At 46.1% G+C, this 256,859-nt stretch overlaps 2 protein-coding genes across 6 annotated transcripts; one reads left to right on the top strand and one right to left on the bottom strand.

Moving 5' to 3' along the window:
- Nucleotides 1-7,662: 7,662 nt before the first annotated feature.
- Nucleotides 7,663-51,406, bottom strand: FKBPL (FKBP prolyl isomerase like). 5 transcript variants are annotated; one of them, XR_011204717.1, is made up of 6 exons: nt 51,316-51,406; nt 50,729-50,914; nt 37,768-37,815; nt 35,478-35,594; nt 14,182-21,804; nt 7,663-8,263 (listed from the first exon to the last, which is right to left on the bottom strand). XR_011204717.1 is itself a non-coding variant. In XM_069237231.1 (5 exons), exon 5 carries the CDS (start codon nt 21,521-21,523, stop codon nt 20,636-20,638), a length of 888 nt encoding a protein of 295 aa, XP_069093332.1. In that variant the 5' UTR covers nt 21,524-21,804; nt 35,478-35,594; nt 37,768-37,815; nt 50,729-50,914; nt 51,316-51,406; the 3' UTR covers nt 9,270-20,635. The 5 variants fall into 5 exon arrangements, 2 of the variants coding, with proteins under 2 accessions (XP_069093332.1, XP_069093333.1); XR_011204718.1 differs by lacking the exon at nt 37,768-37,815; XM_069237231.1 differs by lacking the exon at nt 7,663-8,263 and having other exon boundaries at nt 9,270-21,804.
- A 256-nt stretch (nt 51,407-51,662) lies between these two features.
- On the top strand, nt 51,663-236,593 carry ATF6B (activating transcription factor 6 beta). The gene is made up of 16 exons (XM_069237233.1): nt 51,663-51,833; nt 127,117-127,193; nt 128,291-128,372; nt 145,942-146,054; nt 147,027-147,168; nt 152,480-152,671; nt 153,141-153,334; nt 154,063-154,248; nt 174,805-174,896; nt 178,704-178,853; nt 204,424-204,531; nt 206,319-206,412; nt 208,928-209,001; nt 212,244-212,355; nt 223,901-223,985; nt 232,182-236,593. The coding sequence occupies exons 1-16, from the start codon at nt 51,758-51,760 to the stop codon at nt 232,472-232,474; spliced, it is 2,070 nt and encodes a 689-aa protein (XP_069093334.1). The 5' UTR covers nt 51,663-51,757; the 3' UTR covers nt 232,475-236,593.
- The last annotated feature ends 20,266 nt before the right edge of the window (nt 236,594-256,859 follow it).

Raw genomic sequence — 256,859 nt, forward strand, 5'->3', positions numbered from 1 at the left:
TGTCTTAAGGGCTTTAGCAGTGCGACTAGATAACTCTGCTTTCCTTACTATTGCTAAAATATCTTTAAGAGCTGCATCCCCGTTGATCCACAATCTCTCTTGGATAGCAGCCAGATCACGAGTGTGCAAGACTACCTGATCACGATTAAGTTGTTCCGTTAAATGATCAAATTTACAATCTCCTGCTAGTTCTTTTTTTTTTTAACACTGCTACATACTCATCAATACTCTCTCCCATCTCTTGCTTTCTCTGGAAACATTTTAATTGACATCTTCTATACATACTATTGGAGAAAAATGATTATCAAAATCGCGTAAAGCATCTTCTAATACATTAGTATCCCCACTCCTTGTTGTCTTCGTCATCTGCTCATACACTTTTAAACCTTCTGGTCCTACCAAATGAAATCTATGGAAAATGACACTTACCCAGTGTACATCTGTTCGTGGCATGAGACGCTGCAGATTCACATACTGTGCACATCCCGCCATCTAGTGTTGGGCTCGGAGTGTTACAAGTTGTTTTTCTTCGAAGAAGTCTTTTCGAGTCACAAGATCAAGGGACTCCTCCCCTTTCGGCTCCATTGCGCATGGGCGTCGACTCCATCTTAGATTGTTTTCCCCGCAGAGGGTGAGGTAGGAGTTGTGTATTATAGTAATAGTGCCCATGCAATGGAGTAAATATGTATGTACATAGTGTGGTTTAAAGCAATATAGTTACAAATTTACAAATGTTCAAGATCAACTTCAAACGGCTACAGGCTCCTGGGGAGGCGGGGGGCGCATGTGAATCTGCAGCGTCTCATGCCACGAACAGATGTACACTGGGTAAGTGACATTTTCCGTTCGATGGCATGTGTAGCTGCAGATACACATGCTGTGCATAGACTAGTAAGCAGTTATCTCCCCAAAAGCGGTGGTTCAGCCTGTAGGAGTTGAAGTTGTTTGAAACAAAGTTCGTAGTACTGCTTGTCCTACTGTGGCTTGTTGTGCTGTTAACACATCCACGCAGTAGTGTTTGGTAAACGTATGAGGCGTAGACCATGTGGCTGCCTTGCATATTTCAGTCATTGGAATGTTTCCTAGAAAGGCCATGGTAGCACCTTTCTTTCTAGTTGAGTGTGCCTTTGGTGTTATAGGCAGTTCTCTTTTTGCTTTGAGATAACAGGTTTGAATGCATTTAACTATCCACCTGGCAATGCCTTGTTTAGATATTGGATTCCCTGTATGAGGTTTTTGGAAAGCAACGAACAATTGTTTTGTTTTTCAAATTTGTTTTGTTCTGTCAATGTAGTACATTAACGCTCTTTTGATGTCTAATGTATGTAGTGCTCTTTCAGCTACAGAATCTGGTTCTGGAAAGAACACTGGTAGTTCTACTGTTTGATTCAAGTGGAAGGGTGATATGACTTTTGGTAAGGATTTGTTTGTAAAACTACTTTATGCTTGTGTATCTGAATAAAGGGTTCTTGTATGGTAAATGCTTGAATCTCACTTACTCTTCTTAGAGATGTGATGGCAATTAGAAATGCTACTTTCCATGTTAAGTATTGTATCTCACATGAGTGCATGGGTTCAAACGGCGGACCCATGAGCCGTGTTAAGACAATGTTAAGGTTCCACGAAGGAACTGGTGGCTTCCTTGGTGGGATAATTCTTTTCAGGCCCTCCATAAAAGCCTTTATGACTGGGATCCTAAAAAGTGATGTTGAGTGCGTAATTTGCAGATAAGCTGAAATTGCGGTGAGATGTATTTTAATGGATGAAAAAGCTAGCTTTGACTTTTGTAAGTGCAGTAGGTAGCTGACGATGTCTTTAGCAGATGCATGTAAGGGTTGTATATGTTTATTATGGCAGTAATGAACAAATCTTTTCCACTTATTTGCATAGCAATGTCTTGTGGTTGGTTTCCTTGCTTGTTTTATGACCTCCATACATTCCTGTGTGAGGTCTAAATGTCCGAATTCTAAGACTTCAGGAGCCAGATTGCTAGATTCAGCGATGCTGGATTTGGGTGTCTGATCTGTTGTTTGTGTTGAGTTAACAGATCTGGCCTGTTTGGTAGTTTGACATGAGGTACTACTGATAGGTCTAGTAGTGTTGTGTACCAAGGTTGCCTTGCCCAAGTTGGTGCTATTAGTATGAGTTTGTTTTGACTCAATTTGTTTACCAGATATGGAAGGAGTGGGAGAGGGGGAAAAGCGTATGCAAATATCCCTGACCAACTCATCCATAACGCATTGCCTTGAGACTGATCCTCTGGGTATCTGGATGCGAAGTTTTGGCATTTTGCGTTTTCTTTTGTTGCAAATAAGTCTATATGTGGTGTTCCCCATTTTTGGAAGTAAGTGTTTATTATTTGGGGGTGAATCTCCTATTCGTGGATTTGTTGGTGATCCCGAGAGAGATTGTCTGCTAACTGATTCTGAATCCCTGGAATAAACTGCGCTATTAGGTGAATGTGGTTGTGAATCGCCCAATGCCATATTCTCTGTGCCAGGAGACACAACTGTGTCGAGTGTGTTCCTCCCTGTTTGTTCAGATAATACATCGTTGTCATGTTGTCTGTTTTGACAAGAATGTGTTTGTGGCTTATTATCGGTTGAAATGCTTTCAACGCTAGAGATACTGCTAGTAGTTCTAAGTGATTTATGTGAAACGGTCTCTGCTGAGTGTCCCATTGTCCTTGGATGCTGTGTTGGTTGAGGTGTGCTCCCCACCCTATCATGGAGGCATCTGTCGTTATTACGTATTGAGGCACTGGGTCTTGGAAAGGCCACCCTTGGTTTAAATTTATATTGTTCCACCATTGAAGCGAGGTGTATGTTTGGCGGTCTATCAACACTAGATCTTGAAGTTGACCCTGTGCCTGTGACCATTGTGATGCTAGGCACTGTTGTAAAGGCCGCATGTGCAATCTTGCGTTTGGGACAATGGCTATGCATGAGGACATCATGCCTAGTAGTTTCATCATTTTGGGTACATGGCCCGTATTACATTGTGAAATGCTTGTACCCTTTGTGGACTTGGAGTGGCAATCCCTTTTGTTGTGTTGATTGTCGCCCCTAAGTATTGCTGTGTTTTACACGGCTGAAGGTGTGACTTCTTGTAGTGGAGTGAGAAACCTAGTTTGTGGAGGGTTTCTATGACATACTTTGTGTGTTGTGAACACCGTTCTTGCGTGTTGGTTTTGATTAACCAATCGTCTAGGTATGGGAACACATGTATTTGCTGCCTTCTGATATGAGCAGCCACTACTGCCAGGCATTTTGTAAAAACTCTTGGCACAGTTGTTATCCCGAATGGCAACACTTTGAATTGGTAATGTACCACTTGAAATACAAACCTTAAGTACTTTCTGTGTGAAGGATGCATCGGTATATGGAAGTATGCATCCTTTAGGTCTAGTGTTGTCATGTAGTCTTGTTGTTTGAGCAATGGGATTACGTCCTGCAGTGTCACCATGTGAAAGTGATCTGATTTGATGTAGATATTTAATGTTCTGAGATCTAATATAGGTCTTAGAGTTTTGTCTTTTTTGGGTATGAGAAAGTACAGCAAGTAAACTCCTGTTCCTCTCTGATGAATAGGTACCAGTTCTATTGCATCTTTTTTTAACAATGCCTGGACCTCCAGTTATAGAAGATCCATGTGTTGTTTTGACATATTGTGTGTTTTCGGTGGGACATTTGGAGGGAATTTTAGAAATTCTATGCAATAACCATGCTGGATAATTGCTAGGACCCAAGTGTCTGTTGTTATTTCCTCCCATTGTTTGTAGAACTTGGTTAGTCTCCCCCCCACTTGTGTTATGTGTTGGGGATTTGTGACGTCGAAGTCACTGCTTGTTCTGTGGAGTTTTGGGACTTTGGAACTTCCCTCTACTTTTTGGGAACTGTCCCCCTCTATAGTGTCCCCGAAAACTTCCCCGCTGATATTGGCTCTGATAAGTGGGCCTTGTTTGTGAGGTTGTGGGTTCCGTGCTTTGTCCTCGAAACCCCCCTCAAAATTGTGATTTACGAAATGTGCCTCTGCTCTGTGGGGAGTAGAGTGCGCCCATGGCTTTGGCCGAATCTGTGTCTTTTTTGAGTTTTTCGATAGCAGTGTCCACCTCCGGCCCAAACAACTGTTGTCCGTTAAATGGCATATTCAGCACAGCTTGTTGTATTTCCGGCTTGAATCCCGATGTACGCAGCCATGCGTGTCGCCTTATGGTCACTGCTGTATTTACTGTCCTAGCAGCTGTATCCGCTGCATCCATTGCAGAGCGTATCTGATTGTTTGAGATACTCTGTCCTTCCTCCACCACTTGTTGTGCCCTTTTTTGGAACTCTTTGGGCAAGTGTTCAATGAAATGTTGCATTTCGTCCCAATGAGCCCTATCATATCTCGCCAGCAATGCCTGTGAGTTGGCAATGCGCCATTGGTTGGCCGCTTGTGCTGCCACCCTTTTCCCTGCAGCGTCGAATTTGCGACTCTCCTTGTCTGGAGGTGGTGCGTCTCCTGAGGTGTGTGAGTTCGCTCTCGCGTGCTGCCCCTACTACCACAGAGTCTGGTGTTCATTGCTGCGTGATGTATACAGGGTCTGTTGGTGGCGGCTTGTATTTCTTCTCCACCCTTGGAGTTATGGTCCTGCCCTTCACAGGCTCCTGAAACACTTGTTTGGAATGTTTTAGCATTCCAGGTAGCATAGGGAGACTCTGGTACTGGCTATGTGTGGACGATAGTGTGTTAAATAAAAAGTCATCCTTGATAGGCTCTGCATGTAGGGTGACATTATGAAACGCCGCTGCTCTTGACACCACCTGTGTGTAGGCTGTACTGTCCTCAGGTGGTGACGGTCTCGCTGGATAACAGTCTGGGCTGTTATCTGATACTGGCGCATCATACAGATCCCATGCGTCGGGATCATCCTGACTCATTCCAGTATGAGTTGGAGATTGCATCAGTGGTGGAGTGGCTACCGGTGATGGTTGTGTTGAGCGTGGTGGAGATGGTGGCGGGGTTACTTGTCTTGCCACCTTTGCCTGTGGCTGCTTGTCTTTCTCTTGGAAGGCAAGTCTTCTTTTCATCCGAATTGGGGGAAGAGTACTTATCTTCCCTGTGTCTTTTTGGATGTGGAGCCTTCTTTGAGTGTAATCTGGCTCCATTGACTCTAGTTCTTGTCCGAACCTATGTCCTTGCATTTGTGAGGACAGTCCCTGTTCCTCTATGTAGGAACTTGATTTCGGTTCCGAGGCCGGATGTTTCGGTATGGAAACTTTTTCGGCAGTCTTTTTCGGCTCCGATGACACTTTTTCAATTTTCGGAGTTCCGGTCTCTCGATGCCGACTGGCTTCGGTGCCGAGATTGCTCTGACCCGCTGTCTCGGGGTCGAGCCTGCTCTGTGCCGGTACTCGACCGGAGTCGGATGCCTTCGACACGTGTGCCCTTTTTCGGTGCCGATGGTCGGTCACCTATTTTTCGGGTTAAGCCATGGCCTGCTGGCGGTGGCGTCCCCTGGGCTTTAGTGGTCTTTCCGTGAGTTTTATGTGTCGACGTCTTACTCACGGTTTTTGGCGTCTGTTCGGGATCGACCTCGTCTGACTCCGAATCCTCGATGGAGGTTTCTTCTTCCTCCTCCAAGTGTTTTTGTCTTGTCGGTGCCAACGCCATTTGTAGTCTTCTCGCTCTTCGGTCTCTTAATGTCTTCCTCGACCGAAACGCTCAACAGGCTTCACAAGTATCTTCTTTGTGTTCTGGAGACAAACACAAGTTACAGACCAGATGCTGATCTGTACAAGGATACTTGTTGTGACATTTGGACCTGCTGGCCTTCAGAAGACTCCTCAAGACCTGGCTCTTCGACCAGTAGCACCCCCCCTCCCCAGCGCCTTGAGACCCTTGCGGGTATGTAGCGCGCTTTACAAATGCAGTGATTGATTGATTGATTGACATTTGGGGCAGAAGCGGAATGGGGTCCGTTCCATTAGCCTTGAAGATGCACGTGGTCGGGCCAACCAGGCCCCGCCGGGGGATCGAAAACCCCGAAGGGTCACCGGAGCTATTCAAAATTCGGTGTCGATCTGTTGTAACTAACCCGATACCGAACGCAAACAATACCGTCGAATTTTCCGAGATTCTAACTATCTTTCCGAACCGAAACGCAGAGCGAAAAGGAACACGTCCGAACCCGATGGCGGAAAGAAAACAATCTAAGATGGAGTCGACGCCCATGCGCAATGGAGCCGAAAGGGGAGGAGTCCCTCGATCTCGTGACTCGAAAAGACTTCTTCGAAGAAAAACAACTTGTAACACTCCGAGCCCAACACTAGATGGCGGGATGTGCACAGCATGTGTATCTGCAGCTACACATGCCATCAAACATATATATATATATATTCAGGTTTCATCTTTCCCTCCTCATCAACAGTTTCTAAAAAAAAAAAAAAAAATCAGGAAGTAGGTTTTCCATTCAACACATTTCCTGCATGGATTCCTACCAGCAGAAGCTGAAGTGCAAAACTCTGTGTAGCCACATTAAAGCACATACTTTCCCTCAACCAAACAGTCTCTAATAGAAAATAGTATACAGGAAAGGAAAAGTAGTGCAGTGTCCTTTCTTCACCCTCAAGAAAAAGGGGCTAACGGGGCGGAGCCAAGTGCAGAGGAAGATGGCGGCTCAATTCTAGAGCCGGACGGAACGGAGAGAAGGAAGGGGACTAAACATGCTTTTTCCCCGTCAAACCACATAAAAAAGCCAAAAATAGATCATCGGAACCCCACAGGAAACTACTGAAACTGGAAAATTTAAATAAGACTCGCCTTATCTTCACTTTGATCGAAGTCTGCATGCACAGCCTTTACTGCTGTGGAGTTTGACGCTCCCTTGGAAACAAAGATAAGGAAATCGGAGCACCAAGACAAAACGGTATTTGTTTCTTTGCATTCTTCAATAACAAATAATGCTTGCCATCTAGCTATCATCGGTCATGCACTCCACGCTAACCCCATAATGCACAAAATCTTAAAATGTACAGTGCACAGTATACAATAGGGGGAAATGTGGACTTGAACGACGCTCCCTTCAAATCGAAAGTCACAAAAGGAAATTCAGACATGCAGTGTAACTTTCCGAGCCATAACTTTTGGATAATGCAACCACGATGCACCAGATATCGTTAAATAATTAAGAAGCACACACTCTGAACTTGTTTATTTGTATGACAATACTACTTCACGTTTTTTTTTTTTAAAAAGGAAAGGAGAAAAAAAAAAAAAACAAGGAGATGAGGATAGAAACGAAGGAACAAGGGGAAAAGATATAATTTAAAGCTTATAAAAACGAAACGAATAACGTGGACTTATATGCCTGAGACTTTCTCACCCTGGAAGGTTACTAAAATGTTCGGACATTGAATATAAGTGCTCTTCTTAATTTCAACATCTGCAGTCGACATCTTCTTGGGTGATTGTATAAAGGATTCAGTTTTTCCCATTTTTTTTTCTTTTTTTTCCTTCATTGATCTCTTCTCCAGAGAAAAAGCGTACTAAGACTGCATTAATAATCAACAAAGTTGCTTGTTCAGTTTCTACAACTTAAACAATACTACTGTAGTGTAGTAAATCATAAAATCTACATGACGATTAAACTTTGCAAAAATAAAATCCACTCCAGACTCGTTATCAACAAATGATATATCGCTTCTTTATTCAAACGTGACACAAAGCGTTGCCCAAGCAACCTCATATTTTTTTTTTCTCTCTTCCCAGCAGTAATGCTCCGTCAAATATATGGGGCTACACATCAAAAGTACAACTCATATTGAATTTACAAACTAAATCTGGAAAAATCTTGCTCTCTTTTCTCATTGAAGACACTACACAGTGGGCTTTACCTTTTCAAGGCAACTTTGATACCAATCATAAATAAGTTTCCGGAACGTAATAGATACCATACATGTCAGATCCTAAAGTTGTGCGTCAACTATCATATAGTGCAGCCTTACAAACTGTACCAGAGATTGCAAACTCACAGCACATAATGGCTGAATCCGCTGCTGCATCTACAACGAATATGGATGCTATCCTGAAAGAACTTCTAGCCATAAGATCGTCCATTTCCTCTTTGGAACACACAGTATCCACTAACACCATGGAAGTCCAAGGACTGAGGAATGAAGTTGTAAAATTCCAGATTAATATGCAATCAACGGATGCTCGCCTCGCGGCTGTTGAAAACCTCATCGACAAGTTACCTGACAATAGTCAAGATATTGGATACCTGCAACAAAAAGTGATAGAGTTAGAAGACCGAAGCAGAAGGAATAATCTACGTATCATTGGCCTTCTGGAACAAATAGAAAAGGACAATATTTTGGACTTCTTGACCACTTTTCTTCCGACCTTAACGAAAATGACCTTTTCACAGCCACTTGATTTTCAAAGAGCCCACCGTGTACGTTCACGTGGAATCACATTATCTACAAGACCTCGACATGTTTTGGCATGCTGATTACATCATCAACAGGCTCGTCAAATCATAATGGCCGCTAAAAAACATGGTCCTTATGAATATGACTCATCCCAGATAATAATTACAGCAGATTTTTCTGCACCTACAAATTTCAAAAGGAAACAATTTCTAAATTTACGTACTAGGTTAAAGAAAAGAGAGATCAAATATGGCCTTTTGGAACCTGCCACCATGATTGTGACTTTTCAAGGGAAAACTAAAGAATATTTTGACCCTCACGATCTAGAATCCCTTTTGAATTACCTTGATGATAAAGACACTGAAATGGAACACAAATCTACCTCAAATACAGACATTATAGAACCCACACCTTCTATCTCTGCAGAGGATACAGATCAAGGTGAATGGATACCTGTGCAGCGACAGTGGACACATGGTGGTAAATTTAAGGCATGGAAAAAAAATCACCCAAGAGACAAATCCAGATCTCCCATCAAACCATGAGTAAAGTTCAGTATATTAATCCTAGAGGGGTGATTTGCTATATCTATGACGTAGGAAAATATACTCTGTGTCCTAACAATAGTGTTCCCTCTCCTTTTTTCCTCTTCTCTATCTTCCTTTCACAGCTTCCAGGCTTCTATCCCCTGATTAAAGTTCAATCACTCAGTGTACATACTGTCTTATCTATTAAGTTGGACAGTTCAGTAATAAACAACTCTTCTGATAAGTGATACTTTCCTGTTACTACATTTTCAACGAATCCATATTGGGTTAAAGATTCAAATCTCATATAATTACATAACTATAATCCTAATATTCAAATGTTTTTTTTTTTTTTTTTTCTTCTCTCTTCATATTCTTTTCTCTCAACTTTTCTACTTCTTTTATCCACTTTCATAGATTGGCACTATATATTTCTATTTTATTTATTTTTTAAATATTTTTTGATATCGCTATAATATGTCTTCTAACAAGTTAAATCCTCTGAATGTTGTATCTTTAAATGTTAACGGTTTGACGCACTTTATTAAGAGAAAAAAAATAATTAGTTACCTTGGCCAACAAAAACCAGATATTGCTTTATTACAAGAAACACACCTTACTGAATCAGAAAGTGCAGAGAGAATGGATAGGTCAAGTAATACACGCCAATATAACTCATAAAAATCCTATGGATACCGCCACACCCATCCGGAAATGTGGAGTGGCTATCCTTTTCAATAAAAACCTACCATATAAAATCTTACAAACCTGGACAGATGATGAAGGCAGATATGCATTCGTTAAAATACGTGTCAGAAACTGCCATATGATTATAGGGTCAATATATGCACCTACTGATTCCAAAACAATATTTATTAAAAAAATTACTAGATTACTTTCATCTTTTGGACCCACCAAAGTACTGATTGGTGGAGACTGGAATGTTACAATAGACCCATTTATTGACAAATCTGGTAAACCAGATACCCATCATTCCACCGACAGATATATCCTGAAAGATCTTATGGATGACTTTGCTCTACAAGAACCTTGGCGTTTACTGCATTCACATGATAGAGACTATACTTTTACATCCAGTGCACACTCCGTTCATTCTAGAATAGATTATTTTTTAACATCACCAACATTGATTCAGTCAATTTCACATGCAGGAATTACTCCTTGTAGTATATCTGATCATGATTTAATAGATCTGCACATCAATATTGGACTTACTCAATCTCCTAGAACTCATTGGAGATTTAATACTTCAATGTATAAAACACCACAAGCTAAACTAGATGTATGTCAACATGTGGATCAGTTTCTAGATGAGAACAAAGATTCGGTCATAGATGCAAGCGTATTATGGGGTGCAGGCAAGGCTGTCATTAGAGGAATGATTATGAGGGATTCTTATCTACTTAAAAAAAAATTGAACGCAGAGAGGATCTCATTGGAACAAGAAGCTCAATCGCTTACGAAAGATTATAATAAATAAGAATCACCTATCCTTCTAAAAAAATTATTATCAGTCAAGTTTCGACTTAATAATTTGTATACCTCTCAAGCTGAAAAATGCTTATTCCTAATACGACAACGTCATTATGAAAGGGGGGAGAAAGCAGGACGTCTCTTAGCCTATCAATTACGCCAACAAGAATCGTCTAGAACGATTTCTGCTATTAGGAACTCTTCAAATGACTTACTTACCCTACCTACGGATATATTAACCCAATTTCAACAATACTATGAAACACTCTATACCTCCTTGAACTGTGAAGATACATTAGTGGAAGATGAATTCTTAAAAAAATAAAAAATCCCAAGATTGTCTCAAGAACAGAAGCAAAGATTAGAAGGACATATATCAATAGAAGAGATAGCTAAAGCTATTGAATGTCTAGCTACAAATAAAGCCCCGGGAGAAGATGGCTTCCCCATAGAATTCTATAAAATCACAAAAACTCAAATTATTCAAATTCTACACTCCTTTTTTAATGAATCTCTAATCAAAGGCCACTTCCCACCTGAATTTCTAAGAGCGCGCATTACTGTACTTCTTAAACCCGATAAAGACCCTTTGGAATGCTCCAGCTATAGACCCATATCTTTAATAAATTCTGATATTAAAATCTTGGCCAAAATATTAGTGACAAGATTAAATTCAGTCATCACGTCTCTCATACATCCCTCACAAGTAGGATTTGTTCCATTGCGTTCCTCCTCTAACCATCTACGAACCATCCTGCACCTGTTATGGCAACAACGTAATAAACTAGACAAAAATATCCTTTTATCCTTAGACGCTGAAAAGGCATTTGATAGAGTAGAATGGGGATATTTATTCCGTACCATGGATAGAATGGGTATAGGTCCAGATTTTATTACGCTTGCTAAAGGAATGTATAACTCCCCTACAGCTGCGATTACTTGCAATGGCTTCACCTCCCCCTACTTTAAAATCTAACGTGGAACCCGTCAAGGATGTCCTCTCTCTCCCTTGTTATTCCTCATAGCATTAGAACCCTTAGCTATTGCAATCAGGCAAAATATCAATATACACGGTATCGCTACTTTATCCGGTGAGATAAAAACTTTTTATTATGCTGATGATATTCTACTCACATTATCCAACCCAAATACCTCAATTAACACTCTGATTGATTTATTAACTCACTTCTCGGCATTCTCTGGATATAAGATCAACTGGTCTAAATGTGAAGCTTTGCCAATGAACACCTGTACCACTTCAACAACTTCAATTGGAAATCATCTCAACTGAAATATCTTGTGATCCTTCTCAATACGGGTCTAAAAAATATTGCGATGGATAATATGAACCCCATTATAGACAAACTTAAAAGAGACTTTGTTAGATGGTCTCAACTGAATCTGTCATTATGGGGAAGAGTGCAGATTATTAAAATGAACACAATTCCGAAATTTAATTATGTTTTTAACATGCTATCACTCCCCCTTACTTCGATTTGTTTTAAGAATACAACCTCTCTAATAAGCCGTTTCATTTGGGGAGGGAAAACCCCCCGTATAAGTGGTGCGAAATTACACTCATCCTCCCTAAAAGGTGGCCTTAAGACTCCCACACCTGGAAACTTACTGGATAGCACAACAATTATCTCACTCGACCTCCATGATATCTGAGAAAGATAAGATACCTATATGGGTCAAATTGGAACAACATTTATTGAAAACTACCACTTCTCTGGCGATTTATTATACTAAAAGTCCTAAATTCTCCCCATCCTCCAATCCAATCATATATTCGTCCCAATTAGCATGGCAAAAAGCACATAAAATTATAAACTGTAATGTCCATATACATTTAAATGCTCCGTTATGGAATAACTCAGCGATTATACATAAAGGAAAAGAGCTAAATTGGTTTATCTGGAAAAAATGTAAAGTCAACAACATATCAGACTTATATAATCAAAACAATTCTTTGAAATCATTTACACAACTACAAGAAACACATCGACTCCGACCTCACAACTTCATAACTATATACTACTAACATCGATTTTAAACACTATAACATCCTTGAATTCAGACCTTTTGATTCACTCATCCATTGCACGCCATATTTATATATGGAGAAATTTTAAAGGCACGGTATCTGGCCTGTATTCTTTACTAATTGATAAATCTTTTTCAGATAATACATCTAAAGATCTACAATCTTGGTGGTCTACACGACTTAACATTACCTATACAGATAAAGATTGGGCTAAACTTTTAGAGAATTATAATAAAGGGATTCGTGATGCAAGGATGAAACTTAATTACTTCAAAATTTTACATAGATGGCATTGGTCACCTTCGAAACTCTACTCTGCTAAACTTAGTAATGATTCCAATTGCTGGAGATGTGACCAAACCAATTGTGATATCGTTCACATCCTATGGGACTGTACTGCACTCCAACCATTCTGGATACAAATATCACAATATTTAAGGAAAGTATTGCCCAATATCTCCCCACAATCACCTCACCTATTTTTACTACATGATACCCAAGGTCTAGGCACACTTTCCTCACATCTATATAGATGGCTTTCTACTGCAATTAGTGTAGCCAAAGTTAATATATTGCATTTTTGGAAATCTAATGTTTTACCATCTACTCAAATGTGGTTAAAGGATATGTTTGATATTTCCCAGTTTGAAAGAATGCTATATACATTAAACGATAACTTACAACAATTTGACCAAATATGGAATGTATTCTTGACTAGCTAATAATTTCACTTCTCTTGTGTATTTCTTTAAATGTTCAATAATTCACAAATAATATCTCATGCCATTATTATATTTTCAACATTATTGACAATTTTTTTTTCTTTCCTCTAGTTAGGTTGTAGATAAGTGTAACTTTGTAATAATATATTTTATCATTTTGACATAATATATATTTGCTTATTATTTCTCTGTTAGGAATATCAGATATAAAATAATTAACAATGTTTTATTTATGGAAAATATCTAAACATCTCACTGTACACTGGAATCTCTTTAATGTGAATCTAAGTTCTTTCTTTATCTTTTTGTACAATCTATAATTATTTGTTCACTTATAAAAGTTTAATAAAGAATTGAAAAAAGAAAAGAAAAAAAAAAAAGAAAAAGGGGCTAGTTCCCTGCTAGTTCAGATAAATCTTCGGAATTATGATAAAATGTCATGAGGAGAAAACTGGTTACTTACTATATGTTTCCGCAAAAACCCACCGGAATATATGGATTCCCCACAAAATGTAATAATAAACACACTAACCATGCAGTCAATATTAATTAAAACATAGATATGATGATTTTGCCTCTTGGTGTGCAGATCACCGTTGTTAATCAATTCTTGTTTGTAGAATGTGAATGCTGCAAAACGTGTGCGTATCATCCTTAGACAGTAAACATCAAAATGGCTGCCGGGGAGCGCACCTTCCAGAACACATTCTAGATTATTGCTGCACAAGGAGCTCCCAGAATACCCTGCCTCCCGCTTTGGACCCACCCAGGATCCTTTGCTCGTGATGTCAGGTGCTCCCAGGATACTCACATGCGTGACAAGTATAGGGTGATGCTAGGCTTGTACCCAGCCTCATGCAGGGCCCCTTGTACGCTCCGATAATTTTCAAATAAAAAATGCTTTAATTAAACTTACTGCCCCAAGGTCTCTCCATGCATAAACAGTTCCTTGAAACTGTGTAGCGCTCTTCGCTCACCTTGGTTAGGATTCCAGATGACTTGAGAAGGACGAATAGTTTCAAACACTGACATAGCAGTTACCGTTACGAAGCATACCTTGACATCCATTCGCAACGGTCAAGGTGTTTGAAGAATAAAATCCTTAACGGTAAGAAAAATATGTAAAATCTTCTGAAATAAGTATCACATCAAAGTGCTGTACCACATTCGTGCAGTCAAAATAAGTGCACAATACTGCAAATGTGACTCCCTTAAATCTCAGCTACTCCTTTAAGGTTAACCAATCCAATTTAATCCAAAACGGTGCCCCTGGTGGGTCCCTTGGTGTTTCAACCCCTCTGTCACCAAATCTGTAAAGTCGTATTCAAGTACTTTATAAACTGAAGTTTATTATATGTTGAAACACCACAGAGCAGCTGCATGTCGTCCTAGCTTGGTCCCTTCACTTCAGGCTACTCATCAATGTTCCGAAAAAGAATAAAGAGCATACAGAGAGTGTGCTGAGGAACGAAGGAATCTTACAAATGAAAAACAGTAGTACATACAACTCATACACTAGACACAATACAGGAAAATAAATACAATGAAATCTGAGCAATGAATATGCAATACAAACATAACACCTTTCATCATGGATTTGTCACTGTACGTTTTACATATTGCTGTCACTTCCTTGGAATCTGAACCCAAACGAAAAACAGATCATTTCCTCATAAATAGTTTGGATAGTTCAATGCTCTTTGCTATGGTGATGGCGGACTCCAAATTGTCCAGGGACTCCCTGGAAGTTGCCCACGCCGTACAAATCTGGGATTTTCAAGCAGACTTGTCTAATAACTCTTCAGTAACGCCTTCGCCACCTGATGGTAGTTTGACCTGTTCTACTGGCAGAATCTTTAATATTGATCTCCGTTCTGGTCCTAAATTATGAATCAGCAAGGCTTTCTTTTTCTTGGAAGTAAATGTGTCCCGATCAATGGCACCTAAGTAGGCTTCAAAAACCTCCTGCTACTGTATCCAATTTAAAGGTAGGGCACCAAGAGATGCCAACAATGGGTGTGGCGGAGACACAACTTCCATGAGTGCTTAACACAATACTAACTATGCACAGTGGACGAGTTGCTGTCAACCAATAGTCACAAAATTACTCAACTAACGACATATTAAACATAAGCTTTTTCTATTATTCTGCAGACATAACAGGAGTTTGTCCTCAACTAATTTTACTGTGAAAATGCGGTTTCCAATTTAAAATGGTATTGACACATATGAGCTAGACCTATGGCACATGTTCACCTGCTAAACTGCAGCCACTGTAGGGCTTACAATGATCCAGGTGTACCAATTTCAAGATGGTGCCTTCTCGTACACAAGCCAGCATATGATCCATGCCTTGACATCTGTTCGCAACCACTAGGAATGTGGAGCAGCTAAATGGCAAGCAGGCAGAGCACAAGGAAATTAAAGTAGCATGCGAGCCTAGTGCTATATTTCAGTCATTATTTTGCCACTGCTAGAATTATGATGAGGCTAAAAGCAGAGCAGATCCCGCTCCTGGATGTCAGACATCGAGTCTGCACAGGAAAAGCTCCAAAATTTGGAGGCAATCTACTCACACGCCACTAATCAGACAGAAACTCCACCGGAACAGGGGCTCCCAGAGGGATGGAACAGGTGGTGGTGCTTGTCGACAATATAAAGAAGACAGTAAGGTCAGAGAAGCGCACATCTGTATTAATCTATCAGCTCTCCGTCCAGGAAAGCAACTTCCATCCCTGACATCCTTGAGCACTCACAGTCCAGAATCAAGAATCATGTCATAGTACTGGAATCCCCACACTTTTCTCTCGCCCAAGAGCGGTGCCCTGTATCTCGGATATACGGTTAGGAAGCGCTGGTGATGTATACTCCAGCCTGTGATGTAAGTGTGTGTTTGCTGAGCATGCGCTGGGTTGCTGCTTCTCGCACCCATTTCCTGCTTCTCAAGTTTATTTTTGATCTGCTGCGTTCCTGTAGCACGCAGGTACTCAATGAGACCGAGAATTTTGTGCTTCAGTTTCTGGGTCAATCATTAGTTCTTTCTAAACACATTGATGGTAGTTGAATAGGGCTTAAAAATCTTTTCAAGCTACGTGAGATAACTTGCCACCCTCTGAAACCATCTGGATGTTTTTGAAAATTAGTGGCCAGTGGTCTAATTATTCTTTATCTGTAACTATCAGCATAAATACCTTTACAGTGTTTGTAGAATGGGATTTTAGAACACAAGATAGCTGACTTGCTATTGTGGACAAGCTGCCTCAGGTCCAGGTTCTCAAAAGCATTGAATGCAGAAGGAGTACACCTTGGTACTACATGGTAATCCAATGTCCCAGTTAACATCAAATAATCTTGCTTAAGCACTCCAAAAACCTTAAAAGCAGTCCCCATTTGGAAATATATTGTCTGTAAAACAACACGAAGCACAGAAACTGAACACATGTGGCAGGTGAAGTCAGATTTTTAAATAAATATTATGGAAAAATTACTTTTAGCAAATTGCCCTTTCCCTACTTGAAATGGCTGGAGGCTAATTTGCTTTTGCTCTCTAGCTTCTCCCAGACAGAAATTAGTCTTGATTAGCTGTGAAATGCCTCCCATGAGCAAACAATAGACAGACTTAATGGGCAGAAATGGCTCTCCTGAATCCACAGACTATGATGTAGGCTCCTTTTTGACACCAAAGTGTCAAATACTGCTTGAGTGTCAATGCTTGATAGGTGTTTCGAGTTCACATACGATTCTTGGAGCACCCTTGAAAGGGGTGAGAACAGAATGCTAAAGCAATTTTTGTGGATTCACTGTCTAGATGCTAAAAAACTCTCCTTTTATCCTACCAAACTTCTGTCTCTGAGTTTATTGTGGGTACAGTGGGTGCCTCAAACTGGATTTTAGTGTTAGATGTCGTAGGACACTATGGATTATCATAGTATGCCCTGCAAACGCACCTTCAGAGCCAACATTTAGTGTGGCCGATGACTTTTGCTATCTCGAAAATGCCTAAAGTGCATAGGGCTGCCCCAGGGCACTCTTATGCCATTGGTTAGGGTGTGTCATGGAATCATTCCCGACTAGCTAGTGCCAGGCATAAATATGTCATCTTCAGGCACCCCAATTCAGAACAACTGCTAGACCTCCTGTCTGTGACCTGAGAGGAGCACGAGAGGACTAGACCTGTCCTGGAACAACCCCGTGACAAGAGGCAACTAGAGCTGGACGTTGGCTATTGGCCTCTGCTGGACATCCTTGGAATCTTTAAGTTTCCTCCCCTGAGGTCTTTTGAAGTATATTCCTGTGATGGACTGGGACTTGAAAGAGTAAGTCAGAAAGTAAAATATATGACCAAGGCAAACTTTTTGATGTATCTGACCCATGCTCTTTCACAGCCAACTTCAAATTGTACCTAGTTTCGGGTCTACCGCAACCGTTGACTGATGTTATTTCTACTTAAAACTTGAAAAATTCTTGTTCTCCGGTTCCCCAAATTGGATTTTTGTCAATTTGATGGCCCTCTGTTTATTAAATTTCACTCTATTTTACTAATTCAATTTGGGATTTTTACTGTTTTGCATTATGACATTATTACTATTTTGGTACTGAATGAATACTTTACACATTGCCCTAAGGTAAGCCTCTCTGCTCTGCGTCACAGCTACCATGGAGTTAAAATCAGGTTAATCAGGTGAGTTTGTGAGTTCACCCTGACATAGGTTGTGACTGTTCCTTAAGGTGGGTAATCCCTCTATAGGATAAACACTTGTAAATTCTAGTTTTAACATATATCATCATTTTAGTTGTCAGATTTTGGGGTAAATTAAGACCTAGCATTAAACGAAGCAACAGAACTGGTTGGACATTTAGTTTATTGTTGCTTCATTTGAGGAAAAAAAGCTGTTCATTGGCACTTTTACGAAATACAGAATTGTGTAAATTCTAGCTTATAGTCTTGATTGGCTGCAAGTAAAAACACTGGTATATCTAAACAAACTCAAACACATAATATTTGCAGTGATTGACACTCCTAAGCCAGATTCAAGAGCCATAAGACCACGTTGGGTAACAAATGCATGACGGTGAATTTGTCAGGGATAACAAAGGGCCTGCGCCACCATGTAACATAAACCTCCCCTGTGAAGGGTAATGGTGGACTAGAGAACAATGGCTCAAGTGGTCAAATACAATATAAGAGTTTAGAGAATACATCTGTGGTCACTCCATGAGGGAGTCTGGAGGAAGAGTGGGTGGGGGGGGAGGACAAAGCAAACATCATTTGAGGTGGACATATGCTTTGCTTAACAGACTTTAGATATACAAAGGTTGCCTCTAAACAATGTGGTCTTCTCACCTATGACAACCAAGTGTGGAGGGCAGACTGCGCTATCTCAGACACCACACATTACTGAGTCCTTTCTGAGAGCCTGTGGTTTCTCTCTCCCAGTGACTGATGCTGGACACATATCTGGAAAAAGGGTACTCTCGGATTCTCCTGTGGCCCATCCCCCTTTTAGTGGCCCACCAGAGAATTTACCAGGGTTTAATTCCTTTGATTGGAAGTTTGAAAAAAAGTATAACTATGAATTTACATTTGTTTACTGGAAGTCAGTAAAGCAGTACCTCTGCCTCTCATTGTAGGTGGCAAATGTCTCCAATGAATGTTCCATTAGAACCGAGAACTGATTACATCACCAAAGAATCAGAGCCACAAGAGAACTGACATATAAACATGAATACAGGGAAAATAAACAGATGCTAAAAAGACACATCTTTAGCATTAACAACATTATAAACTCTAGTAACAAAGAAGACCCAGCAGTTTCTCATTTGCTTTCCTCTCAAGCCGATGTCCAGGATCCTCAGGGATATGGCCTTGGAAGCTTCAATGAGTCTCACAAACCACTCACTACTGTACCTTCGCCAACCTAGTAGACAGAAGTTTGTCACACTTTTAGCATTCTCCAACCTTTTAAGCCTATGCTCAACATTAATAACTGAAAAATTTCACAATGTTGAAACGTGACAAACAAATCCTTAAGTCTCTTAAGAATGACAGTGAAAGTCTCTAGAGCCCCCAACTTATTTTCTAGCCCACAAAACTCTTGATGCCAGTGAAATATATAAACAGTTACCTTTGGTCTCCAGATGAGTCTCTACACCAGATTGAGGCATGAGACTAAAGTAGTCAGCCATCAGACCAGGGCCCATGCCCTCTTCGTGGCTATGGTCACATCTTCTGAGGGTCAACTCTGCAATTCCCATTGAAATGCCAATCTGGAGAGAGCAGGGACCTTCTTGCTTCTAGCATAAACTTTCAGCTCTGAAAAGATACCTCTTCTCTGAGCCTTAGAGTAAAGCCATTCCCCACATGAAACTCTTGCTGCCTACTCTTTTCTGAGGTCCCTTTGAACTCTATACTATCCACCTACTTATGGAGGTTTGAGTGATGCCATCAGCACATTTCCCCAATGAAAATATATGAACAGTTACCATTAGTGATCGAATGAGCCTCTACCACAGTGAGGATTGAAACTAAAGTAGTGAGCCAAGAGACCAGGGTCCCTTCCCTCTTCTTGGTTACATCTTCTACTTTATAACTGTTTTCTTATTAGATAGACCTGAGGGAGGCTTTTTTTTCCTCCCTTCCTGCTCAGCATTTTCAAAGGAGCCAATTTATTCACACCAAGCTGCACAATTAATCCCTTTTAGCACCAACACCCAAAGTATTTAGTAGCAGGTCCTAAGCTACATATCAAAACACTTTAATAATATATTAATGGTGAGACAGAGAACACCTTCTTCCTCCTTACCCCACCATGTGTACAACCCTATCTTTTTCCACTCCCACAAAGGTATTTACAAAAGCAGACTTCATTTATTAACCAACAGAGGCACAGTGATATCCATTCACAGGCACCAAGTACTAAGCTTCAGGATTCCACTGCATGAACCAACAGGTGTACATTATTATTTTATACACAACAATATAATATTCTGTTATATTTTAGCAATCACTTACACCAGGTAGTCACGGCCATGGAAAACAAAATACTTGCACTTTTATGTAATTTTACATTAAAAAATAATGATTAGAAGACCAGTGTGGGAACACAAAGGGAGCTCAGGGGAGGTGGGACTTTACTCTACAAGGACAACCCTGCTGTCCAACACGCTGACACAGGCAAGCACCCCCAACACACACAGACTTTATGGCCTCTGCTGGAGATGTGTCAGGGCTGAAGATCAGTCCCCACACCCACGTTAATTCTGCAGAGCTGCCCTGGTGTGCAATGATGCACACAAGGGTGAATTAAAGATGCAGCTCTCCCTCAATATCATTTAGAGCCCCTAGAATAATGAAATGTTTCGGCTCTCCACACCTTGTTATTGGTCAACGAATCTAATACCCTTATGTATGCAAAAACTCCCAAACAGTTCTCAAAGAAAGAGCTTGTGCATGGCATGAGCCATCTTGTTCTCCTGCTCCCGTGCTCGGTCCGCGAGCCTTTTCAACTCCTTCTGAGCGGCGCGGTTGCCAGGCTCCAGCCGCATCACCTCTTGCAGGTCAGCCCGAGCTCGCTCGAACTCATTGAGAGACCCATAGGCAGTGCCACGGCGGTAGAGCGCCTTCACACTTGCTGGATCCTGCTCCAATGCCTTTGTACAGTTCTGGGCAGCGTTCTCGAATTGGTGCAGCCGGATCTGGCAGGCTGCCAGGTTGGTGTGCAGTGCTACCTTTGTCCGGCCATACTCCCCTGCTGTTGCCAGTGGCACCTCACAGCAGGCAATGGACAGCAGCAGTCTCAGAGCTCGGCCATAGCGCTGGGTGGCCCCAAAGAGGTTGTTGGCCTGAAAGTTGACTGTTCCCAGTCCCTTATCGTGTAAGGCCAGGGCCCATTTCTCATCAAAGTCCATCTCCCACGAGTCTCGGCCAGGACTAAAAGTCGCCAAGCGTAAGATGAAAGTAAGTTCCGGCAGGGAGCCCAAAGGGGAGCAGCATGGCGCAACTTGCACTCTGCATACTTCTCCCTCCAGCATGGTTTCGAGACACTTGTCAACCGCAGCATCCCAAGGTGTGTCCCCTTCACCTAGCACAACCTCTACCCACTCATTCAAGGGAAAGCAGAAGGGCTGTCCCACTGCTGTTTCCCCATCAGGGTCCACTTCCACCAGAAGTCGGCAATGGGAGCCCAGCCTGGGCTTGTCAACGCCTGTTCCACATTCCAAGATAGTCTTTACCAGGCTGCCATCAGGGCAGGTCCACGTGCTAGCAGCCGCACTACCCCCTTCATTGGCCAATGGAGAGTTTATACCCTTTATTTCCATTTTGGAATAGAAGTCTGTAAAACTGGAGCACAATTTATCTTCTGGGTCAAGAGCAATTCCGCACTATAACCACAATCAATGGCTTTGCTGTTGATACGGTTATCATTTATTTATTTTGATTTTATTTTTATTTTCTTGTCTGTTTCTAGGTCCATTTGTAAACCACCCTCATGTTTCAACAAGTAGAGTGTATCAACTCAAATCTATGTCACCAAGCCATTTAGGGCAGAATCGCCCCATCTGGAAACGTCTGCAAGATCCATCAGCAACACTCCCATCGCCTTTGGGAAAACAGAGAGACCCACTGTTAGTAACAATGTCTTAGTTTTAGCTTCATTTACGATTAAATGTAAGCAGTCATTGATTACGATTTTGGGACAGTGAGACAGGAAGAATTCTCAAGACAAAGGTATGCAATATGTTTCAAGTAAGACATTTTTCATAACAGCCGGAAAGGGTTAACATGCAACAATCCTACTGCACACAATATAGGCTGGTACTGCATTTCTAAAGTAAGATGCTCCCACCTTGAATAACACAATCAACATGCATAGTAAATAGAGTGAAAATTATCTCCATTATATAATGGTGTACACAGTAACCAAGAATCGGAGAAGCTCTAGATGCTAGTGAAACATGTACACTAGTGGGAATAATCACACAAGAAAGGTGTACACTGTTCCAGAGAAGAATAAATCTAAGGGAACCTTCAAGTTCAGGAGCAAGAGCCCTCACACATCCTAACGGATGTCATGCTTCATTATCGGGATGCTCCTCGTCAGACTGGCACTGCAATGTCTGACGGGCTCCCTGTTAGGGAGCTCTTTGCCAGGGATCTTTTGAAGTGTCTGCCGTGATGGAAAATATCACTGGAAATTATTACGGTCAGGCACTATTTCTGGCAGGAGAGTGAAAGGTTAAAATTGGTTCTACACCCCAAAAACCAGCACAGTTTATTGTATCTGAAAAGGGGGTTAGACCAAGGTTAAAAACACTGGGAAAGCGGACAATGAGAAATAATGCTCAACCACTTTCTCATGGTGGATGAGGCCGGGGAAATTATCACCTATCCCCTAAACACTGACCAACATGTTTCGCGTCCGACGGTCTATACAGATCCTATGACGCTTCTTCAGGACCATCATATAAACAGGACTTCTCCTGACCCATAATTAATAAAGTTGCTTATAAATTTATGTCAAATACACAGGACTAATTTATATATGTCATATATAAATCAGTCCTGTGTATTTGACATAAAATTGTTGACAGTGTTTAGGGGATAGGTGATAATTTACCCAGCCCCACCCACCATAAGAAAGCAAGAAGCTTTCCTATTGGGCAAGCTGCAGATCACCTCCTTAATTCTGTCTGTCGTTATCAGGTGTGCAGGGCAAGCAATCGATGTGTCTGCCAGATAGTCATCGGGTTATGGACCTGCCAAGAGGCAGAGATCCTCATAATATTGTAGGAACTCTTGATGATACCTTCTGTATTGTATGCAACTCCCCCCAAGTAATTTACAATCAAGGCTACGTCATTTCCTGCCCATGTCTATTTAAAATTATATCTGCTAGGGCTATCCTGGGTCACCCTACCTTTAGCGTATTGCCCTAGGTAGCTGACCTCATGATATCTCACGATGTTATACTCTGTCATTTTAGCTCTTACCATGTTGTCATTGCACGCAAGGAGGTCTAATTCCCGTCTTTTAATATATTGATCTAGGGTTGTCAGGTGCTGCCGCAGCACCCAAATGACGCGGTGCTGTTTGGCTATTCTCTGGCCTCTCCGCACCACGCTTTTCAAAGCTTGGTTGTTTCTACACAGACCTTAGCTTGATTTTGCAAACCGTATTTCAAAGTATTTCCTCTCTGAGCATTGTCCAGGAGGGTGCGTGGGGATAAACACCACAGCCTACTTCCTGTTTATGTACCTGGGAGTGGTGGTCTCATTAACACCGTGGAGTGATCCATGCCTGTGCATGCCTGGTATTCCCCATGTGAACGCCAGGTGCTCATTTCCTTAGTGGTGAGCAATAGTCCAACCTGGACCACATGTTGTAGGGTCCCGGGTAGTATGTGCCCTCCCTGAGGTCCATATACCGGGCTCTCCAGACATCTGGAAAGTTACTGTCCCCCATGACACCCTGTAACGCTCTGGCAGCCAAGGGCTATCCCCACATTTCAGGCTGCGCTCTGTCCATTTTCGCTACTAATGTCACATTATGGATGTTGGTGCTAGCTCCTGTATTTTACTGGATACCTAGCTGAAAAATAGGGCCCCACCTACACGCGGGCTGTAAATGTTAACCACAGTGGTATGGGGTTTCCTCCAGCGCTCCCTGAATAATAATGTATCAGGGGTCAGCAACTGGCCCAAGGAGCATGAACGCGATTTCATGTCTAATTAGGATAGCTACCCCTCCGGCGTATTCTGCGTAAGAGGCTGCATAGCTTTGCCCAGCCCAGCCAGTGAGGCATTTACTATCATTGTGGGGGATGCTATGCGTTCCCTGCAGGAAGAGTGTGTCAATCTGATCTCTGCCAGTATGGTGCTACTTACCTCTCCTTCCAAGAGCTATTCAGCTCACACACATTCCAGGTTGGTGCGGGGATTTCTTTACTCGTCAGGTGATGCACAGGCATGTAGATAAGCGAGTGTGTGTAATCCCTGTCTGGGCATCAGTGTTACGAGTTCAGCATTTTCACCTACAACTTTCTCTGTTGTGGAGTCTGTGCTTGTAACTCCATAACAAGCCAAAAACCGTATAACCCTCCTGCCCCTCCTCCCTTCCACACCAATCCCTTAATCCTTGCTGGTGAAAAGCTACATCCCCTCCCCATATCCCTCCCATCACTTACTAACTCATGCATCTTAATCATCAAATTTAAGATTTCATCAATTAGCTGCCCCAGAGTTTACCTTCTAGGGAGAGGCAAAACTTGTTGTGTGTCAGTTATAGTAATGGGCGTGTCCAAGATGGGATGTCAACAACATGCTTATTGCAGCCTCAAGAGAATGAATCTAGAATATGCCTGTGTCAGCTGCTGGCCAGTCACTTTGTTGCTCCTGACATTCCATATTGTTGTCTTGAGTGTTGCGACTGATCGTTGTTGGTCAGCTGCTCTCTGGCCTCATCAGAAGTCATTCGTTTTTTCCAAAAGACCATGGCCTAATGCAGGACATTGAAGATCATCTGCTTGGCACAGTGTGTAATCTGCTATCCTGAAGGGCATAGCATGGCATAGGGGAATCTTGTTGAATCAAGTTCTTGACTGTGACAAACGCCTTCCAAGCCACCTACACCACCAGGGTAAAATCTTGGTATAGTGAGATCCTGCAGTCACCGTACCACAGATCCCCCTTCTTTCTGGCAAAATGCAGCACTTGACCCCTGGTCCAGAAATTTAGGACCCGAGTTATGATGGGTCTGGGCAGACCTCCAGGAGGTGGATAGCCCAGAGTGCCCTCTCTACTATAAACTGTTTGAAGAAGCTGTCTGGCCCAAAAGGTGTTATGAGCATATTTTTAACAAATGTTTCCATTTTACCAGTGTCAGTGGGCTCAGGGATTCCCACAATGCAAATATTGTTTTGTCTTGAGCAGCCTTATAAGTCCTCATTTTTGTCCGTGATAAGGGAGAGCATTTTATCCATTCTTAGCAGAGTTACTTGGATATGTTTTGGGTGTCCTCTATTACAGAGATCCAGTGTTTTGCTTCAGCTATGCACTCGCTTACTTGTCCATTCATACCACCATATGGTCCAGATGCATGGTTACGGTGTCCATTTTCTGCTCTATGGACGCTAGGTTGTGTTTCATACTCTCAAGGTTGATTTTCATGTCCTGGTTGGAGCTCGTATCACGTGTTTGTGGATTCCTCAACTTGCTTGCTGCCGGATCCCCGACAGGCAACTTACCAGTTCTCCTGGCCTAGACTGGCAGTAGTGGGGTCTTTTGTTTTCCGCATAGGAAGGTGGGCAGCATGTAGTTGAGAAGTGCTCTGAGACTAGGTAGCGTTGGCCACCCTCCACCAGTTCCAGATTGCTCTCAAGTGCTGCTTACAAACATCAGGAGGAGAGCTCCCTTGAGGCAGTCTCGAGACCCATCCAGACCACCTGGGGGGACATGAGCAATCTTAACCCAAGAAGCACATCCCTAATGCAGAAGCACCCTTCTTCCAACAAGCACCACATCGAAGATGCCACCTCTCAGCCCAGAAAGGCCCCGTTGGCCAGCCCTAGGTTCGTGTCCAAGGGGAGGAAAGGGAGGAAAGGAAGGAAAAAATAAATAAATAAATTAAAAAAGGACCAGCCTGCATAGGGAGCCCCCTCAGCCGGGGCACCTGAGGCACTCCCAGGCTGCACTCATCAGTAGAGGAACAGCTCTGCAGGGACCGCCCGTCGCTCTCACCCTCCTCAGCAGTCGCTGTCTCCGGTCATGGAAGCTCCTCTTCAGAGCATGCTAACCACACCCTGCACTTTAGCTGGTAAAAACCATGCAGCTGCTATCCTATGTCTTGGGCCCCGGCCAGCTGTCAGGACGTCTACTGCACTCAAAGGCTCATCAGCAGTGCACTCCGCAGTCTCTCCGACTCTACACTGCTACTCCCTGTTGTATGCTTCAGTCACTGTGTTTCACTGCCCCTTGTGCAGCGCTTTTAATGCGAGTGTTTTCCTCGCAGGCTGAGGAGCTCAGCCTTTAGACAGCCATGTTGTTTGCTGGCCTGGCAACACCCCTTAAATACTGTTGCTACACAGCACAATTAGGGGAATGCAATACAAGATTAAAATCATGTTCGACTTTAGGTGTTACATCTTCTCTCCCTACCCCGGTAATGAAGTTTCAGAGCATTTGTGATCACTGGTGTCCAATCTGACAGACAGCATCGGTGAGGGGCAGGTGCAGTCACTCAATGATCCCCCGGGCATATGTGCGCGAACAGATTAGTTTGCTTTTCAGTCAGTGCGACAGAAGCATGGAAAAAAGTCTTCGACTGAGAAGCAGGTGGAAGTCTGCTGCACATACTCTTTTTTTTGCACATGCTCTAGATCTCACAGGTATATCATTTTGACAGTTGGATTCGTGTTGGCTGTGAGACAGATGTGAGCACTGTGGCTACTCTGGTGGCAACTTTGGAGCTTTCAGGGTCATTTTGTTGTTGAGAAGGTGTAGACATCAAAGGTTTTGGTGCTGAGGTTTCATTCATCAGCTGTAGCGCTGCTAGGCCAGGGCTGGTGGGGATGCGAGTTCAGCAGACGTGGCTTTGGGTCGATCTCAACTTCACCGATGGTCTTGTAAATTGTCGACCAACCAGATAGCACCACACATCAGCAGTTCAAGAGCAATAGGGCTCTGAGGGCAGCAGCAACAGCAAGTCTTTCAGCCACGGACGACTGCGGATTTCACTTAGTGATTGTTTTTTGGAAAACAAACAAAAACCCAATACTTTACAAGCTTTTACATAAGTCTGTCGATCTCGTTTTATTAATGGCTAAAAAAAAAACACGTTTGCTCAAGTCGTGAAACCCGAGACTTTTGACTTCATTTTTATCCAAAGGTGTTTCTCCTATACTGCCTTTTAATAAAAGTGTAAGAAGATAAAACATTATGCCGCACGCTGGGGAGAGATGTTAACTTCCTCATTTTAGTGCATTGCTCAAGGTGACGTGTAGGACTTTTAAATGTATGTCAGAAGTACACCAAAAAAGTGCCTTGCCATCTGTAACTTGGCCACTGGATGGCACTGTTGTTCCACTTCTGGATAGTAGCAGCTTCTACATGCAGTGTTACTGAATGCTGATTTCAATAGCGTACTAATCACCCATGTGGGCATCCTGGCGCATGAGCAGATTTGCTGGCGAGTGGTGCCCGATGGCGTTATTTGAAAAGCTAGGTCTTCAACCTCTTGCAGAACTCAAGAAGTAAGAAGGAGGCTCTGTGGTGTTGATGGAAGTTGTTCCAGGGTTTGGATGTAATAACGGAGACTGAGCAATCTCTTTCTCTGGTTTTGTGGACGCAAGCAAATGAGAACGAGGCATAGCACTGGTGCCTGGCAGGCTGGTGAAAGGGTTAGCGGCTGTGGAAGTATGCTGGTCAGTGTTGTGTACGGCATTTCATGTGTGCGTGAGGAGTCTGAATGGGGAGCCCTCGAGGTGCGGTGTGATGTGGATGCAGCATGGGAGGTCGAGTACGAGTCTTGCAGCAGAATTCTGAAAACTCTGGAGTTTGTGTAGGAGTTATTTGGATATTCCTACATAGAAAGTGTTGCCGTTGACCAGCCTGCCAGCGATGAGTGACTGTCTAAGGGTCCTTTTAGTATTCTTTAGCAACCACTTGAAGATCTTTTGTAGCATGTGTCGGATGTGGAAGCAGGCAGACTTCACTACAGGGACTGTTGTCTAGGATAATCCCCAGGTTTCTTCATGGTCAACTGATGTTTGTCCTTACTCCAAAGGCCACCAGGTAAAGTTCCGTGGAGAGGTCTTGTTTACAAAGACCATCACTTCCGTCTTGTCCGAGCTGAGCTTCACGCAGTTGGTTCACATCCAGTCTGCTACCATAGTCGTGCAGGTGGTGAAGTTGGTGCTGGTTGTCTTGTCTGTCATGGGAGTGAATGAGTTGGGTGTTGTTGGTGTAGGAGATAATGGTGATGCCTTGGGATCAGATGATGTTGGTGATCAGTGTCATGTGGACATTGGACAACATGGGGCTGAGGGATGATCCTTAGGGGACTCTGCAGGTCACGTTCTTGGTCTCTGATGTGAAGGGTAGCAGGCAGATGGGAATTTCTTAAATTTCTTCCTGAAAGAGGATTAGAAGGTTGGTGCCCTGAGCAGTCAGCTAGTTATGTTATGTTTTCATACACATATTTATTTTTAATTTAGTGGCTGCGCTGTCAGTCTCTAATTTCCAGGAGAGGTGCCACCTTAAACCAAAGAAACAGGCCATATCCATGGAAGAATACTCTTAGGTGCCAAGTGGCCCAGTGGTATTCTAGACTTCTTCAACCAGTCTAGCTTTTTCTAAACTGCCAAGTGCTTCGAAGCACTATTTATGTAATTGAAGTTGTATGTAATGTGTAGCAGGCCTAAGAAAATTAGAAGGGGCAGTATGCATTTCAAAGTGCATAGCACAGACAAATAACCATATATCAGTTTGAAGAGAAACAGATGTAAAAGAGCTTTGGCATAGCCAACAGATCTCGCCTTTGTGACCTATTGACTTTCCTAATGTTTTTTTAGCCACACTGTACAGCATCCACAATCCTCAGCAGCATGGCAAAAGTAACAAAATAAATAAATAAATAAATAATACAAAAAAAGTAATGCTTGCAAAGCAAGCAGTAGAAGCAGCAATGCCAGCCAAGTAAAGAGACTGTAATAAGGCAATACTCCATGGGAGGGGCAAACAAACAATACATTGACAACCTGGGTCACCCATAAGAAGTAGGCAAAAGAGTGACATGGAACCCAACCAATAGTAAGCAATAGGCCGGCTACAAGCCTGCCTATGTTCTTGGTAAGCTACAAAATTTCTTTCAACAGACAGCACACACGCAACCTAGTGGGCTCAACCTAAAACTGAGCAGTAACCAAACAACAAAGTCAACAACACAGATAATCAGACCTCGAAAAATCTACTCGGCCATTTGCAATAGCAAGTCATATTTTATCAGGTTAAACTATTTTTAGGACCTATTTGCCCCTTCTTCTTTTAAAGATGCCTTTAAATCTTGTTCTTAACTCATTCACTCTGTGTTCAGAGATAGGAGTCAAAAGTCAGCTTGTCTTACAATTAATTTTCCTCTTCAAGGCAGAGTATCAGGACTTTTGTCAGGTTTTTCCTAACACACATTTAAATAGCTGTCAACTATACAAATGTTTCCAAAATATATTTCAGTAGCTGTGAAAGCCCATTGTTTGTACTTCTGTGCGATGAAAAAAAGTATTTTAATAGGATGAAAACAAATTAGAACATTTTACTTGGTTATGTGCAAAGAATAAATATGTTTTCTGAAACCTGATTTTCACAGATTGTTAATACATTATATAGTTTTATCAGTAAAGCTGCAAGTTAGTGGGAATGTTTTTGAAAATTTCGATGGAAATGTTCTGCTTGTAAATAATAGTGTGCAACCATATCCTGCTTTAGTAACATATTTATTAAACGTGAGTGTTTAAACTTAATTTGAGAATTCCTGCCCTGATGGCAAAGCTATTGGTAAACTAAGAGACAAGTAATGGATCATGTGTTACCCATGTGTGGGCTAGATTCTTTTAATACATGGAGCAAACGTTTAGCATATTTAATCAAACAGACTTTTTTTGTACAGCAGAAATGCTGAGCTCATATATTTGAAGGTACACGCATATGTGACAATGAAGAAAAAGACTGTAAAATAAAATATTTGACTAGGATCACACAATTTGAGACCCATTTACGGGTCAAGTACATTACAGTTATGGTTGAGTAGATTATTCAAGTTGCTCAACCTGCAGGTCTAAGAACATTTTTATGATATTTCCAGGATTATTATTCAAACTCATTAATGCCTATTTAGGAGTTTGAAGAATACAAAATGCAGTACAAAAGTAACAGTAATTAAATCTTGTGAGATGAGCAACAAAAGAACATTTTAAATAGGCACAAAAGTAATGTGTTGTCGTGCTGATAGGACAGCAAAAAGTAAGGATCCATTATCTCTTTACTCTTGGCTTTGGATACTATAATCCACATTCCAACCCAATCCAGTAGGTACATCGAAGACTAGAAAGGAGTAGAAAAGGTACTAATGAGAGGGTGGGGTTGTATGGATTTTAAATAAATGTGTTTTGTTTTAAGGAAGAGAGACAGTTGTGCAAATATCTGGCAGAATAGTGTTCCAGATGTTGGAAGCTAATACTGAAAAGACTGATTCAAAGTATGTATTTTTATTGATAACTGGTCTTGTGGACGGGGGTGTCTGAACAGTCAAGCTGGCAAGAGACTTACAAAATAGTCAGGTTTCTTGTTAAATAATGGGAGCGATCAGAGTGTAAACACTTATGCACTAGACAACAAAATTTGTAAGTCGATCTGCTTTCAGAAGGCAGCCCGTTTACATAATGGAGTACAGGAGCCACATGATCAAAATGTCCAATCCATAGATCAGAGCATCAAACAACAATGTCCCAATGGATAACAATAGAGTTTGATAATTTATAACAACTTTATTATGGGGAAAATGAAAAAAATAACATCCTGTATCAAAAATGTTATTTATGCAAAAGGCAAAGACTATTTAGATAGCAGCATCAACATTATTTAAAGACTTATGTGCAGAGCGAACACATTGTGCTTGTGAAAGGACAATTAACAGCGCAGGTGAAACACGTGGATGGGAAGGAAGAAAGACAGTGTATGGAAATTGTTTACTAATTCTTATGCACTAATATTTTTATAGATACAATATTATTTTCACAGAATCATGTTGTAAGAGGGATGGGAGGAAATACGGCTTTGGAGCCTTGGTTGATTTCTGAATCGTACCCTTTATTTAGCTGCAACAACAAAAATATTGACATGGTTCCACTGGTAGGTTTGGTCTCCACTGGTATAAGTCTTATGTCTCTGTTCTCCTCCTTTTAAAATGGGCCCGGCGTGATGATTTCATCTCCCTTCTCTGTCTTTGCAGGATTGTCCCCCGTTTGGTGCCATTGCTAGTCCCCTCGGGAAAAGGAGCACGTCCAATGCAATAAGTAGATTGTTATTTTTTTTTACGTAGGTGGTGTCACCGTCACCAAACCACCAGTGGTTTTCCTGTGTGCGCTGGTTCCCTACTTCTGTGGGTGGTGGTAACGAGTGGAAAAATGGTGCTCGGGTCAGGGATAGGAGTATAGCATTAAGAAGGGGTGCTCCATGCACACAGTGCCATGGAGAAAGAAAATAAAAATAAACAGAGGGATACTACTACTGTGTATATTGTAGAGTGCCTGTTTAACTGAAATCCCCTTAAGTTCATGTCTCCCACTACCCTTCACATCATCCTTGTATTGCAAAACCCTCATTCAGCACCCCCCAGCTCTAGCCACAACTCCAGAGTTGTAGTGGGCTCTGGGGCTTCCTCTGGTGGCGTCCACCAGTCCTCACACCAAATTTCCATCACCTGCTCGGCTTGACTTCCTATGTCCTGGGGTAGTGCGGGCTGCTCGCCTTCTCTCCCTTCATCTCGTTGCCAGCTCTGGACTCTGCTTCCACTTGTTGCTCCCCATAGGGCTTCTTTGGGTTTCCCCAACGGCTTCTCATGCAGCGTTCCTGGGGCGGGGCCTCCTTGTCCAGCTGACCTGTTCCATCGTTTAGGCACTCAACTCTGCCTTGCTTCTCCTGAAAGCGCAAGTCCTTCATTAGTGTTGGTAACCTTACAAGGGTTTGCTTCCTGCTCTCAGATATTTTGTCCTTCGTCCCTTTCAGATGTTCCTGACCACAGGCTGTGGAGGAGAGGTGACGGGAGATCTCAGCTGGACTACCAGATAAGGAGGGATACAGGAGTAGAGGGGGTGTCTCTTCACACGTCAAATTTTAATCTGTAAATTTGCTGGTGATTGGTGTCAGTGTTTCGACCTTCGAGAATTGAGGTCATCATCACGACAATATTTACACAACGAATGATTGCTGCCTAAGAATAAAATGATAAGAAACACGAATTTGAAAACACCAGACTAAAACTGAAACATGCTGTTTTGTAGGTACCTTAGGGAATTCCAGGAGACATGTAAGGTAAGTAGAGAAAAGAACGCAAACATTAGCCAAGAGTGGAGCAACAAGCAAATGGTGCCCTTGTTTAAGAAAAATAACAATGCACTCACAGAGAGAACATGTGTCCTGGGAATGCTCAAAGGGTATTCAGGGCAGGGCAAGATAATTCCATGATGGAAAGGCATATATAGAACACTGAGTAAGCAGAACTGCTCACACATCAATTACAGGTCAGTGGTGTGCCAGTCAATCACACCATCGGATGCCAAACTTTGTTTGAGAAAGAAAGGAAAATAATAGATGCTGAACGACAAGTGTCCAGAAGATGCATATAGAAAACCATACAAAGAGGGGAAAAATGCCCTCACCAAGAGTTTGCGCCCGCCCACGGATACTGGAGAGTCAACTAGTCAATCCCAAAATTCAGATATCACAGAGGGAAACTAATTTGTCCCGACATGCTTACCATGAGGTTGAGGAGTGGATTTCAGAGGAGAGACATGGGACAAGGTTCAATACAAATGTAGAATCACTTGGAAAACAGACGCAATCATGGCATTAAAGGGAGAGCACTAACCTCTATGGCATCCATAACTTTATTACAGTGTAGAGCCGAAAAAAGCAGGTACAAGACACTGTATGGAACAACGCTGTTTGAGGCTGCGGAACATGACTAGCGTTAGATCCACTAGACCGCTACCTCGGCTTGGAAAGTGGTTCCGAAGCAATGGAGCACTCTGAGGAGGGGGGCAAAGGGGGCTAGGATGATTAAAGAAACCCGAGGGCACCATAGGAGGAAGTCTGTGCACGAGCAGGCAAGAATTCAAATGTTGAACGTTCATTACCATTAGGCATTAACATTCCTGCCCCTGTGAGTTGGAGTACAATCTAGTTGGTCATTATCAGATTTTCACCCAGAAACTCGATTATATGTCTAAATAAGAGACACAAAGCTGGATCTGCCCAGTGTAAGCTGTATATTCAACTTTTTACTTACTTGTGAAGTATGTTGTAAATTATTAAAATTCATATATACAGACAAATCTTTTCAGAGAAACAACAAACGGGAGCGCAATAGTCCTTGTTGCGCTACACTTGGCTAATGTAAGCCTTCTTTTCTCTACTTAACTTACATGTCTCCTGGAATTCTTTCAGGCACCTACAAAACAGGACACTACCTCTAACATTATGGTTCAGTTTTATTCTGGGTGTTTTTAAATGTTTGCTTCTTCTTCTTCTTTAATTCTTAGGCAGCACCCATTCTTTTGTGTAAATATTGTTCAGATGATGACCTCAATTCACAAAGCTCAAAACAACGTCAACAAACTGTGTTGCTCTGCTTTGAACTAAGAGGAAATTATGCCAACGAATGCAGCACTCAGTCTGAGTAATGAATTAATTAATGCACTTCCCAGATGTCAAATAAAAGCACCCGAATATATGAACATAAGCATTTAACTCAAATGCAGTGAAACATGTGCCTATGCCAAAATACTCACAGCAGTTAAACAATGATGGGCAAAAAAAAATGTTCAATATATCAACAGTGAATATATATATCAAGATAAATAATCAAGAATTAAAATGCATCACCATAGGGGTTAAATCCATCATCCTTGCCAGCACCAAGCAGAGAAACCCTGAATGGCTGAGGCAGGAGAATGTCCCAGAATGGGATTTTCCTGAGCAGTGCATCCACTCTCAGGCAAGCTCCTTCCTCAGTGCCAAGTTTCCCTGTTTTATATACCTTAAACTAACTCAAGAGGAAGATTCTAGTAACCTCTCCCCTTTGGTTATGCCCCAATGCACACTCCAGAGACAGAGCTGTACTTTTCCTTGATTAAAACATTCCCAGCCTGAGACACTCTTGTTATGTCAACCTTCCACATCCCCCATATTGTGTTCCGGCTTGGTGTGACCCTGTTCTGGAGAGGAAAGCACAAACACGTTCTGCGTGGAAAACAAGCTTGGTGTGGAAAACCCTGCGCTACGCTGCGACGGTACCTGAAGCGAAGCACAAAATGGAGTCAAATGGTCAAGACGGAGTCAGTGGTCAAATACACATATCATTACACAAACGCCAGCAAATTTATGAATTATTATTTGACAAGATTCTGTAAAAATAATATTGTATTTATAAAAATATTCATGCATAATATTAAGTGAACAATTTTTGGATGCTATCTTTCTTCCCTTACATCCACGTGTTTCACATGCGCCGTTCATGGTCTCTTCACAGGCACAATGTGTTAACTCTGCATATAACACAGTCTTTAAATAAGACTGATGCTGCTATCTAGTGTCTTTACCTTTAAAAATACATAGTCATAAATAAAAATTTTGATGCAGGACGTTATTTTTTCATTTCCCCCAAATAAAGTTATTATGAATTATCATTCTCTCTATTGTTACCCATTGAGACCTTGTTGTTTCATAGTATAATTTACCCAGGTCTCAACTGAGCCTATCGGGTACTCCTGTTGTTGGTAACAATCCAGAGATCAGACACACTAATGCTTGCTTAGTGGTTCTGAGTGGAGCATGGACAATTTTGGGAATGCTATGGAGCATGGCACCCACCCTCACTCAAGTCTGGAAAGCACCAATGCTTGGGTCACAATCTTGAGACCTTGTTTCAGAAGGAAAGGTTTGATCCATGGGTGAGCCTAAGATGATAGCTGGCACAGTACATCACAATATTCATGGATTCAGAGATTTAGGTCTTTCAACAATGGTTGAGTTACAGTCTAAGATGTTGGTAGAATCAGACCATTTCTGAAAGTTTAGAATGAAATTATTAGGAACCAGGTTTTATTTGGGTTGAGATTTAGGTTGCTCAAGGGTTCAATTTAAAGACTGAAGAGTGCAGAGGCAGTTTGGAGGAACTCCGGGTGGAGCAGGCGACGGGTTGGAGAAGTAATTATTCATTTTGATCATTTGTGAAATACTAGTTAAGTAGATTTCAACTAATACAAAACCTTGCCTTTAAACCCCATGAATTTTTTAAGTATGAAAGAGGATATCACAATTGACGGGTTCAAAAGCCGCTCAGTCAACTGGCAGCACTAATCTGGTGTCACCATTGTCAAGAAAACACTGGACATAAATGATTTGAAAGATGGCTGTTCCAATCCTGCACATGGCTCTGAAACCGGACTGAAAGTCGTCACTGAGATTATTACAGTTAAACTATATCAAATTGTTGTTTAATTACCTTTCCAAGACTTTAGCAAGAATCAGATCCGACACTGAACGAAAGCTGTTTAGAACATCCTGATGAGCGGACTTTATTTCTTTCTTTTCTTAAGGTGAGGCGACACTTGATCCACTTCTAAGCAGCCAGGAAACACAGAGAGAACGAGATTAACAGGTTAGACCAGTGAGCAGACAAGTTCAGTTGACAGATCGCCCAACAAGGAGGGAAGTTGTTTGGAGAGTTTCTACACATGAAAGAAGGGGAGAGTTGAGGTACGTTGGAAGAGATGCTTCAGTTGATTTGACCCTGGGTTCAAAGAAACAAGTTACACTTTTACATTTCTTTTCAGGTTGCAGTGCACTAAGGGAGGTGGTCGATTATTGTCAGATTTGGCAATGTCAATGAGATTTCCAGATCAGTTGTTAATTTGCTCTAAATTTCACAGCGCTAGACCCGTGTGGTTAACTGCAAATTTTAGTAAGTAGGTATTTGTGAGTGATGAGGCAATAATATTCATAATGTCGCTTCTGAATCTGGAAATTTCTACAGCATATGAGAATTTTTATTAAAGAATACAATGTACTAAATTAACTATGTACATTGATATATATTGTGCTATTTGTGTCAATAAACTATGCTATTAATAATAGTATTCTCCTGTGTTGCTGGTAATAATCTCCTTCTCTTGGGACTCAGTTTGGCTGAGTCCAACGATACACCCAACAAGTTCAAGATGGTCTGACATTAGACTTTGTGCTCCAGAAGCCTGCAAAAACTGGCCACAAAGATGGAAGATGTACTTCTTCCTTAATGGAAAACAACTTAGAACTGAAAAAGACCTTTTGTGAGAACAGTCTTCCTGCTCTGGATACGAAGAAAGAAATATAATAGCCCCATCAATTTAGTAATATGTGCATCATCTGTCTTTTGAGCAGGCCTGTTACGCTAGCATTGGGCAGATGCGTTGAGGGGAGAGGAACATTTGCTGATGAATACCTCTGCGGGCATTCTTTTGAAATACAGACCCATCCCAGGCCTCTTCTGTATGGCCAAAGCACTTGAAAAAGTGGTTTCCCTCCAACTTTTCACTTCACCAGGAATTAAACAACCTACTAAATGATTTCCAGTTTACCTGATCTCAACAAATAAAACAGAGACAATGCTCTTCAGTATCAGGGAAGAATTACTTATTTCTTGCAACCCATGAAAGTGTTTCGATTCTATGATGGCTCAGGCACAGTTGACAGCATTTTCCACAATACATGCCTCAGAGATTGGCAAGTATTTTGGTTGCACGCTGATAAAATGGCTCACTTTCTCTCACCTAAATCACACAAAGTCAAGCTGAGCCCATAACTAGGAACATGGCTAATATTAAGTACCCCAAGTATCAGCAAGGTTGCTTACACTTTTTAATTACTATATAGCTTCCCTTATCTGAATTATCGACGCCCATGTCATCAGTTGCAATATATAGAGCTATGACACACATATGCAGCTCAAGCTCGAAGAGGACTCTAGAGAACGTCCCAATGTAACCCATTGCCTAGCAAAGGTCCACCTCCAGATGCAAAAAAACGAACTATGTCTGAATGGGAACAAAACTGGGATCCTGTTTTATACCCCTCACCCTTCCCTGTGGCATGGCTGCAATCATTGGGCACTCCACCACCCACAGAAATAGCTGCAAATGCAGGAGTGTGGCTTGGCATTAAGCTCTCAAACCTACCTTAAATAAATGAGATGTCTTCTTCAAAGAACCCTGCATTTACTTAAAATGTGTAAGAAAATCTCACTAGTCCCCCACTGGTCATATCCTTCCTGGAATACTATACTGACATCTATACCGGACTTACCAAGAAACCTTTCTGCAAACAACAAAGAGTTCAGAACCATGATGCTGAGTTATATTGACTCGGCATGACAAGATAACAATATGTTGGAACCAAAGGCCCACTACTGGCTACCAAGAAAAAACAGAGATCTCAATTCAATCCCTTGATTCATGATGCTCTGTAAAATCGTTGACCAAAACTATCTTGCTCTGCTGTTGATTCCCCAACAACCAAAAAGAAGGATAAGGTTAACCAACTTGAACCATCTCACCATGTCCCAAACCACATGCAAGAAATTTAGTAGAAGATTTCTCCATTTTTAAAGACGTTCCATTTTAAATACTCTACTATCAAATCTAAGGCCAAATGATTTCTTCACATTCAGGGAGGCCCTGCAAAGTAATCTCTTTAACCAGCTCATAGTTATTCACTTTTTATTGCACCTATGTAATTATGTGCCGATTGGACTATACCTGATTCAGGACACTTGCTCTTCTGCCGCTTAGATGCCCAAGATCAGCCTGCAGATGACAAGGCAAGAGATTTGACATCATTCACCCATTAATCCACTTAAAAAGAAGTCTCAACCGATCTATTGACTTGTTCTTATGCAATGTTACTCTCTCTCTTATTCCTTGTATTGTTGGTCTGAGAACTCTGATCCTATCACAGATAGTATGCAGCGCTTTAGAGGAACTATAAATAACCGTACAATAAACGCTGAAGCCAACACTGGGTCTAGGAATTGGGGTAGGGTGCGAGCTGTAGCCCATCAGAGCTGGAGTTGCGCCAGGTTTTGCTAGTGTACCACTGGACCATGTGTGCAGCTTTTGCAGATGTCTGTACTGGTCACTGGAAAGACCTGGGGTTGTTGCCAAGAAAAGAAGGAAAGCAGGTGCAGACACTGACAACAGCTCCAACCCACACATCCAGCCTCAGCACAGCTCAGTGCGAGGCCTGAGGGAATACAGGCATCAAACTAGTTACTTTTGGGACAACAAGGGGTGAGGAAGGGGAGATTGGGGGAGGGGGGGTGTCAGGGGGGAGACACTGCCATGTTCCATAAGAGCAGCGACAGACATTTGTCTGATGCCTGGTGGTGTACTGGGAGAAAGACAGTCAGAATGTGCAGAGGGAAATGGGTGGCTACACAAGCAATGGGGCCGAGGACACAGTATTCCCTAGGTATGATTCCCCCTCAGCAAGTGGAACCATTACATACATAATACAGCCAGAGGGGTGACTGTATGAATTAAAAGATGGCCCCCAATATATGTGCTCATATGAAGGTCACAAACTGAAATGTGGTGAAGTCTACTCGGTGTTCAATCCTCTTGAGATGAGCAAATAGAGTACAATTAAAATCGGGTAATAGTAACACTTGTTATTGCCAGTGCTTAGAAAAGGCATAAGAGCAGTATGAAGCACTGTATTAAAAACACGAGTAATTATTATTGTAATAATGATGTTAAATGCGTTGATTGAACTGACAGTTGTCCATTTCTTAGATCGCAGTAATAAACCTGACCATTGTTTTTGCAGAACATGTGACCTCACCCGACACAATGGTATCCATTATGTCACCCTCAAAGGTGAAAGGCAGACTAAGCTCCGTGAGGATTGGACTTGGATTGATCTGCATGAAACACACTAATTCCAGTATTAGTGGTGTTACCCAATGTTAGAAATGGGGGCTTTGGTTGGCAGTCAGGTTACCCCCTGTCCAAGCAAGGACCCTCACTCTAGTCAGGGTAAGTCTCACACACACAATCCAAATTATCCTGCGTCCACCCTCTGGTATCTTGGCACTGAGCAGTCAGGCTTAACTTAGAAGGTAAAGTGTAAGATATTTGTGCAATAAATCATGCAATAACACAATGACCAAGCAAGTCAACGCCGTCTCGTCATCATGCTTCAACACTCTACGCATGCTCCGAAAAATCTTCCGATGGATCCCTGCCAAAACACGAAAGACAGTTACCCATGCCCTCGCACAAGCAGACTAGACTGTGGAAACACCCTATACGCAGGCACCACTGCAAAGCTTCAGAAACGTCTACAACGCATACACGCCTCCGCACGCCTCATCCCCGACATTCCTCGCCACAGCCACATTTCTGCCCACCTGAAACACCTCCCAGTCAACAAGAGGACCACCTTCAGGCTCCTCACCCACGCACACAAAGCACTCCACAACATGGGCCCCGAATACCTCAACAGCCGCCTCTCGTTCTACACGCCCACCCGTCAGCTCCGCTCAGCCAGCCTCGCCACCATCCCACGGATCCGCAGAACCACCGCCGGAGGAAGATCATTCACCTACCTGGCAGCCAAAGCATGGAACTCCCTCCCCGCACACCTAAGAACTACCCAGGACCATTTCGCCTTCAGGAAACTCCTCAAGACATGGCTTTTCGAGCAGCAGTAACTCCCCTCTCCCCCCCCCCCCCCCCCCAGCGCCTTGAGACCCTCTCGGGTGAGTAGCGCGCTCTATAAATGCACTGATTGATTGATTGATTGAGAACACTACAAAAAGACACCACACAGGTTTAAAAAATATCAAAAGATATTTATCTGATTAAATGCAGGCCAAAACGATCAAGATTTGATAAGTACAAGTGGAAATATCACTTTTGTATCAATAAGAAGTCTTAAGTTCTTAAAAGCAACAATTGTCTCTTGCAGCACAAAGTACCTGGTTTGCGTCAAAATTACACGCTCGAAGACCGCAGAGGAGGAGATGGGTGGAAAAAGGGCAGGTGTGCGTCGGTTCTCCGTGCGCACACAGACGATGTGTTGATTCTTTTCCAAGCGGCAAGGATTTTGCGTCGGGTTCCGGCGCACAGGATTGAACCCTCTTCGTGATGCAGGGTCTTTTGACGCCCAGGGACGATGCATGGAAAATCCTGGGCGTGCAGAACGAAGTCACAGTTGCTGCGCTGATCCAGTGGGCGATGCGGCAGAGTTCCTGACGCACGGCAGGTGCTGCGTCGATTCCTCTTGCAGGAAGTCGGGCTGCGTCGTTCTGGCTCGGCGCTGCGTCGATCCGGTGGGCTGTGCGTCGAAGTTCCGTTGCAACGCTGGCACTGTGTCGATCTCCACTCGGGGAGCCGGGCTGCGTCGTTCCGGTTCGGCGATGCAGTGATTTTCTCACCACTTGGCAGGCTGTGCGTCGATTTTCACTGCATAAGCAGTTTCTTTGCAGAGGTGAAGTATTTTTGGCCAGAGACTTCAGAAACAGGAGGCAAGCTCAATCCAAGCCCTTGGAGAGCACTTCTCAGCAGAGGCAGAGGTCAGCAAGGCAACAGCAAGGCAGCAGGACTTTACAGCAAAGCAGTCTAGGTGCGAGTCCTTTGGGCAGCCAGGCAGCTTCTCTTGGCAGGTTGTAGGATCTGGTGCACAGTGTCTGTCCCAAGAAGTGTCTGAGTTGGTGTGTTCACAGACCCCGTTTATATACCCAAAAGTGCCTTTGAAGTGGGGGAAGTCTTCAGAGAGTGGTTTTGAAGTGCACAAGGTCCCCTTTTAGTACAATCCTGTCTACCAGGGTTCCAATAATGGGTTTGGCAGTCCTTTGTGTGACGGCAGGCCACTGTCCTTTGAAATGTGTCAGGCCCTCCACCCTCCCAGCCCAGGAAGACCCATTCAGTATGTAGATGTGTGCAGGTGTTATTGAGTATCCTGTGTTTGTGGTTGTCTGGGTGAAATGCACAAGGGAGCTGTCAACCAGCCCAGCCAGATGTAGATTGGAGACAGGCTGTAAGGCACAGATGGATTTTAAGTGCTTTCTAAAAGTGGCATTTCAAGAATAGTAATATTAAATCCAACTTCACTAATAAGCAGGATTTTCCATTTCCATTCTGGCCATATTAAATATGAACTGGTTACCCCTTTCAGATCAGAATCTACCACATAAATAGTATAGGAGGGTAGCCCTAATGCTACCCTATGAAAGGGGCAGGCCTCACAGTAGTGGAGAATTTAGGAGTTTTACACTACCAGGACATATAAAACACACATGTCCTGCCTTTTACCTACATAGCACCCTGCCCTATGGGCTACCTAGGGCCTACCCTAGGAGTTACTTATATGTACTTATGGGGGGAGGGGGCGGAGTTTAAGGCTTTGCAAGTACTTTTAAATGCCAAGTCAAAGTGGCAGTGAAACTGCACACACAGGCCTTGCAATGGCAGGCCCGAGACATGGTTAAGGGGCTACTTATGTGGGTGCCACAACCAGTGCTGCAGGCCCACTGGTAGCATTTAATTTACAGGTCCTGGGCACATGTAGTGCACTTTACTAGGGACTTACAGGTAAATTAAATATGCCAATTGGGGTAGGAACCAATGTTACCATGTTAAGGGGAGAGAGCTTATGCACTTCAGCACTGGACAGCAATGGTAAAGTGTGCAGAGTCCTAAAAACAGTGTCAGAAAAACGGAGGGAGGCAGGCAAAAAGTTAGGGGATGACCAACCTAAGGCTGTCAGGTCTAACAACCACTACAGATGCCAACGAGCTACACACTATGAACGCTTCTTTACATCTCACAATGACAGTCAGACATGGGCTGAGAGCAACAGAGCTCATCCCAGCATATCTCTTTTGTCATTTATCTCCAGCCATGCCTTTTCCGGACCAAAAACTTTATTTAAACAAAATATCAGGTTGGGGAACCCAGAGCGGTTAACAGCTAAGAAGACTATGAACATAATGAATACCATATGTGGACATGTAGAGCTACTCAAGGCTCCCAGCCTACTGAAAACCATAATCTCTGAAGCATCCCTTCAAACCTATTCATCTACCACAACTGTGTGATGCAAACCATAACATAATAACCACACCTCTGTGGTTATCTTGCATGACATATAAACACTTCCCACGCTGGAGCAAAAAACAAAAGACAACACCATTTCAACCACACACCGTACACTGCGCAGCGTGTTGACCATGTAGCCAAGCTTTTCTGTGCTCCATATAGGGGAACCAAGCATTATACAAAATGCCACAATACAATGGGTCACTCATGTTTTCTATCTTAGTACATAATAAATTACAGGAGGCTACTGGGTATTTATTGACAGTTACCTGTTATCAGAGGTGTGGAATTCCTAATGCCCGATTCCCAGGACATATTGTTTGGGGTCAAGGATACCCTGCAGCACCAACTCTTTGGCTGCAAATTTACAGTACCACACTATGGCTCAGGAAAGGGCATTACCTGCAGTTAAGGTAGTATTTGTGGCCATATGTTAATGCTGTTTGAACTTGTATTTATGGTTCAATAATGCAAAGCCTTGAATATTAGGGTGAGCACTCTTTAAAAAAATGGTCTAAGCTTGGACTCAGCTACAGACAGTGGTTCCAGCACAAAATGTGTAGACACGTTTGCAGAGTTTAACAATTAGAGTCTACGCATAAATTCCCCATAATGTTATCTTGGTACATTCAAATATTTGCATAAGCTTGAAAGCAAGATTATTATTATTTGATTTCAAAATGAAATGATCATTAAAAATGCAGCTAGGAAAAAAACGTTATGCTAACCTACTGTGAAATTTTAGGTACCATTGCTTTGAAGCATCATAAAACGTGTTGATGCATGCTAGTATTTCCGAAAAATATTCTTAATGAAAAAATGAGTGTTACCAGTTTCAACAACATTATGGGAAACCTGAAAATAAGCAAGCATTGGCAAAGCCAAAAGGTCTGACATTGGTGGTCAGACTTTTGGTTTTGTCAATGTGTGTCTGATTTTGACATTGTTATACAAAAAACATCAATGTTGTGGGAGCTGCCCGGCCCACACAATCTTAAACATTGGCAGAAAACAAAATATTTTTAGGTCTCAAAAAGCACACATTGCCACAGTAGTTACTGGAACTGAATAAAATTACTTTATGTGCCAATATGCTCCTTGGAAAAAAGGAGAATGCTGTCACTCCTATGGGGGTTGGAGGTGGGGAGGAGAGAGAATTTTCTTGGATAATCAATTAGGTGCCCAACTCTTAAAGAAAATCACTAAAGTGCACCCATGGTATAGGTCTTTGCATTAATGCAGATTTACGACTTTCATGAATTCACAAGAATTTACAGATGTAGGCTATGATATCGTACTCCTAGAAAATATCTGTGAACTACATTTTATCACGAGCAAATATGCATGTGTAGGTTTGCTCATGCAAAAATCTGTTTAGCGTTTACAGGTTAACTTTCCCTCCAACCACTTTTTCCCCAACCCTGGAAGAAGTTTTACTTCTGCCCATATCAGGAGTACATTTCCAATCTTTCTCAGTATGGGAAAAGATTAGAGGAGAGCTGGTGAAAACCTCTAAAACATGCAAGTTAGTGGCCTTTGTACAAACTCAAAAAGGCATTCCAACCTGGAATTATTGCTTACCCCTATCTCCAGACCAAATACATAGATGTGCTGGAAGGTGCAAAATAAGGGAACTGCTAGTATTCAAACCCTACAATAGTATGAGACCTGGCATAATCAGAGGATTTTTTCTGAGCTGTTATATAATGAGATTGCTGCCATAATTTGTCGCCACACTACATGGCACCAATGGGACAAGTGGATTTTTTCACAGGACAAGTAGATTTATGAAGTAACCTGTCTCACAGACAAGTAGATATTTTATAAAATTCCACACTCTTGTGATGTTTGCCAGCAAAGTGTCAAGACAAGATTAGTCGCATTCTAGGAGTTGTAGTTTTGCACCTAAAGGAGGATTTATGAGCTTAAAAAACATAAAATATCATGGAATTACTTTCCGTGGGTTAAAAATATTGTCAAACTTGAAATAGAACCACTAAACTATTGTGTAACTTGACATGCAACCACTAAGCTTTTTTTAACCATTACATTACAACAGGGGTACTCAAAGTGTGACTCTCTTGACTTTTACATGCGGCCCCTGGAGTGCGGTTTACTTGACTTAGTACTGACATTCAGAAAGTTGTTAAAAGGGCCAGTATGCAAGTATTTATTTACACATTAAGCAAATGAAAAGTAAACAAGGTGTCCTGCACCACTTTACTTTAGAAACACCTTCATTTTAAAAAATGCTGTGCAACAATCATGTAAAAATATGATATTCTTTAAAATTTTAAAGAGTATAGTTCAACAACATACATACGCGTTTCACCTTAGTAAAGCACATTATATCACTGTTGTTGGAAATGGCCCTTTTTGCAGGGTTATCCCTAAACTTTTTGCCTTCTTCCTCCTATTTTTTGAGGTCTGTTTTTGCTGGTTTATTGTCTCTGCGCACTTTACCACTGCTAATCATTGCTAAAGTGCAAGTGCTCCCTATAGAAATTGGACTGTTGATTGGTTTATCCATGATTGGCATATTTGATTTACTGGTAAGTCCCTAGTAAAGTGCACTAGAGGTGCCCAGGGCCTGTAAATCAAATGCTACTAGTGGGCCTGCAGCACTGGTTGTGCCACCCACATAAGTAGCTCTGTAATCATGTCTCAGACCTGCCACTGCAGTATGTGTGTGTGCAGTGTTGACTGTAACTTCGACTTGGCAAGTGTACCCACTTGCCAGGCCTAAACCTTCCCTTTTCTTACATGTAAGGCACCCCTAACGTAGGCCCTAGGTAGCCCCAAAGGCAGGGTGCAGTGTATGGTTAAGGCAGGACATATAGTAATGTGTTTTACATGTCCTGACAGTGAAATATTGCTAAATTAGTTTTTCACTGTTGCAAGGCCTGTCCCTCTCATAGGTTAACATGGGGGCTACCTTTAAATCGGATTAAAGGGTAGATTCCCTTTGGGGGCGGATGGGCATGTGGAGTTTGGGGTCTCTGAGCTCACAAGTTAAAAATACATCTTTTAGTAAAGTTGATTTTAAGATTGTGCGTTTGAAAATGCCACTTTTAGAAAGTAGGCATTTTCTTGCCTAATCCATTGTGTGACTCTGTCTGTTTGTGGATTCCAGGCAATAGGCATTTATCCAGTTAATTTTTGTGGGAAAGATCATGGCTAGCCGCAGGATGACCGCTCAACAGGTGGTTGGTATGCTTTTTGAGTCATTGTCTGATCATGATTATAGACAGACTCTGCATCTGAGGCAGAGGAGGAAGTGAGAGATTCTGGCAGTGAAGTTTCTGTCGGAGAGGAATCTTTTGATGAGGAAGCCACACTCAGTGCAGATGAAGGGCCTGTTTTAGAGGAGGACACTGATGTGCCATTAGTGCAGCAACCTGGGGCTGAAAGGTTTCCCATTAGAAGACCTGAACTCTGGGTTGCCCCAAACATGGAGCAGCCAGAGTTGCCTGCCTTTACTGGTCTCCTGGGGTGTAGAGTCAATACAGAGAACTTTTTGCCTGTCAATTTCCTTGAGTTATTTGTGGATGATGTGTTTTTGGAAGAGATTGTTGAGCAGACTAATTTGTATGAGGGGCGGTATTTGAGGGACAACGCTGATAGACTTAGGCCACACTCTAGAGCTACCCAGGGGATTCCCACACATTTGGAGGAGATGAAAAGGTTTTGAGGTTTGACTCTTTTGGTGGGGTTGATAAGGAAGCCGTCACTGGCTTCTTATTGGTCTACTAGTCCCTTGATTGCAACAGTTATATTTCCTGCAACCATGAGTCGTAATCGGTATTTGCTTCTTCTTAGGATGCTGCATTTTATTGACAATGCCTTAGCCTTGCCACGAGATCACCCTGATTGTGACCGTCTTTTTAAGATTAGGCCTGTCCTTGATCATTTTGTATATCAGTTTTCAAAGGTCTATGTTCCAGGCAAAGAAATAGCTGTGGACGAGTTTTTGGTCCTCTTCAAGGGTCGTTTGGTTTTTAGGCAGTACATTCCTGGCAAGAGGGCACAATATGGAATTAAATTGTATATGCTGTCTGAAAGTAGTACAGGATGTGTGTATAATTTCCGTGTCTACACTGGTAGGGATTCCAGTATTGACCCCCCTGGTTGTCCTCCCACTTTTGGAGTTCCTGTGAAAATTGTGTGGGAACTTGGTAGACGACTGTTCAATAAAGGTCACCATTTGAATGTAGATAACTTCTACACTGGAGTTCAAGGAATTGTTTAGAGTAGACACTGTTGCTTGTGGCACAATTCGTTGTAGCCGGAAAGGTTATCCAAGGGAGCTTGTCTGTAAAAAAAAAAAAAAACTTGAGAGGGGACAGAGCAGTGCCTTGCGGAATGATGATCTGCTAACTTTGAAATTTTTAGACAGGAGGGATGTCTACATGCCAAGTACCATCCATGATGAGAGTACTTACCCTGTGACTGTTTGGGGCCAGGTTGCTGAAGTGCGCAAACCTCTGTGCATTTTAGATTTTAATAAGCACATGGGAGGTGTAGATAGAGTTGATCAAAGGTTGGAACCTTATACTGCTAGTCGTAAGTCTTACGTTTGGTATAAGAAGTTAGAAATTCACCTCTTCCACTTAGCAACTTTTAATGCTTTTATTGTGTTTAAGGATAGGTCTCCAGAGTCAAAGATGACATTTGTGAAATTTCAGGAGTTAATGATAGAGAGCCTTATTTTGGTGGAACAGGCCAGAGTTTCTAGAGAAGCAGTGGTGTAGGATGTGGCTAGATTGAAAGATCGCCACTTTGCTGAGCACATTCCTCCCACACCCAAAAAAGACTGCCCAGCTAAGAAATGTAGAGTGTGTTTTCGAAGAGGTATCCGGAGGGAGACTCGAATGTACTGCCCAGATTGTCCTTCAAAGCCTGGGCTGTGTGTGGGTGGTTGTTTTAAGAATTACCACACCCAGAAGAATTACTGGGAACAACCATGAGTGTAAACTGCCTGTTTTGTATTTTCATGTGTTCAGTTTCATGGTTGGCATTTCTGTCATGTACTTAGAGGTTTTGTGTTTGTAGTTTTGTAATTATTTTTAATTAGTTAGTGGTTTCTTTTTTCTAAAACAATATTTTTAAAAATGCCATTGTGTGTGGAGTGGCGCTTGGCTGACGGTGTACATATTGACTTGCTGTTGGCTACTGCAACACACTGCCAGCGAAACACCAGTCCACACACTCCCATCATCTGGTGTGATTGCTGTATCAGGCATGTGGGCGTATGTAAGTGATGGGCCCTTGAGTGGCACTGTCTGTCGATGCGAGTGTTGTAATGTGCTGGGTCCGTGGCTGGCGGCGTGAATGGTCTTGTGCATGTCATGTATGAAAGGTGTGTGAATAGACTGTAAAGCGGTTGGTGCCTTGCCGTGGCTTTACAGCTCACAAGCTGCGAGTCATTGGTTTAGTTTTTTGGCCTTTCAGTTATTATCAGTGCATTTCATTTTTGTGAAATCTCTTGTTAATAAAATTTGATCCACTGAACCATCACTCACCCTCGTGCCAAATCCAAACAGTATGTGTGGTAAAAATGACAAAACCTGCTCCGCTGTAATGCAGGCGTCGCAGCACACCTGTGATACGCTAGGTGCCTCGGGTGGGACCCCGATGATGAAGCACGCCACCAACTTAGTTGGTGAGCGAGGGGTCTTTTTAACATAACCTAAGTGCGTTTCTTTTCATAATTTTAGTGTTTGGAACATCACATTAGTATGTGGACACACCAAAATGATCTATTGCAAAACTACCTGTGTTTAGGGGGAGCACCTATGGTTTTGGTCCTGGGTGCGGCCTTCATCTAGGGAAACCTACCAAACCCAGACATGTTTTAAAAATAGACACCCCAAGGAGTCCAAGGAGGTGTGGCTTGCCTGGATCCCCCAACTATTTTCTTACCCAGACTCCTTGGCAAACCTCAAAATTTGCATTAAAAAAATCATATTTTCCTCCCTTTTCTTTGTAGGATCACCACTGTGCCACAAATTTCCTACCACCCAGAGTTCCCCTCAGCCCCCAAGTAAAATGATACCTCACTTGCATGGGTCCCCAAAGCAGAGTCAGCCTAAAAGATGTATAAAAGAAAAATATGTGCTTATCAACTTGCTGTGCTATCCCCTCAATCTCTACAAGTTTTTGGCCTTTTTCTGTTGCAGGCACCTGGCCCACCCCCACAAGTGAGGTACCATTTTTATCGGGAGACTTGGGGGAACGCTGGGTGGAAGGAAATTTGTGGCTCCTCTCAGATTCCAGAACTTTCTGTCACCGAAATGTGAGGAAAACTTGTTTTTTTAGCCACTTTTTGAGGTTTGCAAAGGATTCTGGGTAACAGAACCTGGTCCGAGCCCCGCAAGTCACCCCTCCTTGGATTCCCCTAGGTGTCTAATTTTCAAAAATGCGCTTGTTTGCTAGGTTTCCCCAGGTGCCGGCTGAGCCACCGGCCAAAATCCACAGGTAGGCAGTTTGTAAAAAACACTGTTTTCTGTGGAAAAATGTGATGTGTCCACGTTGTGTTTTGGGGCATTTCCTTTTGCGGGCGCTAGGCCTACCCACACAAGTGAGGTACCCTTTTTATCGTGAGACTTGGCGGAACGCTGGGTGGAAGGAAATTTGTGGCTCCTCTCAGATTCCAGAACTTTCTGTCACCGAAATGAGAGGAAAAAGTGTTTTTTTGGCCAAATTTTGAGGTTGGCAAAGGATTCTGGGTAACAGAACCTGGTCAGATTCCCCTAGGTGTCTAGGTTTCAAAACTGTGCAGGTTCGCTAGGTTTCCCTAGGTGCCGGCTGAGATAGAGGCCAAAATCCACAGCTAGGCACTTTGCAAAAAACAGCTCTGTTTTCTTTGTGAAAATGTGATGTGTCCACATTGTGTTTTGGGGCTTTTCCTGTCGCGGGCGCTAGGCCTACCCCCACAAGTGAGCTACCATTTTTATCAGGAGACGTGGGGGAACACAGAATAGCAAAACAAGTGTTATTGCCCCTTGTCTTTCTCTACATACATTTTGTCCTTCCAAATGTAAGACAGTGTGTAAAAAAGACATCTATTTGAGAAATGCTCTGTAATTCACATGCTAATATGGGCACCCCGAAATTCAGAGATGTGCAAATAACCACTGCTTCTCAACACCTTATCTTGTGGCCATTTTGGAAATACAAAGGTTTTCTTGATACCTATTTTTCACTTTTTATATTTCAGCAAATGAATTGCTGTATACCCGGTATAGAATAAAAACCCATTGCAAGGTGCAGCTCATTTATTGGCTCTGGGTACCTAGGGTTCTTGATGAACCTACAAGCCCTATATATCCTGCAACCAAGTGTCCAGCTAACGTAACGGTATATTGCTTTCAAAAATCTGACATCGCAGGAAAAAGTAAGAGTAAAACGTGGAGACAAATGGCTGCTTTTTTCACCACAATTTCAATATTTTGTTTTATTTCAGCTGTTATTTTCTGTAGGAAACACTTGTAGGATCTACACAAATGACTCCTTGCTGAATTCAGAATGTTGTCTACTTTTCAGAAATGTTTAGCTTTCTGGGATCCAGCATTGGTTTCTCACCCATTTTGGTCACTAACTGGAAGGAGGCTGAAAGCACAAAAAATAGTAGAAAAGGGGTATGTCCCAGTAAAATGTCAAAATTGTATTGAAAAATGGGGGTTTCTAATTCAAGTCTGCCTTTTCCTGAAAGCTGGGAAGATGGTGATCTTACCACCGTAAACCCTTTGTTGGTGCCAGTTTCAGGGACAAAACCACGAGCCGCCTTCTGCAGCCCTTTTTTCCCATTATTTTTTTTTTTAAAACAAAAATGTCACTGTATTTCGGCTAATTTCTTGGTCTCCTTCAGGGGAACCCACAAAGTCTGGGTACTTCTAGAATCCTTAGGATGTTGGAAAAAAAAGACACAAATTTGGCGTGGGTAGCTTATGTGAACAAAAAGTTATGAGGGCCTAAGCGCGAACTGCCCCAAATAGCCCAAAAAAAGGCTCGGATCAGGAGGGGAAAAGGCCTGGCAGTGAAGGGGTTAAAAGTGAAAGTCCTCAAACAGGAGCTTAGAAACATTAATGCCTTCCCTGCCCTGACAGCAATGCCATTTGTTAACCAAGAGGCAAGTCAGCAGTCATGTACATCTCCTATGTGGCCTATGTTATTATTATACCTGGAACAACATGATTGCTCATTAAATGAAACACAAGAGGTTTTGTACTTCATGTATTTCAAGGTGCTCTCATAGATGATTAACAAAAATGAGACAATGTGAAATAAAACAAGTGCCTAAGATCACACAATTCGGTCAAGTGAGGAAGCCAGGATTGATAAGATTCTTCTAGAGACTATAGGCTTAGTTTAAAGCGAAGTACTGAATGACACCCTCAAAATAGCCCCACCATGCACATGTATCGCACCCCTCCCCCGGCTACACCACAGACCTTACTATTTGGCTCTGGGAAAATATTTGCGCGTACCCATACAATTATACATTTGTTACACGTAGATCGGTCAGGGGTTAACATTTTGCTTTTCAAGAACAGCCAGGGCGTAATCGACCATTTATCTGAATAATGAACCCGACACGGGCAAGAAAACTTCTTACTTTAAACGCCATCCATTGCCACAGCCACGAGAATTGAAGACAAGCACCTCAAATCTGTCCACATCCGTCTTAATGTTACTGCAGTCTGCAGAGCTGATACATTTCGTACGAAAAATGAGACGGTGGAAAAGCGCTGCCTGGACCTCCGAACAGGGTGGGCGCCATCTTGAAATAATAACGCCTCCCCTTGAGAACACACAGGGCGATACGAATAAATAAATACTACGACAATTTAGTTGTGAATATTTAATAAAAAGGAACGTTTTCTGCAGCCGGAGAAACTTATGCTAATTTTAATAAACTAGGGGCTGTTACACTTAACTAGTCTAAGACATCGACAATGTGCTGTAAATAATTGCTATGATGATTAACAACTGAATTAAATATACTATGAAGTGGTATCTTACAAGCTCAGAAGGAGTACGGTGTGCCTCCCTTCCAAAGCAAGTATAAATTCTACGTTTTCCATTTACACGTCAGGTGGACTCACAAATAGGCGTGGCCCAGCAGGCTACGACTAAAATTATGACCAAACTCATTTGGCGACAGAACTAAGAGCTGTGCAGTCGTACACAGTAAATACCTACAACACTTTCAGTGGCCTTTTCTTCACTAACACAATCGTTGTATAAATGCTCTTCCCTAGCGAGGTAGCTGATGTTTTCGAGGCGCCGTAACCGTTTCCAAGATGGTAGGCTGTAAATTCTAAAATTATACATAAACTACTGCGAAATGGACGCCAATCAATCGCACCCTTCTAAAGATGGCCGCTTAGGCTTCAAAATCATCACCAAACAGTTCCAAAATGTCCGACCGAGTTTGTATACTGGACTCCATCTTGGAACGGGATTTGACTACCCAGTATTTCAGCATGGTCGTACATCTTGGATTGGGTTTGTGGGATTTGACGTGTTTTGTTACGTTCTGACGGGAAGCCGGAAGCTGTTGTGTGGTGCCCCCGAGCAGTCTGTCACAGGCAGTAACCGCAAAGCAGATCTGCGGCCCGGAGAGGACTAGCGAGGAGTAAGCATGGGGACCGAGCTGCTCCTCAGCGAGCTGGACAGCCGCTTCTTTGCCGATAACCTGCTGAGCAGCGAGGACTGGGGTGAGTGACCACAGAGCCGTGGGGCTGAGCGCTCCCTGTAACCATAAACCAGTGGGTGGGGGCAGACAGCCTCCGAACATCTCAGGGTGGGTCATATAGGGATAACCATCCTCTCCATCCCTCGGTAGTAGGGCCCTAGCCATGGGTGCTAAAAGAGAAAGACATTCCTGGTCACCATACAAATGAGAAAGGTCCGGAACTGACCACCAGGGCCAAAGACCTGGGTATCGGTGATCAGTTGCAGAAGGAAGGGCTGTGCCTGCGTGATCACTGAGAGGAAAAGGGTCCCTACTGCATGGGTGAACATAGAGGGAAAACAGGGGTGTCATTTTGAACGAAAAGATATGTACCACATTAATTACAGGGTGCCCCCAGATTCGTGAACACGGGGCAGGCCTAGCCTACATCATTATATGAAGCATCTGGGGTAGGGGAGGAATGCATTCTGCCGGAGGATATGTATTGGATACATGCGGATTGGGTGGCAAAACAGGCCCTTGAGTTTTTTTTTTTGTCCACCGATGTCAGTGATGTGTGTTTATGTTAGAAGATGTTCTTGCACAAACCTCTGAAAGCCCCAGCAAAAGGAATACTTTTGCGCCCCTTGGCAGTGAACATGTGCGGAACAGAACACCCTGGGCAGGGACCACTGGATTTATGCGATTCTGCTGATATTTCGCATAATTTTTATTATTGTTAGATAATCCATTATTTGCTGTATAATCTGCAGATTTTGACGAAAAATTGTTTCTCGTTCAAACAAATCAAAAGTTACTAAAAACGTTGTGACATAAGTTCATGCCTAGTGGAAGATCCTTTGCAAAGGTTAACCTGTCATCTTTCAGTTGCTTACTTGTATTTTTTGGCTGCTAAACTGCTACTGATGATGTGAAATTTTTGCCTGACGGCATCACATATATAAAAATGACAAAATAATGAAGTAATACTATCAAATAATGTACTGCAGTATGCTGCATAATTTGCCTTTTCTTGCAGCATAATTTAGAAAATCGTGCCGCATAATTTGGGGTGAGATTAGATTTTGAGTGGCAATTTGAATCCATATTTTATTTGGGCAGTTCAGAGAGGACCTCCAGTTTAACCAGAACCAGGCATTTGGCTCCAGTCTGGATCAAGCTTTCAGTGCCTCACCCACCTCCACTTAACATCTTGAATATGCATTATGTGATTCCAGCATATGTTCTGTGTTTCGGCTAATCCAATTCTAAAGATCAAAAAAAAAAAAAAAATCTACATGTCATGACATTTGTGGCTATAGATCTGTTTATATGTTTTTAAACATGTGTGGTAAAAGATTTGATACACGTTTTGTGATTGCTTTTATATAGTGCTTACTGCTCCTGAAAAGGCATTGAAGCACTTTATGCCTTGCAGCACGCTGTTCCAAAATTGAAAGTTAGTGATTATTGGTTATTCTGGAATATTGGGATTAGCACTGTTCTCGCAGGGTACCACGCATTTACTTCAGTTCTGTGTGTCAGGTTAGGTGTGTATATATACCCTGCGTCAGTTCACCGCACCTTGCTTCTAAGAAGTGTCATCCTTCACATAGAGAGGATGTGGCTTTAAGGGCCTGAGGTGCCCACTCGAGTCTCAACATCCTGTGATTCTGGTCAAATCGCTTAATCTCCCCGTGCCTACAGTTCAGCGCCTTGAGACCTCATGGGTGATTTGCCACGCTTTACAAACCCGGATTTAATTTGTTAGCCTAAGTTGGTTTATGATCAGTACTGTGGCTGTTCGACGGGCACCACCTCAAAGCTGCAACCATTTTAACCCTATGGCATCCGGATCCCCAGATCGTGCTAAATGATAAAGGCTCATTATCAGCAATGGTAACACTATGACAATATTTAACTACTTTCAGTATTTAACGCCCTAGTACTGCTCAACAGTCCAGCACTGCCATTTGACGTTTCTTTTTGAAATTCTTCTTTCTTTTGAATCATAAACATGTTTTATTAGCAACAATATAACATTTTAAAAATAAACTCTGTCTGAAAGACGGGAAGTGCCTACGGCCAGTGGTAACATACATCCAGCAAGTGCTGAATGGGGCTCGTCTACAAACCAACAGAAAGTTAATTAAAAGTCCAAGAACATTGGTATAGAAAAGTGTGTGCAGGAGGGTTTTAACGCGTGATCTCGGCACGCTGTCAGGGCCATGTGCCGAGGAAGTGTTGCAAAACCATCTTCCTCGGGGCAGGCCGGGTACCGTTTTAATCTTCTGGCCGCCGAATCTTCCAGACTGGCGAGTTATGGTTTCCGCCCTTGATGCAACAAGCCTGGGACTCTGACCTCTTTCAGTGTTTCCCTTTCGCTCTACGGCTGCCGAGCGGGGTCACCTAAGTACGGTGCAGCCTGGCTTGACAGACAGACCTGCCCAGTGTCCCTCGTTGCATTAGCCCCCGCCCCATCGTAAAACAACCTATTCCAATAGATGGGGGGGGGGAGATAAAGGCAGGTAGAATGCTAGTTGCTGTATTAAAATCGTTCTATCGCCTTGGAGTTTAGAAAATACCAATCACTAGTCGGGTTGCATGTTTTCTAATTCTACTCGTGTAGGTAAGAGATAATGTGTATATATGTTTGTATAGAACATGCCTGGGTGAGATCCCGCGATCCCTGCACCTTCTGCACGGGGTGGAGGGGAATGCTTCAGTTTGCAGTATGAGTGAGGAAAGAGGCGTGAAATGCCACGACAGTCCTAATTCACTACTTTGTGTATAGGAAGGGTACATTGGTAAGGGACGCGCTCGGAGTTAATGAATGTTAGTGTCACTGGAGCCGGGGCCTCTGTTGAATGACTGGGAGTGAGCGGGGAGCAGCGTGAAATAGGGCAAACCTGAGCTTCCAGCAACGTTTGTATGACCCCGCCCCCATTGTCATTGCCTTTAATCCACGCTGCCTTTTTAAAATGTGTTTAGCTCATTCTTATTTCTAATAAACTGTGCATTTTTTGTATTTTGCACTCTGACGGCCATCCATTGCACTGCTCGAGCTTCAGTATGGCGTACACCAGGCAGGTGACCGCCAGGCAGAAAGGTGCTTTGGGAAGCGAATGAAGCCAGTTTCCAGGTAGAGACCTGCTTTTGAAGGTCACATTTGTACCTCTTTGTTCCTGGAGATTCCGAGACACCTTCGACTTGCAGATCTGTACTTCGACCTGCAGTCCTTCCTCTTGAATTGAAAGCGCTCGGGGCGGGCGACAGTCCAGCCCTGCGAATACCAGAGAGCGTCCGTGGCGACTGTGCTAGAGTTGAGTAGCCAGGTGTTGTCTGGTAGGCGGAGGCCGAGGGATGCCACTGTAAATGACTGGGTATAAACCTCCACGTCTGTATTTTGCACACTTGCCCCTTTCCATTTTCGGATTAGGAAGGGTGGAGCCTCGATGGACTGGTTTGTGACTGTCTGGTGGCCTCCACAAAGGCAGGGCTGTGCCTCCAGCTACAGAAAGGTCGCCACCCCTTGTTTTGAGGATTACTGTGGCCAGTTGTGACGGTAAAGCGCTTGCTCCGTGGCCCACAGCAGCTTCTCAGAGCTGACCCCGCCATCATCACGGAATCGAAGACCTCTAGGGCATCTAAAAAATGCAAGGGTCTCTTTGTATATAAAGCAAACAGGTTTCATTATCCAGCTCAAGGGTACATATTTTTTCGCTTTTGAAAGGATAAAAGTCCTAGCCAGCAGTGTCCACGTTTGGACCTCTGTGGTGCACTCTGTGAGCTTGATCTTATCCAGCCTCGGTTACTCGATCGCATTGTTTTAATGAATTCTGTTTTGGAGGGATATATATGCCAGCAGGCCCGATTCAGGAAGGGGACTCGCGATTTTTAAAGCACGGATGGCTTTGTTTTGTCTCCCGCCTACAATTGCACCTGCCCCTATAGAAGTCAGTGGGGAAAATACGATCTCCCGATGTTTTTCTTCAAAACCTCCCACTTTGCTGTTCTAAAATGTTGACATGTACCGAGGGATTATCACCTGTTGGAGTTGTCTGGCGTCTAACACCGCAGTGCCGTTTCTACGCACTATAAATTGTAAGCGTTTATCCCCTAATGTAATGATACTTGATTTATCGACTCGGAATCATGAGAAGCCGATTCGTCTTTGCTGCGTTTGATGCTCATGATGTGTTAGCATCAAACACCTACTTCACTGAGCCACCCTAGAAGCTATGAAGAAGGCCTTTTTACATATTTAAAAAAAAAGTACCACCGGCGGTGTAAGTGCACGTGGCATTGTCAAGCGCTGCTTTTATTAGGCAGTTGTTTGAGGTTGAAAACTGTGTGACAGTAAAGTTCGAGAGACATCCCTCACTGCCCCCAGATTCATGTCCATGCCGAGCGTGGAGGGGTGTGGCTACGATTGGTGCAGCAGGTGCAGTGGCACAGAGGCCTATGGGGTCCATCGAATCCTTGTACTTTCTGTAGTCTATTAGCCCAACAGCAGTCATCAGGGCCATTTCCGGTGCTTGCCCCAGGGTCCACGACATCTCTCTCCACACATCTCTCCCGGTTGGCCTGGCTTAGACTAGTTGGGTGTCCATCACCCAGCACGTTCTTGGCCACCATTCTGCGGCCTGTCAGCACTTTTCGCTGCTGAGCCGGCGCCAAAGCGTGTAGGATGCCGGAGCAGGGAACCGCATCGGAAGCCTGGAGCGAGGCGACACCACAAGCAGCCTCTCCACTCGGCCACAAAAGAGCAAACAAAGCGCAGGTGCTCCTGAGACGGCGTCGAGCTCCCAGGGCTCGACAGCCCGCGGGAAGCACCTGTAAATTCACAGCCTGAGTGTAATCCCGGCATGTGCACTGGACCGCACTGTGTGATTTTGTGTAATCCCTCCAACTCGGCCCTCGGACGCAGTAGCTCTTACAGCTTTGCAAAGCAGTCAAAAGAAAACCAATGGCCTTTATTGCAAGGGTTAGCGCCTCCTGTGTGTTTTTTCCAGGAGGAGCGCTTGAACTGTTTTGCGGGTCTCTGTAGTCTAATCTTTTACTTCCCATTTTCCCTTTTGGGGGCAGTAAAAATGCGACCTCGTGGGAGTTGGGTACATGAAAACACCGGTCGTTTTCAACCTGTGGCCTTGAAATCCCAGGGCAGCAAAAGCAGGACCTCTCACTGGGTGTTAGAAATGCACACACTAACAGAAAAAGAGGCACCTCGAGGCCCCTGCCTGACCCAGGAACATGTACACTGAGAGCAAGAAACAGCCCTCTCACTGACAGCAGAAATACTTGCACTCACAGCAAGTGAGAGGCCTCTGCCTGACTGTAGAAACATGCACACTGACAGCAAGAAACGGGCCTCTCACTGACAGCATAAATATGTGGACTGACAGCTAGGGAGGCCTCTGCCTGACTTAGAAACATGCACACTGACAGCAAGAAACGGTCCTCTCACTGACTGCAGAAATAGTTGGACTGACAGCAAGGGAGGCCTCTGCCTGACCCTTGAAACATGTACACTGACAGCAAGAAATATGTCTCTCACTGACTGCAGACATATGTGCACTAATGTCTGCAAGAGAGAGGCTTCTGACTGACACAAACATGAACACTGACAGCAAGATAGATTTCTCTGACCATAGAATCAATAGGTGCCTCTGACTAACTATCTAAGCCTATATAGGGGTGGCAGGGGATGAGCCTCTCACTGACCATAGAAACGTGCACTGACAGCAAGAGGGGTACCTGTCACTAACCATAGAAACATATGACCTGGCAGTAATTGTGGTTCGTCCCACTGACCGCTGAAACCTGTGTACTGACAGCAGGAGAGGAGCCTCAGACCGACTTCAGCAATATGCTCTGACAGAAAGAGGGGGTTTCTCACTGACCATAGAAACACACACACGAACATCAAGGAAGGGCCCTCTCACAGGTCATAGAAACAAATCGACTGATGATTAGAGGGTCCGCTCACCGACCAGAGAGGCATGTATGGGGCTAGCAGGAAAGGTGTCTCTATCTAACCACTGAAACATCTTCATTAACTGCCACAAAGAGGCCTCTGACTGACAATAGAAACGTGTACTGACAGCAAGAGAAGGACTTGTCGCCTACAATAGAAAGATGCATAGAAGTAGCAGGCGAGGTGCCTGTAACTGACTATCGAAACATGTACACTGACAGCAAGAGAAGGGCCTCTGGCCGCCACAGAAATATGCTTTGAAAGAAAGGAAAGAGAGAGGGCTTCTCACTGGCTGTAGAAACACACACACTAACATCAAAAGAGGGCCCTCTCACTGACCATAGAAACGTGCGCTGACAGCGAGAAAGCCCTTCCTCTAACAACAGAAACGTGCACTGACAGCAAGAGAAGAGCCTCTCACCAATAATTGAAACATATATAGGAGTAGCAGGTGAGGTGCCTGTAACTGACCATAGAAACATGTACACTGACAGCTAGAGACGTTCCTTTCATTGACCATAGAAACGTCCATCGACTGTCATAGAGGGACCTCTCACCGATCAAAGAAACATGTGCACTGACAGCAAGAGAAGAGCCTCTCACTGACCACAGAAACCTATATACTGACAGGGAGAGAGGGTCTTTTGACTGCGCATAGAAACATATCCACTGACAGCAAGAGAGGTGCCCCTAGCCGACCTTAGAAACCTGTCGACTGATCATATTAAAGAGTAGGTTACCAGCAAGCATGCTCTGATAGCAAGAGAGGCCTCTCACTAACCATAGAAACACGCACACTGACCGCAAGAGTTGCTCCTGCACCTCCCACAGAACAATGTGAGCAAACAATCAGAGCTAGGCCTCGGACCTTTTAAAGATGTAGACTGACAGCAAGAGAACTGCCTTTAACTGATCATAAAAGCATTTATGCTTTCCCCAAGGAAAGGGCTGCTCACTTTATAAACACGTACACTCGGAGTAAGAGTGAGGCTGCCAGCCTTATCGACACGTACACTCGGAGTAATATTGAGTCTGCTGGCCTTATGAACAAGTACACTCGGAGTAATAGTGGGTCCAGTGGACTTATGTACATTTACACTCAAAGTAAGAGTGGGTCCGCTAGCCTTATGAACACGTACCCACGGAGTAAGAGAGGGTCTGCTGGTCTTATGAACATGTACACTCTGAGTAAGAGTGGGACCGCTGGACTTATAAACACGTACACTCTGCATAAGAGTGGGGCTGCTGGCCGTATGAATACGTAGACTGTGAGTAAGAATGGGTCTGCTGGTCTTATGAACACATACACTCGGAATAATAGTGGGTCCGCTGGCCTTATCAACATGTACACTTGGAGTAATAGTGGATCCGTTGGCCTTATGAACACGTACACTTGGAGTAAGAGTGGGGCTGCTGACCATATAAGCTCGTACACTGACACTAAAAGGTGAAGCCCCTGACTGACTGTATGTAAACCGCAAGAACTGGGCCTCAGACTGACCACTGACACACTGATGGCCAGCGAGGGCCCTCCCACTCACTATTGAAACATGGCCATTGGCAGCAAGCAGTGTGCCACTCATTGATCACAGAAACTTACACTTACTGCAACAGAGGCACACAACTCTTATCACATGAACAACATCAGCTTGGAGGGGCTGCTCACAAAGGTCGAACATGCACAATGTACTGTATGTAGAGGTGTTTAGTGGGTTAGAATCAGACTGTAGGAATCCATTTACGATCCTTCAAACAGCACTGCTCCCAAAACCCATTCTGATCCAGGTCTGTGATGGAAGCCACTGAAGTGCTCAGACATCCCTTTACTAACAATTGCATACCAGTGGCAGATTGTGTGCTATACAAGTGCAAGAAAACAATATCCATATGAAAAATGATCATCGGACCTGAAATTACTAATTTACTGTTAATTCCTCATTTCTAAGGGGACCCTCAGGGTCTCACTTCTAATTCCTGTTAACTCCTCCAGGCAATTATTGTTTTCTCAGTTATCATTTGCTAAAGGATGTAGTTAGGGGATTTTGTAATCAGGTCCTATGTGTTTGCATGTTTTTGATACTTATGGGCACACGTGGTTCCAGCGCATTTGGTGGACGGCTAACCATCTGGTCACAACGAAGAGGCTTTCGATAGAGAAACTTTCCACATCTGCTCAATCTTTCCTTCTATCTGTTTCCACTAACGCCTGAGGCATGTGTAGTAGATCTTTGAATAATGTATTCTGAAACCATGTCTGGTGCAAGAAGTTTCGAAGCCTGGCAAAGCAACAGTTTACCATAAGGACCCTCCTCCTTCCTTAGCAAAAAGGCAAATTTGAAGCTGTTTGTTCCTGTCTGGGTCCCTAGGACATAATGGTGTTAAAGTAGCAACTTCCTGCCTCCAATGAGGGATTGTTATTTAAACGTTATTTAATGTTTTTCATATAGCAAATGACCCACTCATAGACCTAGTATGTGTGCACTTGAGTGTGTCAGAATACATTATTTACTCACGTGTTCTCAGTTCATGGGTAGTAAGGAAATAGAGTAATGCAGTACAGCATCTTTCAGCATGTCTACATTGAGACAATGCAAAGCGTGTGGGGCACATGCAGCTACGGGGCAGATGGGAAGTCAGTGTGCGGAGTGTGGGCATTTGGGTGGCCCAGGTGAGGAACGTGAGGTACACAACAGCACTATGTGAGGAGCATGGAGTACACAAGAGAGGAATAGAAGAGAAACCTGGGGTACACATCAGTACTGTGAGGAGTGCAGAGTACACGAGAGCAATATGAGAGAAGCATATAGTATACAGGAGGACAATGTGAGGAGGATATAGCACACAGGAGGAGAATGTGAAGAGCATATAATATTCTGAGGACTATGTGGGGAGTGCAGAGTACAAAGGAGGACTGTGTGGGGAGTGCATATTACACAGAGGACTATTTAAGGAGCGCAGAGTGCACAGGCGGACCATGCGAGGAGCGCAGAGTGCACAGGCGGACCATGCGAGGAGCGCAGAGTGCACAGGCGGACCATGCGAGGAGCGCAGAGTGCACAGGCGGACCATGCGAGGAGCGCAGAGTGCACAGGCGGACCATGCGAGGAGCGCAGAGTGCACAGGCGGACCATGCGAGGAGCGCAGAGTGCACAGGCGGACCATGCGAGGAGCGCAGAGTGCACAGGCGGACCATGCGAGGAGCGCAGAGTGCACAGGCGGACCATGCGAGGAGCGCAGAGTGCACAGGCGGACCATGCGAGGAGCGCAGAGTGCACAGGCGGACCATGCGAGGAGCGCAGAGTGCACAGGCGGACCATGCGAGGAGCGCAGGGTGCACAGGCGGACTATGCGAGGAGCGTGGAGTGCACAGGCGGATTATGCGAGGAGCGCGGAGTGCACAGGCGTACGGCGCGAGGAGTGCACAGGCGTACGGCGCGAGGAGTGCACAGGCGTACGGCGCGAGGAGTGCACAGGCGTACGGCGCGAGGAGTGCACAGGCGTACGGCGCGAGGAGTGCACAGGCGTACGGCGCGAGGAGTGCACAGGCGTACGGCGCGAGGAGCGCAGAGCGCACAGGCGTACAGCACGAGGAGCGCACAGGCGTACGGCGCGAGGAGCGCAGAGCGCACAGGCGGACCATGTGAGGAGCGCAGAGACAAAGGAGTGTCTGAGGTGCACAGAGTACACAGGTCTATCTGAGGGGCGTGGTGTAAACAGGAGAGGATTTTATCATAGGAAGAACTGTGTGAGGAGTGCAACGTGCACAGGAAGACTATGTGAGGAGGGCACCAATGAGGATACAGGAGAGGTTTATGAGAAGAATTTATTATGCTTATGAGGGACTATGTGAAGAGTGTGAAGTGTACAGGACTCCCATGTGAGGAGCGCAGAGTGCACAGGAGGCAGTTATGAGAGGAGTTTGGACAACTTTGAGGAGTGTGTAGTACACGAGGATTTTGAGAGAAGTATATAGTATACAGAATTAGACTTGAATCAGGTCTGACGAGATGGTCTCACTTGGTATGTACAGAGATATTAACGTATTGGAAACAAATAGATTGTGAGGAGACTACAAAAATCTAATCGTTATGTAAAAGGGAGATACTACAAAGTGAGCTAACCTGGACACGATGAATCAGAGAAAGGGTTTATAACTGTTGCAGGAATCTAAGAATAAGAACAGAAGATGAGATTGATCGGGTGAGGATCAGTTAGGCTGAGCTCAAACCAGTTATTAGACAAGTCTCTAGAAAGGGGGCTTTAGCATACCTAGAGAATAAGAAATCTGTCTCCCATCTGATGAACTAATGGATAGGTGATGAGACTTTCCCCTATGTGGAGAAACTCCCAAATGTACAGATGCGACACAGCCTCCTAAAATTTAGATGTGGGATAAACCCACTTTTGATCTAGGAGGCACAGGGACTCTTGATAAGTGAAGATAACATTTGTAAATGTGGCCTCAATCTGAAGGGAGGGTTAATACATAACTTGGTGGAATGTCTGTGGCTTTTAGACCAGCGGAAATTGTTTTTAGAACCTGTTCTAAATAATTAAGAGATTAGAAACCGGGGGAAGGCAATTCAATTACTTGCTGGGATGAAATCCCTAGATGGCACGTGCTATGGGGTGATTTTTGTCTGTGGATACATTTTTGTGCTCAAATTGAATCTTATATTCTGTATTATGAGGAATAATCCTTTCACCTGTGTAATCACTGGATAGTAGATTTTTACAAGGATACTTTTTTAGACTCACTCTATATTTTATTATATTTTGGGAAGTAGCCTTTTATTGTATGTAGTTTTTGGAGTAATAGAACCATTTTTGGTTGGATGAATTGCGGTTTTAACTAAGTTTCACTGTGAGTGTTGATGAATTTTAGTGTTATATGTCTTATGGAGATGTGTTTTATAAATCTATGTTTGAAGACCAAGGTCTAAATACACACATATTTTGACTGACTGATATAGTTCACGGGGGGCTATGCAAGGCGCACCGGAGCACTGTGGGAAGTGTCGAGTACACAGGCGGACTATCTGAGGAGCATGGAGTACACACAATGCCTGTGTGAAGAGCATTGAGTACACAAGGGTACCTCCCTCAAAACTTTATGGCAAGAAATGGGAGAGTGTGAGGGGTATAGCTTGGTGCAGGTTGGAGTTTATGAGATCATTTCAGGACTACCTTTTTTATAGGTCATAATTTATACTAAATGTGAGGCCATGACATTTCACCTGCTTCACTAATGAGTTACTGCCTTGTGAAGCGGGTAGTCTCCTCTGCCCTTTGTTAAAAATATGGGTCCCCTTCTTGCCTCATCATGCTCTCTGCCATCTCTCTGAGCCCAGCAAAGGTGTCTCCGCTTCAATTTTAGGATGTACTGGGTCCCAAATGCAAGAAAAACAAGCATTTGCAATGCAGTGGGTCTCACGTTTGCTCGCGTTAGAGCTATTAGGATTGTAAAATCCTAACTGGACCTTTCTTGCCACACAAACTAAAAAGAAGTTTGCTCCCAGTCAAAGTTATTGACAAAAGTGCAATTATCCATGTAACAGGGTTGATGGCTAAGGTGGTAACAAAACGGCCCTAAGGAGGGACAAATGTAAAGCAGTTACCAATGAAAACAAAAGATTTTTGAAAGGCAAACCCATGAACGAGTGATGGGGTGAGGTGGGCGGGGTTAAAAGCCCCGATACATACCATCATGTTGGAAAAGCAGTGTTTGAGCGCTGCTATGCGCGACCTAAAAAAAAAAAAAAAAGGCATGCTCCACATACCTAGCCACCTTCCTCAGCCCATCTCTTGAGAAAGCTGTTTCTGTCTATTTGTAAATTAACAGACTAGCCGCCACATAGCGCCCTCTCCTCTGGGTCATCTCTGACGCTATGAATAGATCTTGCTCTTTTCCACTTTCTTCTGAGCGGTTACTCTGAGCCCCTGGGATCCAGACAGATCAGTTCTCTGTATCTGAACGCAATCCTGCCAGTCTCTTCCCTGCCACCCCCTCCTTTCACCTGAAAGGAATTCTGAACAGAGGTCCAAATGGGCAGTCTATGGGGACTGACATGCCCTAGCTTTTTTAATGTTACATAAACAGGTCCCCACTTTTTTGTTAAAGAACAACAGTCTTTGAACATTTAATGCCGACCTTGAGGTGCCTTGGGTTGAACGTGAAGTAGGGGGCGGGGGTCCTGTGGTAGGTTTTCTGTGCTGTGAAACTGAAGGAGGAGCACAGAGCTGAGGCAGAAACTGTCCTTCTTACCAAGGTCCCTGCTACCTGGAAAAAAAGTAAATGTGGACAATTGGTTAATCACCAAATGCAAAGGCTGTTTGGGAGCGGGTATAGACTTCAATGGATGGGGTCACTTGAAACTTTATAGTTACAATTACTTATTCGTTTTTGAGAGGTAAGGGTGTAATCTAGGAAAGCATACTTTTAATGGACACTTGATACTGTTTGAATTCCCCACTGCGCATCTGACTATTCAGTTCTCTGACTCTGGTCACACAGACCGACATCGACAGTGATCTTATTAACCAGTCGAGGTTTCCTAATGTAATGTACAGTGCATTTTCCACTGATTAGTTTAGTTTGCTTTTAATTTTCATTGACTGTTTGTGCAATTTTTCGTAAGAACTTAACTGAAGTGAAAAAATAATACCAGACACCAAATATTTTGTTCTTTTTCAGCTACGTCTTTGACACCACACTACCGCACCCAGGATCATAGCTCCCATACATTTTCTAAGCACTTCAAACATGATGTAAAATGGGGCAGCCTATAAACGCCCCAAATAAAGTTGCGCTTCCAGGCCATCTTCATTTACAAGTACTTATTGATGCATTTATGGCCAGTATCGCCACCAGACTTCATTCTAGCTGAACCACTGGACCCACCTCGGCTTATTCACTGACATCACCCCACCTCACCTTATCCACTGCCCGCCCACTTCAGCGTAATCAACACCCCCATCTCAGTGTATGCTACCCCCTCCCCGTTTAACCAGCAGACCTCGCCTCACCTTAACCTAGGGCACATTTGAGGATAGCCACCTACACTTGTCCTAGTGTTTAAGTTTCTTGTTTCTCACTGCACAGGTGTACCATTGAGTGCACAGTCTGTATAACACCCGAGCCCTTGCTTTTCTCTCTCTCTCTCTCTCTCTCTCTCTTCTCGTCTGAAAGAGCCCAGTCTTCTCAGATATCGAGGCCTTGTTCCGCTCTGTATATGAGGTCTGTTTCACCCCCAACCCTCTCCTCTCTGCTGAGAGCAGATCCCATTGTCCTTCCATGACCGGCTCCAGTTTCTGGAAGGGAAGACTCCTGTAAGGCTGTTCTCACTACACCTTACCCAGAGTGGGTGGGCTGTTATGCTCTGATCTGCTGCTTATTTTGAGGAGCAGTGACGAAGAAAGCGACCACCATCCTTTCTGCTGCCAGCCAGCAACGCATTTTTTCAATTAACTGGGGTGTCAGCTATTCGTTTGTGGCACCGTCACTTAGCTGGCAGCGGTTCAGCCTTCACCTGTAGAGTCTTGCATCAGGGGTGCCCTCCCTTAGCTGTGTTACATCAGCTCAAACATCACCTGCCTGGAATGGCAGCAGTGGTTCCCTCCCTTTGTAGGATTTGGCAGTAGTTATACTGCCACCTGACTGTACTGCCAGCAGTGGTGCCCTCCCTTAGTAGGATTTGGCAGTAGTTATACTGCCACCTGACTGTACTGCCAGCAGTGCTGCCCTCCCTTTGTAGGATTGTGGCAGTGGTTATACTGCCACCTGACTGTACTGCCAGCAGTGGTGCCCTCCCTCAGTAGTGGTTTTGTTTTGGCAGTGGTTCTACTTCCACTTGCCCCGACTGGCAGCAGCAGTGCCCTCCGTCTGTTGGCTTTTGGAAGATCTCCTACTGCTGCCTGACTGGGCTGGCAGCAGTCTTGTTGGGTTTTGGCAGTGGTTCTACTGCTACCTGCCACCTGTCTGGCCAGGCAACAGTGGTACCTTTCCCTGATGGATTTTGGCAGCGGTTCTGCCATCTTCTGCTTAGGCTGGCAACGCTGGTGCCCTTTCTTCTTTTGTGTTTTGACGGTGGCTCGGCTGCCACCTGTCTGGGATGGCAGCAGTACTGCCCTCCCTTAGTTGGTTTTGGCAGTAGTTGTACTGTCACTTGTCTACGTTGGCTGCAGTAGTGCCCTGACTTTGTTGTGTTTTGACAATGGTTCTTTCCCACCTGTCTCACGGTGGCAGTATCATTGCCCTCCCTTTGCTGTGTTTTAGCGGTATTCCTATTTCCTCCATTAAAGATGGTGACGGTAATACCCATGCCAACACATGTGAAATCCTCGGATGGGCACTACTAGATTGACCCCATACAAGCATATGGCAGATGGGGACCTAGGGTTTTCCATCATAGAACAGTATGTCCACGTTGCCAACTCCAATCCACCTTAGACTGGCACCATCTTCCTTACACCAAACCTTGAGTGCTTCTCAAACATGGTTGTTCCACTTCTTCTTTAAACCACATCATGTAGCTGAGACCGCTTCTTGGCCCTTTATGTACTCGTAAATGCCACAGCCGGCCTCCTGAACCACTGGGACAAAATTATCCTTCGCCACTCTCCCCTATCCATAATTTCCACCGGATATGATGGATACCCATTTGTAATACTGGAGGGGGGGTGCCCCACTATTGGGGGATTTATATCAAGATGTGCCAATGCTAGGTAGGCACCCATATAAACAACTCTCCCAGCTCTACGTGGCAGATGAGTTCCGACTCAAATCAACTCATTCACTGGGCTAATGTACACGGTAAAGGAAAAGGGTAGCAGGGCTAAGACATCTTTTGAACGACTGTTCTCACAAGGGTGCCCACAGCCACACAAACATACATACCAGTCACGATGGTAGCAGGTCCTCGGAGCAACAATAACAGACAAGGTCTGGCTGTGGATACGGGTGGTTGGGAGATCCTTCTGCTACAACACAAAGCTAACTCCTATGAAAAACTAACTAGATGGTTCTTTTCCCCACCGTGAATGCACGCTCTGACCAGTCCCCTGATGATGGACCTGTTGATTCTCTTACTAGGTGAGGAGAACTTGGTCTATCCCTGCATGACTCTCAGGGGCAGGTCACTTACCTTTTTCCTTTTAGCTTCACAACTCACGATAGTCCACACCTGGAAGAACTCGCTCCTCTCGAGACGCACGTTGTGGTGGACCAAGGTGTGGCACATCAATTCCATAGAAAAATCGACTGCATTAATTTATGATAGAATGTACAAGTTTGAAAGGATTTGGCTACTGTTTAAAACCTATGTCCGGAAAAGCGCTTAGCTGAGACACTTGTCTTCAGATAGCACATCCGACAAACTCAAATGACTGTGTTTGATAAGGTGCCTATGTCACCTATCGACTTGTTTGTTTGCGATTACGGTTCTTATCCTTGCAGATGATATTTTCAGTGTATGTCAGTAGTGCACCAACCTGACACGTTCGGAAACTGTAATTACCCTCGATACCCCCCACAAAAAAAACAAAAGAAAGTGTTTAAAAACAAAAAAGGTCACTTCGGGGAATGAAACACTGGTTGTGCCACCCTGGGTGGCCACAGGTAAAATGAGTCTCCCAGGCTGCCCTTACAGGCTGGAAGAGCATTGCCAAGGCTAGGCCTTTTCCTGCATTATGTGTAAGCAACCCCAGTGGCAGGCCTACCCTGAGGCAGTGTGCAGCATATTTTATGGGCATAACATGTATTTTACAAATCCTGATTAGTAAAAATTTGAAACTGTTGTTTTTATTATGGAAAGACTTGGTCACCCCATTGGGGAGCACTAGGTGTGACCAAAATTGATACTCCAAGGTTTCAAACAACTCGTTACATTCAGCCTGACTTAATTTTCAAGTCAAAATTAATGTAACATGTGGCAGTGTGCAGCTTTTACGAAGTTGCCACTTGGTTGGCTTTAGTGTTCTGTGCCCTTATCGGTTGCACAAGAAGCCTGTCCCCGTAACCACTTTCTGCCCTGCTGGGGAGACGTGATAACCACTCCCGGAAAAGGAGATAATAGAAGCTTGCAATGGAGATGTTACCTCCCTCCTTCAAGAAGCCACACTGATGTTGGTCCAAAAGGCGAGCTTCAGGGGAAAAGCCGTCTTTGAAGGGCAAATGGGTAACACTTGGGAGAGGGTCTGCTCCATTGACAGGGTAGACAGGCTCTCACTAGGGAAAGGGAAACCAGTTGCAAAGGTGTTTTTTTCAAGGGGTGTAGCCCACTTGGGAGCCACACTTCTGCTTTGGGCTAGGGAGCCCTGGACGCCAAGAGAGAGGGGGTTTTGCCACCCTGGAACTGGGCAGAATGGTACATCTTGGGATAGCCCAATGCCACACTTCAAACAAAGTGATCATCAGGAGAGAGAATTTTCTGGACATAAAAGCGTGCCCAAAACTCAGATCTAGACTGAACTAGAAGAAGGACTTCCCTGCCGCACCATCAAAGAGAGGCTGCACAGGAGTGAACTGCACCTGCTGTCCCTGGTGGCTAACAAAAGAGAAGTGACTGTGCCTACTGTGTCCTTGCTTGTGGTGAATTAGTTTGGAGGAGATAGATGAAGTAAATGAATCCAGGGGTATGCAAGCTGACCTCCTGTTCGCAGCAGAGGGCCACAACAGCTGAAGAAACCTGCTGTGACAAGTTGCTAGCCCAGAATCTTAACACCTCCACCAACCACCGGCTTACAGCACCATAGAGCAGGAACAACATTCGAAGTTGCACCCAAATCCGCTGGACCTGGGAAAGTCATTGGAGTGCAGCTTTGTCTTCCACAAGACAAGTTATCACCCAGCAAGGATTTGGCTGTGACTGTGATACCAGGCAACTGGTAGCCCAGTGGTGACTGGACTTCTGCTAGGACCGAGAGGACTTCAAGAGACATAGACCCCAATGGCCAGGATTTCCTCACCACCTCCGTGGAGCGAGGAGTAGCCGCAGCAAACCCACGTTGACTGCATTGCATTCACAGCATCCCTGACCACCTTCAGCATCCTGTATTCCTTGCATCAGGATCACTTCCATATGAACCTACAGCAAAGGATTAAAATGTCTGGAACTGGCTGAAGGCTGCTTTCCCAATGGAGATAACTGTCTCCGAGGACCATGCTGGTCCCCCTGACTAGCTCCCTTTCGGAGTTTGGTGCCCAATGCAACTCTAACTGACCACAATAAAAGTAGCCAAAGTTTTTGCTAAAAAGGTTTTGGTGTCAAATGTGTTGAATTTGCCAGTGCTTGTTTGTGTTGGAGTAAGCAGTGCATTTTTACTGTACTTAGTAAAATCTATATCTCCAGAACCCTCCATTGAATCTTTTTCGTTGTGGTGTCTAAAAGTACATCAAAATACTGTAAAAATTGATGTCAAATTTCTTGAGTGTCATAGTTACTTCTTCAGTTGTTTTGATGCTGTTGTGTAAGTCTTGCTGCTCAGAGACACATACCCAGGGTTAAGCTAGAAATCTACTGGCCCTAATGGGGTTGGTAAGTGTATTACACGGTGAGGACTCGCAACCATACAAAAAACACACACACACACACCTTTCTCTGCCATACATGCAGAAAACGCAGGGCACACTGCACTCACACACTCCTCATTTATACACTTTCTCTGATGCTCAAGTGTCCTATCCCTCACCCCTTTCGTTCAAGCTTCGTGCTTTTTCTCAATGAAAACAGATACTGCCAGCACAGCTCTGGGTCTCATGCATAGCATTATATGGGCCACAAATCTCTGCTCTTTCGTCCATAGCGCTCCCACAGGCTAATGTGCTACTTTGCACTTTGGCATCTCGTCAGGGACGTGGAGCACCTGTATAAATGCAATAACAGTACAATACTTATTGTCTCTTTGTCCTCATCCTCACTTATGCAGTATGTGCACTCACCTGTCTTCATTGTTTGTGCTTCAGCAACACCACAGGCTGCAGGGGCTTTTGCTCAGGTGGAGATCGGACCCTATAAGAGCTGTAACTGGGGTGGGGGTAAAGTCTCCTGGCCATGCCAGCCTCGCTACATTTGGCTTCAGGTTTACGTTTTTCAGTTTAAAATCATGATTTAATAGCTCACGCTTTTATAGAACCCAGTACTTCTGTCCAGGGCAGAAAACTAGTTTTTTTTTAATACATTAAAAAATGCTACAGTGTTTCGCTTTCTACCTCCGATGCATGTTATTGGGGACATTAAATCCCTCCCAATTTTTTTTCTCCATATCTTCCTCTCAGTGGTTCAAAGTTTTCTTGCATGCACTGATCCTGCCCCATTGAAGAACCCCTATGCAGACCTCTTCATATCTGGAGCTCCTGCACTAAGGGGGCTAAAGGAATACATTTCTGGTTCTCTGGACCCTTTCTATGCAATGTAACATGTGCACACTACCTAAAGCACGAACCAGAGGAACTGTTAGAGTAAGGTCACCTGGACAGCTAATCAGGAGACAGAGGCCCCTATTGTCTATCGATTACGTATGGCGTGGACATTCTTGTGGCTACTACACCTTGATCCGTGAGAGGGGCTTGGAGGTTGAGGGTACCTTTTATTCTGGAAAGCCTTCTTTAAAATGTATGCATGGGCATCTCGCCCATCGCGCATCCAAAGCCTGTAGTTGAGGGGCATCCTTGCAATCAGGAGACTGTGGTGTGGAGAGGGGGATGCATGGCTGGGTCTACCCTCTACTCTCACATACCATGTGAGGGACACTGAATGGAACATTGACCTGCTGTCAGTAAATGTGACCAGAATCCAGGACTACGTCTTCCAGGAGTCCTCAGAAACTGGGGGGGAAGGGCTTATCAACCACCCAGTGTCGTCTGGACAAGGGATACACTGTGGATTAAACTAAGCAATGGCCACGTCTTCGGTCTCTTTTCTTTTGGGGATATCAAAGACGTCCCAACATAATACAGTTAGTCCACTCCAGTTTTTTTTGTATTAGTTGAGCAAGGAAGTAAGATCATGTTTTGGTGATCCACCTCTGTGGCGTCTTGAAATGGACCTGGAATATGACTCGCTGTTTCCTTGTACCCAAGATCACTTGCTGCTTGTGTGTAGTGAGACTTGGCATTGCACACGTGCTCTGTGTGTCGTGCCATCTGAAGATGTACATTGTGTGCTGCTGCTCCACCAAGGCCCCTCCCTCGCCTCCCTTGTGCCAGCCTCCGTGGATTAAATGCTTTGGCACCTGTCTGCCTATTGCTGACATCCCTTCAGCATGATGATGATGCCTGGGGCAGCAGCTGGCACTCCAGAGTTCCCTGTAATTATCCAAGGGTGCAGCTAGCGCCTCTTCTGTTTTCTATGAGGGGAGGGATGCCCTGAGGGATGACTCTTTGTCCAACCTGCAAACGGGAAAGGTTTGCATTGGTGGCTCTGAATTGTCTGTTTCTTCATGCTCATCTGAAGAGAAACATGGAAACCAAGGGTGATCCAATGCACAGTTAGCAGGGCCGGGCTTGCAATTTCCAATTCCCTCCTCATCTCGTCTGCTGCATGGACAGTCCCCCCCCCCACCCTCTGCATTTCCTCTTCCCTGTCGTATTTCCTTCAGTTCTCTTATTTTCACCCTCTTATCCTTTACTGCCACCTTACCCTCTTTCTCCTGCATGCCTCTCTCCTCCCACAATTGTTCTGCTTCCCCCTTATTGCTTCCGTCTGCCCCTCTCTCTGTCAACCAGTACCACTCTCCCTTCTTTCTCCTCCCCTCCCTCCACTTAGCAGTAGTATCACTCCTCTCTCCCTCAGCGGTTCCATCCCTCCCTTTTCTCTTCTCGCTAAGCTATATTAATTCTCCCTTCTTTCTCATGTCTTCTCCTTTATCCTAATCAGTGCCATCTGCCCCTTCTTTCTCTTCTGCTCTCCACTCAGCAGTAGGATTTTTGCCAGCTCCTCTCCCCTCTCAGCAGCTCAGCTCCAGTCCCCGCTCAGCAGCTCAGCTCCCCCTTATGTCTGCTCCTCTTTCTTTCTCCCGTCAGTGCCATTAGCTCCTCCTTACTCCTCCCTAATGATTAACAGAGGCTGCCCATGATGGGGGCATTAAGGACCAGCGCATTAATAGCCGCCTCAGACCAGAAAAAACATTTTTTGGTGTTGCAGCGTACCAAGCAAAAGGGAGGCCCTCCCAGTGTCGTAGCTGGTAGCTATAGGTTTACTGCTTGCAAGACGTCGGCTATGTGATGAACTTGCAGCCCACTGCCAACCCTTAAGGATTGGCATACAGACATGGTATACTGTAACACACAAACTGATACTCATAGTGAATTGCTTCCACCCCAGAGCCTCCCCAGGAACCACTGGGGTCTTTATCAGACCTACCTACTTGGCAAGGAGACAGAGGAGGCAGAAGGAGGGGATGTTCCTGATGTGGGAAATGAGTGATGTCGGCTCTGCGAAGCACTCTTGGGAGGTCATGTAATGCTAGTACCCAGTAATATAAGTAAATGTGATTGTAACAAGTCGTTCATTGCCATGCCTGATCAAACTGTGGGTTTTTTAATTTTTATTTCAATAAATAGAATAAAATTAAATGAAAAAAAAAAAATCAGTTGCACCGTTATTGTTCTATGGTTCATGTGCAGCGCAGAGGCAGAACAACTTAGGGTGACCAGACAGCTAATTCGGGCACACTTAGCTGATCACGCTAGTGCCAGAAGGGAGTGTCCGGTCTCCCTTGGCATTTAATGGAGCTGAGGCACCTCTTCTAGGGGCCAACAAATGGGACACAAGAACTCCCCTTAGGGAGGGACACTAGTTTAAGGTCTTCTGGCAGGGAGAAAATGGGGGGCAAGAGATGAGCATCCCGGATCTGGCACCTGACAATGGCAGGGGGCTCCTGTCAATCAATCAATCAGTTAAGTTGTAAAACGCGCTACATACCCGTGAGGGTTTCAAGGCGCTGGGAGGGGGAGGGGAAGCTGCTACTGCTCGAAGGGCCAAGTCTTGAGTAGTTTTCTGAAGGAAAGAAGGTCCTTGGTCTGTCGTAGATCCGGTGGGAGGGTGTTTCAGGTCTTGGCGGCGAGGTACTAGATTGATCTGCCACCGGAAGATTTGCGTCTGATGCGGGGGACGGAGGCAAGGGCGAGGTTAGCGGAGATGCCGGGTGGGGGTGTAGAAGCTGAGTCTGTTGTTCAGGTATGATGGTCCGGTGTTGTGGAGTGCTGTGTGCGTGGGTGAGAAGCTTGAAGGTGATCCTCTTGTTGACGGTGAGCCAGTGAAGGTCTCTTAGGTGGGGGGTGATGTGGCAGTGGCGATGGATGTTGAGGAGGAGTCAGGCGGAGGCGTTTTGGATGCGTTGGAGGAGTTTGGATGAGATACCGGTGTAGAGGGCGTTGCCGTAGTCGAGTCTGTTACTGACGAGGGCCTGGGTTACTGTTTTTTCTTGTTTCTGTTGGGATCCATTTGTAAATTCTGCGAAGCATGCAGAGGATGTTGTAGCAGGAGGAGGAGATGGCGCTGACCTGCTTTGACATGGAGAGTGAGGAGTCGAGGGTGAAGCCGAGGTTTTGTGCGCTGTCGGTGGGGGACCCAGCGTGGACGGCCACCATGAGTTGTCCCAGGCGGAGGGGGTGCGCCCAAGGATGAGGACCTCTGTTTTGTCTGAGTTCAGTTTTAGCCGGCTGTCTCTCATCCAGTCGGCGATGGCTTTTAGTCCCTTGTGGAGGTTAGTTTTGGCGGTGTGCGGGTCCTTGGTGAGGGAGAGGATGAGTTGGGTGTTGTCGGCATAGGAGATGATGTTGAGGTTGTGCTGACGGGCCACTTGTGCGATAGGGGCCATGTAGATGTTGAACAGCGTCGGGCTGAAGGATGAGCCCTGGCGTACGCCGCAGATGATGTTGAAGGCTTTAGAATGGTATAGGGGTGGCGGGCTCCTTGGGTTCTGCCGGTAAGGAAGGATGCGGTCCATTTGAGGGCCTGGTCCTGGATTCCTGCTGCGTGGAGGCGGGATTTTAGGGTGTGGTGACATACGGTGTCAAAGGCGGCTGATAGGTCTAGGAGGATGAGGGCTTTCTCCATTGTCGAGGTGGCTTCCGATGACATCTGTGGCGGCAAGGAGGGCGGTTTCGGTACTGTGGTTGCGTCTGAAGCCGGACCGGGAGTGGTCGAGGATGTTGTTGTCTTCGAGGTACCGAGTGAGCTGAGTGTTGACGATTTTCTCGATGACCTTCGCCGGGAACGGGAGCAGAGAGATGGGCCGGTAGTTTTTCAGGTCCTTGGGGTCCGCCTTTGGCTTCTTGAGAAGGGCGTTGATTTCGGCGTGTTTCCAGCTGTCCGGGAATCTTGCAGTTTCGAAGGAGATGTCGAAATGGCAGCACAGGGTAACACAGTGGTGAACAGCACACAAAGTGCAAGGAACCCAGCATTGATTGGTATGCACCAGATCCTTATGCGAGTCTCATCTCACTAGCTGTAAAAGAGGACCTGGCGAAAGAAATTTATAGATATCTTTACTCGATTAGAGATCCAGCTAGAGGGTTTAGATTTGACTGTCTGTGATAAGAAAGCGGAAGATAGGAGGGAGAGAGAGATAGTAAGGAAGAAAGAAACTTGGATAATTGAATTGATGCATTTAGTATTATGGCACACATCACTGTAGAATAAATCCTGCACTGAGTGCAAGTTCTATGGCTATGTGAGGCAAAGATATGAGGCACATAGACAATTCCAGTTGAGGCATGGCTGGAGTATGGGAAAGGCTTTAGATTAAAGATGCAAACTGTTGTGTTTTAGTTCTTAGTACCATTCTAAAGAATGTATGAGTCTGGGCATTCTGGAGACAGCAGTTACCGGCTCCTCTCCAGTGTGGCTGTATGCTAGGTCGCATTGTCAAATAATCTTATACTTGGACTCTATTGTGTGAAGAATATCGATTCCGTACTCACTACAATTTTGGCGACGAGGGTGGGATTACAGCATTCGTCACTCCAGAAGGCACCTTCCAATTTACGCACATGCCTTTTGGTCTGGCATTTGCTGCGAGTGTGTTTCAGCGTATGATGGCTAAGATTTTTGGTGATGTTAAAGATGTATTATTCTTTCAGGATGACATACTTGTTATGGGTGAAACGGTTGATGAGCATAATCTCACACTCAGAAAGGTTCTTAAGATCATTGGTGAAGCAGGGTTGAGTTTCAGTCGGGAGAAATGCACTTTTCTGGTGGAGGAAATTGACTACTTAGGGTACTCTATTTCTAAGGGGAGTATTAAACCAAAAAAAAAGTCTATTGGAGGCCATTAGGTTGGCACCGGCACCAGCTGATAAAGATCAATTAAGGTATTTTCTGGGACTTGTGGAATACTACTCCAAATTTGCAAGCAAGACCGAAGATTTACAGAAATTGTTGAGGAAGGGAAGTAAATTTTGTTGGAACAGTGAGCAAACAAGTTGCTTTGACAAAATCAAAAATGAAATTTGTGACGCGGGTATCCTATCTGCTTTTGACATTGATCTGCGTTCTATTTTGACCGTGGATGCCAGTGGTACTGGTTTACGGGCTCTGTTATCGCAAATGCATGGGAGTCAGGAACTTTTACTCCGATGGAACGCAATTATTCAGTAATAGAACGTGAGGCCTTAGCTGCTGTTTGGGGTACAGAATATTTCAGAACGTATTTGTGGGGATTGGAGTTAACATTGAGGAGTGATCACAAGCCTTTGATAAAGATATTGTCTGCTGGAGGTGCGGGTAAAGGGTCAGCAAGGTTGGCCAGACTTTCTGCGAGGTTATATGTATCGCGTTGAGTATGTCCAAGGTTGGAAAAATGTCCAGGCTGATTGCCTGTCAAGATTGTCTCTTGACTGGGAGAGAGTTGATGCCCAATAGGTAAAGAGTAGTGATACTGATGATGCTGTGGCCTCCATTTGTGATGTGGTTGAGTGGGGCTTAGGTACGTTTACACAGGAAGAATGGAAGAGTGAGATGGCTGCGGATGATTGTCTTAAGCATGTTTTCAAATTAGTATCTCAGGGGGCTAGAAGAGAGAGTTCTCTTCCATTGTCAGTAAGACTGTTCCTTGGTGTGTTGGACGAATTGTCATGTTGTGGAGACAGTGTATTGATGCGAGGGGAACGTTTTGTTCCACCCGTTGGGTTAAGATTTAAATTGTTTTTGTTGGCACATGAGGGCCATTTGGGTCAAGGGATGATGAGCAGGAGATTGAAAGAGTTTTTTTGGTGGCCTGGTTTAGATGGTCCACTTAAAAGTTGGGTGAACAGTGTAGTCTGTGTAAGGAGAGTGAGAAGAGGCTGAAAGTTGGAGTAGGCAAGGTTGAAGGACACATTGAAGATCCTGGGAAGCCCTGGCATACCATGTTTTTGGATTTTATTGGTCCTTTGTGAGAACTTCCGCTTCAGATGCGTTTTGTGATAGTTGTAGTGGATGTGCATTCAAGATGGTTGGTGGTTAGATTTGTGTGTGATGCAACCACAAACACGACCATAAAGGTTTTGGAGGAAATGTTTCTAGAGGAAGGTATTCCTATGGCTCTGAATACTGACAATGGTACTCAATTAACTTCAAATGAGATTTCATGTTCATTTTTAAAGAATTGTGGGGTGAGACATTCAAGAACATCCCTGTATTGTCCTCAAGGTAATGGAAATGTAGAGGGAATCAACAGACTAATCAAAGGGACAGTACAGTTAGCTCTAGCCAATCATTGTTGTGTGAAGAAAATGATGGTTGATGTGGTGCGAGCCTATCGTTCCACAATTCACAGTGTTACAGGGCAGTCTCCTTTTAAAATGATGAGGGGACGATAAATAGGTTTGAAGTTGATTTCCTCGTGGCTTCAAGAGTGGGTCATTTCAGGTGGTGACAAGGTTGTGATCCCGCAGCATACTCATAAATTGAATGTGGGAGATTGGGCCAAGGTTAAGTCGGGTAGAGTCAAGTGGGGGTGTTTCGAGATTTAGAGGACCCTTTTGTGTGAAGAAAGTGGGAAAGTTTCAAATTGAGATAGAAGGAGGGGAGAAGTGGAATGTGAGAAATGTGGCTTCAGATAGGAGTTCCATGTTCAGTAGATATATTTGGACGTTAGTGGCCACCATCTTGGATTGGGACCAGTTCTGTACCTAACTGTTGTAGTCCATTTTGAAAAGGGTGTAAATTTAACACCAATAGATGTTGCTTCTGAAGAGATGGTAACCTGCGCACACAGCCAACTCTGTGGCCTCTACCATGCATCTTTCAAGATGCTGCCAAGAGTGGCCAGAACACATCGGAATGAAACGCCCTCATACGGGAAGGGCAGACACCCGAATGAAACTGCGGCTCAGTGCTCGCATGCAGCAAATTGTGGGCAAGAATACTAGCAACAGCAGATGAACGGGCACGAGCAGTGGGCAGGCAAGGTCATGTGTGAATCAGTCACATAGTCTTATCTTTTATGAAAAACCATTTTGTAAGCTTTTATGCTACTACCCAAAATGGTAAACGATAAACCTCGGGTTCTGTTAGCTAAAAAGGCGTAACGGAAGTGTCACACAGGATATGGCCTCTTGCCAGCTGTGCCTATGCACACATCTACACACTGACATTTGTTTTAGGTTTGTGATGTCGACAGTTTCACTTATTTTATTATAGCTGCTTATCACATTAAGTGTTTTGCAGCAATTTAGTTGAAAAACCACGCCTGCTACTTTTTTCCCATTCGTTCACTGTGCAGAGCTATCAAAACGGTTTAATGAGTGTTTACATTTGTCAACGGGCAGTGTGTCCCAGGCAGTACATCTTGGTAATGGAACATAGAAATGTGACATTAAGTGCGACGGTGTTAAACTATACACGTGCTGGTCTGCCTCAAAAACTGTATTTCTAAAAGAACTACCTGTAAAACCAACTGGTGGGCATCTTGCAGCAACTTCTCATGGGGGGAGGGGGAGCTGGGCATGTTACGGGGGAGGGGAAGAGAAGCTTGTGGGGGTGGTGCCAGTGCGTCTCCCAGAGGTGGGTCTGTGGAGCCCTTCTGCAGATCACTGTAGGAAAGTACCATCTTGCCTGGCATGTTACCCCCATTTTTCACTGTATATATGTTGTTTTAGTTGTATGTGTCACTGGGACCCTGGTAACCCAGGGCCCCAGTGCTCATAAGTGTGCCTGTATGTGTTACCTGTGTAGTGACTAACTGTCTCACTGAGGCTCTGCTAATCAGAACCTCAGTGGTTATGCTCTCTCATTTCTTTCCAAATTGTCACTGACAGGCTAGTGACCATTTTTACCAATTTACATTGGCTTACTGGAACACCCTTATAATCCCCTAGTATATGGTACTGAGGTACCCAGGGTATTGGGGTTCCAGGAGATCCCTATGGGCTGCAGCATTTCTTTTGCCACCCATAGGGAGCTCTAACAATTATTACACAGGCCTGCCACTGCAGCCTGAGTGAAATAACGTCCACGTTATTTCACAGCCATTTTACACTGCACTTAAGTAACTTATAAGTCACCTATATGTCTAACCTTTACCTGGTAAAGGTTAGGTGCAAAGTTACTTAGTGTGAGGGCACCCTGGCACTAGCCAAGGTGCCCCCACATTGTTCAGAGCCAATTCACTGAACTTTGTGAGTGCGGGGACACCATTACACGCGTGCACTACATATAGGTCACTACCTATATGTAGCTTCACCATGGTAACTCCGAATATGGCCATGTAACATGTCTATGATCATGGAATTGCCCCCTCTATGCCATCCTGGCATTGTTGGTACAATTCCATGATCCCAGTGGTCTGTAGCACAGACCCTGGTACTGCCAAACTGCCCTTCCTGGGGTTTCTCTGCAGCTGCTGCTGCTGCCAACCCCTCAGACAGGCATCTGCCCTCCTGGGGTCCAGCCAGGCCTGGCCCAGGATGGCAGAACAAAGAACTTCCTCTGAGAGAGGGTGTAACACCCTCTCCCTTTGGAAAATGGTGTGAAGGCAGGGGAGGAGTAGCCTCCCCCAGCCTCTGGAAATGCTTTGTTGGGCACAGAGGTGCCCAATTCTGCATAAGCCAGTCTACACCGGTTCAGGGACCCCTTAGCCCCTGCTCTGGCGCGAAACTGGACAAAGGAAAGGGGAGTGACCACTCCCCTGACCTGCACCTCCCCTGGGAGGTGTCCAGAGCTCCTCCAGTGTGCTCCAGACCTCTGCCATCTTGGAAACAGAGGTGCTGCTGGCACACTGGACTGCTCTGAGTGGCCAGTGCCACCAGGTGACGTCAGAGACTCCTGCTGATAGGCTCCTTCAGGTGTTAGTAGCCTTTCCTCTCTCCTAGGTAGCCAAACCCTCTTTTCTGGCTATTTAGGGTCTCTGTCTCTGGGGAAACTTTAGATAACGAATGCATGAGCTCAGCCGAGTTCCTCTGCATCTCCCTCTTCACCTTCTGATAAGGAATCGACCGCTGACCGCGCTGGAAGCCTGCAAACCTGCAACATAGTAGCAAAGACGACTACTGCAACTCTGTAACGCTGATCCTGCCGCCTTCTCGACTGTTTTCCTGCTTGTGCATGCTGTGGGGGTAGTCTGCCTCCTCTCTGCACCAGAAGCTCCGAAGAAATCTCCCGTGGGTCGACGGAATCTTCCCCCTGCAACCGCAGGCACCAAAAAGCTGCATCTCCGGTCCCTTGGGTCTCCTCTCAGCACGACGAGCGAGGTCCCTCGAATCCAGCGACACCGTCCAAGTGACCCCCACAGTCCAGTGACTCTTCAGCCCAAGTTTGGTGGAGGTAAGTCCTTGCCTCACCTCGCTGGGCTGCATTGCTGGGAACCGCGACTTTGCAAGCTTCTCCGGCCCCTGTGCACTTCCGGCGGAAATCCTTCGTGCACAGCCAAGCCTGGGTCCACGGCACTCTAACCTGCATTGCACGACTTTCTAAGTTGGTCTCCGGCGACGTGGGACTCCTTTGTGCAACTTCGGCGAGCACCGTTTCACGCATCCTCGTAGTGCCTGTTTCTGGCACTTCTCCGGGTGCTACCTGCTTCAGTGAGGGCTCTTTGTCTTGCTCGACGTCCCCTCTCTCTGCAGGTCCAATTTGCGACCTTCTGGTCCCTCCTGGGCCCCAGCAGCGTCCAAAAACGCCAAACGCACGATTTGCGTGTAGCAAGGCTTGTTGGCGTCCATCCGGCGGGAAAACACTTCTGCACGACTCTCCAAGGCGTGGGGGATCCATCCTCCAAAGGGGAAGTCTCTAGCCCTTGTCGTTCCTGCAGTATCCACAGTTCTTCAGCCTAGTAAGAGCTTCTTTGCACCAACCGCTGGCATTTCTTGGGCATCTGCCCATCTCCGAGCTGCTTGTAACTTTTGGACTTGGTCCCCTTGTTCCACAGGTACCCTCAGTCAGGAATCCATCGTTGTTGCATTGCTGATTTGTGTTTTCCTTGCATTTTCCCTCTAACACGACTATTTTGTCCTTAGGGGAACTTTGGTGCACTTTGCACTCACTTTTCAGGGTCTTGGGGAGGGTTATTTTTCTAACTCTCACTATTTTCTGGTAGTCCCAGCGACCCTCTACAAGGTCACATAGGTTTGGGGTCCATTCGTGGTTCACATTCCACTTTTGGAGTATATGGTTTGTGTTGCCCCTATCCCTATGTTTCCCCATTGCATCCTATTGTAACTATACATTGTTTGCACTGTTTTCTAAGACTATACTGCATATTTTTGCTATTGTGTATATATATCTTGTGTATATTTCCTATCCTCTCACTGAGGGTACACTCTAAGATACTTTGGCATATTGTCATAAAAATAAAGTACCTTTATTTTTAGTATAACTGTGTATTGTGTTTTCTTATGATATTGTGCATATGACAGTAAGTGGTACTGTAGTAGCTTCACACGTCTCCTAGTTCAGCCTGAGCTGCTTTGCTAAGCTACCATTATCTATCAGCCTAAGCTGCTAGACACCCTATACACTAATAAGGGATAACTGGGCCTGGTGCAAGGTGCAAGTACCCCTTGGTACTCACTACAAGCCAGTCCAGCCTCCTACATTGGTTGTGCAGTGGTGGGATAAGTGCTTGAGACTACTTACCACTCTTGTCATTGTACTTTTCATAAGAGAAAAATATACAAAACAAGGTCAGTGTATATACACATAGCCAAAAAGTTTTTGCATTTCCTCTTTTCACTCTTTTCTAAGTGCTGAAAAGTACTTCTAAACTTTCAAAAAGTTCTTAAAAGTTTAAAAAGTTTTTTTTCTGTCTTTCCAAAAAGTTCTGAAAACTTTTTTCTCTTTGTCTATCACTTTAACTCTCTCTAAAAAATGTCTGGCACAGGCCAAAAAGTTGAACTGTCCAAACTTGCATATGATCACCTTAGCTGGAAAGGAGCAAGGAGTCTCTGCATAGAGAGAGGTTTGAGTGTAGGGAAGAATCCTTCTTTAGAACTGTTAATTAATATGCTTAGAGTACAAGATAAGGCCATAAGTGCCCAATCTGTAGAAAAAGTAGCTAATGGTTCTCAATCTGATCCAGGGACTCCCCCAGGAAAAGGTTCAGGAAAGAAACTTCTCAGCCTGCCCATTACTAGACAGTCTAGCATAGTTGGTACAGAGGTTGAATCACATCATACTGATGATGTGCTCTCACATTATACTGGTAGCCAAGCTGTTAGGGTGCCCTCTGTAAGGGACAGGTCTCCTTCTGTTCATTCCCATCATACCTCTGTATCTAGAAATGTCCCTCCCACCCACCCTGATGACAGATTGTTAGAAAGGGAGCTCAATAGATTGAGAGTGGAGCAAACCAGACTGAAGCTCAAGAAGCAACAGCTGGATTTGGATAGACAGTCTTTAGAAATAGAGAGGGAAAGACAGAAAATGGGTTTAGATACCCATGGTGGCAGCAGCAGTATTCCCCATAGTCATCCTGCAAAAGAGCATGATTCCAGGAATCTGCATAAGATAGTTCCCCCTTACAAGGAGGGGGATGACATTAACAAGTGGTTTGCTGCACTTGAGAGGGCCTGTGCTGTACAGGATGTCCCTCAAAGGCAGTGGGCTGCTATCCTATGGCTATCATTTACTGGAAAAGGTAGGGATAGGCTCCTTACTGTAAAAGAAAATGATGCTAACAATTTCCAAGTTCTTAAGAATGCACTCCTGGATGGTTATGGCTTAACCACTGAACAGTACAGGATAAAGTTCAGAGAGACCAAAAAGGAGTCTTCACAAGACTGGGTTGATTTCATTGACCATTCAGTGAAGGCCTTGGAGGGGTGGTTACATGGCAGTAAAGTTACTGATTATGAAAGCCTGTATAACTTAATCCTGAGAGAGCATATTCTTAATAATTGTGTGTCTGATTTGTTACACCAGTACTTGGTGGACTCTGATCTGACCTCTCCCCAAGAATTGGGAAAGAAGGCAGACAAATGGGTCAGAACAAGAGTGAACAGAAAAGTTCATACAGGGGGTGACAAAGATGGCAACAAAAAGAAGGATGGTAAGTCTTCTGACAAGGGTGGGGACAAATCTAAAAATGAGTCTTCATCAGGCCCACAAAAACACTCTGGTGGGGGTGGTGGGCCCAAACCTTCCTCTAATCAGAACAAGGAAAGGAAACCATGGTGCTATTTATGTAAGATAAAAGGCCATTGGACAACAGATCCCAGTTGTCCAAAGAAAGGCACCACAGCTCCTACCACTACAACCCCTACTGCTACACCTAGTGTCCCTACTAATAGCAGTGGTGGTGGGAGCAAACCTACTAATAGCCAATCCAAGGGAGTAGCTGGGCTCACTTTTGGTAATTTAGTTGGGGTTGGTCTGATTAGGGAGACCACAGAGGCTACTTTAGTCTCTGAAGGGGCTATTGACTTAGCCACTTTGGTTGCTTGCCCCCATAACTTGGAGAAGTACAAGCAACTAACCCTAATAAATGGTGTTGAGGTCCAGGCCTACAGGGACACAGGTGCCAGTGTCACAATGGTGATTGAGAAACTGGTGCACCCTGAACAACACATACTTGGACACCAGTACCAAGTAACCGATGCTCACAACATAACACAAAGCCACCCCATGGCTGTTGTAAATCTCAACTGGGGGGGGGTATCTGGTCCAAAGAAAGTTGTGGTAGCTTCAGATTTACCTGTAGACTGTCTATTAGGGAACGATTTGGAGACATCAGCTTGGTCAGATGTGGAGTTGGAGGCCCATGCAGCAATGCTGGGCATCCCAGGGCATATTTTTGCTTTGACAAGGGCTCAGGCCAAAAAGCAAAAAGGACAGGGAAGCTTGGATCCTGGAACAATGGACCAAGTGCTCCCTAAAGCTAGGGCTAGTAGAAGCAAACCACTTCCTACTATCCCTCCCTCTACAGTGGATTCTACTTCTGAGGAAGAAGAATTCCCTCCCTGTGCAGAACCTACACCAGAGGAGCTGGAAGCAGACACTGCTGAGCTTTTGGGTGAAGGGGGGCCTGCCAGAGAGGAGCTGAGTGTGGCACAGCAAACCTGTCCCACATTAGAGGGTCTCAGACAGCAAGCTGTCAAACAGGCTAATGGGGATGTCAGTGACTCACACAGAGTTTACTGGGAGGACAACCTCTTGTACACTGAGCAAAGGGATCCTAAACCTGGAGCTGCCAGGAGATTAGTGATTCCTCAGGAGTACAGAAAGTTCCTCCTAACACTGGCACATGACATTCCCTTAGCTGGGCACCTGGGTCAAATGAAAACTTGGGACAGATTGGTACCACTGTTTCATTGGCCTAGGATGTCTGAGGACACAAAAGAATTTTGTAAGTCCTGTGAAACCTGTCAAGCCAGTGGCAAGACAGGTGGCACTCCAAAGGCACCCCTTATCCCACTGCCTGTGGTTGGGGTTCCCTTTGAAAGGGTAGGGGTTGACATAGTTGGCCCCCTTGACCCTCCTACTGCTTCAGGCAATAGGTTTATCTTAGTGGTAGTGGACCATGCCACAAGGTATCCTGAAGCAATTCCTTTAAGGACCACTACAGCTCCTGCAGTGGCAAAGGCCCTCCTGGGAATATTTTCCAGGGTGGGCTTCCCAAAGGAAGTAGTATCAGACAGAGGAAGCAATTTCATGTCTGCATACTTAAAGGCCATGTGGAAGGAGTGTGGTGTAACTTACAAGTTCACAACACCCTATCATCCACAAACAAATGGACTGGTGGAGAGATTTAATAAAACTCTCAAAGGCATGATTATGGGACTCCCTGAAAAACTCCGCAGGAGATGGGATATCCTTCTACCATGCCTCCTTTTTGCCTACAGGGAGGTACCCCAGAAAGGAGTGGGCTTCAGCCCCTTTGAACTTCTTTTTGGACACCCTGTTAGGGGTCCACTCACACTTGTAAAGGAGGGTTGGGAACAACCTGTAAAAGCTCCTAAGCAGGATATTGTGGATTATGTACTTGGCCTCAGATCAAGGATGGCTGAGTACATGAAAAAGGCCAGTAAAAACCTTCAGGCCAGCCAAGAGCTCCAGAAGCAATGGCATGATCAGAAGGCTGTTTTGGTTCAGTACCAACCAGGGCAGAAAGTGTGGGTCTTGGAGCCTGTGGCCCCAAGAGCACTCCAAGATAAATGGAGTGGTCCACACACAATTGTTGAAAAGAAGGGTGAAGTCACCTACTTGGTTGACTTAGGCACTGCCAGGAGTCCCCTTAGGGTGCTCCATGTCAACCGCCTGAAACCCTACTATGACAGGGCTGATCTCACCCTGCTCATGGCAACAGATGAGGGACAGGAAGAAGACAGTGATCCTCTACCTGATCTCTTCTCTTCCACAGAACAAGATGCTCTTGTGGAAGGGGTAGTTTTGGCTGATTGTCTTACTGCTGAGCAGAAAGATAATTGCATAAATCTCCTAGGACAATTTTCAGAACTCTTCTCCATTGTGCCAGGCACCACTTCTTGGTGTGAGCACACTATAGATACTGGAGACAGTTTACCTGTCAAAAGTAAGATCTATAGGCAGCCTGACCATGTCAGGGACTGCATAAAGCAAGAAGTTCAGAAGATGTTGGAACTAGGAGTGGTTGAGCACTCTGACAGTCCATGGGCTTCCCCTGTGGTACTGGTACCAAAACCAAATTCTAAAGATGGAAAGAAGGAAATGAGGTTTTGTGTAGACTATAGAGGTCTCAACTTGGTAACCAAAACAGATGCTCACCCTATACCCAGGGCAGATGAGCTAATAGATACACTGGCATCTGCCAAGTATCTAAGCACTTTTGATTTGACTGCAGGGTATTGGCAGATCAAAATGTCAGAAGATGCTAAACCTAAGACTGCATTTTCTACCATTGGAGGACATTACCAGTTTACTGTAATGCCTTTTGGTTTGAAAAATGCACCTGCCACTTTTCAGAGGTTGGTGAACACAGTCCTGCAAGGGCTGGAAGCTTTCAGTGCAGCATATTTGGATGATATAGCTGTCTTTAGCTCCAGCTGGGATGATCACCTGGTCCACCTTTGGAAAGTTTTGGAGGCCCTGCAAAAGGCAGGCCTCACTATCAAGGCTTCAAAGTGCCAGATAGGGCAGGGTAAGGTGGTTTATCTGGGACACCTTGTTGGTGGGGAACAGATTGCACCACTTCAGGGGAAAATCCAAACTATTATTGATTGGATTCCCCCTACCACTCAGACTCAGGTGAGAGCCTTCCTAGGCCTCACTGGGTATTACAGGAGGTTCATTAAGAACTATGGCTCCATTGCAGCCCCTCTTAATGACCTCACATCCAAGAAAATGCCTAAAAAGGTATTATGGACAGCAAACTGTCAGAAAGCTTTTGAGGAGCTGAAGCAGGCCATGTGCTCTGCACCTGTCCTGAAAAGCCCTTGTTACTCTAAAAAATTCTATGTCCAGACTGATGCATCTGAATTAGGAGTAGGGGCAGTCCTATCACAACTTAATTCTGAGGGCCAGGATCAACCTGTTGCTTTTATTAGTAGAAGGTTGACCCCTAGAGAAAAGCGTTGGTCTGCCATTGAGAGGGAGGCCTTTGCTGTGGTCTGGGCTCTGAAGAAGTTGAGGCCATACCTGTTTGGCACTCACTTCATTGTTCAGACAGACCACAAACCTCTACTTTGGCTAAAACAAATGAAAGGTGAAAATCCTAAATTGTTGAGGTGGTCCATATCCCTACAGGGAATGGACTATACAGTGGAACATAGACCTGGGAGTAGCCACTCCAATGCAGATGGACTCTCCAGATATTTCCACTTAGACAATGAAGACTCATCAGGTAATGGCTAGTCTTATTGTCCTTCGTTTGGGGGGGGGTTGTGTAGGAAAGTACCATCTTGCCTGGCATGTTACCCCCATTTTTCACTGTATATATGTTGTTTTAGTTGTATGTGTCACTGGGACCCTGGTAACCCAGGGCCCCAGTGCTCATAAGTGTGCCTGTATGTGTTACCTGTGTAGTGACTAACTGTCTCACTGAGGCTCTGCTAATCAGAACCTCAGTGGTTATGCTCTCTCATTTCTTTCCAAATTGTCACTGACAGGCTAGTGACCATTTTTACCAATTTACATTGGCTTACTGGAACACCCTTATAATCCCCTAGTATATGGTACTGAGGTACCCAGGGTATTGGGGTTCCAGGAGATCCCTATGGGCTGCAGCATTTCTTTTGCCACCCATAGGGAGCTCTAACAATTATTACACAGGCCTGCCACTGCAGCCTGAGTGAAATAACGTCCACGTTATTTCACAGCCATTTTACACTGCACTTAAGTAACTTATAAGTCACCTATATGTCTAACCTTTACCTGGTAAAGGTTAGGTGCAAAGTTACTTAGTGTGAGGGCACCCTGGCACTAGCCAAGGTGCCCCCACATTGTTCAGAGCCAATTCACTGAACTTTGTGAGTGCGGGGACACCATTACACGCGTGCACTACATATAGGTCACTACCTATATGTAGCTTCACCATGGTAACTCCGAATATGGCCATGTAACATGTCTATGATCATGGAATTGCCCCCTCTATGCCATCCTGGCATTGTTGGTACAATTCCATGATCCCAGTGGTCTGTAGCACAGACCCTGGTACTGCCAAACTGCCCTTCCTGGGGTTTCTCTGCAGCTGCTGCTGCTGCCAACCCCTCAGACAGGCATCTGCCCTCCTGGGGTCCAGCCAGGCCTGGCCCAGGATGGCAGAACAAAGAACTTCCTCTGAGAGAGGGTGTAACACCCTCTCCCTTTGGAAAATGGTGTGAAGGCAGGGGAGGAGTAGCCTCCCCCAGCCTCTGGAAATGCTTTGTTGGGCACAGAGGTGCCCAATTCTGCATAAGCCAGTCTACACCGGTTCAGGGACCCCTTAGCCCCTGCTCTGGCGCGAAACTGGACAAAGGAAAGGGGAGTGACCACTCCCCTGACCTGCACCTCCCCTGGGAGGTGTCCAGAGCTCCTCCAGTGTGCTCCAGACCTCTGCCATCTTGGAAACAGAGGTGCTGCTGGCACACTGGACTGCTCTGAGTGGCCAGTGCCACCAGGTGACGTCAGAGACTCCTGCTGATAGGCTCCTTCAGGTGTTAGTAGCCTTTCCTCTCTCCTAGGTAGCCAAACCCTCTTTTCTGGCTATTTAGGGTCTCTGTCTCTGGGGAAACTTTAGATAACGAATGCATGAGCTCAGCCGAGTTCCTCTGCATCTCCCTCTTCACCTTCTGATAAGGAATCGACCGCTGACCGCGCTGGAAGCCTGCAAACCTGCAACATAGTAGCAAAGACGACTACTGCAACTCTGTAACGCTGATCCTGCCGCCTTCTCGACTGTTTTCCTGCTTGTGCATGCTGTGGGGGTAGTCTGCCTCCTCTCTGCACCAGAAGCTCCGAAGAAATCTCCCGTGGGTCGACGGAATCTTCCCCCTGCAACCGCAGGCACCAAAAAGCTGCATCTCCGGTCCCTTGGGTCTCCTCTCAGCACGACGAGCGAGGTCCCTCGAATCCAGCGACACCGTCCAAGTGACCCCCACAGTCCAGTGACTCTTCAGCCCAAGTTTGGTGGAGGTAAGTCCTTGCCTCACCTCGCTGGGCTGCATTGCTGGGAACCGCGACTTTGCAAGCTTCTCCGGCCCCTGTGCACTTCCGGCGGAAATCCTTCGTGCACAGCCAAGCCTGGGTCCACGGCACTCTAACCTGCATTGCACGACTTTCTAAGTTGGTCTCCGGCGACGTGGGACTCCTTTGTGCAACTTCGGCGAGCACCGTTTCACGCATCCTCGTAGTGCCTGTTTCTGGCACTTCTCCGGGTGCTACCTGCTTCAGTGAGGGCTCTTTGTCTTGCTCGACGTCCCCTCTCTCTGCAGGTCCAATTTGCGACCTTCTGGTCCCTCCTGGGCCCCAGCAGCGTCCAAAAACGCCAAACGCACGATTTGCGTGTAGCAAGGCTTGTTGGCGTCCATCCGGCGGGAAAACACTTCTGCACGACTCTCCAAGGCGTGGGGGATCCATCCTCCAAAGGGGAAGTCTCTAGCCCTTGTCGTTCCTGCAGTATCCACAGTTCTTCAGCCTAGTAAGAGCTTCTTTGCACCAACCGCTGGCATTTCTTGGGCATCTGCCCATCTCCGAGCTGCTTGTAACTTTTGGACTTGGTCCCCTTGTTCCACAGGTACCCTCAGTCAGGAATCCATCGTTGTTGCATTGCTGATTTGTGTTTTCCTTGCATTTTCCCTCTAACACGACTATTTTGTCCTTAGGGGAACTTTGGTGCACTTTGCACTCACTTTTCAGGGTCTTGGGGAGGGTTATTTTTCTAACTCTCACTATTTTCTGGTAGTCCCAGCGACCCTCTACAAGGTCACATAGGTTTGGGGTCCATTCGTGGTTCACATTCCACTTTTGGAGTATATGGTTTGTGTTGCCCCTATCCCTATGTTTCCCCATTGCATCCTATTGTAACTATACATTGTTTGCACTGTTTTCTAAGACTATACTGCATATTTTTGCTATTGTGTATATATATCTTGTGTATATTTCCTATCCTCTCACTGAGGGTACACTCTAAGATACTTTGGCATATTGTCATAAAAATAAAGTACCTTTATTTTTAGTATAACTGTGTATTGTGTTTTCTTATGATATTGTGCATATGACAGTAAGTGGTACTGTAGTAGCTTCACACGTCTCCTAGTTCAGCCTGAGCTGCTTTGCTAAGCTACCATTATCTATCAGCCTAAGCTGCTAGACACCCTATACACTAATAAGGGATAACTGGGCCTGGTGCAAGGTGCAAGTACCCCTTGGTACTCACTACAAGCCAGTCCAGCCTCCTACAATCACTTCTCTGGTATCTGGCATCAGAGGGTGCACTAGGTAAGCACCTGCTATCTTAACAATAATGATTGGCAAACATATGTTATCCTTTAGCGCTCAGCCTGCCCTCAGCAAGGCCTCTCGGCGCTGTGTAAGTGCCGCCCACACAGTTCAGAGGGTTCCCCGGTAGATCAGAGTCCGAGCCGGCCTGTGGTACGTTTCATTCGTCTGATGTTAGTGTCCGGGGCAGTGTCCCCGGGGCGGGGTGTTCCTATTCTGTACACATTTCGTAGATCTGTAAGTCATTAAAGTGTGCAGTGAAAGCTTTCCGCGTGCTTCTGTAGTACACACACAACAGTTGCATCACAGGCTTCAGCAGTGCAAGATTCCCGCAAACACAGCACAAGTCTTTCCTTCCCCCATACCGACGGGGGGCTATTGACTGTCGGTGTTTGTGCAGGAAGTACCGCTCTGATCTCCGGATGCCTCATCCTGCCCCCTCCCTGTGGGTACACAGCCTGCCTGCCTCTGCCTCCCCTCCGCAGGACCACAGCAACCTTACAGAAACACCTCCCAGCCGCGCTTCCACCTGCAGTGTGCGCCCAGATCAACCACTCTCGCTTTCCCCGTATTTCATCAGAAGTTAACTTACTGCTTTAAGTGTTAACTAGCTGCCAGAATCTTTTGAGGCAAGCGGGGGGATCTGACGCAGACCACTGCTTTAATTGGCAGACATTGTCCTTTACTGAACACCTGCACCCCCACACTTCAGTACATTTAATAGGAGAGTAAACTCGCATCTCAGGCGCGAGCAGGTACTCTGACCAGTGAGTACCTGCGCTTCCATGGCGTAGTTTAAAGCACTGATGCGGGTTGACATTTCTGTAGGGAATATTTATATATTGTAGAGGCTTGGTAGCCTGTCTTCAGACTGTATTTTTGGGAGCTGTTTATTCACGTACTCCTGTTGCCTCCACCTCTTCAGGCTCGGCGGCATCGGCCCCAGGATGCACCTCGTCACATCCGTTTCCTCGCTCGATCCTTCGTGACCCGCTCGCGCTGAGGTGGGCGCTCTGCTCGCCTGCGGATGTCGCTGGTTCTTGTACCGCTTCCGGGGCACCTCATCCTGTCGTCACCAGTTCAGCTGCTCATCCCTCTGCGTGGGTCTCTCCTCCCGGCCGTCACTCATTCTCCGGCCTCCCTCTGCTGGCATTCCTGGCACCTCTAAAACGTTGGCCCTTTTCACCGCCTCTGCTCTGTCTCTCAGATATTCCCTCTTGCTTTGAGGTACTTGATAAGCCTTATCGCGCTGCCCCCTCCTTTCCACCTGTCATTAATCCACGCCCTGGGCTTCGTATTTACCAGATCATAGTTTACCAGTGTGTAAGTCCAATTGGTTTATTTACTCCTCTGTTTTCTTTATGGTGCTGTGATTGCCGTCAGGGTGGCAGAGCGCTTTACAGATCAGAAAAATCCGTTTATGACCCATTGATGAGACAAGCCCCCGTTCACCCTGTGTTGTCCATGTGCTTCCCTATTCTCTCCCACCCACCCTCCGTTGTCCATGTGCTTCCCTTTCACCTTCCACCTGTCCTCTGCGTGCTTCCCATCCGTCCATCCTCCGTTGTCTGTGTGCTTCCCAATACATACTCACTATCTGTTGTGCGTGTCCTTCCCTATTCTTTCCAGCCCACCCTCAATTGTCCGGGTGCTTCCTTATTCCCTCCCGCTACCGTCTGTTTTCCGTGTGCTTCCCTATTTCCCCCCTCCCCCACCATGTGCTTCCTTATTTCCTTCAGCCCACCCTCCTTTGTCCATGTTCTTCCTTATTCCCTCCTGCCCACTTTCCATTGTCCTTGTGCTTCCCTTTCCTTCCTACCCTCCGATGTTCATGCGCTTCCCTTTACTCTCCCGCCCACCCTCGTTTGTCCATGTGCTCCCCTAATCTCTCCTGCCCACCCTCTGTCCGTGTGCTCCCCTAATCTCTCCTGCCCACCCTCTGTCCGTGTGCTTCCCTATTCTCTCCCGCCCACCATCCAGTGTCCGTGTGCTTCCCTATTCCTTCCCACCCACCCTTCGTTGTCAGTGTGCTTCTCTATTCCTTCTCACCCACCCTCTGTTGTCCGTGTGCTTCTCTATTTCTTCCCGCCCACCCTCCCTTGTCTGTGTGCTACCCTATTCTCTCCCGTCCACCCCTGTGTTCCATGTGCTTCCCTCTTCTCTCCCGCCCACGCTCCATTGTCCACCCTCCGTTGTCCATCTCCTTCCCGTCCACCCTCTGGTGTATGTGTGCTTCTCTATTCCTTCCCGCGCATCCTCCGTTCTCCGTGTGCTTCCCTATTCCTTCCCACCCACCCTCCATTGTCTGTGTGTTTACCAATTCCTTCCCGCCCATCCTCTGTTGTCCGTGTGCTTCCCTATTCTTTGCCCACCACCATTTTCCATGTGCTTCCCTATCCTCTCCCACCTGCCACTGTTTTCCATGTGCCTCCCTATTCCTTCCGGCCACCCTCAGTTGTCCGTGTGCTTCCCTATTCCTTCCTGCTCATCCTCCGTTCGCTTCCCTATTCCTTCCTGCTCATCCTCCGTTCGCTTCCCTATTCCTTCCTGCTCATCCTCCGTTCGCTTCCCTATTCCTTCCTGTCCACCCTCGGTTGTCCGTGTGCTTCCCTATTCCTTCCCGCCCTACCTCTGTTTTCCGTGTGCTTCCCTGTTTTATCCTGCTCACCCTCAGTTGTCCGTGTGCTTCCCTATTCCTTCCCGCCCTCAGTTGTCCGTGTGCTTCCCTATTCTCTCCCGCCCACCACCGTTTTCCATGTCCTTCCCTATTCTCTCCTGCCCACCCTCCATTGTCCACCCTCCGTTGTCCATGTACTTCCCTATTCCTTCCCGCCCGCCCTCCGTTGTTTGTGTGCTTCCCTATTTCTTCCCGCCCTCAGTTGTCCGTGTGCTTCCCTATTCTCTCCCGCCCACCACCGTTTTCCATGTCCTTCCCTATTCTCTCCTGCCCACCCTCCATTGTCCACCCTCCGTCCACCCTCCGTTGTTTGTGTGCTTCCCTATTTCTTCCCGCCCTCAGTTGTCCGTGTGCTTCCCTATTCTCTCCCGCCCACCACCGTTTTCCATGTCCTTCCCTATTCTCTCCTGCCCACCCTCCATTGTCCACCCTCCGTTGTCCATGTACTTCCCTATTCCTTCCCGCCCACCCTCTGTTGTCTGTGTGCTTCTCTATTTCTTTCCGCCTACTTTCATTGTCTGTGTGCGTCCCTATTCCTTCCGGCCCACCCTCAGTTGTCCTGCTTCCCTATTCCTTCCGGCTCACCCTCCCTTGTCCTGCTTCCCTATTCCTTCCGGCCCACCCTCAGTTGTCCGTGTACTTTCCTATTCCTTCTTGTCCACCCTCAGTTGTCCGTGTACTTCCCTATTCCTTCTAGTCCACCCTCAGTTGTCCGTGTACTTCCCTATTCCTTCCGGCCCACCCTCCGTTGTCCGTGTACTTCCCTGTTCCTTCCGGCCCCCACCCTCCCTTGTCCTGCTTCCCTATTCCTTCCGGCCCACCCTCAGTTGTCCGTGTACTTCCCTATTCCTTCTTGTCCACCCTCCGTTGTCCGTGTACTTCCCTATTCCTTCTAGTCCACCCTCAGTTGTCCGTGTACTTCCCTATTCCTTCCGGCCCACCCTCAGTTGTCCGTGTACTTCCCTATTCCTTCTTGTCCACCCTCAGTTGTCCGTGTACTTCCCTATTCCTTCTAGTCCACCCTCAGTTGTCCGTGTACTTCCCTATTCCTTCTAGTCCACCCTCAGTTGTCCGTGTACTTCCCTATTCCTTCTAGTCCACCCTCAGTTGTCCGTGTACTTCCCTATTCCTTCCGGCCCACCCTCAGTTGTCCGTGTACTTCCCTATTCCTTCTTGTCCACCCTCAGTTGTCCGTGTACTTCCCTATTCCTTCTAGTCCACCCTCAGTTGTCCGTGTACTTCCCTATTCCTTCTAGTCCACCCTCAGTTGTCCGTGTACTTCCCTATTCCTTCCGGCCCACCCTCCGTTGTCCGTGTACTTCCCTATTCCTTCTTGTCCACCCTCAGTTGTCTGTGTGCTTCCCTGTTCCTTCTTGTCCACCCTCCGTTGTCTGTGTGTTTCCCTATTCTCTCCCGCCCACCCTCTGTTGTCTGTGCTTCCGTCTTCCCCTCTCACTTCCCTTTGTCTGTGTGCTTCCGTGTCCCATTCCGTCCGCCCTCTATCCCCAACTTGCCACTCCAGCCCATTCCGACCACACTTTTGGCAGCTTGCTCCCCAAGCTTCTCCCCCGGCCCTCCATTGTCCGTGTGTTTTCCCAATCCCATCCCCCCCATCTGCTTGCTCCACTAGCCACCTCTTCCCTCCGGCCCTCCATGCTTTTCCCAATGCCCTCCCACCCACTCTTCTCTGTGTACTGCACAGTCCTTGTGTATGACCCTAGATTTGCTCAATACTTGGCGTCTACACAATTGGTATAGATTTCGCATTCTGTTCATTGCCGCACCACCCAGAGATTGATTTCCTGGGGATCAGTGAGATGACGGTGCAGCCCCAAGTAACTTTGTTAAAGAACTGATTCGTGTTCCTAGCGGTGCACGTGTCCGCATCGCAGCTGAGATGGAATCCATCACATATGTGGTCTCAGCGAGTTCCTGGATTCGGTCGCGTGTGCTGTAGCCATCCAGAAGGACAAAACTATATTTTAAAAATTTAAAATCCTCACCAGAGGTGCTATGAACGTGACTCCAGAGTAAAGGCATCAGCAAACTCGTCACCTGAGCAGCAAAGAAAAAGTCCGAAAACAAGCAGGAGTGACCCTTTCAGGGACGAAGACCTCAAATCCTATCTGCTTCGCATATCACAGCCCTAACTAAAACATTCTGACACGTGAATTAGAAAAGGACACATCCCTTGCTGAACTGCACAACGCTAATGTATTGGGGCCTAAAAATAATATTACGGGTCAACAAATGTTCATGACACAATCTCAGTATTGGGTCCTAAATTATTACAAATCTTAAGGGAATCCCAAAAAAGGTTTAAGTGATTGCATCCGAGCTTATACGTCAGACAAAAGTGTCTTTTGAAAGGTAGACTTTTAGGCGGTAACACCAGGCTACTTTGCTCCATTATTGAACAAGTAAATGGAGTTTGCTTCTTCTGCTGCGAAAACCTTAGCTGCAGAGAAGGTCTTGGGTAGTGTTTCCAGTGCTTAATTTGAGCCTCCGTTTGTCTGTGCTTGGCAAAGGTGCTTAATTCTCAACAGCACTTCTGACAGTCCACCACATGTATAAATAGGGGAGCACAACACCAGAGTGTTTAATACATTCCAAATATTTTTTTAAAATAACAACACAGAATATTTTAAAAATGAGTAATACCCATCTCCCAGGCCATTCTTACAGCTTTTGGTGGCCTGGAATAGTCCGAATTATGATGATTAGTAGTTGTGATCTACTGATATCGGCAGTGCTGGCAAAAGAGTGGAGCAAGCCGCACTGACCTCTTGAGAAGGGCCCTGGCACTTACATTTCTACAGATTAAGCACTAAGCGTTTTTCTAGATGTTCCTTCGGAAAATCTTATCAAAATATAAATGTTTCATTCACTATGGCTTAATATCATAGACCTAAAACTGCAGTCAGTTAATGGGGGTTACCACTGACTGCTTCGTCAATTATTGGTGCATGGCTCGGGAGTGCACACTGCCTCTGCTTCTTTTCATTCTTTCTCTACAAACTTTTAGTAAATGGAGTAAATAAAATATGCAATAGGTCCTTTAAACCTGTGGCAAACTCCACAAAAACTTCGTTTTTATCTTTGAACATACGTCAGTCATTCCCACCCCCACCCTACTGACTAAAATGCCTGAGTTTACAATTCACTAACGATCTAGAAAACATGAGTTGTATAAAGGTAAAACATAGTAATTCAGACAATTCAAGATGGGAACACACAATGGTGCCCAGAATACCTTTCCTTGTGTGATGGTGGTGAGATTGAAGCCATTGAGTTTAGACTGAACTACCTCCTCCAAATGCTTCCCTTAAGAGGAGTTCTTCCCCAATTTGACTAAACTCATCCCGACTTCATTTGGAATTAGAATCACTATGCAGTAATAATTACAAATTAAGAATGTGGAAGGTGCAATCCTTCTTGCCTTTAATAAATATCAAACAACGTTTCTAGGCCAACATTCAACACAATTCAAGCTATCTAGAAAATTGAAGCAAGACTTAAAAATAAAATCTCGAAATCGTTTTACATCTGGATAAATAAGTCCCGAATTGATGGAAAATAAGCATTTTAGCCCATCTTGGAGGTATTAGAGTTATCCAGATTTTATAAACATGGCTACCCGAAGTCTTTTGCAGAACCCCAGCATAAATTGAGTATTCAGAACAAAGAATTTTACATTTTTTGAGGTCAAGAGATGATATTGGCCCATTATGTATTGGCACTGCAGGATGTTATGGCTCCAGACCAATTCCATACTGTATTGTGGCTTCAGTGAATTATAAATCTCCTTAAGTCTTGGTCTAGCCAATCTATGGGACCACCCAGTGACGACCCTCTTCCCACCCAAGAATGTTTTAAGGACTCTTTTTTTTTTTTTTTTTTTTTTGGGACAGTGTGGATGCAGATATTTTTAGGAAGCTTGTTTCATCTAGACTAGTTGAGGAATTCTACTCCTTTAAGCCTTCATCTGCCTTTGAATCCTTCTGGGGTTTGATCACGGTACCCCTGGACTGGAAGCTATATTTTCAGTTCAGAGTGGGTACACTGCCCCTGAATACATTTACCGTCGGTTGGCATGCTGGGGCAATGGACATGTGTGCGGCGTGCGCCTCATCAAAGGAAAGAGTTGCTCAGTTTTCTGTGCTTGCCTGTATTACGCCGGTCCTCGCGCCACTGGATTGGCTCCGATTTGTGGAAGACTGGGTGCGCGTGGTCACCTTGTGGCCTTGCACATTTTAAGGTCTGATTCCAATTCCTTGTTTGTTGCTTCTTTGGCTAAATTCTTGGGTATTATGTGGAATCTTCGCAAAAGGGTTTGTTGATTTTCCCAAAGTACGCTATCGGCAATTTTCCCTTTTTTATTGTTATATTTTGAATGTACGTATCTATATCATCATTGTTCCAAGGATTTTATTTTTGTTGTGATGTTTTAAACTTTTATATTTATTCGTTGTGTTTTGTGTATATCTTATGTACTTTTATGGCTTAGGCTGAAATAAAGCTTGTTAATTGATTGATTTTATTAAAGCTATAGGTTAGAATTAGAATAAGTAAAGAAACTTCGGAAATTATTTAAAGGTTCCTCACAAATACATTTTGAAAAAACTAAATTCAGTCCAATAAAATATATCCACTGGTAAGTGGAATCAAGATGCCATCCAGTCCCACTCTTCATTCCAACAACAGGCCTAGCTCTTTTAAACTCACTCCATCCAAAAAGTGTGTTAGAAAAAGCTGCTAACATTCAGTTAAGCTGCCCTAAACTCAGCGGGGCAAAGACTGAGATCTTACTTTTAGGTAGACAAGTCCTTGTATGGTCTTCACCGTGATGACGAGAAATCTCGGGCACTCCTTCTGCTCCAGCAAATTTGGTCCGGAAACTTGGTATCATGTTTGATAACAATTTACCATTCGCTACTCACTTTAACTGGGCAGCAGCCTTGCCTTTCCTCATTCTTCGGATGCTATGCAAGATATTTCCTTTGATTCTGATTAAGCTGCGCAAAGCGTTTATCCAGACCCCCATTGCATCCAGATTGGACTACTGCTCCCCTCTTTATCTGGGCGCCCAGCATTACATTCTGCAGTACCCCCCTAGTAGTGCAAAATGTGGCAACCTGCCTGACTCTTAGAATACTCAAAACCTCTCGGTACCTAAAAGAAGGATGCATAGCGTGTATACTGGTTGACATAATGGAGTTTGTATGGGATTGTTCCACTGTACACACTCATTAAATGTAATGTCTCATTTACAGAGTAATGAAAGCAGATTTATTTTATATATATATATATATATATATATATATATATATATATATATATATATATATATATATAATATCTTAGGACTGAATACAACAAAGAGGATCGATATAGGCAAAAGATAACTGGAAAAAAAACAATTGTCCTCGATAAAAACAATTTTCCACATCATTACGTAGTGAAAATTTACGCAATAATTATGATAAGCCTAAAGTAAACGTTGTAACTAGAAACCGGTTTATAAACTGTCCAAACCCTGCCTGGGCCAGTATCACCGGTATAACTAACGCCCTGCCCTGGTCTGCGCCGCAGCGCCCCCTTTAACTGGGTGCGCAGGCGCAGACGGGGGCAGTGGATCCTGTTGCAGTGAATGTGACGCCTTCAGCCTTGCTGGGGACATTGCACCAGTGAAAGGCAGATCAGCTGCTGGCCCCCCTTTCAGGTGCCCCTCGACATGCATTTCAAAGGGGGAAGCGAGACCCCCTTACACTCACAGGCTGGTGCGGTGAGTGACTGCACATGCCTGCAGGTGAATATTTAAGAGTCCATAGGGCTCTCTCTCTGTGCCTTTCAAGTGTACTGACTGTGCAATGCCTGTTTGTCAGTGCACCTCTTGACCACTCCTTGCCTCTGCACCTGTGACTGTAATATGCAGGAGACTCAGAGGCAGTGTTAACACATTTCTAGTGCACCACAGCCCCATGCAGATGAGGGAAGGCTCCCCTGAGATCACAGCAGTGCTCTATCTGCTCTAGCGAGATTGTTTTATAGAGCAGGCTGCACAATTGTGTGCTGCCCCTTCTGAAATACCAAAGGGCCCCCGGGGTGCAGAAGTCAGGCACACACGTCCTGATAGGCGAACGCGACTCAAGTTCACATGTAACAGCATCATAGTGGCCAAACCAGGCCTCCTCCCCAGTCACAGACCTCACAGACTTACAAACTAGTCAGCAGCCTGAGTTATGGGACGGATCCAGCACACTTGTTGCTCCAGATTAACAATACACCAACATTTCCACACATCGCCTTTCTCCTTCCTCTTCGGTTGCTGTTGCTCACACAAGCAAGACGTTATTCGTGCCGCGGTGGAACCAGTCTGACCGCTTCTCTCGGCTCTAATTACAAGGCCCTGACCACATTGCAGGCCTTAGTCCGTCTCTTCTAATCTTCTCAACTCTTATCTCTGGCCGCCTGAGGCTTTTAACAAGAACAATCGCCTATTTTAGTCTCCAAATGTCCATATGAATCGGAATATGCGCTAGAGCTAACAGTGACGACACCTTACATTATACAGTGGCCCTTTTGCAGTACTGGTAGCCCACATGTTTGAGTTCTGCTTGTGACTTTCAGTCACATCCCATAGAGTCTGTACTTCCCCTGGTTGCCTATCTATAACGTTTTGTATTGTTTTATTTCTGTTGTATTATGCATAAAACCAATAAAAGTTTTGAAAAAAAAAAAAAAGGCCTAACAGTAGGTCCCATAACGCAATGTGGCGGATGGTGCCACACCTGACATGTTGCCCTTTGGCAGGTATGTTACCACATGCCTCATTGGTTGAGCATCCCATGTGTAGGGTCTGCTGCACATGGGAGTGTGGCGGAAGATGTACCACTTCCCTTCCACTCACATGTGACCATGTGCAAAGTGAGCTGGCAGGGCCACCTTCCTTACACCAGTGGGTACAGCCCACCCCTATGCAGGGTGTGCTGACAGGGGCACCATCCCCACTCCATGCAAACCTGTTGGCAGAATCTACCCTTTTGCTGGGTGGTCTGGCACAACTACCACCTCCCCTCCACACGCACACACCTGTTGACAGAGCCTCCCTTCCACGCCCCCACCCCCAGCAGTCGCAATGTGTGCTGGCAGGGCTTCCACCTCCCCTCCACATGCACACACATTTTGGTAGAGCCCCCAAGGTGCAATGTATGCATGCAGAGCTGCCACTTCTCCTCCACAAGCACACACCAGTAGGTAACTTGGGAACCTAGCCTGCTACTTGCCTGTGGCCTCCAGTTCCTGCCTGCGGCCTCCAGTTCCTGCCTGCTCCAGCCTGTTCTGGTTGCTGCCCTTTGACCAAGTGACACCCCAGCTGCCTGGGATTTTGTGCTCACCGTTCTTCCCGCCAATAGAAGTCCCGCCAACCCCACGACCTACTTAATGCAGGCTGCAGCATGTCTGCGCAGCAAGTGTGCTGCTGGTATGCCAAAGGCACGTCCATTTCCGCCCTTCCGTGCCTGTACTGCGCCCAGTGCCACAACTCCTGGCCCTCCTGCCCCCTGCAAATGCACCATTTGCTGAGGTCTGCACCCTCGACCCTGGACACCACAACAGACACTGCCACCACGCTGACCCACACTCCACAGTAGGACCTTTCACCTGCGCCCACTGCCATTTCACCAGCCACAGCACACACACCACATCACCGACCAGCTCCACCCCGAACACACCCTAAACACCACCTGAACAAAACCACCAACTTGTGTGTGCCCTTCTCAACACAAGCACACTATGCAAACCCACCACCAAGATTTGAGTCCTCACACCTGATGTCCTCTTCCTCACTGAGAGATGGCATAACACCACTTCCTCGCCCGACATCACCACTCCAGTACTCGAAAGATACAAGATCATCGCCTCCCTCGCCATAGACACCAACAACTAAATTTTCCTCGGTGACCTCAATTTCCATCTCGATGACCACAATGACATCAACACTACCAACCTCCTCAATAGCGTGAACACCGGAGTCACCCAACTCATCCGCGCTACCACTGCCATAGCAGTGGGTCGTCATGGAGGACTTAAGGTGCATTGGCAGAGCCGAGTCTGAGTTGCTGTAGAGGAGAGCGGTGTGTTGGGGTCCGCCCTGACATAGCAAGTAGTGTTGTAGGCTAGGGAGGGCCTGTCTGTGAGTGTGAATATTTATCAGCAGATGGGACTGCAGATCACAATAGAGGTGCATTGACCGTCCTGGATAGCTGGTGCTGCTGTAAGGTGGGATTGAGATGCATCAGTGGAGCAACTTGTTGGTTTTGTTAGTCAGCCTGAGTGTTGTTCTTGGTTCTTGACCTGTAGTGGCAGGCTTTTTTTCAGCTGTGGCTCCGTCTGTGAGCTTGACATCTCATCTGATGAAAAATTGGCCATGGGGCAGTTTAGAGCAGCTCTATGGAGAGGTGTATTTAGTGCCTCCCTAGGGTGCCATCACTCTGAGCATGGTCTGAACTTCATTAAAACAACTGTAGACAGCAATCGTATTTCATTACCGAAAAAGGCCATGAGAGAGTGCCAGGTGGCAACCAGTGCCTCGGGGGAATGTTCAGTCAACAAAATGTCATTTTGCCAGGGGCTCCCTGAATCCTTGCACTGTGGTGGGTTGAGAGTGAGTGAGGAAACCTTGTCTTGCAATCCTGAAGTGCCCATAGGCAGCCGGAGTCCAGGAAGGGGAGACTCGCTCGTTTCTGATAGTTAGATATGAACTTGTCGCTATCGGTGTCGGGCTCTGTGGCTCTGCACGCACAGCCAGGAAACGGTCTGCCACCGCCAGCAGGGGTAAAAATAACACAACGATGCAAGCATGGTAGGCACTGTATCAACACCAAGCATCCACAGGCCTCGAGTATCCCGATTCCATGCATGAGTAGGTCGTCCTTGAACTCTTGGCCACCTAAGAGTGCTCCTTCGTGTGGTCTTGGGGGGCTTCCATTCGAAAGCTCCGAATTCCGCCGTTTCTTTGTGGGGATTTCGTTTTTTCTACAATTCTGATTCCTGTAGCCCCACATTGATGATGGAGGGAATGTAAAAAGGCATTTATGGTGCCGTTAGTCTAAACGTGACTCCGAGTACCAGAATGCCAAGCAACAAAACCCTGGATTTCATGTTTGGAATCGGAGAACCACGAGAACATTTGGAATGCCACATCTGACGAACGCTCATAGTGGGCACGGTTTGTGCGTGACATCTCAACATATGCAGCGTTCCAGTGTGCGGAATTTTCACGCGCCACTGACACTTTATCACAAGCATTTTAACGAGAAACCAGCGGAAATATTTAGACCTGTGTTTTTTTTGTATTTGGGCACCATGGCCATGATCATGGTAAAAACAACTGTAGCCCCAAGATGGAATGTACAAAAAATACTGGATAAACTACTCCGAAGTATTTTGGAAAAGTGAATATAGATTTATGTCGAGAAAATAGACATCCTCACATTTTGTACAACAGAAGAGTACTCAATATCACGTGCGAGTAGCTGAAATAATCCACTTTTTTTTTTTTTACATGGCATCATCTGTTGTGCCAGCCTTCCCCATCATAAATGGGAAACTACAAAAAACTGAATGCAGAGTAAAAATGTAAAAAAATAGGCATTGGCAAAGCCAACAGGTTTGACGCTTGCATTAAAGCACAGACAGAAGTGATTAAAAATGATTGTTGCTGTTCAAAATAAATAAAAAGATTTCTTTATGTAGACAATACCTGGATGTCTGTGATGGTAGTGTGATCTTTTCTGCTGATAAATAGCCTCTCGTGCATTCCAGTTGAGGCAGAAGGGTATATGTAAACATCCAGGAGAAACTGGGCTGATCCAAGACGTGATTGACAATGTTTTAAGCCAACAGCTGAAAGTTTTGGACCAGGAGGAGCCAATGACTGACAGAGAACGAACCAAGGCCTATTAAAGAGTGTGTAAAATGCAGCATGTTTCCCAGCCTGATATTTTCCAAACTATCAAAACTTCAAAATCTGCTTATGGCCAACATGGGATCACTCAAGATCTCTGTTTACATACTGGCCAGTTCCGGCATATGGTTGTGAACCCTGTCAGTACAGCATGTTATTTAAGGAATAGTCCTCTTGTCATAATATTTTACATTGACGTATTCCAATTTTCGTTAACTCTTTGAGCTCTTTTTATTACACTTTGTTCTTATTTTAAAGATATTTTTAGTCCACTATTTCACATTTTCATAGCCACGGTTTTTAAACACAACTGAAATGCACCGCAGTCCTTGCTGGAAAATAGACAGCCGTATAGCTTTATGTAGGTTTTCCAAAAACGAACAGAGGCGCATATCTTTACAAAGCAGCAGCTGTAACACTTTTCCTCAAGGCAGCTGTAAACTTTCAGGGACCGGTTTACAACGTGTACCTTTATTTTTTTAGCCTATAAAAAACTTAAGCTGTTTCACAGACCTCATGGGATTAAAAAAATGAAAATATATAATGTGTATGTATGTTGGCGGGGTTTTCAGTCTACCCTCTACTTCCATTGGGTCAGTTCAGATGTCATTCACGTTTTTCTCCCACCCACAGTGGCACAGGGCAATGCGACAGTGAGCGATGGCATTTTGCATGATAACATGTGCACATCCCCCATACAGACCAGGCTAGTGGGACAAAACGTTGCCATGTTTTCTTTTCTTTTCTTTCCATTCTTTATTCTTTTTAGGTCTGGATTTTAACAGCTTTTAGGTCTGAATTTTAACAGCTAGCAACTGCCAACAATATAAATAGAGTGGTCATATAGCTTTGACATAGATCAAAATGATAGTGCGCTGACATTTCAAAGTGCGTACAAGTATATTTACACAATGAAACAACATTTGGATGAAATATAAGCTAAGATGTCACACGCATACACCACATAGCTTGCATATAAAACAAGCCTTTGCAAATGCAATACTCATGGTCCTACCAACCCTCTCGCACCAAAACTCTGGTATTAGCCAATACGTCTCTATCCTAGGTTGTGGGTGACTAAGCATGTACACTAGCTTACACGTTACATAAGTTCACTTGTGCCACAGTGAACACTCAGACTGTTGGCACCATCCTAACATTCATGCCAGCAGTGTGCGGGAGCCAGTATTCAAGCAGATCTGGGTGCCAGGGTTTCCCACAATATATAAATCATGATCTCCATTGTGCAGTGGGTGCCCATGGTATATCAAGAATTATCTTCCTGATGGCAGAACCATCATTATGCCTTGGGTACTCACCACTGCATACTGTTTCAGGAATGACCCTCATTGTATGAGGATAAGTAGTATCCTAGAGCTAGGCGCCACACACCAAGGATGTTCAAAGTATGCCAGGTATTACCACCATTATTCCCTTGCCAGCATTTTACCAGAGGTGATTATCTTGCCATATATGCCCACGAGTTGCCAAGAGATACCTCTATTACGCAGTGGCTAGCATTGTACCCAGGAGGGCAGTGGAGAAATAGGGAGTGCCTTAGGGGAATTGGAGCAAGCAGGTATGCCTGTAATGAGGTAGGCATAGTTTGTGCTTCCGGCAGCCAGGGGATGTCGGGAAGGTGGGGGGGGGGCATGCAGGATCAGTTGCTAGCAATGCTTTATGTCCCAGGTTAGCAGACCTAACCCCCACCTTTTAATCAGAACATTTACTGAACCTTTAACTGTCATGGTAACACAGACCTGGCTGAAATGTTGCGTCTTTGGGCCCATACCAACCACAAAAATTCATATTTTGTTGCTTTTGGTTAATTATAGAAAGATTCGATTTGTCACTAAACAGTCACATAGGATACTTTCTCTCCATGTGGCCTTCAGTTTCCAGGCAGCCAGACCATGCCTGGATCTTACGCGCCAACTGCCGGACAGCCAGGTAGTGCCTGGATCTTAAGATCCACCAGGCAGATGGCCAGACAATGCCTGGATCTTAAGATCCACCAGCTCATCTTTTGTGGGGGAGGGGTTTGTGTCTCTGTTGTTTTATGGTCCCTGGTCTGCAACCTTTACCAAGGGTTTCATTGCTAGCCGCAACCCCTGGGCCCGTCGACTCTGGTTTGCCCCTGTGGTTTCTCCAGCTGTCATCTGTGCACGAGTCCTCTGCCTTGCTATGCTCCCCATCTCTGCACTCCCCCAACTCTTGGTTGTCCGAGTGCTTCATGCAGATCAGGGTTCACCTGAAACTAGTTGGTGCACCCATTCGAGGTGCCTCTTTTATTCTTTGCGGGTGCACCTGTTGGTTGCTGGTTGGCTTCCTGAAATTCGTGTTGCTGATTTCTAATCTTGTCCATGATTTGCGCCATACTGGTGGTAGAGGCATGCATGAAGTCAGTACCAACTGTCCTCAGTCATGCCCACAGTGAGGCTGCTCGACAACCTTTTTGCATCAGTGACCGCCTCGCTCTGGATAGGCTGCTAGAAAGAGCCTCAGACCTTGCCCTTTTTAGGACTGCCTACTGTTTTCATATAACTAGAGCACCATTCAGTATAAATGTGTTGTATTGATCCGGGGAGTCATAACCGGCTCACTAGCTGATGCCAAGAGAACAGTAGCATGTTTTTTTAATTTAATTTCCGCTCCCCAGTGCTGCCCATCCTCACTCCCTTCTCCTTTGGACAGAATGTGTGAAGGCTGCAGATCCGGGTGTTGCCATGAAGAGAAGAGCTTTCACCTGCAGGCCTGGGCACAATCCTCTGAATTACCAGACAGAAAAAATCTCGGACCTTCCCCAACCAATCAAATTTCAGGTTCAGAATTGAATTTTAGTCCCCAAGCTGGTTTATGAAGTGAACCACCACGATATCAGTAGATTTAGATGTTTTATCAAAAACAACTAAATTGAATTATACAAAGTAAACTATTTTAAGTTGGACCAAGTACTACCTACTGGTCCAAGTCATGTAAATCCCTACAGTGGTTTTTGCTGTAGAGGCGAATATCCGCTCCCGTGGCAGTTTGGGAAATGCAGCTCTTGGGAATTGTCACACCTTCCCTTCTTAGGCTAATCTCCACAAAACTTACCTGGATCAAATGTGCGTGCACGTACATACGCATCTATAGTTTTTGATTGGAAAGTTATGCGCGTTTTGTCAAACCTGGCCAAGGTTATTACCGATTTAAAAAGGCTTTCCCTTTAGACTGTGCATCCCAACTATATTTATAACATTACAGACTCTATTATATAATTACCCAGTTGCAGATATTCCATTGAGAATATGTTACTCAGATGCAGTCATGGGGTCTAAATATAGCAAGTGTGTTTAGGTGCCCCTACAGAGACTGTTTTTCTGTTACTGCTTCCTGTCAGTCATTCGGATTGCATTATTCAAGTAGTATAGGGCATGTGAAGGTGAGTGTCTATGCGGTGTTTGTGTAAACTGAACATCTTCCATCATCTAGTAACTGGTATATTTTAGCAGCTTTTCCTGAAAGTCATCCTTCTGTTTGGAGACGCTCTGGCCCCTGCGGTTGCCTTCCCATGTCTGACATCCCCATGCTCAAGGCACTTTGAGGGCTATGCTTTTGTGGCCACACACCTCGGTTATTGGGCTTATGAGACACAGCCACTCATGTGCCTGGCCTTTGTTATGTGCGGTTATATTCGAGGGTAAGAATCCCAGCTCCTCTTCTGCAAAGATGCAGAATTTAGTGCTGTAAAAACCTTTCCATTGCAATGATTGCGGTCCAGAGTGGCCCCACCTTGTCAAAGACCCGGGGTCATTTTAATGCTGCTTTAGCAGAACACCCTGCAGAGACCCCTTCATTGCAGTAGGAGCTGCTGAAACATGAGGTTATGTACACATGTGGGGTCCAGTCGGAGTACAGAAGCCTTCTGGTGATGAGGGGGGGGGTGAAGGAATATGTCACTGTTTACATATTCACTTGGTATAGAACTCTACGCAGACTTGAAGTGATTTGTTCAAGTGCTGAAGCTGAGGTTATAACCCTGGTAGTACTCTGGCATTAAGGAGCGAAATTAAACTGCTATGCTAATCCACAAAACCAATCTCCCAATTTTCTAGGGTTTCTCGTTGGCTTGAGACAATTGGAAGAAATGTATAACATTGTAATGCTTTCTTCATTGCTGTGCAGCAGGCTAATAGCTCTTAATGAGACCGAAAGGAGAAATAATTTCTCAGAATAACCATTTGCATTTTGTTCTATGAATAGGGTATCTGCAGCTGTGCGTATGCAGCTGTGGGGACCAGCAGCGACTCATGAGTGAGCCATGATCCACCTCCCCTTCATCAGCCATGGTGATCGCATCTGCAGGAAATCTACCTTTTCTGCGTGGCCACTCAGATTATTTGCCTTTTGCTGAACCCTACGTTTTTGCCTGTTCTAAATCTCTGTGCACTTTACCTCTGCCAACTAGTAAAGTGTCTGTGCTTACCCTTTAAACTTGGTCAAATTGGCATACTACTAATTGGTATATTTTACTTGCCTGCTAATCCCAACTATATGGTAAAAGTGTACTCAAGGGTCTGGAATGTAAATGCCACTAGCAGACTGCAGCACCTATTGAGCCATCTACTAGAGTGGGAACTAGAGTTCAAAGGGGCTTCAGGCCTACCACTATCGCCTGACTGTAATAGTGCCAAACACTCAGTGCAGCCTGTCAAAACAAGCCCTTTTTGACAGGTAAACCCGCACCCCTCTTAAATATTAATACGTCTCCTTTACATAAGCCTTGTAGCCCACAAGGCAGAGTATGGTATTTAAATTAGGACATGTTGAAATGTAATGGTAACATGTCCTTACAGTGACTAGCACCTAACAGGTAGTTTCACAGTAACAGGTATAGTTTTCCTATGGAATATACTAACGCTGCATATCCGGAATAGGACTATCTAGAAAAATAATTATACAACTATTTTTTATTAGTTATTTAAAAGCCAATTCACCTTAGGCACCTAAGGATGAGGAATGGCCCTACATGAAGAGGTGGTCGAAGGCCTTTGGTAACACTATCCCTAGAGCTGCATGTGATAAATTATGGTCCAGTATACCCTCATTATATGAGCGTGCAAAATAGAGAAAGAATGTATAAGATCATGACGATGTGGTACATTATGCCTTAAGCTTCACCAGATGTATGGTTCAACTGAGGCGCAATGCGGGAGGGTGAGTAGGATGGAGGGTGATTATCTGCATATATGGTGGTCCTGCTCCAAACTGTTGTTACTGGAGAGAGGTTCTTAGCCACTTCAGGAGTGTGATTGGATGCCCTCTGAAATCTGAACCCCTTATTGTCAAACTGGGCCCCCGGCCAGTGGAAATGACTAGCTTGCCCTAAGCAGTCTGGAGAATTATGTTCAATATGCTACTGGTGGTGAAACAACAACTTGCTCTGTGCTGGCGGACCAGGGCAGTCCCCTCCATACAGGAGTGGTCTGGCTGTCTGTAGGCACTCATTGCCATGGAAAGGTGACATGGAGCCTTGCCGACATGGACTATAGTTTTGATGCGTGCTGGTGGCCTACCTTTCGGGCAACGGTCTGGTGAATGACAGCCCCAGATCCTTGTGGCCGATGCACTTGGTGGCATCTCCCCTTGTGATGTTATATCCTACCTGGCATGTTATGACTTAATATGCCCCTGCCATACCATCCTTTCCATATGGCACAGCCAACTCCTGTCCGTTACTGTAACGGAACCCATCAACACACTTACAGAACCCGAGTTTCGAGATATTTTCGTTTTAAACTCTTAAATTCGCATACAACATTAAGTAAGAGTGTTAATTTGACACATTATCTTCAGCTGTATGCGGTTAAAGGATGCAACATTTGGCTGTTTGTTCTACTGTAGTCTCCTTAGAATCTGAAATATGAAGAATTATTTACTCTATTAACAAAGTGAGAAGCTAATTAATTTGGGTAAGACTGAATTAACCTCGATTTGGTTCAATTATTTTATTGTTAAATGTGCTACGTTATTTTTTTTTTTTAACCAAATATATTTTAAACTTCATATTCATACGCAAGATGGATCAACCAGCTTTGGGTCTATCATGAAGCAGTGCTGGTTCTAATACATATCATTTGTTTATTTTTTGTACTTGTATAGTGCTTTATGAAAAAGTATATATTGAAGTTAAAATCCAGTGGAAGCTTTTACTTATATTTAGCCGTCATTTCCGAATTATCTTTAGCCACAATGCCTATCAAACTAAGATCACTAGAGAGGGTGCATTTGCTCCTTTGTTGCTGCAAATGAACCAATATCTCAGAAGAGGCATGAGCATTGGGCCTCGATCCTCTGCAGTGATCTTTACCTCGCGGTTTTTGGATCCTGCTAAGTCTACCCTGTTTTGAAGCTGATCCGGTATGACCTGATGCCGACCTCAGGAATCCATTGTTCATGTTAAGCATGTGGCATACAAATCTCTTCCTGATTGTACGTTGGTTAAATGCTATCGCTCTGTACCTTCAGAATCAAATGAAAAAAAAAAAAAGAGAGGCTGACAAATATTTCATTGTTTCCTGATGAAGTTTAACGGTTTGGTTGTCCAACCCCCAGGTGTGACACTGTGGATCCTCAGTCACTTCACAACTTTCCACGTTACTGCGTATTGACCACACTAAAACGAAATCGAGTTTATTCAAAAAATGTTTTGCAGCTTCCTCAAGCTTTTGCCCGGACTCAATATTTTTTTACATTTTTAATCTTCAGACAGGTTGGTCACTAGGTCTTCTTTGAGTTATGAGGTTTGAAGGTATTTGCAAGTTTTTTAAAGGTACAGGTGCCTGAGCACTCTACAAAGCCTGGGTGGAACTGTGTTTGTTACTGAAATCGAAATCTCATCTCCTCACTCTACAGTCTATTCCATGTTGATCTGGTCAGGAAGTTTAGGAACAGTTGGTTGGAATAGTTTCTAAACCTGACAATGTCTGGGTACTTGGAGTGTAAATAACTAATCCTTTCAGAGACAGGGAGCTGGATGGGGAAGATTCCGGGTCCTTATTGGTTCCAGCTCATTGGGGAGGGATTTCAGTGAAATTCATCATTTGAGATCTGGCAGTGTATCTTGAGAAGAGTGCTTCTCTTTGCTTTGTTCTTAAGAACTGTTGCAAGCCATTTACACCGGGTGCTGGTTTCCAGTGGGAGCCAGAGAAGGGTACCCAAAACTTAGGAAACATCAGATGTCACTGATGGGTTTAGCAGCATTGTTCACTACTAGTAAGAGGGTGGTAATGTGTGATCTTGTACAAGCCAATCGTAATGCCCGTATGTGCTCTAGGTGAGTGGGAGAAACTCACGCTCACAGCCATCATGGGCCGGTGTCCCATGAAGTGTAAATTCTTGTCCGTTCCTTTCAGAGCAAACTTCAAAATGGGGGATATAATCTGATGTTTCAGTTGTAGCATTGAACATGGACTAGTAGTTGCTCTTTCCACATGTCAGAAACACAGTTGAAGGGGGCTCATGTAGTCATCACTACATCACTTGTTTGCAGTGATTGTTTTTACAGTGGTCTAATCAAAAGGTAACTCCATATAAACCTTAATGGTTATATTTCTTCTAGAAGCAGTGATGGTGAGAAGAATTCTCTTGTGTTCCACTCTCACATCCTCTTTATGCAAAGTTGTTCATTTCTCACTTGTCATTAGATTATATCAGATATCCGTTCATTTGTGTGAAATATTACTGTCGTAACTGAAGATGCAAGGCTCAGCAGCTAGTGGAAGATTTCATCTCCTTGGCTGCAGACCGCGATAGGATAAAAAGCGCCAATTTTCATTTTTTTCAAAGGTGGGGGGAGGGGCAGGGGGGATCTAGCCTGATCAGCCAGGCTGGGAGGGGTGGGGATCAGTTTTGCTTATTTTGTATAAAATGTTTTTCATGGGAGCCTGCTGATGGTTGCTGGTGGGTCGAGTACCAAGGCTGCCTAATCTTGATTCCACCTTTTTCCTCTTCCAACTCCCCTACAATTCCTGCCCTTGATCTCATACATTCAGAGGTTGCCTCTTCTTTGTCCCATCTTTTGTTTCATTCTTCCCCCACTCTCTCCACCTCTTGCTCTTTATCTAAAAAAAAACATAGTTGTGTAGACCTCATGCCTCTTTCTTCCACCATTCTACAGTTCCTATTTTGCTGGTTCTTTTGTCATCCCTGGTTCGCTCCCTTGTGCGCTGTTTTCCTATCTTTCTCTTTCTTCTCCTGTCTCCCTTTTTCGCCTTTCTCTCTCTTGCTCTGGATCAAAGACTGATGATGAAAAATAAGGCTGGGTCCTCAGAAATAAGTGCTAGTGTCCACGTTTGTGTATTCCATCAGTCCAAAAAGTCTGCCCCAGTGATCAGTTCTCCAGGGAGACTAGTGTTTTTTTTGTCCGTAGGGATGAGCCCAGGACAGCTCCCTACTTCCAGCACCGGTGGTGGCCGTGAAACTAACACAGGTACTCAGAAGAGATTGGAGCAAGTGTAGTGCAGCTGGTGATGTGGAAGAAGTACAGACGCACCAGTGTTTGACTGGGTGTGCTTAGGTTGTGGAAGTACACCAAGTCCAGCACGCAAGTGCTTGTTGATTTTACCAGTACATGATGCTTTGCCTTCCTGGCCTGGTGGAAAGGTACAAGCATCTAGAGTGATCTTTCCGTGGACAGGTTCCACCAGCATGAGCTAAGAGACCGGGTTGCTCGTTGTCTAGAAAACTGAGTTCACTGACTCCCCACACTCACCAGTTACCTGGAGAGCAGCAGTGCTCTGCTTGGGCCAGTATGGGAAGTGGTTGAGTATAGTTGTTGAAGGAGCAGAAGACGTGGCTCTTACATTGGGGACTAAGTGGCTTTGTGGTAGTGTAACGAAGGTGCGTTGCTGCTGCCTGTGAAGATACTGTGTATATGCATAGCTCTGTAATGCGAGGTGGCTGACTTGCCTGGTACTCTTCCCAACACACCAGAGCCATTAGTGGTCATTTGGTTTCTGCTACATTTTACTCCCAGTTTCATATCAGTGAAGCATCACTTTCACAGCATTACTGCTTCCGACTTATTGTGAGTTCTTTTAGCCACCTGGACAACTTACACATTTAAAGCCTTGCCTGCACTCTGACAGTACATTTTTTGGTGGATTCGGTAAGAGTGGAAGGGTTCTTAGCGTGTTATGCAAAGCAACCCAGACACTGTGTACCAAAGCGGTTGCCAGCCAGTTATTATGAAGGACTCTGAACTATGGTTAGTAGGTTCAATGGGGAGCAGTGCTTGGGGAACAAGTCCTCTTCCAACATATTTCAGAATATCAGAGCATCTCTGAGCAAAACACCCATCATAAAGCCAAAAGAAGTGAGTTTACTCCAGAGAGTACCTCCGATGGTGTTTAAGTTCCATTTACTGAATTACAAATCTGGAATTAGCTGAAGTCGGCTTAATTTAGCCACACCACATCGTTGAAGGTAGGTTCATGGTGGTGGGCACCTAACAAGAAATGTGCTTAAAGAGAGGAGGTGCATTCTCACCAGTGCTGTTCATCCTCATTTTCATGAAGCCAGGAAGTGGGAAGGGCCCCTGCCCTATCTCAGGTAGCTCTACCATGAATAGGAGCTTTGTAGAGATGCCAATAGTATCAAGGTGTGTAAGGAGAAGTCATGACAGGGCGCACTCAGTGGGCATGGAGGGCCTTCTTTGGTGGTCTGTGAAGACTTATTTTAGTAGTGCCAGATCCCTTGTGCTGTACATGGGCTTGGTGTTGTCTTGGGCGAGCTGGTGGACCCAGCTGATGGGGAACCCTAGCATCGCAGAGGAGCCATCATGTGGTTTTTAGCTGCTGGCAAACCTTCTCCTTGGACAGTTACCTTATGCAAGAATGGTGTCTATACCATGTTTGTATGTTGTTCCTTTAAATCTGTAAAGCCGACTGTTTAATTTATATGAAACTGTTTATTGGTACGTCGCTCAGTACTTTTATAGCTTTGCTAATTTGTGATGGGGACTTTTCTAGTTCCAGCACCTAAAGAGTTAACAGCTCACTGCCTCTCCATGAGGGCACTTGTTATGAGATTGGTTCATGTCCCGATGACTGCCAGACCAAAATCAAGGTTGGGTTCATTGGAGACCCGCAACCTGGACTTTTTCGTTGTCCTTGTTTCTGAGAAATGGTGCTTGGAGGTAGCTCAGATTGTGTATCCATTGCCCCTTGTAATACCGGGTGTGTGCCTACACTGCCAAGTTCCTGTTTTACTAGCAGAAGGTAGGTAGGCTTGCGGGCTGTATTTTCCTGATTAGTCCAGGTAGGATCCTCCAGCCATTTTTCTGCTGAGCTGGTAGAACAAAGTTGTTCACAGGTCGAAGTGAAAAGTAATGTGATCTGTTTTGCCGGCTTGTGACAGCTAGAATGTTTTTGAGGCGAGAAATGGTTTCCAGACAGCTCCACCACCACACCGTACTGTGCTGCATGTTCAAGTTTTTACATTCTTATTTCTGTCTACTGTATAGCATACGAAGCTTTGGACTTAAGCATCATTCAACACTTCTTGGCGGGGGCCTCTCCACAACTGAATGTCATTTCTGATCGGTCATGACAAAGTTGATGTTGTTTTCACTTATCTAGGGATCTGATTGGTTCATTTGTACGCCAGCGATCCTCCACTGGAACCGAAAATAACCAGCTCTGCCTCAGAGGTCACTTCAATTCCAACAGGGATGCCCGGTAAAATCTGGAGAGTGGAGTAGTACGAAGACTTCACTGATCATATTTAGGCCTTGAAAATCAGGTCCTGTTTTTTCAGTGTTTGAAGAACATCTTTTAGCACATCAGAACTTCTATCACTGGCTACACAGGCCAAGGTGTATTCTACCCTTGCTTGCCTCGGCCACCGAGTAGCAGGTTGATACATCTCTCATGAGGTTGAGTTAGTACATTTCCATTTCTTGATATTTCCTGGTATGCTTATTGGGCAGATAAGCAGATCATTAGCTTGAGGCGAATTATAGATAGTCTTGGAATAAAGTCGTCAATGGCACTTCAATACCTCCCCGGCCAGGGCATGGGCACAGGCATTTACTTAAAAACAATATCTAATTCAGGGTATAGAATACTCGATTCATAAAACAGGTTGGTAAAGTCAAATAGTCAGAAAACAGTTTGCGGTTCATACCCTAATGTCCATTTACAAGCAAGGCAGTCCGAGCTTCTCCCCTCTGCAGGCAGAATGCTGGAATGAGATTCCTCTCTGCCTCATTCTATATCTAGGCGATGATTGAAGCCTTTTTAACCTGAAGCCTACCAGACAGCACAGCTGTCTGGGTGCAAAGACATATCAGTGCCATTCCAAAGCTTTCCTAGGAATGTATTCCACCCTTTGCTTAGCATTGTCTTTTTGTGTAGTCGCTCACGATTGCTTGTCTTCTATTCCCTATTTACTTGTTTTCGCTTGTCCAGCATGTGTTTGTATCACTCTCGTAGCATAGACTGGTACTAATTGACCCCCTTCTGTGCTTTCACAAATGTCTGCTTTCTGAGAGCTATTTTTTAATTTTTTGTCAAGCGCTCCATGAGTTTCCAGCTGTCTTTCTTGTGTGCTATCCTGAGCACCGCAAGTCATTTTATCTCCTCTCTCCCACGCTCCACGTTGTTGTCTCTCACATTAATGCTTCTCCTTCGTGTTGCTTCGTCCTCTGCCCGCTCCCCACTCTTGTCCATCCCTTGCTCTGTGTTCATCATTGTCCCACCCTCTCCGCCAAGCTTCTAAGTGCCCCCGTCTCCATTTCCATTGTTGCTTTTCCCCTCGCACACCCTCTCTTCGTTGTCGCTATTGCTTCCATTGCATCTTTTTCCCAACCCACCCTCCCTCTGGTACCTTTTCTCTACCCACCTTTTCTCTTCTGCCACAGTTGCTTAATGTTCGCCCACCATTCCTGCATTGCGGTTGTTACAATGGTGATACCTATTGGCTTTGCCAGTGCATGTTTCTGATTTACTCTACTTTGCTATGCTGTAAGGTTTCTGGTCTATTAATGATGAATAATCAATGCACGAGGGGCAATACACTAAACGTTTGCATTTACACAGTCTGAAACATCCATACTGCAGTATTGTAGGGGGTGGCGTTGTAATTGGCTGATACCCATTCTAAAGTGAGATTATGGTATGAATATATGTTTGCAGGATTTGCAGTGGTGTTAGGAATCAATGCTAAATCATTCAAGTGATGTAGGGCTTTTGTTCATGTGATGCCGCATTAATGAAGAACTTTGGATGTATCTGTGTTGATTTAAGGAAAACTGTGTGTACCCTCTAGCAAAGTGCCGTTTTCACCATTAGTTGAGTGATTTCGGATGTTATTTTCACTGTTAACATAAAATGAAAATAAATAGGCAATAACATTTTTTAAGGATATTCCAAGTCACCTGCAAACTAGACCGAAGACCGAGTTCCTTTATAAGGTCATGGACTTCCAAGGTAATATGAAATATTCTCCCAATGTGCGGCAAGGAGTACTTTATTCCTTTATAGTAGATGGTCACTCCCTCAGCTTCCCCACAAACCACTTAAATCCTTGGTGTGGTGCTCATTCATACGAAAGGTAGTATGTTTGTAAACATGAAGAATAAAATTAGAATCTCTAGTGAAAAATTAAACAACCCAAAAAAGCAGATTGTTGCAAAAAGATATATTAGGATTAGTTTAATAAAGGTCAAATTAAAAAAAATGCCGTAGCTTAGATTGTGTAGAAACATGTAAAGGGATTCAATTTTTCCTATAATTACTAACAGTGTAGACACATAAACATGCTGCCATAAATATCATATTTATGCTTATTACTACTCATTTAAAAAAGCAGATTAGAAGGTGAAAAGGTCAGGCTTTGCTTATATTTTTCAGAGTGCAACTTTAATGAAGTCACAAGTTGCCTATAACAAGGACGTTAGAAGGGGCTTTTATGCAGGGATCGCAGACTCCCGTGTATTGTAAGGCGATTACAGCCTACGACATATAAGGTACCAAGGTGAACATTTTTATAGGACTTCAGGATTCCAAGCATTATCAGCTACGTATTTTCTTTCCTTGGTGCTTAATAGGTTAAGAGTCTTGTTCATTTTATATTCCCATAAAGGAGAGTCTTACTCTCATTTTATGATGTGTCACAGTTGAGTCTTGCACCCGCTTTACAATATGTTAGAGGAAGATCTTGCACTCACTTTACAATACCCTGTTGGAGAGTTTTATACTCCTTTAACAATGCTCTGTAGGAGAGTGTTCCACTCATTTTACAGTACTTTACAGGACAGCCTTACATTCATTTTACAGTACTCCATAGAAAGGTGTTAAGCTAATTTTACAATAAAATGAAGTCTTATGCTAATTTTACAATATTCTATAGGAGAGTTTTCTACTCATTTTACAGTACTCTGTTGGCGAGTCTTGTGCTCATTTTACTATAAGATACAAGAGTCTTGCACTCATTATACAATACTTTCTAAGAGATTCTTACACTTATTTACTATAAGATCCAAGGTTCTTGCTCTCATTTTACCATAGTCTGTAGGCGAGTCTTGCACTCATTTTACAGGTGTCTTTGCTCTCATTTTACAAGACTCTTAAAAAGAGAATCTTACTCCTGTTTGACTATACTTCACAGGTGAATCTTACACTCATTTTACAATACGATAGAGGAGATACTTGCACTCATTTTGCAATACTTTATTGAAGAGTTTTACCCTCATTTTACACTGTTCTACAGAAGTATTTCACACATTTTACAATACATTACAGGTATGTCTTATACTAATTTTACAGTACATTACAGGACCGTCCTACACTCATTTTACCACACTTCATAGCAGAGTTGTGCACTCATTTTACAGTAGGATTCAATATTCTTTAATTTATTTTTAGAAGATATTATAGTCTTACACTTACTTTTCTGTGCTACATTAGGCAGTCTTGCAGTCCTTTTCATTCCCCTTCTTTTCAGCCTTCCATGGACCTTTGCTTGTGCTCTAAAAAACCTAGCTAGGATACAGTCTGTAAGCAATTTCAGAATGGTAAATAAAAAAATGTTTGCAAAGCCAATAGGTCTCACCTGTGCAGAGCTATTGGCATAGCCCATGTTCTTTAGCCAAGTTGTAAACCAGTATGGCTGCTGTTCAGCATTGCTAAAATTTAGTGGTGTAAAGGAGAGTCGAATGGAATGGCGTGGAGTAGAGTGTTGTAGAGTTAATGGCAGAGAGCATTGTGTATTGGAATCGCATAGTGTGGAGTCGTGTAGAGTGGCATACACTGAAGTGGCAGAGTAGAGTGTATTGGTGTAGAGTGTATTGGCATAGGGTGTTGCAGAATATAGTGGTGTAGAGTGAAGCGCCATTGAATACAGCGGCATACAATGAATCGTAGTGGTGTGGAGAGACCTAGAGTGGAGAGACCTAGAGTGGAGAGATACAGGGTAGAGTAACATAGAGTGGTGCAGAGTAGTGTCAGACTGCAGTGGCATAAGAGTGGAGTGGTGCTGGGTAGAGTGGAGTTGGTAGAGTGGCATACAGTAGATTGGTGTAGAGTAAAGTGATACAGAGCAGATTAAAGTGGTGTGCAGTGGATTGGTGTAGAGTGCAGTGTTTCAGAATGGCATAGAGTACAGTGAAGTAGAACGGAGTTGTGCAGGGTAGATTGGTGTGGCCTAGACTGGAGTAGTGTAGAGTGCAGTGGTATAGAGTAGCAAAGAGTGCATTGGCATAGAGTAGAGTGGTACAGGGTAGAGAGTCCTAGCATGAAGTGACATAGAGGGTGCAGTGTGCAGTGAAGTGGAGTGGTAGAAAGTGGAGTAGTGCAGATTAGAATGCAGTGGTGTGGAGTGGTGCAGATTAGAGTGGCGTGGCATAGAATGCATGGTATGGTAGCGCACTGACATTACAAACAACACATTTTCAGTTGAAATTACCAGTACCTTTGCACAGACATACAGTTTTACTAATAAAACTATACAGTGCACAAACGAAAATATGTGGAAATTACATCACCTAGTGTAATGATTTGTTTTGATCATATTAATGTATTTGTTTCCAAGAAACTTCAGAAATAACAAAAAATGTGCTTCATTTATGTTCCTAATTCTGATATAGTCTGAAATACTTACACAGTTAATTTACATTTTGTCATGTGCTAGGAAAAAAAAACCTCTTTCCTACCCCCAGTGTCCAGCAAGATTGTCATATAAATACTGTCAGTTTGATGTCAGAAAAAGGAAAGTAAACAAGCACCCTCAGAAGACTAGGCCTCACATTTGACCTTGGTTTTTGAATGCACAGCGGCTGTGACAAAATAAGAACACAATTTAAATGCCTGTGTACAGAAAGGGAGTTTGTCGAAGAATACAGTAAGCATGGTTTAGGCAATGAGAGGGGTGAACTGAGCCTGTATTGCCTGAAGCAAGTAAAGGCAGAAAATAGAAAGCCAGAAATGCAAGTTACAAAACACAAACCAATGGTAATCAACGGGCGAAATCCATTCCTAGGTCAACTTTTTTAAAGTTCCCAAGATGTCTTTAGCTGCGCTGTCTGGTAGGCTGCGACCTAAAAAGCATGCTCTCAGTAGAATTTTTTTTTATTATAAAATACTGTGAAGCTCTAACTATACAATTACATTTCGCTCAAAGTATTTAATAAGTAGTAAACAGAGTTTTCTTAGTAGTAATCACACCAGGGGCCTATCTGAGATGGTGCCCCCCCGCCAGTTTATTGCCATACCGCACATCTGGGTGATTCGTACATAGCTGGTAACAGGGAGATTCCAGAGTATGGTTTTAAGTATAGTTTCAGTACCTTTCTTTAACAAGTGTTCTTCATCACTAAGAACCGCTAGGTTTTATCGTCCCTGTTACGTGAATGTAGCTGCATTATCGAAAAAATACCCTGACCAATGTCCTTTCTAAGCATGAAGCAGTGGAGGAGCCCACAACAGTCATTGGCTAAAGTCAGTGCGAGTGACAGCATTCTCCCCTATCACAAGGCGCACACTGGCATACAAATTTCTTTCAGCGCCATGAACTAATGAGGTAATGCATGTTTTTTAAAACTATTGTTTGCTTTTAGTTGCTGTTTTAGGTTTTTATAACGGCGAGGGCCCAGCATCTCCCTAGCCCCAACAATAAAGTTAAAAAATAAAATAAAAAAAACAACCATTGACAAAACACAAAGACAGCCAACACCAGGTCTGGTGGCTTTGCCAGTGCTTGTTGAGGATGTAGCTCACTGGGGTGCCAGCCCAAGTTAGGCAGGCAGGCGGGGCCGGGGGGCAGAGAAAAGGGGAGTGAATTAAAAACAGTATGGTCATATAGGAGATGTGTTAATCATTAGCTCCTCGCTGATGACTTGTCATTGAAAAAAGATGGCGTGGGCTTGCCTCTTGCATGGTAAGTATTGCATGTATGTGCCGGCACTCACGGTCGTTTTTGCTTAAAGGAGTAAAGGATGTTTTTTTTAGCTTTATCCTAAGTCCCACCGGTTCATTGGAGAAATTAAAGCCGTCCCCTGGGTGGTTTCTTCTCTCGCAGTCTCCCCATTAGATGTACCTGAATAAAAGCAGGTGTTTTTATGACACGAAATACCCGGACCTTACGATTAACCATGCCACGGGGACTGTGCAGTAGCAAGCCACAGGGTCACGTTGAAAAACTTCCCTATTTACATTGTTTTTGCGCTCATTGTGTCTGATTTATACAGTGAAAAGAGCATTATTCGATAGTTAAAAAAATAAATAAAAAATACATCGGCTAATGTGCGCATGCGTGCTGTCCACCAACCTCCCACAGGTGAAACTTATTCCTAGTATGCAGAGGTAGATAGATCACAGGTGCGCACACGCATTCACTCGGAGTTTACACCCGACTCTGGCACAGTGGCCTCCCCTGGGGGTGCTGATGACATGGAGTGCAAATGTGAAGCGCCTTTCTTGCTCCCCAGACTTATCTTCCTATGTATTCCGTGCAGTATGTATATCCAGGGCTACAAAAACAGCGCAAACTACGTATACACTGGAGTATCATGTAGATACGTGCAAGCTTTATGACATGATAACTTAACACTTGAGTCACGAGGTAATGTGCGTAAATGTCCAGATGGTAGTGAACTACACTGTGGTAAACTACATTGTAGCGAAACGCAACTGCATGTAGAGGTCTAATGATATGTCCCCACAGTGCTCGAGGTTCTAGAACAGTTTCTTTTATAATAATACTACTTTTGTTAATTTAATTCGGACAGCCTGAGGAGGCCAATCTGTACCTGTGATAAGTGTAGAGCTGCACAGAGTCCAATCTGAAACCACAATCAATCAATCAGGAATTTGTAAAGCGCACTACTCATCCGTGAGGGTCTCAAGGCGCTGGGGGGAATCCAAGATAAATCCTAGGTTGTGTGCGTGGTCTGTGGGAGTCGGAGCGACTCTGAGAGTGGCAGGCCACCAGGAGTCCTCCCATGCGGAGGTAGTGGAGCCGAAGATAAGGACTTCTGTCTTGTTGGAATTGAGTTTGAGGCAGCTGTTCTTCATCCATTTGGCGATGGCCTTCATTCCTTCGTGGAGGTTGGTCTTGGTGGAGTCCTTGGTGAAGGAGAGGATCAGCTGGGTGTCGTCGGCGTATGACATGATTTTGAGGTTGTGGGATCGGGCGGTGTTAGCGAACGGGCCATGTAGACGTTGAAGAGGGTCGGGCTGAGGGACGAATCCTGGGATACGCCGCAGATGATTTTGGTGGCCTCTGAGCGGAATGGGGGAGGGGGACTCTCTGTGCTCTGCCGGTGAGAAAGGAGGTGGCCCAGTCCAGGGCTCTGACACGGATTCCTGCATTGCTGAGGCGTGAGCGTAGGGTGTGGTGGCAGATGGTGTCGAACGCGGCCGAGCAGTCCAGGAGGATGAGGGCCGCGGTTTCGCCATTGTCCAGTATGGTTCTGATGTCTTCGGTGGTGGCGATGAGGGCAGTTTTGGTACTGTGGTTGCTGCGGAATCTGGATTGGGAAGGGTCCAGGGTGCAGTTCTCCTCGAGGAAGCGGGTTAGTTGTCTGTTGACACCCTTCTCGATGACTTTTGCCGGGAAGGGGAGCAGGGAGATAGGCTGGAAGTTCTTGAGGTCCTTTGGGTCCGCCTTGGGCTTTTTGAGGAGGGCGTTGGATCTCAGCGTGTTTCCAGCTCTCCGGGAAGGTGGCCGATTCGAAGGAGCTGTTGATGATCTTCTGTAGTTGGAGTGCGATGACGGAGCTTGCTTTGTTGAGAATGTGGTGAGGGCAGGGGTCAGATGGAGAGCTTGATCAGATGGTGTTCATGATTTTGATGGTGTCGTCGTTGACAGGGGGTCCAGGAGAGCAGGAGGTTGGTCGGCTGTGAATCTGTGGTATTGGTGGTTTCCGGGGGAGTTTGGGTGCTGAAGCTGTCGTGGATGTCTGCAATCTTGCTGTGGAGGTAGGAGGCTAGGGAGTCGCAGATGCACATATGTGGAGCCTGCAGTGTTTCACATCTGACTTGCTCGAGCGTATAAGATTTTATTTGAAATATCTGGACGGTTAATTTAAAAAACATCCGATATGTTGGGACCCCAGACTGATGAGCTGAAGTGGATTCGGAAATATTCAGACTTACTGTGCCCATTCTTGTCTTCATTTAATCAGCCTTCGTCTCCAACTGAGTCGTCCTAGAATTAGTCTGTAATGTATTCAGTCTGCTATTGTGTGTCCCTCCTGAGTTTCAAAGGTGGTCTTCTCAAACCCATATTCCTTTTACACAATTTTGTCTGCTTCTTCCTTTGATGATGATTGCCAAAATGTTCTAAATATGGCTGAATTATTTGTTTTTAAGCAACTGTTTTTGGGGAGTTACCGACAGGGTGTGTGTGTTGGGGGGGAGGGACATGGGGAAAGAAAATTTCGCCTGCCTATCATTGTTGTAATTCAACAGAGACATTGCCTTATTTGTTTTCTTACATCGATATGGCTGTTCAACAGCTAAGTCATACACAATTGTAGTTAAGTTTACATAGAAAAAAACAATGTAGTAATTAGCCATCCTCGTTCTTTTGGTTGTCATTGTCCAAAAGAGGTATTTCACGAAACCCCCCACCCACTACCGGCAACACACCACCCCCTACCGAATGTGGGACAAGATCCCCATAGAACACCTGAACGCCAAGCTTACACAAAACCTACCCTCTTCACAAACGACCCCAACATCGCTGTTCACAACCTCGCGCACTGGCTAACATCCTGCGCAGACTCGCTCGCCCCACTGAAAAGTAACAACAACACCCGCAACATCAAGACCGCCCCCAGGTTCACCACTGAACTCCAAGCATCCAAGCGTGAATGCCGCAAAACTGAGAGAGCATGGCGCCAAGAGCCCTCCACGAACAACTTCTCCACCCTCAAAACTGCCATACGCAAACACCACCAACTCATCCAGACCACCAAAAGGGCATACTACAAAGAACGCATAGATAGTAACTCGCATAACAGCAAGAAACTCTTTACCATCATCAAAGAGCTCACCAAACCCAAATCCTGCACCATCGACACCACCCCCCCCCACACACACACACACACACACAAAACCTCTGCAACTCCCTCTCCAACTACTTCCACCACAAAATCTTAGACATGCACAACAGTTTCACACCGTCCACTCCTACCATCACCACCACAGACATGACCGACAACACAACACTCCTCACCTGGACCCCTACCAACGACGGAGAAACCGAAAAAACCATGAACTCCATCCACTCAGGCTCCCCCACAGACCTCTGCCCCCACCACATCTTCATCAAGGCCAGCCCAATCATCGCTCCCCAGCTCCGCTCCGTAATCAACAGCTCCTTCGACGCCGCAACCTTACCACACACCAGGAAGCACGCCAAAGTCACCGCACTCCTCAAAAAATCCAAAGCAGACCCGGAAGACCTCACCAACTACTGCCCCATCTCTCTTCTCCCCTTCCCCGCCAAGGTCGCTGTGAAGATAGTGAATGCCCAACTGTCTCACTTTCTAGAGGAAAACAATGCACTCAACGCCTCCCAGTCTGGATTTCGCAAGAACCATAGCACTGAGACCGCCCTCATCGCCTACACCGACGACATCAGAACCAGAGCCGAGAAAGGCGAGACCGTCGCTCTCATCCTCCTGGACCTCTCAGCAGCCTTCATCACGGTTTGCTACCAAATCCTCCGTGCACGCCTTTCCGACGCAGGAATCCGGCACAAGGCCCTAGACTGGCTCACCTCCTTCCTCGCCGATAGAACCCAGAAAGTCCACCTCCCACCCTTCCAGTCCCCAGCAACCAAGATCATCTGCGGGGTCCCCCAAGGGTCCTCCCTCAGCCCTACCCTGTTCAACATCTACATGGCCCGCTCGCCAACATCCTCCGCCCCCACGGAATCACCATCATCTCGTACGCAGACACCCAGCTCGTCATCTCCCTCACCAGGGACCCTTCCACCGCCAAGACAAACCTCCACGCCGGACTCCTCGACACCGCCAAATGGATGACAGCAAGCCACCTCAAACTCAACTCCAACAAAACAGAGATCATCATCTTCGGCCCCAACAAGATGGTATGGGACGACTTCTGGTGGCCCACCGCCCTCTGATCACCCCCAACACCCTCCACCCACGCACGCAACCTCAACACCATCCTAGACTCATCTCTTTCCATGGCCCAGCAAATCAGTACCATATCATCTGCCTATTTCAACACCCTTTCCATGCTACGGAAGACCTTCAAATGGATTCCCATAGAAACCAGAAAAACCGTCACCCAGGCACTCATCAGCAGCAGATTAGACTACGGAAATGCCCTTTACGCTGATACCACAGCCAAGCTTCAGCAGAAACTCCAGCGTATCCTGAACGCAGCCACACGTCTCATCCTCACCCTCCCATGCCACGAACACATCTCCGTTCACCTCCGATCCCTTCACTGGCTGCCCATCAGAAAAAGGATAGTCTTCAAAGTCCTCATCCACGCTCACAAATCCCTCCACAACACTGGACCAGCCTACCTCAACAAACGAGTGAACTTCCACACACCCACTCGTCTCCTCTGCTCTGCTGACCTCGCCCTTGCCACAGTCCCACACATCCAAAGTACCACCTCCTTCTCCTACCTCGCCTTCAAGACCTGGAACTCCCTCCCCACCAACCTACACAAGACCCAGGACCTCCTGACTTTCAGAAAGCTCATAAAAACATGGCATTTTGAACAGTAATACGGTAACCCCCCCCAGCGCCTTGAGACCCTTCCGGGTGAGTAGCGCGCTTAATAATTTTTGATTTGATTTCCCAGAAGCCTGAGCTGCGGATGGTTTCGGACATCAACATGGCGGTGCCCTCGCTCTGTTTTCCCTTTTAACATAAGTGATGAACAGGGGCCCGAATCATAGCCGCAAGTTTCTCCATCCCATATATAGACCAGACCTTCCCTCACCACATAATAAGCATGGGGGAGGCTCGCGATTTACACATGTGGGTTATGCTTAGGTGAGCGGCGAACAGGAGGTGGGTAGTTTGTTTTTTCAAGGGGGTGGTCGTAAGCTAGGAGCTCTGGTCGCCAGGATATCCCAGTAGCAGCACTAGTGGCTCTTTTGCAAGATGGTTTCACATGATTTCAGGGATGTCAGTCTCTAGATCTCTTTCTCATTTGGTTGTATAAGCATGCGGCTTGCGGGGGTAGAGTTCCAGCATATATCTATAGAGCCATGAGATGCCCTTGTACCTCACAATGTTGCTAAAAATGGATTCTATGTGGGTCTCCTCCCTACACAACATATTTCGAAGGTGCCTCCCTCACACTCCGTGAAGAGCTTGTGTCAGCCTAAACTGATCTTTCCGCCCAACCCAAACTTTTGGACCATAACATTCTATGGTTGTGAGTCCTAATCATCAATAAATTCTTTTAAGAGTGGGAAATACCCTTGATTCCGGGAACAAACTCCTGCATCTGACCTTCCGGGGTAGGGGTGGGGGTTTGAGTCAGGGTTGTTGAGCAGTGGTATAACGGGGAACGGGCAGGTAGGTAAGGATTTTCTGCTGAGTATCTGTTTCCATTGATACAATAGATTCTTTGTCGTGGGGAGAAAGGTTTGGGATCCTATTCAGGTGGAGGATGGGCGAGAATATTTGTTCTACCTGTATCCAGAGTTTATGGGCTGGGTTGTAATTCCAGTTTAGGACTGGGTATATCTGTGCTGCACTAATATAAGTGATAACATCGGGGAAACCAAGACCTCCCTCTGTCTTGGGTTATGAAAGAGTCTTGAGTGCAACTCTGGGGGATTTGCCATGCCATATGAAATCTAGCATCTTTTGCCTAGTTTGTTCCTGTGTTGATCTGGATATTCGGAGGGGAATTGTTTGTAGACAAGGCGTAAAATTTATTTTCAGGCCAATTAGCCTGCCTAACCATGAGCTCTCAAGTTTGCCCCATCAGTGAAGGCCATTGCTGTTGTATAGTGACTGCGCAGTTCGGCAATATGATTCCCAAGTACTTTACATATGTACGGGCCCATGTGAAGCCGCCTTGTTTGAGTGGTGCTCCTATTGATTCCAGTGGGTCCACCACCCCCATGCCCTGTGATTTGGAATAATTTATTTTAAACCTGTGCAAAGCACTCCAGTGCTGGCATAATTGCTTGGTCAGGCTCGGTCCTAAAGCAGAGGATATCATCCTCAAATAGGGCCGTTTTATATTCCTTATCACCACTCTCAGGCCATGGATATTGGGATTGCCGGTAATGTTAACCACTAGGAGTTCCATTGTTAGTGCAGATATCAGTGGGGCGAGAGGGCATCCCTGTCTCGTTCCTCTAGATAAGGGAAACACTGCTGAGTTTGGCGCACAGTAGTTGGTGGTTTGCAAGGATAAATGCTTTCATTTTTGGCTTATGTGGCTCCTGTCAAGTAGCTTGGTTAGGTATGACCAGTCTACTCTATCAAAAGCTTTTTCCGCGTCGATAGAGGGGAGAGCCATTAGCTGGTTTCATCTCTTAGCTGGTTTCAATAAGATGATTGCAAGCCAGGTATTATCATTGGCCTGGGGTTTTTTAATAAAGCCTGATTGGTAGGGGCAAATGAGGCAGGACCATAGATGATAGAGGAGCTGGACCAGTATGGACGAAAATATTTTTATGTTACAATTAAGAAGGCCTATTGGCCTGTAAGATGTGCCCTCTAAGAGATCCTTTGCCTGGTTTGAGAAGGTGAAGAAGGTGGAGTTCTTCTATTGTATTTGTCACCTCCCCTGTCATCAGAAAGTGGTTGAACACTTTTGCCAGGGGTGTGACCAATAGACTGCATATGCTTTGTAGAAAGTGGCCGTGAATCCATCAGGCCCTATGGATTTCTTTGAGGGCAAGTGTTTTATTGCCTCGTATACCTTATCTGTGAAAGTATCATCTTCTAAGGAGCGGAAATTGTTTTCCAAGTCTGGGGGGAAGAGGGGGAGCAGGGGAGGGTGGGGCGATATCATTTCAAAGATACTTGTCTTGGGACAATGTGTTAAGATCCTGGCACTAGAATAGGGCAGAATAGTAGCTATAAAAACATGCTAGATCTTTGCTGTCTCCTGGACTAAACAACCATCTTCAGATTTTAGAGATTTGACATGATTTCTTGTGGCAGTCTGGCAGAATTTTTAGGCTAATAGCCCGGGCTTTGTTGCCCTATTCATAATAGGTTTGGTTAATATGAGTTTCTTTGCTGCATCCTTTATTTGTAAGTGTTCCAATTCGCCACTGATTCAAAGCAGTTCCTTCTTGGTTCTGGGGGAACTCACTCAGCCTGAGAGAGACGCTGTTCCAGGTCAGCGCTTGATTATTTGGCCAGGCATTCAAATGTGGCCATATGGGAGATTAGGTCTCCTCTGAGCATCGTTTTATCCACAGCTCACAAAAGAGATGGGCTGACCTCGCCTGAGTCCTTCTCCACGAAACCGTGTTCTGTCTTGTCTTTATTGTGGTCTCTGAGGGTGGGTTTTTGCAAGGCCACATTAATTATCATGCAAGACATTAAAAATAGTTACATTGGGGTTGTAGGGTTTATGCAGAACCATATGGATCATGGACCATGACAGAATTATTAACAAAGTGAGTTGTTTCAGGATGCTGATAGCTGCTATTATCACTAGTGGAAAAGTGATGCTAAAATAATTCAATTTTTTTGTGCGCTTTGACATTAAACATCACTACGTTTACATGCAGGGATATTTTTGAAGTGGATAAAAAAACGTTTCAGTTGTAAGTTTTGACAGTAGATTTACTATAGTGCTCCTTTGCATTTTGGGATGAATAAATTCTGGATTAGCATGAACATTTGTCTGTTCTACAAAGCCTGTATTATTCCAGCATTAATCTGAACTTTTGCCACAGACCGTCCAGATCCCTGTATTGGTAAACCCTCTTCTTGCGTATTACTCCAGTACCAATTCTGACCCATGATGTATCAGTAAAGCCCCTTCACTGAAATTATCAGCCTCCTGTGTACGCCCCAAGATGCAATTTCAGGTACAATTTATAGTTATCAGAATAAGACTGAAGAGTCACTGTACAAGACAAATTAAGAGGTCATGTCCACCTTTCTTGACTCTTTCTCATGTGATGTTGGGATTCGCCAATTATCTGACCACAATTCAAGTGGAGTCGATCTTGGTTTTCCAAATTATGTGGTGTAAATGGCAGCAGAGGATATAGGCTTGATCATTCCTGGGGTTGGAGACCAGTGCTCGTAGACCAGATATTTCCTAGGTTTGGAGAGTAGTGTTGTGTAAGTTGTATTGGTCTTGAAAGCAGAGGATTCCCTCTGGTAGACCAGATCTTTCCTAGGTTTGAAGAACGGTGCTGTGTAAGTGGCATAGGTCATGAAAGTAAAGGTCTCCCACCGGGAGGGTAGCAGGTATAGTTCCAGAAGGCAGCCAGTGAGAAGGGAGGCCAGTTAACTGGTTGTGCACTTTGTTCCGCATTTAACCTATCTGGTCAGGCTCTAGGGTGGGGTAGTCCTACCAGGTGACATAGGTCAGTCACATTCCTCCTACACGTGGAGTCTCCAGACTGCGTGAGGATACTCGGGAAGGTGACTCACCTCCAGCACATTGTGAGTTCCTAGGTTTGGAGAGTGATGCTGTGTAAGTGACATTGGTCTTGAAGCAGAGGATTCCCTCTGGTAGAGCAGATCTTTTCTAGGTTTGGAGAGTGGCTCTGATTTTGAAAGAAGATTCCTCCTGGTAGAGTTTGCTCCTATGGCCTGCAAAGTATATCTCAATTTGTTGTTGACCTGAAGTGTTGTACTCTTGTCACCCACCCTACTCTCCGAGGCCTGCACTTTCTAACCACACTACTTTTTTCTACCTTTTGCAGATGCCAGCATGTACAACTATATGGAGACTGGCGAGGAACATGGGGATCTCTTTCGATGCTTTGATGTGGACCCTCTGGTGAGAATTCCTAGTACATGCACCATCTCCCTATCCCTTGCACACCCTGTCTCCATTAAAATATGCACTTTACACGGCACGGCACAGACATCTTTTGTAAGGGAACATTGATCTGCAGAGGGTGCACACTCATCTGACAGTGGGACTACGTCCATTCTAAAAGTGGACCAGTGGTGGTGTAGAGGGGGGAATAGCTATTTCCTAAAGGGAGTAGAGGAGAGAAGGGCACAGTCATCAATGTAGGAGGGTGAGCAGCAGGGACATTGTCATAAGCCATCTGTTTACAGTGCAGCAATCCTTGCTTGTCTGTGACGGTGTTGTGCTTTAGAGTAGAACGGATTAATTGAATGATCTAGGGCACCTTGGCAGATTTCTGACTCCATGGGAGTTGGGTTTGCGGCCTGGATTTGTAGTCAAGCTGAATGTGTAGAGGGGATCAGTGTGCATTTTGGTGTCTCTTAAAGATGGGGCATGGAGGAGAGGTGGAGGCAGACGCCAGCCTCATTTGGGTGAGGAAGGGAACCCCATTCCTGTTTAACCATTTCCAGGGCTTTTTCTGTACCTTGGGCATTCCTCCAATTGTCTTTAGCCTCCCCTCTCCTCTTCTTCTTTAGTTGTGTCCCTCCTCTTTTTCTTTCCCTTCTCTCCCTTCCATCTCAATCCCCTTTCTTCCTAACCTGTTTTTCTTCACTCTAGTTTCCTTCCCTATATCCATATGTCTATCTCCCTCCTTCCATACCTCTTTCCTTCTTGCCTCCCTTTTTCCATTTCTTTGTTACCTCCTTCCTTCCTTCCGAGGTAAAGTTTATATCCTCATATATTTTCTTATGGCCTTCAGGCTCATCTTTTGAATTGTCCTATACAGTATAGGGCTCCCGTTAAAGCCCAGCCACTTCTCATACTGTTGGACTCTTCCTGATCGCTTTGTCGCCTACTTTGCCCATCTATTGTCTCTCTTTTGCCTCTCTTGTCCGTATCTTGTACCTGTTGTATCCATAGGCCTCATGCCTTCCTCACCTGTCTGGCATGATGTGTTCTGTTGTTTGATTTCATATATTGCCCTCTTTCTCCCTTTAATGTATTCTCTTTTCCCACAGTTCGACAGCAGCATGGAGCTTGGGCTGGACTCTGGCTCCCACAGTTATTCCTGGAACCAGCTCGGTGCAGATGACTTTTCAGGTGAGCTAGTCCTGGAACCACCTTGGTGGGGGTGTGCAGCGCCTGCATTGTGGAGCAGTCTGTATGATCACACTTGGCGCTTGTCGAAGGCAACAGTCAATCTTTCATCTCATTACAAATAGAACCTCCGTTTTATCCCACGGCTTCCTACTGTTGAACAAAGCCGTAAATACAAACATGGTTTCATTCCAATAAGGACACAACTATTTTCATTGAAGTGGAAAAGCATGTGCCTAGTCCAGCTGGTGCAGCCAACCAAGCTGTGAGACCAGTTCTCTCCAAAAACCTACAAGCAAGGCTTGGGCTTGTGCTGGGCCTTCTCTTGACATTTTCTGATACATTATTTTCTGTATTGCATTTCCTTCCTTTACTGCCAATGCTCAGGGCTGCGTCTTCTCCAGTAAGTTTATTTCAGCGCAAAACTGGCTGACCAGAGGGATTAGACTCTGATCCACAGACACACCTGGAGACTAGTGGAGCCCTGCACAGTTTAACAACATAAGACATTTTATTTCCCACTGAACATTAAGACAAAATTACAAAGACACCCAGGCTAGCCAGTTACACCCTGCTAGGGTGCAAGTGGTCAAGGGAGAAACATCTCTAAGTTCTTGAAGGTGGCTGTGAGAATCTGGATCCGTTTAAGTCTTAGCAGCTTACTTTTCTGTGTGTGGATGCTTGTCGCGGTATTATTGTACTCTTTCTTTCCCTCACACCATATCCTTATTATATGGCCCTCACAACGAGGGACCTTTTATATTTGCTTGTTGCCTGTGACCTGCAGCCTTGGTCATTTTTAAAGAGCAGTCTTTTTTTTTTATTTTTTATTTTTAGCTTGAGCCAAAAGTACTTGGTGGTTTCTACGTAAGACAAGTCATTCTACTCCCGTTTAGTTGTTGATACCTCTCAGGGATGATTCCCTTCAAACAGCTGATTACGGTGTTCTGTGGTCACTCGTCTGTCCCGCTTAATTCTATATGGGAGGCAGGGCCGGCTTTAGGACTGGTGGCGCCCTGTGCGACAGTTTATTGTGGAGCCCCCATCCAATGACCTCCTCCTCGGTTTCACTCACTACAACCCGGCAAATGTGCCCCTCATCTCATCGCTCCCTTTTCACATATATTCATGTGTTTTTAAAGCACTTGTAAAGGCTGGCTTTACTAATCCACTCAGCTAGCCACATAAAATATAGGGGCATATTTAAGAGCCCCTAGAACCATTCTAATGCCACATTAGCGTCATTTTTTTTTATACTAATGTGGCGTTAGAGGACCAAAAACGCTGCACCCTATTTACAAAGTGCCGCAATGCATGCATTGCGCCACTTTGTATCCCTTTGCGCTACATTATGCCTGCACCAGGCATAATGTATGCAAAGGTGGCATTCCCCCGTTAGGGGGTGGGGGCACAAAAAAAACTTGCAAGAAATCTGACAGATTTCTTTGCATCATTTTTTTCCGGCACTTTTAACTCCTGCTCAGAGCAGGCATTAAAAGCAGGCTTCTGTTGGTTACAATGGGCCTCTGGGTGCTTTGCAGGATTAGCATCAACATTTTTCATGCTAATCCTGCAAAGCCCTGGACTAGCGTAAAACATTCTGACACTAGTCCCCTAACTACCGCCTTTTGCGCCGTATTTTAAATACAGCGCACACATGGTGGCGTTAGAGGAGCACTAAGGGGTGCAAGAAAAGTGGTGCAGCACTGTGTACAGCGCCACTTTTTTCAAATATGCCCCTAAGGGAGTGCTTAATTTGTAAATAAAAAGGTGCCAGTGCCCAAAGCCCTCCTCTTAAACATGCTGCAATTAAATGTGTGAACACAGAATATAGAGGCAGCGTAATCCTTAAGCCATCTCGGGCCTCTTCAATCTATTTACAGCTACTCCCTGACCCTTCAGCTCACTCTTGCGGATTTCTGCTTTTTCATTTTTCTCTTCCTCCGTCTTTCCCATATGTGTCTTTTTCTCACAGTAAATGATTGAGGCAGAAAAATAAGCGCCCGCCGTAAAAAATAAGTGCTGGTGCTCCGCACTGGAAACAACAAGCACAAATTAAGCACTGCCATAGGGGCATATTTAAGAGCCCCTAGTGCCATTCTAACGCCGCATTAGTGTCATTTTTTTACACTAATGTGGCGTTAGATGGCCAAAAACGCTGCGACATATTTGCAAAGAGGTGCAATGCATGCATTGTGCCACTTTGTAACCCTTTGCGCAACATTATGCCTGCGCCAGGCATAATGTATGCAAAGGGGGCATACCCCCGTTAGGGGAGGGCTAAAAAATGACGCAAAGAAATCTGTCAGATTTATTTGCTTCATTTTTTTCTGGCACTTTTAACGCCTGCTCAGAGCAGGCATTAAAAGGAGGCTTCCATTGGTTACAATGGGCCTCTGAGTGCTTTGCAAGATTAGCGTCATAATCCTGCAAAGCGCCGGACTAGCATAACAAATTCTGACGCTAGTCCCCTAACTACCACCAGGGTGCGCTGTATTTTAAATATGACGCACACATGGTGGCGTTGGGGGGGTGCTAAGGGGTGCAAGAAAAGTGGCACAGCACTGTGTGCAGCCCCACTTTTCTTAAATATGCCCCATAGTTCTATTTTTTGCAGCAGGCATATTAACCTTCTATGCTACTTTATGTTGAGAGAAAACTCTGATCTCCCTCTTTAGCAGGAACATTAACACAAGAGGCATCTTGACATTTTAGTTGTTTCTTGAAGGCTAAACGCACAAGGAACTTTTCAGCAGGTGCTTTTACATCGCAAGTTTCGGAAGTTATTGCTAAACACAGCGCCCCCCTGAGGTCAGACCCTGGTGCAGTATCACCGCCCAAAAGCCGGCCCTGATGGGAGGGATGCTGTGCACTGTCCTGCCAGCAGTGGGCTCTGATAGTAGTCACTTGGCAAGACGGAGACACCATTGAAAATGAAACACGAGAGCTGTGAGGCGAGAACAGTGTTTCAAAGAAGCACTTTCCGTGAAGCCTTCATGGCCTGGTCATTCTGATCCAGAGAATCTGCGTTTGAACTATTACTGGCAGACAATGTGAAAGACAAGTTCTGTATAAGGACGTTTATTAATCTTCTATAAACATTAAACAGCTCCGCCCGTGTATGATTTAATAGAAAAAAAGTTATTTCAAATACAAATCACTTTCTTAAAATGTGAATTGAGGCCTCCTTTGTAAAGGCAACATTTTTTGTCTTTTCTGTAAAACTGGAATTAAAATGAAGTTTAAGCCATTATCTGGGTTGGAAGAATCATTCAACTCTCATACTTTTTGGTTGAAAATATTTACGTGTTCCTTCGATGAAACAGTTTTGAATGAGGATATTTGAGACTGTGCTAGATATTGGCACTGTACGTTGTTGGCTCTTTTCAAAAACTTCTCAGCGGTTTGCATAGTTTTGCATTTGTTTGTGTACACTTGCTCTGTCAGGCACTGTTGCCAGGGAAAGACCAACATTTTTAATTGCACTTCACGGATGTTTAAAATGACCTGACCTGAATCTTATTACCGCTGTTATCAGTCAGTGCAGAGTGGCACCTGTATGTTCTACATTGTTGTAGCACAGCTCTTCCTCTTTTTCATCTCAAGACAAGTTGAGTTGGAAGACTCGGATTCTTTTTTGGGTAACTCATAACCATCTCTCAATAAGCATGGACTTGAAGCAAGCGCACCCAGGTGCGCCACAGTCACCCCAAAGTCAAGGCTTGGAGGCAGGGCCCTGTTACACCGCTAGCAATCTTTCCTCCATTTTGTTTCTAGATAAAATTCCACCTCCATGGTCTCGCCTCTCAAGTGCTAACTTAAATAAAAGCTTTAAATACAATGTACACTCAAAAGCTTGCAAAGATAGATTGGTGCTCGCATCCAGGAATTATATATTACTACTTTTAGAAAGTAAATGACCACAAAAACAACAGCTTAAGAGCAAAACAGATAATCCATAAAAATAGGTAACAAAAAATCTCTTAAGCACTGAAAGATGAGTTGCTGACTTGCTGATGACGAAATCCTGGATCACTAAAGCCTTTTCCTTAAAATAACGGCTTAGGAGTGAAATGCACCACAAGTTTAGAGGGTGTAGATTTATTTTGGGTGACCTTAAACGTGATAAAATTTGTTTGTCTTTTTTATGGAATCTGTCCATTAACCATACAGTACATTTTCTAGTAGATGGAAAAAGTCCAGGGCACTGAATGACTTTAGCTACTGCAGGCATAGCTAGGACTGCTCGAGATGGAGTTGGGATTGTGTAGGGACAAAACCACACATGGTGCAGTTGAAAGCATTAGGGAAAGCTTTGGGCATAGATGCTTCCCTGACCCAGCAGCAACTTCCAGTCTCCAGGGCCATTAGCCTTCTCCCCTATTGTTTAATTCTACTTTCCAAGTCCGAACTATGTTAGTATCACAACAACACATCCCCCTTTTTGCCCCCAGCACATGTAAACACCACACAATCTGAAAGTAAACTTACAACAACCCTAATTAAAATACAATGCTGAAATACCACCATGGTATTTTTGTTGCATACAAATTCGGATACCTGGGAAAATCTTATACTAGCCTCCCCTGTTTTCTTGCTATTTACTCATCACAATACCTAGGAAAGTCATGTATATGCACAGGTTGTTGAGACCACCGTGTCAACCAGTTAAATTCTGCCAAAGTTTCAGTATCACAGCCCAAACATTCACACACATCATCAACAACCATCCCTGGCAAGACAAACACTTAGCTTTTGCTCCAAACCTTTCCATCAGCCAACTAAACTACATGATCCTTCACTTTAATCACTCTTCTAGGAGCACTCAACGTTCTGCCACACTTACGCACCAACTCTCACTTCTAGACTAATGACTTTAAATGGAACACCACAATTCTTGTTGTGCACACTGCATCTCGTATCACACACTCACCCCAATATCACTTTATCTTCACTTTCACGCTTTTTCCATTCAATATTAAATTTTGTTCCAACATCTCTACCCCCGTAACTACACAAAAGGTGAAAAACTAATACTCACATGTGGCGTATCGCAAATTGCCCACAACATTTCTGTTATGGCTTCAATCTATCTTTTTCCATCAACTAATTCCAGTTGCATTTGGTCTTTTATAGCCTGATTAAACCTCACAACCACACTATTGCTTTTGGTATGGTAAAGTGAAGTTCTCATGTGCGTAATATCGGACTAATCAAGAAATGCGTCTTTCTCTTGAGAAACTAACACACTCCCATTGTCTGTTAGCAGCTCAGCAGGGATGCCCTTACTAACAAAAATAACCTATACATACATATATATGTTCTCAAGCATGGTGGTATTGCGTTCCTACGTAAATCTGACTTAAGTATTGCATTGACCATGTACACCATAAGTGTGACAAGGATACTGTAATGCAATAATACAACTAGGCCTTAGTTATGTTTTGGGCCATGGTGTCTCGTGATAACTTTGCACTATACCATGGTACATGGCTGTGACAAGCCGGTATATAATTGGCTGATGGCTGTTTTTTGAAAATTGAAAGGCAGCCATATTTCTTAACTACACTTTGGCTGTGTTCAGTGTTATGGCCTTAGATATAAGAAAGTAGTAGGTCTCTACCTACTACCACTTTAATAAAGTGGTAATAGGGACATTTATATTTTTTATATATTTTTATATAAAAGTACAGCCATGTACCACGTTAGTTTCTCAAAATTGACCTAGTTGCCCGCACTGGGTGAGAAATAAAACCCAGTGCTGCTGTGAACAAGACGACCTGAAGAAATCTTGAAGCGCCTGCCATAAGAGGTTAAATCGTTCTGCCCAGAGGTCTTCTTTAGGAATTTTGTACCATGTGGGGTGCCCAGATGATTTTGCGCCTTTTCTTATACACCTCACTCACCTCTTATGCAGTAAGTGGCAAGTACCACGCACCAGGGGCCCAGAAGTACCAGAGCTGTGATGTGTTGAGAGAACTAAATGAGGGTAACTGAGATCATCACGCACTGCATGGCTTTGGGCTCATCTGCAGAACATCTGGACCCTGGGGGGGGGGGCAAGTGAATAGCACCCGAGTTCACTGCTTCAGGGAGTGGCAGGTAATGGATGATTGCTTGATGTAACTCGAACGCTAAAGCCCCACCTCTCTGTTAGACTTCAAGAATAATGGAAAATGTCCTAGCTATCTTAACAGAAAGTTTCAGCTCTATTATGGACACAAAGGCAAAGATTCTGCTCATCTTTCTTGTGCTTTACCACAGCAGCCTCATATGGAGAACAACTACCTTTCCTAGAACACACAGGGAAAGCAAAACAGAATAACCAATCACATAACATAACACAACTCTATTCATGACCCCTCTTTCTTCGTGCAACAGAATCCGTTCAAGTTGACAAGCAGTCAAATCACCCAATCACTCGTGCTTGGAAGCCTCCTGTAATGTGCTCACAACTGTTAGATGTGACAGAACATGTCTGAAGTAGCAGATAGGATAAAAACAGTACAACTCGCAACAATCACTAAGCAAACAATTCGACCTCCCAGCTAAGAGAGTGAATATAAAAACATACTTCTCTCGTAGGGGATTTCCATGTATAGTCATAAGCACTGAATAGTTCTGCGCGCCTGCGGGGACCCTGGAGCACTGTTCTGTAATGTATGTAGATGTTAGCCTTTCTTGAAAAAAGGCCTCTTAAACCTCTTAAGAATATCAATGTGCAGCCTAGGTGAAAAGCTACACAGGCCAAATTGTTTATTCTTGAGGTTGGAAAGAAAGACAGCTGTAGTATAGATACACCTTTAAACACATATTTATTCTAGAAATGTAATAAAAAATATATTCTCAAACTTTATTTACACCTCCAAATGAGAATAAAACAATGCAGGGCAGTGTAGCCCATAGGCTGCCATTAAACAGGATGTAAATAGAGCTGTGCCTTTAAGAAAGGAAAGTCTTCCTGTATCCCATCATGCACAGCAAAAGGCAGTTGCCTCAGTTCTTTTTTCCGGCTCCTTCTGATAGGACCCTGAAGCATTGAGCTCTACCTTACAAAGCTTTTTTTGACAAAAATTCAATTGAAATCCTTTGGATTTCAGTTTCACTCGACGTTTTTCATCTGGAGTGAACATTTTCTAGCCTTTCCTGTCAAATTCTGACAGAAATTTAAAGTTTTTCTGTCTTTAGAATGCCTTCTCTTTTTGACAAGTGCCCTAGCTGTGGCAGGAAAAAGGCCAAAACAGACCCACACCAGGTCTGCATTATTTGCCTACCATCAAGTCACAAACCTGATGCCTGTGACATTTGCAAAACTTTCTCCAGAAGAACTCTTCGTGACCGGGAGGAAATTTGGCTTCAGGCAAGAGAGGACAGGAGAAGAAGAGGGCAATCTGCCACAGAGCGAGGAGAAGGTCAGTCTTCTACCAGGGCTCTCACTGTGTCCTCTGGAGCAGCTGCCAGACCTGCTCACAAACGCCATAGGTCTCCGACGACGTCGAGAGCATCAACGTCGAGACCGGGAACGGCGCCAACATGCTCGCCGTCGAGGACCGGCTCACCGTCGAAGAAGAGACATCGCTCGATGTCGACAGCCGCATCGCCGTCGAGACGGCGTAGACACTCGCCGTCAAGAAGGTCTTGGTCCAGGTCGCCGTCGACGCGACAGGGACGATCGACGTCGGTGGACAGTACTCGTCGTCGAAGACGTTCGCTGTCATCCCATCGACGTCGAGGGAGATCACCGTCGAGGGGCTCTCAGCGACGAGAGGAGTCAACGCCGAGAGGTACTCGTCGTCATCGTACTTCAACGTTGAGGTGTGTCGACGTCGAGGAGGCACTCAGAGGCCAAGGAGGGTTTATACCACCTCAGAATCCTCGGCTTCTCTCGTTCTTCTACCAGCTTCACCTCAGCCGTCACCCCTACCACAGACACCTCTGGCACCTACAGCTCCTCCGCCGGCTCCTCCTTCAGAGTCCGCTCCAGTGACTCCAACTGAATCCACAAGATATTCCCGACACGCTTCGAGACGCTCTTCTTCCTCTCGACACCATTGTCGACGTGAATCGGTTCAAAGATCTCCTCGTTCCCACCACAGACATTCCTCCTCATCCACAAGGGATTACTCTCCGACTCTATCTGACTCACCGTCTCCGAGAGTCTCTCCCATAGACGACGTGAACACCTTCCAAGAGGTCCTAGTTCGCGGTGCTACCAAATTAAACATCCCGCTGGCAGTACCCGCTCCAACAACCTCTGTTATTTTCGAGACATTACACCAGCGTTCACCTTCAAGACCATTACTACCGCTGGTTCCAGGGCTACTTGAATCGGCAATGGACATATTTTTAACACCGTCCACAGCCAAAACTGCTCCTTCCAAGCTTATAAAGAAATATCGTCCTCCGGAGCAGGAATCTTTATTTCTGAGGTCGGATCCGGTGCCTGACTCAGTAGTTATAGTGGCTGCTAAAAAGTTGCATTCTACATCTCCGTCTTCCTCCTCGCCACCTCCAAATCCACAGCAACACCTGTTCAGAGGCTGCATTACTTAGCTGCCATCATAGATACCAAGCAAGGAAAGGTGTTTCCTTCGGAGGAACGACGATTATCAATCCTCCAAAAGTGCCAGCAGCTCAAGAAAACACCTCAGACCACTGCAAGAACGATATCCTCTCTCCTGGGCTCGATGGCGTCTTGCATCTACCTCATTCCCAATGCTCGCCTCCATATGAGACCCTTACAGGAATGTCTGGAGGATCAATGGTGTCAACTAGTGGACGATTGGGAGAACAGTGTCCTTCTTTCTCCCCACGCCATACAATCCCTCAAGTGGTGGTGTGCGCCGAACAATCTTCTAGAGGGGATTCCATTGCAACAACAGCCGCCAACTCAAACCATTGTCACAGACGCATCGCTGCTCGGATGGGGAGCGCATATGGATCACCTTCGAGTCCAAGGCACGTGGTCACAGAGAGAGCGACTGTATCACATCAACCTTTTGGAGCTTCGCGAAGTCCATCTCCAGCTCAAGGCCTTCCTCCCATTACTGAAGACGAAAACTCTGCTTCTCCAGACGGACAACATGGCCACTATGTATTATTTAAACAAACAAGGAGGCACCAGATCCAAGACTCTGTCGACAGAGGCTCCAACAATCTGGCACGGACTTCTAGCCAGGAACCTCTCGCTAGTGGCAGCTCACCTTCCGGGCATACAGAATGTTAAAGCAGATGCCCTCAGCCGCGCAATGGACAAAAAACCACAAATGGGTTTTGCACGACGACGACGTCCGTTCCATTTTTGCCATGTGGGGTACCCCCTCTATAGACCTATTCGCAACCCCAGAAAACAAAAAAATGCCAAAACTTCACCTCCAGATACTACCATCCAGGAACGCTGGGGAATGCCCTGTGGATAAACTGGTCAGGAGCATTTCTTTATGCCTTTCCACCGCTTCCCCTGATACCGGCAGTCCTCCTGAAGCTGTCCAATGCTCACTCCAAAATGATTCTCATTGCCTCAGAATGGCCACACCATTGGTGGTTTCCAGACCTCCTTCACCGGTCACTCAAACCACACATCAGGCTGCCTTGTCACCCAGACCTTCTCATGAAGTTCCGAGGCCAGATAACTCATCCCAACCTCATCGTTGAATTTGGCAGCATGGCTCCTGAGTTAGTACAAAATGGTCACCTGAACCTACCTCAGGACTGCATGGAGATTCTAAGGGAGGCAAAGTGCCCCTCCACAAGAACAGCTTATGCCTGCAAATGGAAAAGGTTCTGCGTGTGGTGCTTGGACAATAATGTCGAACCAATATCCTGCGGAGAGGAGACTATTCTGCCATACTTATTAAGTTTGTCAAATTCTGGATTGCAATTGTCATCAATAAAAGTACACCTGGCGGCTCTAACGGCATATAGAAAGAGCCCTTCCCAATCCTCTTTCTTTAGAATTCCAATCATAAAAGACTTCCTGGAGGGTTTGAAAAAGGTCTTTCCTTCCATTAGAAGGCCATCTCCTCCATGGGAACTGAATATTGTCCTTTCGCGTCTGATGCTACATTCTTTTGAACCAATACATAAAGCATCACTCCAACATTTTACTTGGAAAACTGCTTTTCTGGTCGCAATCACATCAGCTCGTAGGGTCAGTGAGATCCAGGCCCTTTGCGCACAAGAACCTTATACGGTTTTTCATTCTTCGAAAGTAGTTATGAGGACACATCCAAAATTTTTACCTAAAGTCGTTTCAGACTTCCATGTGAACCAAACCATTTCATTACCAACTTTCTTCCAAAATCCATCTACCCCTGCCGAGAGAACCCTACATTCTCTCGCCGTAAAGAGGGTTTTAAAATTTTACTTGGACAGAACAAAATGCTTGCGCAAATCACAGCAGCTGTTTATTAACTGTGGCCCAGTTAGAACAGGTTTATCCACTTCCAAACAATCCTTATCCAGGTGGATTGTCTCATGTATCGTATTCTGTTATCAGTTAGCAAATAAATCTCTTGATGGCAGGCCAAAAGCCCATTCCACTAGAGGGAAGGCAGCGACTGCTGCCTTGATGAGAAATATTCCTTTGACAGAAATATGCAAAGCAGCTACCTGGAAATCTGTCCATACCTTTACTAAGCATTACTGCCTTGATTCAGATGCTAGGGCAGATGCGCAGGTCGGATAGGCCTCTCTCAAGAATTTATTTGCATAATTTATGGTTTTAGTATTGCTCTGTCTACTCCACCGCGGTTATGGGGATGGGCTTGCTAATCTATTCAGTGCTTATGACTATACATGGAAATCCCCTACGAGAGAAGGAATGGTTTCTTACCTGTAACTCCAGTTCTCTCGTAGGGGTATTTCCATGATAGTAATAAGCAACCCTCCCTCCTCCCCGGTGGAGTTGACATAAGAAAATTTGCAATAATGATAACGATGTTGTTAATACAAAGAATGTTCATGTTTCTTCATGTCATGTTACAAGCCTACAAAAAAGAACTGAGGCAACTGCCTTTTGCTGTGCATGATGGGATACAGGAAGACTTTCCTTTCTTAAAGGCACAGCTCTGTTTACATCCTGTATAATGACAGCCTATGGGCTACACTGCCCTGCATTGTTTTATTCTCATTTGGAGGTGTAAATAAAGTTTGAGAATATATTTTTTATTACATTTCTAGAATAAATATGTTTTTAAAGGTGTATCTATACTACAGCTGTCTTTCTTTCCAACCTCAAGAATAAACAATTTGGCCTGTGTAGCTTTTCACCTAGGCTGCACATTGATATTCTTAAGTGGTTTAACAGGCCTTTTTTCAAGAAAGGCTAACATCTACACTTAAGAATACTTTACAGAACAGTGCTCCGGGGTCCCCGCAGGTGCGCGGAACTATTCAGTGCTTATGACTATCATGGAGATACCCCTACGAGAGAACTGGAGTTACAGGTAAGAAACCATTCCTTTTAACTTAAACGAGTATTCCCCTTTCCCACATGAGATATTACTCCTGGAGAAAAGGGTGGGAATATAAACAATTTATACGGGAAGGAATAATCCTCTTCCCGTGTCCTTAATAGAATTGAAACTTTCCGTTATGATAGCTAGGATATTTTTCATTGTATGTCAAGACCGAAGGCTCGGATTATGCTTGTTCAAAGCATGTCCATTACCAGGGATGCCATGTGAACTACTGGTTAGAAATAGAATGTCTTGAATGTTGAGTCTGAAGACCAGTCAGCCGCGTTCAAGATGTCCTTTAGATGAGCACCTAACGCGAAATCCTTTGAAGCCATAGCACCGCTCGCCGAATGTGGTCCAAACATGGAAATGTCAATTCCGGCTTCTTGAAGTATACCCTTCATCCAGTGTGCAGTGGTGGGGGATGACACCGCGTTGAATGGTTTACGTAAAGCAATCAACAATTGTCGCTCCCAAGCTGGATGAAGCTTCTCCGTGGCCACTTCGTAAGCCTTGACTCATCAAACAATATATAACTTAGGCTTCTGAGAAAAAGAAGGGAGGGAAAACAATCTAGAATGACATTTTGTCCACCTAGAGACATGGAACATTACACCCTCAGGGGTGAAAACTCTCCCTGAAATATCCAGCACCCTGACATCAGACTCTCGTCTGTAGGAAACTAAACACAATAACATTGTGAACTTACCTGATAACTGTTTTCTGGTTAAATATTTATTCTGCGGCCAAAACAGAAGCAGATTAAGAACCTTAATTACAACCCATAAGGATGAATACCGGGCTCAGGAGGAACAGAAACCTGCAATCCTCTCATCAGTTTCCTCACCCAACGGGTGTTCCCCCACTTAAAGACCTTCTATGGGCAGATGGCCTGCAGAATTGGCCTACCGAAAAATGTTTACTGACCTGTATGCCATCTCCTCCAAAAGCAGGGATGACAAAAAATTAAAGACATTCAAGACATGAATGATTCCGGATTCCAAAGGATCAGTGCCCTTTTGCAAACTCCAGCCTAACCACCGGCCCCAAGCGGACTTGTCCCATCTGCCCAGGCTTTGGACAGGAGACCCTGAGCCACTTCTAAAAGTCCTCGATTCTTTGACCTACTCTGGTAATCCTCCATGCCATGAGAGTTAATTGATCCTCCAGACCCATGCAGTCAGTGATGATTCCCCTGGGGATCCTGAAGGATAGCCTGTGTCCGGGGAAGAGTGATTGGAAAACCCCAAGAAAGTTCCATCATCACTGGACACCATGCTTGAGACCTCCAAAACGGCGAGATCACCAACAGCGACTCGTTCTGTCTGCGTACCTGGGCCGCTAACCTCATCAACATTGCGAATTGAGGGAACACGTAGCCTGTCTCCGCACTTCAGTCCTTCAGGAAAGCATCTGTCTCAGCCTGTGGTTCTGGCTTCCAACCACAAAACTGACACAAGTGACAATCAAGACAAGAGGCAAACATATCCACCAAAAAGGACCCCACAGCCTCTGAATCATCACAAACACCTTTGGGTGGGGCTGCCATGCACTGAGGTCCAGAAGATGCCTTGAGTGCCAGCTCTCCACCTCGTTGGATCGCCCCAGGAGATATTCCACTGTCACAGAAATCTCCTGGTCCAGACAATACTGCCTGAATTGGTTTGCCAGTTCCACCAACAATTTAAAACAGGGCGCCCCAAGGCAGTTGATGTACTTTACCGCCAAAACGTTGCCCATCTTCAGGAGAACCAAGCAATTGACCCTGTCCTTTGTCCAATGACAGATCGCAAAACAGCCCGCCAGACGTTCCAGAGAGTTTATGTGCATAGACTGTTTATCTGAAGACCCCTTTCCTCACGTGGGCACAGCTCCTCAGCTGGCTCTCCAACCGGAGAGACTGACGTCGGACTCGCTAACCAGTTCGGAGCTGGAACCAAATATGACCTGTCAGTGCTAGGCCTCAATGTAATCTAGCCATCTTCTGAACTTCTTCTTGACCTCGTCGGGTGAGTGGAATCTGAGCGGTGTAGGATGTTCGGGAGTCAATCACAAACCTGAGGAAGGTTGTCATCTGCTCCGGACTGAGCAATAACTTCAGTTCATAGATCACGAAGCCCCATCTCTCCAGCAAATCCTCTGTCATCCGAAAATGATCCACTAGGGTTCATGGACACTGATCCGTTGGCAAAATGTCATCCAAGTAGACAATCAAGCGAATTCCCCTGGCTTGGAGGAACTCCACTGCAGTCTTGAGTATGTTGGTGAAGCACCAAGGAACGGAGGACAGACCAAACAGAAGAGTCTGAAACTTGAAGACCTTATGATTCTAAATGAACTGCAGGAAACTCGATGAGGAGGCAAGATCAGGACCATGAGATAAGTGTCCTTGAGGTCCAGATGATCTCGTTTTTACTGGAGCGTTGGTCTTTCTGGGAAGAGGTTGACAGGAATCCGTACCACACCTGGCCCCTCCAAAAATCATGGGCTTGTGCCAGACGATCTAATTTCTTTGTCAGCACTAGGTGTGCTTGGTGGAGGCATACACCGCCTCACAAAACTCCTCATCTAGAGGCATAGAAGAGGTAGTTTCCTCTTCTCACTATGTGTGCCATTTGTATCCTCCATAGCAGGAGTTAATATGGTGTTAGGGAAATCTAGTGTATTATGCTAGCCAGAGACTCAGAGGGGACCAATCACCCTAGAAATACATAGGGAAGCAGCCTGTACCGATCGCTGTGGTGTTGTGAAAGCTGACAGTAGACAGGCAGGTAGGATCTGACAGCTTAATGTAATGGACCTAAAAAGCAATCGAAGGCAGGAAAAAATGTGAGTGAGTGAATGAATGAATGAAAGAACATGTAGACCATAACTCACTGGTACACAAAGCTTCCTGCACTGACTGGGGCCCTGGGCAGGGTGGGGCTGGTGGGGGGGGGGGGGGGGGGCAGGTGGTAATTCTTGTATGGACCCGACCCCATACAGCCCCCAGGCATGTCGGTCATCACAATGTTTGTAAACACCAAAAATCACCCAGACGAGCTTAGTCGCTTAAGTAAGACTCTGGGCCATCGTTCCTGCCTGCTCAGGGCAATGAACGACCAAGGCCCTGCAACGCACGGGGACCCCGCATGTACCGGCAGACAGAGTGCTCAATGTTCGCGGACCCAGAGGGGCGCCTCGGTGGTCTGGGAAGGCCCTCTAGTGGCCGGCTGCGAGGCCCGGAATCACGAGTCCCCGAAACTAGACAACACCGCGTGAGGTGCGCAGATAGGCTAGAGGGAAAACACAGGTTAACATTCACAAAAGCAACACGTGCCAGGAGTTACCATACCCACACACACCACGCAGGCTGTAGATATCAATGATTGGAGGAAACTTCACTGTACGCTGTTGAGCAGCGATGAAAGAGGAGTCATGAACAGAGTTGTGGGACTATATTGTAGAGACTGTTTTGTGATTGGTTATTCTGTTGTTTTGCTTTCCCTGGGTGTTCTGGAAAAGGTAGTTGTTATCCAAATGAGGTTGCTATGGTAATAAAGCAAAAGAAATATGAGCATAAGCCTCCAGTCCTGACGTAGAATCCAGATGGGAGGACCCGTAAGTCAGTTAATCCACTTTGACATTGAGAAGGTCGGGGCAAGAGACTTAAAACTAGGGTGCATGCCCGAAAGATGTCTGACCAAGCAAAGCCTGTAATGAAGCCTTGAGCGAACGCACCGTGGGGCCTGTGATGTACTCTAATCCGTGTCCACAATTGCCTGTTGAGTACAGCTCTTTGAGTTTTTGGACTGAGAAAAGTGGTGTCTGAAATGTGCTGCGAAGCCTGTGAAAAATTTACTTGGACAGAAGACCAACCACTAGTGCCCGAAAGAGAGTTTAAAGAGAGTCCGAGTACAGACTCAGATTCTGGAAAAACTGGAAGACGGGTAAAATAGACCCAGGCGAAATAACATCAGGATCAAGGACATTAACACGGACCATTCTAGTGCACAACATGTTAAAGGAAAGACCTCTTTCACCAAGTTCAGAAAGTCACTCAACGGGCATTATACTGAGTAGAACACACAAAATATACTCAGTGTATCAAATCCGTCAAAAACTACCTCACAACTTGCCAACTGAAGTCAACTTTTACAAACTGAATGAGCGCATCATGGTGGCTTCTGGAAAAACCGATTCAGTCAAGTTTCAAGGCGCCTGATCTCCCTTTATCAAGATCTATCCAGTGCTACTTTGTTGAAACTCAGTGCCTTCAGTGATGTCACTGCCACCGCTGGACATTGTTGAGGCCTGGAGTTTACCACATGAACTGGATAAAGATTACACCTTTAATGCCAGAGTCCATAAACACGCTCTTCTTTCTGACTAATGGACCGGCCCGTGACACCGCGGTATCCGCAGGGATCAGGATCTATACTCTGTCAGACCATTCACCGGTGGTGCGTCCTCTGGGTCGCCCCATCCTCCTGCTGCTTGAACATGGAGTAGTATTGAGATGGCATTTAGAGACTCTCCCCTTAGAACCACAGTAGCTGACTCCATCACCTCATACTTGGGGAATGACACTGTTGAACTCCCTCTTGCCATGTTTGGTGCACCACAAAGGCATTCCTTTGAGGAGAGTCTACCTCCTATACAGTTATGTTCCAGCGATTAGCGAAAAGGAGGAAAAACGATCTCAAGTCACAGATTAGTACACTCAAACAACCCAAGATAGGTTTTCTTCCCCATACCTTCTCATCCCTATGTAAAACTTGAGATGGTTTGGAACAAGGTTTAATTAGAGAGACAGCCAAAAATATGCAATTTGCAGGAGAGAAATATTAAGAAAAGAGTGGGAAGGCTGACTGTTTATTAGCTTTTAAAAGAGACAAACCACCCCTCGAGAGGTGACCTTCGCTGTTAAGTGGATGCTCCGGAGGGCCAGGCCCTGATGCTTTTTCTATGTTGTTTTACAAAGCATTTCACACCGCCTGGACAGAATCTCCGGCTAACTTGTTTACCTACATGGGAGGGACCGAGAGGGTTACAGACACTATGGCAGAAGCAGTTACCACAGTTGTTTTAAAACCAGGGAATGACCCCTTGAACTGTAGTTCTTATCAGAAAATGGCTCTTCTCGATAACAATGTCAAAATGTTGGTTTCTAGGCTAAAGCAGGTCTGTCCGACTTTGATTTCCCCTCTACAGTCTGGATTTGTTTGTGGTCATCACCATCGACAACTATGAGACTAGTCACCACCTACACCACCCAGAGAGGAGATGGGTTTAAACTACTTCAAGCTCTCCAGTGGGTGGGAGAGAGATGGGTCCTAGGAGGCCAGAAACTAACCTAGTTTGAAAGGGGACGCTATGCACTTCACAAACGTCCCCTTTCATCGCTTCCGTTCCAGGGGAAGTTTGCCAGAAGTAGGCAAGAAAGGTGCTGGTGGAGAAGGACTTTACACAGATGTTGTCTCTTATTTTTTGCAATGGTTACTGCAGTATTTCTGAGTTTACGCAACTAACAAAGGAGCACACCAAGCCCTGCAAGGGGAAACCGGGAAAGTGCTCATGTCCCACAGTGCCCAGTAATCCCTGTATAAACTTGCAAAGCTTGGTTGGTGCTGTAACTTGCTTACATCCAGGACTGACCTATTCCACCTCCTAGAAGGTAAATGGCAACAAAACAACCATAAATATAAGGGCTATGTGATCAACCATAAAATATATGGAAAAAAGATCACACATTGGAAGGTGAGCCGCTGACATGCTAATAGTGAAACCCTAGATCTCTGATCCCACCTCCTCATTATAGCCATATGAGGGTTTCGCACCACAGGTCCACGGGTGTGGATTTTATTTTGTGTGACCATAAAAGAGATTGAATCTGTCCACGAACTTGTCATAAGTTTTCTCGCAGATGAAAAGTCCAGGCACTGTTGATAGCGTTGCTAGAATTGCCAACAATGGGACAGTACAGATGGGAGCATTAGAAGCGGGGGTTCTTATTTGTGTCACATTAGGGAATCTGGTTGATTGGGTTGTCGAGGGTGGTGGGGGTCTGTGTGTGTCTGTGCGTGTGTGACACGTTTGTGCTGCTACTAAACTGACGTCCCCTCTGTCTGCAGACATCCACGTGAAGTCCGAATCCATACAGGTCAAGTCCGAGCCTGTCTCTCCTTCCTCTTCTCAATGCTCTGATTCTTCACTCTCCTCTTCCTCCAGCGACATCCAGCAACAGGTGAGTGCCTGCCTAGGAGACCTTCAGAGGCTCATGAGACAACATCATTAAACCTAACCAAGATGTGTAACTAGAGGTGTCCCCTTCTCCCTCTGTGTCATGGAAGATAAGTCTGCTGATGTCCACCCTTCGCAGATGGCTGATGTACCTTGTTTGTTGGGGTGCCTAAAAGTTCCTGCCTTCAGAGAACTACAACAGGTCTCAAAGTACTTGATTACATTCTCCCACCAACACGTAGTCCCGACTAACTTCTCATGACTGATAGAGTAAAATTCCGTACCAGTGCTTTCACCTACAGGATAAGGCATCAACAGGGGCTGGTCCATCTGACAACCAGATTGAAAGCATATGTTTCCTGGACTAGAGCAGGTTAGAAACCCTACAATCACAAAGCAGTTTGCTCCAAGTGGTGGAATGCTCTCCTCATGGGGTTGAAAAGTTGCAAGAATAGGTTAAACACTTCTTCCAACTTTCCAACCTTGCTTGTTCCAGCACGTGGACGCATATGGCTTTTGTGTGTCTTATAAGTGACACTTAACTTGACATGTTTAGTTTAGCATGGGCCTGTTTTTTAATAAGTTGATTTTGTTTGGAAATGTATTTTTGTTAACAAAGAATTATGTGAAGGAACATCTGCAGGTGCAACAGCAGTGTGGCAGTTTCATCTAAAAAAGCTTATGGTTTCATAGCAGCTTTAGTATTTTTTTTGGTTCAATAAATAATCAAGACTCGAGTTTGCAGTTTTGCTGTTTGTTAAAACTGGATCACAAGTGCAACAAACTTATCTTTAGACTAGAGGCAGACAAAAACTAAAAGCATTTAAGAATTGAAGGTGACACTGGATGCTTAATCTGGGCATTAGTTGTCTTTAAGTCCTTTACCTCTGAAGGTTCATGTTTTATTACATCCATCAACATATAGTACTGTTTTATTCTGTGTATGCAGGAGTCATAACTGTGCTTTGCCTCCTAGCTGGTGAGTGCCGACATCACAGTGGTGAAAATCGAAAGCCCACCTACACCGCCATGCTTGTTTGGGGAGACGTCTTCACCTCATTTTGGCACTGTGCAGATAAATGTCATTCCTGCTCCAGAGGGGGTGTCCGGGACAGCAGGTATGTGAAGGTTGCAATGGTAAACTGCTCACATCAGAGAGTGGGCAAGAATAAGTTATCCCTAAGTGCTTTATCAACATGACAAGTCAAGATTGCATTGAAAATCTACAGAGTGTAAGGAACAATACAGATAGTGAGTCTAGTCATCATTTGCAAGTCAGAGACCGGACCTCAAGCAGGAGACAACTTCTTTCTCTGCTTTGCCAAGGAACCCTTGCGATTCCTCCCCCCGCACCCTGCATCCCCTTTTACTGGTGCACTTAGACACTACCACGGCATTTCGGAATTCTTGAACTGCCCAAATATTTCTCAGTATTTATTCTTTAGATATATAGATATATAGAAATATATATATATATATATGTTCGATGGCATGTGTAGCTGCAGATACACGTATTTATGTATATAAATATATGCACACAGATACATACATAAGTGGCGGTCGCCATTGGGTAGTTATAGTTAGTATTGTGTTTCCATAGGAAATTCATTTTTTGTGTTGCTAATAACTTTGGTGCCGTGGATGACTCTCCACAAAACCTTCCATAAAAGTGCTCACATTTTTTTTGCCTAGTTGCGCATGGAAAGTTTAAGGGTGGTCCGTCAAGCGAGAGCAGAGAAAAAAGGGCTTTTTCCCATTAATTTTGCCATAGGAACTTTACACATAGCTACAGCCTAAACCCTCTGAACGGATTTACACCAAATTTGGCAAAAAGCTAGATCTTGGTCCAGAAACAGTGCTCTGTATATCTAGGGACGTAGAGTCCTCATATCCCGACACATCTCAAACTGAGGTCTGATTGGCTGCCACCACCTCAACCAGGAAATGGTGACACACATCTTAGGACTTGGGAACTCTGTCCTGAGTCCTTAAAAAAAAAAAAAAAGACACAAGGGGCTCGGGAGGAATACCCAGACCCCCGAGGCCTGGTAGTGGGGCCAAAAACATTTTTCTTTTTTTAATTTTGCTGCCAATGTGTGGATGATTTGTGAATCTGCAGCAAAATTTACAAAGAAAAGCACGGATTCTTACAAATTTTAAAATAACTGCCCCGGGTGGGCCTGTGCTGGGGGGGTGGAGGGGAAAGGCAGACATTAATTTCAGGGGGAGAGGGGGCCAGTAAGTATATTGAAGGGGAGTGGGGTATCCCCCCCCCCCCAGGCCTGGGAAGGCCCTGGGGATTACATCCCCTGGTGCTGGTAAATAAATTAAAGGGGATGGGGGGCCGCGTGGCCCCTTACCCTGAGCCTTAGAATGGCCCCAGGAACCCCAGGACACCGTCTGTATCTCTGCCCGCAAGGAATGGCTTGTGGAGCAATGCCAGCTCTCTCTGCATCTGTGATGGGTAAAAGCAGGGGAGCTGGCCGGGCCGCGGGAGCCCTGGGCCTCCTCCCTGCATAACCCCCAATGATAGAGCTCAGTGGGGTGTCAGCGGTGGGCAACAGGGCACCCCAGTAAAATAAAATAAAAAAATATATTATGTTCTATACAGAAGACGCTGCAGGGGCCCTAGGAATCACCCCATGGCCCCTTCTTAAAAAAAAAAAAAACAAGAGTGGGTGTCCTGGGTGGGACACCCCCAAACATAATAAGAAAAAAAAAGTGAATAAAGAATGAGCGGCTGCAGCTGCTCATTTATTATTCATTGCTCCTTCAAGGAGCTTACCATAACTCCCAGGGAAGGCTGTTTACCTATATTTTGTTTTGTTGATGTCTCTAGAAGGGACAGGGACATCACTCATTTTTTTATGTTGCAGGACGGCTAAAGGGATTTCTGCAGCCCTCCCAGCAACACTAGGAAAAAAGAACCAAAAGTCTTCTAGGTCATTGAAAGCAGGACCCCAGGAGAACTTATGGTATTTTTAAGGGCGAGCGCAAAGCGTTCTGTCCCCTGATGTAATCTCTCTTTGGGCTTCTAAGCACGCCCATGTCACGTCAGTCCCTTACATTGGTTAGTGGGCTTGCCTTTTAAAATCCACTTGCTTTCATTTGTGAAATGCATGCATACGTCATGCCTTTTCCAGTGTTTAGCCCTCTTCAAGCGCACCGACTAACTACTGGAAACATACGAGTCTCCATGTCTTCTGTATGGTTTCTGGACTACTTTTCCTTTTTAAATAGACAGCGAGATCGTGCTAGTTTTTATTTTTTTCCATGTAATGTGGCAAGAAAAGCCCGTTTTGGAGTTAACAACCCTAATATCTCTATGTCTGCGAAATGCGAGACCCGTTGCATTGCAAAGGCTTGTTTTTTTTATAGCATTTCCCAGGCTGGAGCTTTTGTTCTACGGCTGGGATTGTAGTGCCACCTAGTGGTTGGCTGTAATTTATGTGACACAGTATATTCTGTAAAGTACAAGCCCTTTATGTGGTTGTTTTTATTTTTAATACATTTTTGGGCTATAAAAAGTTGAAAATTAAAAGAATGATTTTTTTGGGAGGGAAAAATGATGTATTTTAGAATAATATTTTCATATTTCCAGCCTAAACATAATATAAAAAAAAGTATGTATAAAGAAAGAATCATAGATGTGTAGGTTAATAAAACGGTATTAAATAGTTTTAAAGTAATCAATAATGCTAAACATTGTATTGTGTGTATTTTTTAAATATACATTGGATTAAATTCATTGCAAATTTTTGGTGAAAGATGATAGAGCTTCTTTAAATATAGGGTGTTGAGTGGGGGGGGATGGGAAGGTAGGCTGTCGCCAACCCCCTCGCTGTGTGCTTTATATACTATGTGAAAAAAAAAGTAGAAATCTACTGAAAAATCCAAAGGTTAAAGGTTTAGCATTTTCAACTCTAAAAACCACAGAAATTCACCAGTTATAGTTATCTCAAGTAACTAAAACTTGTGCTGTAAGGTGTAACTATAACTCCAGACCTCGCAATACACTAATTACCCAACATATTAGATCACGTGTGATATCTTGTATGACATCACTGATAATATCACTGCAACATTTGCTGTCAAGTTTGTTGATGAGAAAACAAACTGGCAGGGGTGCGAGTTATAGTTACCTTAAAGCGCCAGTTATAGTTACTTGAGATAACTAAAAGCCAAAGAAATTCATTATATATCAAGTTTAAAACATCACATTTTCACATAACTAATGTCACTTTAACCTTTGTTTTTTTCCAGTGGAAAAATATATATATATATGTATAGATCAGATATCATGTGCATGAAGAACTCACTCTACATGTGTCTGAACATGTGTATAGAGTTAAATAAACAGGTATTGAACTGAACCTTCCTGCATGCGAAGAGTGAATACAATGTCTTTTTTGAAACGCATTGGTTCCCCCATTTTAGGAAGTGAAAGGAAAAGCAGCCTTAAAACCTTCCAGAGGAGATTTTGTATATGCCCCTTTTTGGAAAAAAAAGAGAGCAAGTACGAGAGAGAGGAAACAGAAAAAGGATATGAGAGAGAAAGCACATGAGTGACTTAAGACAAGGACAAAAGAGGAACAAAGGGAAAAAGGGAGACAGCATTTCTGTTTAGCACAGTTTTCAGCCCCAGTAATCATTCAGTTCAAAGCTATAGGGGATTTGCAACCTGCACAACAGATAGCGAGTACGGAGGCTGTAACTATATTCTTAGTAACTCTGGGTCAAGGCTAGAGTTCTAACTCGCTTAGTATCTTCTTTAATTTCCTGTGGACTTGTTTTCATCACCTTAAGGGTTCTCTCATTCATCAGGAGCCTTCTGTACCTGGCACCACCACATATACAGTGGTCACCGAGAGGGAGACGGTGGCTCTGGATGTCCTGAGATCAGCAAGAAGAATGTCTTCCTTAAAAATGCCAAGCAAATACAAAGCCTGAGTCCGACTGAAGGGGAAGGGGTGAAGAATCAATCACATTTAGCTACGTAGGGATTGTGGAAAGATCTACTTTTGTCTTGCCAAGCGCGCATTCGGAACCAGAAGAATCAGAATATTTTGTCATGGAAGGACGATCCCTCTGTAAAGTTGGGAAGGCCTCTGTCTCAGTAAGCAGGTGCTAGGGCAGCATTGGGCAGGTGTAAAGGTGCAGTTCCCCTTCAGGTTTGGACAAATAAACAAGGACTTAGGAAAATTGAGGGGAAAAAGAGCTATCAAAATAGCCTCTTCCTTTAGAACTAGGAACTCAGCCACAAGGATGTTTTGTTAATCTTTTCCACGACTTCAGGCTTATTGTACCGCAACCAAGGCAGCATCATTGGATTGTGGAAGCTTGCACCCAGTGCAGACATTTTTTAGCTACTTGTGGTACCCCGCATGCTCTTCGGAAGCATTCTTGATAGGATACGAAACCTTTTACTAGAATCCTTGTCCAGCCTACTGTTTGCATGTCTTTCCACTCAATATTTTGAGCCTGCGCAATCAGCCTTCCAACCAGGTAGAAAGGAATCCCTTTCATGGATTCAAGGACAGTGTGTTCCAGCCAAACATGGCAGAAATGCATCACGGAACTGAGACAGGATTGGTGTTGGGGCTGGTGCATGAGAAGGAGGCGCTCATTCTGGTTTAAAGTGAGTGTATTTTTAGGTGAGCATAGCAGTGCGCAAGAGCTGCTTTTCCAACGTGTTGGTATGTATCTGGGCTCTTAAACACGCCCACCTCACTCCCATCACTATCACTCGTTCATGGGCGTGCCCTTCAAAAATCCTTTTTTTTCGTTGGTAAATGCTTTACGTTTGTCCCTCCTTGGGGCGGTTTAGGTACCGCCTTGGACATCGCCCCTGTTACATTGACAATTGCACTTTTGCCAATAAGTTTGACTCCGAGCAAACTTCTTTTTCCTTTTGTGTGCTCCTTCACGCTGATGCTGTGTGGCTTTTAATCGGCTCACTTAATGTCAAGTGTTTTACTTTTCATTTTCAATTTATGTGGCCGGAAAAGTCCGGTTAGGAGTTTACGATGCTAATAGCTCTAACTCGAGCAAATGCGAGACCCATTGCATTGCAAATGCTTGTTAGGAGTGTTCCCTGTCCTGCCTGCCGGACTTCCTAAGTGATTGTAAGGGGAGGAACCATAACTAAGAGCAACTTTACTCTTTCTCTGTTTCCCCCACATTGGTCTGCTACCTATTCCTTTCTCTCCCTTACTCTCTCCGCCTGCTCTTGCTAGCTTTTTTTCTGTGTGTTTTCCTTTCTTAACATCTACTGTTTTAGCCTCCTGTCTGTCTTGTTGCTGCTGTTCTGTTCTTTCTCTGTCGGCCCTGTCTCCATCCTGCCTTTGGTGCTGTTTGCCTACCCTTTCTCACCCACCCCGGCCTCTACTGCCCTTCCATTGCCCTCACCCTGTTTTTGCTTTCTTCCAGGTAAAACACCCACAGACCTAAAGACCTGCAGTATCTTGAGCAGGAAGCCTGCTATCCAGCCCAAACCAGTCCTAGTGACTACTGTGCCAGGCCCTCCCGCCAACATCGCCAGCACTGCCACCACTCCACCAGGCAGTACCCTACTCCTAAAGTCTGTGCCCGGCTCTCCCCCCATCCAGCCGACACTGTCAGGTAACCCTTTACTCACGTGTATGTCTGTGAATTGATTCCACCCACTAACAGCCCACTCTGCCACCTGCATGATTTTGTGAAAACCACCATCTTCACTGCTTTAAAATTCTTGGGGGTGGAAACAAGTGCACGACAAACCCATTTCAGCAGCCTACGCCCATTGTACATGTGTGACTTCATGAACAGTTGTAGATTCACATACATTGCATCAATCCACCATCTAGTGGCTGGCTCATGAAAAAAAACATTTTGCTTGAGGTGTAAACTTGCCATCAGCACCACCCATGGTAGAGTGTGCACGACTCAAGCTGACGCTGACATAAAACCTACACTGCCTTACACTAGATACCACCTTCAGGAAGTGTAACCTCCACAAAAGAGATCATGATGGAACAACATCTGTTAGCAAGTTCAGATGGAGGAAAAACGCCCGGAGGAGAATGATGACTTCTAATGTGTTCTTTTACAGCGCAGTCTGTGGTTCTATCCCAAGCCGACATGCTGCAGCTCCCGGTGCCCGGGCTACTCAAGGTGCAACAACCGGCAAAGAGGAGTGCGACCAAGACACCCGGTGTAGGCCTGACACCCACCTGCAACAAAGCTGAAGCCAAAACCATCATCCCCGCACCCAACCCCATGGGGTCTGCCCGGCCGCAGATGGATGTAAGTACAGACCTACGGAACAGAAGGGGGTTCAAGGGTGGGGCCCAGGGGACAAGAGACAGCCGAGTACTGTAGCTTTGAGCTGGAGACAACCGCCAAACTATTGAGGGGCTAGGATGAGTGCCAGTGTCACTCATTACATGAAACACATTGGGTGGTGCAACTTTAAAAAGTGGAATAGGATCGCTTTTATGTAAAATGCTGCCCAAAAAACAAGGTTAGAATGAAATACAGTACAGAGGAATTTAGCACATTCCCTTAGTTGATAGATGCAGAGATCAGTTCCATTGTAGGCGCTTCATCCATAAAGTCAGCAGTTTTGTTCCATGTCCGAGTGGTCTCATCTCCTGACAGGAAATGGGGGATCTCTCCTGATAGCAACTATTCCTGTCCTCAAAGGAAGGCTGAAGTGTAGCTGATCCAGCAGTGCCCCTAAACCCACTTGTGTTCCAACCTGAGCACAACACTGGTGAAGGCAACTTAAAGTAGCAGAGAGACGCGAGGTGTGTCTCCAGCCTCTTCTGTCCTTTTGCTGTTGATCGCTTTGTTCACATGGTTAGCACATCTAGGGCTGCTGCTGTCCTGCCAAACCTCCAGGACTGCAGGCGATGCATGAGGTGCACCAGGCGACTATAAGGAAGTGCTTTGCAGACCTTTCTGTCAGTGTGCTTTTCCAAGCATGATCCTGTGCTGTGCATGTAAGCTTAACTCCTAGACTCCTGCTGCAGGTGAAGGTCCTGAAGCGACAGCAGCGTATGATCAAGAACCGAGAGTCAGCCTGCCAGTCGCGGAAGAAGAAGAAGGAGTACATGCAGGGGCTGGAATCACGACTGCAAGAGGCGCTGTCGGAGAACGAGCAGCTGCGGCGGGAGAACGCCATGCTCAAGAAGAAACTAGAGTCTGTGCTGCTGGAGGTAAGGAAGTCTTGTTTGTCTGTATGTGCCCAGCTGCCCCTCTTTCTGACTACCTAGCAGCGCCCACTTTGGTGCCTGCTCTCTGACTGTGTCTGTCCAGGTGCTGCCCTTTTTTGTCTCTCACTGGCCTGTCTGTGCCCAGCTGTCTCCTCTTTTGTCTTTTAGCTGTCTTTAATTCTGCCCAGATGTCCCTCTTCTGTCTCCTTCTGTGTTTCAGCCTGAGGCTAGTCCATGGTGAGCACAGATCTTGACTGTTGGGACCCAGACTGTCTACCAGCTCTCGAAAGCGCCTATGTGTTTTGCGTTGTTGTGCCAGGTGTCTGTGGCTGTCCGAGTGTGGGAGGTCCTTAGACTGTATAGTCATAAGCCCCCATCTTGCTTCCACACTCCTTGGGAAAAATTCTAGCTAGCTTTTGACCTCCTCCGCCAGCCCTCACCTGGCTCTGTGACCTATCCACTCTGCGCGTCCCACAGCGCCACACTCCCCTGGAATAGCCAGCCCATGTCCAGGTCCACTGTGATGCCAAGCCTTGCATAAAGCTCTAAGCAGGTATCATCCCCTGTCAAGCACAACTGTCCCAACTCCCAGCAATCTAATGTTAAGTGTCAGTCAACACTTGGCTCACACCTTGATGCCTCAGGTAGAGGGGGGACAGGCAGTAGAAGCCAGAAGATGGATGGGAAGCTGGATACATATAATGTGTGCATCAGAGTATTCACAGCATCAGCAAAACACCTCTCTGTAATCAGAGGACCAAGGATGTAGCACAAGACAATGTTTAAAAGTGCGAAACAGTGACAAGTCTAATGTCGTCCACAAGCTTCTCTCCAATATGGTCTGAAAATTCTAGGTTGAAATATGACTCTTCAGTTATGCAGTTTCCATATTCGAGATGGTGAGAAAGATATGCACTGGGCATTTGTTGGAAATTACTTTATTCATTGCTGAGATTTGGATGAAGAATGGAGTGAGCCGCTTTCGGAGATGTTTTCCATAGTTTGACCAAGATGCTCTCCATTCTTGAAAGAGTGTTTGATTTGACCAAGTGACAGCTACTAAGAAATTATGCATTATTTGGCTTATATTTTTTTGTCTTGTTTACTTCGAACTCTGCTTTGGATTTTCAGCGGGTGAGAGTTCTGGTCCCTTTGTATTTACTATTTACAAAGGCCCTGGGTCAAATTTGAGAAACAAGGTTGCCTACCTTTTAGCAAGAAAAATGCACTAACACCTGTTGTAACACGAGGGCTAATTCTCTATGCCTTTCTTTAATAATATTGATCCAAGAAGCATTCGTGATTACTGCTAGCTTGACGATGTCCTTCAAGTAACAATTAATACGTTAAACATGACCATTACCTTGTGGGTTGTACAAAGAAGTGTTTCTGTGCTCTTTGTGATATCTTTGGAGAAACTCCTTTCAAAGGAATTCAACTCCGCTGCACATCACTATGTAACCAGTGATTCGGGTAACCCCTCTATACAGACGGGAAGCTGGATAAAAATAATGCATGCTGGATGCAATGGGATGCTAATGGGGTCTTCGATGCAAATAATATGTGAGTGCTCGTAACTCACAACATAAATATAACATCTGGGCCCATCCGTGAGTCCTAGCTTGGCTCTGGGCCCCTTTATGAGTCCTGACCTGGCTCCGCATTGCTTGGGAAGCCTCATGCTGCTTCAGTGATTCTTGGCTCGGTGCTTCTATGGAAGAACCAGTCTGTCTCTTGGCCCTGTTTGGGAGCCCTGTCTTAGCTCTGGGCCCCTTCTTTGAGCCCTGGCCTCTCTCTGGGCTCCTTTGTGAGCTTTAAAAGTGCCACACTGCGTGTAGGCTCGTTCTGCGAGTCCCTGTCCTGGTTCCCACTTCTCCAGAAGACCCTGTCTGGTCTCCTAGCTAGCCCTGGCTGGCCTGTGAGCTGTGATCTTGCTCATGGTCTCTCTCCGACCCTTTAAGCCTGGTTTTCCTCTGGGCCCCTGCACCAGTTCTAATTTTGCTCTGGGATCCTCTGCAAGCACTAATTTTGCTCTGGGATCCTCTGCGAGCACTAATCTTGCTCTAGAGCCCTCTGCTAGCCCTGATTTGGCTCTAGACCGGTCTACAATCTCTGGCCTGGTTCTGGTCCCCTGTGTGCACGTCACCTAGTTCTAGGCCTTTGTGCAACTCCTGTCCTCACTCTGGCCCCATCGTCGAGCCCTGATTTGGCTCTAGGACCCTTACTGAGCATCAGCTTGAATCTGAAGGTGCCAGTCTGACTGTAGGCTGTTTCTGCAAGTCCCTGACCTGGTTCCCTGTACTCTGCAAGACCCAGTCAGACACTCGGCAAGCCCTGGCTTTGACCTGTGAGCTGTGGTGTTGCTCGCGGACCCTAAGTGATCCTTAGCCTTACTCTGGGTCCTCTAGGAGCTCTGGTTTTCCTCTGAGCCTTCCACTATTTTTGATCTTGTCCTGTGCTTCTCTGCAAGCCCTGGTCTTGCTCTAGACCCCTCTGCAATCTCTGGTCTGGCTTATGACCCCTCTGCAAGCTCTGAGCTGGTGCTCGTGCTCCATGAGCTCCCCGCCCAGTCCTTGACCCCTGTGTGACTCCTTCCTACCTCTAATTACCTCTGTGAGGTCTGACTGGCTCTGGGCCCTTCTGTGAGCTCAAGCTTTGATATACTCTCCTCTTGAGAGTCCTGCCCTCCTTTGCAACATTGGCCCATTCTGCAACCCTAACCATGCCTCTGGTCATCTGTACACATACTCACATTTCTCTAGGCCACTTTGAGAACCTTCAGCCCTCTAGAAGCAATTACCTGGCTCTGGCCCCCGCGGGTCTTGCCGTGGTCCAGGACCCCCTGTGAGTGTTGAACAGGCAATGGGCCTCATCTGCAAGCACTGGTCATGGCTCCAGACCACTCTGCAAACTCTGGTCTGGCTCTGGACCCCCTTTGTCAACTCTGGATTGGCTCTGGGCGACTCTACAAGTCCTTATATGACACCCTTGTGAGTATTTATATGGATCTGGACCTCCTCTATGAGCCCTGTCTCTGAATCGTATATGTTCCCTGGCCTTTGTGAGGACACATTGGTGAAGTCCTGCCTCATCTGCGCCATTCTCAAAGTCCCTTTCTGCCTCTGGGCTCCCTCGGCAGCTTCTAGCCTGGCACTGACTGAAACTTGCCCTGAAAAGTCCTGTTGACTACCATTTTCTTCTCAGCCATCACGTTGCATGTATTTAGGTCTGCATATTCAATTCCCTCTTATAGGTATGATATTGCTGTAAGGGCTAGGTAGTGACAGGATTTCAGCCAATTCTTCATCTATGGCTTATCATTGATCATAAATAAGAGTTCACTTGCCCCTGTGCAAACGGCGCCCTGTGGTTTTACACAGAGACTGCCCTCGCCCTGTGGAATGCAGCCAAAGCTGTAAAAAACACATTAACACCAAGTGTGCCCTCATTCTGAGGAACAGGGCCCGAGGTGAGTTCTAAGGAGTACAGTAATACAGAGCCTGCACTCGCAGCCTTTGCTCTGAGAAGTACACTAACACTGAGCCTGCACTTGCAGCCTTTGCTCTGAGGAGTACACTAACACTGAGCCTGCACTCGCAGCCTTTGCTCTGAGGAGTACACTAACACTGAGCCTGCACTCGCAGCCCTCGCTCTGAGAAGTACACTAACACTGATCCTGCACTCGCAGCCCTCGCTCTGAGAAGTACACTAACACTGATCCTGCACTCGAAGCCCTCGCTCTGAGAAGTACACTAACACTGAGCCTGCACTCGCAGCCCTCACTCTGAGAAGTACACTAACACTGAGCCTGCACTCGCAGCCCTTGCTCTGAGAATTACACTAACACTGAGCCTGCACTCGCAGCCTTTGCTCTGAGGAGTACACTAACACTGAGCCTGCACTCGCAGCCTTTGCTCTGAGGAGTACACTAACACTGAGCCTGCACTCGCAGCCCTCGCTCTGAGAAGTAGTCACTCTGAGCCTGCACTCACTCTGAGGAGTACATTAACACTGAGCCTGAACTCTGAGCCTTCGCTCTGAGGAGTACAGTACCACCGAGCCTGAACTCTCACTCCTCGCTCTGAGGAGTACAGTAACACTGAGGCTGCACTCGCAGCCTCACTCTGAGGAGTACAGTTACTCTGAGCCTGCACTCGCTGCCCTCGCTCTTAGGAGTTCAGTTACTCTGAGCCTGCACTTGCAGTCCTCACTCTGAGGAGTACAGTAACACTGAGCCTGCACTCGCAGCCCTCACTCTGAGGCGTACAGTAACACTGAGCCTGCACTCGCAGCCCTTGCTCTGAGGAGACCAGTACACTGAGCCTGCACTTGCAGCCCTCGCTCTGAGGAGTACAGTAACACTGAGCCTGCACTCGCTCTGAGGAGTCTAGTTACTCTGAGTCTGCACTCCCAGCTCTCGCTCTGAGGAGTACTTTCACTCTCGGAGTGCATTTGCTCTGAGGAGTACAGTAACAGTGAGCCTACACTCGCTCTGAGGAGTCTAGTTACTCTGAGCCTGCACTCCCAGCTCTCGCTCTGAGGAGTACAGTAACACTGAGCCTGCACTCGCTCTGAGGAGTACAGTAACAGTGAGCCTACACTTGCTCTGAGGAGTCTAGTTACTCTGAGCCTGCACTCCCAGCTGTCGCTCTGAGGAGTACATTCACTCTCGGAGTGCATTTGCTCTGAGGAGTACGGTAACAGTGAGCCTACACTTGCTCTGAGGAGTCTAGTTACTCTGAGCCTGCACTCCCAGCTCTCGCTCTGAGGAGTACATTCACTCTCGGAGTGCATTTGCTCTGAGGAGTATAGTAACACCGAGCCTGAATTCGCACTCCTTGCTCTGTGGAGTACAGTAACACTGAGTCTGCACTCGAAGCCTTCACTCTGAGGAGTACGGTAACACTGAGCCTGAACTCGGAGCCTTCGCTCTGAGGAGTACGGTAACACTGAGCCTGAACTTGGAGCCTTCGCTCTGAGGAGTACAGTACCACTGAGCCTGAACTCGCACACCTTGCTCTGAGGAGTACAGTAACACTGAGCCTGAACTCTGAGCTTTTGCTCTGAGGAGTGCAGTAACACTGAGTCTGCACTTGGAGCCATCTCTCTGAGAAGCAAAGTAGTGTCAAACCTGCCCCTGCTGCCTCAGCTCAGAGGACTGCAGCAGCAGAAAGCCTGCCTCTGCTGTGAGGTGTACAGCAGCACAGAGCTTATACACTTGCTCCGAGGAGCACTGTAACACTGAGCCTCACCTCACAGTCCGTTCTTTAAGGATTACAGTAACCCAAGCCTGCCCTCGCCCTGAAGAACATAGCCCAAGCTGTGAGGGACACAGTCCGAGCTCTGAGGAACACAGTAACATCGAGCCTGCACTCCCAGGCAGAACTCCAAGGAATACAGTAAAGCAGAGCTTGCACTGGCATCCTGAAATCTGAGGAACAGAATACCAGAGAGCCTGCACTCGCAGCCAGAGCTCAGAGGACTACAGTACTCCTCAGAGGTCACAGTACACTAAGCCTACCACACCCTGTGGAGCACTGCTCATGCTCTAAGGTGCACAGTAACATCGAGCCTGCGCTCCCAGGCAGAACTCCAAGGAATACAGTAAAGCAGAGCTTGAACTGGCATCCTGAAGCCTGAGGAGCAGAATACCAGAGAGCCTGCCTCGCAGCCAGAGCTCAGAGGACTGCAGTAACACTAAGCCTACCCTCACCCTGTGGAGCACTGCTCAGGCTCTAAGGAGCACAGTAACTTGAGCCTGCAGTCACACCCCAAGTCCTAAGGAGCAAAGTAACAGAGACTACCCTCTCCCTGAGGAACACAACCGAAGCTCTAATGAACATAGTATCCCCAAGTCCACCCTTGCTCTGAGAAATGGGGCCTGAGGTGAGTTCTAAGGAGCACAGTAATACAGAGCCTCTCCTTGCAGCCTGAGCTCTAAGGAGTACAGTCACTCTGAGCCTGAACTCGCTCTGAGATATAAAATATCACAACCCTTGCTCTGAGGAGTACAGTAACACTGAGCCTGCACTTGCAGCCCTCGCTCTGAGGAGTAAAGTAACAAAGACCCTACCCTCGGAGCCCGTCCTCTGGGGAGAACGATAACACTGAGCCTGCACTCTCAGCCCTCGCTTTGAGAAATACAGTAACACTGAGCCTGCACTCTCAGCCCTTGCTCCGAGGAGTACAGTACCACTGAGACTGCACTTGCAGCCAGGCCTTTAAGGAAAGCCTGTCCTCCATCTGAGGAGTGCAGTAACACTAAAGCTGCACTCACAGCTAGAGCTCTGAGGAGTGTAGTAACAGCAAGCCTGTCCTCACTCAGCAGAGTGCATCAATACAATGGCAGCCTGAGCTGTGAGGAGTACAGTAACATTGAGGCTGCACTCATAGCCTGAGTTCTAAGGAGTACAGTAACATGGAAGCTGCACTCACAGCCCTCACTCTGAGGAGTACTGTAACACTGCGCCTGCACTCCCAGGCTGAGCTCCAAGGAATACAGCAAAGCAGAGCCTGCAGTCGCATCCTGAAATCTGAGGCACAGAATACCGCAGAGCCTGCACTCGCAGCCAGAAATCTGAGGCACAGAATACCGCAGAGCCTGCAGTCGCATCCTGAAATCTGAGGCACAGAATACCGCAGAGCCTGCACTCGCAGCCAGAAATCTGAGGCACATAATACCGCAGAGCCTGCACTCGCAGCCCGAGCTCAGAGGAATACAGTAACACTAATTCTACCCTTGCCCTGTGGAACACTGCCCATGCTCTAAGGAACACAGTAACATTGAGTCTGCACTTGCAGCCCAAGTCCCAAGGAGCCCAGTTACAGAGACTGCACTCGCGTCCCAAGGAGCCCAGTGACACAGAGACTGCACTCACATCCCAAGTCCCAAGGAGCCCAGTGACACAGAGACTGCACTCGCATCCCAAGTCCCAAGGAGCCCAGTGACACAGAGACTGCACTCACAGCCCAAGTCCCAAGGAGCCCAGTTACAGAGACTGCACTCGCATCCCAAGTCCCAAGGAGCCCAGTGACACAGAGACTGCACTTGCATCCCAAGTAGCCCAGTGACACAGAGACTGCACTCGCATCCCAAGTCCTAAGGAGCCCAGTGACACAGAGACTGCACTCGCATCCCAAGACCCAAGGAGCCCAGTGACACAGAGACTGCACTCGCAGCCCAAGTCCTAAGTAGCCCAGTAACACAGAGACTGCACTCGCATCCCAAGACCCAAGGAGCCAAGTGACACAGAGACTGCACTCGCAGCCCAAGTCCTAAGTAGCCCAGTGACACAGAGACTGCACTCGCAGCCCAAGTCCTAAGTAGCCCAGTGACACAGAGACTGCACTCGCAGCCCAAGTCCTAAGGAGCCCAGTGACACAGAGACTGCACTCGCAGCCCAAGTCCTAAGGAGCCCAGTGACACAGAGACTGCACTCGCATCCCAAGTCCTAAGGAGCCCAGTGACACAGAGACTGCACTCGCATCCCAAGACCCAAGGAGCCCAGTGACACAGAGACTGCACTCGCAGCCCAAGTCCTAAGTAGCCCAGTAACACAGAGACTGCACTCGCATCCCAAGACGCCCAGTGACACAGAGACTGCACTCGCAGCCCAAGTCCTAAGTAGCCCAGTAACACAGAGACTGCACTCGCATCCCAAGTCCCAAGGAGCCCAGTGACACAGAGACTGCACTCGCAGCCCAAGTCCTAAGGAGCCCAGTGACACAGAGACTGCACTCGCATCCCAAGACCCAAGGAGCCCAGTGACACAGAGACTGCACTCGCAGCCCAAGTCCTAAGTAGCCCAGTAACACAGAGACTGCACTCGCATCCCAAGACCCAAGGAGCCCAGTGACACAGAGACTGCATTCGCAGCCCAAGTCCTAAGTAGCCCAGTAACACAGAGACTGCACTCGCATCCCAAGTCCCAAGGAGCCCAGTAACACAGAGACTGCACTCACGTCCCAAGGAGCCCAATGACACAGAGACTGCACTCGCATCCCAAGTCCCAAGGAGCCCAGTGACACAGAGACTGCACTCGCATCCCAAGTCCTAAGGAGCCCAGTGACACAGAGACTGCACTCGCATCCCAAGTCCTAAGGAGCCCAGTGACACAGAGACTGCACTCGCATCCCAAGACCCAAGGAGCCCAGTGACACAGAGACTGCACTCGCATCCCAAGTCCTAAGGAGCCCAGTGACACAGAGACTGCACTCGCATCCCAAGTCCTAAGGAGCCCAGTGACACAGAGACTGCACTCGCATCCCAAGACCCAAGGAGCCCAGTGACACAGAGACTGCACTCGCAGCCCAAGTCCTAAGTAGCCCAGTAACACAGAGACTGCACTCGCATCCCAAGTCCCAAGGAGCCCAGTAACACAGAGACTGCACTCGCATCCCAAGTCCCAAGGAGCCCAATGACACAGAGACTGCACTCGCATCCCAAGTCCCAAGGAGCCCAGTGACATAGACTGCACTCACAGCCCTAGTCCCAAGGAGCCCAGTTACACAGAGACTGCACTTGCATCCCAAGTGCCAAGGAGCCCAGTAACACAGAGACTGCACTTGCATCCCAAGTGCCAAGGAGCCCAGTAACACAGAGACTGCACTTGCAGCTTAAGTCTTAAGGAGCCCAGTAGCACAGAGACTGCACTTGCAACCCACGTCCTAAGGAGCCCAGTAACACAGAGACTGCACTCGCAGCCTGAGCTTCAAGAAATACAGTGGCTCTGACCTGCTCTCTCCCTTAGATTACTGCCCAAGCTCTCAGGGACACAGTACAGCAGACCCTTCACTCACATCCTGAAATCTGAGGAGCAGAATACCACAGAGCCTGCACTCCCAGCCCTAGCTCAGGGGACTGCAGTAACGTTAAGTCTACCCTCGACCTGTGGAGCACTGCCCATGCTCTAAAGAGCCCAGTAACATTGAGTCTACAGTCACACCCCAAGTCCCAAGGAGCCCAGTTACACAGAGACTGCACTCGTAGCCCATGTCCCAAAGAGCTCAGTAACATAGAGACTGCACTTGCAGCTTAAGTCTTAAGGAGCCCAGTTACACAGAGACAGCACTCGTAGCCCATGTCCCAAAGAACTCACTAACATAGAGACTGCACTCACAGCCCAAGTCCCAAGGAGCCCAGTTACACAGAGACCGCACTCGTAGCCCATGTCCCAAAGAACTCAGTAACATAGAGACTGCACTCACAGCCCAAGTCCTAAGGACCCCAGTTACAAAGAGACTGCACTCGTAGCCCAAATCCTAAGAAGCCCAGTAACACAGAGACTGCACTCGTAGCCCAAGTCCTAAGGAGCCCAGTAACAGAGACTGCACTCGTAGCCCAAGTCCTAAGGAGCCCAGTAACAGAGACTGCACTCGTAGCCCAAGTCCCAAGGAGTCCAGTAACACAGAGACTGCACTCACAGCCCAAGTCCTAAGGAGCTCAGTAACACAGAGACTGCACCCACAGTTCATGTCCTAAGGAACCCAGTAACACAGAGACTGCACTCGCAGCCCAAGTTCCAAGGAGCCCAGCAACACAGACGGAACTCACAGTCCATGTCCTAGGGAACCCAGTAACACAGAGTTTTCACTCGTAGCCCAAGTCCTAAGGAGCCCAGTAACTGCACTAGCAGCCCAAGTCCAGAGGAGCCCAGTAACACAGAGACTGCACTCGCAGCCCAAGTCCAGAGGAGCCCAGTAACACAGAGACTGCACTCGCAGCCCAAGTCCCAAGGAGCCCAGTAACACAGAGACTGCACTCGCAGCTTAAGTCCTAGGGACCCCAGTAACTCAGAGACTACACTTGCAGCCTGATTGTAAAGAAATGGCTCCCTGTTGCAGTTACCCCCCACTTTTTGCCTGATACTGATGCTGACTTGACTGAGAAGTGTGCTGGGACCCTGCTAACCAGGCCCGAGCACCAGTGTTCTTTCACCTAAAATGTACCATTGTTTCCACAATTGGCACAACCCTGGCACCTAGGTAAGTCCCTTGTAACTGGTACCCCTGGTACCAAGGGCCCTGATGCCAGGGAAGGTCTCTAAGGGCTGCAGCATGTCTTATGCCACCCTAGGGACCCCTCACTCAGCACAGACACACTGCTTGCCAGCTTGTGTGTGCTGGTGGGGAAAAAATGACTAAGTCGACATGGCACTCCCCTCAGGGTGCCATGCCAACCTCCCACTGCCTGTGGCATAGGTAAGTCACCCCTCTAGTAGGCCTTACAGCCCTAAGGCAGGGTGCACTATACCACAGGTGAGGGCATATGTGCATGAGCACTATGCCCCTACAGTGTCTAAGCAAAACCTTGGACATTGTAAGTGCAGGGTAGCCATAAGAGTATATGGGCTGGGAGTCTGTCAAAAACGAACTCCACAGCTCCATAATGGCTACACTGAATACTGGGAAGTTTAGTATCAAACTTCTCAGAATAATAAACCCACACTGATGCCAGTGTTGGATTTATTAAAAAATGCGCACAGAGAGCATCTTAGAGATGCCCCCTGTATTTTACCCAATTGTTCAGTGTAGGCTGACTGGTTCCAGCAGCCTGCCACAACCGAGACATGTTGCTGGCCCCATGGGGAGAGTGCCTTTGTCACTCTGAGGCCAGTAACAAAGCCTGCACTGGGTGGAGATGCTAACACCTCCCCCAGGCAGGAGCTGTCACACCTGGCGGTGAGCCTCAAAGGCTCACCCCTTTGTGCCAGCACCGCAGGACACTCCAGCTAGTGGAGTTGCCCGCCCCCTCCGGCCACGGCCCCCACTTTTGGCGGCAAGGCCGGAGAAAATAATGAGAAAAACAAGGAGGAGTCACTGGCCAGTCAGGACAGCCCCTAAGGTGTCCTGAGCTGAAGTGACTCTAACTTTTAGAAATCCTCCATCTTGCAGATGGAGGATTCCCCAATAGGATTAGGGATGTGACCCCCTCCCCTTGGGAGGAGGCACAAAGAGGGTGTACCCACCCTCAGGGCTAGTAGCCATTGGCTACTAACCCCCCAGACCTAAACACGCCCTTAAATTTAGTATTTAAGGGCTCCCCTGAACCTAAGAATTTAGATTCCTGCAACTTACTGAAGAAGAAGACTGCTGAGCTGAAAACCCCTGCAGAAGAAGAAAGAAGACACCAACTGCTTTGGCCCCAGTCCTACCGGCCTGTCTCCTGCCTTCTAAAGAACCCTGCTCCAGCGACGCTTTCTCCAGGACCAGCGACCTCTGAATCCTCAGAGGACTGCCCTACTTCCAAGAGACCAAGAAACTCCCGAGGACAGCGGCACTGCTCCAAAAGAACTGCAACTTTGTTTCAAGTGGCAGATTTAAAGACCCCTGCAACTCCCCGCAAGAAGCGTGAGACTTGCAACACTGCACCCGGCGACCCCGACTCGACTGGTGGAGAACCAACACTTCAGGGAGGACCCTCCGGCGACTCCGAGTCCGTGAGTAACCAAAGTTGTCCCCCCTGAGCCCCCACAGCGACGCCTGCAGAGGGAATCCCGAGGCTCCCCCTGACCGCGACTGCCTGAACTTCCTTTCCCGACGGCTGGAAAAGACCCTGCACCCGCAGCCCCCAGCACCTAAAGAAACGGAACCCCTATGCAGGAGTGACCCCCAGGAGGCCCTCTCCCTTGCCCAGGTGGTGGCTACCCCGAGGAGCCCCCCCCCTTGCCTGCCTGCGACGCTGAAGAGATCCCTTGATCTCTCATTGATTTACATTGCAAACCCGACGCTTGTTTCTACACTGCACCCGGCCGCCCCAGTGCCGCTGAGGGTGTACTTTTTGTGTGAACTCGTGTCCCCCCCGGTGCCCTACAAAACCCCACTGGTCTGCCCTCCAAAGACGCGGGTACCTACCTGCAGGCAGACCGGAACCGGGGCACCCCCTTCTCTCCATTGCAGCCTATGCGTTTTGGGCACCTCTTTGACCTCTGCACCTGACCCGCCCTGAGCTGCTGGTGTGGTAACTTTGGGGTTGCTCCGAACCCCCAACGGTGGGCTACCTTGGACCAAAAACTGAAACCTGTAAGTGACTTACTTACCTGTGAAAACTAACAAAAACTTACCTCCCCAGGAACTGTGAAAATTGCACTAAGTGTCCACTTTTAAAACAGCTTATTGTGTTTTATGTCAAAAGTACACATGCTAATGTAATGATTCAAAGTTCCTAAAGTACTTACCTGCAATACCTTTCAAATGAGATATTACCTGTAGAATTTGAACCTGTGGTTCTTAAAATAAACTAAGAAAATATATTTTTCTATAACAAAACCTATTGGCTGGATTTGTCTCTGAGTGTGTGTTCCTCATTTATTGCCTGTGTGTATGTACAACCAATGCTTAACACTACTCCTTTGATAAGCCTACTGCTCGACCACACTACCACAAAATAGAGCATTAGTATTATCTCTTTTTGCCACTATCTTACCTCTAAGGGGAACCCTTGGACTCTGTGCATACTATTCCTTACTTTGAAATAGTGCATACAGAGCCAACTTCCTACACTGATCTTTAAGGAATACAGTAACTCTGACCTGCTCTCTCCCTTAGATTACTGCCCAAGCTCTCAGGGACACAGTAAAGCAGACCCTGCACTCACATCCTGAAATCTGAGGAGCAGAATACCACAGAGCCTGCACTCCCAGCCCTAGCTCAGGGGACTACAGTAACGTTAAGTCTACGCTCGACCTGTGGAGCACTGCCCATGCTCTAAAGAGCCCAGTAACATTGAGTCTACAGTCACACCCCAAGTCCCAAGGAGCCCAGTTACACAGAGACTGCACTCGTAGCCCATGTCCCAAAGAACTCAGTAACATAGAGACTGCACTCACAGCCCAAGTCCTAAGGACCCCAGTTACACAGAGACTGCACTCGTAGCCCAAATCCTAAGGAGCCCAGTAACACAGAGACTGCACTCGTAGCCCAAGTCCTAAGGAGCCCAGTAACACAGAGACTGCACTCGTAGCCCAAGTCCTAAGGAGCCCAGTAACACAGAGACTGCACTCGTAGCCCAAGTCCCAAGGAGCCAGTAACACAGACTGCACTCACAGCCCAAGTCCTAAGGAGCCCAGTAACACAGAGACTGCACTCGCAGCCCAAGTTCCAAGGAGCCCAGTAACACAGAGACTGCACTCGCAGCCCAAGTTCCAAGGAGCCCAGTAACACAGAGACTGCACTCGCAGCCCAAGTTCCAAGGAGCCCAGTAACACAGACGGAACTCACAGTCCATGTCCTAAGGAGCCCAGTAACACAGAGACTGCACTCGTAGCCCAAGTCCCAAGGAGCCCAGTAACACAGAGACTGCACTCGTAGCCCAAGTCCCAAGGAGCCCAGTAACACAGAGACTGCACTCGTAGCCCAAGTCCCAAGGAGCCCAGTAACACAGAGACTGCACTCGCAGCCCAAGTCCCAAGGAGCCCAGTAACACAGACGGAACTCACAGTCCATGTCCTAAGGAGCCCAGTTACACAGAGACTGCACTCGTAGCCCAAGTCCCAAGGAGCCCAGTAACACAGAGACTGCACTTGTAGCCCAACTCCCAAGGAGCCCAGTAACACAGAGACTGCACTCGCAGCCCAAGTCCCAAGGAGCCCAGTAACACAGACGGAACTCACAGTCCATGTCCCAAGGAGCCCAGTAACACAGAGACTGCACTCACAGTCCATGTCCCAAGGAGCCCTGTTACACAGAGACTGCACTCGCAGCCCAAGTCCTAAGTAGCCCAGTAACACAGAGACTGCACTCGCATCCCAAGACCCAAGGAGCCCAGTGACACAGAGACTGCACTCGCAGCCCAAGTCCCAAGGAGCCCAGTAACACAGAGACTGCACTCAAAGCCCAAGTCCCAAGGAGCCCAGTAACACAGAGACTGCACTCGCATCCCAAGTCCCAAGGAGCCCAGTAAGACAGAGACTGCACTCAAAGCCCAAGTCCTAAGGAGCCCAGTAACACAGAGACTGCACTCGCATCCCAAGTCCCAAGGAGCCCAGTAACACAGAGACTGCACTCGCATCCCAAGTCCCAAGGAGCCCGGTAACACAGAGACTGCCCTCGCCTGAGGAACACAGCCCAAGCTGTAAGGAACACTAACAGCAAGCCTGCCTCACACTAAGGAACACAGCGCAACAGTAACTCAAGTCTGTACTCGCAGCCAGAGCTCTCAGGAGCACAGTAACACCGAGCCTCACCTGGCAACCCGAGCTCTAAGGAACACATTAACAGCTAGCCTTGCTGGCTCTAAAGAACATAGCTAGAGTCCCAGAGAGCACAGAAACACCCAGCCTGCCTTTGCCCTGAGGAATGAAGCCTGACCTCTCAGGAGCACAGTTACACAGAGTTACGCTACCATCCCGAGGTTTGAGGAGCACATAGCATTGAGCTTGCACTCACTGTGAGCAACACAGCCTGAACTATAAGGAAAATAGTAACACAGAACGTGCAATAGCAGCCTAAACTGTAATGACCTCCAGCCCTCTAGAGGTAGCTGCGGATGAGCAGCCAAGGCTTATCTAGGAGACATGCAAAGCTCATGCAATCACAGCACTTACATACATGAAAGAAAACACTCAGTTGTACAAACATAAAGGTACTTTATTTTTGGAACATAATACCACAAAATACTAGAAGGGCAACCCTCCAATAGGAGTTAAGTAATACACTAAATATATACACTAGTAATCAGAAATGGGCATGGAAAAGGTTAGAAAACAGTACAAATAACAATAACCAATAGTGACCCTAGGGAGAGCCCCAACCATATACTAAAAAATGGAATGCGAACACAGGACCCCCACCTAGGTAAGTGGAGTGTGTAGAGGGCAGCTGGGGGTACTAGAAAACCACAGAGCTAAGGAACACAACACCCCCAGCGACCAGGCAAGCAGGAGTAAATCACTGGATTTTCCCCAAACCATCCAAAAGGAGGAAAATAAGAAAAAGAAGACACCCAGAGAAGACTGCAAGAAACCAGCAGTGGATTCCTGAAGAAGACCTGTGGAGCGAGGGGACCCAGTCCAAGAGTCACAGTGGAGTCCGGGAGGAGTAGGAGCTACTACCCACCCAGCTGTACTTACAGGAGTTGGTTGACGGTGATAAAGAACAGGTCAGCACTGCAGCCCTAGAGCCGGAGAAGAGTTCCTGTTGGATGCAGAAAATGTCCCACGCTGGAGTGAAGAATGCAGGCGGGTGTCAGTGCAGGAATTTCACCAACAAGCCTTGGCAAAGGCAAACTCGTGGTTAGTGGAAAAGAGGTGCTGCCAGGGACCAGCAAGGCCCAGGAGGACTCAACCCAGGAGGTGGAGTCACAGGGAACCCTCAGCGTCGCAGAGAGTCCACAGGAGCAAAGGCAGCACCCACAGGAGTCCCACAGGACGGGGACACAGGAGTCGCAGGAGGAGCCCCACGCAGCACTACAAAAGAGGATCCTATGCTGCCGAAGAACCACCAGGAGGCTGTGCTTTGTAGCAAGGAGTGCTGGGGCTTGAGCTGCACGTCACCTGAAGATCCCTTAGGTGAGATGCCTACAAGCCTTGGCAGCTGCAAAAGATGCGATGCACGGGGGTACTGTCCTGCGTGGGAAGGCAAAAGCTTACCTCCACCAAAGTTGCACAGCTGGGATAGAGGGGACCAAGATGACTACTCCAGACCACCAACCGTGATGCAGAAACCACGCAGCTCAAGACGAGGGGAGATGCACGCAGCCGGTCGTCGTTTGCTGTAGGTGCCTGCGGTTGCAGGGGAGTGACTCCTTCACTCCGAGAGATTCCTTCTTCTTCTTGTACAGGCTGAAGAGTTGCTGTCTTCTGAGGATGCACGGCCAGGGAAATGTTGCAAAGCTGACAGGAGTCGTGGAAACAAAGTTGCAGAAGAGTCTTCTTCGTTGCTTGCAACGTTGTCGGTTCCTGGAGGGTCCAGTCGCAGTTCCAGTGGCCAGAAGTCAAAGTGGCGGTTGGAGAGGAATCCTGCTGGAGGCTTTTAAGCCGAATCTGAGGATGCACCCCAGAAAGAGAGACCCTAAATAGCCCTGAAAGGGGAATTGGTCACCCAACCAGGCAAGCACCTATCAGGAGGGGGCTCTGACATTACATGCCTGGACTGGCCACTCAGATGCTCCCAGAGATCCCTGCCAACCTTGGAACCACAATGACCCTATGGAGGAGCTCTGAGCACCACCCCTGGGGTGTTGATGAACAGGGGAGTGCTCACTCCCCTTTCCATTGTCCAGTTGCGCACCAGAGCAGGGACTGGGGGTCCCTGAACTGGTGTGGACTGGTTTATGCATGGAGGGCCACCAAATGTGCCCTTCAAAGCATACCAGTGGCTTGGGGAGGCCACCCCTCCCAAGGCAATCACACCTATTTCCAAAGGGAGGGTGTTCCAGATCAAGCAGCAGGAGGGCAGAAACAAGTCTAAGGGACGGCAGCAGCTTTGGCTGCCCAGAAAACCCTGCAAGACTGGTGGTAGCAATGCTGGGGGTCCTCTACGGAGCCCCCAGAGTGCATGGAATCATACAACCAACACTTTTAACTGTATTGGGGTATGATTCCGACATGTTTGATACCAAACATGCCTAGGTTAGGAGTTACCATTATGGAGCTGGACATAGGTAGTGACCTATGTCCAGTACATGCTTAAAATGACATCCCTGCACTGACAAAGTCCAGGAAAATGGATCTGGAGTTTATGGGGCACCTCTGCTAGTGCAGGGGTGCCCTCACCCACAGGTACATGCACCCTGCCCTCTGGGCTGAGAGGGCTTACCAAAAGGGTGACTTACGGTGACTTGGTGCAGTGACCTGTAGTGAAAAAGGGTGCATGCACCAGTTTCACGCAGACTGTAATGGCAGGCCTGTAGAACCATTTGCATGGGCTCCCTATGGGTGACAGAATAACTACTGCAGCCCATAGGGATCCCCTGGAATTCCAATGCCCTGGGTACCTACGTACCATATACTAGGGACTTACATGGGGGGACCAGTATGTCAATTATGGGAAGAAAAAGGTACAGTTTACAGGAGAGAGCATAACTACTAAGACCTGGTTAGCAGGATCCCAGTAGACACAGTCAAACACACTGACAACAGGCAGAAAATGGGGGTAACCATGCCAACAAAGAGTGTACTTTCCTACACACTGCATGGGATGTAAAGTGGAAGTGTATACGCACAGCATGTCCCTTGTGAGACTGGATATGTGCAGGGTGAGAATGTGAATGCTAAGGCTGCCATTTGTGAGAATAGTTGGGGAATGGGAATCGGCAGGAATCTGTAGACCCTTTCATCTCTGAGGCTGGATTGGCTATGGACACAGTGACGCAGAGCTTGTCAACTGAGCCTAGAAAGGCTTTTGGGGAGGTACAGGTACACATGGCTGGTGTTTCTGAGACTAGGCAGTTTGTAGTGTGTCCACTGGCACACAGAGCCTGCACCTCTGAAACTAGATGGTCTGTGGGCAGAATTAGGCAGAGCCATTCATATGAAACTTGATGTACCCTTGTACGCACAAATGTACATAGAGCCTGGGTGGTTCAGAACTGGCAGAGTCACTGGCCACCTTTCTCCTCTGTACATAGTGGTATGTATTTCTAGTTCTGTTGAGTGATGTTAGCTAAGATGTTCCTTCACAAGATGTGGTTTTAGCTTATTTGAGAAGCAGGAGCGAAGGGGAGAGTTGGGTCTGTTGTGGACATTATTCATAGCGTACTGCATAGCTGAGAAGGCTCTTACTGGATTTTTTGTTTTTTTTGTTTTAATCTCTTGATTTGCAGTTTGCTGATAATTAAGGCTGATGTGTGTCTTCACCGGGAATCTTGATTTTTTTTTTTTTTGCCTATGAGATAGGATGAGACAAGAGAGGCTGTTGGGTGGATACAGAGCCTATCACCATTGAGACTGGATAGGTTGTCATGTGGGCACAAGTACACGAATCCTGCAACATCACACGTAAACAGATCCTGTCACATCCGACAACGTATCTGCTGTTGGGTGGGCACAGGCATACAGAGCCTGTCCTATCATTTCTAAGATCTAAGACCCGTTGGGCACACCCAGGGATATAAAGCTGTCAACTCTGATATTGGATGAGCTGTAGGGTAGACTTAGTTATATAAAATGGTCACATCTGAGACTGGATAGGTTGCATAGTGGGCATGGATATACAGAACTTCCATCTCTGAGACTAGATGAGCTTTCATATGGGTATGGATACACAGAGACAGGGTGGGCACAGATACAGAGCTTGTCACCTCCAAGACTGGCTGGGATGGTGGGTGGACCCATCTCCTCAGACTGTGTGAGCACAGGTCCATAGTGCATGCCACCTCTTTGATGGAACGGGATGGGTTGTAGATTGGGTATAAATACACAGATGGTGTCACGACTGGATGGTATTAGAGGATTGAAACAAGCATACAGAGCCTACATATGCAGCTCAGTGTTGGTTTTCTTAATCTTCAGTGTGGCTAGTACTCATTATCTTTATGTACTTCTCTCAGTCTCCTATTTTCTCCTGTTGCGTGTGTCCCCGACACCCTTGTTTTCCTGTCTCTTACTGTCTGCTTGTTCTGTCAGTACTCATTTCTCAGACAAATCTCTCTCTGTTTTGTTGATGCACAAGTTGCTCAATTCTTTTCTTTCTGGCCCCATTGTAAGGTTGAGTATTTTCATTGAGTGTCTTCTCCTTCAGTCTCTCACCCTCTCCATCCTGACTCCACTAACTTCTCCCCATCTCAGTGTGCCAGTTATTTGAAAACCCTGTGTCCTTTTCCTGCGCCTGTGTTAATCTTCTCTCTATATACACTCTTCATAGACTTTCCTGTTATTCACCCTCTGCACCTCCCTCTGAAGCCTTTAAACCACTCCATACTTATCCACTTGATTGTCTGTTGTCTCAAACCTATCCTGCTGTATTTACATCTAAATCATGTGTACTATTCTCTCTCTCTTCATTCTAACTCTTTGTTCAAGTACCTACCTCCGTCACATCTCTCTACTTCCTCTCCCACCCTGCAGTCTTTATTTCCAGTCTTCTGCTCCTTCTGCTCCCATTACTCTTTCCTCGCAGTGTCCACCAACATGATGTACTTGTAAGCTTCTCTCCCTCTGCCTCCTCTCCAGCCCTTAGAGCCTGATGTTATGTTTTTAGGGCACCGTTGCGATGTTTGTGTTCTTATTTCCACTGTTTAGTGAGTGTGGAATTCCATCTCCACCCAGTTGTTTCCTAGCTGCCCTGGATGACCATGCTCTGTTATGTACTTGGCAGTAAAGTTCATTTTTCACCCTAATGGATTTTGGTGTTTTTCACAACTTTTTGTGGTGACAATGATTGGATTAAGCGTGATCGCAATGCACTTTATAACCTCTCCCCCTGCCCCCAGTCCAATAAAATTGTCAAAAAAACAACAGGATCATTAAAGGCTGTATTTAAGAGGTGTTGGTGGGTGGCCAAGCTGTACGGAGTATGATCACTGGGATGGTTGGGCCTATTGTGCAAATGAGAACAGTGTGACTTACGAAGTCACAGTCTGTAGTTATGAGAGGAAGCAAGCCCAGGGCCAAAATTGTTCCTGCTTCGTTGAAGAAACTGGTGTCTGGCATGAATGTGAATTTGAAGGTCGGTGCCTAAAAGGGAGTAGGTTTGAAAGATGGCGATTTAAAGGTTGGTGATTGAAGGGGAGGTGGTTTGAAAGGCAGGTTGCTAGGGAGTGGGCTGACCAAGTTTCGAAGTCCGTTTGAAGTCAAAGTGCATGACTGATATGTTTGTTCTCATGAATGGCAAAAAGTGGAATTGCAGGAGGAGTGCTCTGCACATGAGGGTTGGAGCTTGTAAGGTCCAAGCGATGGAAGGATGCAGGGGTGTCTTGAAGATGGGTGATTATGGGTTGAGTTGGTCCCTAGTGGATGCTGAGAGGAACAACTCAAGAATGGGTCTATAAGTTGGAGGCAATTAGTTGAGAACTAATGAGTCATTGCAAGGGGTGCCCTTTAGGGCTTTGGACTATGGATCCATAGAGAACATTGGTATTCACAGGAGTAGGTCAGTTTCTAGCCAAGTATATCTTTCACCTGGGTTTGTTTTCTTACTTGTCCTTATTTCACTTCTGTTACTTGTAGCACACTGGTCCTGTGCGCTGGCTTTGTTTTCTTTGATATTTTTTTGCTTCCATTGTTCCAGGGTCTCTTGGTTTTGTTTTTATTTTTGTTCTGGGTATTAAAGGAGAGAAGATCTGTTATGTGTTCTTAGTTCTACTTTTGTTTGAGTGTGGCACTCGATATCTAGGCAATTGATTTGCAGCTAGCAATGGATGACTATGCACGGGTATCTGCTTAGCATTAAAGCTCAGTTTTCACCCGTATGCATATTGATGTTCGTCAGAACACCTGGCCCACCTCTGCACGGTTCCTCTCTAGCCTTCCCTTCTTTCTACCCTTCGACCCTCCCTTCAGTGCCTACACATTCGATAGGTCTGTATTTGTTCTCTTTCCATGCCAATTTTGGTCTGTCACCCCTTTTCCAAGAACCTATCTGAATTGTTCACCAATGCCTGCATGTTCGTCCTCTCTCTAGAACACGGAGATGAAGTTTGGGTCCGGTAACAGGAAGGTGGTGTGTGTGATGGTGCTGCTCCTCTTCATCGCCTTCAACTTTGGCCCTGTCAGGTGAGTCTTGGTGCTGGCTTCTCCTGAGAGCCAGACTCCACGCCCTCGTTGTAGACAGAAGCTTGGCACTTGAGGGTTATTTGCTTCAGCTCAGATCAGCAGTTCACTCGGTTCTATCTTTCATCCTGATCCGAGACCCCGGTCCTTCATCCTCAACCCGTTCTTCTTCCACCCACCTCTACTTGCATCCTACCCTTGTTCTTATTTCGGACCAATATCCGTTCTTACGCCCAAGACGCCTGTTCTCCTCAGGGACCTCTGTCCTTCCGTCTGACCGAGACTCTTGTAGTTTTTTTTACCCCTATCAGTCTTTCCAACCTCTGTCCTTCCTGCCTATCCTTGTCCTTCCTCCTGATCATTTCTTCCATTCATATCTCTCCCCAACTGTTTGCTCTTTCCGCCCCTGGCCTTTGTCCCTAAAATCTACATTGATCTCTGCCCCTGGCCTTCCTCTTGATCCTATTCACCTTCCTCACTCTCCCGCTTGATAACGCTGCTCGTCCCCTCTTAAGACTGTAGAACAGACCTACATTAATCTGCTGCAAATGTTTCATATCCAAGTAGGGCAATGTTAGGTTCCTAAGACACCTGGTTTATTGGTGTTTTACTTCACATGAGTGTTTGGTATTCATAATCCCATTTCTAGGATTTCATCAGACCATGTTTAACCTGGTCAGGTCAGTTTTGTCTGTTCAGGGAATGCAGTGTGTATAAGACTCGTTCATATGTTTAGGGAGCGATAATCCACTCAAACTCTGGTTGACTTCTCAGCATTCGAAGCTAACACCAAAGGGTCTATCCAGAGCCGCTTCACGGAGTAGCCGCCTTTACAGGTAGCATCTTACCCCCCACTGCCTGTCCTTTGACACCTTCTTTGTTTCCTGCAATGATACTGGTATAACTGAAACAACAAGGTGATGGATGAAATGCTTGAATTAATCTCAGCCACTTGCAAGCGCTCAGGCCGTATACCAGTCCATCATTTTTTGCTCACCATGCCACCTCAGTTTGGACCCAGCCTTATGCAGATCAGTCATGAGCTGTCCAGGCCGAACTGCCAGATTGTATCACCCAAGTTGAACCAGGCAGCATAGCCCCAAAGACTTGTGTTCCTGCCTGTGTTTGTCAAAATGGTTTCAGGAAATTCAGAGGACCCATACTAAAGATATTACAAAACACATTTATTCTTATAAAATAAATGTTTCTGAAACATTTTCGTAAAAGCTAGTGGTTTTTAGAGCGGGCAGGAGGAAAACATAACCCCATAGAGATGCTTAATGCTGGTGTCCAGCGTTTCATGGGCCTGCTGGGTACAGGCAGGTCTGTGTTGTCTCCGGCGGGGTCCTTGTATATTCCACATGTTGTCTCATGCTGCCCAGCCAAGATTTTTGTGAAATAATTTCCCTTACATAGCTCCACTTTTGCTCGAGGCTTGTTACTGACATTCAGAGGATTCATTCTGAAACCTTAGGCCATCGCCTCCAGCCTCACAGCATGTCCTGTGTAGTCTTCACTAAAATTGTGCCTGTTGTCAAGCATAGTTCCCCCTCACTTTCCTTTCACTGTGAGCAGTTTTAGACCCTTATTCATCTTTTTCCCATCTTGACAGTGCTGTAAATGTGCTGTTGCATTTGTCTTTAGCACCAGGGTGATTCATTCAGAATGTGTCCCTTGTAACACAGTATGTCACAAGATTTCCACAGATGATACTCCCAGACCTGGATAGAGAATTCCGTGTGATACCCCCTGGGCAGGTCACAGTACCCACATGATACTTCTAGAACTACACTCAGTACCCCAGTTGATACCTCCACAACTGGGCATAATACTCTGTTACTTCGAGATCCAGGCAGATTACCTGAGCTGATACATCCAGAACTGGATACATTACTCCACATAATGCTCAAAGACAAGGAAACAGTACCCAGAAGACACCCCCAGAACTAAACACAATACTCCACATAATGCTTAAAGAACAGAAAATAGTACCCAGAAAACTCTTGAGAACTAGACACAGTACTAGACACACAATACTCCACATGATGCTCCTAGAAATCTATAGTGTACCACAGATACACCCAGCCAGAATTACGAATAATTACTCATTGTGTTACATTAAGAGCTGAACACATTACTCCTGGTGATGCCTTCAGAACTGGACACCACATTGCACATGATCTCTCCAGAACTGCAGAGGATACATTCAGTAATGGACATAATATTCCAGTGTATACATCCAGGACTGGGTACAGTGCTACCTCCAGTCTTAGACTAGTAACCAGATGATAACTCCAGAACAAGTCCACAGACCATACTCTGAGAGCGGAACTCAATACCGCAGGTAATGTGTCCAAAACTTCAATTGTGCCCTCGAGCTCCACAGTGACTGTAAGAGTGACCACAGTAACTGGGCCCGAAATCCAGATGCTGTATGTGTTGATTACACAGCATTCCTTTACTGTTGATTTTACCTGTTCCTCTGCTTACAACACTCCAGCTCGGACCTTGTCCTTCTTGCATCTTACAGGCACCTCTGGGCCTTTCGATAGACCTTGGCGCACTCTAGCGAAGTTTACAGGTGTAAAGTTTATTACTGAAGACTACATTACTTTTTTATAATCATTGTCGCAGTAATCTGACAGAAGGGACACCTGGGTTGAGTTATGGCCAAGAATATTAGGCATTTTGCATTGCTCTATTTTTTTTGTATTTTTTAGTTCAGTCCTAATACTCAAGCTAAACTAAAGCAAACTCCTGAAAGAACCGTTGTTACTGAATGAGAGGTTGGTTTGTGATCATCCTCTCTGGCTAGCCTCTGTACCTTTTTTCCTCCGGGGACAAGGTTGTATAAGGATTTTCCCCAGACTTTGTGCGTAGCAGAGGGCGTCTGCTGCAATGCTGGGGCAACACAAATCATCTTGGTACAATGGCCAGCCTTCCAAGCCCCATTATCTCGAATGACAGGTAATGCAGTTACAACCAAAGTTCCAGAAGAGAAGGATGTTGGCAGTGAACTGAAGTTGGAAAAGGAACACGTAAATGGGTCAGGTTCACAGGGGGGCAGTCAGGGTTAACATGCAGAATAAAATACTCCGATTGGATCAGTGTCATTTAATCAAGCGACTTGATAGGAACAAAAATGATCAAACCAACACTCTTTGATTCCACCCGTAATGTCCTGTGAAATTATGGAATACTTTGATCTAATGGTGTTCAAATCAGACCTACAAAGCAGGTAATTGTAATTATGGTACATTAAATTGATGTGTAATTTTAGTAGCAGAAGATCCAGGAGGAGGGTTCCAAGCCATAGATCAGTTCTAATCGCAGATGATTACAAGAATTCCTGATGGACCCAAGACAGATCCCTCCATGTCTGAGCTTTAACCAGGATGCGCGCAGTAAATCAATAGTGTGCTGTATCGTGAATTGAGCGTATCCTCCCCTTATCGGTGCCATCCTAAGTCTTACGATATTGGGTCCTTCCCTTCCCCCTACTACCCACCCCTGACACCAGCACCATATTGACTGTCCCTGGGTACTGTGCTATCTATTCAGACAAAGTGTACTGAACCCTGCAGCCATAGCTGGGTCACCACAGGGAAGCCAGAGAGACAGTCCTGATACAGGGCTGCTGTGGTGAGACAGATACATTGATGCAAGGACATAAAACAGGAGGAGTTCCTTACTGATAATTAGAGTGGCTTGGAGACGTTTCCTTTGCAGTATTTCGTTGCTGATGTTTCCTTGTGGCTGGAGTTCTTGTGTTTGTCCTCTTTCTTGACTTCCTCTCTTCTTTTCTGCCAGTCTGAACGACGGGAAGTCTGAGACTCTGAGACAGGAAGTGGAGCCGCTGCACTCCTCCAGGCATCTGCTGGAGTTCCATGAGGAGGAGCTGAATGAGGAGCGCGTGGTGTACGAGAAAGCGAGTCCATCTGGCGGGAAAATCCGATTCAGGTACCAGCCAATCCCAGTCGAGATGGCGCTAAATTTCGAACTAGGCCATGCAGGAGGAATCAGAACACTGCCCATGGGCGATGTTGTCAGGGCTCTGGCTCTCTGGTTGCAGCTGTGGTGGATATCACAGGAACGGTGACTTCTTGGATGTGTGGATGTGTTTGGATTGTGGTAAAGTGTTGCCTTTGGTTTAAGAGCATTGGTTCTTGGGTTGTGCATTATATGTGAAAGAACTAGCTTTTGGCTTGAGTTATGCGAGGAAGTAAGATGTCGACTGTAGTGTAGCAGCCCTGTTTGAAAGGTCGGAAGTATGATTGTGAGCTGTAAGGGCATACTATAGAGCCTGTAGAAGATAATATATGAGCACAGACAGTGCAAGTTCATGCATGAGCCCCGACGGTCCACGCATGTGAATGAGCACTGAGTGCAAGTTTGGCACAAGTACAGTCTGACACTGCAAGTTTATGTGCTGATTGCGTGTGAGCTTTTGTGGCATCACTGACTGTAAGTACATGTAGGAGTGTGCAGGTGTGTTTAGGAGCGCTGGGTGTATGCACAAGTTTGGGTGGTGGCAATCACTGCACGTTTATGTGAGAGAGCTCACTGCAAAAGTTTAAGTGGGGCACTGATTGGTCAAGTTTATTTGGTAGCTTTGGTTGTGTGCAACTTTAGGTAGGAGCTCTGACGAAGTTTTTGTGGTATCACTGACTGCATACATTTATATGGAAAGGTTAGGTTGACTATATGTGGGTTAATGCAGAGGTGCTTACTGTGTGCATTCAGATTTATGAGTCCTGGCTTTGTGTGTGTGTGTTTTTTACAGATTTTAGAAATATATGTGCAGAGTATGTGTTTGGAACTAGGCATACTGGCTTTGTATGGGTCTGGAGGGAATTTACCCAATTCTTTTAATCCCATGGAGTTTAAAAGATATGTTGCATAACCTCTGATGTCCCTGTTGATCCTTCCCCTGAATCCTCGCTGGATCTTGACCCACCAGTGATGGACTGCCACTTTATGAGGCTACCAAGGACCTCAGCCTCTCTTACACCTGCGGCCCGGTTCCCTCCAAGAGTTGAACTTGAAGCCTGGGCACTGTCGCCGAGTGGCAGATTCATGCAGGGTGACATGATATTGTAACCGATTTATTGAGAGGGCTTCTGATTTGCTTGGGAGTGAAGGACCAGCCTGAGGCTCTTGTGTTTACTCCGTTATATGCCTCAGGGAAGTTCGCCAACCTGTTACTAATCAAAGGAAAAGGCTGGCTTGGTAAGGCTGTCTTAAAATCAAGTCATTGGAGGAATGAGTTATTTTTGATAAGGCTACATCCATGGACGCCGTTTAGGGGTCGCCAGGTGTTGTAGCTGCAACCCTTAGCTTGCTCTTTGTGACCCCTGGCTCTCCCTTTACGACCTCTTGGAGGTGGCAACAATGGTCCCAAAAGCACAGGGTCCAATTTCCCTGCTTTCTGCTCATTTTTTATTACATCAATAGAGAATAATAGTCTGTTGTTCACTATTAGTGTAGTCAAAAAATGGAACGGCAGCATCTTGATTGGGACCTTTAATGGCATCTTAGGTAAGTAAGATAAAATGCTTTTAAATGTGTGTTGTGTGCACTCATGTGGTTGAGAGACAGTATGGGTAAAGGGTGTGCATGTGTGAGCAGGTATTTTTTTATGTGAGACTGTGTGTGTGTGAAAGTGAGGGAGTTAGAAAGTATAAGTGAGTAAGAGTGAGCGCCAGAGAGTGCGAATGAATGAGTCAGTGTAAGAGTAAATGCAAGAGACTGAGCAAAAGTGAGTGAGCGAGAGCGAGAGTGAGTGTGAGTAAGTGAAAGTAAGTGAGCATGAGTGAGAATGTGATGTTATGTTCGCAAGTCTGCTGTTGGGCCTGGCATACTTCTTGGAGTGTAGAGGCACCCATGCCAAAATAATAACACTGGCATATTGGAGGTAAATCTTGGCATTTGGCACCTGTTGGATAATACTGATTCTGGCACATTGGAGGATTTTCTTGGCATATTGGAGGACAACTGTGGCCTATGTCAGGGGAGGGGACATCCATGACAAAATGCTGTCCCTGACCTACTCAATGTGACTTTTGACATGTCACCCATTGTATGTGGGAGCAGTAATCGCACAATTCTGGCACTCAACAACCGAAAGCACTGACCCCTGAGCCGGAGCAGCGTCCCTCCTGTGCACTCGCGAATACCCCCGATGAGGTTTAAACAGATAATCACTCTTTATACAAGTCATTCATGCCATGTGTACTTCATTTGTTGAATATTCTCCAATCGTTTATTGTGGTTTAATTTCTTATCACAATTACCAATTTTATGCAAGTTCAGTATCGTCATGAATTTTGATTCAACAATCAAACTGAAAAATCCCGATGCATTTTGGGCGCCTTCCCTTCTTCAGGGGAAATATCTTTCTAAGATATAAACAACAAAGATAATCAGTGGCTGTAATGGAGTCCCCAAAAAACAAATACAAATGATATGTGAACACGAGATGTCAACCAGTGGTCCCCTATAGCCAGTAGCCAGTGTCTTCATGCATAAAGTCATGCCGGTGACTAAGCTAGATGATACAGTCTTAATGCTGTAGATCAAATATGCTGGCAGGCTTATTATTATTATAAACAAAAATACCCCATGAAGCTGTGAAGAAAAGATCGTTCTGTTGGAGATCAGCATGTGTGTGGAGGAAGAGCAATCCGTCCCACATATTTAGTACTTCCAAGAGTCAAAGCATCAACATCACCGCTCACTTCCGAGTCTGCTCATAATTAGCAATAAATCTCTACATTCACCATGGGTTAGTAACTCGGCTTGAAACTCACTTCTGAGTCGGCTCCTAATTAGTGATAAATCTATGCATTCACCTTGTTAGTAAATTCAATTAAAATTCCTTCCTAATTCTTGTGCGAGTGAGCCGAAACCACCGCTCGCTTACAAGCCGATTAGTGATTAGACTGTTAAACTGATTAATGCAAGCGATCAACGTGTCAATGACTACGATGCAGCCGCCTTATAACGCGCTTACCTTTGTAAACGCTTCCTCATTGCCGCATAGTGACCTACGATGCGGCCACTTTACCATCTATGTCAGTGGTTCCCAACCTGTGGTCCGGGGACCCCTGGGGGTCCGCAAAGCCTTCTCAGGGGGTCCGCGAGAGCCTAGAAAATTTAAAAATATTAACAAATATTGACAAATTAGGTCCTCAGCTTCCAGTAATGACTCAGTGGGGGTCCCCGGATTCCAATGATGATTCAGTGGGGGTCCCTGGGTTCCATTAATGTTAAAGTGGGGGTCCACAGAAATCAAAAGGTTGGGAACCACTGATCTATGTTAAATGTGAACAAGCTTACTTCAGTATGGAGGCATAACTCATAATATCAAACTGTTAGTAACCAAGCCTGTTGCATCAAAATGCTAACTTCTAATCCAAACGTATGTCGATTACACCCTGTTGTATCTCCCCTGCGTGTGTCCCCATAGTAGCTGAACGCGGTCGCCATGTGTGTTATTTGAATACCGCACGTCCCTCTAGATAGAGAGGATGGGCTCGGTCTCCTCTATTCCAATACTTTTAGGCGCCATCTTTGAAGAGTAAATATCCTGAGCAAGCCCTGCTGAAAGCTACAAGTCACTCAAGCACGTAAAGCCAATGCGCATCATTTTAGAGACGATCAATGAAAATAAAGTATGATAACCTATATATTCACACCATAAACAGGATATAATCAGCATTAGCACAATACTGCACCAGCTTATCTTATTGGTGTGAATCAAACACTGCCCTCCCCCTAAATAGAGAAGACGGGCTCTGCCTGCTCCGTCCCGAATGTTTCAGCGCCATCTTTAAAGAGTAATTATTCTTTGCAAACAGTGCTGAAAAATGGCAGCAGGCGAAGACTGATGCTCATATTCAAAAACGCTCAATATGATTGATGTGTGGCAACGGAAGATAACATCCAAAATGCCATAATATCACAATAGCCTCTCGGAAGGAGTCTGAGAGTTCATTCTAAGAAATGACTTAGTTCAGAACGATGATTGAGTCATCTAGGGATCAAGGTATCCCTTTAATTTATCCAAAACATGTCTCTGCAGTAGATATTTTCTGTTGTCTTTTCCCTCCTTAATCATCACAGTTTCTAGCACCAGAAATCTTAATTGGCTAATGCTGTGACCAAATGCATTAAGATGTGTAGCCACTGTCGATTTTTCATTCTTCGTACAAATGTTGCTTTTGTGTTCAGTAATTCTGGTTTTAATTTTTTGTTCCGTTTTGCCCACATATACATGCCCACATGGGCATTTCAACAAATACACCACATTCTTAGTGTCGCAGGTTGCTTGGGACTTTGATTTGTGTGCCCTTTCATGGGTGTGTGATGGTTGGTCCTCTAATAATGTTATTGGAGTTCTCACAATTTAAACACAGTATCATCCCTTTCTGTGTTGTTGTAACTTAGGTGTCTTCTCGATGTAGCAACAACTCTTTCAAACTCCTTGACCTTTCAAATGCAAAAAGAGGAAGTTGACCGATTTTTTTTATTTTTTTATTTTTTATTTTTTTTAATTCCCTTCTGTTTGTAACATGGGCTAATACTTTATGGTGACTGTCTTCAAGTTTGCACTTCTGGTGGAGAACTTGGATACGTAGACCATTCTTTCAACTTCTTTGCTGATTTCTTTGGACATGAGTAAATCAGATCTGTTTTTGGTGTTCACCCGCTCAATGGCTTTAGTTAATACGTTCTTAGGATATCCATGTTGCGTGAACTTTTTCACCATTTTGTCTTGTCCTATTTCAAATTCAGTGGGGTTTGAAATGATATGTTTAATTCTGAACGGTTGAGAGTAAAGTAAATGCATCTTCATTGATCTTTGATGGAAACTGTTGTAATGCAAAGGGTTATTGCGATCTGTAGGTTTGGAGTATACATTAGTGTCCAGTTTGTTCTCTCTTAAAGTCATTTCTACACCCAGAAATGTAATTTTGTTCTCATTTATAATGTAAGTGAAACCAGTACGATCAGCAACCCGATTTAAGTCTTCCATAGCTCTGATCAAATCGGCTTTTGAACCTTTCCATAGAACAAAGATGTCATCTGTGTACCGCCAATAAGTAACCAAATGTGTCTGTCAGTTCCGGTTTGATAGAATGTGATCAAGTTCAAATTTAAACATGAACAGGTTCGCATATTGAGGGACTGCGCAATTTCCCATGGATGTTCCTGTCGGCTGTAAAAAATAATTTTTATTCCATGTGAAGTAGCTATGGTATAGAGTGAAATGTAGTAGCTCCATGAAGAAAATCTTTAAATCTTCCTTTTAGTTAGTAACCAGCAAAAAGTGTTTCACTGTTTCTAGTCCCAGGGCATGTGGAATCAATTTATACAATAACTTTACGTCAATCGTTCAAAGAAATACACACCTTTCTTCATTCAAATCAACGGCAGCCACTTAGTAAAAAATTTTAAAAAATCAGTGGTGTCTTTTAAATATGTCGTTTTACTTTGAACCAATGACTGCAAATGACGATCCAAATATTTCCTGATTGGTTCATGTATAGATCCTTTTGTTGAAACAATCAGTCTAGGGTGGGTTCTTGAGATTTTTGTGAATCTTGGGTGACATACATGTTAGGAGTTCTGGGGTAATCCTGTGTCAAGTATCTTTTGTCGTCCTCAGTGATATTCCCAGCCTCAACAGCACATTTCAAAATGGTAGATGTTTCTTGAAACTCCTTGGTGGGGTTCTCTTCCAATTTGATATAAGTTGAATTGTCATAAACATGGTCATGTACATTCTGTTCATAATAGTCGCTATCCATAAAGACTAGAGTTCCACCCTTGTCGGCCTTACTACATGTGATGTTCGGGTTGTTTGCCATTTATTTAATGGCAGCCATATCTTTTGCAGTCAAATTGGAGTGTCTAGATTTCTTGTCATAAATTTTGTTTAGTTCTTGTTTGACTATTACTTCAAAGAATCTAATACTTTATGACTGATTGGAATCAGAAAGGAACTTTTCGGTCTCAATCTGATGAGGGTGTTCTGACCTTTATTTGGAAGGTCACCAACAATATTTTTAAAGTAATGACGCAATCGTGAACTCCTCATGAACTTAGACTGACTTCCTGTTAAAAAATGTTAGGATGATAAGTGGGAACAAATAATGTCCTTTTTTTTTGTAGTATCCCCATCTGAGTCCCTGGAAGGTGGGGTTCAGAGATGTTCATAACTAAGTTATGTGCTATGTTTTTTTACTTTGGTGGAGCTTTTCAAATTGCGAGTAGAACTTGTTGTTTTTTCTTGTCTTGCTCCCCGATCTTCTGTTTTTTCGTTGGCGGCAGGGCTGATTTCTAAAAAAGTGATATTACTGGTTGTCAGACCTGATCCCTGTTGATCTCTTATGCTCTGCTATGGCAAACTCCGAAAACTGTGTCTTTCACCCTCAGATCGAGTACTGATGGAGTCAGTTTCTGAGGAAGAGGTCTCCTCCGCTGAAGATTTAGTAGATTGCGTGTTCTCTCTTTTTGTGGCATACACTTCAGCCCAATTATAAACCTCTCCCAATTTATAATCTTTTGAATTTTCGAACTTTTCTCTCATTGATTTCCACTGTATATCGATCCAATTGATTGTTTATATTTGCCAATGTTCTCTCCTAGTCTTGTTTGTCCATTTTAACAGCTATTTCACTTTTCAATTTCCTTATTTCACTGTTCAGTTCCTGTAATAACCTGGATAGCTCTCCAGTGATGGGCAGAATCAAACCCAAGGGACATTTATTAAGAATAGTTTACCACTTGTCAATACATTTTGAGTTGTTCCTACAAAGCGTGGGTTTTAATGCTATCCTCAAACCTTTAGGGTTTCTTTGCGCTTTGTAGTATTTTATTAAGGGTCTTGCGTGTAACCGTTGGTTAATCTCCCCCTTGGTGAGATAAAGCGATTGTTTGATATTGTTTTCAATAGACACTCTGCTGGTGCCTCGGTACTCCACATCTCTTATTAGTGAGCAAAATTTGTTGTGCTTCATCTGGCGCAAAAACGCAAGTTTCTGCTCTAATCAGTGATATTCGAAATTTCTTCCAACAACATGATTCCCTTGGGGTGCTGCTGACTGTGGTAGACAAAATGCACTTCAAATAAAAAAATGGACAGCGCCCTCCCTGTGGGATTTGAAGTACAACATTCTGACACTGGCATATTATATGTAATGTCTCGACAAAAGGGGCACCCGTGACAAACTCGTTTTAGCTGTGTCATGCCTCATCTTTGAGGAAAGCAAAAAAGGGATGGTGGAATGTTTGAATGATTCTTAGACACTGGTAATTGCTCGGGCCTCAGTCCATGCCCTCACTGACGCCTAACTAGACTCCTAAGGAAGAGTGGATTTATGTCTTGGCATACCTTTTGCACTTAAGAGGGGCACACTAATAAAAACAGTCATTGGCGTAGCCAGTAGGTCTCACGTTTGCGACCTTATAAGTATTAAGCTATGCAGCACATTATACCTTTATCAGAAATAAACTGTGTTTGGGTCCTTATAAGTTTTAGCCATGCAGCACTTTAATTAAACTTTTATCATAAATAAACTGTGTTTGTGCATTCCTTCATACACTTGGCATTAGACTGCAATGGTGAGAACCATCCCCTAGAGGGCACCACAATAAAAATAGCATTTGTAAGAAACTTGGTCATGTAACCATATAGTAGGCCCCTAGAGGGCATAACCGCATAAGAAGAGCGGAGAGCATTTCAGTGCAACCATATATTTAGCCCCTAGAGTGCATAGTGTATTACAAATTTTAGGCCTAGCAGACTTGCTAGAATAGATTTACAACCAAGACCCTTAGAACACAAACTACTCCCAGCTGTGTAAAAAAAAAAAAAAAAAAAAAAAAAAAAAAAAGCTCCAGCCATGACAGAGCTTAAAAAGACACTGAATGGTGGGAGAGGTTATGTTTTTGTTCCCCTTCCACCTAAACCTAGTGTGGGGACCCAGAAGATGTGCTGGGCAGAAAGAGCATGTCATGCTGAACATTTTGGTGCTGGTCCCATTGTCCTAGGGCCAACACAGGCAGCGTTATGAGCAAAAATGTGTTGTAAAAGTAATGCCCAGCAAAGCATTAGGGAACGAGTTTCCCGAGTGCAGTTAATATTGTAGTAGCAAATTTAACCGATGTTAATGTAAAGTGCTCCAATCTTCCGGTTGAGTTCACGCCACAAGCATGAAGCGGAGAGGTGAAAGAAACTAGAGGGCACCACGATAAAAATAGCATTTGGAAGAAACATGGTCATGTAGCCAAATAGCCAGTCCCTAGAGAGCATAAGCACATGGAAAAAAGAAGAGCAAAGAGCATTACTGTGTAACTATATACTCAGCCCCTAGAGAGCATAATGCATTACACATTTTCAAACCTAGCAGGCCCGCTAAAATATTATTACAAACAAGGCCATTAGAACATAAACTACCCTCAGATGTAAAGCAAAAAGCTTCAGCCATGAGAGAGGTTAAAAAGATATTGCGTGGTGGGAGAGGTTATGATTTTTGCCCCTTCCCCCTCACCTAGTGTGGGGCCCCAGAAGAAGAACTGGGCAGAAAGAGCACATTTAGCTGAACGTTTTAGAGGTGGACCCATTGTCCCAGGACCACCACAGGCCGAGTTATGGGCAAAAATGTGTTGTAAAAGGAATGCCCTTCAAAGCATTATGGGGCAAGTTTCCCAAGTGCAGTGAATATTGTAGTATCGGCTCTCCCGCTGTGCCAGGAAGAGCCAGAGAGCTGCATTGAGGGTTTCCCTTCTTTTTTTTTTCTTTTTAAAAGGCAACAGTTTGTATATTTTTTTAACTGCTAAACTTGGGAAGAATTTAGGAATGGGGTTGCAAATGTAACCGGTGCTCATAAAAAGCGCTCCAATCTCCTGTTGTGTCCGTGCTATATAAATAAAGAATCCCCCTCCAGTTTGCAGCCTTTGTCGCAAAGAACCAGCGAGAGGACAGAGGAAGAAACACCATACCGCCACAAGCGCGGAGAGGCAAAAGAAAACAAGTAGTGTGCCGATCGTGCAGTAATCCATGTAACAGGGTGAGAACACAACAGCCTGAACGTGGGACAAGCCTAAAGCATTTACCCTAACAAACCGAAGAACATTAAAGGCAGACCAAGGAATGAGTGAAAGTGATGGGCGTGGTGAAAGCCCTCAGAAGCAGATTACAGCATGTCAAGAGAGCACATGTGCGCTGCCTAGGCTCGACCTAACAAGCAAGTATAGAAAAGTAAACAGCCTTGGTTTGATGTCCTACCCCCTGTAAGTACAGACATGCAGACTCATGTATGTGCAACCTGCCTCTCTCTGTCCTCGGTTTCTGTGCCCTGTTTTGTTAGTCCCCAGACTTGCAGTACTCTGCTGCATGTTTACACAGCGAAACAACACAAATAGACTGTGCATAAGAGGCTTCTTGTCCTTGCAAACGGTAGCGCAATAAAGGCAGATATACCAGTGTTTCCAGCTCTTGTTTTCGACTGCCTTTTGTAAACACATGTAGTCTGTCTCAGCGAATAGCCAACAATCTAACTTTGTCTACAGATCCAATGGGCGGTGGCAGATGCAGTGCCCTTCGGGATTGCTCACTGCCAGGGATGTATCAGAGGGTTGGTTCCGTTCTGGGTGCCTCTCCCCAGAGCTTGGTGCTCCCATGACAGGGAGGCGGGCTCGCAGAGACTAATCTGTGTCCAGCCACTAGATGGCAGGAGTGTGCAAATTATGTGACTCCACGAACGTTGCCAACAGCATTGCTAGGAGTAGGTCGGTCTCTTTTAAAGGTGCTTGGCTATAACAGGCCTGCGAGTTAGGAGATGTGGGTCTTCGCCTCATTGAAAGAGGGGCTGCCTGTGTAGGAAGGCATTAGAAATCTGGGACTGGGGTCTACCCTGCAAGACTTGACCGAGTAGTTTCTGTTTCCCTGCGCTAGTCCCTTGTGCCCTTCCAGCCCTATGGATGACATGAGCTATAGCTCTGTGCCAGGCACTGAACTCATCCTGTCCTAGATGTATGACATGCTCCGTATGCATGTGCCAGTCCCCCGAGCCATATCCAGCCCTAGAGGTGGCATGTGGTACATCCCTGTGCGAATCCCCCAAGCCACTCCAGCCCTAGAGGTGATATGCATGTACCAATCTGTGTGCAATCAGTCGTAGAGGTGGCAGGCTCTGTACGCATGTGCCAGTCTCCTGTGTGCAGTCAGTCCCAGAAGTGGCAGCCTCTGTACAAATGTGCCAATCTCCGGTGCGCACTCAGTCCAGAGGTGGCAGGCTCCGCAACCCTGTGCGCGTCCCTTGTGCAGGTGACATGTTGAAAGTATCAGGCGCTGTTTCCCTGTGCCAAACCTCTGTGCCAAACCTCTGTGCATGGGCAGTCTAGATGTGGAAGGCACTGTACCCCTGTGCAGGCTTTGTATAGCTGCACCAATTGTCTGTACACGCGAGTGCACCAATTACCTGTACAAGTGAGAGTCCTAGCAGTCTCAGGCTCTGTATCTCTGTGCCAACCACCTGTGCATGAAAAGTCTAGACGTGTTAGGCGATGTATCCCTGTGGATGTGACAGTCTAGAAGAGCCAGGCTCTGTATCTCTGTGCCAATCCCCTGTGCACATTCTAGATGTGTCAGGCGTGGTATCCCTGTGCATGTGACAGTCTAGAAGTGTCAGGCTCTGTATCTCTGTGCCAATCCCCCCTGTGCACGAGACAGTCCAATTGTGTCAGGCGTGGTATCACTGTGTATGTGACAGTCTAGAAGTGTCCGGCTCTGTGCCAATCCCCTGTGCACAGTCTCGATGTGTCAGTGGCTCTATTGCTGTGCACAGGACAGTCTAGAAGTGTCGGGAACTATATCCCTGTGCATGGAACAGCCTAGACGTGTTGGGTGCTGTATGCCTATGCATGGGACTGCCTAGAAGTGTCAGGTGCCGTATGCCTCAGTATCTATACTGTGCCAATCCCCTGTGCACAGTCTAGATGTGTCAGGGGCTGTATCCCTGAACACGGGACAGCCTAGAAGTGTTGGGTGCTGTATGCCCAGGGATGTGGAATTGCTATCGCCCGACACATCCTGTTTGGGATCAAGGGCAACAAGTTTTTATGTTTACTTTGTCCTTGGGAAAGTAGGCACAACCCTCTGCAGCACAAACCCTTTGGCTGCCTGTTTACAGAGAGTGAAACTCTCTGCAGTTGAGGTAATGAGTTTCCAAAAGACAATGCTGTTCGAACTTGTATTTATGGTTCATTATTTGAAAGCCTTCATTATTAGGGTAAGTGCTGTAAATAAATGTTTTAAGGTCACACTTCACTACTGACGTTGGTTCCAGTACAAAAAAAAAAAACATGTATACACATTTTTGAAAAGTTTAGGCTATGAGGCTAAGTATAATGCTCCCAGAATGCTCTCTGATTAGATGCAAATGAAGTGTCATTTAGTAAAATGTGTTGATGCATGCTAGTATTTCCCAAAAATATTTCTAATGGAAAATCAGTGTAACCATTTTCAACAAAATTATGGGAAGCATGAAAATAAACAAACACTGACAAACCCAACTGATCTGACATATTTTTATAAGTCTTTTAGTTTCATCAATGCGTGTCTTATTTTGACATGGCTTTTGTAACACTTTATTGTTGTGGGAGCTACCAGGCCCTCAACATTGTAAGAAACACTGGCAAAAAAAAAAAAAAAGTTTTTGAACTCTAAAAGCACACGTTGCCACCAGTGGCATAACAAAGGCCCCGCAGCCGCCCTCCAGGGGGCCCCTTCAGCACAGCACCTGCCCTGAGTGAGTCTGGAGAGGGGGCTCCTCCATGTTCTTTGCAAAGGGGCACCCTCCAGTTTCGTTATGTCACTGATTGCCACTGTAGTTCCTGACACTGAACAAAACTACTTTGTGTGCCAATATGCTCCGTGTGGAAGAGCAGAATGCGATCACTCACAGTAAAGCCAGCCGAAAGAGAGAGAAATAGAAGTTTAATAAAAACAAAATGTCTTTGTTAACACCAGACCTAATTAGGGACCAAGACCCACCTGTAGGTAGCTTTTTGCATGTCGCAAACTGCAACTTTAGCTGTTTGCGACGTGCAAAAAGCACATTGCGATGCACAAACCCAGTTTTGCGATTCGGTAACCTGGTTACTGAATCACAAAACGGGTTTGCGACTCGCAATTAGTAAGGGGTGTTCCCTTCCTAATTGCGACTCGCAGTGCAATGTAGGATTGTTTTGTGACCGTGAACGCAAACCAATCGCAATTTGCACCCATTTCAAATGGGTGCTAACACTTTCGCAAAACCATTGTGAATGTCACTGTAAAAAAAATTTCAGCCGCCATTCGCAAGGGGGTCGCAAATTGCGACCCACCTCATGATTATTCATGAGGTGGGCATTTGCGAAGCCCTTGCGAATCACAGATGGTGTCAGGGACACCATCCTACATTCGGATTTGCGACTCGCAAATTGCGAGTCGCTCTGACTCGCAATTTGCGGGTCGCAAATCTGAACCTACCTACATGTGGCCCCAAATTCTTAAAGAAAGTCACAAAAGTGCACCCATGGTATATGTCGTACCCCTATAAAATATTTGTGAACTGTATTTTAGCATGGGTAAATACGATGTGTAGATTTGCTCATGTGAAAATCTATTGAGCATTTGCAAGTTCATTTTCCCTCCAGCCACTTTCTTCCCAACCCTGGAAGAAGTTCTAATTCTGCCATTGTCAGGAGTAAATGTCCAACCTTTCTTATTATGGGAAAATATTAGAGAGAAGCTGGTGAAAATCTTTAAAACATGCAGGTTAGTAGGTTTGCAGACTCAAAGGCATTCCAGCCCTGGAACTATTGCTTACTGCTTCCTCCAGCCCCAGTATGCAGATCTGCAGAAAGGTGGCAAAATAAGGAAATTGCTACAGTAGGGATTGAAACTGCAAGCCCTACTATGGTAGTAGCCCTGGCATAATCAGAGAGGCTATTATCAGAGCTCTTACATAATGAGATCGCTGCCATAATTTGTCGCCACACCACATGGCACCAAAGGGACAAGTAGATCTTTTTACAGGACAAGTAGATTTGAGAAGCAACCTGTCCCCTGGACAAGTAGATATTTTAATAAATTCCACACCCCTGATGCCTATGCATGGAGCAGCCTAGAAGTGTCGGGTGCTGTATGCCTATGCATAGCACAGCCTAGAAGTGTCGGTGCTGTATGCCTCTGCATGGAACAGGCTAGAAGTGTCGGGTGCTGTATGCCTCTGCATGGAACAGCCTAGAAGTGTCGGGTGCTGTATGCCTATGCATAGCACAGCCTAGAAGTGTTGGGTGCTGTATGCCTATGCATGGGACAGCATAGAAGTGTCTGGTGCCGTATGCCTGAGCACGGGACTGCCTAGAAGTGTCAGGTGCCGTATGCGTCAGTAGCTCTGTGCCAATCCCCTGTGCACAGTCTAGATGCGTCAGGGGCTCTATTGCTGTGCACAGAACAGTCTAGAAGTGTTGGGTACTGTATCCCTATGCATAGGACAGTCTAGAAGTGTCGGGAACTATGGGCCAGATGTAGCAAGCCTTTTGCGCCTTGCAAACTGCGAAAAACGCAGTTTGCGAGGTGCAAAAGGCCAAACGCAATGCACAACCGCAAATTGCGAGTCGGTACCGACTCGTAATTTGAGGCTGCGACTCGCAAATAGGAAGGGGTGTTCCCTTCCTATTTGCGACCGCATCACCATGCATAGTTGCTTTGGGACCGCGAATGCGGTCGCAAACCAACTCGCAGTTACCATCCATTTGAAGTGGATGGTAACTCATTTGCAAAAGGGAAGGGGTCCCCATGGGACCCCTTCCCCTTTGTGAATGCCACTAAAAATATTTTTTCAGAGCAGGCAGTGGTCCTATGGACCACTGCCTACTCTGAAAAAAACGAAACCAAATGGTTTCTGAATTTTTCTTTTTGCAGCCCGTTTTCCTTTAAGGAAAACGGGCTGCAAAAAGAAAAAAAAAAACTGCTTTATTCAAAAAGCAGTCACGGACATGGTGGTCTGCTGTCTCCAGCAGGCCACCATCCCCGTGAGTGCCTAGACTCGCTATGGGGTCGCAAACTGCGACCCACCTCATTAATATTCATGAGGTGGGTCTTTGCGACCCCATAGCGAGTCGCAGAAGGTGTCTGAGACACCTTTCTGCATTACATTTTGCGAGTTGCAAATTGCGAGTCGCTAGTACTCGCAATTTGCAACTCGCAAAATGTATTCCTGCTACATCTGGCCCCATATCCCTGTGCAGGGGACAGTCTAGAAGTGTCAGGCGCTGTATCCCTGCACACCGGACAGCCTAGAAGTGTCGGGTGCTGTATGCCTATGCATGGAACAGCCTAGAAGTGCCGGGTGCTGTATGCCTATGCATGGAACAGCCTAGAAGTGTCGGGTGCTGTATGCCTATGCATGGAACAGCCTAGAAGTGTCAGGTGCCGTATGCCTCAGTATCTCTGTGCCAATCCCCTGTGCACAGTCTAGATGTGTCAGGGGCTGTATCCCTGAACACGGGACAGCCTAGAAGTGTCGGGTGCTCTATGCCTATGCATGGAACAGCCTAGAAGTGTCGGGTGCTGTATGCCTATGCATGGAACAGCCTAGAAGTGTCGGGTGCTGTATGCCTATGCATGGAACAGCCTAGAAGTGTCAGGTGCCGTATGCCTCAGTATCTCTCTGCCAATCCCCTGTGCACAGTCTAGATGTGTCAGGGGCTGTATCCCTGAACACGGGACAGCCTAGAAGTGTCGGGTGCTGTATGCCTATGCATGGAACAGCCTAGAAGTGTCGGGTGCTGTATGCCTATGCATAGCACAGCCTAGAAGTGTCGGGTGCTGTATGCCTATGCATAGCACAGCCTAGAAGTGTCAGGCGCTGTATGCCTATGCATGGGACAGCCTAGACGTGTCTGGTGCTGTATGCCTATGCACGGGACTGGCTAGAAGTGTCAGGTGCTGTATGCCTCAGTATCTCTGTGCCAATCCCCTGTGCACAGTCTAGATGTGTCAGGGGCTGTATCGCTGTGCACGGGGCAGCCTAGAAGTGTCAGGGGATGTATCCCCTGTGCATGGGGCAGCCTAGAAATGTCGGGCGCTGTATCTCCGGTGCACGTGACAGTGAAGTGTCGGGATCCCTCCCCCATTCCTTCCTTGTGCCAGGCCTTTGTTGTCTGTAATGCTACCTAAAGCTGTTGTAAGATATTTAAGCCCCTCCACGCCCAGTTCATCACAGATCCACGCTGAGCCTTTCCCCACATGGCAGGTGACTCGGTACCATTGCCTCCTACCTCCCACCCCTCCACACTTCTGATGTGCCCAGGAACCATCACCGCCCTTAAGTTTCGGTCTCGGAGTGGACAAAGCTTGTTTTAAATCTTAGCCTCAAGAAGGACAGACTCAGCAGAACGTGAGACAATGAGAGCCCAGGCAACATATCTCTGTACCTTACTACCTGAGGAGTGCATGAGAGCTACCGGAAGGACGCCGATGGCCCTGAGATGTAGGTGACTGAGTCCCTCTCTCAAGACCACCCGAACATCAGATCACATGCCTCCAGCTCCGACTGCCTGCTCCGTCCTGGGACCCATGTAGGCCTTCTGCCCCTTCCCTGCTGCGTGAGCCTGGGCAGGGATCGGTGGGACCGCCCGGTTGTTGATGTCCCCTTCCTCTCCAGGGCTGGAAGGCGTCTCTTGTGTCCTGAGTGCACTGCCACCCCTTAGACCTAGCAGACACGCTGCTTCACACCGGGTACTCTGAGATGTGCCCCTCCGCCAGACACCCTGGGGTTCTTCTACCTCGATATATAGGGAGATGGATCCCCCACAGGGGGCAGGGGGTCCACAGCAGCACCAGCAGTGGAATATGCAAGGGCCTGGGTCTCATCGCGTTCACAATCCCAGCAGAAACAGCAAAATCAGCCCCAGTGAGCATTCTTCACTACTGCAGTAGTTCATTAGTGCGCCCGAGCACTGCTCGACAAGGGCACACGTTTGCCACCAGCACTTTGTCTACCGAGGTCTACTCCCCGCTTATACTGCCGCTTTATACCTGCAACTGACGCTAGTTTAAAGGCAACACATAGCATGGCCATTACTACCCTTCCGACATCCCCTCTCGCTACAAGCTTCCTCTGAACCGAAGATCAACCTAATATAACCCCTTAAGTCACTCTCCAGCCTCCCTGTCTTGGGGCTTCCACCTCGTGTGTCCACTCCCCCCAACTTCTTTCACACAGCATTCGTGCCCCCCCCCCCCCCCCCCCCGAAGAAAAAAATTGGAAACTGCATTGAAAAGTCACCTTTTGTAACATGAAGGATGTGAGTGCATTCTGCTCCATCCTGATGTAAGCAAAGTTCATGCCAGTACAACTGTTAAAGGTAATTTTCCTAAACGTGCCTGTCTTCCTCAATATCACTCGTTCGGTGGTGTAAGTTCTCCACACCTACCTGCTGCCATTTTTAGTTTATGTTCACCTAGTTAGTGTCGTGGTGATTAGTGATGGGGAGTAGCTAATGTGGTGGTGCCTAGCTGGTGTGGTGGTGATTAGAGATGGGAAGTAGATAATGATGGGGGGGTACCTAGCTGTTGTAGTGGTGATTAGTGGTGGGAAGTAGCTAATGTTGTGGTGCCTAGCTGTTGTAGTGTTGGCTAGTAATGGGTAGTAGACAATGTTGAGGTACCTAGCTGTTGTAGTGGTGACTAGTAATGGGTAGTAGACAATGTTGAGGTATCTAGCTGGTGTATTGGTAGTTAGAGATGAGCAGTAAATAATGTTAATTCTGGTGTGGTGATCAATGATGGGCAGTAGCTAATATTGAGGTCCCTACCTGTTGTAGTGGTGATTTGTGGTGGGCAGTAGATAATGTTGAGGTACCCGTCTGGTGTAATAATGGTAAGAGATGAGCAGTAGCTAATGTGGAGATATCCGGTTGGTATAGTGATCAGTGATGGGCAGTTCTGCCAGAACAGGGGTGCAGGCGCCGCCTAGTGCCTGCCCGAGGTCACCTGTGACCTCCAGGCTAGGGCTAGCGCCTGCCCGAGCAAAGGTGCGGGCGAGGACTAGCACTTGCCGGAGGCCACCTGTTGACCTCCAGGCTAGAGCTAGTGCCTGGCAGAACAGCGGTGCAGGCTTGGGCTAGCGCCTGCCCGTGGCCACCTGTGACCTCCTGACGGGTCTAGCGCCTCCCAGAGCAAAGGTGCAGGTGGGGGATTAGCGCATGCCAGAACAGCGGTGCAGGCTGGGCCTGGCGCCTGCCCGTGGCCACCTGTGACCTCTAGGCTAGGGCTAGCGCCTCCCAGAGCAGAGGTGCGGGCAGGGGCTAGTGCCTGCCAGAACAGCGGTGCTAGCTGGGCCTAGCGCCTGCCCGTGGCTACCTGTGACCTCCAGGCGGGTCTAGCGCCTGCCCGAAGCCATCGCGGGCCTGCATGCGCGGCAGTCCACGGCGGTCCTGAAAGGCCCCCTCACACTGGTGCATTCCTGTGGTGGGAGGGCGGAGCAGCGGGCACAGACAGACACATCATGGATATTTTGGGCCCTGGATCACCTGGGCGAGGCGTCTCTTCTGTTGTTTAGTCTTTCACAGCTGATGAAAGCCGCCCCGGCCGGTTCAAAGGCTCTCCGTGACACCGGGAAGAAAGAGGGGTGATGGGATGGCGCCGGAGCTGCCGCCCTCATGATCTCACTTGTCATGCTCGTAGCTGCGTGCACAGTGCCAGGCTCATGCACTCCAGTCAGTGCACTTCAGCCAGTGCTGGCTGTAGACATTTGTACCATACCCAACTCATGCACTTCAGTTAGTGCCAGACTCGTGCACTCCAGGCAGTGCCAGTCTCGTGCACTTCCATCACTGCCTTTGGGGGCTGCAGACCCTCGTACAGTGAGAGACTCGTGCACTCCAGTCATTGCCAGTGGGAACTGCAAATATGTGTACAGTGCCATACTCGTGCACTTCAGGCAGTGCCATACTCGTGCACTTTATTCAGTGCCATACTCGTGCATGTCAGTCGGTGCCAGTGGGGGCTGTGGACACATGTACAGTCCCAGGCTCGGGCACGTCAGTGGCAGCCATAGTTGGCATAGGCAGTCCTTGGTTTTCCCGGTCTTGGGGTCTACGGCGGAAGCAGCAGGAACAGGAAGTAAACTGACCCGAGGAGCCCCCTTGATTTCTCAGGTTTCCACCTCTCGGGCTTCCCCTTCCTCCCCAGCAGCAGTGGGACGGCACCGAGGAGCGTGGACGTTGGGCATCCCTTTGTCTTTGGATACATTTCGCTGCCACTGGTATTTTTGCCAAGTGACAGGTGTGTAGGTCTGTGCCTGACACTTGAGTGCAAACAAAACCCTTCGGTGTGTCAGTGAGAGAGTCTATCGGACATTGTAGAGTGCGTACAACACTGTGTGTGTGTGTGTGTGTGTGTGTGTGTGTGTGCATGTGTGCGAGAGAGAAGGTGTCTGTCAGAGACTTGTAGAGTGCATATATCACTGTGTGTGTGTGTGTGTGTGTGTCCGCGCGCGCCCGCCACAGAGGGAGTCTCTCAGAGACTTGTAGAGTGCATATATCACTGTGTGTGCGTGTGTGTGCGTGTGCGCGAGAGAGAGACTGTCAGACTTGTAAAGTGCATACAATCCAGTGTGTGTGTGTGTGTGTGTGTGTGTGTGTGTGTGTGTGTGTGTGTGTGTGTGCGCGAGCGAGAGAGAGACTGTCAGAGACTTGTAGAGTGCATACAACCCTATAGGTGTGTGCGTGTGTGTGAGTGAGGGAGTCAGTGCTAGAAACATGTAGAGTGCATACAACCCTGTGTGTGTGTGTGTGTGTGTGTGTGTGTGTGAGAGAGAGAAAGAGACTGTGCCATAGACCTGTAAAGTGCAAAAACTCCCTTGGGGGTGTGTGTGTGTGTCTGTGTGTGAGAGAGAGAGTCTGTTAGACATTCTAGAGTGCATACAACCCTTTAAGTGCGCATGTGTGTGTGTGAGAGAGAGAGGGAGGGAGGGAGGGCTGAGTCTGTACTAGAAACATGTAGATACAACCTTGTGTGTGTGAGACTGTACCAGAGACTTGTAGAATGCATACAATCCTGTATGTGTGAGAGAAACTGTGCCAGAGACCTGTACAGTACATACAGCCCTGTGTGTGTGTGTGTGTGTGTGTGTGAGAGAGAGAGTCTACAAGTGTCTGATACACCCCCCTGACTCTGTCTATGTGTCTGTGCCAGAGGCTTGTAGAGTGTATACAAGCCTGTAGGTATCTGTGCCAGAGATATTTAGAGTGCATACAACCCTGTGTGTGTGTGTGTGTGAGAGTGTATCAGACACATGTTTGTCTGTGCCAGAGACACGAGTGTGTGTGAGTGTGACTGTGCCAGACACTTGTAGAGTGCTTACAACCGTGTGTGTCTGTGCCAGAGACTTGTAGAGTGCGTACAACCCTGTGTTTGTCTGTGTCAGACTTGTACAGTGCATACAATCCTGTGTGTGTGTGTGTGTGTGTGAGAATGTCATAGACTTGTAGAGTGGATACAACCCTGTGTGTGTCTGTGCCAGACTTGTACAGTACATACAACCCTGTGTGTGTGTGTGTGTGTGTGTGTGTGTGTGTGTGTATCTGTGCCAGACACTCGTAGAGTGTATACAACCCTGTGTGTGTGTGTGTGTGTGTGTGTGTGTGTTTATGAGAGGGAGTGTATCAGACATGTGTTTGTCTGTTTCAGAGACATATAGTGTATAAATCCTGTGTGTCTGTGCCAGAGACTTGTAGAGTGCGTACAACCCTGTGTTTGTCTGTGCCAGACTTGTAGAGTGCATACAATCCTGTGTGTGTGTGTGTGTGTGTGTGTGTGTGAGACTGTCATAGACTTGTAGGTGGATACAACCCTGTGTGTGTCTGTGCCAGACTTGTACAGTACATACAACCCTGTGTGTGTGTGTGTATCTGTGCCAGACACTCGTAGAGTGTATACAACCCTGTGTGTGTGTGTGTTTATGAGAGGGAGTGTATCAGACATGTTTGTCTGTTCCAGAGACATATAGTGTATAAATCCTGTGTTTCTGTGCCAGAGACTTGTAGTGCATACAACCTTGTGTGTGTATCTGTGCAGAGATTTGTAGAGTGCATACAACCCTGTGTGTCTGTGCCAGAGACGTCCTGCAATTCTGTCTGTGTGCTTGTGTGTGTGTGTGTGTGTGTGTGTGTGTGTGTGAGTCTGTGCCAGACTTTTAGAGTGCATATAACCCAGTGCGTGTGTGTGCCAGAGACTTGAAGAGTGCATACAATCCTGTGTGAGTGAGAGTGTGTCAGAGACATGTAGAGTGCATACAACCCTGTGTGTGTGTGTGAGAGAGGGACTATCAGAAACTTGAGGAGTGCATACAACCCACTGTGTGTCTGTCAGAGACTTTAGGTGGGTGTGCATGAAAGAGTCTGTCAGACACCTGTGGACTGCAAAGAAAGCTTTGGTGTACGCCCCCCCCCCCCCCCCCCCCCCCCATTCAAATCAAATAAATGTTTATAAAGCGCAGCTGCTCACGCATACTGGTCTCAAGGTGCTGAGGGGGTTTGTCCTCTGAGCTTCAGTTAAAGAGCCAGGTTTTAAGGAGATTCCTGAACTGATGCAGCGATGATGACTGCCTGAGGTGCGGGGTGTTCCAGCTCTTTGCTGCGAGGAACGCAAAGGGTCTTCCACCAGCCGAGGTCTTCTGTATGTGGGGTATGATGGCTAGTGCTTGTTGAGCCGAGCAGAGGTCGGATGGGAGTGGGGGACAGCCCCTTAGTGTTTTCCTCAGTGCCTGGGAAATAATATCTTTTCGGTGGTCACTTGGCTGAGCAAGCTAGGCATGGCCAGCATGGATCTCAGCCCCATAACTTGTGCAGATGACATCATGCCATGCCCAGGTTGGTGGGTGTTTAGGTTGTCTTCATCTCTTGCTCTCTCTTTCCGTTGAGATCATAATGCGAAAAAGCGAGATTCATGCTCCAAAATGATGCAGATGGGGCTGCAAACTATTATCTCCTCAGGCCAAAGGGGGCTTGAGATAAATGCGACTGCACTATCCCCCCCCCCCCCCCCCCAAAGATCAGCTGGTATCCTGACAACTGGGGGGTTGGCCCTAGTTCGCTCCATGGGAGCACCTGCTCTAAATCTGTATGGGCCGCAGCCCGATGCAAAGCACCGGATTGCAGACACCGCATCACTGGATTCCCGGGGGCGCGGTATTATTTCAGGATGGGGGTCGGTGCTTAGTCTTAAACAGCTCTGAACACGCTGATCACCCATATGTTAACCCTGCCTGTGTATTGCGTAAATAAATTAGAATAAACTTCCAATTTTTTCCCAACAAATAACGCATGGCCTGTTTGGTGAGATGACAGCTGTCTGTCACCAAAACAAGAAATGCCAGGCGGCGGACTGGCTAGGGGTGGAAGCGCTAGGGCGGTGTGCATGCCCCCGCCCCCACTTCTCTTTGGTTCTGGGGTGAACTTCGCCACTGTGAGGTCTGTGCAGTTTGCGGTTCTTTAGTGGCCTCGGCTGGGCGTCAGCGGGTGGCGAGGCAAGGAGCTGGAGGGCGCGTTATCTTTCAGATTGCCGGCCAGATGTCCCGCCTCTAAACCGGTGTAGGGCGCTGTGTTCTCGTGATCTGCTATTGATTAGAAGTTCTTGGAAGGTGAGACAGGCTTGCACCTGCAGCCAGGGGGCCCTCCCATCACCGGCGTCTTGTAACTTCTGTTCTTCATGGCTTCGGTATGGATGGGATGTTTGGGATATTTTTGCTGTTTTGGGATCCCATTAACAGGAATGCTGCCACAGATTTACTGAGCCACAAGGTCAGTGATAGTCAAGGAGAGATACCTGCATTCATCTTAGACGCCCAGTGTAGCGTTAGCACGTATTTGTAGTTGGGCTGCTTGTGGGGTTCCTCCTCCCTTACATGCTTAATTGTTACCCAGGCTGCACCTCTCTGCCACATTTCCTTGTTCTCGAGAAGGCTGCAGCGGCAACTAAAACCCTCTTCTTCTGGGTGCTGCCTTCTCTAGACTCTCAGATGTTTGTGGGACCCCCACTCCCCTCGCCACTGGGACGAACTGATGGTTCTCTTGCTCTGCCACAGTCTTTCAAGGCCCTCACCTAACCCCAAGCTTCTACAGGCCTTGGAGAAGGGAAGTGTCGTGCACCCTGAGGCATAGTGTGAGCACTGCGGCTTCCACGGGCCTTGGAGAAGGGAAGTGTTGTGCACCCTGAGGCATTGTGTGAGCACTGCGGCTTCCACGGGCCTTGGAGAAGGGAAGTGTCGTGCACCCTGAGGCATAGTGTGAGCGCTGCAGCTTCCACGGGCCTTGGAGAAGGGAAGTGTCGTGCACCCTGAGACATAGTGTGAGCACTGCAGCTTCCACGGGCCTTGGAGAAGGGAAGTGTCGTGCACCCTGAGACATAGTGTGAGCACTGCAGCTTCCACGGGCCTTGGAGAAGGGAAGTGTCGTGCACCCTGAGGCATAGTGTGAGCACTGCAGCTTCCACAGGCCTTGGAGAAGGGAAGTGTCGTGCACCCTGAGGCATAGTGTGAGCACTGCGGCTTCCACTGGCCTTGGAGAAGGGAAGTGTCGTGCACCCTGAGGCATAGTGTGAGCACTGCGGCTTCCACGGGCCTAGGAGAAGGGAAGTGTCGTGCACCCTGAGGCATAGTGTGAGCACTGCGGCTTCCACGGGCCTTGGAGAAGGGAAGTGTCGTGCACCCTGAGGCATAGTGTGAGCACTGCAGCTTCCACAGGCCTTGGAGAAGGGAAGTGTCGTGCATCCTGAGGCATAGTGTGAGCACTGCAGCTTCCACTGGCCTTGGAGAAGGGAAGTGTCGTGCACCCTGAGGCATAGTGTGAGCACTGCAGTCTTCCACTGGCCTTGGAGAAGGGAAGTGTCGTGCACCCTGAGGCATAGTGTGAGCACTGCAGTCTTCCACAGGCCTTGGAGAAGGGAAGTGTCGTGCACCCTGAGGCATAGTGTGAGCACTGCGGCTTCCACAGGCCTTGGAGAAGGGAAGTGTTGTGCACCCTGAGGCATAGTGTGAGCACTGCGGCTTCCACAGGCGTTGGAGAAGGGAAGTGTCGTGCACCCTGAGGCATAGTGTGAGCACTGCGGCTTCCACTGGCCTTGGAGAAGGGAAGTGTTTTGCACCCTGAGGGATAGTGTGAGCACTGCGGCTTCCACAGGCCTTGCAGAAGCGCACCCTGAGGCATAGTGTGAGCACTGCAGCTTCCACTGGCCTTGGAGAAGTGCACCCTGAGGGATAGTGTGAGCACTGCGGCTTCCACTGGCTTTGGAGAAATGCACCCTGAGGCATAGTGTGAGCACTGCGACATCCACAGGCCTTGGAGAAGGGAAGTGTTGTGCACCCTGAGGCATAGTGTGAGCACTGCGACTTCCACAGGCCTTGGAGAAGGGAAGTGTTGTGCACCCTGAGGCATAGTGTGAGCACTGCGGCTTCCACTGGCCTTGGCGAAGTGCACCCTGAGGGATAATGTGAGCACTGCAGCTTCCACTGGCCTTGGAGAAAGCAAGTGTCGTGCACCACTGCAGAAATGCACCCTAAGGGATAGTGTGATCACTGCAGCTTCCACTGGCCTTGCTGAAGTGCACCCTGAGGCATAGTGTGAGCGCTACAGCCTCCACAGGCCTTGGAGAAGGGAAGTGGTGTGCGCCACTGCAGACGCTCACCCTGAGGCATAGTGAGCACTGCGGCCTCGACAGGCCTTGGAGAAAGGAAGTAACGTGCACCACTGCAGAAGCGCACTCTGAAGTATAGTGTGAGCATTGCAACTGCCACCGGCCTTGGAAAAAGGAAGTGTCTTGCACCACTGCAGAAGTACACCCTGAGGGATAGTGTGAGCACTGCAGCTTCCACAGGCCTTGGAGTAAGGAAGTGCTGTGCGCCACTGCAGAAGTGCACCCTGAGGCATAGTGGGAGCACTGCGGCTTTCACAAGCCTTGGAGAAGTGCACCCTGTGGCATAGTGTGAGCAGTGCAGCTTCCACAGGCCTTGGAGAAGTGCACCCTGAGGGATAGTGTGAGCACTGCAGCTTCCACTGGGCTTGGAGAAAGGAAGTGCCATGCACACCGCAGGAGTGCATCTTGAGGGATAGTGTGAGCACTGCAGCTTCTACAGGCCTTGGAGAAGGGAATTGATGAGCACCACTGCAGAAGTGCACCCTGAGGCTTAGTGTGAGCAGTGCAGCTTCCACAGGCCTTGGAGAAGTGCACCCTGAGGGATAGTGTGAGCACTGCAGCTTCCACTGGGCTTGGAGAAAGGAAGTGTTCTGCACCACTGCAGAAGTGCACCCTGAGGCATGGTGGGAGCACTGCAACTACCATAGGCCTTGGCGAAAGGAAGTAACGTGCACCACTGCAGAATCCCACCCAGACGCATAGTGTGAGCGCTGAAGCTTCCACAGGCCTTGGAAAAAATAAATACCATGCACCACCAGAGGAGTGCGCCTTAAGGTATACTGTGAGAACTGCAGCTTCCACAGGCCTTGGAAAAAAGAAGTACCATGCACCACTGCAGAAGTGCACCCTGAGGCATAGTGGGAGAACTGCGGCTTCCACAGGCCTTGGAGAAAGGAAGTGGCATGCACACCGCAGGAGTGCACCTTGAGGTATAGTGTGAGAACTGCAGCTTCCACAGGCCTTGGAGAAAGGAAGTGCCATGCACACCGCAGGAGTGCACCTTGAGGGATAGTGTGAGCACTGCAGCTTCCACAGGCCTTGGAGAAGGGAAGTGATGAGCACCACTGCAGAAGTGCACCCTGAGGCATAGTGGGAGCACTGCGGCTTCCACAGGCCTTGGAGAAAGGAAGTGCCATGCACACCGCAGGAGTGCACCTTGAGGGATAGTGTGAGTACTGCAGCTTCCACAGGCCTTGAAGAAGGGAAGTGTTGTGCACCACTGCAGAAGCGCACCCATAGGCATAAGGTGAGCACTCCAGCTTCCACAGGCCTTGGAGAAGGGAGGTGCAGTGAACCCCTGCAGAAGCGCATCCAGAGGCATAGTGTGAGTACTGCAGCTTCCACAGGCCTTGGAGAAGGGAAGTGCCGTGTGCCACTGCAGAAGCGCATCCAGAGGCATAAGGTGAGCACTCCAGCTTCCACAGGCCTTGGAGAAGGGAAGTGTTGAGCACCTTTGCAGAAGCGCACAGTAAGGGACAGTGTGTGAGCTCTGCAGCTTCAACAGAGCTCAGAGAAGGGAAGTGTGCACCACTAAAGTAGTGCACGGTAAGGCACAGTGGGCATATACCTTCATGGTGAATCGAAGTCACTTTTCACTCCTCTGAGACTGCTCACAATAGAGGGACAGTGGAAATGTTACATTGATAAACAATAATGTGGGTGTCCTGTGGTCCTCCCCTCTCATGTATACTGTCTCTCCTGGGCACAAACATGGCTAGTGTTTTCTGGAAGCTCCTGGATTCACAAAGCTGTCTTGTCTTCTCTTCTATCCAGGAACCTCAGCACAGCCATCTCTGATGTGAAGGAGATGGTCCTCCGTGACATCGACCAGCTCTTCCTGTCCTCAGACTGCCGCCAGTTCAACCGCACTGAATCTCTCCGGTGAGTACATCAAGAGGGCTACCAAGTTGGGGAAGGCCAGAGGCTGCTTACAATGTTGTCTGTGGAAAACCTTTGGCCAGATTGGGCTTTTTTTTTGTTTGGCAGATACATAATGAAGTGCCTGTTTGTCTATTTGATGGAGTTTTAAACTCCACCATTGTTCCACCTTCACTTGACATAAAGTTGAAAGCTTAGGGATGGTTTGGGATTTCCATGAACACACCACTCACTCTTTTAGATGTTCTTGTTCACTATGGTATGCTCTGGGTCTCTGATGCACTTTTACAGTGTATGTTGTTTACAGTGTATTGATTTTCAGACAGCTCAATATTTAATTATTGCATACTTGTAATAACTTGGATATATCTCATGTAGGACCAGTTTGTTCCACATTTTGAGATCACCAAATAATTTGCTGTTTTTCTGCTTGGAAATAATGACTCTTTAGATTACTTCTGCAATGTGTCTGATTTAGAATCTATTATACGAAGCAGTATTCTACAAGGTTGACTCTCTTAAATTCTGTGATTTCCAAATAGCTCCTGTGACATTGCTTCTCTGAATGCTACATTGTGTGCACTGCAACACCTTCATGTAGGTGGTAAAACAGTCCCTTTAAATTTTGCATCCTAAAGTAGTCCCTTAATTATTTATCCAACTACCCAGACACCTCGGATCTGCAGGACTTCTTCTTGCATACATCCTATGCATACACAGAACCATATTAGGAGAGAAGGCGAGCGTTCTCTTACATCGCTCCTCAAGCGAGGAAGGACCTCCCACTCCTCATCAGAACCTCCTCTGTTATTCTATTCCACAAAAAGCACCTGGTTTTTCAATTAGCCAATCAACCACAGGCAGGGCTACGTGCCAGGATACCGTCGCAGGTGTTAGTGCGCTTTACAAATACACATTACATTCCTTCACAGAATTATGTATTCTGAGATAATGGTCATTCTATTGTTCAAAAGCTTTTACAACCACTGGTGGAGTTCTACGTCTGAACCTTGTAATACCAGGATTGCTCAAAAATCATTTCTTTAGAATGTATACTTCTCTGAACTCCTGAGACCGCTCTGAATGTTGTTTTCTACTAAATCGATCTCGGAGCATGTCTCTTCTGCATTCATTAACCTCCAGAAGTTCATGCAGCTTCTTCTCTCTTAATCCTGCCATCTGCAAATAACCCTGGGCGAATCTCAACACAGAATTAAGTATTCTCAACTTTTTGTAACTGCCTTCAGCAATCTCCAGAAAGGCCATGTTGTATGAATGTAAATAAACCACTTTTCTTTCTGCATTCTGTAATCTCCAGATCAAACCGGTGATCTATTGTCTGTGAATTCTTTAGTCTCCTGATAACTCCTACAGTATCCAACCTCTGAATTTTATAATAGCCCGGTAATACCTGTGACACACCATCTTTAAATTTTCTAATCTCCAGGGATCTCCTACAGCATCCACGCTCTAAATTCTGTGATATCCTGGTGAAACCTGTGCCACACATCTTAACACTCGAATCTGCAGCTAACTCTTGCAGGATTCCTCCTCTACATCCTGTAGTTACCACCTAGCTTCTGTGCCATCTTTTCTCCAAATTCTCTACTGCCTAGATAACACCCGCTATATATTTAATTAATGCCTGCATTCTGTACGTAACTTTATTGGTAGTCATTTAGAAAGTATGTCCTGTCAGTAAATGAAATACATTACTACGAACAGTGTTTTTTTTAGATGACTTTACATTTCATTGTTTTTTTTTTCAAATGTTCTGTTTCTTGTTTCAGGCTCGCTGATGAGCTCAGTGGCTGGGTTCGGCGCCACCAGAATGGGAGAAAGACAGGGAAACCAACACAGATGAAAAAAGCTCGAGCGACCAAGGCATGGCTTTGGGAATCCACCTGTTGGGGAAGGGGAATTACTGCTTACTCCACATTCTAGCCTATTTCTACTCTTTGTTCCCCCAGTCTCTGCTCAGCAAAGATTGATGCACATTGCTAGCTTTCCTTGCATAGCATTACCTCCTTGTTCAGCATTTCTGTCTTGATGCCGCTGCTCGCCTTCCCATCCTCGATCTACCCAGTCTGCAGCATACTGGCCCCTTCTGTGTTTGTACCGGACCACCCATCAAGTATATCGACAATGCTTAAATAGTGCAGGACCGGTCATGCCAAATCCAGTCTCCCAAGTTGAAGTTGCAGCAATGTTTAGCCTGTGGCAGAGTAGACTGTGTGTTGTGCGCCTGGTGGGGCGGCAGTACCTGCCACACATCAGACTGGTAACCCCTGCTTTTGTTATGGGGCAGTCGTCATGCTGGAGAATGTGCTCAGCAGACTGAGCCATCACTTCTAGAAACCACTCACCAGCACTTTGTTACTGTGAAGCAGCTTTCATCTGTGTCTCTGGAGTGCTCCTGAGAGGTCTGAGTGACTTCATTGGATATCTGTAGCTAGAAGGAGAGGATCATGTGCCACAGGCAGAACAGTAGAGTATGTGCAGATCTCCTTCGGGTTCAGGAGATGGGCAGCTTCAGTGATCCATAAAGTTAAAGCAGAGGCGACCAGGCCTGGGGCAACTCTTCAGCTTTCTTGAGCGTCTTTCAAGCTTACATTCACAATTTGGCCGGTTTAGCAGGAAGCCACTGTGGGTCAGAGGAGCTGGTTTGGTGCAGGTTTTCAGCACTGGTATCCTTTATAGAGCATCATTGTGAGCATCTGTTTCTTTGCATTGTGTTAGGAAGGATGGCGTGGTCTGTATTTTGAATGTATTGCAGACCACAGCGTATTATGACTGCTGGCAGCCCCCCGCCCTTTTCCGACCGGAGACCTGCCAGCAGCCATACTGGCGTTCGGCGGTGAATTGGAGGCTGCTCCACCGCCACGTCATCGGAACACCGCCCACCGAATCACGTCCCATGATTCGCTGTGGCGGTGTTCTGGTGACGGGGATCTGGCGGTGGAGCAGCCCCCATGGATCTCGTTCCCTCCTGGGGGATCACCGGACCAGGAAAGGTGATCGTCCGTTAGGGGGGTGAGGGGGTGTTGTGTGTTGTGTGTGTGCATGGGGGTGTGCGTGTGAGTGTTTAGAGGGTGTGTGTGAGTGCGTGTATGCATGCAGGGGGTGTGTTGTGTGTATGGAACATGTGTGCGTGTATGTGTGCGTGTATGTGTGCGTGTATGTGTAGTTGTGCGAGTGTGCATGTAGGGGGTGTGTGTGTGTGTCAATGTTGGGGGTGTGTGTGGGGAGGGGGTCCTACCACCTTTGGGGGGTGGTAGGGGGTTGTGGGTTTGGGAGAAGGACTCTGGGGAGGAGGGTGGGGGAGACCCCTATCAGTGCCAGGGAACGTATTCCCTGGCACTGATAGTGCCTACCCTACCGCCGTGGATTGCGTGGCGGTACAGAACCCCACGAAATCCATGGCGGTATGCGGGGTTGTGATACCGCCGGCAATGTAGTGATGAATGTACTGACGGCCGCCAGGCTAGAGACCGAAGTCTCCAGCCCAGCGGTCTTTACCACCCTGGCGATCGGAGTGGAGATGTGGCGGTTTTGCATGGCGGTCACCGCCATGCTTGTAATTTAATTTTTTTTACCGCCGGCCTGTTTGCGGTATCACCGCCACTTCGCGACCGACCACCAGGGTTGTAATGAGGGCGTAAGTCAGAAGATCGTGGGCTTCACTTACTTTGGTAGGGGATGCCAGGTTCTTCCCTGTGGTACAGACATACTCCTAAAACTATATCTTTACTGTCAGTAAGTAGCCTGCACATATGAGGGGCGAGGGAGTATACTGCATTAAGAACAAGTTTCAGGCAAACACTTTCTAGGCTTGCTCTTCTAGCCAAACACTAGGGCTCTGCTGCGGTGTGCTCTCAAATTGGTGTCCAAGTGTTACCTTAGATTAGTTGCTGCTAGTCACCCCAAATAAGGAAGACATCTGTGGAAAAAGTAACAATTTAAACAAAATGGTAAAGTGCAGCAGCGGATAACAATTGTGTATTTCGCTATCCTTACAACACACTGCGGGAAAGCACATGTGGTACTGTTTGTGTAGTGCAGGTGCCCCTGGGCTAGCCGCTGCTCCATGGTCCTTGGCCGAGAAGGCACCAATTCCCTGTGCTCCCAGATTAAGAGAACATCAGCTTTATTATACGGAGAGTCCTAGTGATTCTAGGATTAAAGCCACCAGTAAAAATGGGGAATAAAAGGATGATTTTACAACAGATCCCTCCTCAGCTTTCCACTGCCTTAGAGGGCTTCAGTGACTCTCCACCATTGACATGAGTGTGAAGGACCTAATATGGTGGGCTGTCCCCATGTGCCCTTTGGAGGGTATTTATTTGGGCGCCGTCACCTACCCTTTTTGCAATAATGAGTTGTCCCTTTCTTATTTCAGAAGCAGCTGCTGCAGAAGAAATTACTGAGCCTCTCTCGTTATGTTCCTGCGCATCCTTTCAGGCACCATGAAAGGTAAGAGAAGTACCACAAGGGGTTCCCTGATTTAATGAACGTAGCTCAAGTAGGGAAAATACTACTATAGAGGAAATCTAAATAAAGAGCTACAACTATTAACCTGTAGGATGGATATTCCTCAGGTCCCGTATCTCAATGGATATTGATGGCCGTCAAGTTGTATGTCGAAAAATGACCATGCTTCATGGATATACAATAAGGCTGAACATCAAATAGAATGACTAAATAGAAAATTCTATAACCAAAATATAAGTTTATTGAATGATTATACAAAATACTAAGAACACAGAACCTAATACTTAGAAGAAAAAAGGTACAAATAACCTATCTCAACCAAACCACACTCATACCAGGCTAAAAATGACTAAAATACACGAAACAAAAAACAGACTACAAAAAAGAAACTCTAATAATCTCAATAAATAATAATGACACAATAGCACAATGACAAAAACAGGCCAAAGGTGGCAATCAATTACATATCAATAAAAAGATTTGAAAAAATACAAATCTAGTGATGTTACAATGACACTCTATAATCAAGTACAAAAGTAAAGAACTATGGCTGAGAAAAAACAATAATAGGGCTATGATATCTAGCAAATACAGTAAGAACCAGAGGCCTACGCGCGTTTCGGTGTTCCTCTATTTTTGAGGTCACCTTCATCAGGGCGGTTCCCAGTGTGATAATCCTTTACTGGTACAATCCTAACAGCCGTGTATCCTGGTCATTTCTTGTGCCGTATTCTGGATATAAATCAAAGATATATAGACATGATATCTAGTGGAAGAAGAAAGGAATAAATAAATACATACATAGGACTTATAATTCGGAAATCTCAATTTCTAGTTTTTTTTGGAAAGGAAAAGAATTGAATAGTCTTAATTGCATGTGCAGACTTATAATCAGTCTTTATACTGTCATGCAATACACCAGTTATGAGCCGGTCATACGTGAGTGAATGAACTCTCCGATGAGAGTAGTGCCGTAGTGATAGTTGGTAAACAGACACAAAAATATTTAAAAAGTGCAAAATAAAGAGTGGCAGCATTAGGCTAGTGAAAAAATAAAAAATAGAAAAAGGAGTAGAAAATGAAATAAAATAAAATAAATTGCTGTACAGTGATGCCAGAACCCGTATTAATTCCTACTCTTGTTCGCTGACTTGCAAAGGGACACCCATTCACATTGTAAAGTTAGTTATGGTGGAAAAATATTTTGATATGTATAGTACCTGTTGTACCAATCTGGGATAATGACTAGGATAAGGCTGTTCCGTTTGGAAAAAATGCGTCTGGGTGTCTTTGGTTATCAGTAAAGATTTGCAGTTCTAGTGAAAAAGAAAAAGCTTTGGTAAATGTGGAGGAATTAACGGGCCCGAGTGAAGATGCCTCTTAGTTATACTGAGACCGGTAATAAATTTTAAAATGGCTAGCGTAAATCGAATTCTATATGGATACGGAACTGGGGGTCACCTGAGCGCCGGCTAGAGGAGGCGGTAGGGTGGGTTCACTTCCACGATCTTTAAAATATCCCCGTACTCATAATGGACTAAGCGCAACATTTCTGAGGCGCACAGGTTGATGAAAGAACTGAATAAAAGAAAGAAAATAGGACCCAATGAAAAGCCGTCTGGGTCAGACTCGCTTTGATACAAGTAAGTCTTATTGTAAACCATGAAAGGTAAGCCTAGGTTCTCATTGGTTCCATGATGGGCCTTGACCACCGTTCACCCCCAATCTCTCATCAGTAACAGCCCCAAAGACTGAATCAGCTTAGAAAACAACCCCCCTCCTCACTCTCTTTGTGCTGTATGAATGGCTTTTCCAGCCCTTGCGACGCTAGAATCGCACCTACCATGGACCATGTTATTGTGAAACAGCTAACTTCTTAAAGACCTCAGACACCTTCGTCCCACGCACCTTAGCAACATACAATAGAACTGTTGCATATTAATATCAGCATTGCCAAACCTGACAGGGTCTGGCTTTGGCACAGGTGAAGATTTTTCTCAAGCAACACTAGAATGCACACAGTAGTACAGTGCGCAGAGCAGTGGTGACAGATTCCCTGATGCCCAGAACACAGCGCAGGGAGCAGTGCAAACCTCTTGGCGCAGGATGGACAGCTACAGCGCAGGCAAGTTTCCAGCCGTACAAAGAGTGGGTGCAACTATTGGCAGCAGCGATGCAAGCTTCATAGAATGGCAGTGAAGCTTGCCTCACACCCTGAACTGGTACAGAGCAGATGGTAGCTGTGCAAGCTTTGCTCACATCAGAGCAAGCCAAGCAGTCTCACCCACCCCAGACAGCTAGGGTTCCTGCATATCACAGAGCAGCAGAGGATACTTCCTATACACACACAACCCCGTTCCTCTTTCTGGAATCAAGCCCAAGGAGGAAGACATAAAAGCAGGAAAGTGAAGATTGTAAATTGTGAGGTTGGTACCGGCATTTACACCAAGCAAAGGTTGTGAGACTAGTGGCCCTTGCTTTGTGATTGGTCTGATTTCACTCCAGAGCTGTCTGTAGTCTTGGGTGTAAGCTGCCACCCAACATGTGCCTTACAAATGAAGATAGGTGGGTTAGGATAGCATAGAACAGACCCACAAGGGGAATTGACGTCCAAGCCAAGAGTACGTCTCGCAGGATGCTCATGGAAGCCCCAATTCCTGTCGGTTTCTGTATGTGGTGGCATCCCCACTCGTGCACACGTAGGTGGTGCCTGTGCTTCTCCGCAGGATGCGCAGCCCCTCCGATTCTAATGAGTGCTGTACTCCGCTGTAGGAGATGGCAAGGGTGTATTCAATGCAGAGGCCAGAACCGATGCCTGGATATTTTCAATTGTGGAGAACCCCAACGTGACAGCATTTGTACTTCCCACAGTGAAGCATGATAAGAGGGGGCAGGGCTTTAAATGTAAAACAGTGTGAAACATTATCTAAAAAAGGAGTCACCTCACTTGGAGAAATCATCCAAACAGTCAAGTCCTTGCCTGCACGTGAGTGTATGCAAAACAAAACCCAGCTACACTGGAAGGCCATTCATTGTCTTCCCAGGTCAGTTATTTGGTCCATTGCTGTTATTGTTCAGATCTGAAGACATTACACCGGTCACTTATGTAACGTTTACTTTGAGGTTGTCTTGGTGCCTTGATACATGTACATGAAAGGTTGAGATTTTCTGCTGTGCGCTTTGCTGATTGCCCTGCAGTTTGTTTATTGTGCCTCTCATTTCAGGGAACCATCCAGCCAGTTGCAGGTCTACCATCGGCCAGACCAGACATACCATGACTTCATGGATGCCATTGACCGGCGAGAAGACACCTTCTATGTGGTCTCCTTCCGAAGGGTAATGTTCTCCTCCTGGAGTGGGTAATGCCATTAGCGGGGGCTGGTGTTGTAAAATTTCGTCCTCGCTTGTGAGGAGATGATGCACTTGCAATGTGAAACAACACCACAAGACACAACTTTGACTGCAAAACTAGTGTGCCTACTTGTATTGAAAGAGTAGTGAACTGAGAAGCCTTTTGTGAGTGAGTGTTTAACGTGATACAAAGCGCTGTTCAGAAAACTTACAAGCAGCTATTAGCACAGCTTTCGCATGTAATGCAAAAGACCTTACTCACACTAGCGTAGCAATGCAGAACATAGAGAAGACACGTCAAAACATAAAATTTAAACATAGGGGCCATTAGAGCCGAGCAGAATGTGAAGTGATCTAGTCTACCATTCTTTGATCGCAAGATCCTTCTCTCACCTAGCCGGCAAGACCTGGAAATCCCTACCGCTCCACCTTTGCCAGACCCAAGACCTCTTGACATTCAGGAAACGCCTCAAGACATGGCTCTACGACCAGTAGCTCCCCCCCCCACGCCTTGAGACCCTAACAGGTGATTAGTGCGCTCTATAAATCCTTGATTGATTGATAAATTGCTTAGCGACTGGACAAGAGTAAACCCATCACAACAAAGCTGCAAAATTGAGGGCAGAGGCTACATATATAAAAGCAATTTCTCATAAATGGGTTCATTACTGCTGTGCATTTGGGCTGACAGTGTTTCTGCTGTATTATGGCCCTTGATCTTCACTTTCCCTGCCCCTTCTTTCTTCATCTCAAACAATTGTTTGATTGACAATTTTATGTGTCCAAGGTACCAGAAGTCCTTCAAAGTTTATTTTTTCCACTTTCAAATACAAAACAACAGTTGTTTAAGAAGCATATCTATTAACAAGAGTAAGGCTGAACTCCTCCAGCTGATAGCACAGGAACCCAGCCAGTGTGAAGACAGAAATTTTGGTATGGCTAAATGTAGATCCCTGGTACCTGATAGCACTGTTAGGGTCAGAGACTAATTCTGCTCCCCTGTCCAGATGACTGAAGATGATGCATACACTTCTGTACGCAAATGTTGTGTTTAGCATTGCTTGGACTAGGGATTTGGCTGTAGCGTGGGACAACACACTATCAGTAAATATATGTTCGGTGGCATGTGTAGCTGCAGATACACATGTTGTGCATAGTCCGCCGCCTGGTGTTGGGTCGGAGTGTTACAAGTTGTTTTTGTTCGAAGAAGTCTTTTCGAGTCCCGAGACCGAGGGACTCCTCCTCCTTTGTTCCATTGCGCATGGGCGTCGACTCCATGTTAGATTGTTTTTTTTCCGCCATCGGGTTCGGACGTGTTCCTTTTCGCTCCGGGTTTCGGGACGGAAAGATAGTCTTAACTTCGGAAAACTACGTCGGTATTGTTTCGCTCGGTATCGGGTAAGAATAGAATCGACACCGAATCGTGAAGAGCTCCGGTAGCCCTTCGGGGTAATTTCGATCCCCCGTTGGGGCCTGGTCGGCCCGACCGCGTGTAACATCGACACTGATGGAACGGACCCCGTTCCGATTCTGTCCTAAATGCCACAATAAATATCCATATACAGACCAACATTTGGTCTGTAACTTGTGCCTGTCGCCCGAGCACAAGGAAGAAATGTGTGAGGCCTGTCGTGCGTTTCGGTCCCGAAAAACGCTCCGTGACCGGCGAGCCAGAAGATTGCAGATGGCGTCCACGCCGACGGGACAAGGAGAAGAAGAGGAAGCCTTCTCCATCCATGAATCGGACTCCGAGGAATTCGACGTCAAAGAAACCGTGAGTAAGACGTCGAAGCAAGCACCACACAAGAAAACATACAAGGTCCAGGGGACGCCACTGCCAACAGGCCATGGCTCAACCCATAAAGTAGGTGACCGTCCATCGGCACCAAAAAAGGCCGAACTGGTGCCGAGATCGTCCGACTCGGGTCGAGACACAGGCACGCAGCAATCTCGGGACCGAGAAAGTGCTGCCGAAAAAGATCGACGCCGAGACAGCGGAACCGAAGCTGCTCGACGCAGAGACAGTGGCACCGAGGAAGATCGACGCCGAGAGAGCTCGACGCCGAGAGAGCTCGACGCCGAAAAAGAAAAAATTCTCCTCGGAGCCGAAAACAAGCAGAGACACAGTTTCGGTGCCAAAACGACCAGCAACCGAACCAACTGCCAGCTCATATACAGAGGAACAATCACTGTCCTCTCCAATGCGCAAACACAGATTTGAAGAAGAGTTACAGACCACTGATGTAGACCACACACAAAAGCGGATCTTCATACAAAGTGGGACAGGGAAGATCAGCACTCTTCCCCCCAATCAGGAGAAAAAGGAGACTCGAGTTCCAAACACAAGAACAAACACCACAAAAAATGGTGAAGAAGGTAACTCCGCCACCCTCTACTCCACCTGTAACTCACACATCACCGGCACAGACTCCGTCACATTCACCGGCTCATACCACCATGAGCCAAGACGACCAGGACGCTTGGGACCTATACGACGCCCCAGTATCAGACAATAGTCCTGAGTCGTACCCTACCAAGCCCTCACCACCTGAGGACAGCACAGCGTATGCACAGGTGGTAGCTAGGGCAGCAGAATTCCATAACGTGTCGTTACACGCAGAACCTGTCGAGGATGACTTCCTTTTCAACACCCTCTCCTCCACCCATAGCTCCTACCAAAGCCTACCTATGCTTCCAGGAATGCTAAGGCACGCAAAGCAGATCTTCAAAGAACCTGTCAAAAGTAGAGCGATTACTCCAAGGGTGGAGAAAAAATATAAAGCACCGCCCACGGACCCTGCTTTTATCACCTCACAACTGCCACCAGATTCAGTCATGGTAGGGGCAGCTCGCAAGAGAGCCAACTCGCACACATCAGGCGATGCACCACCTCCAGATAAAGAGAGCCGCAAGTTCGACGCAGCTGGGAAAAGGGTCGCAGTACAAGCTGCAAACCAGTGGCGCATCGCGAACTCTCAGGCGCTCCTAGCGCGATATGATAGAGCCCATTGGGACGAGATGCAGCATCTCATCGAGCATCTACCCAAAGAATTTCAAAAACGGGCAAAACAAGTGGTTGAGGAGGGACAAAACATCTCCAATAACCAAATACGCTCCTCTATGGACGCAGCGGACACAGCGGCAAGAACAATAAATACCGCAGTAACCATAAGAAGGCACGCATGGTTGCGCACATCTGGCTTTAAACCGGAAATACAGCAAGCGGTGCTCAATATGCCGTTCAATGAACAACAATTGTTTGGACCCGAAGTGGACATGGCAATTGAGAAATTGAAAAAGGACACGGACACAGCCAAGGCCATGGGCGCACTCTATTCCCCACAGGGCAGAGGCACTTTCTGCACCTTCCGCAAAACAACCTTCAGAGGGGGGTTTCGGGGTCAAGCCAGCACCTCACAATCTACACTGTCTACCTACCAGGGACAGTACCAAAGGGGAAGCTTTCGGGGCCAGTATAGAGGAGGACAATTCCCTAGAAACCGGGGAAAATTTCAAAGTACAAAAACCCCTGCAACCAAACAGTGACTCACAAGTCACTCAACCCCTTCACACAACATCAGTGGGGGGAAGACTAAGTCAGTTTTACAAATCTTGGGAGGAGATAACAACAGACACTTGGGTCTTAGCAATTATCCGACATGGTTATTGCATAGAATTTCTCCAACTCCCTCCAAATGTCCCACCAAAAACACAGAATATGTCAAAACAGCATTTAGACCTTCTAGAACTAGAAGTTCAAGCATTACTGCTAAAGGATGCAATAGAATTGGTACCATGTACACAAATAAACACAGGAGTTTACTCACTGTACTTTCTAATACCAAAAAAGGACAAAACACTGAGACCAATCCTAGATCTCAGAACACTAAACACCTACATCAAATCAGAACACTTTCACATGGTCACGCTACAAGACGTGTTACCACTGCTAAAGCAACAAGACTACATGACAACCTTAGATCTAAAGGACGCATATTTCCATATACCGATACATCCCTCGCACAGGAAATACCTAAGGTTCGTATTCAAGGGAATACATTACCAATTCAAAGTGTTGCCGTTCGGTATCACAACCACACCAAGAGTATTTACAAAATGCCTAGCAGTAGTAGCTGCACACATCAGAAGGCAGCATATACACGTATTCCCGTACCTAGACGATTGGCTAATCAAGACCAACTCCCTCACAAAGTGTTCACACCACACAGATTATGTCATACAAACCCTCTACAAACTCGGTTTCTCCATCAACTATACAAAATCTCACATTCTGCTGTGCAAAACACAGCAATACTTAGGAGCGACAATCAACACAACAAAGGGAATAGCCACTCCAAGTCCACAAAGGGTTCAAAATTTTCACAAGGTTATACAAGCCATGTATCCAACACAAAAGATACAGGCAAAGACGGTATTAAAACTCCTAGGCATGATGTCCTCATGCATAGCCATTGTCCCAAACGCAAGACTGCACATGAGGCCCTTACAACAGTGCCTAGCATCACAGTGGTCACATGCACAGGGTCACCTTCTAGATCTGGTGTTGATAGACCGCCAAACATACATCTCGCTTCTATGGTGGAACAGTATAAATTTAAACAAAGGGCGGCCTTTCCAAGACCCAGTGCCACAATACGTGATAACAGATGCTTCCATGACAGGGTGGGGAGCACACCTCAATCAACACAGCATCCAAGGACAATGGGACGTACATCAAACAAAGCTGCATATAAATCACCTCGAATTGTTAGCAGTATTCCTAGCGTTGAAAGCATTTCAACCCATCACAACCCACAAATACATTCTTGTCAAAACAGACAACATGACAACAATGTATTATCTAAACAAACAGGGGGGAACACACTCGACACAGCTGTGCCTCCTGGCACAAAAGATATGGCAATGGGCAATTCACAACCACATTCGCCTAATAGCACAATTTATTCCAGGGATCCAAAATCAACTAGCAGACAATCTCTCTCGAGATCACCAACAGGTCTACGAATGGGAGATTCTCCCCCAAATTCTAAACACTTCAAAATTTGGGGGACACCTCAAATAGACCTATTTGCAACAAAGGAGAACGCAAAATGCCAAAACTTCGCATCCAGGTACCCACACAGGCAGTCTCAAGGCAATGCTCTATGGATGAACTGGTCAGGGATATTTGCGTACGCTTTTCCCCCTCTCCCTCTCCTTCCATATCTAGTAAACAAATTGAATCAAAACAAACTCAAACTCATACTAATAGCACCAACATGGGCAAGACAACCTTGGTACACAACACTACTAGACCTGTCAGTAGTACCCCATGTCCGGTTGCCCAACAGACCAGATCTGTTAACACAACACAAACAACAGATCAGGCATCCAAACCCAGCATCGCTGAATCTAGCAATCTGGCTCCTGAGATCCTAGAATTCGGTCATTTAAACCTCACCCAAGAATGTATGGAAGTCATAAAACAAGCTAGAAGACCATCCACTAGACACTGCTATGCAAGCAAATGGAAAATATTTGTTTGCTACTGCCTAATAATCAAGTTCACCCATTACATGCATCTCCAAAGGATATAGTGGGATACTTGCTACATTTACAAAAATCAAATCTAGCCTTCTCTTCCATAAAGATACACCTCGCAGCAATATCTGCATACCTGCAAATTACCCATTCAACTTCACTATTTAGGATACCTGTCATTAAAGCGTTTATGGAAGGCCTGAAAAGAATTATACCACCAAGAACACCACCTGTTCCTTCATGGAACCTCAACATCGTCTTAACAAGACTCATGGGCCCACCTTTTGAACCCATGCACTCTTGCGAAATGCAATTCTTAACGTGGAAGGTTGCATTTCTCATTGCCATCACATCTCTAAGAAGATTAAGTGAAATTCAGGCGTTTACTATACAAGAACCTTTTATTCAAATACACAAAAATAAGGTGGTCCTAAGAACCAATCCAAATTTTTTACCAAAAGTTATTTCACCGTTCCACTTAAATCAAACAGTAGAACTACCAGTGTTCTTCCCACAGCCAGACTCAGTAGCTGAAAGGGCACTACATACATTAGACATCAGAAGAGCACTAATGTACTACATTGACAGAACAAAAGAAATTAGGAAAACAAAACAACTGTTTATTGCATTTCAAAAACCTCATACAGGAAACCCAATGTCAAAACAGGGTATAGCCAGATGGATAGTTAAGTGCATCCAAAACTGCTACCTTAAAGCAAAGAGAGAACTGCCCATTACACCAAGGGCACATTCAACCAGAAAGAAAGGCGCTACCATGGCCTTTCTAGGAAACATTCCAATGAACGAGATATGTAAGGCAGCCACATGGTCCACGCCTCACACATTTACTAAACACTACTGTGTAGACGTGTTATCCGCACAACAAGCCACAGTAGGTCAAGCCGTACTGAGAACTTTATTTCAGACTACTTCAACTCCTACAGGCTGAGCCACCGCTTTTGGGGAGATAACTGCTTACTAGTCTATGCACAGCATGTGTATCTGCAGCTACACATGCCACCGAACGGAAAATGTCACTTACCCAGTGTACATCTGTTCGTGGCATTAGTCGCTGCAGATTCACATGTGCCCACCCGCCTCCCCGGGAGCCTGTAGCCGTTTGGAAGTTATCTTCAACATTTGTACATTTGTAAATATATATTACTTAAACCTTAGTTGGTACATACTTATTCATTCCATTGCATGGGCACTATTACTAACATACACAACTCCTACCTCACCCTCTGCGGGGAAAACAATCTAACATGGAGTCGACGCCCATGCGCAATGGAACAAAGGAGGAGGAGTCCCTCGGTCTCGGGACTCAAAAAGACTTCTTCGAACAAAAACAACTTGTAACACTCCGACCCAACACCAGGCGGCGGACTATGCACAACATGTGAATCTGCAGCGACTAATGCCACGAACAGATGTACACTGGGTAAGTGACATTTTCCTTTCCACTTAAGCACAGTCTAGAGTAGTGATGCAGCAGCAGTTTAATTCCCCCTCCTTATTGGTGTCACTTGTGAGCAGGTACATGGGATCTCCTAGACTATAGAGCCTCTGAGATGGTATGCTGTTCTGGCCAAAGGAGCCATCATTTAACTTACCCAGATGGTGACTGCAAGGGCATTTATATGGAGAGGACTTGTAGGCACATAAGGGGTGCAGGAAGAAAGGCCACATGAATAGCTGTTTTTCTCCTACCATTATCAGTCTTCCAAATCCTGGCTAGAGGGCACTGGCCACTCTTCTGAAAGGCTTGTATGATTTCCAAGATTACTGGAGGAAAAACAAAGCGCTGTTCAGAAAACTTACAAGCACTTATCAGCGCAGCTTCCGCATGTAATGCAAAAGACTTTACCCCCACTAGCGTAGCAATGCAGAACATAGAGAAGACACGTCAGAACATAAAATCTAAACATAGGGGCCATTAGAGCCGAGCAGAATGTGAAGTGATCTAGTCTATCATTCTTTGATCGCAGGTCAAAAGAACTCATTTGGATTTGAGGAGGCGCTTGAGTCTACCGTGGTTTGTTTCAGCTCTTAAATGGTGGTTCGGTGCATTCCAGAGATTAGATCTTTGAACTCCCAGTGACTGGCCTCAGTGGTTCGGTCAGTTGAAGGGCACGGGGGATATTGGTGCATCACTGAGGGCAGATTCCTGCTGGGGGTACCATGCGGTGCCAGCTTTTGAAGGTGGGAAGAACATTTAGTCCAGTAGGCCTAACAAATGATACAGCGTCTGGATTCCACTGGGAGCCAGTATGGTGCGTTCAACCCCAGTTTGATGCAGTCATCTGTTTTTACGTTCATGCTTCTTTTCAGGTATGGCTATGAAGCTTTTGGGGAGGGGTGCAGATAAGCAGTGTTTTATCCTTTTTTTTTTTTTTTTTTGGTTAATGGAACAGTCACCGTATCAATATTCTCTCTTGCCTTGCAGTAATTCAGATGCCCATGTAGGAAGAATTTGTAAATTAATCTGCTATTCCCAACAAAATGAGTTAGGCTTTTTTGTAGCTGAATATGTATAGTTAATGAAAGTGGATGAAATACAAAGTGAATGAATACAAAGGTTGTGGATTAAGAGAAAAGCGTAATTCTTGCTGGGTATGTAGCTCTGTGGGAGCCTTTAGAAACGGCTGGTGTGTACCTGTAGAGTTACATGTTTTCAGTGCACTCTGCGTTACGGAGTATGCTCATGTGGGATGCTCAGACCTGGCCAGTTACGTTTGGCAATACTGTAGCCCCCTGACTGGAAGAGCTCAATTGCCCGTTTGTCCAAGTTAGTAATGGTGCACTGCCCCCACAGAATGTGCAGCTAAGTACCACTGGCACAGATCTGCTTACGGTGGGTGACGCCGCTCCCCATTCAAGCATCCTATGATCTGTCTTAACTGGTGTCATACTGCCATTCCAGCAAAAACTCTGAACACGGGGCTTATCCAGGGCCTTGCGGCATTGTATCAGAGCATTGGCCCAACTGATCAAAGTCCCACCATGAAGCATGCTACCCACAGTATGGAAATAGCACTGGTGCTTCTTCCTCCTTTGTACCAAGTGTTTTACCTGCCTGTCCCTGTTGGGAGGAATGTCGCCAGCGCGGTTTACAGATGCGCATGCCTGCTGTGAGTGACCCAAATGCATGTGAAACTGGGATCTAGTGTGTCCATGATAATCCCACAGTGCGCTCTCTGTCCTGGACAGGCGTACAAAGCGTGCCCTTTTTTTGTCAACATGGGATTTCTGTCCCTGTCATGGGTTCGCATGAAGCAGTGATGGCAGCATGCCGAATTTGTGAATTAATAGCTCTGAACAAACCTTTTTTTCTATGTCTGAGCGGAGGGCAGCCTACTAGCCCCACCAGGTAACAGTTCCACTTCAATGTGACACCCAGACCATTGCACCTAAAATCTATGTGCAGCCATATCAAGTGTTTGTGTGGCGCGTACCTAACAGCAAAATCCAGTGCAATGTGTTGCTAGGACCAATGAGATCCATTTTGGATTACCCCTGTTTAGGATGGCTCAAGATGGAGGGTGGATACACCTCCCCCAGGAAGTGTATTGCCTGCGTTTCTGTTGGCCGGGGGTGGAGACTAAGGGCCAAATGTAGGAAGATTTGATTTTGCGACTCGGAAATTGCGAGTAGGTGCGACTCGCAATTTCAGAGTCACAAAATCATATGCAGAATTGTGTCTCAGACACCTTCTGTGAATCGTAAGGGGGTCGCAAAGGCCCACCTCATTAATATTAATGAGTTGGGTCACAATTTGTGACCCCCTTGCGATTCCCTGCACTCACAGGGATGGTGGCCTGCTGGAGACAGCAGACCTCCATGTCTGTGACTGCTTTTTTAATAAAGCAGTTTTTTTTTTTTTTTTGTATAGCAGCCCGTTTCTCTCAAAGGAAAACGAGTTCCAATACAAAAGAAAAAATGAAACCATTTGGTTTCGTTTTTTCAGAGTAGGCAGTGGTCCTGCTCTGAAAAAATATTCATGGCAACATTCACAAAGGGGAAGGGGTCCCACGGGGACCCCTTCCCTTTTGCGAATGAGTTAGCACCCTCTTGACATGGGTGCTAACTGCGAATTTCTTTGCGACCACGTTCGCGGTCACAAAGCAATTCTGCATCGCTGTGCGAATCACAAATAGGAAGGGGAACACCCCTTCCTATTTGCGAGTCGCATTCTCATTTTGCGAGTCGGTACCGACTCGCAAAATGGGAATGTGCATCGCGATGCCCGTTTTGCATGGCACAAACTGCGAATTTCGCAGTTTGCGCCATGCAAAATGGTTCCTACATCTGGCCCTAAGACACTGACGTGAGAGAGGCTGGATAAAGAAATTCAATGAAGACCTTTCAGCAAAGGGGTTGCTGATTAAACTTTCCAGAGCACTGCGATTTGATGGATAGTGATTGAGGAGGGGTATGTCAACAGGTTCTGTTGTTAAAGGTGGGGATGTTTCTAGGCACAGGTCTGCCCTTTTTTCGGTCCCGGATTGGTACTTCAGGAAGGCTGATGAAAGCCAGGAGCAGAGACTTCACACTTCATTGTGTTCATGCTTCTTTCTCCTGCTTGAAACCACCACAATTGCTATCTGGCTGTGACAGCCATCACCTTGCACAATGTCTTGTGTCTGCACTACAGCCAGAAAACAACATTTCCAGAACCATGGAACCAAGGAAGGTGCTACTCTGTATTCGAAAGCTGCCCTGAGACCAGGTCTGGTAACTGCTTGATGGTCACCCTCCAGAGGTGATGGGACATCATCTGAAGTCTCTGGAGTTGGCTGTAGAAGCTGTGGTTCTTCCTAGTGGTCCATGAGCCTGTGTGCCTGCTCAGAAAGGGAAGGAAGGAGCCTGGCCTTGCAGGAGAACAGACTGTCCAGGAGGAGAAGCCCAGCTGGTTCATGGAGTGTGGAGGACCCCAAAGAAGATGACTACCAAGTGGGAATGATGCTGGTACTGGCCTGAATTTTGAGGGTTGGCCCATATCTCAGAACATGGTTCATGGGGTGAACTAAATAAAGAAGCCAAAAACAGAATACTGTCCATAGCATTGCAGTGTCGTGGAAGGAACTGTGCTGCTGATTCCAGTGTGTGGCACATTTTCTCCTGAGGACATTTAATTGCTACTGAAGTGGAAGATCTGCCCCGGCCCGAAGGTTGCAGCTGCTGAAGGCAAGCACCTGTCAATCTGGCATACCAAGCGCAACCCCTCTGTGGTCCAAACGAGGAGTGAGGTCACTGCCCTGGTTGAGCAATGCCAAAGCAGACAGCGACAGTAAGAATCTGATAATTGCACCATCGAGCACCATCTTTACTGACCATGTAATGTGAAGCCTGACCTCAAAAGACTGAAAACACAAAGATAATCCTGCAGTAGGAAGTTACCTTTGCCTTTGTAAACGCAGTTGCAGATGTGGCGACTGTTCAGTGGATTTGGACATCTGACTAATCCTGCCTAGAACCGAATTGCTAGGAAGTCACCATAGATATTGGGGGATGCTGTAGAGTTGAAAGGTTTGTACCTTATCTGCTGTAGTGCTTCACTAGAGCCCATGTGTGAGATCATTAACCTTGTAGTTGCAACTCCTGTCTAGTTTTGTATTGTATTCCAGTTGTTGTGATATTAAAGTACTTACATTTTTTAATAAAAGACCAGCGCTGGATTGGAAACTGATTTATTGTGTTTGAAGTTTGGATGTTTGAATTCTGAGTGTCTGAGTTCTAAACCTGGGACCCCTACACTACCTCCCTGAGGAGTCTGACTGCTCATCCTTACTACCCTGGTAGTCAACTGCAGAAAGGGTGTACTTGACTTGGTTTGCAGAGCCATACTAGTGCACCAGTGGCAATAGACCCCGAGTACCATGGTGGTGCTCAGTACCGCCTATTCCCAAACCTAATCCCCAAATTAAGTCTGACAGTCCTGCTCCCCCCTTGTTCCCTGTGGTTAACCTGAGCATTTTTTTATTTCCAGGATCACCTCCTGCTTCCAGCCATCAGCCACAACAAGACGTCCAGACCCAAGATGTCGCTGGTCATGCCGGCCATGGCGCTGAATGGTAACTCAAATGTTTGTGTTTGTGTTTTGGAATACCAGGGAGGAGATAGGCTGAGTTTATTTTTTAGGCACTCAGTAGAGACTTAAAGAGATATTCTGGCTCCCTGAGGAGTGTCCTGGTAAGGTGAAGTGGTTGAGGCTTATGCTTGTGGGAGGAGGTGGTGATGAACGAAGTGGAGTGTTTGACAGATGGGTGACATGCATATAAGCCCTGTGTGCTCTGTGCCTCAATGGTTCTGTGAAGCCTCAGTACTCTTCATATAGTGCACAAGTCAGCTTCAGGGTTGATAATCCAAGGATCACATCTAGAGGAGTACTGGCCTGCTACATCCTGTTTCTAACCATCCCCTGTGTGGTGGATTCTGTGAAAGGAATATACCCGAGGTAGAAACAAAAGTAGATGGTCCTAGGAGTTGGGATTTAGGCAATCTAGTAACTGTAAAGATTGTTGCAATTCTTGAGGCTCTTACACATTTCATGCAGAGGCACAAATGGGCCTCAACACCCAGACAGAACTAGTGAAGAGTAGTATAATTGAGGCGCAAGTGCCATAAACTGTATAGCAGAACTGGTCACTTCAGCAGGTTTCTCGTTTGGAGCAAGTGTGGTGGTGTGTGCGGTTTCAGCAGTCTGTAGCTATTGTCTGCGGGTTGCCGATCCTGCTGTGTGGGCTGTCTTGTTGGTATCTGAGTGGGTAGAGGGGGGAGCCTGCAAAGGAGAATTTTAAGCCAATATGTGGTTGTGCCGGTGGGTGCAGGACGCCTAGGCAACATCTGATTGTGAGCTTTGTTTTAGTCTGCCTGATCTGTTGCTGGTGTGTGGCTGGCGTGCAAGGTCTGCTGCTTTGTCTTGATTTTGTGGTGGCATTCTACCCTGCCTTCCCAGCCTGTTGGGTGACCTTTTGACCAGGCTGGTGCCCTCTCCCTCGTCCCCCCTGCCTGGTGGACATTGCCAAGCTGCTAATCAAGAGCTTCCGTATGAGCCAAATAGTAGCTGGCTGCCTTGTGTCTTAGACTTGTGTGCAAGTGCCTCATCCCTGGTACAGCCATTAAGTGTACTTCCATGGTCTGTCCACGAGAGGCACCAACCCTCACCCCCTCGTTGTCTCTGTGCTCCTACTCCCTGGCTCAGCCAGTGGGTTCTCTTCCTCCCACCCGATGCAGTCGTTGGGTGCCCCGCTCCCTTATTTAATCAGATTTCTTTCCTCCTTTTTCTTGGTTCAGCAGAGGGATGCACTCCACTGCCTTGTTCAGTCAGTGAGTGCTCCCCCTACCTTTTGCGGACGGCGGGTGTCCCCCCTTTCTGTTTCAGAGACTGGGTGGATGCTCTCCCTTCCAGGTTTAGGCGGTATGCCCAAGTGCTTCAGTCAGTGAGGCGCTCCACCCCCCTTCTGTCAGTCTGTTTTCAGTTCTCCCGATGTAGGCAGTGTGTGCTTCTCCCCTCTGCTCCAGTTGGTGGGTGCCCACTTCCTTCCTTCAGTCGGTAGGTGCTCCCCCATGGTTGAATCAGTCAGTGGTTCTCCCCCTTCCCTGGTTCAACTGATGGCTTTCCTGTCCCGGTTCAGGCAGTGGGTTCTACCCTTTACTAGGTCCAGTGGTGGTGCTCCCCAATACCGGGTGCATTTTTTTGTTGGTGCACCCCCCCCCCTACCCCCGGTTCATCTGGTGGGTGCTCCCCCCCCTCATACTGGTTGTCAGTGGGTGCTCCCCCCACACTGTTTGTCAGTGGGTGCTCCCCCCCATTGTTTGTCAGTGGGTGCTCCCCCCTCCCCCCACTGGTTGTCAATGGGTGCTCCCCCTTCCCCCCCACTGGTTAATTTGGTGGGTTGCTCCCCACTACTGGTTCAGTCAGTGGGTGCTCCTACCACTGGTTCATTCGGTGCCCCCCCCCCCCCCCAACTGGCTCAGTCGGTGGCCCCTGCCTCCCCGGTCAGTGGTTCAGTCAGTGGGTGCCTCCCCGCTCACTGGTTCCGTTGGTGGGTTGCTCCCCCCCACCCCCAGCAGATTCAGTTGGTGGGTTGCCCCCCCCCCCCTCCACTGGTTCAGTCGGTGGGTTGCCCCCCCAACCCCCACTTGTTCAGTCAGTGGGTTGCCCCCCCCCCCCCCCCCCCACTGATTCAGTCGGTGTGTGCTCCCCCGTCGCCCCTCCCTCCCGGTTTAGTCGGGTGGGTGCTCTACCCACCACCAATTTAGTTGATTGGTGCTTCCCCCTCCCTGGCTTACTAGGTGGGCACTAACCCACTCTCCCTAATTCAGTTGCTGGACAGGTGGCTGGTGCCCCACCCCCCACTTCCTAGTTCTGTCTGTGGGTATCCCACCCCACCCCCTCTGGTTAAGTCACTAGGTGCTCCCTGCTTAAGTCACTGAGTACTTTTCCCTCCCTGGTTGTCACTGAGTGCTCATCCTTCCTTGGTTAAGTCACTGAGTGCTTATCCCTCCCTGCTTAAGTCACGGAGTGCTCTTCCCTCCCTGCTTAAGTCACTGAGTGCTCTTCCCTCCCTGCTTAAGTCACTGAGTGCTCTTCCCTCCCTGCTTAAGTCACTGAGTGCTCTTCCCTCCCTGGTTTAGTCACTGAGTGCTCTTCCCTCCCTGGTTTAGTCACTGAGTGCTCTTCCCTCCCTGGTTTAGTCACTGAGTGCTCTTTCCTCCCTGGTTTAGTCACGGAGGGATCTTCCTTCCCTGGTTAAGTCACCAAGTGCGCTCCTCCCTCCCTGTTTAAGTTAAGGAGTTCTCCTCACTCCCTGGTTAACTCACTGAGTGTTCTTCTTCCCTCCTTGCTTAAGTCACTGAGTGCTCTTCCCTCCCTGCTTAAGTCACTGAGTGCTCTTCCCTCCCTGCTTTATGCCACTGAGTGCTCTTCCTTCCCAGCTTTATGCCACTGAGTGCTCTTCCCTCCCTGCTTTATGCCACTGAGTGCTCGTCCCTCTGTGCTTTATGCTACGGAGTGCTCTTCCCTCCCCGCTTTAGCGACTGAGTGCTCTTCCCTCCTTGCGTAACTCACTGAGTGCTCTTCCCTCCCTGGTTAAGCCACTGAGTGATCCTCCTTCTCTGGTTAAGTCACTGAGTGATCCTCCTTCCCTGGTTGGGTCGGTGGATGCTCCCTCCTTCTGGATCTGACAGTGGGTGCTCCCCCCTCCCATGAGTCAGAGTCAGTGCAAGGCTCCTGCCTTGTTGTTGAGTTTGTTATGGTAACAGACGATAGGAGTAGCTGCGGGGTGTCAGTGCTGATAGGTTTGGCATGCCACCGGTATCAGTGCCTAATCTGCCATCTCTTTTGCTCGGGTGTATTCCCTTGTGTATGTCTCGGTGTTGTGTCTACTCGCTGACCTGTTTTCCGACCTGTCTCCCTAATCCTCTGTTCACTGGGCATCATTTTTCTGATATTTTTTTTTTTTTCTCCCTTCTTTGTGATCTCTTGTGCTCTCTCCCCCTGCCCTCTTGTATTTCGTGTTTCATTTCATTTCCACCGTTTCTGTTAGTTCTAGCTATGTTATGGTATATTGATGTGTATAGTGTACCAATCACCTGAAAGGGTATCCAGGTGCTTCGGCAGATGTGTAGGTTTGTGGACCCCAAGGTGCTTATATGATGAGCCAGGACTTCAGATTCTTGCAGATGTGTTGAGGGAGGTTGTTCCATGTATTGGGTGCGATGTAGCACAATGAGCAACCTCCAGCTTTGCTTTTGCGGATGCAGGGAATGTGTGCGAGTGACCATGAGGCAGGGCATAAGTGTCAGGTTGGTTGGTGAAAGTGTATGCGGCTATTCAGGGGGTCCTGTGTTGTGTGTGGCTTTCTAGCTGTGTTTGAGAATTTTGCCAGGTTTAGGTTATCTACACTAAAACAAGCATTGGCGAAGGCAATAAGTCTCACTTATGAGAGCTTTTGGCTTTGGCAATGTTTTTTTAGCCATGCTGTACAGCAGTCTGGCTAAAACTAATTTAAGAAAGAGCTATGATGCAGCCAGGGCTAATGCATTTCTTAATGTGCACTAGAGCTGGATGCATCATAGTCCCTTTGTATGATTATGCTATGCAGCATGGCTATACATCATTGTCAAAGTTGGGAATGCCCATGCTGTACAGCAGGAACAGACGGCAATGGCAAAGCCATTAGTGTTCAAAAAAGACCCATTGGCTTTGCCTATGATTGTTAGGTCTTGGCACAACAGACCAGTAATTCTGAGCAAATCAGTTAATCTCCCCATTTGTGAAAAAGAAAAAAGTGATAATTTGGCAACAAATCCCATCACATGAAGAAAGCAATTGTAGCCATTTGAATGTCTTACTGAAGTTACACTTGGAAGCTGATAACATCTGTTGTCTCTATAAAAGCAGGTAACATCCGCTGTCACAATAAATATCCATTTCAAAGGAGAAAAGGGCATCTTTGAAGTGCCTGTGGCACAGTAAAACATAGCAACACATGGCAAGAGGTTTAACAAGGACGAAAGGGAAGAAGAAAAAATCAAAATAGTATCTCAATCTCAGCTTGATCATTGAAGGGCAACAATCAGGCTGAAGAAATCAACACTTGGTCCATGCTCCAACCGAAAGTAGAGGAAGTAAAGCTAGCATTTTCTGGCAAATTAGAAGGCAGCAAATATGAATGACAATGAAGCCAATTAATGTTAAGCAATGACTTGGCTGCAAGCCCCTTGTATACAATATCTCTTGCAAGCGAGAGCAACATACAAAGAGGGGTGCTTTTCGCCAGCCCCCTTCAGCTGTTGCTTAATTTGGGTTAGCCATTGCTTGATAAAAGTAGCTTTTCTGGTAAGCTTGAAATACACTGCTGCTCAGCAGAGTATTTCAGGCTTAGCAGTACTATTGCCTATTAAGTGTGTTAGTCCACATAGTTCCTTCAGTTGCAGAGCAGGTCCATGCACTTCAGTTGAGGTATACTTTGGCTCTTAAAAGTGTTTAGAGATTCATGCTTATGTTGCGTTATGGGCAATTTAGCAACAAAATGAGATTTTCCTACTAAATGTGACACCCTTATACTAAACATTTTGCACCTAAAGTCTGTTTTGTACATAGATGTGCTTTTGAGTTTACTGTTTCCACACACTGCTGATTTAGCACCTGAAATGTGATTTTGTATATAAAACGTGGCTTTGCACCTAAATGTGGTTTTGCGCCTACAAGCTTTTTCACTCTACTGTTGATGTACGAAAACGAGCTTTGCCTGTAAGTGTGACTTGTGCTTCGAATATTGTTTCTACACACTTGGTATTGCACCAAGAAAAATCACACCTTTATGTGATTTTGCTCCCAGGCATAATGCATTAGTCTCACTTACTTTGCACCATAAGTGATTTTGCACCTAAAGGTGTGTTTTTTCACCTAAAAGTGATTTTTTTTAACCAGTGTGTAACTTTGCACGTAAATGAGAGATGTGCTCCTAAAACCTTTCCACATGTGCTGATGTTGCATCAAAAGTATTTTTGCACCCAAATACCTGCTCCACCTGATGCCCTGTTAACACTTAATGTGATACGTTACTATTTCATTTTGTCTTTGTGCTGAGTGATTCCTCATGACTGCCTGATGTGCTTTCCTATGCAGAATCTCGTCCTCGGGATTATTAGCGTCCATGTTTTTTTAGAAACCACCAAGCCCTAAGCAATGAGAGCTTAACGTTCAGTTGTGTTGTTATGGAAATGCAGAACTATTACGTGACAACCTGAGTGAGAATGGGGGAACCGGTTTGTGCGTGAAAGATAGCAGAGTTGTGGTGAATTAATGCATAAGGAACCTCCTGGAACCTTGATATGCATGCGTGGAACACGGCAGAGACGTGATGGTTCAGTGCGTGAGGTTCTCCATAGAATCTTGATAGTCATGCGTGGAACATGTCAGATGTGGTGGTTCAGTAGTGAGGGCCAGAGATATGCTCAGATCATGGGACGGTGGTGGCTGCTAACATGTGGGCGCATATGATGTGCACCTGGGCATTCCCCAGTAGCCCAGTTTGTTCCTTCGAGTTATCTTGCCATGGTATTGAGCCGAAGAGGTACCAAAATCTTCTGATTGAAACTCGTCCATAGCAGTCAGTCTTCTAATAGTTTAGAACCCTAGCACAGGGTCTGCACCTCATAGTGACCCGCCTGTACCTTCCCAGGCTTCCTCTGGCATGACCTACCTATAGGCCTGGCCCCTCAGTTGCCTGCTAGCCATTGTCTGAAGGGAACCGTTCACGGCCTAGGGAAACAGCTGAAATCTGGGAGAAGGATGTAGAAGAAAGACAGTAGGACACGTGAAGTCCTCCAAACCCAAAGATTGGAATGCAGTAGCCACTTGCAGACTTCATTCATCCAGGTCCTGGGGAGTAGATGGCAACCATCACCCTAGCCTTCCACATGGGCCACAAGGGCTTGCCCAGCCACAGCGCGGCCTCCGAGGTAGGCAGCCCCGTGTCCCAGCTGGCAGGGGGATTTCATACCATCCATTGTTTAAGGCAAGAAGTTGCCGTGTGTAAAATAAGTGCATTGAAAAAGAAAATTAAAAAACAGGCCCACTGTGCCACCTCAGACCGGAACCACCATACATCAGCCTTGGTCTGGCGCCAAGCACAGCCTGCACGACCAGGCCAGGGCCCAGAGAAGGGAGCAGGCACCCCCAGACTGGTTTAGGCTTACTAAGACACACCGGGGAGGTGTAGCTTGAGTTCTATGTCACTACGCGCATGAGACACACCTGACACATATAGGGCGTCGCAATGGGGAACAGAAATAAATGATAGGTGGAATGTTTGAATGAACTTAAGCGGCAGGTAATTACGTGTGGCCACATCTTGATCCATCCCCCCCCCCCCCCTCCCAGACAGGAACCAATCATTACCCATTATTGGTGCTTTAAGATATTATTGTGCCAAGGTTACTTCTGTGCAAATAGAGCATTCATGAACAGTTCAGAGACTGAATCGGTGGCCTATCCAGTTGCAGATCAGTGAAGTGAAGGAAAGGAAAGGGCGTGGCCATTTCTTCTGATTCAGGACCTGCAGACAGCTCTGACCGCAGGCTCCACTCTCGTCCCTAGCTTGACTTAATCGTGGGCACTTAATTAGAAGACACCCAGGTGACAACAGGCAGTGGAGAGTAAGTCCCAGCTATCTGTCTATTGGCTTAGCTACTAAATGGCTGCGGTTTCTGGAGGCACAGCTGAGGAGATGAGACATGAACTGAAGAATAGGAGTTCAAACACAAATGATACCATAAGAGACATTTCTTCATTGATTCTAAATGATTTTATATTACAGTATAGCCGCCAATACGATGTAGAATGGGACAAAAATACATCCCACATTATAAATCATGGGATTTTGCTCTGGTTTAGAGGAGAACTTTACCCTGTGAAGTTAGGAATGACAAGCCAGAAGTGATGGGTTTTTGTTATATGAAGCGTTTATGTTTTTCCTATCGGACTGCAATAGACTTAAGTGTGTAGTAAAACGTTCCAAATACTTTAGGTTAGGCGCAGCGTCCTGTCGTGATGCAGTGCCATCTACAGATAGGTGGTGTAAGGGCAAACACCAGTCTGGATGAGCAGGCTTCTTGGAGATAGACATGCTGATCCAGAAAGTGGACTCTTTCTGTTCAGCATCTTGTGAATTAGACCTAGATATTGATTTAAGAAGGGGAGCTGTGCAGGGTGGAGAGGTTTCCTTTGCATTTCCCTGTTCATGTGCTCATTATTGCATCCACCTTTGCCCTGACTGTAGGAGATATTATTCTCCCTGAACTGACAGTAAGTGGACCAAGGGGGTCAGTGGGTTAAAGCTTGAGGACTTGGGTGACTTGTGGGGAAAGGCTTCACTTTGTGCAGCGAGGCTTTAGGTCGAGCTTCACGGAAGCACTTACCTGTGCGGATGTGGGATATATACTGGAGTACAAGGTCAAAGAGGGTCTCAGGAAGTGGAACCGTAGTGCTTCTGCTAGTGTGAGATGACCATGGCCTGCCAAGAAAAAGGTCTTGAGAGTGAAGGTTGGGCGTGTGAGGGGGTGCATCCAGCCAGGAATGGCCCACTTCACTGAAGAGGACTTAGATTTTGGTGATAGTTTAAGTTCTGTTAAGAGGTATTCAGTTCTGAGTGTGTCGCAGTGATAGTGTTGTTTCTTGGTGAGGCTCTCTCACTAAAGACCAAAAGAGTTTTGTTATTTCTCTCTCTTGATGTCTCTTTTTTCCTTTTGGCCCACAGAGAGCCTCTACAACTCAACCCAAGACTTTGAGATGATGATGCAGATCGACTGTGAGGTCATGGACACACGAATGATAGAGATCAAGAGCTCCACTGTCCCCCCGTTCCTGCGCAAGGAGCGGGACAACCGTACCACTAGCAGCACCACCATTCCCCACGACCGACCTGACGGCCCCAGCTTCACGAGAGTGCACCCCAGGACAGTGCCCATAGCCTCTTCCGTTCGTACAGGGAACTTATCACTATATGTGGAAGATGAGAAAAAGGGACAACTAGGAGATGGGCATGCGTAAGGCCACAGGCTGCCTTATATAGAGGAATGCCAGGAGAAGAGACCTTCTTTCCGCTGGCCGTATAACGGTGGAAACATTCATCCTCCAGCCCTCCTTTCTAGTATACAGGAGCAAAAGACTCTTAACTGTAGGAGGAACTTGTTTGTTGGTCCTGGTTTGTGCGCTACACAAACGAACAGAGTTGACTGTATATGTGTAGAGACGATGAATGTACAGGTGTGCCAATGCCATCGAGTGTGACACTGTAGTTACCGGAGTGAGGTGGGCATCATGCATTTGAAAACAGGCACAGAAACAAATGCCTAGAAGTGGCACTGAAAACAAGGCCTAGGTGCATTACTAATGCTCAGTGTGGTCCCCGCTGGCAAGACCAGGCAAAACCCTCGAGCAGCTCCACTGATACTTAGGAAATTGGGCAATGCTTAGCCAGCCTTGGCGCTCAAGAAGCAAAAGCAGGACTGCAAACTTGGCTTAAAGGTAATCATTGTGAATCCTCAAGAACCTTCACCTACTGATGAAGCTGTGGGTAAGACTTTTGACAGGTCAATGGAAGCAACCGCCTGTAACGTTATTTTGTGCCGAGGAGCTCCTTGCTGCTGTGGCATAACCTAAAAGCTGACCTGTCTGTACATCTATCAAAGGCAAACGTGCTCCATGACCTAAGCATTATCACCAAAATCCCAAATAAGGTGGAAGAAGTTCACATGTGCAGAACCCCAAGGGGTTCTGAAAACCAAGTCCAATAGAAGCCCTTGGAAGAGGCTCCGTTTCGAAAAGTCAACGATTTCCTCGAAAGGAAAGTTCCATGTATTACTGTCACGAGAAGACACTATCGAGAGATGTAGCAACATACCAGACTCACAGTGACACAGCAAGAAAGAAAGATTGTCCGTTGAACGGACAACAATACTTCTCGATTGAATGCTTTGTAATGTACATTTTACATTGATAAAAATAAGGGGCTATGGGAAGAAGAAACTACGTGTGTATATTTTAAGCAAAGTTGTGCTCGCTACCACAACCCAAAGAAAGCACGCTCGAACTCACAAAGACCGCACGGTCGAAAGACGTTGCCCCTAAATAACTTCTTGAAACACATCCAGGAGTGTGAGTGTGAGTGTGCTTAGTTTGGATCGCTAGCGAGCACAACCTTCCTTAAAAACTGCAAACGGGACTTGCACTTGTTGGGTTGCACCGACTCTGGATGGTGGAGGCAACGGTGGCTTGCTGTACTGTCTGCTCACATCCCAGGGACTTAGGAAGGTGGTAGGGAGAGGGTTGAGAAGACCGCCATATTGACCATTGAAGTCTTCATGACTCTGAGTTTAGCCCTTATTGGTATGAAGACTGTTCTTTATCTTAGGTCAGTCGAGAAGCAGAAGATGTTCTTTCCTAAATGACATTCCTTAAAACTGGCTAGCGTACATGGGTATTTAGTTGCTTAAACTAACCTGTTGTTCACCTGTTGACATCTTTAAATGTCTTCTGTGATTATGTGTTGGGACGAAGTTCTTTATCATTGTCTGCAAACTGGCAGATGGTTGACTTGTTAAGTTGGTTAATGCCTGTTCCCTACATCAGCTATGAAAGGATCGCATCTAAGGTTGTAAGTTGAAGGCAAAGGTCACAAGTTTCTCCTTTACCTCATTCTCTGTGCATGACTTGCGCTTGTTGTCTGCTTTACACATTGAGTGACTCTTGGTTTGCCAGGCTAGTGACTTGCCCAGTGTAATGGCTTCCTGGCACTAGACAACTGCTTTTTAAAAGGAAAGCATTTTACATTTTAAGGAAGTTGTTCTGTCGTGGGCGGGCATGTCTGGTTCTGCCTACTTGTGTCAGGAAACAGCTCCACGAATCGCAACTTTCCTGAAACCAAATCCACCAGTCACCTCTGCGTTAGTAAAAGCTGGGTCTGCATGCGGCGGGATCTCTTACACAAGAAGAGACTGTCAAATTAACTTAAAATCCTTATCGGATTTGGTACGCTGCATCATAAGGGATGCATCCCCTGCTCCAAGTGATACTTCAGAGAACTGTCCATTATGTGTAGATAAGTGTAACCTTGCGTTGTCTATTTTTTAAAAGATTTTCTCCTGTGCACATTAGTAGAGACAAGCCAGTATTTTCCCTTTCTATAAGCATTTGTATTGAAAATAGTTCTCTTTGGCTACACACATTCCCCCATTTCCTTTCCATCTTCCTCATTCAACATAATTGGAAGGTTTCTGCTCCTCTTTGCCCACTGACTTACCCCAAGGGAACTCTGATGGTAGGTGCGTCCGAGGAGAGAGGATAACTAAAATGTGGTTATACGAGATGAAAGACCTGACCGTGGCTGCCCAAAGGACAGGGAAGTCCCATGGTTGCCAAGTTTGGGTTGTTTGTTATTTATTTATATATTTTGATGTATTTGTTTTCAGGTGTGCAGATCACATTCCCATCAGGAAGTTGTTTTTCTTTCTTCTATGGGTGCCCGAGATTCTTCAGCCCATTTCCTGCTTTTATTACCATAGTACCATTGGTTCGAGGCAAGAGAGCACATTACAAGAGGTGGAATTTGTGGGACAAGGGAAACTAGGTGTAGTATGTTAATTGTTAGATGCTGTATCAGGGGACCCCAGTGCTAACCTAGGCTTCCATACTTGCACAAGTTGTCATGCTTGGTAAATTTTTTGGTCGCAAAGCCTCAGTGTCTTGTCAAAGTTGGAGGTGTCTAGTAATGACATCCCAAAACAGGGCATTGTATACTTTGCATAGTCCACCCAAAGTAATATGAATTTTGTCTGCTTGTCCAGTTAAAAGTGTAAATGCTGTTGCCCTCCGTTAATTGAGTGTCGAGGCTGTGCGCAACATTTCACGCTGTTAAACATTTGAGAAATATCTTGGAACTGGAGTGATGATTATGGGTACCTGGAAAGGTGAGCACTGCACTAGCTACGCAAACACTATAAACCAAGTTGAATCTGGTGCAAAATTCCAGAGATGTCCAGGGGGAAGCCTTCCTCACCCCCCATAACTGAACCTAAGAGGAAATAGTTTGTAGTTGTCAGAGCCGCCAAGCAGTTCTTGAACATATCTTCAATATGGTCTTGTGCATGGCTCACTTCTGACTGACCGCAGAAGGTCACAAAACAACGTTGTTGATATCTCACAATAAAAAACTTAAAACTTTGCACTTGTAGAGCGCACTACTCACCCGTTAGGGTCTCAAGGTGGTGTACTCATACCGCTATGGAACCCCTCCTGGCTTTTCCCTGTGAGGTGCCCACTCCTGGGCACCCCCAGGGTGAAGCCAGGCATCCAAGCGCTGGTGGGGCCGTTGTGGAGATTAAGCAAGCTATTGCCCAGAGTTGCAGAGTGGGACTCATTAATTAGATTAGACACCGAGGCGAGAATAATCTGGTCCAAGGGAATTGAGCCCAAGACCTGCCGAAGCGGGACTTGAACCCTGGTCTTGAGCCAGATCTCTGCTTCAGGGTCTGCCGCTCTAACCATTGTGCCACACTTCTCCACACAATCCAAGAGATGATTGCAGAAGGGCTGCCACTCCCTGATATGACCATCTCAATGGGAAGATCTTGGGAGGCCAGTGTAATGGCTTCCTCGCTGGCACGAGACAACTGCATTTTAAAGGGAAAGCATTTGAAATTTTAAGGAATTTGTTCTGTCCTGGGAGGGGATGTCTGATTCTGTCCACTTTGTGATTTGCTGTTTTATTTTTTAATTGGTAACTATTGATAAATGGAGCGGGATTTTATGTTTGCGTATTTTAAGTTTACTGTGGTATTTAACATGTTTTGTATTTTATTTTTGTCATAAGCCTCATTGATCAGTTGTTGGAAATTGTTTTTTTAGCACATGTTGATTTGAAGTTTGTCTGTTGTAAACATCTTTTTTATTTTTATAGTGATTTGTTTTTGGCAGCTGTTGCGAATAAAGAAATGGTAATAATGACATGTGCCGGAAGGGTCAGTGGCACATACCACACGCATGGTATAGGAGGGGGCAGATCTTGTAACCAGCTCTGACTGTGACTACATGCTGAAAGAGTGCACTCGTGGGCATCAGTGTGACCCCCTGGAAATTGTGGCCAGCTGAAAATAAACAATTACCAGTAAATTGTCTTGCAAAACGTATTCTTTAAGATAATGACCCAGTAGTAAACATCTTCTAGTCTGGGTACACTTTTGGCTTATCGTTGTTCCCCAAAACTTTGTTCCTCCCGTCTGCTGCGTTGAGCTGGTGCCCAGAGTACAGTCAGGCAGTCAGAGCGGAGAAATTAAGAAAAAACACCTCTGATTATTCTTTTGTAAACGAGTAACCCTTTATCGCCCTAGATCTAAAATATATGTGCTGCCTTTGGCAGATGATGCCAGCAGTGGCAATAGTTGACTCGTTGTGCCTCATTGAATGCAATCTTTTGGGTAAATGATGTTGGTGCAGCCTCTGAGAAGTTTGAAATTACTTTTTGCATCAATTGTCCCTTGTAACTACTGCTTGTGTTATGTGTTTCCTGAATATACCACCTCTGATGCCACATTAGTCATTGACACTCAGTAAGGGAGCACAGACTATAAGTGTGACATTCCGTATGGCATGGATGCTACATGGGACAGTCTTGGTGACAGCCATCTCGTCTGCAAGGTTTCCATGCTCCGTAAGCATTCTTCATGGCCTCTGCGCCACTGTAGTGACCAGGCTGTGGCACAAACACAATCACTGTCCTCGTGTTTCAGCTTTATTGCTCTGTTTGTCTGTTACCTGGCAGTTAGTTTCTGCCCTGAGACTGGGAAACAAGTGAGCTCTGGATACATTAATCTGCACATACTCTGCATGCCTGGTCTCTTGGACAACATATAACATTGCTGTTCCCTGCGTTGATATGAATACACCTGAAACGAACAGGCACCATAGATAATATGAATCAGGCAGAAATAGCCTGGTTGTGTAAGTGCAGCAGTATTAATACGAAGTTCTGGCTGTCTCCCATTCGCAACCCAAGGGACATGGCGCGCAGCCCCAGAAACTGCTTTTATAACCGTCTTATAGCTGTTAATACAGATTTGCACGCCCAGTACCAGGCAAGCGGAATATGTCATGCACAGACATGCACCATTCTGCCTTGTGTGTGCTCACATTTCACCAATTGACCATCAGTGGAGTTCAGGGGCCATATTATTATATATATATATATATGTTCGATGGCATGTGTAGCTGCAGATACACATGCTGTGCACATCCCGCCATCTGGTGTTGGGCTCGGAGTGTTACAAGTTGTTTTTCTTCGAAGAAGTCTTTTCGAGTCACGAGACCGAGGGACTCCTCCCATTTCGACTCCATTGCGCATGGGCGTCGACTCCATCTTAGATTGTTTTTTTTTTTCCGCCATCGGGTTCGGACGTGTTCCTTTTCGCTCCGTGTTTCGGGTCGGAAAGTTAATTAGAATCTCGGAAAAAAACTTCGGTATTGTTTGCGTTTGGTATCGGGTTAGTTACAACAGATCGACACCGAATTTAGAAGAGTTCCGGTGGCCCTTCGGGGTTTTTTCGATCCCCCGTCGGGGCCTGGTCGACCCGGCCACGTGTGAATTCAAGGCTGATGGAACGGACCCCATTCCGCTTCTGTCCAAAATGCCATAACAAGTATCCGTATACGGATCAGCATCTGGTCTGTAACTTGTGCTTGTCCCCAGAGCACAAGGAAGATACTTGTGAGGCCTGTCGAGCGTTTCGGTCCAGAAAGACGTTAAGAGACCGAAGAGCCAGAAGACTGCAGATGGCGTCGACGCCGACAGAACAAGAGCGTTTCGAGGAAGAAGAGGAAGCTTTCTCTATCCAAGAGTCGGACTCGGAAGAGCTCGCGGCCGCAGAAACGCCGAAAACCGTGAGTAAGACGTCGAAACATAAGACTCACGAGAAGTCAACAAAAGCCCAGGGGACGCCACCGCCAACAGGCCATGGCTTAACCCAAACAAGCGGTGACCGAGCCAAGGCACCGAAAAAGGGCACGCTGGTGTCTAAGTCATCCGACTCCGGTCGAGATACCGCCACACAGCAATCTCGGACCCGAGACATCGGCTCTGAGAAATTTCGGCACCGTCACAGCCGCACCGAACAAATTCGGCATCGAGACACCACCACGCCGAAAATTACAAAGGTTTCTTCGGAGCCTAAAAAGACCTCCGAAAAAGTTTCGGTTCCGAAACATCCAGCCTCGGAGCCGGAAACAGGTTCCTATACAGAGGAACAAGGATTGGCCTCCCAAATGAAAAAACAGAGATTTGGAGAGGAACTTCAAGCTGTAGAGCCAGACTATACTCAAAGGAGGCTCCACATTCATCAAGACACAGGGAAGATAACCACTCTTCCTCCAATTAAAATAAAAAGAAAACTTGCCTTTAACGAAAAGGACAAGGAGCCATAAGCAAAGGTGGCAAAGAAAACAACTCCACCACCATCAGTGCACACATCACCAGTAGCAACTCCTCCACTGATGAACTCCCCGACTCATACTGCCATGAGTCAAGATGATCCCGATGCATGGGACCTTTACGATGCTCCAGTATCGGACAACAGCCCAGACTCGTACCCTACCAGGCCGTCCCCTCCTGAGGACAGTACATCTTACACACAGGTGATCGCAAGGGCAGCTGTTTTCCATAACGTCACCTTGCATTCAGAACCAATTGAGGATGACTTCTTGTTTAACACACTAACCTCCACTCATAGCCAGTACCAAAGACTACCTATGCTCCCAGGAATGCTAAAACATTCAAAACAAAATCTTTCAAGATCCTGTTAAAGGCCGAGCCATAACTCCAAGAGTGGAGAAAAAAATACAAGCCACCGCCAACAGATCCTGTTTATATTACAACGCAGTTAACTCCAGTAGTTGTCGGGGCAGCTCGTAAGGGAGCAAACTCTCATACCTCGGGAGACGCACCACCTCCAGACAAAGAGAGTCGCAAATTTGATGCTGCGGGCAAAAGGGTTGCAGCACAAGCAGCAAACCAATGGCGCATTGCCAATTCACAAGCGCTTTTGGCAAGATATGACAGAGCTCACTGGGATGAGATGCAACATTTGATAGAACACTTACCCAAGGAGTTCCAAAAAAGAGCACAACAAGTGGTGGAAGAAGGACAAAGTATCTCTAATAATCAGATACGGTCTTCAATGGATGCAGCAGATACGGCTGCAAGGACAGTAAATACTGCAATAACAATAAGAAGGCACGCATGGCTCCGCACGTCAGGTTTCAAGCCAGAAATTCAACAAGCCGTGCTAAATATGCCATTTAATGAACAGCAGTTGTTTGGGCCGGAAGTCGACACTGCTATTGAGAAACTCAAGAAGGACACTGATACAGCAAAAGCCATGGGCGCGCACTACTCCCCGCAGAGCAGAGGCACCTTTCGCAAAACACCTTTTAGGGGAGGGTTTCGAGGACAACCTACAGAAACCACAACATCACAAACAAGGCCCACTTACCAAAGCCAATATCAGCGGGGAAGTTTTCGGGGGCAATATAGAGGGGGACAATTCCAAAGAGGTAGAGGAAAATTCCAAAGCCCCAAAAGTCCTCAAAATAAGCAGTGACTCACAAGTCACCCATCCCCATCACATAACACCTGTGGGGGGAAGATTAAGCCAATTTTACAAACATTGGGAGGAGATAACAACAAATACTTGGGTGCTAGCAATTATCCAGTATGGTTATTGCATAGAATTTCGAGAATTCCCTCCAACAGTCCCACCGAAAACACACAGTATGTCGAAACAACATATAAATCTTCTAGGATTAGAAGTTCAAGCATTGCTCCAAAAAGAGGCAATAGAATTAGTACCAAAACAAGAACTAAACACAGGCGTTTACTCACTGTACTTTCTAATACCCAAAAAAGACAAAACTCTAAGACCTATACTAGATCTCAGAATATTAAATACATACATCAAATCAGACCACTTTCACATGGTTACATTACAAGAAGTAATCCCACTGCTCAAACAACAAGACTACATGACAACACTGGATCTAAAGGATGCATATTTCCATATACCAATACATCCTTCACACAGAAAGTACCTAAGGTTTGTATTCCAAGGGATACATTACCAATTCAAAGTGTTGCCATTCGGAATAACAACTGCGCCAAGAGTTTTTACAAAATGTCTAGCAGTAGTAGCTGCACATATCAGAAGGCAGCAAATACATGTGTTCCCGTACCTAGACGATTGGTTAATCAAAACCAACACGCAAAAATAGTGTTCACGACACACAAATTACGTCATAGAAACCCTACACAAACTAGGTTTCTCAATCAATTACTCAAAGTCACACCTTCTGCCGTGTCAAACACAGCAATACCTAGGAGCAACAATCAACACAGTCAAAGGGATTGCCACTCCAAGTCCACAAAGAGTCCAAACATTCCAAAATGTAATACAAGCCATGTATCCAAACCAGAAGATACAGGTCAAATTAGTATTGAAACTCCTAGGCATGATGTCCTCATGCATAGCCATTGTCCCAAACGCAAGGTTGCACATGCGGCCCTTACAACAGTGCTTAGCATCACAGTGGTCACAAGCACAGGGTCAACTTCTAGATCTGGTGTTGATAGACCGCCAAACATACATCTCGCTTCAATGGTGGAACAGTATAAATTTAAACCAAGGGCGGCCTTTTCAAGACCCAGTGCCACAATGCGTAATAACGACAGATGCATCCATGATAGGGTGGGGAGCACACCTCAATCAGCACAGCATCCAAGGACAATGGGACATTCAGCAAAAACAGTTTCATATAAACCACTTAGAACTGTTAGCAGTGTTTCTAGCTCTGAAAGCATTTCAACCCATAATAACCCACAAATACACTCTTGTCAAAACAGACAACATGACAACAATGTATTACCTAAACAAACAGGGAGGAACACACTTGACACAGTTGTGTCTCCTAACACAAAAAATATGGCATTTGGCGATTCACAACCACATTCGCCTAATAGCACAATTTATTCCAGGGATTCAGAATCACTTAGCAGACAATCTCTCTCGGGATCACCAACAGATCCACGAATGGGAAATTCACCCCCAAATACTGAACACTTACTTCAAAATGTGGGGAACGCCACAAATAGATCTATTTGCAACAAAAGAAAACTCAAAATGCCAAAACTTCGCATCCAGGTACCCACAACATCAGTCTCAGGGCAATGCACTATGGATGAACTGGTCAGGGATATTTGCGTACGCTTTTCCCCCTCTCCCACTTCTTCCATATCTAGTAAACAAGTTGAGTCAAAACAAACTCAAACTCATACTAATAGCACCAACATGGGCAAGGCAACCTTGGTACACAACACTACTAGACCTTTCAGTAGTACCTCATATCAAACTGCCAAACAGACCAGATCTGTTAACACAACACAAACAACAGATCAGACATCCAAATCCAGCATCGCTGAATCTAGCAATTTGGCTCCTGAAATCCTAGAATTCGGGCACTTAGACCTCACACAGGAATGTATGGAGGTCATAAAACAGGCTAGAAAACCTACCACTAGACACTGTTATGCAAATAAGTGGAAAAGATTTGTTTATTACTGCCATAATAATCAAATTCAACCTTTACACGCATCTGCAAAAGAGATAGTAGGATACTTACTACATTTGCAGAAATCTAAACTAGCTTTCTCTTCCATTAAAATACATCTTACGGCAATTTCAGCTTACCTGCAAATTACGCACTCAACTTCATTATTCAGGATACCAGTCATAAAAGCGTTTATGGAAGGCCTAAAGAGAATTATACCACCAAGAACACCACCAGTTCCTTCATGGAACCTCAACATTGTCTTAACACGACTCATGGGTCCACCTTTTGAGCCCATGCACTCTTGTGAAATGCAATACTTAACGTGGAAAGTTGCATTTTTAATTGCCATCACATCTCTAAGAAGAGTGAGTGAGATTCAAGCATTTACCATTCAAGAACCATTTATTAAAATACACAAAAATAAAGTTGTTCTACGGACCAATCCTACATTTTTACCAAAAGTAATCTCACCGTTCCACTTGAATCAAACGGTAGAATTACCAGTGTTCTTCCCACAGCCAGATTCTGTAGCTGAAAGAGCACTACATACATTAGACATCAAAAGAGCACTAATGTACTACATTGACAGAACAAAACTAATTCGAAAGACAAAACAACTATCGCCTTTCAAAAACCTCATACAGGAAGTCCTATTTCAAAACAAGGCATTGCTAGATGGATAGTTAAGTGCATTCAAACCTGCTATCTTAAAGCTAAAAGAGAACTGCCTATTACATCAAAGGCACACTCAACCAGAAAGAAAGGTGCTACCATGGCCTTTCTAGGAAATATTCCAATGAACGAAATATGTAAGGCAGCAACATGGTCTACGCCTCATACATTTACCAAGCACTACTGTGTAGATGTGTTAACTGCACAACAGGCAACAGTAGGTCAAGCTGTACTAAGAACATTATTTCACACTACTTCAACTCCTACAGGCTGAACCACCGCTTTTTGGGGGAGATAACTTCTTATTAGTCTATGCACAGCATGTGTATCTGCAGCTACACATGCCATCGAACGGAAAATGTCACTTACCCAGTGTACATCTGTTCGTGGCATTAGTCGCTGCAGATTCACATGCGCCCACCCGCCTCACCGGGAGCCTGTAGCCGTTATAAGTTGATAAAAATAAACTTGTAAATTTGTAAATATATCACTTTTAATCACACTATGTACATACATACTTACTACATTGCATGGGCACTATGCGCAATGGAGCCGAAATGGGAGGAGTCCCTCGATCTCGTGACTTCTTCGAAGAAAAACAACTTGTAACACTCCAAGCCCAACACTAGATGGCGGGATATGCACAGCATGTGAATCTGCAGCGTCTCATGCCACGAACAGATGTACACTGGGTAAGTGACATTTTCCATATATATATATGGCCACAGTGTTCCTTTCAAAAGGTGTGCTGAGTGCAACCAGGAAAAGTGTGCCCTATTATGCAGGAAGCACTGCCCTCAGGCGTAAAGTTGCGCTGCACCCGGGGGCAGCACATTCAAGTGAATTATAGGGTGGCTGCTTCAAAGCTGCTCCATGTTCCACAGTGCCTGCACGTTCAAGAGAGGGGAGAGAGATACTCTTGGACCCACCTGCAGGGGGGTATGTGGGTGGTCCATGGGGCCTCCGCCCGCCCCCTCCCCAAGAGGGCTGCCTTTAGGAGGTGCTCTGAAAGTGCACCACCTCTTTGTGGCGCACTTTCAGTGCACCTCCTAAAGGCATATTTGCCTCTGCACCAATGTCGGTAAAACGGCGCCGGTGGAGAGGCAAAGTGATTCCCTTTTTGGTTAGGACCAAGGCCCGGTGCAAATGAGGGATTGACCTCTGTAATACCAAAGTGCCTGGGGGTGCACAAAATGGGCTCACATGCCAGTTGCGCACCCGGGGCACTTTGTGTAATATGGCCCTGGTGTTTATAGCAGCGGATCCACCTATGTACCTCAGCATCTACTGTTTTGGAACAGTCATCCGTTCATGCCTTTGCATGCTAAGTTCAATGATGGATCCTTACCGGACCGCCTGATTTGCATGCAGAGAAGAGTAACACTGTCCTCCATGATTTCACCATTAAGTGCGTGAAGAGGTGAGCACAGGTTCCAGGAACCTTTCCTCCCAGTAAAGAAGCCCGCCATTCCAAAGGGACCCACCGTAGAATAAAGTAGGGGTTAGTCCGCGATAGCTCGTTCAGCTGGATTCCTATTATCAAGTTAATTCCCTGAGTGTGATTTAAGGGACCGGCTTAGTCTGTTCTAGTGGTTCTTGAGTTCTGTACCAGTGAATAGAGCCCAGCTCCCTGTAAGGGAGTTTTCTGTCGTAGTCACACCTGACAAGACACCTGCAGCTCGGGAATCCTCAAACCTGTTGTCCAGCATAGCTCCCACTTGGCGCAAAATGTTTTTGGGAGGAGGAAAGCTTGCATATCGGCAAGAAGGAAGCTTTCTCTGAAGATTAAGTGACACAGACCTTCCTTTTCCTGAGCCTCTGTTACATGGCTCCACATTATTACTCTACTCTTGTACTGACTGCCCCACTTCTCTTAGATTTGGATAGGTTAGTCTTCAACATTTGGTCATCCATCCACCTTGACTCGTTTCACGATAGCTGGAGTGCAGAACTGAAGACCACAGACATTGCTCCAGCAGCCTTGGGACCAAGTCTTTCATGGTGGTACCAGTGCAATACCCAACACTGGAGGAAGAGCGCAGAAGCAGTTTACAGACACCTTCGCCACCCTTGTCTCTTCTTGCTTTGTCAGTTCTCCACCCCTTCAGGCTGCCACGTGGACTCAATAGCACCTATGCAGAAACATACTTGTCTGGGAGTCTCTCGTTCAATCTATCACCACACCACCTCCTGAGCTACACTTGTGACAAAGGTTTGACCGCTTTACCTCTCTGGTTCCAGACTGACCTGATAGTATGATCAACTTAGACAAAGTAGTGGTTGAAAAACATCATGAAGTATGGAACACATAGACACCTCCGCCAGGGTCATGAATATTGATGTCTACATGCACAAACATAGCTCAATCAAAAGTTACTTGTAACCTCAGTTTTCTTTCAGGGGAATCACCATTAAAAATATATGCTCTCAATTGGCGTGCCCCTGTGGAGTTTCAGACAACTTTTTACAACAACTGCCTGTTGCCAACTATATTGTCCCAATTCCATTGATTTTATTTTCAAAAAAGGGGCTAATTGTGAATAAAATGTCACTTTGTTGAGAAAAGTGACAAGAAAACCTTCACACACCTTTTTTTAAAAGGGAGAGTGAGAGGAAAAAGGGGCGATGTGTCTAGACAGGCTGCAGCCTACAAATGTCGGGAAACTGACAACTCGTACTAATACTGTACTCACATTTCCATATACTAATCCACCACTAATTCCTCTTGGGTTCCAGAGTAGTGTGCTAGTCGCCAAAAAGCGCTTCAACGCCTTGTTAGGGGTAGTAAGCTCTATATAAATACAATTACAGTTACAAAGCTCATTTAAGGAAGCGCACTCTATCATTAATCCAGCATGACCTGTCACTGCAGTTACTCCAGTACGGTTTTTGGTTCCTGACACAAGGATTCTGAAGCACTGACCTCAATAGTTCTGTTTTTTTACTGGAAAATCTTTCCACACCTTTGAATTTTACATTTACTTTGGGAACTGGAAGTGTTTCTTTTCTGTGGTAATGTTTCTGTTTGTTCACAAAATGGCAGTTTTTGTGTGCCCTCACAGAGGACCTAAAGAAAGCACATACTGACCCATATGCTGTCTGCATGACATGTCTTCCTCAAAGTCCTCATCCAGAGGAATGTACACCAGTGCTTAATTTGTAAATAAATAAAAAAATGAAGTGCCAGGGCTCAAGGTATTTCACACAGGTGCACTGCAACTGGGAAAACCCACATGTCACTGTAAACTGCAGGTTTATGCCCAAATGTTATCATTTTTGTAAAGCTATAATAAATACTTAAATGTTCCACAAATTTGATTTTCTTGAAAATACACACACAGTTCCACCATGTGGTGGATTCTCATAAATGTGTGCCGGTCTTTACAAATAATTGCTGATGCTGAGCACCAGCAACCACTGGCACAAATTAAGCAGGGCTTGAAAAGATTGACAAAAGCTGAATCTTCGTGGCCTGCGGGTGGATAAGCAAAACTCAGAAGAGCGTGAATAGGGTGTTTGTTCTTCACTTTCTTTGGTCACAACGTCCAGAGAAAAAGATCCGAAAAGAGATCATGAAGAAGAAAACCGCTATGCTCTTGGTGGCCCCCAAAGTCTGTGATGTTGAGTTCGGGTACACTGCTAACATGCTCCTTGTCAAGAGCAGGCCCACCATTTAAACACCTATCAGCGTTTGAGTGGATTCTCAGAAACTAACTTTGGTTCACCCTCCAATCATCACTTGACGAGAAATATGTCTGGGAGCCTTTCTGATGCACACGCAGTCTGGAGTCATAATGCTCTTGATGCTTCCTACTGCAGTGATGCTGTTTGGCAAGGAAGTTCAGCAGAAAATGTTTTATTAGGCCTAGGGTGACAGATGCTGCTGCCTTCTTCTCAGTCTGTATGTTTTTAAGTTGAGAAGAGGAGAGAGCCACGGTGCACACAAGTTAAAGTTACCTTTACTGCCTTTTGCATTGTGGTGACCTGCTTTTCCTCCCAGTCAGTCAAACACTAGCTTTACCAACTTACAAACCAAAGTAACGCACAAGACGAGGCTTGTCTCCTCCCCCCTGAACTACACATTCCATCACCACCATAATCATGAGGCTCACACAGAGGCTTTTTCACAGCCAGCACCAGCCCAGCCTTTCCCCACAGTGGGAATCTGGCCCCAGCCCTACCTGCCCCGCGTGCCAGTCCTGTGTGTGGCTCCTCTCAAACTGAGGCCACTAAAGCTTGCTTAGCTGAACAGGGTATTCAAAATAGGTGAAGTAAAACTCTGTCATCCGCTTGTCAACCAGACAAATAAAAAGAGTGATTGACCCCTTTGTTTAAGAGGGAATGTGGCGGGGCTGCACACCTGCAGTGTGGACCAGGGTGTAACAGTGCACGGCGTCTGCAGGGCGTTGCTACTGTGTATGTAATGGAGGCCGTTTCAATACACGGCACCCACAGGTTGAGGATGCGAGAGAGCCGCAACTATTAGCTCTAAAAGCAGGCTTTCCCCAGTTCTTTTAAAAATAAAAATGCTTCCGTCTGGTGTCTTGTATTCTCGTTCTTACGTTAATGACCTGTTTTGAGAGAGTAAAATGGCGGTCCCGCTAATGGGCTTTTCCTGTACGTGCAAGTTGACCGTTTTAAGACTAGGGCCAGATCCATGCAGTATTTCCAGAAAAGTGTTGTCTTTACGGAAATACGTCTCATTTACAGTAATGACATGGAAAGGTGTCTTCTGTGATGGTTATCTGCCTGGCGGCCGGCACATTCCCTCTAGCTTGGACATCCTTGGGTGCGGGCGGATGCCTTGCAGACCTTGTATCCCCAGCTGCTTCTCAAAGCTGTGCTGGAGGCGCCGGCGCAGTGGAGCAGACCCACCATGATTAAGATGCAGATCTGATACATTTTGGATCCACGGGGTACGACTTTTTTTTATTTTTTTTAAAAGGTCCGTGCTTTCAGAGCAATTAGTCCACTGTCTCCTTTTAAAACCTCTTGGATGATGCAGTTATTCAATCCATGGGTTTGTACAGAAAAGTTATTGAAATATACGCACTGAGATGTGGTCTCAGGAATTCATGAATAGGACATTCTGGGCTGTAGGCTCCATAGGTTTCCTAGGCTGGTCTGTGATGTGAAACTGCTGAGCATGTAGCTGTCTCGTCGCTGCCTCAAAGATGTACCTGCCCGTTGCCAGTCTGAGTGTGGCTTATGAATTTCTACCTGTAATGTTGCCTCTGAATGGTGATGAGCCACCCTTCAGGTGAAGAAAATCAAGCCTCGATCTGCTTTTGGCCCCATCTTACCTGCACTCACGAAAAAAAAATGCCTTTTTTGTATTTCAGTCTGTGGAAAAAATATTCTCCTGGCATCCACGGAGAGTTTGAGATTGTACATATGTTAAATGCACTCGTCTGCCTTTTCATTCAAATAAAATATTTGGAAAAGACTTGCCTTTTTATGTGTTTGTAGCTGGTCTGATGAAAAGTGCTTTTTGATTTTCTTGCAGCGAGCCTACATTAAAAATGTGTCTGCTTTGGAATGTGCAGAATGGTTACCCTATCACTCGAAGAGGGCTTGTGAGACCATGCTGGTCATTAACACCCACCAGCTAGTGTGGCACAGTGAGCAAATAGCATTTGTGGCAAATGCCTATTTGGCCTGTGGAAGACAAACATAGTCCTAGTAGTACTGCAGCTCCTGAATGTTAGTCCAAATTATTTTACACCTAGATCTAAACTTGACATACATGATACCAACGCCCTGGTGCAAATAGTAGTCCTGCTGGGCTGTTTTTGCAGGATCTGTTTAAAACTAAGCATAAATTACCCTTAAGCTGCTAAAAATCTAGATAGCTCCAACTAGTACCATTGCCCGCCCTTTTCTCCCATTCGATTCCTGTGACCCCAGCCTTCTTTTTTTGGACTCCCTAATTATGATCTACCTATGGCTTCTCTGGCATTTTGTTGTGTTGGTTTTCCTGTTAACTACAGTTTGAGAAATATTTCAAGTTCTCTCTTTTTCGTCTGGCCTTTCGTGTTGGTCATCTTAAATATTCCCTTGAAAGAGGTCCATATTCTGCAGTTTCTTCAGTTCCTCTGATTGTTTAAAACCCACAAAGCCACTGGGCAGGTTTCATCATTAACACAAAACTAGTCTTGTAAACGAGACAAGAGAAATAAATTGGCATTGTACAAGCAAAGCCTGTTTGAAGCTGCTGTGGAACCGGCCAAAAAGGTCACGGTCTTCTGGCCCAAATAAAAATGGCTAGAACACTAGCGTCTTCCTAAACTTTGAGCTTTCTGGCTCAGGAAGACTTCTGCCTCAGGAAGACTTCTGCCTGGAGACTTGTTGGCCTGAGAAGGTCCCCGCTCCTAATAGTGTTGTTGCAGTTGTCATAATACCCAAAGCTTGTCTGACCTGAACGGGCAGATGTGACATTGCAGTTAGATACTGCCGGGCTCCTCTGTTGTTTCACCTGAAGCTGAGATGTCCCCACTGAGCACTGTTCTCTGGTGGTAACAGAGGCGTCTGATTCACTGATCGCAAGGCACTGTCTGGTTGGCCTTGCCAGTGGAAAGAACTACAAATCTGTAGGGAATTCCGAAACTTTATTGTATATTCTGGTAATTCTTCCTAAAATATTGGATGAATGGAGGACTTTATCTGTCAAGATTTTTCCCCTCAACCCAAGAAGGTGATCTGGTGCACCAGCAGGGGCTGAGGACAGCGTTGTGGAGAATAATTGGCCACTCATAGAAGATGTATTATGTGACCCATGACCATCACCAGCTGAAACTTGGCAGAGCCCTCACACTTCCACATCACACAGTCCTCAAGCACACCAGACCTGGGACAGCACATTCCATTACCTCACAAATCTCCTAAACTTCTCGGTTAACCAGAAGATAATCTAATCCAGGTTTTCTCAGACTGCCCTAAGCCCCTCACCACCCCTTTCCAGTAGTTTATGAACTGGGAACTCAGTGACACTGCTTGACGTTGACGTTGAGGTGTATCACTGCTTTACATTATTAATAATAATAATTATAAGGATTTATAACGTGCGCGGCTACTCGTAGTGTCGCGGCGCTAAGCAGACTAAATGACCCATCACAGCAAACACCTGCCTACTGATACGTTGAGTGAAACAACCAAGTTTTCATGGCATGAAGTTTTCAGATTGCGTTAAAAATGATGCTCATCTTTATGGCCGGTAGATCTGAGAGGACAGCATGTCAAGCGTGGCGACAAGATAGGAAAAAGAAGTATCGCCCTATCTTTTCCTTTTGATTCTCATAACCTCAGCCAGACGGGTGCCAGATGAGCGACAGATCTTAGTAGGATGATACGGAGTGAGCCTCTTGGCCAAATACCAGTCTGATAACATGCTCTGTGGGCCACAATGCGGCCTCTAAACTGCATCCTCTCTTTGATCAGCAGCCAGTGAAGTCCCACTGGGGACTTTCACTAAAAGCCATGCAGCAGCATTCTGTACCAGCTGAACTCTCTTCAGCTGCTATGCCTGAAGGCCCCATTAAAGAGAGTTGGCATAATCAAGCCCAGAGGTAATGAGGGCATGAATAACTGTCTTCTGTGTCTCACGCGGAAGTAGGTACAGAAATTTAATTATAGATTTTAAAAGTTTGAAACAGGATGATAATGAAACTTTACCCCCAAATTGCGCACTGTAGTAGCCGGGTTGAAAGGGGTGGGACATGACTGGGCCAGCATTCATCATCCGGGGGGTGATCACTGCAGTCCATTTTAGAGGAGAGGCCCGGATGGACTAAACACTGCGAGGTTGGCAGGCTGGCCAGGTGGACCAGTCCAGTGGGGGGAGGGGAAGGGGGGAAGGGGGGGAGGGGGGGAGGTAGAGGACCCTGCTAGATTATTCAGGGAGTCCTAGGGCCGCAAGAGAAAAACTTTCCCAGCTCTTTCTAGGGAGCACCCAATCAATCTTTGAATGAACATTAGTAACTCAGTGTCACTAATCTGTATTCATGTGGGTGGAGGACCTTAATAAGTGGGTCTATAGCACCCTAGCCTCTATCTCAAAATCAGCCCTGACATGTGTTTTTGGTCACATTCGCAACAGGGTTTTACCATGATCATGAAAAATTAGCCTCGATGTTCCCACTGAACTGATATATATATATTTTTTTAGGAGTTTTAACATTGTGCCTCAGCAGTTGCCCCATTACCCTTTGTGAGGTGCGTGCCCATTACCTAATTGGGATGCGGTGGATGACCAAAAACACATGTAAATCAGTATTTCCTGTCAATCTTTCTTCATGGAAAGTGTTACCTGGTGATACCCAAGGAGAGAATGACAGATGGGGAGGGGCTGCCTGCTTAGGCAGGGATGGCCTGGGGGACCACACAGAAGGGCACACCATGCCCAGAAGCCAAGCCACAGGTACTTTTACTTCAGCACCTTTACTAAAGTCTATATTGAGTTGTTGGGGGGGGGGGGGGAGGGGAAAAAGTGGGGGATAGATTACTTAAATTATTCCCACCCACTGGTAATTACATTGGGCCTCATTCAAGTCCATTTGAGGCTTCGCATGGGATGATGATGCAGGGTCCATGACGCATTCCAGACTGGTTTATGAGGACATCGCGTTTCCATAAAAATAAGGTAACGAAATCCCTTTAGCTTCTCACCATATATACTCATCCAAACTCCCTGCTGTGGCCACTGAAAGGTCCGAGATGAGGCAAGAGAAGCGCTGGTGAACTTAACCACCATATGCCCTGTCCCTGCGGAAATCTACCCGAGCTCCCAGAGGTCATCTCTCATCATATCTATTACACTAGGGAGAGCTCCACCTGTTCCCATCCTCATGAACTCTATTTATGTGTCCCATTCTGGAAATACTAGAGAGAGGTAGTAGCAGAAAGAGGAGGTTGTGGTTGAAAGGTGATATCAGGAAGCCCTGACTTGATCTAAGAGGCCCAGGAAGCAAGGGGAGGGAAGTATCCAAGTCCTCTTTCTATTATCAACCACAGTAGTCGACTGGTCCTCACTTATCATGATCAGTGGCTGACAATGGAAGGGGCAGGGATGAAAGAATCAAGCAGAGAATTTGGATAATACCAGACAGCTACAAAGCAGATCCTGCTGGCTGTCAAAGGATGATGAGCAGGCCTGCAGGTAGATCTGCAGACATGTGAGCACCAAGGGAAGCAAGCCAGACTCATGACATGACTCGCATAGCATTCCAAATGTTTGAGACACATCATTGTGCTTTGTTGTCACTGGTGTCTCAAAAGGTGGAGGGAGCAAGCCTCAAGAAGCTAGGGAAAACGTTATATTCTATAATTCCACAGACCGTAGTTAATCCTAGGACTTCTCAGACGAAGTTTATCCAGTCAGCATCCTCTGTGACTACACAAACGTGCTCTTCGTCTCAGACCAAGAGAACTTTTAGCATTCACAGGAAGGACTGCAAAGAAAACGGAACAACGCATGGTGGCCTCCCGACCTCCGCACCACCGCACCCCGAAAGACCACGCCTGCACCCTTATCTATGAAGAAACAGGTAAATGCAGTCTCATCCGCCTGCTTCCATACCTTATGCATGGTCCGCAAGATCTTCAGGTGGATTCCAATCAATACCAAAAGGGCTGTGACACAGGACCTCGTAACCAGCAGAAGACACTCTGCATAGGAATCACCGCACCCCTACTGAAGAGACGACAGATAATGCAAAACTCAGTGGCAAGACTCATCCTTGTTGGGCCGGAGCTCGTTCTTCTGCGCATGCAGCACCACCCAGCTGCTCCGTGTCAGATCGCGTGTTCGAGGCCCTCCTCCACCCACAGGCACCCGCCTGCGCCTCATCCCTGGTGTCTAGTGGGCTACTGGTAAGCGTCACTAGACTCGTGCATTGTCGCATCGTGACTGTTTTTCCTTCGTTGTATTCTGCCCTGCTTTAAAAGTTTTCAATTCTTTTTATTGTGCCTTATTTTTTAGTGCCGTGTTTTTTCTGCTTTAAACTCCGTACTGTGTGCCTTTTTTTTACCCCTTGTGTGCTCCCTGGCCTCTGCCTCTCCCTGCCGCTGCGTCTCTGCGGCCCCGCCCCCCTCGCGCCCCCATTCGCTTTCACCTCCTGCCCGCCTCCCGTCTGCCAGCTGCTTCTCCCTCCCACCTCCCTCTCTTAATGGCGGTCGCTGTGCGACCACTCCGGCGTGCCAGAGGCAAGCCCATCTGTGCCTGGACCGCGCCCAGCGCCAGTCCCCCTGGCCTCCCCAAGCCAAGACCCCCCCAGACAAAACTACCCCCCTCACACCCTCCACTCCCTCAACCCCAGACCGCGCCCCGCCTGCATCCAAACCAACCCCCCACACACACAGGGCCCCTTCACCTGCCGCACCTGCCTATACTCCTGCTCAACCTCTCACACCCCCGACACCCCCCACACCGCCCCAAGCACCCCCAACACCAAACACAACAACCTCCTGCACAGCCCCCACACCCACAAAAAAACCCAACAACCTGAACACACCCCATGCCAACACCACAAGCACCCTCACCAACAACATCGCACAACACAACAAACACACCCCCTGCAACTGCCTCAACTGCCTGCTCCTAAACGCCCGCTCCCTACACAAACATGCCATAGAACTCTGGGACCTCATCACATCACATTCACCTGACACTGTATTCCTCACGGAAACCTGGACAAACCTCTCATCCGAGCCTGACATAGCTACGGCCACCCCTGAGGGCTACAAACTCCAACGAAAAGACCGCCTTCACAAACCAGGAGGTGGCATCGCCATCCTGCACAAAGACACCATCAAGGTCACCACCAACACCCTCGACACCCTCAACAACGCAGAACACATGCAATTCCTAAACCACATCAAGAACACCACCACCCTCAGAGGCACACTTGTATACAGACCCCCAGGACCACGCCCCATCTTCTGTGACACCATCGCTGACACCATCAGCCCTCACGCCCTCATCTCCACAGACTATATCCTCTTGGCGATTTCAACTTTCACCTGGAGAACCCCCACGACCAAAACTCCTGCTCCCTCCTAGACAACCTTACCAGCCTTGGTCACAGCGTCCACCCACTCGGCTGGACACACACTTGATGCAATTTTCACCTCGAGCCAACACATAACCTACACCCACACCACCGAACTCCACTGGACAGACCACCACTGCATCCACTTCTCCTACACCAAACCCCCCCCCCCCCCCACACCACCACCAACCCACCACCCCCTACCGCATGTGGGACAAATTCCCTACAGAACACCTGAACTCCCAACTGGCACAGAACCCCCCTCCCCAACACCATCAACCCCAACACTGTCGCACATAACCTCAACAAATGGATCACTACCTGCGCAGACTCTCTCGCCCCCTCAGAAAAAACATTACCACCCGCAACATCAAGAACACCCCATGGTTCACCGCTGAACTCCAAGAGTCCAAACGCAAATGCCACAAAGAGGAGAAAACCTGGCGACAAGAACCCTCCACCACAAACTTCTCCGCCCTCAAAACCTCCACGCGCAACCACCACCAACTCATACGCACCACCAAAAGAGCACACTACAAGGAACGCATTGACAACAACTCCCAAAACAGCAAAGAACTCTTTCCCATCATCAAAGAGCTCTCCAAACCCAAAGCCAGCAACCTAGACCCCACGCACACACAAACCCTCTGCAACTCCCTCTCAAACCACTTCCACCGCAAAATCCAGGACATACATAGCAGCTTCATACCACACACACCCACCCCCCCCCAACCCGCTCAACACAGACCCCCCCACACTCTTCAACATTTACATGATCCCACTAGCCACCATCCTCCAACCACATGGACTCACCTTCCTCTCCTACGCAGACAACACACAACTCATCTAATCCCTCACCAGCAACCCCACCATCGCCAAAACCAACCTCCACGCTGCACTCCTTGACACCGCCGCTTGGATGACAGCTAACCACCTCAAGCTAAACTCCAACAAAACTGAGATAATCATTTTTGGCCCCCCACAAAAACATATGGGACGCCTCCTGGTGACCCACCACTCTAGGCCCCGCACCCACCCCCGCAGACCATGCACGCAACCTCAGCATCATCCTGGACCCCTCCCTCTCCATGGCCCACCAAATCAACGCTGTCACCTCTTCCTGTTTCAACACACTCCGCACACTGAAAAATAACCTTCAAATGGATTTCCCACAGAGACCAGAAAGACCGTCACCCATGCACTCATCAGCAGCAGGCTAGACTACGGGAACGCCCTCTACGCCGGCACCACTCTCAAACTCAAGCACAAACTACAGCGAATCCAGAACACAGCAGCACACCTCATCCTGGACCTCCCCCGCCATGAACACATCTCACCACCCTCAAAGCCCATCACTGGCTCCCCATAGACAAATGGATAACCTTCAAGATCCTCATCCACGCACACAAATCCCTCCACAACACCGACCCAACCTACCTCAATGAAAGAGTGAACTTTCACACGCCGCCTCCGTTCCGCCGACCTCTCATTTGCCACAGTCCCCCGCATCAAACACACCACCACAGGAGGCAGATCCTTCTCCTATCTAACCCCCAAGGCCTGGAACTCCCTCCTCACCAACCTCCGCAAGACCCAGGACCTCCTGCTCTTCAGGAAAGGCCTCAAGACATGGCTCTTCGAACAGTGATCACCCACCAGCACCTTGAGACCCTCACGGGTGTGTAGCGCACTCTATAAATTTATTTGATTGATTGATTGATCCTTGACCTCCCGGGATTGATCCGCTTCACATCTCACCTCAAGAAGCTACAATGGCTTCCAATCTAGAAGAGATGACAGTTCAAGATGTTGACCCATGGATACAAGAACCTGTACAACGAAGGACCAGCATCCATCAACAAACACTTAATCTTTCACCAACAAAGCAGACACCTATGATCCGCCATCCTCTCCCTTGCAGGCACCCCGCATGATCTTCCAAAGGAACAGCTGAGGGTGCTCCTTGTCTCATTTAGTGGCCAAAGCTTGGAACAGCTTGCCCCTGCACCTTAGGACCACCTCATCACTCCAGCAATTCAGGAAAGAACTCAAGACCTGACTGTTCGAAATAGCAGATAACCAAGCAGTTAGCCTCTCCAGCTTCTTGAGACCCTCACAGGTGATTTGCCGTGCTTTATAAAACACTGATTGATTGAAAGCTCATTCTTTTCTCCCCTGTTGGGCCCAACCTTGTCTCTATGTTGATGCAGCCATGCTCTAAAGCCAACTAAGCAGGCATTATATGCAACCAAGAAATACATCAGTCCCCGGAGTGTCCCTAACTTCAGTGAGGCAAGTGCAGTGTCCAGTCATGCAGCACAGGAGCAGAAATTATGCTCTGTGCACAAAAGGAATCTTTTAGCAGCAAATTATTCTATGCCCAAGGTCGTAGACATAATAACTGGTCCCTGGTGAATGTCACAAGGAATGTAATGGTTGTCAATGTGCTTAGAGCAACAACAGGGTAACTTCCAGAAATCCTTTGAAACAAAACTTTGTTTTCGACAAAGAAAGATGGTGTATCTTGTGAATTGTCATGGAATATGCCAACTACTCTATAAAAAAAAATATGCACCAATTATTGTTTTTTTACGTGTACTTTGTTTTGCCTCACAAAAAATAGAATATACGTGTCACAGAACACATGGCTATAATGGTTGTCACCAAGGGAGTAGCCAGAAAGATAAAATATCCCCCACTTTAAACTTAAAATCTGATGGCACCAGGCAAGTGAGCCCATCCCGTTCCATCCAAGCATCTATCCATTCATCCTTCTGTCCACCAAAGACATCCATTATTTCACGTTTACATTCTGTAATCCATTATATCTTTCATCCATGATTCAATCTTTTCCTATTCCATGTGTCCATTCACTGTCAGCCATCCATCCTGCCAACCATCCATCCACTTTGTCACCCATCTACCCACTCATCCATCCACTTTGCCATCCATCCATCCATCTTGCCATCCATCGTACATTTATCTGTTCTGCTATCCACCGAGTTGTCCAGCCACTCTACCATCCTTTCACTTGTCTTTTTACCCATTCATTCATCCATCCCTTTACT

Source organism: Pleurodeles waltl, chromosome 6, assembly GCF_031143425.1.
Source record: "Pleurodeles waltl isolate 20211129_DDA chromosome 6, aPleWal1.hap1.20221129, whole genome shotgun sequence".
Taxonomy (NCBI): domain Eukaryota; kingdom Metazoa; phylum Chordata; class Amphibia; order Caudata; family Salamandridae; genus Pleurodeles; species Pleurodeles waltl.

What these genes read in the sequence shown, in the direction of transcription:
- FKBPL (XM_069237232.1), bottom strand. Translation starts at nt 21,523, where the DNA reads ATGGAAATAAAGGGTATAAACTCTCCATTGGCCAATGAAGGGGGTAGT.
- ATF6B (XM_069237233.1), top strand. Translation starts at nt 51,758, where the DNA reads ATGGGGACCGAGCTGCTCCTCAGCGAGCTGGACAGCCGCTTCTTTGCC. An exon ending in CCAGCGACATCCAGCAACAG is followed by an intron (nt 146,055 to 147,026) that starts GTGAGTGCCTGC and finishes TTTGCCTCCTAG; the next exon opens with CTGGTGAGTGCCGACATCAC. An exon ending in CATCCAGCCGACACTGTCAG is followed by an intron (nt 152,672 to 153,140) that starts GTAACCCTTTAC and finishes GTTCTTTTACAG; the next exon opens with CGCAGTCTGTGGTTCTATCC.